We start from the raw sequence: 269,343 nt of genomic DNA, 5'->3' as shown, positions 1-269,343 counted from the left end.
CAGTACCTTTTTCAGATACATTATTTGAGGAGGTATCACAATATGGTTGTGATAGGACAAGAAGCAAAGAAAGAGATTACTTCAAAGTCTGGCCTGTAAACCATGCTCTCAAAACTCCAACCCCCACCAACACCCAGTAAGGAGCCTTCAGATGAAAATAACTGCTGAGAGGCCTCCTTCTGTAAGTCATCAAATTAAAGTCATTATCCTGGAATAGTAACAGTACAATGATTTGCACATCTATAAGGGGATTGGAGGAAAATGCTAAAGAGCTTTGCATGCATTAAACAGGTAAGCCTCACAACCCTATGAGGTATTATTCCCCTTTTACAGTAGTGCAAATTGAGATGCAGTAAGATTGAGTGAATTGGCCCTGGGGCCAAATCCAAAGATACTTAGTTTCTTAAAGATGCAGCTAGGTTCCTACTTAGCCATGCAATATGATTGGATACCTAACTTCTTGCTACAGATGAATATTCATGCAATGACCTTTGCTGAATCTTTAGACTATTATGTGAAATTTAGGGCCTTGAGTGAACCCATAGGATCTGAAAGAGCCTAAGAATTTTTAGTTCTAGTTTGCCCTGTCCAAAATAAGCATTGCCTGTTGTGGACATGTTGCATGTTTTGCTTCTCTTTCTGTGCTTTGCAATTTGCCCCACTCTTTATATTCAACCTGTGGAGTATCTGGCTTGTCGTGAGGCGGTGTCCGATTTTTCCTGTTTGGTTTCAGTTGCAAATAATAGAAATTAGTTCTAGATATGTACATTCTTAAAATGGGAAAGAATGGGCATTTTATTACGTTCTCCAATGAAGGAGTATGAGAGTTTTTTTCTCCTCTCTTACTTTATCCAACTGCACTTTGGGGGATAAGAGTTAAATCTGGGCTAGGCAGATATTTTCTTTTTCCTCCTGCCTTCTTCGTCCTATTCTCTTAAGGTGTTCCCCAAAGCTGTAACTTCTGCTGCTAAGTGTAAGTAGGTGTTTGCTTAGATGTGCCTTCTCTGACTCATTTCCAGCAATTCTGCAAAAGTTAGAGGTGATATTTCTGTAATAAAGTTTCCACATTACTGTTATAGTATTATAAATGTTGCTTTGGGCCTTATGTGATGGAAGACTGAGTCTTCAGCCTCACTAGACAAGTCTCTTTAGGAATAAATCTAACACTGTGTCATGAAAGGGAAGTGGTCCATATCCTGTCTGTGTTAGTTGTCTGCTTCCTTGTTGTCTGGGTTGGTGTTCATACGGGAGGTAGTCCTTCTGCACAGATACAAAGCCTTGAAGGTCGGGCAGCTATCAGCATGGCAGATTTCTGCTTTTAGAGATTTTGCTGTCATTTCTTTGTTCTGCAGGCTGGGGGGGAGGGGGGAGAAGGTGTATATGAAAAATGATATTCCCTGTTTTAAGAACAGGAATTCCCAGGCATCAGGGTTCTGGATTTTACAGACCAGAAGGGGGGTGAATGGTGAGGTGTGAAAGGAGGTATTGCTGCTATCAATCAATAATGTGTGTATCCTGAACAGCTTTAAAGCTGTTAAAATAGCTTTAATTTTTATGTTGACTCTTTAGGATGTAATTTCATGTTATATGGAGCCTTAGTCCATTAAGTCTGTCTAAGTCTGTATCCTGGCTGAAGGATTTTGACTTCTTTTAAGCTGTGACACTGACTGTGATGTATATGAGAAGACCTCTTTTACTTAAGGGTTTTCTTTACTAAGTATTCTTCCCAGAAAATACTTCCATGCAAATCAGCTTTTCTGAAAACGGTCTTTACCTGTATGTAGAAATACAGGTTAACAACATTATTTTCACAGTTGCATTGAGAAACATCAGCTCAATCTCGTAAGGTGTGTATTCAGAAAATCATGCTTTCAATGTTCTTAGTTAGTCTGTTATCATCTATATAGTACATGACATAATCTCTGAACTGGATGAGAAATCATGAATGCATAATACTCATTGAAAGTGAATATAATATTTTAAGCCCAGTATGCCCTTGCAGCAAAGGTCAATGGCCTTCTGGGCCACACAGTGACGCCAGCGGGGTGAGGGAGGGGAGCCTTGTCCTCTCTTTAGCACTGGGGAGGCTACAGCTGGAGTGCTGGGCCCAGGACTGGAACACGTGCAGTGAAGAGCCACAAAGATGATTAGGGACTTGGACCATCTGCCCTGCCTGCAGAGGCTGCGAGAGCTGGGCCTGCTCAGCCCGGAGAAGAGACGGCTCCAGGTGGATCTTACTCTGCACAAATAAATACCTGTATGAATACCTGATGGGGGAGGGTAAAGAAGGCAGAGCCAGGCTTCTTGGTGGTGCCCAGGGAAAGGCCAGGAAGCAACAGGCACAAACTGAAATAGAGGAAGTTCCATGTAAATGTAAGAAAAAACTTCTTTACTATGAGGTTGATTGAACACTGGAACAGGCCGCCCAGAGAGGTGCTGGCGTCTCCATCCTCGGAGATGCTCAAACGCCGGCTGGACACGGCCCTGAGCAACCTGCTCTGCGCGAGCCTGCTTTGACAGGGCCCTGGCCCAGAGCATCTCCTAAGACCTGTTCAGCCTGAGGAAGAAAAGGCTCCAGAGGATCTTATCAGTGTGTATAAATACTTGATGGGAGAGTAGAGAAGACAGAGCCAGACTGTTCTCAGTGGTAGCCAGTGGCAGGACAAGAGGCAACGGGCACAAACCAAAATAGAGGAAATTCCACTATAGCATAAGAAAAAAATTTGCTGTGAGGGTGGTCAGACACCGGAATAGGTTGCCCAGAGAGGTTGTAGACTCTCCATGCTTGAAGATATTCAAAACCCAGCTTGTCATGGCCCTGAGCAACCTGCTCTAAGTGACCCTGCTTTGAGCGGGAGGATTGGGCTAGACAATCCTCGGAGGTCCCTTCCAACCTCAGCCGTTGTGACGTTCTGATAACATTATGATAACAGAGCTGCGGCTGATAGAAATAAGTAATTTATGTAAGGCTAGTATGTAAGGTTAATTCATATAAGGCTAGCACAAAGTGTGATGCTTGGAGAAGGAATCCCGATGGAAACAAAGCTGGAATGCAGATGTAGTGAATGACTGCTCTGGAGAGGAGGAGGAGAACATTCATTAGCTGTTGGTTTGCGTTGCCATAGAAACATTGAGGAAAAAGGAGCTGCTCTTAATGTAGAAGAATATCAGAAAAATCAAAGGGGTCAACTTTTTGCTGCCTGACAAAACTGAGAACACGGGTAGCAGTGAATGCTAGCCTTTGCCCAGAAAGATCTGAAATATTAAAGGGATTTGCTGTCCTGTCCCTGGCATTTCTTTTTCTCTCCCTTTCCCCTGTTAATTGAACCAAGGTGTATTTCTTTTAAACTTCAGAAGCTGTGGTATATCAGCCACTATCTGAAAACTGAGGGGGTTTTTTTCAAACTGAAAATACTTTATCTGATAGACTTTGAATGCTCATCTGTTGGTTTTAAGACCTACCAGAGTTAATAACTGGAACTGTATCTACATCTGGGCAATAGTGCTGCTGTAAAACCAGTAATGTGTTCATACTGTCATTGCCCTTAACCCAAAGTCAGAGCAATCAAAAGCTTTTCTGATAGTGGGTCTTTTTTTTTTTAATAATAATAATTAGAAATTGAGAAGTGTGTGAATGTTACCAGCTCAAAAGTTGATACAATTATACCTTTTACAATTTCTTTCTGAAACACTAAATACTTAAGCTGATGAAGCCCTATGTCTATGCTCTCAAGAAGTCATAGTGAGTGATAGCCTGGAAGACTGAAGTCTTCTCTCCGCATAGTGATAGCTGTAATTTGCTGCCTGAACAAGAGATCTCACAGGGTGTTTCTTAGCTTTCTTTTCCAGGATTTTCACCTGGGATTGATAACTGAAGGCATCTGTTAGGAGCAAGAACTGTGCAGTCATGAAGTTACTCAGCAGCCTTCAGAGTTCACTGTCTTTGTTACAGCTGAAGTGGGCTAACTTTAAACCAGGTATCTCTGCTAAATTCTTGCAGTCCTGTGTTAATGATGGTTTGTTTTTGGAATACTTGTAATCCTATAATTGACCTCGATACCTGACATTAAATAAAAAAGTTGCTAAATTCCTTGTTCGTGAATCTGGTTATCTGGCAACCATCAGCCCCCAGGAAGTGAAGTCAGACTGCTTCACTTGAAAGCTCTGATTTACACACGAACAGTGCAAATGACTGTGCAGTCGGTGCGCGGTGCTGGTTTTGGAACGATACTAATCCGAAAGGTCAAGATGAGCTGAATTTCCGAGATCTGCGGGCCGGGCCCCGCTGGAGGCGCCGCCGCCGCGGCTGCTGCGTTTGCCGGCCGGGAAGGGAGGCGCGGTTCCTCCCTAATAGCTGCCATATGGAAACCTCGCGGAAGCCTCCCGGGGAAGGAAGGTCCCTCCCGGGCGCCGGGTGCGACCGGCGGGGGCTCCGGGGCGGCGCCCCGCGGGGGACCGCGCCGCCGGCGCCCCGTCCCGTCCCGCCGCGCGGCTCGCCGGGGGCTCGAGCCGGGCGGGCGCTGCGGCCGCCGCGGGGCCGGGCTGCCCCGCCGGCCGCGGCGCCCGTGGCCCTGCTCGGGGCTGCTCCCGGGAGCGGCTCCCTGCCGGGGCCCCGTCCGGCCCGGCCCGGCCCGGCTCGGCTCCGCGGGGCCCCGCGGTGCGCTCCGCCCGCGCGGGATGCGGGGCCCGGCGCGCGGCTGCTCGGGCTCGGGCGTCGGAGCAAACGGCGGAGTCGGCGTGTGCGAGGTGCCCGGGGTTACGGGCGTGGCAGAAAGCTGCTGCCCCCCGTAAAGCGCGGCCTCTGCTGTTGCCCGCTTCTCCTCAGAGAGGGACGCTGCAGTTTCGTTTTACACCCCGTGCAGAGGGGTGCGCCTACGACATACAACACGTTATTTCAATGTCAAACACTGAGAGGTGCCAAGTGCTGCCGGGTTTTAATAGTTGGAGCCGTCGTCCCTGTAGGCTCAACAGCGGATTGCATATAACTGGTAACGGTGGTGTGTTTGAACGAAGTGTCTGGGTGTAGGATTGTTGGAGAGCAACTGGCTCATCGGGATTCCTTGCCTAATCAGAGGTGTTACCTCCTCCTCTTCCCCCAGTGTCTCTTGACATCATTTCATCCATCAGAGTTTGAGAGAGGAAAAAAAAAAAATCAGAACCCACCCAGTCTGTGCAACCCGCACCAGCCCCTCAGCTTTGCTGGGACCGCAGGGAAGAGCTGGATCAGGGCAGAGACGAGGGCTGGGAGCCGGGCTGCGCTGCTGGTCCGCAGGGTTTGGCGCTGGGCAGAGCGAGCGGAGCGCGAAGCCTTGCCCTGGGCGGCGTTTCCCTCCGTCCGTGAGCACAGCAGCAGATCTGTGCCGTGGCAGCCGTGAAATGGGCATGGTGCGGGGCTCGACCCACTGAAGAAAGAAGCCGCCAAGGTGCGTTTGCCTCTGGCGGTAATTTTTGTTCCATGGGATTTCTTCTGCCCCCCGCGATCGAACCGATGTGGACTGAAGCGTTTCTAACATGAACTTTCTCTCTGGGATCTGGTGGTCTCTTCCTCTGGTCTTGTTCTGGGCAACCCCGCACGTCACCTCCTCATGGTGGTAAGTTTTGTAATTCCAAGAATTTTTGTTTGCTCTCGGGAAAGGTGGGGCCGAATTAATTGCAAATTCGGGAAGAAACCCCTTCTTGTCTCTGCCGGCCGGCCGATCGGAGCTCGCCGCTGCCAGCTGCTCCCTTCCAGAAACCCCAGCCCTAACGCAGCCGGGATTAGGCTGTCTCGGCATCTCCCTCCACACCCAGTTTCTCCTCCCCGTCTTCACCCTTCGCACGTAAAGACCAGTTTTGCTGTATAATTTCAGGGAAACAGTTAGCTGCGAGGACCGGGCGGGGATTTGAGCAGGCTGGAGCCAGCGGGCGAGGCTGTGCGGGCAGCGCCGGGCGCGCGGGTGCGGGGGCTCCGCGGTGCGCGGGGGCGCGCAGCTGGCCCGGGGCGCCCGACGCTGCCCGGTCTTGGCCCTCGGCGCCCTGCACGGCTGCCGCTGGCTCCGTGCTGACGGCACCCCGCAAACGTGCTCGCAATGGTCAGCGCACACCCGCCTGCGGGGTGTGAAGCGCATGAGCCCGCTGCGAAGGCACCGCTCGCGGAAGGCGCCGGGCTGCCCCTGCCTGCGGGCTGCCCTCTGCCTGCGGACTGCTCCCCCTGCCTGCAGGCTGCCCCTGCCTGCGGGTTGCCCCCTACCTGCGTGCTGCCCCCTGCCTGCCGGCTGCCCCCTACCTGCGGGCTGCCCCTGCCCGAGGACTGCCCCTGCCCGCGGGTTGCCCTCTGCCCGCGGACTGCCCCTGCCTGCGGGCTGCCCTCTGCCTGCGGACTGCTCCCCCTGCCTGCGGGCTGCCCCTGCCTGCGTGCTGCCCCCTGCCTGCCGGCTGCCCCCTACCTGCGGGCTGCCCCTGCCCGAGGACTGCCCCTGCCTGCGGGCTGCCCCTACCTGCGGGCTGCCCCCCTGCCTGCGGGCTGCCCCTGCCTGCGGGCTGCCCCCTGCCTGCGAACTGCCCCCTGTTCGCGGGTGCCCCTGCCCGCGGGTGGGGTTTCCCCCCTGCCCGCACGCTCCTGCCCGGAAGTTTCTCATCGCTGGACTAAAAACTGCGAGGGAAAAAGGGAACCCCCCTGCAGGGAGCACAGCCCCGACTTCAGAAGGTATTTGATCTTGTTGCAAGACGTCTAAGCGAGCTGCAAAACCCAGACCTGTTTAAGGGGTAGAATCGGAACAGAAATATCCTGCTCAAATTGGGGACTTAAAGCAAACCAAAACAGAAACATCCTAGTGTGGAAGAGGGGTTAAACTTCTGCTTATAAACACGGCGAACAGGGGATACATTTAGCCTTGACATTGGCTGACACGGGATCAAAGCCTGATTTATCAGACTGAACATTTTTCAATAAAATTACTACTTCTGTGTCCTTAGTCTATAAACATTATTTATTGCGATGGCTTTTTGTCATATTGTCTTTTAACTGACGCTTACATATGTTTTTTGGAAGTCACAGTTTTAACGATTTTATGATCGTATAAAATAATGAAAACACAAGAAAAGGACATTTTCGTCTGTTGACCGCTTCAAAAGACACCTATAGCGGTTTGGGTTTTATAAGAGGTACCTTTGTAAACATTTCAGGACTAATAGAGAACATCTGGATACAGATGATGATGTAATTTAATTTTTGTCAAGTTTTTTTTTTTTTTTTTTTTTTTAAGTACCACACGGAGCTACAATAACGGAGATTTGGGTTCTTCGAAATGCTTAATATTGTTAAAAAACACAACATCGGAGATGCTCAAGGGATTTCTACCAAAGGAGCAAACGCAGCAGTAGCTGTGGATCCGTCGGAGAGGCTTCTCCGCTCGCCGTCCAGGGTCACCCTGCGAGCCGGTGGCGGCCCTCCGCCGGCGCCCTTCCCCAGCGGCCCCCGGTGGGTGCCCCGACGGCGGGCCACCCTCCGGCGCTGCCCCTCGTCCCTTGCCTCCTGCAGGTACATGGGGGCCGTGGGCTCGTCGCGGGTGATGTGCGACAACGTGCCGGGGCTGGTGAGCCGGCAGCGGCAGCTGTGCCGGCGGCACCCCGAGGCGATGCTCTCCATCGGCCGCGGCGTGGCCGCCTGGACGGCCGAGTGCCAGCACCAGTTCCGCCAGCACCGCTGGAACTGCAACGCCCCGGAGCGGGGCCACCGCCTGCTGGGCCGCGTCCTGTTGCGCAGTGAGTCCCGCGCCGGCGGGGCGGCCCGGACGGGACGGACGGGATGGGGCGGGCGGGCCCGCGGCGGGGTCGGGCCGGCGGCTCCGCGCGGCTCCGCGGCCGCCGCTGGAAGCGGCACCGTGCGGCCGGTCCGCGCTGCGCTCCGCGCTGCGCTCGCTGCTCGGCCCGCAGGTGCGTGTGTGGCACGAGGCAGCGACTCCCCCTCCCTGCTCTGCGGCGCTTCTGAGCAACGTTTAACGTTGCTTTAGCTGCTAAGCTTCGGGAGAGGAGAGGAGGAAGAGAGGGGGAAACGCAAAACCGTGCTAGAGTCCCCAAGTCACCAGAACAGCACATAAATAGGAAGAAATGCTACTTTGCCTAGAAGACCTGCATCACAGCGCGAAGACGAGGGGCAAGGTTCAGGAAGGGTGCTTAGGCAGTTTAGCCCTGCAGTTCCAAACTTTTTAGTTTAACAGAAGCCCAAACTGCACCTAAAGGGCCGCAGAGGAGCCAGGCTCCAGAGTCCAGCATGTGAGAAGGGGCCTCACAGCGCAGCCCACCCCACAGGGACGCGGGGACTCTCCATGGGCTGAAAGGAGCCACTCATGTCTGAACAGGACTCAAGCGTGTTAGGGGGAGCAAAGACGACACCTCCTTCCCAGCCCCTTCCACAGTCTGGCTCGCGTCTGAGCACCTTCTCCCCAAAGGGCCGAGGTAGTGTGCAATTACTGCGGGGCTGTGGTGCTGCGGGATGTGAGGTCAGCGTCCCGGAGCCTCACACTGCCTGGAGAGCAGTGTCGTCCAGGCCTTCAGCGGCCTGTGGGAGGTGTGCCAGCGTGTCTGTCAGCTTAGACCCTGCGGGCAAGGAAAGCAGGGGCACAGCTGATGTGGGCAAATGGCTTTAGGCTTGTGAGACTCCAAACAGCTCAGGGCTGCAATGTACTTCCATGGGGGCAGGGAGAAACAGTTCATGCTTAAGTGGTTTTGGTTTTTTGTGGATGCTGAGGCCATCTAAATGTTGGACTTAGCCATCCAGTGAGTCTTTGGACTGCTTATGTGATCCTTTGGAATCAGAGAGAGGGCTCAGAGCTGGCCTCAGTGCTCTTATCCCAGTGTCGCTATGTGCTGAAATCCTTCTAACCTGCAACTCTTTCCAGCAAACACCACACACGGGCACACTGAGGCAATTACTGCCGGCGAGGTTGACCTAGTGCTGGCACTTGTGTCCCTGGGCTGTCCCCAGGCCATCTCAGAGGGCCTGAGTGGGGTCAGCCCGTGAGTGAGGGCACGGCAAGGAGAGCAGGGACATGCCCTGGGGCCACCCTGGCGATGGGAAGGAGGACAGGCTGCCCTGAGCACTGACCTGAACCCGGCATCACACCCACATAGCATCACGCGATTAGGAGTCGGTGCCCGCCTGTGCTTCTGGTAACAAGCTACTGCCCATAACTGGCTTGGTCCTCCCATTGCAGTTGTGCGTGAGTAACCAGCTGTGTCACTGCTCGTTTTCAGCTGAAGTTTTAGATGAGGTTTGTCTGGCATACAGGAAACCATGTCTGGCAGATCATGTCCTAAATCTGATGAGACTATTTCATGAAACAGTCAATATACAGTTTTTCCAAAATTGAAATTTTCACTGTTGGCTCATGGGGGAGAATCAAGACATAAGGTTGAGTTATACTTTAAGCCTGATTAGACAGTGATTGCAATGGGAAATGTAGCTTGATATTTCTCTAATTTAAAAGGAAATATTTTTGATTAGTTTAATAAGCTCAAATAAAACCTTTCCAAGGACATCAAGTGTTTCTTTTCAATAATAATTTCAGAAAAAGTTTTGATATTTCTGAATATATTTTCTCAGAAATTAAATCTTCAGAAGAGAATGTTCTGTAACAAGCCAAGTTATCTTGCACATGATTTTGAAGCTAATATAGGCAAAGTCATGATTTCCCCAGTACTTCCGTAAGTTTTAAGTCGTCATTTACCAAAGGTTTGCCCAGCACATAGAACTACAGGGCTCATTCCTATCTGAAGCATCTACATGCTACTGGAATGTAAATACTAAATAATAAGTTATATAATGTAATGTCGAATCTGTCTTACCTGTCCCTACAATAAAGTCACAGATAACATTGACTCTTTGTGGTCCTACTTTACTATGAAATTACTATATAAGGCTGACAAATCCTCAGAACGGGCCTCTTTGACTCCTAGTGCTTTAACTGCTGCACAAAAATGTACTTTTCCATGCTAAAAACTTTTAAAATATGACAATATCTTGTTACCATAAAGAGACCTGCGCCAATATGATATAGCTCTGTATTGTAAATTACTACATCTTAAAATAAACGTAAGCAATTATTGCATCGAAGTATCTACCTGGCAAGGAGTAGGCATAATTTAGTAGGCATAATATGCATAGTCTTTAGTATACTAAAATGTCTTTGATAGCAGTAGGCAAAAACTGTCTGAGTAGCTGTCATGCGCTGCAAGTCCAAATCCTGCCTACAGTATGACACAAGCAGTACAACTGATTTAGTTTAATTCGTTAATGGGAATTGAGGTGCCCAGGCTCGGTTCTAGAAAGAAAACTTTTTTCACTTATTTTCAGGAAATAGCACCAAAGATCTCTTGGTCTTTTAAACAAAAAAGACTATTCCAAGAGCCCCAGAAGAGAAAAAACTAGTTTCAAAAGCTATTGGCAGCATATCGCAATATACATATCGCTTCACTGTCCCTATTTAATAATTTCTTATATCTGTCTCTGAAATAGCACTTCATATATTTTTCTAAATTGACTAAACATGGTGGAAATGCCAGCTGTCCTATTAATGTAGCTATACAAAACAGCTGATCTGTGAGTGTATATTAATCAATATCAGAAACACACTTTTAATGTTTTCCAACTCCAGCACTATATTGATGAGCTTTTACGAGGGAGGGGTTCAAGTTTAAGCCATGACTAATTCTGACTCCAGGGAATGTGTATTTCGTGTGATTTCAGCCCAGTTTCAATCTTTTGCTCAGCAAAAAGTCCAGGGTAACTGGCTTTTAACTGTTAAAACTGTTTAGAGTTGGGGTAGCCACTCAGACTAACTAGCTCAATGGTTTTTAAAGCGCCCTCTTTGTTTCAGGTAGTCGGGAATCTGCCTTTGTACATGCCATCTCCTCTGCTGGGGTTGTTTTTGCTATCACGAGGGCATGTAGCCAAGGGGAACTGAAATCGTGCTCCTGCGACCCCAAGAAAAAGGGTTCTGCGAAGGACAGCAAAGGTCATTTTGACTGGGGTGGCTGCAGCGATAACGTTGACTACGGCGTCAGGTTCGCCAGAGCGTTTGTGGATGCCAAAGAAAGGAAGGGGAAAGATGCAAGAGCGCTGATGAACCTGCACAACAACCGAGCTGGAAGGAAGGTGGGTGTCTGTCCCTTCAGTGTCTTGCAATGCTCATGGTGAACTCCTGTAACTCTGGGGCACAGATTTCATTCTCACATAAACCTGTTGGCCCTCACTGGGCGATCTCAACAGTTAGCGCGAGTGTGGGACGAGTGGCAACCTGAGACACTCTTTCTATCTCCCTTAAAAGCTCAGCGTAGCCCAGGTTTCCAAATACACTAAATGCTACCACTTAACAGTGTTCCTGTCTGAGTCGGCTGGATGATTCAGTGCATAGGAAGTTAGGCACAAGTGCAAGCCTTCGCAGGACGGCTTCAGAGCGAGGTTTTAGTTTGGGCTTAGCCATTACACCAGGCCTTGTAGGTGGAGGAGTTTTACTTTTGGTTAATCAACAGTGGAAATTCCTAAGGGAGGCTGAAGGCTACACTGAAGAACAGGCTTCACTATTAAAGAGCAAATTCAAAGTGCTATTGGAAGAAAAAAAACAGTACTGTGTATTCCTATAGGTATATAATAAACCTAAACACAAAATGAGCAAAGGTAAAATACAATTACTTCACAGTTTAAGAAAATAAAAGTCATAATAAATGTCACTCGAAAAGGCTTTCGCCTTTGGGCACGATCTGGTCTAAACAAGAACCCTTCTCTGAACATTGTATTAAAATAATATGCTTTAATTTTAACAAGAAATCCTTACTTTTTTAATTGTAGGTAACAAAAAGAAGTAGTTGCCAAATGCCATATTGTCTATTGCTGGTGCCAGGACTGAGGAATATATACACAGAAATTTTGTGTTGGTATTTATAAATAATAAGAATAGCACCCATAACTGGAAGGTACCATTTCATTATTCAAAACATATAGTAAAATTCACTGCCTCCACAACAGCTGAAAGAATACAGAAAAATATTTTATAGTGCTAACTCAAGCATTCTTAAAATGAATCTTGGAGAATTTGTTTCCTATCTTCTGTTTCCTTTAATGTATATTCAGTAGGAAGCAAATTTTTCAAATTCTCATGTCCTTTTGTATTAAAAAGTTCCCTTAATAACCTGTAATATTACTTTGTATTAACTGCTTCTTATAAGAAAAATGATCCAACTTTAATTCTTCAGTGAATTGTAATGAAAGTAGATGATATTCCTGATGAATTTTTCTTCTTTAACATCTTTCCTCCACCTGCTTATTGTCAGCAGATATAATTAATATGTAATATAGGCAGATGAGGCTATTCAGGTGAGTGACACATAGTTAGTGAAAAAAAAGCTAATGCGGTTGTCTTTATGTTGCTGTCTAAAAGAGACTGCAGTATACAATGCAAGCAAAACCTACCGGGTGAAATGCTCCATGCTGTGAAGTACTTTCTGTAATAGCTAAGTATCTTAGTAAGTTTTTTTTTTAAAAATATGCCAAATAATAAGGCAGTATTAGTAAGTAGTTAGGTTTTTTAGAAAAAAGATAACAAAGAGACTTTGTAAGTGTTTCGGATAAAATGAGTCAATACATGCTGCTATGCTTTAGGACTGGTTTTGTGACAGGTGCTGCTGTTTCACACCCACAATGTAGCCGTGCAGGTTTGGCCCCTGCAGTCCCACGGGTGCCTCACCCCTCGCGTGCCTGGCACACACGTGGGTAGCACCAGCTCTGCCCCCAGCTTTTCCTCGCCCCAAAAGGGGAGGCTGGTGCCGATAGGCTCCTTCTAGACACAGGCTATTCAGATTTTAGTCGTTCAAAATGCACAGAATGAATATTTGCAGTAACCTCATATGCATCAAGCACACCAGTATGCTGTGTATCAGTGAAGGAACATCACTGGCTAAAAAAAAAGTCCTCTATCCTAATGCGCTGCTTCAGCTATTCAAGGCCTCAAGTCCAGCAAGTCACATACAGGCAGTTTAACTGATTTCTGCTCGGATAATTAAAACTAAGCATGTGCTTAAATTCCTTTCTGACCAGAACCCCAATTTTGCAATAGCGCTATTGGCAATGAAGTCGGGCTGTGGGAATGTCAATGACTTTTTTGAAGTAGTCAGACAAATTGTTTACAAGTTGGAAAGTAAATTAAAAGTACTTTGGCTATATAGCACATTCTTGCTTTATTACTAAGTGCTTGATTGGAAAATGCCACCCCACTGTGCATCAGTCTCACTTCTAATCATGAAACATTTCTCTCTGTTATCTCCCTCCCATGATCCTGTTCCTCTTGTACAAAGTCTAAATTGTTCATATTTCATGAACCCTTAAGGCATAATGTTTATAGATCAAATATCCATATCTTGAGAATTAGCAATGAATTATCGATTGTATATGAACCTGTCTGTTGTTCCCTAACATCATGCAGATAGCTTGAATGTCTGAGATGAGGCTGAAATGGCTTTAAGGCTATCCAGACATTAAATTAATGATGATGGTGATCTCTCCTGTGCAAGTTAATGAAGGTCTGATTCTAAAATGTTTGTTAAAATGTTTGTTTGTTAAAAAATTTATAAGTATTTTACAAATATCTTATTTTAAAGTTTCACATAGATCAAATGACTAGCTCTGATATGATGCTTTATACAGTCTCTGCAAAATTATTTTAATAGGTAATGCCTATTAATTTCTAGGCAATATTTAAAACACTGTCTACATCTGCATACACATTTAGACACCAAGCCTAAGAGCTGTCTGACAAGCTGGACATTTTTGTAACTTTTTCACAGTAAATTTAGACAAGATTGCATTAAAATTTTCTTAATCAATTTAGTCAGCACTGAAAGTCTCACAACATTTAAAGGTATTTTCTCTACAACAAAACTATTCAAGGCAATGAGCAACCTCATCAAAATGAGATAGAGACGTTCAGTATGGCAACGCTTCAACTTGAATGATGGTAAAACTGGTACCTTTGCCTAACAAGGGGCTGCATTATTCTGTCCATTATTCAGATTATTTCTTACTGTCCGTACATGGGCTGTGTCCTAGCATGTAGTGTCATATAGATCTTTAGCATCACTAAAAGCAGGGGAACAGGTAAGACCACCACCTAGAAGACCATTTGTATGGCTGAGGAAAGCAAGCAGAGTAGCCCAACCATGTGAGGCTGACTTGATGCTACCAGTGGGTGTCACTACAGACCATGATTTCAAGACCCACTGCAAGCCTGGCACGTGCAGGATCAATGGAAAAGGATTTTGGAGAAGCGTAAATTACAGTTTGTTTTACCTGTGTATATTTTACTGCGTTTCTAAACAGGCCGTGAAGCGGTTTTTGAAACAGGAGTGCAAATGTCACGGTGTGAGTGGATCATGCACTCTAAGGACCTGTTGGCTGGCCATGGCAGACTTTAGGAAAACAGGAGATTATCTGTGGAAGAAATACAATGGAGCGATTCAGGTGGTCATGAATCAAGATGGCACTGGTTTCACTGTGGCTAATAAGAGATTTAAGAAGCCAACTAAGAATGACCTGGTATACTTTGAAAGCTCTCCAGACTACTGTATCAGGGACAGGGATGTAGGTAAGCCTCTATCATTACACATGGTTTTATTTATTTCAGACATTCGTACTTTGAAGATCAAAAATAATCATTATGATTGAGTTTATATATATAAAACCCGTGCATATAACCAGAAGGAAACAGGAAGGAAAGTTTTTCTGGAAGGACAGCTCTGTACAAGAATAATAGCTCCTTGGTATCTCTAGATGTATGATAGCCAGTTGTTCTAATGTAATTTGGCAGGTTCTTCAAGAGATGATATGGACCCTTGTTGGGCCGTAGCACACAAGCACTGTCAGAGAGACTCTGCAAGGCTGAAGTTGCTTTTAGGACAGGTTTGGAATTGGTCCGGCCCATGGACGGCCACATACACACTTGTATCACGCAGCTCACTCCAAAACTGCCGGGTGTGAATACAGCAGACCCAAGTCCTGCAATGTTCCTATTATGTCGCCTCCACTTACATTTCTTCTCTTCCATACTATCACGATATTGCTGTTAAACTCCCGAGGCAAGAGCAGGCTGGTGTCCTTCATTTGCACATCCCCCAGCTCATTGGGGCCTGGGGTCCTCTTGCAGGGGACGCACCTCTTCCACAGGTGACACAAGAGGTTCGGCAGCTTGGTGCGAATCAGCCTCACACCAGCCAATGCAGCCGCCCACAGCACCGTGAAGCTGAATGTAATCACGCAGGTCTGCAGGGCACAGCATGCCCCACCAAATAACATATCTGTTCAGACAATGTTGGCTCAGTCCATGATAACTCTCACTTTTTCTGTAGAGTCTTGCCAGCCCCAGTGGGACGAGATAAAGTTTCAGAGCTGCTGTTAGCACTGACTTTTTTCTGCTTTCAGAGATTTTGGTAGAGACACACTTAACAATGTTACAGGGCTCAAGGCATTGCCAAGCAATACTAATCATGCTAACAACTCTTGACCAGTCTATAGTCTTTCCTGATGTGGCAATTAAAAACTAGCAACTAAAACCCCAGAAATTTGTAAAAGAGAGCCAGAGTGAGTAATGTATGAAAGATGTTGTGGAACTAATTAATAGGTTGTATAACACACCAGAGTGCAACTCAAATGACATATCCATAAGTATCTGGATAGCAATGCAGGTCAGCTCTTTTTGGCCCCACTACATATTTACAATCCAAGTTTACTTGGAATAAACATTGCAAAACAACTGTATTTAAATAAGAACAATATGTGAAATCATGGTCATGTATTATTGACTTCAGTGAACTCAGAATTTCATCCACTACACTTACATTGTATAGCCTTTCTGGTTAGTTAAGTAGTCAAGGTAATTTGTGGTAAATGTTACAGCTTTTGCAGGTGATGCTTATCACCTGTCCAAAAGCATACTGTTCCTTGAATAGTGACTAATAAAGTCTAATGTTTGAATCCAAGTGAGTAAATGGGCATACAGTGGTATTGTGCAGAGGCTGACTTTGCAGACTAGTATTTATTCAAAACTTTATTTCTTGAAGCTGCTTCCTTCATTGTAAAATCTGTGGTTTTTCCACCTAAAAGGGGAGCCAGTATGCAACCCACTTGTATGTCAAAAAGCCAGTTAATAATGTCTTTGTAGTGAACCCAATCTAATACCGCAGACTCGTTATCTTAGAGGAGACTAGGCATTTTTCACTGCAGTGTATTATCTTCACTTGCCTGACTCCATCAAGCCTGCCTGGAGAACGTGGAGCCTGACATATGCTTTCGTTCATCTCCAGATAACACTTCAGATGACAAGCTTCTTGCTGCTCTAGAATTCTGAGAATGTATTTGTTTTGAAGAGTAAATTTTTGGAAAGAAGTAGTAAATCTTTAATGGGATAAGGAATAATTCCATGCTTATTCTAATGAAGCAAAGAAAGAATCAGATAAACAAAAATTGATCTGACTTTGATGGAAATAATAGCAGCAGCTGAGCAGAATCTTTTCTTGATCCCTTTTATTTTTCCCTGCTGCCCACTCCAGAGCGTTAGCCCTGTGAAATGTAGAGAATACAAAAGCTGAGCTTGGAAATACATTGACAGCATCCCAGCACCAGCTAAATACAATACTGCAGTACTTCATTAAGTCCTTAAATATAGTCCTTTCATTCTCCAGGGAATTCAAATAATTTAGTCCTTCAGAAAAACACTACCTCTAGCAATTGATTAGTATTGGGACTGAACGAAAGATTCCCAGAGCAAATTTTATGAAGTGTTACAACTTGACCAGGAGGCAGCTTCACAGACTGTAAAATGATAAAGATCGCATCTTCTGTGGCTTGGACGTGTTAACACATGTCAATCAGTAAATGAAAGGTGCACAGGAATTTTATCGTCAGTGGCCTGTCCATAAAAGCAGGCATCTCCGCTTCCTCAGCGGCGCTGGCCGCCTCCGTGCTGGCTTTCCTCTCCTGCGGCGGGCGGGCGGGCGGCTGTTGGAGGTGCTGCCCCCGGTGCACCCGCGGGTGCCTGACAGCCTGCCTGCCCAGGAGAGGCAGCTGGCTACCGTGCGGAAACTGGAGTTTTATTACTTTTTTCGTAGAAGGAAAAGAGTAGTCATTGCTTTCAGGAGTAATAGAGTATGTCGAAAATGCTAATAGCAATGTGCTTAATAGCAGGTGAATGTAATAACTACCTCTTGTCCAGTATTAATGTTTCACGACTTTTTAAAAACGACCAAAGGAAGGTTTTCAGAAGTGTTCATCATTCACTTAATTCTGCTCGCACTGAAGCCAAAATAATTTTTACTCACAATTTTTTACTCATAATTCAACAGAAACAGAGTTAGGACACCTAAGAGTGCTTTTGAAAATCTTGTCAAGAACTTCCTACAAATTTTGACACATCGTATAGTCTTCCCTTATATTATCATAAATTGCCAGCTGCCAGAATGAGTAAAAGCATACCCAGAACTATGCACAGAGAGAGAGAGAGAGACCTTTGTAGGAATGATAATGCTGTAAAGGGAAAGAAAGTGAAGGTTACACAAATAACAGTCCAGGTATACCACATACTGTCTTATCCTGAAGGTATAACTTCACATGAGAAATGTTCTGAACAAAAATCTGCCTTGTCTGCTTATGAGCTTCTGTTAGAAACATTTTAATTTCTACAGTAAGTGCTATTTTACCATCCATGCGGGCTAGGCTGACTGAAAACTGTTGCAAGTTTATCACATTTTGAACATACCAGTGGAAAAGTGGATATTGCTTCAAGAATTAAATGTACTGGCATTTATGGTGATGTAGTGCACATATTACCAACTTACTGGCAGCTTCTTTATTCTAGACTGTCGCTTGTAGAGTCTATTTAAGCAGAGGAACATGTTCTTGCAAAACGGGGAGAAGAAGGGCCGCTTGGCAAAGGAGGGTGCAGAGGCGCTGGGCGCACAGTGGGAGCTTCTTGGTGAGGGCATGGGGCTATTTGCTACTGTTCTGGTAGCAACCGGGCTTCAGCTGCATGAAGCTGTTGGTGGATGAAGTGTTGCTAGGCCAGGGGTGGTTCACCAGGGTGTGTTTGTGTACCGATGACCTCAAGCTGCTGCAACAGTCCCCAAAGGTCCACTGGAAACCAGCGTCTCTCCAGCTATTCTCAGCTGTGTGCTGGTTTCTCAGCGCTGACTCCGGGTTTGGTGCTCCCCAGGCCGGCTTTGCTGCCTCTCCCTGCATGTGCGGTGGAGGCGCATGCCTGGAGCAGGACACTGTGGTGGCGGCACCCCACAGACAGACAGACAGACAGATGGACAGACAAGGTGCTCTAGCTGTATTTGAGGAATCGCCACATCCAGTGCCCCAGGTTCAAGGTGCTGCAGAGATACATAGTCGAGGGAACGCTGTGCTGCTGGTGCCACGGATGACTCCCTCGGGGACCATCCATGCCACTGTGCCCAGCGCCAGGGTGACTTGCCTTGGACCCTCCACAGGGTTATCCGCCTGCTGCTTTCTTTGCCTCCCTGCCCCACATAAGCAATTTACTCCATTTTTGAGATTCATATGGCCCAGTTTGGAGTGAAAGAAAAATGTGACATTAAAGTATAGCCTGTAACATATCGGTGTTGGGCAAGTTGTGTTAGTACTTTAAGTATGTAACCTGTGGAGGGAAACCAATTCTGATTTATGTCAAAAACTTTTCACTGAAGTTAGCCATGTACAATCAGTCCTTGTGTGATTACTTGGCCTATATCTCCCAATTTACACATTAAAAACATATTGGGTGAAATCCCAGCCCTGTAAAGCTGATGGTACAACTTCCAATGACTTCAATGAGGGCAGGAGTTGATCCCCGAAGAGCTGAGCAAATGCTAGCTATCCTTCAAACACATTTCTGAACAAGCTCTGGCAACGAAGCAGCATAATCATTCAAAGATCCTCTTGGATCTTAGAGATTATGACAGCTATTAGTGGCTGTGAAAATTTAAAAGTTAGACACATGTTTACCATAAACAGAGTCTGAACAAACTTTTTTTATCAGCATATTTCTGTCTCTTCATTGCTGGCCTGCAAACTCCCAGCTATTCCAGACAAGGCTGCCTTTTGCACGCACTGCCGTTTTTCCCCAAGTTCTGTTGTGTTCTGCATTATGTGTAGGTTCCATGTGGATATTTCTTGATCTAAAAAGCAGCTTCAGAGCTACTGCTCTTGTCAGACTGCATGTGTGGAAACTAATTTATTGTTGCTGGGGTTTTGTGTTTCAGGGTTTGTTTTCAAGTGAAGGCCAAGTAATGAGCTTTATTGCTTGAAGCCAGATTTTTAATCAATAGAAATAGAAGGGAAAATCTCATGTTATAAATAAAGAAGTAAATTCATTTTGGTGCTTTGGGAATGAGAAAAATAATTTTGAACTTTCAATATGTTTTGCTCAAGAAAATAACATGGGCATACAAGAAGAAAAGGTTTGATGTGCAGACCATAAAGTTGGCAGTATTAAAAGCTGTGGATATTTTGGCAGGTATAATGTTATGTATTGGCATGGCAATTCCAAAACTTGAACTAAAAACAAAGTGATGGCATGAAAAGTTTTGACAAGTAGCAACATATTCCTGCCTCTTAAGTGATTAGGAGGCTCATTACACATAGCAGAAAAAAAGCAGAAAATTCTGCCTTATTTTGTTTAGTCTCTTCCATTGTTGTCATCACCTTAGTATCTGAATGCCTTCCAAGGAGTGCAGCAATTGCGGTGTCCAGTATTTGTCAGTTGTTGTTCATTTTCTTTCACATGGAGGTGAAAGGGTGTGTATGTAATAGTTTGATTTATTTTAGTATGGCTTTGTTTTGAGGCGAGTCGAGTATGTGTGTTAAATATTGCCACAGAGTTTGTGATGTTTCTCAGTCCACAGATCTGGAAAACATAGGTAAACCTGCTCTAGGTCCTGGTCCTCCCTAGCCAGAAAGAAGCACTAGGTTACTGCCGTGAAGGTAGCTGTGCTATATGGTCACTGCTCAGACCCTTAAAGCGGTGCGTGCTCTTTGATGACAATGATGGTTGCAAAACCACAGAGTAGGTGCCTGTGCATCAAGGAGTGTCCAGGCTTAATCCCACTTGCACTGTGTTTCAGGAATCAGCAGTCTTGAAGCTCCCCACCTAGGCAGCAATGCAGGCGATGATTTTTGAGTGAGACTAGCTGAATTCTTCTAACTGGCCCAGAACTCAGGCAAAGCTGCAGAGATGTTGAAGATGCTGTTTGAACTTTTCAAAAACTTTGCTTTTGGTCAGAAACTAAGCTGTTATGTGATCCTATTTTCCCTTTAGCCACATTCTGTGAATAATTTACTGTCCTCACCTAGTGGTATAGTAAATGTTGCTCTTATATTGTGGGTAATATCATATGATACCAACTTCTGACTTTTTGTTAGGGGATGAAATCCTTTTCTTTTTGAAGTCAGTGGCAAAACTCCCAGTGAAATCAGTCATGCCAGTATTTCACCCATGCTATTCCATTCATGCTCTCTTTCGCTGCTGTGTAATTTCCCCAAACATCTGGAAATCAGAACTTGCAAGCTGGAAAATAACCTATGTCTAAGTTAGGGAAGGCTGTTATACCTGCCCAAGAAAGCTCCTGCACCTAATCACAGCAATTCGTAAGGAACAGGGCCTGACCTTAGGTAAGGATTGAAGGGAGGTTTTCCTTCCATATCAAGGAAGCAAACAACATAACCCTCTCTCTTCTCAAGTTCAAGAGGCAAACTGAGACGAACAGTTGCTTTGCTTGTTTGCCGCTGAAAGCGTGATACCTGGCTGACAGCTGTGTGACTGTGGCACGGTGAAAGCTATCAAGTATCCAGCTCATTTCTCACAAATCATATACAGAAAGCAAAACACCAAGCTATTTGAAACCTAATCCAGATCATGGTTGTTATAGATGATTGTCCTTGACATGCTGCATTACACAGCCTAGGCATATCCAGGACTGTGTTGCTGGGCCCCATCAGCATGATAAAACAGCACACAGGGGCAAGGAGAAGAGCAGATGGGGGGGCTGCGTGATAGGAACGAGGGGGAACCCATGCAGGGAGGTAAGCAGGGATTCACGACAAATGCCTAATGCAGAAGACCAATCATACCCATCACAAGCTTGGCCTTTGTAACTTTTTGTCTGAGCAGCGAGTGCAAGACAAGCAAAAGTGGTTATTCAACTTTGCCCCGTCTGGGATGTGGTAGATATTTCTGTGTGCTGACACAAGCACAGACACTTACTACTCAGATGCTTCAGTTGTTTGCACGGTGTTGCGTGTTGAGAAGAAGGTGGTAGCCTAGAAGTGGGTTTTATTTGTTTTCTGCTACCAGTTTCCTATGTGAGCCCAGGGGAGCTGCGTGACTCTGCGTCCTCCTGAGTCCTTGGTCCTCCCTCCTGCGAAGAGTGAGAGACCTCACAGAGGGGAAGGGAAGATCTTGAGCCAGCAGACGCCTGGTACAGGGTGTGTGAACACGAACTGGGACACTCTCTGAAGCCAGTGAATGACTGTTTAAGCAAAGTGGAGCTGAAAGAGAAGGCAGCACCCTGCACAGTGACAGCACGTGCTATGGCTCAGTCCTTGCAGGATGGCGGGAACAGGGCACATGTCCCTGCAGCTCGGTGTCTTCTTCCACAGGCGCCCGATCAGCCACAGCAGCAAGGGCTTGGAGCTGAAGCTTTCCAGGTGTTTAGCTGAACCAGCGGACTATAAACTTCTGGCCCAATGAATACTTAAATAAGCTGAAGTAGAGTCTATGGGAGAGATGACAGTGATGCCTCCTAGGGATGGAAACATTGCCCTGGGACATCACATGAAGTCTTGCTGACTTAGATGCAGCAAGAACAAAATTCCCCACACCTTGTTTAGGAGCCTAAATCACATATGATTCATGTGAAAAAGCACAGCCTGAGAAGACTTTACTCAAGGGCCTGAGACTAAGCGAGCTCTACACTGGGGACAGCAGTGGGAGAACAGCACCTGCCACTGCCTGAGTGTTTGGGCTCAAGCCAAAAAGGCATGAAATCTCGCTGTTGCAGGGGACAGAAGAACTACGTCAAATTCTCAAATACTTATGTGGTATGAAGTGGTCTGATACAACAGTGGCGGCATATAAAACCATAAGTACACTACAGAAAAGAAATTATCAATGAGAGCAGTTTAGATTTCTATTAATTACAGATTTGATTAATTACAGATATCCTGTTTTATGCAAATTTGAGTTAATGTTTGCAGGCATTGTATTCTTTAAGAAGGTAAATTTGTTTTCGTGTTTTATGTCCACCCATGAAATAACCATAACATCATGATAACATTAAATAATGGAACCTAGCACATATACTTTATAAAATATTCCAAATTAATTTATTGTCCACAGCCAATGTTTGGGGAACTCTATTTTGGCCAAAACCAGAAGAATATACCTATAAGTGGGACTAGGAAAAATGTTAAAAGAACATTCATCTCATGGATGAATCTGAAATTGTTTTATAATATCAATATGTAATGAAATAGGTTAAGGAACAAATATTCATGAAGTTTTCAAATGGATAATGTTCTGTCCATAGCTGTGGTATAGAGGCTAAAGTGTACCCTAAGCTAAGTATTAGATGAACTCGTGTGTGGTACAGTAGCCATTCAGGCATATATAATTTATTTAAAGCCAGTGTTTGTTGCAAGTACGACAGTAGTGGTAGACAGGATCATGCAACTGGGGGAACAGTCCTAATTTATGTGATGAAGTACTTTTCTCCATCAGATGGTGCCAATGGGGAGCCACATTTAAGAAAGTGAGATGCTTTGATTTGGATCAAAATAATCTCCTTTCCCAGTGAAAAATGGAAAAATAAAGAAAAGATATTAAAAATCATTTCTGCAGGAATCCTGCAAAAATAGCTTGTGTCCAGGAAAGCATCTCAAATGAAAACTCCACCCTGCCTGAAGGCAGCAGGTTGTGAGAAGGCTAGTTGTGACAGTAAAGCTGCACAAGCCCAGGAAGAGAGACAGTGTCTCATGCTGTTTATTTTTTCCCCCCACCCTCAGTCTGAAATCTCTATAGACTAAGTATAGTAGGCTTGAGAATCTTAGTCTAAGTTTCCTGGAGAGATTTATTAGGAATTTGTTAGTCTCATTTTGAATGCTCAGTCTGTTACATAGGGCAGGCGCTAACCTTGGTTGTCTCAGCGGGTACCAGAACAGCTCCAGTGCGGCTACTCTGGGTTTATGCTCCTCGGTTCGGGACCAGATTGCTGCTGCCTTCCCAGGCACCAGTTTGGCTTTCATGTTATGTTCAGTGAAGTGGGGCCATGTCGCTTTTTTTCTGTTGGTAGTTGGCAGGAGATAGGCAGAAGGAAGGGAAAGCTACACATTCAGTGCTCTGAAGTGACCCTTTTGTTTTAGTTTGTCCCATTCTTATACACCCTGGGAAACTTGCACCCTGGGGAACCTGCAGTCCTACTCATGTTGCAGATTCTACAGAGCAGTCTCTGCCTTCCTAAATACTTCAACCCACTGAACATGCCCTGGCCCACCAGAAACACAATAGATGCTACAACATCCTGCCAAGAAATGCTCCAGAAAGGTGACTGACTCGAGCCCCCACTCTCCAGCCATCTGAACCACTGTGCAGGGGGACATAAACCAGCGTGGCAATGCCGAGCGCTCGGGTGCTTCTGCGCCCAGCCCTTCAGAGCCAGTACCACTGGCGGCACAGTCCCACCACCACTGCTGGTGTGTCCCTCACGGCTGCAGCACGAGGGGCTTCCCCTTTCCTGGCCCAAACTCCTTTGTAAAGCCTCTACACCTCACAGTGGCAGCTGGGCTCGCCTCATGGGTGCCAGATTTTACCCATCCCTGAGGGTGAGCTCGGCTTGCAGGGCTACTGCGGGGAGGGTATTTGCTCACTGGTGAGAAAGATGGGGCTACAGAGAGCTGGAGCAAGGCCCCATGGTGCTAACAGAGTCAGGCAGAGCCTTGAAGCCTTGCACCAATTTACTCCTCTTCTCACCTGCAAAAGTGACTTCCAGAAGCCAGGCTGTCCAGAATGTGAGAGCAATTTTACATTCTTGTAGCCATTTCTCTTGTTTGATGATGAATTCCAGGTGATGTAATGCTGGCTCATCATGTACATTGCAAATTATGTTTCCTGTACTTATTTTTCACATGTTTTCTGCCTTTCCTTGAAATCCATCCACTACTTTTTCAACAGGCCTTTCCTGCATTTCTTTGTAGGCTCTCTAGGGACAGCCGGCCGGGTTTGTAACCAGACCTCCCGTGGCATGGACAGCTGCGAAGTGATGTGCTGCGGCAGGGGCTACGACACATCACGCATCAGCAGGATGACGAAATGCGAGTGCAAATTCCACTGGTGCTGTGCCGTGCGCTGTCAGGACTGCCTGGAGGTGGTGGATATACACACTTGCAAGGCACCCAAGAGTGCTGGGTGGATCTCCTGAACATGACGTTTGGGTGCTGGCACTCGAGGACGGCAACATTCGCCCTTGCTGATCCGTGCAGGGAATGCTGTCAAGGTGTTTGCTACTTTTATGCAAGTTTTGCCTTTGTCTTTCATTGCAAAGAAATTGCTCAATAATTCCTATAAACTCTACAGCTTTTCATTTGCATTTCTACATGACAAGGTGGTTGCATAAATGTCTGTGTGCAAACTGATGTAACTCTGGACAGACCTACTGCTGCCAGTACTCTTTAAGCTTTAACCTCTGGAAAACATTGCGGCAGGTCGTTGTGAGATCAGAGGCACAGCAAGATTTAAAGGTGGAGCATTTCACATGCAACCATTGATGCCTGCATAGGTTACAGTTCTCAAAGGCTTCCTTCGAAGGATCTCGTGCTGGTCACAGTCATGCCCTGGATGCTGAGATAGCTGGGCTCTAAGTCTGAACACTGGTTGGTAATTCCTCCATAAAAGACAATTTGATGCCGGGGGGCTAAAGGTTTTTCCAGCAGTGGCCTTGGCCACCCGCTGTGGTGAGGAGGCTGCACTGGGCCGGGCTGGCTGCCCCTTGCAGGCTGCCCCAGGCAGCTGCCACTGTTGTGGACATGCTTGCTACATCCTCTGCATGTGGTGAGCATGCTGCAGATTTGTGTTAGACAGAAATTGGCCCACAGGGGCCAGCAAAGGGAACAGCGAGAAATGTATTCAAACACAATATTTTCATTTACTGTTAAAGATTTGAAGCAAGTGTCTTGGTTATATTTCTATGAAAACTTGCCATAAAAGCTTTTAAAAGATCATTAAAATTAACCACTGATTTTTTTTGCGATCTGAAGAATTGAAAAAGGGAGATTTGTTTCACAGCCTGATGACTGCTGGATATGGGACACTGAGCTACCCGAATAGGATTTCATATTTTTCACCTACTGAATAAATGCAAAAACATTTTCAGGAAGCTGATCGAGAAAGAAATGCCTTGTCTCAATAATAATCTGCTTTCTTTCTAAAGAATCTATTGACTTTTCTGTTCTTTTAAATCTAATAAATCAAGTATATCCAAAATGATGCTTTCAGTTCAGATGGGGACTTCCAAATCTGATTTTCTCCAAATACATTCTGCAAAAATTTAAGGCTATGATTAGGAGTGTAATGGCCCTTGATGGAGGCAGTTACATGGTGTGCCAGGTTTCTGTTCTGGGCTTGGTCTTGGATCAGTGCAAAACAACAAAAAGTGCTGGAAATATGTGTAGGCCCACAAGGCCCAGAAATTGTAACCTCTTTGGTGAGAGATTGGGGAGCTCTGGCAGATGGGGAGCAGCCTTTTTTTCCCAGGAGCAGGGATCAGCAAATGAGGCAGGACCAAAAACAGGGTCTCTGCCAAAAAAAGTCACACATGGCAGCCCCTGAAAGGCTATGGAAAAGAACCCATGAGGCCACAAGGCAGGCAAGGCAATAAAAAATAACTTGGGAAAAGGAGGTTGAACAGGTGACAGAAAATGTTTTAGATACATGAAAAATTTCTATATGAAAATGGAAAAGACTGGAGGTACCTTAATGTGCAAAAACAGTGAGTGAAAAAGTAATATACAAGTAGCATACCATGAAAATAAAGTTAGTTAGGTGAGTGCTCCAGTATGCTTTTTTTAAAGAGTATTAAAAGCAAATGCTTGTTTACATTCAATTTTCTTAAAAATAAGTCATTTACATCTGAAATATTTTTAAAAATATTTGTAGCATTAAAATGGGCAAGTTATCTCCAGAAGGCACAGTTGACAGTGAAAGATTAGGATAATACAGAAAGGCATTTATTTAAATAATAAGATATTTTCAGTTACAGTATATAGCATTACTGTTATGATCATAGTTAGAAGTCTAAACTATCATGCTTCTGGGCATAAACCAACTGCTGGTGTGAAAAGCCCTGTCATCATGTTAGTCTGCAGTGTGTGCATTACACATGCACACAAATATATATGTATACACTTTAAGTTCAGTGGTTATACTATTGGCCTCATTACTGGAAATTCTGGCTCTAGGCTGGATAAGCAAAATTTCACACCTAATTGTATTTAAGGTGAGCCCGAAGGAGAAATTTTATTAAAATTTCATTGTGAAATTAAATCCACATGTAGTTCACTGTCTGAACTATATCACATTTTAAGACTTAAACTTAAAGAACTTACAAATCATATAATATTTTATTTTATTTTTTGTGCCAGGTGTTTTGAAAGATTGAGAGAGTCCTTTGAATAGTCTACAAATTCATCATGTAATAATGTTGAAATATTCCAAACTTTTGGAAAAAATGAAGCGTTATTCCTACAAGAGAACTTGTTCTAGAAAGTTAAATAATGTTAACAAAATCAGCATCAATCTGATGCTGCTCAGTCTTAAGTGCATTATTTGGTTAATACAACAGAAAACAAATATACCTGAATTCTACAGTCCCATCTGTAAAAGTTTTGGGGTCATTTGCATTAAATGTGGAACTTTTTTATTCTGGCAGAAAAAAACAGGAAGTCACCCACCTTTACCTTACATTAAACTGTAGGCCTACATGTGAGTCCTGTTACTTAAGTCTTCATTTTACCTATATAAGAAATGGTCTAGAAATAAGTAATTTTCTGATATAATGCTATTTTAAATCGTCATTTCTCTGAACTGAGGATTTTAACTTGGTCTCATCTTACAGGATGCCTTGTACTTCTAGGAACCAGCATAAAATTTTTTTGAAAGCTTGAAACCCTGAGAGGTGGCCAGTGGCATATGACAGGGCTTCTTACTCTGCAGTTATGTCTCATCCTGTGCAAATAATCTAAGCAGAAAATATATAGAGAAAAAGATCCCATTTTAGGTGTGTTTAGGTACAGTGCTGAGGACTGTTAGCTGTGGCGAGCCAGGAAGCAGAAGCCACAGAGGGTGAGCGAGAGGGTGAGTACACGCTTGGTGACTTGCTCCCTTGGCAGCAGGGGAAGACACAAATTTCTGCTTCTGTCACTCATGGAAAATTTTGAGTGATGACAAATGCGTGGGCATTTCAGAGGTCATCTCTGGGCCCCCGCCAGTGACGCATCCTTTCAGTTCAGGGTGCTGAATTGTTATCTGCTGCCTGCTGTTTTTCATGATTCTCACATTTCTGGATGCACGGTGACTTGGTCCCTGGAAAAGGTGCAGCCCACAGAGTCGCAGAAGGGCCGAGGTCGGAAGGGGCCTCGGGAGATGCTCTGGGCCAGGGCCCTGTCAAAGCAGGCTCGCACAGAGCAGGTTGCTCAGGGCCGTGTCCAGCCGGCGTTTGAGCATCTCCGAGGATGGAGACGCCAGCACCTCTCTGGGCGGCCTGTTCCAGTGTTCAATCAACCTCATAGTAAAGAAGTTTTTTCTTACATTTACATGGAACTTCCTCTATTTCAGTTTGTGCCTGTTGCTTCCTGGCCTTTCCCTGGGCACCACCAAGAAGCCTGGCTCTGCCTTCTTTACCCTCCCCCATCAGGTATTCATACAGGTATTTATTTGTGCAGAGTAAGATCCACCTGGAGCCGTCTCTTCTCCGGGCTGAGCAGGCCCAGCTCTCGCAGCCTCTGCAGGCAGGGCAGATGGTCCAGGTCCCTAATCATCTTCGTGGCTCATGCTGGGTCCATGTCCTGGGCCCAGCACTCCAGCTGTAGCCTCCCCAGAGCTGAGGAGAGGACAAGGCTCCCCTCCCTCACCCTGCTGGCACCGCTGTTCCTGGTGAAGCTCAGGAGGCTGTTGGCCACCCGTGCTGCAAGGGTGCATTGCTGCTCCTTGCTGCTTTGCAGCCAGTAGCCCCCCAGCCTGCCCCAGTGCACAGAGGTATTTGTCCCCAGGTGCAGCATGGGGCAGTGCCTGTTGTTGAACTTCACGAGATTCCCAATTGCCCACTTCTCTGGGTCATCAAGGTCCTTCTGACTGGCAGCACAGCCATGAGGGAGATCAACCACTCCTCCCAAGGCTGTGGTGTCTGCAACCTTGCTGAGGGTGCGCTCTGTCTCATTGTCCACGTCCTCAACAAAAAGGTGTGAACCTGTACTGGCCCCAGTATCGACCCCAGGGGCACACTGCTAGTGGTGGCCTGCTGCTGGGCTTTGTGCCGCTGATCACAACCCTCTGAGCCAAGCAGTTCAGCCCATTTTCAGGCTATCCACTTATCTCACCTGCACTTCATCAGTTTTATCTAGGAGGATGTAGGGGAGACAGTGCTGAAAGCCTTACTGAAGGCAAGATAAACACCATCCACTGCTCTTCCCTTGTCCACAGAATTAGGATTTTCTTAGTCTCATTTGTAAGATGGAAGAGTCATTTGTAGAAGGCTCTCAGGTTGGTCAAACTCCATTTTTCCTTCATAAATCCATGCTGACTTCTCCCAATTGCCTTATTGTGCTTAATGTGTTTGGAAATGGTTTCCAGGATAATTTGCTGCATCACCTTCCCAGCAACCAGAGATGACTGGCTTGTAGTTCCTCGGATCCTCCTCTTGCCCTTCCTGAAAATAGGAGGGACAGTTGCTCTCTTCCTGTCCTCAGGAACCCTTCAATTGTCATGACCTTTCAAAGATAATCAAGAATGACTTCGCAGTGACATTGTCCAACTCCCTCAGCACTTGCGGGTGCATCCCATCAGGACCCATGGACTTGTGTCTGTCCAGTTTGTTTAAATATTCCCTAACCTGATCCTTCTCCACCAAGGGTAAGTAAGTCTTCATTGCCCCAGACTTCTCTCCTGGTCTCAAGGGTCTGGGATTCCTGAAGGTCAGTCTTACCAGTAAAGACCAAGGAGAAGAAGGCATTGAGTACTTCAGTCTTTTCCATGTCCTCTGTCGCCAGATCTCCTGCTCCATTCAGCAGTGGGCCCACATTCTCCCTAGTCTTTGGTTTGCTGCTGATCTGTCTGTAGAAGGCCTTTATTTTGCCCTTCACATCCCTTGCCAGATCCAACTCAGTTTCCCAGGTTCCTTGGTGACCTGAGAGATTTATGTTCAGGTCTCCTAAAGCTGAGACACAGCCAGAACTTCTCCTGTCTTCTGCATCTCATGTGGTTCTGGGATCAGAAGTAGGGACAGGGAAGCTAGCTCTCTCACACAAAGACTGCCCAGCAGGTCGAATTTTTTAGTCAGCACAAGCACCATGTTAATAAGAGGTTGTAGGAAGAGCAATATAGGAAAAAAACCCAACCCCAAACTCACAAAACCCCTGTTGCACCAGAAGAAAACAAGGATATTTTACAGCACAATGGATGCATGACAGCTGAGCTGGCCAATTATTTAGATATGTTTTTTGCTGTATTTATATGAATAAAAAAAGAGCTCAAGGTAGGCTTCTTACAGCTATAAGCATTTCTGCTGCCTTTTCTATGAAGAAAGCACTCCCCAGAGCTTTTGCCATTTGTCAGTGGGAAGAGATGTTCCCAGATATAAATATTACTAAGAAAGGCATCTCCTTGATCTTTTGCTAATTAAAAAGGAAGAAGAAACATAGAAATCAAGCAAGGCAAATAATTAAATAATTCTATATTTGATGCTATGAAATAAATTTCTGCATATATTTATTCATGAAGAAGAAACAGCTGTCCCTAGTTAGACATTTTAATGTCAGAAATAATAGATGTTAGATGAGACAAAAAGTTGTAGGATTTTTTTGAAATATGCAGTCCGATTTTCTTGAGGGAATTCCCTTTCCTTTTGGTGCATGAAATCAGAATCTAACAGCTCTCCGAAATGCTTTCAGCCTGCCAAATATCTTGGGACTACTCCCTCCCCACCATTTTAACAACCTTCAGAATTAAAAGCGTGTTGAACTGTTTTAGGAAAAACCTCAAGAAAAGTACGATTTTCTTTACCTCGTGGAGAACAGGGAGCCTTTAAGAATGAATACTTGCATGTTAAGTCATTTCTATGTTACAGCTAAAGAAATTGTTGTGCTTCTTCCCCACCTCTCCCCCCAATTAGCCGAGCATCTAAATCCAATGATGTGTCTCATTCTCGCCCGTCCCTGCACAACCTTCTTTGATGGCTTTAATTAGGAGTAAAATACCTAAATCACCTCTGTTTCTGGTACTGTGCTGCTCAGCCGCTGCAATGCAAACAGGCAGGCTCTAGCCTGGCTCTCACAGACTCCAGGCTAGGAGCAATACTTCGTACCTAGCTTCTCGCAAAATGCAGCAAATGGTGGCAAGGAGGAAACGCACATTTTACTACGGATTAGCAATAGGGAAGGACATGTTGAGCCTTTGGGTTGGAAGGCAAAATGGGAAAAGGCTTTTGCCAGGAAAGAATTAACAGCTCTTAATCCAGCGTAGAAGAAAACATCTTTCTCCAGCCTCGCCATGGAGTCCCCGAGGACACAGGACACCTGCAACGGCCACGCTGAGCATGCTAACGCCTTCCTGCGGTTCACCCCATCTTCTTAGTAGGGGCTATAGCCTTCATGAAGGTGATGCCATTTCTGAGGGCAGAGGAGGTTTCATGGACACATCCCACAGCCTATAGGTTTCTCTCGCTGCTTCAAATGAACTTGTCTTGTTAGCTGAATGACAGCAGCAGTCCACGGGCTGTAGTCACAAACCATGGATTTTTTTGTGTAACAGCTTATTGTGCCTGATTAAATGGATAATGTAAGATCAGAATGTAAAATCTTCTTTTCCACTTTTAACTAACAGCGTTAGAGAAGCGAAAGTGTATGAATTAAAGGCAGATTTTCCTCCTTTGTTGCCCTAAGTCCCTCTCTGCAAAGCCTGTTTCCTCAACAGGAGGGAAACTGCAGATGCTCCGCGTGAAGCCGAGCAGCACCCAGGCTCAGGCCCCAGCTGGGGCTCCCTCGCATGTGGCGCCTGCTGCTTGCGGGCAGCCATGCCAAGCTGTGTCAAAGCAAACTGACAGCGAATAGAAGCCGCAGTCTCTTCCCAGTTGCTGTTAAAAACAGCCACCAAGGTCTGCAACCCCCTCTGCGCCGTGGCGGCCACACAGCATGTGAAGGGGTGTGTGCGTGTGTGGCTAAAGCTCCCCCTGGATGGTTACTTCCTGTAGGCTTCTTCTGCAATGTAGGAAAACTGATATTTTTCCTTGTTTCTACTGGGGTAAGGACTTTCCTGACATCTGCTCAAAAATCTATTTGGCATTAACACTTATTTAACCCAAATGATGAACAATCAATCAGAGTAAACAACTGCCTTCCTATAGGTGTAGCACTCACCTCTTGCAGGAAGGCTCTTGTCTTGGAGAAGCTGAAATTCCGATAAGGCATGAGACCCTGAAGGTGGCCAGCTCGGCCTACCTGGCACTCCTGGGTTTCTTTCTCTCCTTTCTTGTTTTGTGCAGTTTACAAAATAAAGAGATACTGAGCAACCAAACTATATTAGCTTGTCTTTAAAGAAAAAAAAGGAACTGGGAAAATTCTGAGTTAAGAAGTCCTGCCTCCATACATTTACAAACTAAAGACTCGGATGAGTTACTATCTGAACCAGATTTCCACAGTGCTCCTCTCTGCGTTTAGCTAGAGGCCTCCTATGATTATAATCATGGGCTGCCTTCTCCTTTTGATCTAAGCCATACTTCACAAGAAACATGCCAGAAGCATAAAAGCCTAAGGCAACAAACTCTGCCTAAAGAGAAAGAAAATTCTTTTGTCTGAGTTGCACAGTCTCACAGATGCCTAGAATTATAATTAAAACTACAAAGATTTTTCTAGATAAAATCCATAGCTCAAGAGTGCATGTAAGGGAGATGGATACTAGAAGTAATAGAAATAGAATTGCATATGTATTTTTGTGTTCCTATAGTTCACCGTAGTTCAAGGGAAGGATCTGATTCTTCCAAGGAGTTAAGCTTTTTTTTTTTTTTTTTTTTTTTAAGATTACAGATAATTTCCACACAGATAATAATTCATGTTATTTCATCTTCTAACGGCAGGCCAATATAGTACCCTGTTGTCCAACACAAACTTTTGTGTAGAGCTATATACTGATATGCAAATACATTTTCATATAAGGACTGTTAATCACAGCAGTTTGTTTCCTTGAACTTTTGGCTATATATACATTAAATGTGACAGTTTTTTGAGGTGGCTGGGAATAAGGAACACAAAAGAATGTATGATACCAAGAGGTGAAGGTGCCCAATCCTTCTGATCTTTGCAAACCTTAAGTAATTCTGACAGCACCCTTGTCAGGCAAACAAGTGAGTATAATTATTCCTACTTTTACAGCTTAGAGACATACAGGAACAGTGCTTTAAAGGTGTTCCCTGTAGCTATTATTTTAGCAATTCAGATGCAAAACTGGGAATATAAATATTGGTCCATTTCCCATTTCCACATGCTGTCCACTAGCATTTCTCTACCTGTAATCTTACGCCACATCCTGCAATAAATGTAAGCCATACTTATTTCAAAAATTGCTTTGCAGGAATAATGGCCAGAGATAATAAACCTGCCTGGAAATCCCAGCAGTGACCTCACTAGTCACCTCACTAGTTTTACTATCTAGCCATGGGGCTGTCTGCTTTCCTATGTTCTCCCTCAGGTCTCATCCTAACAACTGATTTCTCTTGGTGTGGGGCTGGCATTTTTCACCTAGCACAGCAGATGTTGCTTTAATGCAGTACCACTATTCATTTTGACAAACACCTTTCTCCTGTCCAGACTAACATATATGTGATCAAGAGGGCAAAAAATAAAGTGATGCAACTCATTTCTTGCTGTAAAGAAACAATCTTTTTACACCAGCTCTGTTAACTGGAGTTTTATCTTTGCTCACTCATATTCTCATTGATAAATAAACTTACCTCCTGGTAATCACAGCTTTTCAAGCTAGACAGCATTTTTAAAATAATGGAAACATCCTGTGACATGTTGCATATTTCAAAGTGCAGCTAGCAAAGTGGCATCTTCGTTCTGCTGTATCATCAACTCTACACTTACTTGTTTGGGAGAAGAGTTGAAAAAAAAATCCTTAGTGAATCTATAATGCTGTAGTTTCAATTCTTGACAGTTAAGAGCACTTGCTTCAACTTCCAGATCAAATTCTCGATCTTAGCGTTGGCTTCATACATTGGCAGAGATGTTTATGGGAAGTTAAGTCATACAGTTTCCATTTACAGTGGCAAGGTTAAAACTGAATGCATTGTCTAAACCTCTCAGAGCACAAGGATAAGATTTCCTGGTGTAAGCCTGCTGATGAAACACCATGCTCTCTATTAATTGTGAATGAACTAATAACAATTTAGTTAACAAGCTTTTGGTCTCAAACAACAAACATTTATAATGCTGATGTTTTATCTGTACAGGAAAAAATACCTACTTTTTCGTACTTGAAAGGTACTAATAATGCAGTAAAAACTGAGCAAGAAATACGTAAAAGCATGAATGCAATCACCACGCATTACAGATAAATTTGTCATCAATTCTCTGCCATTACTTATGCTGTGTTCTGTAAATGGCCAAAGCATAAAGCTTCTGGAGGTACTTGAAATAGTGGAGCGAATAAAATCTTTAAAGTAGGTGGACTAGTTGAAAATTCAAATGAGGATAAAACTGATGCAGGGGATGGGATCAGAAGCCCAGTGTACTATCCAAACTGTCTAGAGAGCCTAAAGCTGCTCTAAGCAAGAGCTTTAAGTGTCCAGAAACCTTGTTTAGACTGTGTGTAGTCGTGAGGGCTTCACTCTAATTGAACTCTTTAATGAAACACAGTGATACTGTTGCTTTAAGTTGTGAAGTTATTAGTGCTGCTTCATTAACTGAACGGAAAGCCAAGCCCTAGTTGTGAAGCAGATACACCACACAGATGTTTAAGAACACAAAATACAATTAGAGCTATGAAGAAGAAGCCAAAAGACAGCAATGCTGCAATACACAAAAGTTTATTTTTATGTTTTTTCTTTTCTGAAGGCAAAATATAATAGAACCTAACATCAATGTATTTTGTACAACAAAACAGTTTTTATATGAGAACAGACAATCCATGAAGAGTTTTTAAGTCTTAGAACTGCTTCCCTTTTTTTTAATCATGCTTTCTTGTGGTCAACAAAAAGTTGGCACAGAAGATGTCATGGCAGTCAGTCAGCGGGTGTGCTCCCTCAGATCCTCGTCAGCTGGTGCCACAAACTAGAAGGCAGGATACTTTCTACTTTTTCCATCACAAAATTTAAAGGAGCAAAGAGGGTGCTGAGAAACTGCAAAGAAATCAGATACACATTCAGATCAAAAGGCAGGAGACAATAAACCTCAAGAGAAAGCTGTCCAACAAGACAAGAAACTCTTGCTGCATTCCTCCGTAAAATCCTCCAGCATGATAAAAATTAACTAATTCATGCATAAAGCCTTTCTGCCAAATTCTGAGCCTTGCATATACACAGATTTCTGGATTTTGTAGTCACGCAAGCAAGAGACCCATTTTTACAAAGATAAATGTAATGGAAACTACACAAAAGCTTTCACATGACTCACATCCTAGATCCAGGTTCATCCCTGAAAGCTCAACCCAAAACCTGCTAAGTTAAAAGACAGCCTTTTTCGTAAGTGCAGTCAGACCATCTGTCAGAGACAAAATGTGTGTCTTCAGATTCAGATTTAAAATGGTTCTGTGTTATTTACAGACCTGCTATATCCACTGACAGATCTGCTATATCCACCGAAGCATCACTACCTGGAATTCATCTTAACCTCCTCCTGCCACTACAGAACAGAATCTGTCACTCTGAAAGAAGTTCCAATATATTAATGTTATGATAGACATGTATTACAGAACCAAGTGAACAGAGATCATTTTATCACAGGAAAAATAACATTGCCAGCTCAGTGCCTAAGCACTTGGTCTACAAAATATATTTAAACTCATGTACAAAGCCTGGCTCCACTGAAGTCCCAGGAGAACCTGCACTGACAGCAAGTGGTTCAGGATGCCACCTTCTGTACAAGCCTCCCTGAGTGACATCTGTCCTGGGGCTATCCACAGCATTCACGTTTGCCTTGTCATTGCTAACTCCTGCTCTGCTATGATACTCTCAGTCACAGGGCCCAAGCAGACAGTGTCGCCAGAGCCAACTGGAACCCCAATAACAACTAGGGCTCAGTTCCTCTTCCCAAAGTCATGGGGAATCCAATTTCTGTCCCCAAATGCTGTGGGACATGGAAGGCCCCTCTCAGCTGACTGCCTTCCAGCACATTTAGTGGAAGGCCTGGTACCAGCTGTGAAGCTGTTGAAACAGTGCACAGTGTGTGGCCCTTGGAAAGCTCTCGGTGCTCACATTCTCAAACATCCCTGGCAGCTGCTGCCTACCATGCTTGCTCAACATACAGTAGCACCCAGGAGGGCTTAATCTGCATGATTTGGCTTTTTTATGCTTTTTGCCTTTCCCTTTGACTTTGACAGTTTCTTACATAGAACAAAAGGAACAGCACCAGCAGTAGAGAAGAAAACGAGGTGGCAGAGCTGCTAATGGCAGAGCTGCAAAAAGTCTGCTATTATTTTGTATTTTAAAAGAAAGCTATCATCAGCTTGGTTATTTCAAAGCTGAAAGGAAGCATATTTCTGGGAGCACCTTCTGAATAATGCTGTTTGATTAAAACAGATACTGAAAATATATCTTTTTAAACTTTTCCACTGCATGGCTGGTATATGCATGGAGGAACTGACTGTTTATTGCTCAGTCCCTCTGATCTGATCCATATGTTCTTTACCTCAGGCTCTGTAGACATCCAAGCAGACGAAAGATCTCCCTGTGCAAACCTGCTTGTTGAACTAAGTCTCATCCATCATACAGAAAATATTGAAACAGACCGTGTCAGTGATCTCAGGCACAGAGAGATATCAAATAAACCAGAGAAAAATCTGTCTTAAGTTTCACTCATTTTAATAATTTTTGGTGTGATTTAACTAGGAACTACACTTTCAGACACATGTGACTGTTGACTTGATGAATTAAATACTTGACTCCTTTGTTAATGTCTCTCATTTTTGTTTAAGATATATTCTTACTACTACTATGTTATGAAAGAGCCTGCACTTTTAAATAAAATTTAGCAATCTACAGGATATTGTTATATTTCTGCATGACAAAATGAAAGAAATTCTAACATATTTACACTGTGCCGGCAATTTTATCTAAACCACTGCAATCAGAAATTTGTCCTGTTTGTGTTCGTACCCTGAGTGATCTCCAAAAGCCTTTCATTAGAAAGCCTAGCAAAAATTATAAGTGCAAGCTAGGAACATGCGCTCCCCTAACCAAGTGAAAACACTAAGATCTGTTGTCATTTTGATGTTAGTTATACTCAGACTGACAAATCAAATAGAAGAACTGGATTATTCCAATTTCTGTGTGGGAAAAGTCAACTTTACTTCCAGGTACAATGTTACATAATTGGCTAGATGCAGTCAAGAATATCTGCACTTCCCACTGAACTGGTGGACAGCGTTCAGAATAGGTTCTGGCTCTGAAAGTCCGCTGCTCTGATGAGGTTTGGCAAATTCCAGTGAATCTATGCTGAACCTCCCAGAAAAGTAAAGTAGCTTTAAAATAACTTTGATCTCAGCAGTGAGTGGTGTAACACAGGCAGCCCTGGGGGACTGTCACAGTGGCACAACCTGCCTTTGGCAACCTCACACATGGAGCAGTCCTCAGCATTCAAGGGCTTTTTCTGCCTTGAAGAGTCTTTTGCTGGGAGGATTCAGCATGTCTGTGGTTCTAGGCCACCCATCTAGCTGAAGCACGGGTCTCACCAGCATGGGCTCACCTTGTACTGCAATTCCATAAAGAAGGTGTAATGGGAGACCTGCAGGAATCACAGACTTCAAGGGCTGACATTTGTTAATTCCTCCTTTTGGAGACCTTGTGAGCAGACATGCTGCCAGTTTTCTCTGATGCTGCTAGTTCACTGCCTGTAGAAGGAGCTCTAAGAACAAAACCTCATTGTCCTGCCAGCTTCAAATATATTCTTTGTTCTGCAGCAAGGCAGGCACAGGGACAGGACTGAGAGTCAATTAATTATGCCAACATCAGGGAACTGCAGGTTGCACTAGAAGAGCCCCAAAACTAGGGTCATGCACTTCAAAGACTTAAGGAAAAAACAAACAGAAACCCCTCTACAAAGAATTTAAATAACATATCCCTTAGTCATACTGTCTACCAAATGCCTAAATATACACTTTAGAAAAAAGAGACAGTAATAACATTTCAGATAAGTTTTAACACTTTGCTATGACAGAAGTGGTATCTTTTGCTAAGGCTGATCTTATTTTCTGTCTTCTAGAGCTGATGAAACAAAATTGTTGACACAAGAACTATTGCTGTATCAGACTTTTAACTCTGACCAGGCTGGGTGTTAGAAGACTTGGTTTACTTCAAAGGGAGTCCCTCAGCAAAGTAAAGGAGTTTGAGAAAGTACTTACATTTTGGATTTTGCCAAAGCCTTTCAGCCTTGCCTCTTCCACTCCTCCCCCTCCCCCCCAATGAAAAGCACTAAAGAAACTGAAATTAAAGCTGGAAGGCTTTTTTAGAAACACAAGACCTGTCTCAGATACAAATATATTCAAGGAAAAAATATTACTACAGAGGATATTCAGCATTTCTTGGATGAGGAAACCATTTTTTGATCATCCTGGGACTTTTCTAGGAAGTGAATTTTTCATATCCTAGAACACTGGAGCAGTGATGTGCTTGGTTTTGCAAAGAAAAAATCAGGTTTTAGCACAAGTGATGGCCCTTCCCCCTCCATCCTCCACTATTTATTAATCTTTGCTGGATTAGAAAAGCAGAATTAGCAGAGACAATAAACGTTATGAGGGAAATATTGAGACTTTATCTTTCACAGCAGTTTGGGGAAAGAACACAGAGATGTGCCCTCATTAACAGTGCACTCTGTTTCTGCTCATACCAAGAGTTTCTATTGCACTGGAAAACATGGCATAGTCATTATAGCTCTACACTGAACAGAGGGGTTCTGCAAACCATTATTAGCTTATTTCATTGGATTACCTATGAAAAAAAAATTCCTTTCCCCCTCACCACATCTTTCTTGACAAAACCATGAGAGATCTAGCCCAACAAAAGAGCCATATAAACCAGAGAAGATAGACAGTAGTGTTTTACTGCTTAGCTCTGTTAATGGTTCTTCAATGTCCCCTTGCTCAGTTAGGTCTCTTGCTGTTTTATACTTCTGAATGTGCAAAAGTTTAATACTGAGCAATATTTAGCTCAGCTCTGCTATATTTGTGTCTTTATTTACCAAAGAAGAGCAGCAGAGAATACTCACAGCTTTTGCGAAGACCCCCATAAGCTCTGGGAACTGATGTGTCAGGAGGGCTAGCATGGCTGTGAAAGAACATAATCCAGCAGTGAAGAGGATGAAGAAGGGAAGCTCTTTCTTGGGGTAAACTGAAACTTCATGAAATGCTGTGGAAAAAGAGGGGGAGGGGAGTGCATTGTATGTGAAAAAGAACATTCCTACATGGCTGAAAATGTTTTTGAAGAAAGAAACAAAGAAACGAATAGAAGATCTGAATCACCTAAGGCTAGTGCTACTGTTGTGTCAGTTACCTCACTGCCAGGTTATTCTGATCCAAACATCACACTTCTGTCTTCCTCTGGTCCAACCTACACGCTACTTTTGCCTTCCTTGTGTCAGCACTAGTTATAATGCAGCTGTGCAACAACTAACCCCAGAAAACCAACCTATAAATAAAATGTCCAGTTTTTACACAGGTTAGTGACTAGCCACATGGCTGCATGTTTGCTAATGCTGACATACAGAGGTGGCAGAGACATGCGGCTGGGAGCAGCAGTGAGACCAGCCTTTCAGTGGAAGCACAGTTGCAGATCGGTTTAACCAGGTTGTAAAACTATACTGTCTGTAACAGTAAATTCTAGGAATAAATTCTGCAGAACTGAGAAAACTTATCCTAAAAGCATGACATATAAACTTGTGATTTAGATTCCAGAATTTCAGAATTTCCTGCATATTTATAACAATATAACAATCTTTTAATAATTAAAGTTTTAAAACCTGAAATTGAAATTAATAAAGAATTTTTAAAGTGTTTGTTAGTATAAACCAAAAGGGGTATGGAAAGATCCTTTACTCTGGTGCTTTGGAGGAAGCAGCACCGAGAAGGCTAAAAGGGTTAAAAGAGGATGATGAGGATTTCACTGGAAGAAAATATCCTTTACACTTTCATGGTGACTCAGATTCAAGGTGAAAATTTTTTTGGGTTGGTAAAAGTTCTGGGCAAAACTTATCTGTTTTATTCAGTCAGTCCATAGTTTGAAGCTACAGTCAAGATAATGCAGACTTTGAAACATTTTTCCGATTCAGGACCAATCTCGATGCTAAATTTAAGCTTCCCATATACTCAAATCCTGTGGCAATCTATATACACAAAACACTATTCTTCCATTTTGCTTGTTTTCTCTGCTTCAGTGAACAGGTCTCATCTGATCACACCCACAGGTAACACAAGCACAGAGTAATCCAGCAGGACACCTGGCATGACTGCATTCATCCTGAGAACAGTGGTTTCCAACATAAACAGCAAGAATTTATAAGGGTTTAAATCAAAATATTAAGAACAAAAAAGAAATATAGTTTTGGTTCTGAAAATTCGTTCAGTTTAAAGAATGTTAAAAAGAAAAACAAATAATTTGCAACTTCTGTTTGATTTAAATTCAGAGCTTGGGAAATACTAAGATTTCTGGCTTGCAGTTTGCACTTGCATTTGACAAACACTCAAACCTATTGTTCTGGTTTATTATCCAGTCATAGCAAAAGTTATGTGATTGATATTTTTAATTAGGGTAGCCTAGGAGATCTCAGCGTTCTGACATCATTCCAGCTGACTCTCCTTTAGAACACATGCTATTAAAGGGTGTGGACAGGTATGCAAAAACCCTTTATGCGACCTGTGTCTGTCACAGTATGTTAAACCCTTCCCTTCTCAAACCCAAGAGATTTTGCAGTGAAAGGCATTTCCCATAACAGCCAGAGCAAACCATGACTATCTGCATATGCTGTTAAAGAGTCCCTTGCTTCTAACATTTGACAAGAACAATTAGTTTTGCATCTAGAAAGCAGAAGGTTGAACTATTCTGCATGACTTTGTCATGCCTAAATCTCCTGACACTCCGTCCTCCCCAGCTCAGTATCCCTCTGAGTAAAGCAGACAGAGCACTCTAAGAGGTGTTGTTATAATTAGAGTGATTATAATGGGGTGGGGAGATACTGTCAGTTGCCAAGGATTTCTGTGTAATATCAGGGAGAATGTACTGTGAAAGAGAGCCTCACAATGAGTGGATTTTTGCTGTATTATTCTCACCTAATGTTTACCCACGTAGGCTTATTAAAATTAGCAACACATTTTTTAGCCCAGCCTCAAGAAGTTATGAATGAAAGACTATGAGGACTGCAAATACCAGCAAACACAGCATTCACAGCAGAAGCAGGCTGAGTTTTACTTTTTCCAGATTCCAGATAAAGATTTCTCTTTGTTGCCTTTTCAGAATGGAGGGGGTGAGAGGGGAACCCCCTTGATCGCCCCATGTTTGTCTTCTCTAACCTGACCCTGCAAACCCCTCCGCACGTGTGTGTGCTCCACACGTGCTCACAATAAGTCCCACTGACTTCAGTGAGAAACCCTGTGGGAAGGAAGTTTAAGTGTTTGCAAGACTGGCTTCTTCGGCTCTTCCTCTGTGTTCTTGTGCTTCGCTGCATGCACTGCAAGTAGTCTCATTAGCTTAGACTGTAAGACTTCCTGAGGGCTGGATCTGTCTCTATATCTGTATCTCGTGGAATGCTTGGGAACACTGTTGGCACTTTGCTAATACATACTACAAACATGTATGATAAGTGACTGAGGTAATTTCACATCAATCTCTTCATAATAGCACACACATCATTACATGAAGAAAAGCCTCCCTTGCTACTTAGGAATGCTTTTCAGAAAATGTCAGAATAACTTGGCACAAAAGCTGTGTTAATGACCCAGTGGTCTCATGCAGGTTTGATCTTGCCTTGAAATTTAAATAGCTAGTTTGTCTATGTAAGACTGACAAGGCTGGGCAACTGTGCTTTTGGTTTGATGGGATGTTATCCTAGATAAAGGATCAGACATAGTTTCCACTGTCTTGGCAGGAGAGAAGCAGCAAAATCTAACAGATTTATATTCCCTCAGTAATCTCTCTCCCTATCGTCACGCTGTTGACAGCAATAAAGATAGCTAATCGTTATGAACTATGGTTAGAACTGCCTTTTAAACAATCAAGTGAGCTCCAGAGACTCACTGTCAAGTGATTATTCTAATCCAGTGTACCCAATTTAACAGACATCAATGAAGAACAGCATTGCAAGCCTAAGGTAAACAATTCTTTTATGTCAACATTAAGAAAGAAGAGAAAAGAATGGAACGTACATGGTAGTAGCTCTCTATCTGCAGTTTCTGTACAAATAGGGTAAGGGTAGAAAAGGTGTCCTTTTTCCAGTGGATAGGGGATCATTCTGAAAGCTGAAAAGAAAAACAACACAGTACACAAATTACTGTGAGAGTGGCAGTTACTGGACATACTTAACTGTATTTACAATTTTGAAAAACAAATATAGGCAAAGCACTAATATCAGAATATTTAGTTGCAAACAGTTAGGGTATAAAATACTTAATTAAATGCCAAAATCCAAATCTACACTTAGCTTTTAATCTAGCAAGTACTTATGTTTACTTTTATTCTTGGGAGTAGGCTCACAAGTGTCAAGTGAGACCACTTTACATGCACATACATAGATGTTTGCACGGTCAGAGCTCAGTCTACTTACATTCCATAGTCAAGTTTACACATTTTGGCTTAGACTTTTAGGCTCCAGAATTTTTAATTTTCAGGGGAAAAAAAGCTGTATCTGATGTAACAGGTGTAGCCTACAAAAATGACCAGCCCAGCTTGTGAATTTGGGCCAATACTTGCAAACTCTGCATCAAGCATAATGGAAATTTTACATGGAAAAAAGCACTAAGCCCCAGTGAATTACCCATTACACTCCAGCACACCAGGTAACACTGTGTGAGTCAGCACAGAGAACCAGTTTTCCAACACAGTCATGTTTTCATTTTATATTTGGCAATCAAAGATTAATAATGAATTATTAAAACCAGGTTCCTGTAATGCATTCTTTGAAAATGTAGCAGATCAAGTCAGGTTTCTGATATAAATCTTCAGGTCATGGATTAAACAATACTTAATCTTATGCATTTTTTTCAAATATATGTAATATTTAAATTGAAAATAATAACAGAGAGGGAGGGAAATGGATTACTAAATCTGGACTCTGATGATATCATAGGTCATCTGAGTTATGCTTGTGTGGTTTATGGAAAGATCAGAATACCTGACTGAATTATAGCTTTGCAATCAATGCATCCTTTTCCGTTATCCTATATATTACTCTCACTGTTAAAATGTCATCAACATGTTATTCTCACTATTTCTATGAACATCAGTCACTGAAGCAATATTTTCCTTAACAGATGTCCTAGAAGCACTGTATATTTTAAATATTAGGTACAGACCACCCCCACATGACAATACTTATCTCTTTCTCACAAGGCAATTGAGGAATTGTTTTAAAACACACAATTCTAACTACTACAATATTCTCTGTTATACACACTGCATGTGAAATAATGTCAGCTGTACTTTTATCTTGTGCAATTATATGAGTATTTATTTTCAATTTCTATTTTTAAAGCAATAATAAGGAAGGCAGAAATCCTCAAAGTATAATGAAAATATGCCAGTGTAACTTCAGCTAACACATGGTATTTATTCTCATATTTGATTATTATTTAAAAATAAAAACATCATGTATTTATTTTAGTATCTGGAATGTAGCCAATCTACACTACAGGTGTATCATTCTAAGGTAAATTGTCTTTTCAAAGTGTATATAAATCACTATAACCTCTGCATAAGGGAAGGACCTGTTTTCTTGGAGTCTGTTGAGGTAAATGTTATCAATTTTTCTCAGGTAGCAGTAATTTCTTAAATTGAGATAGAAATAAAAAATATTCTGTGCCTCAGGTCTTCAGAAATGAAAGACTGATGGTTCTAAGTGTTTATGTGAAGTAAAACTACCAGCACTAGTTTCCCATAATGATTTTTATACAAGAAAGTGTAATATATTATTGAAACCATCCAAGATCCTCTCCAAAAGAACCTAGAAACCTCCTTATGCAATCCAGCCCCCAGGAAACATTCTAGTGTGATTTTCTTTAATGGCATAACAACATCAGAAAACAATGAACTGGAACCTAAACCACAATAGCACTACGTATGAGAAACGTATTTTGATGGATGTTATTTTCTCAAGGTTGTCTTAACATACAATTTTAAAGCATGTCTTTCCCTAGACAGCACAATATACTATGCTTTCTACTTGCAAGATGCTTTACAAATATTTGATTAATTATATTCTGCATATGTTTATGCTGGTAGCACTATCATGAGATAGCATGATGGTTCTGTCAGTTAGGCTAAATGTTATCCCTCTGCGTCTTTATTCACAGGTATGAGAATAAAGTAGCATGACCCACAATGAAGGTATCAGACAAGTGAGGCCACAGAGAGGTTAAAAAATGCCTTCCTACTGGGACCGGATCATTTGCTGAAGGGACCAAGGAATTCAAACATCTGTACTGCCACAATCTCTGAAGTGCACTTTCAGAAATCTTGCTCCTCCCCCTTTCTTCTGGAGATTAGAGTCAGTCTGCAGTGAACATCTCATACTGCTGTCATCATGAAGTTGAGGAGATAGAGTCTGTGTCTTCCATTGGTTTTCTGACATGCTGGGTGTTTCATTCTAGTGCTATTTTCTTACCTCAGAGTCAATTCAAAGGTTTTAGTCAAGTGCGCAGAAAAACTGATTTCACAAAACATGGGCAACTACTGTGAAGATGTCTCCATCCAAACTAGTTTTCTAAAGCAGGTCAGAGGAACCAGTACCTATTGCTCTCTACTGACTAAAAGGGAGTCTACTGAAATAAAACGCAAACTGCACACTAAGCAAAATGGCTACTGTTGTAAGGATCTGTTTATAGTCACTCTTGGAAAAAACAGGTTTCTCTACTAGAAGATGACAGGTCACAGTCACGCTTCTCCTGCTCACTTCCTGATCTGCAATCTCTCTCTGGAGCACAGATGATCAGCATGACATTTATTAGCAGCCTCGGAGATTGAGTGAAACCCAGATTTGCAGTGATCATCCAGGGTGACCCTAAATCTGTAGATCAGACACTGCTCAGGGAGTCAAGAAAACAAAATTCTTGTTCTGACACTAACCAGTGAAATTTCAGGGAAGTTGTTTTATCTCCATGAATCTCAATTACATATTCTCTGATACAGGTATAGGAGTATTTCTTAGGGCTATTAGGCCTAATAAAATGCATATACTTATTAAGAGATTGACAGTTATTACAGTAATGCTAAGGTCAGTACATGGCAGAAAAGCGTCAGAGCTTTCAGCCCCACGTTTGTTCCCTAAGGGGCAGTCATGCCATTGCCAGTGACACTATCTGCCAGCCCTCAAGGACCCTCCACTTCCTGCAGTTTAATAACGCTACCCGGGCTTTAAAACTTTTGCAGTATTAAACCCCTCCTCTTCACAGTGCCCCCAAAGGCCAAATACAAAGACAGTAATTTAAGCCTTGTATGATCTTCATGTGCAACAAACTGAGTGTTTGTAACAAAAGTGTGTGTGGAGGGATGTTCAGTGCTCATTATTTCAAAATCACTAACACAAGTTTTTCTTTCAGACTTGGCTTAATATTTAAACAGACAGTCAAACCTCTTCTGTCTCACACTGAATCACAGTGGTATAAATATTCTAAAAAAAATAGAAAGGGACAATAACGGTGCTGCTTTTACAAAAGAAGGTCAATAGATTGTGCTGAATTGAAACATAATCATCTTTGACACAAGACCAAATATGGAGAATTTACAGCAAAATAATTCATGTAGCAGTGTTATCAGCCATAGAAGAAAGGGCTCTGGTGATGTATATCAGTTCACGTCCATGTAGGTACTCCTGTGACTGACCCTTACAGTATTATCTGATCTTGTTTTACATAAAGCAATTCAGGTAGCAGAGTTCACCATTCAACCCTGTGCTGGTGAAAGGTACCGTAACAGTTTCATCTTCATGCAAACAATGGGAAACATATGATACAATTTTAGAAATTGAGGCAGTGATGAACAAGCACCTCAGACTCTTTCGGACTTGGTTATGCTTGAAACTACAAACTTTCTGTACAAAGCATCTGGAACAAACCTTATAGAGCAACATTTCACATTGTGTCACTTGGGCTCTTGAGTTGTACCATGAATAGAACTGTGCTTTGACTAATCGAAACGAGAGGGCAGGAAACAACCAACATTCCAGTTTGATGATGATCATTATTTTTATAACCTCACTTTTCTCAATTGTTGAATACAATTTGTGAAAAACACTCTAAGTGTTTCAGAGTTAAAAAATACCACAAGGACATTTCTGCATAAATTCTGTTAGAGGCTGCCTTAATAAGCAGTGACCTTATTCTCCTCAGAAGCATTCAAGATGTACCCCCAAGTGATTTACTTACTGAAATACAGTACTTAATTCTGCCCAATTCCCACAAGGTTAGAATTGAATAGTATACATATGTAGGCATTAACTTCCCACATACAAACTGCTAAAGGGAGACTTATGGGTATTTCAAGCACACTAACAGTATACTAAATGACAAGTACATAAATACCTAGAAAGAAAATGAGAGCAACTGACCACATACTGCTGGTAAAAACTGGATTTAGTTAAATTTAATTCCTCTGCCATGTTTCCACTGAGTTTAACTTACAGTTGGACAGAAATGTTAAGGAAACTTTTTGCAAGTAAAGGACATAAGAGCAATATTAGTAGTTTACTACATCCATAAAGAATATTACCCACACTAAGATATGGACTGAAAGTTATGATTACTGGGCTAAATCCTAGTGAAACTATTAAAACGCATAGGTGTCTTCATATGTGAGGAAAATCTGAACAAAATTCTTGAGGCTTGGTGCACTGTTCATCTCTCTCTGAGATTACTGTGCAAAACAAATTATGGATTTTTCTTTAGAGGTTATGTAACAATCGTAATTTACACCTTCACAGGTTTATATACAAATATGAACTAATAAAGTACATATTCAGATGGCTGTGAAGGTAACAAAGAGAGGAATCAGTTAATGTAGTTAGATGGGGATGCTGTACACTGACTTCAGGCACAGATGACTAGACTTCCTATTTGGTAGTGGGACTGCAGGGCAGCCAGCCTCCTATGCCAAAAGCTAGTCTCTGTAAACAGGCCCTTGAAGATTCCCCAGCCTGACAAAGCAAAAGATTTATTCAGGATTCCCTGCAAACTACTGCTCCATAATGGGATAATGAGGCCTTATGCTAAAGGACTTCTACAAGCATCTGGAAGAGAAGAAACACTACAGAAAGGCAAACCACTGAAAATAAGCCACTGGGAAGAAACTATGACAGAGAAAATAATAGACTGGGAGAAATTACAGGAAAAGAGCATGCAGGTAGGACAGAGCAAAACAATGCAGAAGACCAAATCCTCGATGGCAATGGCATGGGTTACTGAGCAGGGCATTCTATACACCTAGAAACAAAGCCATTGCTTCCTCAGGAAGCCTACCTTGCCAGTTAGGCAAGTTCAGGTCATTTAACACTGACTGAGACAGTAAGTCAAGTGACTTTCACAGCTAAGATATTAAGTGCCTTTCTGTAGGAAATATTGTGGTGACAAGCTTTATCTTTCCTAACAAAGCTAAATGAGAACAGCAAATATATGGAGGGAAAAAAAATGTGACAGAAAAAAGGGAACATATGAAGAGGGTGAAGGAAAGCAGAAGAAAGCAGAGCTGAAAAAGGGAACTGGGTAATGATTAGAGAAAGAAAAATCTGTGTAAAAAGCCCACAATGTATGGTTCTAAATGCTATTTTTTAATTCCCGGGAACCTGAAAAGAACAATTTTAGGAACAAAGTTAGGTCAGGTTGCTTAGGGCCATGTCCAGTTGAGCTCTGAGCACCTCCGGGGATGGAAGTTCCACAAAGTCACAGCAACCTGTTCCAGTGCCTCACCACTTTCGTTGTGAAAACTTTTTTTTTTTCTTATGTCTAGAGGGAATTTCTCTTTGGCAACTTGTCTGTTGCCTCTTCTCCTTCCACTGTGCTCTTCTGAGAAGAGTCTGACTGTCTTCCATATAATCTCCCCATCAGGTGGTTGAAGACAGCAACTGAATCCCCTCTCTCCCTCCCAAAAGTCTTCTCTTCTCCAGGTTGAATAAAGCCAGCTCCCTCAGCCTCTTCTCAAACACCACATATTCCAGTCCCTTAAGCATCCTAGCGGTTGTCTACTGGACTTACTCCAGTTTGTGAATAAAAATATCATAAAACAATGTTTTGTTTTATGGTTTTAACTACATGTTAATATTTATCTGCTTTTTAAGCACTTTTATAGTTTCCAATAATAAAGCATTCAAATAATGACAAACAAAACTCTGCAACTCTGCCATGAGGAAGGTAAATTATTATTCCCTCATTCATGAGTAAGAAAACAGAGCACAGAGAAGATGGGAAATGTTGTTCAGTGTTATGCTAGAAAACAAAACTCAGGACTTCATAACTTTTTTCCCATTAAATGAAGTCTGTATTTTCAGTTTACATTTCAAATATTTCAGTACTAGTGAGGGTATAACTGACCTCCAAAATTCCCACGTACTGTACTTCACCAAAACCTATTATTTTCTCATGACATTCAGTGGAAATATATGATTAGTTCATTTGTAAGAAAGAGAATTACTTACTGCCTTCCCATGTACAGTGTAAGAGATTCAATGCCCCCTCTACTCTTTTCCAGTGTTGAAGGTGAAAGAAAGCATATGCTATTGCTTCACTGTCCCCTCTCTTCAGAATATGTTCAGGGGGCAGAATCAAGCTTTTCATTTCTAGTAGATACTGCAATAAAAAAGCAGAAGACAATTATTTCAGAAGTAATAAAAAACACAAAAAGCTGCCTGCAATTCTATAATGCACGCTGAAAGGTCTATTTCCCTAAAGTACTTTCATTCATAAGCATTTCATCAAATGTGTAACATCACCAACTGCACTTGAAGATAATTACTGAATTATTCCCAAAGACTAAGATATGCTGACAGATGGTTAATGCTGTGCTCTTCAGCTGTACTATGGGGACCATGGAGAATTTCAAAATGAGATGTCTCTCTTATCAAAGGGAAAGAAAAAAAAGGCTCAAAGGAGAAAGGAGAATCTAATTACAAGAGCTTTTTAATTAAAACTGTTTATAATAAAATGAAGAAGACATTAAGCAGCTTGATGCATATAGTCTTTCTATGAGAAAATATGCACACAGGTTGCATTACTACATTACTATCAATTAGTTATCAGGTATGTAAGTATGCCAAGGCTGGCAGGCATCAGAGTAGCTACCAACAAGTTTTATTTTTTGTAAGTTTTGTTACTTTGTAATGAATGTTGTGTGTCCCATACAATACCTAATTTTCAGAAAAAAGTATCTGATGTTTAAATTAGCTATTCAAAATATTTATTGAAAATAGTATGAAAATGAAAAGCACTACTGACTAAACCCACAAGCAGTTCTCCCAGTACCAGTTCCCCCATAGCAGAAGGAGAGTGAAAAACTCCGAGGGTTCATGCAACAGCAAAAGATTCTGAACGTCATCCAAGAAAGGGATCTTTCTTTGCTTTTCACACCATGAGCTAGACTGCTACCAGTTCAGCAGAAGTTAGTTACCTTATCACTGGTGTTACTTCATTTCAGTTAATGGAGGGAAAAGATACAGATTTCACTTCTCAGCATGCTTTGCAGGGAAGAGAAGGACAGACAGAAATCACAGGCTGCTGAATCCATTCCTATTTGTTAGTTTTCCTCCACAAAGTATAACATTTCCCAGTTGTGCATTGACTTCCCTTCAATAGGATACGGAAAGAGTGCCCTCTTCCAGGATGCCCAAGAGCAAATGTTCTTCCCGTTAGACTACTTAATACAACAGGCAAGAGTTAGCAGGTGAGTCGAACAGCACACTGTCAGACCATGACGTAAGGACAATTTTGCCTGCAGTGTTTGGATGAATTATAAGGGAGTGATTCTACTGTCAGAAAGGAAGACAATTACATATAAGGGAGGGAGATGAGATGGCTGCTTTAGCCACCAGGACAAAAAGATAAGGCCGCAGAACTACTTGGATAAGAACCTACAATATTTAGTGACAGGCTGGCTGTTTGGGAGAATTAAAATGGAGTTAAAGACGATAAAAGGACTGCAGGTCTTAAAGAGAATGAGTTCTGTCATTGACAAAGTTAAAGAAGGTATGAAGGAAAGTTCAGGTCAATCACCAGCAAAAAGACAATAAACATGCAGCCCCTCCATTTTACACTGTGCCTACACACTGTGCTTACCCACTGTTCTCTGCTTTGGTTTTGAAGAACAAGGACTGCAGAATCTAAGGACTGACAAGAACTGAGTGCAGGCACTCACTAGAAGGCAACTACACATCAAAGGTGAAACAAAAGTGTGGGTGATGTCACCCTCTTCACAGCTCCTGTTAAATACAGAGTTTTGTGAATGAAAGTGCAGGGCATGCTTGCACATTGGCTCAGTGATGCAGAAGACAGGAGAAAGCCAAAGTGGGAACAAATACAAGTTAGTAAGGAAGAAGCTAGTGAAGAGAGGAGAAGAAATAAATGGGACTTCAGAATCAACCTTGGAGGAAAGGAAGAGGAAAGGACAGAAAGCAATGAGAATTAAGTAGGATGATACCATGAAGGGCATCCTAGAAGTTTTTGCTCCCCTTTTTTGCTCACCCTTTTGCCTGAAGAAGCCTGGAAGGAGCTAGTCAAACAGGCAAACAATTTGAAGAAACAAGTTCAAAGCAAAGAACTAGCAACACTGGGGAACAGACAAGTAATTCAAAGCAGAAGGAGAAATCATGCATCTCTCTGATGCAGGTAACAGTATTAAAGGAGGGAAAGCTGAATTAGTAGCGGGAGTACTCTGTGTGACACTTGGATTTTCTCTAGCAGGTTTTAGAAACATCAGAGAGAGCTGTAGAGCAAATGGATTAATGGAAGGAGCTGCAATTTATTTGGCAGGACAATCTGAGGGGGAATTAAGAATGGCAGAAAGGACGGAATCAAGAGCTGACAAGATGGAGGGAACTGCCAGTCTTAGAGAGAAATAAGGGAATATGGCTGCATGAGCTGCAGGTTGCTAATTTATTAATTTAGAACGTAACTCTTATCTCCATATTTTTTGTGGGAAGTGGGAAGATAAGTTCTCAATAATCCAAACAAAGGAGAAAAAAGCCAAAACCCCCAAATATTGGAAGGAAAAAAACAGGAAGGAATGTCCTACTTCCAGGAGCATTAGGATTAAAATGTGTTATATTGATTCTTATGTATTGCTAGTTACCTGCTTATGATTAAAAACAAATCAAGTGGAAATATCTGATGGAAGGATATATCTTGACACTTGCAAATAATTCTTAGTCCTCTCTCATTTCTGATGATATATACAACTATTTTTTCAGTCTGCATTTTTCTCAGTTTCAGGAAGAAGAAGATATTTGTGAAAGTTCCTCAAATCAAAAATGGTAAACACTCCTACCACAGCTGCTTTCCCAAATTAAGTCCTCTGATCTGGTTTAGTGATATTCAAGAAGGCCCACACAAAGTTGATGGATGGCTCAAGTCCCATTCAGGCCTCATAATAGTCTTTGTTTCATGCACAAAGGTCAGTTTCACCTTTTTGGGCATAAAGCTGTCAACTAATTTATTCTGGAGGTATTGCCAGTGTGAATGCTAACTGTACATAGCCCCGGAGAGCCCTTATCTGGAGCACTCTGTACAGTTCTCATCATGAGCACTCAGGGACAAAAAGATCACATTGTACAAGTACAGAAAACAGCTAATCAAAGAAATGGTGAGCCTGCTCTGTGAGAGGATGCTTGAAGGCCTCCATTTGTTTAACCTATCTAAATAGGAGTAATGTTTACCAAAAGGTACCTGGTGGTAGACAGAGCTTGATTATTATATTATGGAAGGAGAGATATGGCTGTCCATGAAAATTAGGATTGTCTTGATATCATAGAATATAATATCCACTCTTGTGTTGCTGTACTTTCAAGGAGAGTGCAATGGCCCTTAGAGCTTGCCCCCTCTTGGAGGTTTGGCTGCCAAGGCTCAGGGGCCAACCAGGGACAGTGCAGCTGAGGGAGGCTCCCTTGCTTTGGTGCTTTGGGGACAGGCTCACAGACAGGGCTAAGGGCCTCAGAGCCGGCCGGCCCCTGTCCATGGGAGCTGCTTTCAGCTGAGGCTCCACTGTGGGGGGCCTACCCCGAGCTCCAGCCCTGCTGCCTTGCAGCTGTGTCTGTGCCTAGCTGTGGGCCCCCGATCCAGGTCCCCACCCCAACCCATGGGCTGACTTCCCGATCTAGCCTCAGCCCCTACCCTGACCCACAACCTCACTTCCCGGTCTGGCCTTGGTCCTGTCCTGCTCGTCTCACTCAGCAGTAGTGGTGCAGGCCCTGGCTGGCAAGGCCCCTGCCCTGCCAGCCCGGGGAGCCCCCTCAGCTCCCAGATCCCTCCCTCCAGGGAGCCACTGGCCTGTGTGGCGTCCTCATAGAAAGCACCTCACGCTGGGGATTGCCAAAATGGGCTCTTATTAATATGAAGTTTACAGCTGGATAAAGAATGACCATTCTCTTTTACAGTAATTCTGAGATTTCAAACCTTGGATTCACTCCAAGTCAGGCCTCCAACCACAAGTGACAGATTTCTCTGTAACATGGAATGACTATTTTCTATCCAGCCCCAGGAGGGAGTGGGAACCCTGGAAGCTCCGTGAGCCCCAGGCAGTTCAGTAAGTGGGCTCTCTTGGAGCAACTGTTTCTGGTAGCCTCAATCCAAGCAGTCCAAGGACATCTGACATCTAAAAGCCTTGGAGCATATAGATCCAGGGACCACGGGCCAGGGTATTCAAGGTTTTATTCCCCTATCAGGTCATGAAGAAGGTAATTATGGAGATGAATGGATGGGATTCAGTAGCCAGGTAGGCTACTGACACGGGGATACTTGACAGGAAGGGCTGAATCACAGTGATTTGCTGCATTTCTGGCAGATTGTTACTGAAATCAATAGAGTTCCCCTGAAACATTTTGGATTGAATAAACAGACAAATTCCCATGTAATGAAATTAAATGAAGTAAATCTTTCGTCAAAAACTGTCCAACCAGCTGTAGTCCTCATGCTCTTAATGTAACATGTGAACCACATGTCTTGATGGACTTCTGCATGCAACAAAATATTTATCTCTAGCTCTTAGACAAAATCAGCCAAAGACATCTGCACATGGTTTCCAAGACACTGTTACTGCACTTAATCAAAAATACTACACTAGATAGGCACAGTCTTCTCTTTAGCCATCAACGACTTCAAGGTGGGAATTTGAGTATTTATGCCATAATAGTTCCAAAGGCCTCCATCCAGAGTAGGGCCTTGTTCTTATAGACAAATATAAATGTAAGACCCTACCACAGCGGTAAAACAAACGGGAAAAAAGGAGTGTAAGCAAAAAAAAAAAAAAGATGAGAGGAAGGACAGTGGACAATGAAGACAGTACTAATTCCATCTGCCTTTAGGAGAAAACAACCTACACATCTTGACAGATACTCTGTTAAACTGTAACTCCTTATAAACCTGCATTCTCTTGGATTCAACTTTGATCTTTCTGACTGAAGGAATAAAACTTCATTCCTTTTTTAAAGCTTTGAATACACAGGGAAGACTGCAGCCCTACGCCAGCCTGACAGGGCTCTGAGCCCAAGCATGGTTCCAGTGCAGAGGGAGGGTCTGGTTAACAGGCTAAATAAGAAACTTATCAAAGAGCCAGCATCATGGAGGCAAACAGAGATGGCATGCACAACACATCTCCACTCTCTCTGAAGTTATTTTAGAGGATAAATGAACTGCAGTTGTTGTACTTCAGTGACGAATGAGGAGGTTTAATTAGACTAGAGGTTTAACTAGACCAAGAAACAATACAGGGCTATCACAAGTGCGCAATATGACACTGTACTCTCTCAGGCAGAGCTCTCCAAAGACCCTACCTTAGAGAAAACCACTAAAGGTCTCTCTCTTATGCAATGCAAACTTGAGCTGCCTCATGCAGCTATACTTATTATTACAATACAGAGGTGCTGAAACTTGGAGAGATCATCATGACAACTCCTTGCTCCTGATTCTTTGCCTGGCTGATCCCAGCTCTTTCTCTGCACTCCTCCTCTTCAGATTCTTTTCATTAGCTCCCTCCTCATCAGGTCTGTCCTGCACCTTATTGCCTCTCTTCTCCCTCCAGGTCTCCAAGCCCAGCCAACACAACAACCCCCTTTCTTTCTCCGAGCTTCATATTTCTTTCTTCCCTTTCCAGTTGCCTTCTAGTTTCAGCCACTTCCTCTTTTTTTTCCCCTCTCCTGTTAGCTTTTTCTTCCTGAGCAAGCAGCTTTAAACTCTCTGACATCTAAGGGCAATTTAATTACCAAGCCAGGAACAGGGAGACCCTCTACCCAATGTCTTTCCAAGTTGCCCTGTCTGTGCTGAATATGCTATCTTTTTTTTTCCTGTTGTCTACTTGCCAACCAGTCCTGTCTTCGTGCGTAGGGCTGCTAGGGATAATAGAAAGCTGTAGCTCTCCTAATTATGCCCAATGCAAACTGCTCCAGGTAGTACACAGCTGCCTGCAGCTCTTCCTGTCCTCTCCTCCATCCAGTTATCTGGTTCTCAGGAACTGGTTTGTTAAATCACTGCCTCTATGTTCTCACCACTGAGTCTAACCAGTTTTCTTTCTTTTCCCAGGTTTCTTTATTCCTGTACACCAGGCGAGCTTAAGTCCACTCCGGATTTGATTCAGGTGCTTCCCTCCTCTATGCTACCTGGGTGCAGCAGGCAGCCATGAGAGCTCAGGACAGACACGTTGCTGGCTCCAGCATCTACAGCAACCAGGAATGCAATGATGGTGAGAATCTGACCTGGCCCAATAGTCCTGGCATCTATCATAACTGCGTTGACTCATGCACAGTCACATTAGCATAGGCAACAGAGCTGTAAGGAGTTATGCAGAACAATAATTTAGGGGCTCTGAAAAGCCCTCCCTGTGTATGCTAAGCGTGATAGGTTGACAGGCTGGCAGTTTGGATAGGCTGCAACAGGGCTTTCTTAGGAGAGCAAGGGAATATCTCAGACACACAGGACTTTTTCCCCACAAAATGTCTACTCATTGCTTTAAAGTAGAGGAGAACCAGTCATTCACAAAAGAGGGTAAACAAATCGTTTGCAACCTGGCAAAATAACGTGTTTTCTTCTCTAGCCGAGGCATTAGAAATGGCAATACCATCTGGGGACATAATTTTCATTTAAAAAGGAATCAGCTCAGAGAAAACAACCTAGAAAATTTCAGCCAGAATGACCTAGTCTTAACCAAGTTATGAGCAAATACTGAAGTTGTCCAATGATTTCTGTCTTCAAGAGATGGTTCTACCAGCCCTTGTCTATTGCATTCTTTTGGGTTTGGGTTCTTGTGGTTGTCTTTTTTGTTTTCTGGACTCTCTCATTCCTTACGCCAGACTTTCTCCTCTCAAAAATCTATCTTTTAGGAATTACAAAAAATTACAAAAAGGGGAACAGCATTTTTCATGTGTTTTCACAGAGTGTTTCTGAGCTGGTTACCTGACATTGTAATAAGAAAAACATGAACAAATGCATAAACAGATATTCCTCAGCTATAGCCATTCTGCACACCTATGGGAATATACTTTTTAATAAGCGTTTGGAGGATGACAATGGAAACTATTTGCATTGTTTTAATGCCAGTAGGTGCAAACAGAACCTATTGTGTTAGGTGCTATGCAAACGTTTCCTGGTACACATGAAGAGCAACATAGTGGAGTTTATATTTCTCTTACTTCCTTGAATTGATTGAATACACATGATTTATTTTATTTTGTTGACAGCACTCTGGACACTAATTCTCCTCTGCTGGGAGCACTTTTAACATTCCCTATGTAATGAGCTACTTCAGTGCCCTTTTATAAAATAAATCAACCTATTGAGAAAGGTTTCCTTCCTTTCCTCAAAAGTGCAATTTGCCTCTGAAATTACAGCTCAGACTGCAAATAAGCAAATAGTCACTCCTGCACCTGTGTCAGCACCCCTCCAGAACAGAATATGAGAATTTTATGCTATTTGAACAGGAACTCTCCTTCTCCCAGTGAGACGAACAGCACAAGCTTAAAACAGGTCCAAAATACTGGATGCTACATGCACAAAGAAGCCACTTCTAGGTCACTTTACAAGTTCTTGCTGGATTGATGGTAATTAAGAAGTTTCATCATTTTGCTGGAGAAACAAAAAACAAATCACTGTCTCAGTGAACAGTTAAAAGCTCTCTTAAATATGTCTGGAGTAGTTTCTCTGTAATATCATGGTGTGTGCATAATAGATTCATTTCCCATCTGGTATATAAATTGTTTGCATTATTTGTTTCTATTAGCAACTACAACTTACTAAAAACCATGCAAGCATTCAGACACAGTTCTACCCCCAAAAGAATTAAAAGAAAGAGGAGAGGAAAGAAATGAGAAGGTACGAAAGAGAAAACAGGTAAAACTTTACAAGTGTTTAACTTAATGGTTGTTTACATCCTTTTAAGAAACAGTTTACACACAAATCTGGGACTTAAGGAATATCGGTATTTAAGTTGTCTGATTCAGCAGACTTCAGCAGGTAGTCTCAACAGATCATCTCAAACCCTTGGCTTATGCAGCATACCCATACAGCTACGTGCGCAACACACTTCCGGGTTACTTTTAACAATTAGATATATGGACCTACATCTGTTTTCTCTCCCCTTTCACTTTACTGAACAGCTAATGTCTTACAAATGACACAAGAGGGGGCTTTTCAGGAGGTGTTTGAATGCAGGGAGGGAGCCTTGCAAATCAGTTCAGAAAGGGTGTTCCACAGTTGAGGAACATCCCAGAAACAACTGTAGTATTTTATCAGCATTAGCTTGGGATAGCTGCATTACATATAAGCTCCAAACACAACATCATAATATTGATAGAGTCTTGTGTTTTTTCTTTCATAAACCCCAAGAATTATATACTTTCCATGACCTAGGATGTACTACACTCTTTTCCATACACATCCCTCTAGAATGACACTGATATCCCAGCTGCTTCAGTGATACTTGTCATAAATTGGCAATAAAACCTTTTCCTTTTTAAACCCCTAAATTTCTGAGCAGCACATTGTCAGACAGTGTCAGCACGCTTCCTTGGGACCAACACTCTACAGTGCATGACACTACACTAAAACAAACGTATACTACTCCCTAGAATCTCATTTAAGACAGAGATGTTTGAATAAAATGCAGACACTTTATATGTTCACACCAAAAAGAAGCAAAGAGAAAAGTTGATGAGCAATTCATTGGCATTTCAACTGAACAGCTCAAGTTGACCATGAGCCAGCAAGGCGCTCTTGTGGCAAAGAAGGCTAATGGTATCCTGAACTTCATAAGGAAGAGCATTGCCAGTAGGCCGAGGGAGGTAATCCTCCCCCTCTACTCAACCCTGGTGAGGCCACACCTGGAGTGGCGGGTCCAGTTCTGGGCTCCACAGTATAAGAAAAATGCGTATGGAGCTACTGAGTGAGTCCAGTGAAGGGCTACTAAGATGAATAAGGGACTGGAGCATCTCTCTTATGAGGAAAGGCTGTGAGAGCTGGGACTGTTTAGCCTGGAGAAAAGACTGACAGGGGATCCTGTTAATGTGCATTAATTTCTGAAGGGAGGGTGTAAAGAAAATGGGGCGAGATTCTTTTCAGTGGTGCCCAGTGAAGGACAAGAGACACTGGGCACAAATTGAAACACAGGAAGTTTCTGTCTGAATCTAAGGAAAAACTTTTTTATTGTGAGGGTGACTGAGCACTGAAACAGGTTGCCCGGAGAGGTTGTGGAGTCTCCAACCTTGGAGATATTCAAAAGATGTTTGCACATGGTCCTGGGCAGCCTGCTCTAGGGGATCCTGCTTGAGCAGGGGAGTTGGACTAGATGTTCTCTAAAGGTCCCTTCCAACCTCAACCATTCTGTGGTTCAAGACAAGATAGAGGAAGTGAGAGTTAGAGAAAGAGAACGGCCCTGAGGGTTGAATGAAGATAATTAAGATCTCCAGGGCAGAACTGTGGATCAAACAAATGATACAATTTGTTGTGATTCTTCTCTTAGTGGAATTTACAGCTCTTTGCTTTGTCCTCTTTCCTGCTGTACTGCTGGCTTCATTTCCTATTGGTACCTTTTTTTCCTCCTAAAAAGAACTCTGAAAATACTCTGGCTATCCAAGTGCTTTCTTTTTACAAAGCCAATCTCTGCCAAAGTATAAAACCACAATTTGCTGTAGCTGGAATGTTCCAATAACATAAATAGGACAAAGTCTGTAGATACAGGTAGTATCTTATATTGGGTATTTTTCTGGTACAGCTGAAAAAATTGCACAGTTCTCAAGCACAGAGAGCACTTTTTACAGGTATAAGGTATCTTCAGAATGAGAAGTCGCGATCAGTTTGACAGTGGGTATTTTTCCACTGCAGTCAAGAAAGAGATTATAGTTCATGTACCTGAGCTAGCCTTACACTACACAGCTCAGCTTCCAGAAACAACACAGCCAGGTCAACACTGGTGAACAGCTCTAGTGTTTGCCCAGCTTCTTGGATAGATTCAGCAGACTGTGCTGACCTCTGTGCTGCCTTTGTTCATTTAAACCTAGTTCCGATATCTCCATGTGTCACATCTCAGCTTCAGTGTAATCCCAAAACAATAAGAATTTAATAACCTATGGCTGAGGCTTACTGGACTGATCTCTGGGAAGTAAATTGTTATTGAAATGTACCCAAAAGTAGAAGACCACCCTGTGGCAAGATAAACTGTCAAAAGAAGATTAACTGCTGGAAGGTTGAGTGCCTGAAGAAAGATTATTAGCCATATTACATCTCTGTAAAAGACATTTTTGTGTAGACACAAAAAAAAAACCCAAGGTGATGAGAAACCATCTAGTAACAATGAAACAGGGTGTATATCACAGAAAACAGCCAACATTTGAATATTTCTGTATTTTCATTGTCAATATTCAGAGGATTCCAATATTTTCTAGAGAAGAATTCTAATTTTGTCCATTTGATTACAAGTATGCAAATCAGATTTACAACTAATAACTGAGTAAAGAGTTCCATAGTCAGACTGTTTACTAGCCTTTTCTATTTTCCTTATCTTTTAGATCTAAAGATGGCCAGTTCCTTTGCACTCAAAACCAATTATAACGGATAATGAATGTATTTACTTATTAGAATGATTTTCAGTGCACCAGTAACTGTAGTTCCATCTTCTTTTGCCAACACCTTTACATAGATACTGAGTACATACATACTGAGAGGATTCCTGGAATCATGCATACACGCTGACTTCTATGCAGAAGGTAGGTGTTTTTGCAGGGTTTCTCACCTCTGCATAACAATGAGAATCTGGGATATTTAAAAATGTTTCTTCTTAAAGGATTCCAACATCTCTGAATTATGTTCAAAGCAATGTTTAAGAAGTATAGCTGACATCTGCAACATCATTATGGAGCATCGGACTGGAATCTGGCTATACAGCTCTTAGGGAAAATAACAGCATTGTAAGAATCCAGTGTTTGTTTTACACAAACCTGTATTAGACCACAACAGTAGTCCCTTGTTGCTAAGCCCAGCTCAGCAACATCTATGAAGGCGGTCAGACTGTGTTCCCTGCTTTCCCATTGTCTCACAATCTCATTAGCAAAGATTTGCTATTTCCAGTTAAATGTGTCTAAAATGCAGAACGTTACTGGATAGTAATAGCCTTTTCATGCAATGATTCTAAACTATAATGATTTGCACTGAAAATGGCAAAACCTCATTCTAAGACAAAACAGAAATATATCGAACTGTTTAAGTTTTCATCTTAATAATAAATATACAGTTTTCTCTTTAATATTATAGTTCCCTATTTTCAAGCCTTCTGCCAGGAACTTTGCAAATGCTTTAAATAATTTGTCAACTTTATAATTTATTTTTTGCTCAGTCTGAACAAGAAACTCACTACAGTGTTTAAATCCTAAGTAAGCTTTGAAGATCTATCAGTTTTGAGGCACTGTTAGATTTTTTGTGATGCTGCTTGATAAAACTTATCTCCATTTAAGAACAAATTGGATATGCCTTCAATCATAATTGAGCTGGAAATTGAGGTGTAATATCCATACTCTGCATAAAATTATAACTGCAAATACATAATACATACAAGAGGGATGTGGCACTACTGGAGCAAGTCCAGCGAAGGGCCACAAAGATGATTAGGGGACTGGAGCATCTCTCCTATGAGGAAAGGCTGAGAGAGCTGGGCCTGTTTAGCTTGGAGAAGAGAAGGCTGAGAGGAGATCTTATCAACGTGTACAAGTATCTGAAGGGAGGGTGTCGACAGGATGGAGCCAGACTCTTTTCAGTGGTGCCCAGTGACAGGACACGAGGCAATGGGCACAAACTGAAACACAGACACTTCCATCTTAACATGAGGAAAAACTTCTTCACTGTGAGGGTGACAGAGCACTGGAACAGGTTGCCCAGAGAGGTGGTGGAGTCTCCTTCTCTGGAGATATTCAAAACGCGCCTGGATGCAATCCTGTGCAATGTGCTCTAGGTGACCCTGCTTGAGCAGGGGGGTTGGACTAGATGATCTCCAGAGGTCCCTTCCAACCTCAGCGATTCTGTGATTCTGTGATTCTGTGAATTGCCACCTTAATATCCTTTGGCTAATAGAAGAAAGAACATGAGTGTGAACTTAGCCGTGCTGTACGTTCATCTACATTAGGCTACACTGTTTGAATGTTAAAATATGAAGTAACTCCCCCCACCCCTAGTCTGCTTCCTTTACCACCTCATTATACTGATAATTTATACATCTCACAAAGGTTTTCAATTGCAAAAGTACAGACTCTGAAAAACTGGGGGAATCAATTAATGATGTGAACTGGACTGAAAAGCTCAGGAACTTAAATGAGGCAGAGGACTGAAGTTTCTTTAAATCAAAAGTAGAAAAAATAACATGGAATTTGCATTCCACAGATGGGGCTACCTGTCAGAAAGGGAGATTCAGCCTTTTAATTAACAATCACCTAAACAGAAATTGGGGAGTGAGCAGAGGATCACAAGGGATGGATAAAAAGACTGATCTGCAAGCAAAGCAGTATCTTGGAGCTCTGAAAACACACAAATTACGGGCTAATTGCAGCTTAACCTATGTTAGATTTTTCAAAGGAAATGAAGGCTGATAAGTATAAACAGAAAACAGAACAAGGAAAAAGGTAGTAAATGAAGACTTAGACTCAGTTTCATAGTAATGTTGAACATGGGGACAATAGCAGGATGAGCATAGGAATGCATACAGAAGTGGAAAACACTGCAGCCAGTAATCTCTATCTCCGAAGAGTGAAAGAACTGGCCCTGAAAATAGCCAGGCTGGCACTAACGACTTAAAACAAAAATCCACATCCAGAATCAAGTGATCCTGCAATGAGAAAAGTAAATGCAATACTGCTTATTTAATAAGGAGGGAAACAATGTGTGTTAATATGGACTCATTAGTGTGCAAACTATTAGAAAAGCTATTGAAGGAAAGAATGATCAAAAGCATGCAGGTAAGTGAGGAAAATAGAATAGGCTCCCAAAGACAGCTCATGCCAGGCTAAACTGATATCTTTGCTTTGCAAGATAATCCCCCACCTTTTTTTTTTTTCTTTTCTTTTTTTCTTTTCAAAGACAGAAAGGATATAGTACTCTGTCTGGGCTTCAGTAAAACAATTGGAAAGTTTCAGAGGAGGACTGGAATGGAGAGGTAAACAGGCAACCAGCTAGAAGAGAGGTATCAATGATTGCGTTGGACAAGAACCCATGGGGATAGAGAAAGTAAAACAGTTCCTTGGGAGCAGTTCTGGAATCAAACTGTACTTAGTATCTTCTAAACAGCTTGGTGCAAGAGCAGAGATCAGCTAATAATACAAAGGCACTCATCTCACCTAAATCTTGTTGTCTAAAACTCAGGCATTTATTTGAAAATAGTTGCGCCTTTCATAGTCAATGCAGAGAGAGGCACCTTGAAGGGAAAGTCTGTATACAGGAAACGTCTAAGATAGTTCCTTCTTTCCACTGCTTGTAGAGGAAGTCTAGATGATTTTGTTAAACAAACAGCCCAACTTTCAGACAGCTAAACTATGCTATTTAGTGGCTGGCATAAGAGGTATATCTTACGGAGAAAATGCTTATTTCCTGACATACACGGGAAAGAACTTTCTGCCATACATATGTACACATGGATGAGATTTTTTTTTTTGGGGGGGGGGGGGGGGGAACCAGACTTGGTGATCAACTGTAACTGTTGTGCAGGGTCCCTGTCTTAACACACCTCAGTCTTCTGATTCCCAGTGGAGGCTGCTTGCTTTCAGAGGGCAATACTGGAACAAACAGTAGGTTTGGGGGCTGAGATGCAGAGGCAGATCTCTGAGGGTGAAAAAGCATCTGCCCTTAATTTGCCTTTCTCTACCATGAACCTACATACTGCAGTACTGAGTAACAGGTGAGAAAATAATAAAATACATCAGTTCTTAGTAGCCAGGAGGCAAGATTCTTATTGCTGTGATATGTATCTAGGGAGGGGATTAGAGAATTAGAACATAAATCTCTCTTCTTACTGAACTTTGTAGTTTCAGCGATTCTTCATCCATGAGCTTTAAGTTTTCAGAGCTTAATGACAGGGTGCTGCATAAGGAATTACTAATGCAATTTATATGAAGCATACCAGGAACTCTAAATCTAGGTTCCTTTGTATAGCATGCTGAAAATACATTCTTACGCACAATCTTCAAAACAAAGAAAATATGCTATTTTAAACTAGATCTTTTATGGCTATTGTGTAAAGAATAATCTGTCTCTATGCAGACTTCTGTCCTGTAACATAGCATCTGGTGGTGCCTACTGCCCCAATCCACTATGTAATTGTTGCTCACAACAGAAGACTCACTTCAGCTAAAATTTCAAATTTCAAGGTCCATAGTAGAAGACACTTAATGTGAAATCCCAAATGAAAAAAAAATTGTGCATGCTATCAGCTTCTTTCCCTCCCCATTGTTTGCTCCCATTTCCACAACATCAACTTGTTAATCTAACTCAAAAATCAGGTCTTCAGCAGTGTTAACTCTACAACAGCGTTTTCTCCATACTCACTTTTGGCACATGTGGATTAAATTCTACTGCTCTGTGAATAGCTTCTACTGCATTCATCTCTGCTGTACTCAGCCCTCGCCTTGAGGCAGCCTCTGGAGAAAATCTACAAAAGCAAAGACACAAACACATTAGGTCAGAAATGTTAGCAAGTAAAAGTCAGAAAAGGAATCTAGACCATGGGCCCATGTAACCAGACTGAGCCAATTTCCTATGCTCTCCAAACTTCCATAGTTAGTGGAAACTCTGAGTGACCTATTACGTCAAGGCCAATGAAAATCCCAGCAGAAGTGGAAAGCGTGTTTGCATCTAATCATAGCAGGAAGTCAGTTCAAATAGTCAGTACTTTCTCTGTCACTAATCTAAATTTGCTCTAGGTATCTTTCTAGGGGGCATATTCAAGACTGAAATTGCAGAAAAAAGAAAAGCAAAAAAACCCAATGCCAAATAATTGTCGAAAAGTTTCTATTAAAAACAGATTTGGGAAGGTTTTAGGGAGGTTCCCAACCCAATGCCCCTGGGTCAGGTTGGGATGGAAGCACGATGCAGCAGCAGTAGCGGGTGGTCTACTGGCCACAGCACCATTGAGGGTAGCATGCCCAAACTGTGGGCAAATCATCTGCCCCAGTGAATGAAAAACCAGACCATGCAATCTCTTTCTCACCTCACACCCCACGGCTAACTCCAGAGCTGTACTTGGCAGGCAGACACCACAGGGAAAGCTGTGACAACCTTAGCCCTGCCCTCCCAAGCTGGAGTCGCTGTGTAGGGAGGAAAGATGTTGCAGTAGGTACTGGCGATCTACAGGATAAAAAGAATGAAAGAAAATTACTTAGATCTTGATGTGTACATACACTTTAAAAGCAAAAACTGTCAGGATGTCAGTTCAGAAAACGGCTTTCCACTCTACTTGCTTTCCTACTTTAGGGAGGCATTTGACCCTCAGGTACACAGACACAACTCCTGCCTGGGATTTGTGTGAAGGCACCTGAGAGCAGAATCTGGATCTTTGGGCTCCATCTCACAAGAAGCTGAGCAACCTTTCAAAGTGGGCCAATGCTCTCAAGTCCACTTGCATCAAGTAGATGTGCTCAGCACCTTGGAAGGTTGAGACCCAAGAGAAAAACATAACAGGAATGAGCAGATACTTGTGTCTCTAAAAATATGAGCACCATCTACCTGTCAGAAGCCCTGACATAGTAATGCTAAATCCACCTGCTGCTATTTAAGTAGATGAACGGTCTTCTGACAGCACTTGTAGAATAACATTGCTACCACTGTATCGACATTTATGTATTACCTTTTGGGGGTCAGTTTTATACAAAGTGAAGATGTTCAGCCACACAGCACCTTTTAGTTGCATCTTCATTATACTACCTAGGAAGCTACTGCTTCCCAGATAGTATACATAAAACCAAAACATGAATTGAATTTATGCAATTTCTCTTCTTTTCTTCTTCTGTAATATTTGAAGTGCAATGTTTGGTCAATACAAATTCTTCTTATATATAAAGTCATTTTGTGAATTTACTGCAGGACAAAATTCTCCTGCTAACCCAGCAGATAGTTAGGGTGTGGGCTCAGCAGACCAGCTAAGAGAAATCTTCAGTTAAATCAGTATTTTTGCTGGACAGTGGTTCTTATGCACTTACTTGTCAGAGACAGCTCTGGCTTTGAGCAATGCAGCTGTGTAACATATTGTTGCTGATTTTGGTAAGCTTATATCTGTTGAAAAGAAAGAAAAAAGTAAACATCTGAACCCTTAAAGCCTGCAGAAAGAGAAATGTTTGACTGACACTTCAACACAGTACACGTTTATAAAAAAAAAATCATTAAAAAAACGGGATGCACAGAATTGTCAAGTGACTTGAGTATGTTCTGATCCTGGACTTGTAATCCCATGTCACACGGATTTTAGATTTATATCCAAGTAATATGATCACTGGAACTGCTATTTAAGCAGCAACTGAGTTAATTAGAGAACTAATTCAAAGACTGACATGACAGGGATATAATTAAAGAATTCATTAATTCATATATAAATGCATAGGTAACCTAGAAAACATGAATTTTTCCATAGTTCAGGAAATAAGAAATAGCTGAGGGCGATCTTATTCCCTTCACTTGTTTTCATTCAGAAGCAGTTTAATATAAATACATGGCAGTTATACATGTTAAGCCAGCTATTTAAGTAATAATGGATTTGACATGCAAGCAAACATTGCGTGTCAACAATAAATTGTTGACCAACCAATAAATTTATTGTAGTTAAAGATTAACAGTAAAATAATGTGTTTTGCTTCTTATGGGAATCTTGGACCAAAATATTCACCAGTCAGTCTCTGGCCATTTTATGTTGTTCCAGAGACACAAAGCAGCCATAAACCTGACTTAATCCATTAGTTCAACTTTATTTATATTTGCTTTCTACCAGCAGATTGGCACAAAGTGTCCAAAGGGTAGAAATAAATGCTGCTTAACAGACTTTGGCAACAGATTTATTTCCACTGTAACGTAGAAGAACTGATTTCCACATTAGTAATGTAACAGGCATATATTATATAGTGCCTGAGACATTCTGGCATTTAAAAGTTAAAGATAAGGTTTTCTTTTTTCACACGTAACTGTTAAGTGCTGGATTCTGCAAACACTTCTGCACACTGCCTGCTACCAATGAGCTAGTAGGTGATAGGAAGCATTATGCCCTGAGATAATGTTATGGCTTCCTATTGTATCTACATCACCTAAAATACAATTTGTATACTAAATTCAAGGCACTGGACTAGGCCCTCTGTAAGAGTGGAGGATGGCCAACTGGAATATTTTTCTAAGAAACTATTTATCCCTGTGTTTGTCATTAAAAGCAATTAGGAAGATGAACGGTGATGATTTATGGTATGGCTTGGTAATGTTAGGGGTTAAGAGAAGCTTGTGATTTACTGAACCCCTGTGCCTTGCAAGACAGGGCTCCTAAAAGGAGTTAAAGAGGACAAGTAAGTCATCTCACCGGTCACCGTTCTTCACTTATTAACAAGCAGTGTGCAACCAAGCAGATAGTTTTCTGTTAGACAGATAACATTGTCAAAATGACTTAAGCACTTTAAAAAAGCTACCTGTTAAATTCTCTATATTGTTTTTTTACGCACCTGTACTTCAAGTATGAGATGTAAAGATCTTGTTGGAGGCTTGCTATAGTATATTCCAACTATAATGTCACCGGACTATATAATTGAAGTGACTGAAGTAATTAACATCAACAGCATGCAGGGCAGTCTGGGTGATGGATATGTTAATTACTACACTAATAGAAGCTACAGAAACATACTTGAGAACACTTTAAATGTTTTCTCTTCCTGTCATTTACAAGCACCTCCAATAACCCTATTTATACCAGGTATTCCTTAATATTATAAGTTAAAATCTATTTCCACTAAATACAAGTGATCTTTCTCAGAACATACCAGTCTGTCTTTTAGTGCAAATTTTATTATCAAATCATAAATATTGTGAAAGATAGAGTATCTTTCTGAATGGAAAAGAAAAAAACAAAAAAAAATAACCAGCAGTGATTTACATGGTTTTCAATTATTCAATAGAATACCAATTTTTCCCCTTACTTGTAAAGCGTTTCTCTGGGTCACCAATCCAGCAATACCTCATGGAAAATATTTTCCCATCTATCAGTTCAAATCTAGCCCTGTATCAATGACTTCAGTTGGTTCAGGATCTGACCTTTACAAAATTTTTATGAATGACACAGAACAAGAGGTAGCTCTGTTACCTAAGAGTCCTTGGAAATATGTTTTCCCAGGCAAACTCCACATAGCAAAAGGAGTAAAGGAAGAATGTTTGCCCAGACTTCTTTGAATAATGTAGTGACAGTACCACCTCACTTTTCAATGTTTGAAGAAGCTGAAAACTAGGAAGAATTAAGAGGTCTAGCGGATGTATCTGATGTAGCAGAAGCAAATCAGTTATGACAATGAAAGCTGCCTGCTCATTTTCATCAAAGGAAGCAGTATGCCAGCAAAAGCCAGAATGCAAGCAAGAAAATGGCAATTCAGCCATTAATACATAATTCATGAGGCTGAAACCATGAGAGCACTCAATACAAAAATCCCCAAACAACATGCATGATGGCTAGTTTCCAGACCATTGATTCTTGAATGGTGTACGTTCAGTGGAAATTATATGGACCAAGCTGTGACGGACATTACAATTCTTGGCTAGAGCTGCACAGAACAGAAGAGACTAAGATATCATACAGAAGGAACTGAGCTTGACACTGGGTTAAACATGCTAACACAAAACACAGTATCACAAAACAAGAACTTCTGCAGGGTAGTAAGTGCTCCTGAGCTGCAAACAGCTGAGAAGAATCCAGGCGTATAGACTGCAGAATGATCCACTGTGAACTGCTGGCATCTGTGAAGAAGGGAAACGTAGCAGTGTGAGGCAAGGCCTCCCTTAGTCAGGCACAACACCTTAGTCATTCCTGCAGAAGGAACAGGATTTTTCAAGGGAATGCTGTGTTCAAATCTGATTGTCCATGGTCAAGAACAACAAAAGTAAACGAAAAGACTCTGGATCATTTTTGTAACAATCCAAATGCAATAAGGTCTGAGAGAAGACACAGCTGTTCCCTATGCCCTAGAACACCAGGAAAGGAGAAGGGCTGTTTATGTAAAGGACAATGTTGACAGAAGAGTAAAAAGTCCAGAATTAAATTTAGGTTGGAGACTAAAAGAAGTTTTCTAAGAAGTCAAGGTTTGAGGCAGATATCCAGGTAGAATAATGGGGCAAACAGAATAGCTAATTTTAGGACAGAGCTTGCTCAGCTCACAGAAAGGATAATATCATGTAGTGAATGTAACAGCAGGGAACCTGACTCACCCAGGAGGCCTCTTCCAGTACTATGCTTCTAATGAGCAAGCAGCAATTATTTGAGGATAATACCTAGAGTCCCTTGGCAATGGAAGAAATACATACAAATGCTCATGTTTATGTTGCTGTGGAGACAGCAATCTCCCTTAGTAGGTCCATGCCTGCTTCCCCCATGTTTTGTTTTTTGCTTGCCCTGAATTAGACCATAAGTATTTGGCTCTGTTATATCCTGGTCTGACTGCTGTGAAACTTTAAAATCTTTATATAATATAGGCTTCATTTCCTAAACTGAACCCTCATATTTTAGAGAGCAGCACAGAAGAATTATGTCTTGAATTTAGCATGGGAATCAAGTCTAAACTAGCCCTAGGAGATAACTGTTCTGTCAGGAACCAAAGTGAAGGTTTTCATAAATGAGTGTGTCCAGCTCTGTGAGCCATCTGGCAAAATATCTTCACATATACTGTTTCCCACCCTCCTGTGATTACTCGTGGAGCTCCTACAATGTGCTGAAATATGTGACTGCTATTCTGTTGTCAAAATCATCAGGACATTTTTGCCTAATAAGAACTGATATGTCAATCTGAAAAAGAATCTCCTCCTTCCTTACTGCTTATATCTTTAAACAGAATACAAAATAGTCCAGACTTAATTTATGAGCATTTTCTTTGGACTAGCCCCAGTCAGCTATAGGGAGGGCTGAGAAAGTGAATTCTTAGAGGTGGTTTGCTTTGGAAGAGACTGCTTGCGATAGTGAACTAATGGAAAGATGCTGTGGACAGAGACTTGCAACTATAGTATCATTACTTCTCTGATTTATGGTAGCATTCAGAATATGCCATATGTTGTCTGAATAGGTCATGGGATCTATTGTTCTCACGAAATAGCCACTAAAACAGGAAATGATGAATCTGGATATGAATTGGTGCAACTTCTCCTGTCCAAGTCATCAGGAGTCCCTAAATGTGAAAAGACAGGCATGTTGCAAATGCTTTAGTTATTAGTAAATAGGAAATCTAAATCACTAATCAGAAGTTATTCCCTATTTTGTCCCCAAAGTGTATGTTATTCCCAAGTCAACAGTATAGATTCCTATGGGCTTAACTCCAAGTAGGTGAGCAGTCTTATCAACATTAATAGAACTTAAATATTTGCTAAAAGAAGCTGTAGATCTGGGGTCAGAGTTTGCACACTATGATCCTTGCAGTCAAACTGCTGGTTCCTTCTCATATAGCTCTGGAAAAAGAGTACACTTAAATTGCTGGATTCACTCACATACTTCTAAATACAAAACGGAAAGTATGTCAACAAACTGGAAGAAATTAAGTGAACAGGTAAAAAATGATGATGTACAGGATAGTGTGGTTTGGAGGGGAACTACAGCTCTGACCTCCTCTCCCTCACAGTCTCTCCACAGACTCTGTGTCTAAGCGATAGACCAATACTTGCCCCTGTCAGCGCAGAACTCTCCAATTCTTTGCACCTGCAGACTAGATGGCCTGCTCTTGCACAGGCGGGAGGAAGAACTGCTTATGGGAAAGACTGAAAGAGTTCTAGTAAGTAAATATGTGCAGCCTGGATCAGGGGTGACATAAGAGAGATGTAGCTGTCTAGAAAGATACAAACATTAAGGAAGAAAATGAATTAAGTTGATCCAAATGGTTAAAAGCAAGAATAATAGGATAGAATTCAATAAAGGAAAATATAAACTGAGCATTGGGGAAAAACACATTGTCAAAAATATCTACTATCCTATGGTATTATCTCCCACGAGAACTAGAGAATGGTCATTGCTTGAGTCCTTTTTGTATGAAACATGGTAGAAAACATTCTGGAGGTAGTGAATCTACAAACACAATGATCTAACACTTCCTTTGCGTTTGCAGCATACAGCAGCCCTGATTTTCTGTATTTTGGACATTCTTCCTCACAGGTAGGAGACACCCCACTCAAACAGAAACACATAGCCACTACGTATGTTAAGGCCCGGATTCTGGTTGCCTGATAATATGGGAATATATTTCAACACAAAGGAAGTGTGTTTTATTTTGCCATGATCACGACTAGTACTTAAACTGTTCAGATATGGAAAGGTTTTGAGAATCACTGTTGGCTGTAAGCATTTCGTATGCAACTGTTGTTTCAGTGTCTGAGATTAATACCAGGCAGGTGTCAAGCCCTTTGATTTGACCATCCTAATTGTAGCTAGAGGGGAAGGAACCATTTCTCCTTATAGAAGGTTAGAAAGAACAAGATCAGTACAGTTAGTTTAGATTTTGTGTGTATTTGTACAAGCAGGAGAAACCAATAAAACCACAGACTCATATGGTAAAAAAGAGACCAGACAGTATGAACAGACAAAGAACTAATGCAAAGACACAGCTGAAGTGACAAATGATATTGACATGAAGGAAAGAAAATGGTTCTCAGAAGCAGAAGCTAAAGAAAATTCAATGGGGAAAAAGAAAAACTATTCTCCTGATATTGCTGTTCCCCACACTGAAAGTCTTATCTGATCTGCACTTCTAGCAGAAGGTAGAGTAGGCTTTAGTTTGACCTAAACTAAAAGGAAATTGTTGACTTTCTCTTAAAGCCTCTCTTTCAAACAAAAAGAAAGTATGAAACAAAAAGATGATAAAAGAGTGTGCATGAGGTAATGGTTGCTTCCATACTGCCACTTGCTACATCTTCAACTCAGAAGAAAAACCTTTCTTGCACCAGAAGAAGAACTAATTACCTCCACCCAATAGCAAGTCTTCTTAATATTACCAGAACTTACCACAGCAGGTGATGAAACTAATGGAATGGAGCTGTGATCTCATACATATTTAGAAAAACCCTGGAGACCATAGATAATATAATTGAAGACTCCCTGAAATTAGTTTATCAATTGATAACTCACTACAAAAGGAACGCTTTGAAGTTCAGTGTAGATAAAATTTACCCATTTCATAAGACTGTAAGGACAAGAAGAAACTGGATGGAGGGAGACTGGCGAGATGGGAGTGGTCCTGAAGAGCCTACATTTTAGAGAATTAATTTCTCTACATTAACTGTTTGGATTTCATTAACGTAAAGGTCCAAATTCCCTTTTTTCCATGACTTTTATGGAAGAATTTGCCAAACTAAGTTAATTCTGAAGTCCAAATGAGAATATGATCAATACTGATTCACCATGAATGTTCCAAGACAAAGATGACTCTGTTTCTAATCAGTGTTTTTTCAAAGGTCTGCATTTTGATTTGACACTAATTTGAAGGCGGATTCCTTGAAGTAAATAATTATCCAATAAAAAGAGTATAGCTTAGAGCAGAATGAGACCTTTATACTTACCCCCCCTGTATCTATTTATCCTTTGGGCTAAATTCTCTTCTCAAGTGAACTCTGAATTCAGGACTGTCTACATAATGACATGGTCTTTCACCTTTTTTGCAAGGGGGTAAGTGAAAGGGGAATATGTATAAAGTGTTCCTCCTACAGACCAGAAGGTTCATAGTCTCAGTGGAAAACACTGTCCTTTTAAAAAGAAAGCAAGGAGATGTTTAGGGAGGAACCACTGCATCACTATGATCAAATAAACAGGCATCTATCCCTGACAAATCTGACTTTTGACTGCCTGAAAGGTCTGAGTTTTCACACAGTGCCCAGACTACCAGCGAGTAACAATCAAAGCAATTGGCAGCCCAGTGAAGTCAAAAAATCATTTGCTGTAAGCACCACAAAAAGCAGATCTACTCCTCTGGAAAACAATCAGTTTAAAAAGCAAGGCAAGAGGAACAGAGAAGCTTTATTTACTATGAATACTAGAAGCTTATTCCATCAAGAACAGTCTCTTCAGCAGCTATAACTATTTCTGCTGTAACATGGATATGTGTTAAGTCAGAGCCAAAAATCCTTTTAGAATTCAATAGTTTTTAGGTCATCTGCACTCTATTGACAGGCACTGAACTCTGAAACCATAATGATGTAGCTCAGCAACAGTGCATGCTTTCCCACTAATGAGGCACTTTTTCCATGAATAATGAGTATGGACATCAGCTCTGTTGCCAGGTACATAATATAAACAAAATTTAACACATGGCTTTTGGTAAAGCAGTGCATCTGCTTGCAGAGGCTGAGGTTTTGCATGATGTGATCCAATTTCTTAGCCCAGGGTGGGGGCAGACTACTCAAGGAAATAATTTGTTCATACATTATCAAAATACAATAAATCAGGTTTGGTCTTAGTCAAAAAAAGGCAGTGGAGTGGGACCAACAGAAACTGCTGATAGGAAAGTATAAATGAGTCCATTGTTTTATATTGCAATAAATCTTACAACACATGAAGCTGATGAGTTCTAAAATGAGCTGAGACTCCCTGAGATGGGTCTTCTGAGACTCATGAAGTGTAAGAGTTATACTGGTTAAACCTGTGTTTGCTGAGTCCTTGTGCATACATATTGTATACACGCACCTTTGTTTATATATGGCAAAACATGAATTGAAACTGCATGAGATCAAACATAGAAGAGTTTTATTTTGAAAAGGCCTCATCTGTTATATTTACAACCTGAATTTTGACAATACCAGATGGTTTTGAGGAAACAAAATACACCTTCAAGTTTTGTCAACCTCCATGACACACAGTGCCACCATGGCATTGTTTAAAATTAGAGATCAGTACTTTAGTAAGCAAAAATAGAGCTGGGACAGGAGTTAAGTTGAGACTTGGGAGGGCTTGGTTTAATTCCCTGTTCTGCCACAGGTCTCACTGCTATCTCACAGGGCTATTATGAGATAAGTACATTTAAGACAGGGAGGGCCCTGTGGTGCCTGGGGAATAAAAGTGGGCATTTCTATTTTTTTTCTTCTTAATGTATCAAAATAAAGTCCATGGGGATCTACATCTCTGTCATAGGAATTATTGAGAAGGAGCTACAGGAAAGACTTCTGATTTTAACACTTCCACTGCATTTTTTTTCAACCAAACTAAGCACAACCAAGATCTCTCCCAGAGGCATTACTGCTACTGGACGGCAGTACTCAAAGGCCTGGGTGACCTTCTGATCTCTGCTTACAGTGATTCTACTTCAGAAAGCACTGAAAATATTTCAGGCTGGGCTAGCGTCTATTACTGATATTGATTGTAATCAGCTGCTTATTTATCTTTTCTTGAACAATCTTAGCTCTGCCATAGTTTACAGCAGGGGACTGAAATTTGGCCGGTTGATTCTGTTAATATCAGGTCAATGGCCGACTGCTATCCTTGTTAAAATTTATCTCAATTTGCCAAGTTATAAGATGTTAAAAGAAAGCAGTTGGCACGTACTTAGTGGAAGCTTCTGCCATTTTTTCAGTTATACTCTCCAAAGATTCTTTTCTCATCAAGCACACTTGTCTCCTTACTCCAACAGACAAATGCATCACCCCCTTGCCACTGGCTCCATGTGACAACGTGGGGCCAAGTATCCAGGCTGACAGCAAGAAGTCTCTGTCTCCATGGGCTCTTACTATTCTGCTTTTTGGCACCCAGGCAATGCAGCAGAGAATGTCAAATGAAGAGGAGACAGAAGCCACAGGCAAAAGGGTAGATAGAAAAGGAGTCTGGTAAGACTGGGTTTGGAAAATGGGTAAGGAGACATATCATGACTGTCACAGCTCTGAAAAGGAGACTAGGATAGGGAGTTAGGAGAGGTGGAAGAATGGAATTGGGAATGAGTGGTACTGGCTTAACTAGGAGTCTCTGGCAGGATCTGGAAGCATTAGAAAGTTGAAACTCGGCAAAAGAGCAGAAGTAGAGGACAATTCAGTAGACAAATGGGAAAGGAGATCAATTAAGGGCAGGCTGGAGGGGACGCTAAGTCTGTTCAAAGAATAGCAGAGAAAGGTGAAAAAAAGACATCCAAAGTACTGTGGACCTAGGCTCCAGTGCCCATTTCAGTAGCCATTTATATAGTAGTATCTCAGATGGTCTCCTTTTCCCTTTTCAAAAACTTTGGAAATTAGCCTTAAAAACCTTAAAAATCTCCATTCAAAGAACACCGGAAAGGCTGTAAGATCTAGCAAGTAAGAACATTTAAAAGGCCATTAAGACCGAGCTAGAAAGAAAGGTGAATATCAAAAATAAGGCTACCTGTTCCACTTAATTCAGACATTTAGTTCACGTGTATGATATTGTTACATGATTACTTAATATTCATTTCATTAACTCCCTTGCCAAACTTCAGCACACAGAATGAAACTTTTCTGAGAATGAATGAGGACTGTGTAGTAACACAACAGGAAACTGGTGGCTGTAGGGGTCCTGACTCATTTATTGCAGAACTTGGACTGTGAATAGTGAGCAAACCAGGGGATTGCAGGTAAAGAATGAAGAGGGGTATTGTTGATATGAATGCTGCTCAAGAGAAACTGCATTTTATTCCTGCTTCTGCCAAAAAGCTTCTACACAATGCAAGGAAAACCCATTTAACTTAAACCAAATAAGGTATGCCAGCTGGTGCTTCTTATTCTGTCCATTCTCTATTTGAGACCATGGTGTCTGAACTAAAATGCAAAGGCTACAACTGAAGTCAGCAGGAGCTGTGATTTGAACATAAAAAGTGATGTAACACTGCATAAACCAATATGAACTGAAAAATATTGGTGTCACAGATTGAGAACTGAAAATTAATGTGAAAAGTCCACCTAAACTTCTGAGCTTTTCAACTTTTCCCCATAAAATATGAATTCTACCACTCAAAAGGCTGTTGTGAAGATAAATGAATTATTGTTTGTAAAGCACTTGTATGCTACAAAGTCAACATTCATAGAGAAGTCCACAAGGGAACTGAAAATTCTTTCCTCAGAGAAAGGTTTGAATAGCATGCAATAAAATGTCTGCAGTACCTAAACAGTCATTCATTAAACACTAATAAAAAGCAAAGAGAGCACTGAAGAGCTGCTGTTAAGTGAGTTCCATTACCCTGTACAATGAATGAAACATGAGTTGGCAGAAAAAAACAATATGTAATCTTGGGATTATGGACTGTATAAAGGGATCTATGAAACTTGTGCAAATCACCTTAATGGTATTTCCTAAATTTTAAGTGTTTGACTTAAAAACATTGCTTCTGTGTGTAATATATAGATAAAATATAAATACAGATGGACTTACCATCATACTTTGCTAAAACTGCCTGGACATCTGCATATGCTTGCAATTCCAGCAGAGCTTCTAGCAGGTTTTCATGGATGTTGAACATGCTGAGCAAAGGAAACTCCTTCATCAACTAAAATCAATAACATATGAAAGGGTTAGACTATTAACATAGGAAGTAGATTCTTGTTCAAAATGTATTGAAACAACCAGCACCAAGTTAAAAATCCTCAGTGTCTCCTGTTGTTGGCTCTTTCACAGAGATCGTTAATATGCCTGAAAAATTTCTAGAACTCTCAATGGACTCTGGATCAGGCTTCTTGACAAGACATGCTTTGCATAAGATATAATTAGCCAAATCCAAGAACAGAGTTGTCTGAACACGCATCTTGCCTTCAGTCAACAGGCCTTCTTCTTCAAAGTGAAAAAGTGTTATCTTGTTGTACTAGAAAAGAATGTTCAATAGATTAGCTCTTGTGCATCACTAGTAAGCAATTCAGCACTTCTCTATTAGTAGAAAAAACAGAAAATACATTGAAGAAAAATCAGAATACAATCAAGTGAGAGAAGTTTACAAATATGCACCTACATTTAATAAGTATGTGTTATTAGGATTTGTAATCATGAATACTTTGAAACACAATTGTGATTGCTGCCAATGATGGCTGTAAGAAAAAAAAAAGGCAGCAACAAATGGAAAGGTGAAGATTATACAAATCTAACACAATATATGTATCTAAAGAATCCATGGTGCACGACAAGCTGAATGAAAATGTGTAGTTAAAGTAATCTAATCCTCTTAGATATAAGTGCCTTTATTGTATGAACTGACCCTTTGAGAGATACCAGGGATTTGTTCTTACACATCCTGACTTTAAATACCTGTATAGATCTAAATAATTGAAGCCGCCATTCTGCTGCATCTCCTTTATGAAGCAACAGTTATTAGAAGCAACCATGTTCTTTCACTGCACAATTGATTTAAAAATAATTTTTAATGTCAGAGTGATTCTCTGAAGAACTTAAGCGTTATGAGATACTTGCTTCAACTGTGTTCTCTTTATGGCTGTTCTAGTTTAACTGCCTACATGATGCACATTCAGCACAAGAAAGTCGCACATAGCATAACTGTAGGGTAGCTGATATTACTGTTGTGCTTCAAGAACTTGCTGGTGAACACTATCATTTAGAATCTCTCCTTAGGTTTATGGGAAGAGAAACAGTGTAACAAGCCAAGCAAATTAAGCAAGGTCAGCCTTGCTCAATTTGAAAACACCAAGCTAGATTTTAAAACTCTGTGCACTTAATAAGCCTATCTTTGTAGATATAGAGAAACTGATGAGAAGCAGCAAATATTAACCTCACAAACAGATAACAAACAAACTTAAACCAGGATGGAAACAAAAGCAGGAGAGATTCACTAAGAAGTTTAGAAAATGAGAAACAGGTAATGGACCAGAGCTTCTTCACTCTGTTAAGGAAGATGCTTTAACAGGAGAACAAAGTGTAGATGGAGAATTTCTTCCTGATGTTAACTGTCTGGCATTAGCTAACGTAAGAACTATTTTGTCCTTAAGGGCACATAAGTGATACGTCTGTCCAAATTTGGCTCTTTGGATAGCACTGACTTTCCTGCACTTCGAGGATTATTACAGTATCAAAAATGCAAGGAGTACATCTCTGTATATATTCCTTGTATATATCTCTGATATTTGTATATCTCCGATTATACAAATTTCTGGTGAGAATCATGATTGCCCAGACAGCAACTGAGAGAGCTCACTGAATTTGTGATGGCAGTGGGATGGAAATGGCTGGTTTCAATGGCAGGAGCTGAACCTGTGAAAAAGAAGAACACAAACAAAACTGCATAGTTTGCGAGCTTTTCTCCTTCTCCAGTTTTCAAAAAAAAGGGACCACAGACCCTGGTATACATCTGCGTAAATGGAAGATTTGACCATAATAATAAAAAAAAAAATTAAATTAAGTCATTGCTCATCAACAGAAATAACCACAGGTGAAAATTCACATCACTGGATTCATCAGCTAAGGATCCAGCACAGAGTCTACTTCTCTTTGATTTTGTCCTTACTCACTATTGCATATTTAACAGAGGAAGTTACTACTTGGCAGGAAAAAGCATGATAGAATCTGGCCCTAAGTAAATAGTGATTTAAAGTTCAGAATGAACATATTGCAAACAAACCCCTCCAAGGGATTAAGAAAGATTATCCCTGTTCATTGAGAATGAATAATGGCTGGCAGAATAACATTCCCTCCATCAGAGAAGAAAAGGGAAGAGCTGCAGCTAGTTATAGATGTCCTGTGGCCAGCAAATACTCTTGCTCTGGTTCACTTTACTTCTCACTGACATCACTCACGGATTTTTTTTTTCTATTTTAATTAGGTTCTGTCAGAGTGATAAACCTTGCCTCAGACAGCAGCAGATTAAAGGTCACTGTCTGGACTGCTAGGCCTCCAAAATGACAAGTGTTAACAAAGGTTTCATCTGGGAAAGGTCAGGTGCTAAGAAATCCAACCCAGTTATAATGAACTCAGTGGATGCTGTAGCTAGAAAAGTAAAACACCTCCAACTAGCCACTCAACTTACTCCGACACTGACTGTGCACAAACCAGAGTATGTTTGCCTTAAAAATAAAATAAAATAAAATAAAATAAAAAGAAAGGGAGAAAAGAAAGAAGAGGACATGAGCTCATTTCTCTGTCATCTCAGGATGTAGATTACATAGCTTTTACTGCAAATTATTTTCAGTCACAGTAAAAATTTGTTTTTTGAGAAACTTCCCAGAAAGTAAAACTACTTAAGCAGAAGAATATTATGACAGGTCATCTTTTAGGCCTCACAGTGAAAGCAAACACTGTGGAAGAAAAAAATGCCATAGAGGTTGCAACATAGGCCTGCTGGATGTTCAGTGCAGGCCAAATACTGCATCATTCTGAGGAGCAACGGAGAGCAGCCTGTGAGCCTGTTCCCCTCCCCTCCCTCGCAGCTGGGGAGAGAGGCTGGCTCGCGGTCCATACAGAGATATAAAGAAGGGCAAGCTCTCCTGGGCACTGGCCTAAGAATGTACCCACAGCTCCCCAGGCCCTTGCAGCACTGACCTCTACTCTGGACTCTAAATTAAAGAGACGTAGACCTTGCTCTGTGCCAGAAGTTCAGTTTATTGATTTTAATTCTCCTTCCACCTTTACTGTAACAAGACAAAGGCTTTCACTTTAGTGATAACCACCACACTTAAGAAAAAGACAAAGGCCTCGTTATCATCTTTCTTCACATCTTAAGATCTCAGGAAATAAGGTTCATATTTCAACACATAGTTTTCAAATTCAGCACTCAATGTTCTCACTGAAGCCACTACACCTTCTTAAATGACACTGGTCAGGATGTTGGGACTTATAATTTCATTGTAGAATTCCAGTTAGTTGGACTCTCAGCTTTTATAAAGAAGCTGTACTTCACTGAGCTAAGCCTATTGCCACACCGTATGAAAACAGGCACAACATGGCTACAAAGATATTACCTTACAATATAAAAATAAACCACATCTAATGATAAGGATGCACAAACAGATATTAAACATATCATAGTAAATATATGTTCACAAGACTTTTATTTTGAACTTGCATTGGTCAAAATATTTTCTAGTGATCAAATTCAGATCTGAGGCAATAAGCTCATATTCTGCTCTAATTGCTTTGCATGTTTTGGAGGAAATACATACCTGTGTAGAAAGTGGGACTGCTTTCTGTTAGAAGGTTCATTAGTTATACTGTAATTATACAGAAATAGTAGCTTTTGCAGATAACTAATACTTTTTCTTTTTTTTTAGCTTTTTAGATAATAATTAGTATTTTGGGAGTAAAAGTTGGCAGAAAAATTCTGGAAATACATTTAACATGATAAGATATCTTATCACTAGTCCTGGGAGGGTCATATTTCCAGACTCACCCCAATCCATATTGCAGGGCGTAGGTTCAATGATTTTGTGATGGATTTGCAAGAGTGATGATGACAAAAAATGCTGTATGGTACAAGAAAATCCCCATCTGATTTACTGGATAAGGAACAAGTTTTATCTCCCAAAGAACAGTTTAATGAAGAGGACTCCCTTCCCTGAGAACATTTCACTCATCAGCATTTCCTCATTTAGATATAATTTTTGAAACATTTTCAAGGAATGTAGCTTTAACTGTTGCATCTGGTTTTCTCCCTACAATAACATTAACCTCATGCATCAATTAGCAGTGACAAATTATTCGTGTAAAAACAGCTTTAAGTTACAGTTTACGCCTACAACTAGTCCATGGGACTCAAGGGAATAGAGAGGTCGATAAATGAATGATCCTGTATATAACCTGGTGTTGACACATTTATCCTCCATTTGCATTATGGCTGTATGCATGGTCATGCTTTTTTTACCAGCAGTGCATGCAACCCACTTGTTGCTTATATGAATATGTTCCCAACAAACAAAAACTGTTTGAATCAGTGTGTTCAGTTGAATACACTTATAAATATGAAAAGTGAATTCAGTTTAAAAGGGGAGAGAGAGAAAAAAAAGTTAACAAAAAATTCAGTACAAATAGCAAAACCCTTCTGACCTCAACTCCCAGTAGATCTGTTTTCACCACAGGCACCAGAAATGGTAAAATCTATCTCCTAAAGGACAAACGATTGAGACTGCCATCTTCCAGGCATGACTTTCAATCACTATTGAAGAACCAAGCAAACAGGAGGATAGCACTGTTATTTTCACAAATGTTTTGTGTAAGCTGCTTTCTGTTATATGACTTGTGATCTGTAAGAAGTTAAATGAACAAAATAGAAAAGGCAAAGCACCGAGTAGCTTCTGAGCAGAAAAAAAAAAAAATCCTCATTTCCTAGGGCCTCATTACCTACAGCTGAATTTTTCAGGTGTCTAAGTTGTGAGCTCTGACTGAAGCTTCCCCTGGGCTTGAGGCATTCACATGTCACTCTGTGTTGACTCTCTGATGTCTAGTAGGATGCACTTACGCTTAAATTTTTCCCCAGTTGGAGGACAAATACGATCTTTTTCCTTTATTCAGTTACTTTTCTCATAAAAGCTGTAGAAATGTAGTTTATCCTTAATGTTTCTACTCCTCTGTCAAATCTGTCTGAAATTGATGATGGATCAAATGTTCCTCATAAGCAGATAGACAGACAAACAAGCAAGACTTGATTGCCTAAGCCTTATTTTCCTAGAAAAACAGGCAAAAATTATCTAGTAAAGAGCATCCTAATAAACACTAAGACACAAGCTATACAGCTAGCTGTAAAGAAGTTATCTGACCACATGTAACAAAACTGATTCACCAAGTCTCAGGCAGAAAGATCAAAAACCACTGGCCAGTTCACCTGGCAAGGAGGGAACAGAAGAAAAGTTGTCAGTAGACTAAGGTTTGTTCACAGAGCCCTTCTGTGTGCTATGTCAGGCACTAAGACACGTAAAAATCAGGCTAACTCCTGGTCCTAAAAGTGCAACTCATTACAGTGTGGTCACACTGCGGACTGTGTGAATGAGATTGAGGTGATGTAAATAGACAAACTCATAACTCACACAGTTGGAAAGCACTATGAAATATCCTGGACCACCCTGAACTACACTTCTGCTTAACTACAGCAGAATTAGGAGTTTGTTGTTTAATGCATTTCTCCAAGTGCAGCATTCCTTTTGGCAAATAATCACTGTTTCAATCAGAAGCAGCTCCTTACTTATTCTTTTACAGCCCAGGGAGGGTAAGAGCTAATGGGGCCAAATCTGACAGATCCTGCTGGTCTGCAGCTTGGAAGTAATGAGCAGTAGGATCCATATGTTTTCATCCCCCTATGAAATCCAAGGATTAAGACATATCTTCTGATGGTTGAACTTAAGACACTCAGAAAAGGAACCCACATCCAGTAGACACTAACTGTGGGTTGGTATATGTTAAAAATGGAACATCAGCTGAATTTTATAATTTGACAAATGCAAGTTTAGCCCTAGTATTTCATATTGTTTTTGGATAATATGACTTCTGTTCAATATAGGATTAACAATTAGAAACAGACAGTAAAATGAAAAATACCTTCCTGAACTTGCAAACTCTAAGGAAATATGCTAGAACATGCAGCCTCTATGTTCTCTCTTAATTGGAGGATTAAAACCTTCAGAATATGACCGGAGTTCTTTAAGGAATATAATTATGAAAATGCTATTATTTGGACTTGTAAAAAAACATGTTTCATCAATAAAGAGAATTTTAAAAGGCAGATATGGCATGAAACCAGAGGAGGAGCATAAGTTGTTCCAGATGTACATTTACTATTAAATAATCACATCGCATAAAAGTGGTAAATGCAGTAACAGAAATAACTTATGATTTTTGTTACCTCAAAGATAAGTAGTTTTATAAAGCATGAAAACAAAGTCATTACCCTTAGCTCTCAAAAAAATCCTTTATTTGCATCATCCCTAAGTACTTTTTGCAGAAAGTTTACCATATGTTTAAAGCTGGATTTTTAAATGAAATTAAGGTGAGGAAATGATCTAGTAGCTCAAAAATGGACTAGGGGATTCCCAAAAGATGGAAGAGAATAATTAAAAGATACACAGAACACCTGAATATGGAGCAATGCAAGAGAACAGATGAAAAGGAGTCCAAGTTACGAGGACCTCTACAAGAGCAGGCATTAGAATCAGAGCTGAAAACCCTGGGACATATACATTACATGTGATGAAAAAGTAGATGCAGTTCTCTATGCTACATAGATTTTGATAAGAGACTATATACTTAGAAGGCTGCAGATATATTCCAGCAAATTGTCAGAAACAAACAAGCAAAAAGTGACACTGCATTGTAGCCTCAGAACAGAAAGTAAGTATATTCGCTTATAGGTTTACTGTTCAGCACCTGCAGATGCAGGCAGCTCTTTTATTGAATTGTGGTGTAAGATGTCACTAAGTATATTGGACAAGCCTTTTCAGAAAGCTACAATGATCTACTAGAAAAACGCGTATCTTCAACACATGCAAAGGCAGTCTCTTATTGTATTCTCCTGGCTACGATAATTTTGAACATAATTTATATGAGAAACATTATTATCGGGTTTAGGTGGCAGTCACCAAATTTCCATAGTTTTTTTTTTTAATTTTTTTTTTTTATGATTTAGAGTAGGATCACAGCAATGATGAAAAGAGAGGGGTCTGAGTCACATACAGGAAAGGGAAGGGATAAACTGCATTAGGGGAATTACAGAAGTCTCCATTTTGTTTAAGAGACCATTCAAACGCAGGATGTTCCAATCCCCTATTTATCCCTCTCATGCATATCTGTGACAAAACTAAGCATATTTAAATATAAAAATATACAGAAGTGTTTTCATTATTAAAATCAGCATTTATCATTTGATATTATTAAGGTATTTGTGTGCTAGAACAAGAACTTACTAGAGAGACCACTCCGAGGTGAAGATTGGCAAATGTCACAGATTACATGACCAGCACTCATCTGAAATTTATGAGGTAGCTCTTGGTCTCCTTCAACTCAGAAGCAAATTTTAATATATGGTACTTTTAATAAGTGCTACAGATTTTAATAAAGCTAGAATTCCACTGAAAATAAAAAAGCCTGCTTAGCCTAGCCTGAATAACATAGGCAAAAGAATCTGATTCAGTAATCCTTGCCTCAAGCACAGGGATATGTGGGAGAGATAGACGGTAGCTGTGGATGCAAGTAGCTGCAGAAGTTGCATTGTTAGGCTGCTATGAGTCATAACATCTTTATTAAGAATTAGGACTCTCTTTTTCTTTTACACAGCTTGATACTGTGAGGTGCAGAACATTGCCCCTGCCAGATATTTCCGTTACTTAAGAGGAATCAGCAATACACAGAAAAGAAAAATAGAATTCAAAGCCCAGTAAAAGAGTTGTCAAGAAATTACACTAGATTTGCATCATGGGCACACCAACAAAAATCACTAATGCTGCTTGTGACAAAAAGAAAAAAAAATGCAACCTATCCATATCATTAAAACTATTATGGGATGGCAGAGCACCCCTTTGAAGCCTTCAAGTGACATAACCTTTTAAACTACTGTAAGTGTCCAGGGCATCCCATGTGTTTAAAAAAAACTTATGCACACTGATAAGTATACTGGTCTCTACCTGCTTTACATACTGACAGTTGATTGGTGTCTGCGGACATGTATTAAAATATGCATTTTAGATACTGCAGGTGGGCACTCAGATGAACCCACATGCACATCCAACAGAAATATCCTAAACAAGATTCTCAGAACCAGGTCCTTTAGTGCAATCTGAAGAGTAATTTCTCAGCAGACATGACTGATCCCAGAAATAAAACATATATTTCTGATCCTTAATAAGTGTTGTGGTTTCTATTTCATCTCCAAAGCTGAGCAAAGGCCCAGAGAGCCTCTTTTTTCCCCAAACCTTATTCATTTCTAAACAAAGTTGCAAAACACAGGGCACATTGCAACTCCACTTTATCTCAGCAACATATACTTGTAAGGTGATAAAAACTCTGAGAACAAGTTTGTTTCATCTTCTCTCTGAAGGAAGAAGTGATTGAGACCTTTTGTTCACCTCATCCATTACCATGCCTTCTGCCTGCCACCCTTCTCTTTCATAAACATAGATCAGCCTTCAAAGAAAGCTTGTCCCACACTACATATGTTCTCCAGGACAATCACAGGAAGCTTGAATTAATTTAACAATTCACTTTCTTACATGGTACATTTTCACCTGGATACTCCAGTGACCCATTCAAGGGAAATGCTTTATCAGTCTGCTCCTGAGTTCAGTAGCACAGGTAATCACTGATCAAGTCACCCTCAAACTACAGAAGTGTCTTTGCACACCATCTCTACTTTCAGTCAATGGAAAACATAAAACACAGATGCTGCATATGTCTAGTATCATTGCAACAGGGAGAGAATCAGCAAAAAGCAGATGGACAGCACCTGGTACAAAAGGCTATCCTCTCTCATCAGCATGTATGGTTCTAGTCTGGCCTGAGAGATCAAAATTATGCACAATAAATATTCAGCATGAATCCTTACTGAAGATGCTGAAGATTCCTCATGGCCACCATTAAGGATTTTCATCTCTGTACATACCAAACTATCCAATACCATTCAGAATGCATTAGCTTAAATCTTGCTAATATAATCAGCTTAACAAATAAAATAACCAGTCTTGTAGACTGTTTTTCTCCTCAGGGCCAGTAAGAGAGATCTATACTCGCATACTATATCATGCTCTATACAAATAGGAATAAAACTAGAATAACTCTGTTGACTAAAGTGGAGTTACTCCAACAACACATTAATCAAAATGAGATCACAAGTTAACTCTCTCTCTCTATATATAGTGACAGCTGCTGGTTTCTACAGAAGAAACATAGTAAATAATTATCATCAGAAATATAAACAAAAGCAATGCCTATGTGTGCCTGAATTATATACTTTCATGAAAATTACAGGTTATTAATTCTGACTAATTCAACTCAACTAAATGAACAAAATGAAAGCAGCAACAAAGCCAGCAACACAATACTACTTTGAATCAGTCACCAAATCAACAGAAATTCTTACTCAATGTCAACAATAAAATACTAATAAATCACCGTTTTCAAATATCTTCAACAAAATATTAAGGAATGTGATTTTCCCATCAGCAGTGTCTATAACCAGAAACTCAGAATCTTATTTAAGACAATGTAATACATCAGTAATGTCCTCAAGATGGCCTTATATATGCAATGAGTTAAACAATCTCAACTATTTTATTTTCTCAAAATGGCAAAGACTCATTCCATCCCAATCATATTTCCCAGATGGTGTCATGAACCTCTTAACACTTCATTTCCATCATATTCCATGACTTGAGAAATCTGTTTTCAATCTTTCAAACACAAACAGGGCCTCCACCCTCTGTCCCCTGATGCTAGATTCAGCAGTTCCCAGCCAACATATTCTTCATATTCTTTTTAGGGTGAAAAAATTCACCTCCTCCCTCATCAATCACATAGAAACACCATCAAAGACACATTCATGTTCTTCAAACTTCTTCACGAATATATTATTTATGTCTTACACAAAGAATTGGTGGACCTGCATTCATCAGAAATAAATAGCTAGATCCTCTGCCCCTCCAAGTCAGTCTAAGAAAAGCATCTGCGAAGCTGACTTGGACGCTACTCTTGCTCCTAACATACTAGAGTTAAGACCAATAGATACTGCTGCTTTTATATTTTGTCTAGGGACCTGCTAATACTTAGCTCTGCTCGCTCACAATGAAGAGCTCTAGAGGCATTTAAATTCAGTTCTGAATATTTGGCTTAATGTCTGCATGTGGAAAAATACAGAATGTGATGATCTGAGTTAAAGCTCCAGAAGTTGATATTCTATCTTTATGTCTCTTTTGTCTTGCATCCAGACCTTTCTTTTTAGCGTAATGTTCCCATAGAGGAATGCATTTTCACTCCAAGTATCTAAGAAATGATGACTTTGGGTTTCCCTGTCATTGCTGCATTTTAAGATTCACCTCGTACTTAACTTCAACAACACATTCTCTCCCTAGTGCCAGAATAACCCATTCATTCCAATCAAAGTGTTCTGGGTCTCACTTTGCAAAAGAAACCAAGGACTGGATAGACCACCCACGTCCCCGAAACCAGTGCTCTGCAGACACCATTAATCAAACACATGGACATCAGCTGCAGAAGGTTTCACAGAATACCTATTCTACATAGCTCTATCTAAAATCACAAAATACATTCAGTAGCCCACAGTAAGCTCCAGAAGTTGCCATAATTACAACATGCCACATTTGAATGTGAAATTCAAAACTATATACTTTCTCATATATTAATATCAGAACTTAGAATTCTAATGCTTGTCCCCAAAATGATTTCAGTATTCAACTCAGAGTATCGGTGTAACAAAATCCATAAAGAATCAGCAGGGCTGACTGGGCTGAAAACAACTTTTTTGAAAGCAACATTCTCCCAGATGAAAGCCTTGACCACAAGCCTGCAAAACCAGGTCTTTCTTCCCTGTTTCTCTTTCTTGCATTCCTAGCTGTACAATGGCTGCGTTTTGACAAGATCATTTTTTACCCCTCTGTCTGGGAGCCTAGCAATTCTGGGGATTGAGAGTTGTGGGCCTGAACATCCTCTGCCTAGACAGGAGAAAAAGTTATTTCCCATCTGCCTTCTGGTAGGTTATGCAGGATGAAGACCAGCATCACTTCGAAGAACTCTGCTCAACTCTTTCAAAACAATGTGTGCCCCAGAGGATGCTGGGTTCCGGCTTCCAAGCTGACAGACATACTTCCCCTACAGTCCTTGATGCAAGTGCCTAAGCTGCAGAGAAAGATCCTTGACTTTTTACTTCAAATTTCTCACTGAACTGCAGCAGGAACTTCCCTTTTCAAAGTGCAGGTTTGGGGATCATTCATCTGAGCTGCCTAAAGCAGTTTACAGATGCTTCATTCTGGTTATGGATTCCATTTTGTGTGCCTAAAATTTAAGTCCTTCAGCTTAACCTGCCTATCTGTCTCTCATGTCTTTGCCTGTACCTCACTTTTGTGGAAGCTGGAAAAGAAAGTGTAAGAGAAGGGAGAACGTAGGAAGCTGACAAGGAGTTTCGCCATCTTCTGTCCAGAGCTCTAGGACTCAAATCATCACAGACTGGCTATCTCAGGTGAGGCAAGTCACCTCCTTAAGAACTGTGTGCCTAGTATGCAACCAGGCGATATCACTTAAAGAAATGCTAGGTGTTCATAACTATCTCCAAGTTAAGCACTTGTACCTACTTGGAACATACACAGTGCCGCATGTGGAGAGCTGATGCACCACCCCACACAAAACACCTACTGTTTGGCGTTTCAAATGTGTTGCCTAAATTTGTAGCTTACCAGCTTATGACTACCCTTGGTAGTCCCCAGCATACAAAACAGGGATAAAATCATCTCCCATTTCAGAGGTAAAGCAGTTCATTATAGATTAATTACTTGAGTTTGACTTATCAGTAATGAGTCCATGAATGAATGTATAACACTGTCCTCAAGTGCGAACAGCGTGAGGTAAACAATGCAGAGAGCCACACTGCAGGCTTTGCAAGTAGGAAACAATACTTGAGACTTGTTTGTTAGGTTAGTGTCATCTGCTACATGTCCTAGCGAAGGAGGCAGCCTCCAGAAAAATTATGTAACTTCACGATAAAATAATTAAAGACTGCTCTGTAATCCACACCTAACAGGATGGGGGATTCAGGTTGTAAGGGCAACCATCCATTTGGCTTCATACTGTTGTCTTAGCGACCTTAAAAATAATCTGTTAACTTAATCTTTATGCAAATTACACATACAAAAGGACTATCAGCAGTATACACTGTATATAGCAAGAGTAGGCGTTAACTTGTAAGCAAATACGTATCATTTCTATGCTACTATTATCCAGACATTGTATATGAAACAAAACCAAACTCACATCTCTCATCATTTTCACTGCTTCCCTGGTCCTTCCCAGCTTTCTTGCACACATTGCCAGCCTCCTCTTAATGTAAACTAACACATTGGTGTCCCTTCCTGTGTAAGGCAAAAAAGAAACAAAATTAAGATACAATAGATAGATAAAAGGTCCATGTCATACTATGACACAAAAGAAAACACAGCTTTCATGCCATTTTTTTGTTTTTCTTGATCATCAGTGTTTTCATAATTGTAATTAAGAAATTACAAATTCTAACGATTTAGATGTGGCATAATGCCACTGAAATCAGTGGAGTTACTCCAGGTATAGAGTGGTATAAAGAAGGACCCATGGTTTGGCCTTACACCTATGAAATATAGGAAGATCTGAAGGTACAGAGAATGCTATAGGACATAGAGTATCAAGTAATCCATCAGGCAAGGGGAACCCTTAAAAGGTAACACCCACACAAAACTGTAGGTCATCCACATAACATTACATTACTTACCAATTCACATACTCAGTAGAGACAAGAGCATCAGTAGAGACAAAAGGAATGTTATGTTCTGCCTTAACCTTTTTGTAAGTTAAGGTGTATACACTTGTTATTACCAGATGCAGCAAAACAAATCCTCAGCTTTACTCTGAGTAACAGTCTTTTCATTTATGATTAGAAGAAAAGTACTACACCCTGAACTTCCCTTTTGCAGAGCCATTACTTGTGACACGACTATCATCTTCAAATTCCTAACACAGTTAATTATGAATGGCAAATTAACAGGTTTCAGATATGACAGTCTTGTGAAGACTGTCCTAACAGCAAAGAGAACAGAAACTCAAGAGCTGCAGCAATGGTGCTCTTGGAGAATCCTTACTCTTTTTGCGATCCTTGATTTCTCATTCTCCCTATAATTATAATGCAAACTTTTAATGTGCTTCTGGACCAACAGGAAACATGCAGGCAGCTATTCATCTATAAAATTACCATATCAAGAAAACATAAGACACCTGCTATGAATTATCTTTGTGTATAATATGCAGTCAGTAAAGATTTTAGTCTGTGCCCCTAACATTTTCAAGTCTTTCATAATAAGCACAAGATGTGCACTGAAAATATTCCAAGTACCTACAAATTGTTTTAAAGATGTGATTGAAATTTTCAGATAGATTAAGCAGCAGGTTGAAAGGTCTGACTTTAGGAGAAAAACTAAATAAGGTAGAGAAAGAATTTCTTCAGCTGTATTTTATATTATGTAATTCCTTATCTCTGTACTGATTCTTACATATTTAATAAATGATTTATTAGCTACATCTGTTTTCAACACCTTTATGTAGTGTAACTAAGACATATACATTTCAGGCCAGGCTCCTTTTCAGTTAGTTCAAAAAGAACGGTCAAATGTTTTTGCTTGTTACGAAATAAAGATAACTTTTCAGGCCAAAATTTTCTGAAGTGATTAATGACTTTCTGTGACTAACACGAGACACCTTAAAAAGAAGGCTGCCTGCACTTCATATAAACTAGCATCTTTTGAAAGAGGTTAAGTCGGTTTAAGTTATTACCTACTCTTAAAATTCATGGCCTAACATAAAATACTGTATGAAAGAGATGGAACACAGGGATACACAGAAATATAGAACTATCTGCTGTTGTTCAAGAAATGATATAGTGGTTTTCACTTGCAAAAGAAGAAATGTTCACTTTTCATCCCAAAGTCATCCTGAAGGAATGGAACACCACCACATTTCAAAACCACGGAGTAATTGCAACTTGAGGAAAGGAACTGTGGTCTCTGAATAGACACATCTGTCTATGGTCCTTCTTCTCTAAAGAAATCTGAGCTCTCCACTTTATTAAACTATACAAAGTCCAGAGTGTAATAAAAAAAAATCCTACTTGGAGGCCCTATATCTAAGGCAGCATCTGAGGCTGGAACTTTTCTAACATTTGTGGGTGCATGCTGAAATTATAAAGGGGACACTGGAAGGCAGAGAGAAGTGGAACAATCTAGCCCCTCTACTGTAAAACAGTTAGAGCTGATTGTCACTTTTCAGCCCTTCCTGCTCTGTGGCAATGCACTTACTTAATCCTGTTATTAAACTGGTTGTTACCTCTCCTATAATGCTGAAGGACCAAGGGGTCAAATTTGATGATGACAGTGGCAACACACATCATCAAGCAGAGAGGTTACAAAAATACCATATTTACATTTGTCTGCACAAACTTAACCATGATCTCTTGGACATAAGCATCATGGTACAGTCTTTACTCTTTTGAATATTTTTCATAGAATCACTTTCATTTTCAGTGCTCAGGGTGGATTAAGTACAGAAATTAAGGTTTCACAGACAACCATAAGCCTGCTAGAGCCTGAGAATTGCTTCAAGGGCTCAGCTACTCTATGTTTTCATTTTCTCCAAAAATAACCATGTCATCATAAATGTATCATCCTAAATATTAGCTTATAACCAACAAATGTTTAAAATGCTACCCCAAGCTTTATAAAACCTCAGGTTTCCAGGTATAGACTTGCACATACTTTTGAAACCAGAGATCACAGACAATTTCACTACGTACAATTTTTATCAGCAATCTTCCCAATTATGTGAGATAGCCAGAGCCTGTGAATTCAGGTCCTGAGAAACCTGAATATGCCCAAATATGCCAGTGCTTGTACTTATGTAATTCACTGGTATTATTTTTGCCTGAGGTAGCCATGGTAGACTAGAAATAATCTAGATCTTTTTGCTTTAGTTATCTTTTTATTCACTTACTGTCAGTGAATCCTCATGTATTTTCTTAGGTTTAAGAAGCTTCTACTAAATATAGCCGTCACATCAGCTAAAACTGCTTATCCAAAACCTAAACAAAAAAATCTAGAGTTTCAATTAGAGCACTGTTTTATTCCAGTTGTTAATTTTTAATGTTTCTGTGACCTTTCTTCATGTATACACCCTAACTTTTCAAATATCACACTGGTGAATGGCTCCCATTACTCTGAAGTACATCATAGAATGATGTGGTGTACATATTTACCTTACAGATGATGAAAAAAGCTGGCAAAGCATCACTTCACTCCTGTTCTCATGGCTCTTTACTATCTTTTCAAAACATGGGCCTATGCTTTCAAAATGGCTAGAGGCACTTCAGTGTGACTTTCTAAAGCAGAGTCCAGTACTTTCTGAATATCAAATCTCTTTTGGCTCTACTACCTTTTCTTTTCTTTTCTGTTAAGTGAGTGTTACACATTTTTGCCATGAGAAAGAAAAGGTGTAATCTGAGCATTGCCAATACAGTAACAGAACCAGGCAAAAACACTGAAACACAATAGTTTGGCTCTAGGGCCACATCCTAGTCCCTTCTCCCCTTCTAGAAGCAGCTACTCCCTCCAAAGACACACTTACTGTGTTGGGCTTCATACTGGGCACCATGGTGCTGTAATTGCTGGCTACGCCTGTAACAGCCCTCTCCAGCTTTCAGAGCTTGCTTAAACAGTTTCTCTGCTTCTACAATTGTTGTTGCTTCCTCTTCAGCCAAGAGAATATAGGCAGTGGCACACCTGCAGGAGAATCAGAGGCAAAACCATGAGAACATTACTTCAAGCAAAAACTACCCAAAGACATGCAAACTGGCAAGAATGTACCAAATACAGAGGTAGTGGAGTTTTGTCCATATGGCTTTTGTATGTATGGCTTATCTTTGTAAAGCAACTACTCTGACAAGGACATAATGTGTTACTTATGTAGCAACTGCATTGCTTCAGCACTTGAATAAACCTACTAAAATCAGTGAATCTGCCCAGAAAGTAAACTACTATCTCACTGTGCATGATCTTATATTGCTAAAATGCATTTTAGAGACATAAACTAGTTTTATGCACTATTGATTTAATAGAAAACATCTCCACTACTGTAATGGCATGAAAGAAAACAAAAGAACTGTAACACTTATGATAAGCTTTGAACAGACTATGAATGTAATTGTATAGGCAAAGATCCCCTCCCCCCCCCCCCCAAAAAAAAAGCAGCTTTAGGAATACAAATAAAGGTAAAATGCAGGGTGGGAATCATCTCATCCAGCTTTTAGCTGTCTAAATTAGACCTTTTAACCATCTGTTTATTGTGGGATCTCAGAATTCTACGCATCTCACTGAGAAAACAAATGATGGACTCACAAACAACAAAAATCCCACAAAATTACATCTTATTCCTACACATTATCAACTCTATTCCTACACATTATCAGCTAAATACTTCAGAAAGTGTTTACAAGTCCCCTTCTTCTTGTCTCTATTCAGGACAACCGAGTTGCCAAAAGGCAACTCATCTTGTCTCCATGCCTTATATACATATATCATATGCTGATCAGAAGGCAACTCATTTAACACTTCACCATGCCAACACAGGGCCTGATCCAAAGCCCACTGACATCAATGGGAAGACTCTCACTGTCATCAGTGCCCTAAGGATCTTCTGGGTGGCTAGCACAACATGCAGCTCTGCTTTATTCTTCCCATTATAGATCTTCCTGTGACAGGCCTGCAATCATGATTAAAAATTATTGTAGTAAACCCCCTGCCTTAAGCTATCATCAAATGGATTTTTAAAAGACAGAAACTAAATGTTAATGTTGTTGTCACTCACTCGTTCAATTCCAAAGCTTCATGTGCTGCAGAAATTCGGGCTTGTGGGTTTCTCTCTCTCCAGGCTTTTTGCATTACTATTCAATAAACAAAGCAGAACAGGGGCATATTAGTCATTATAGCATTAACAAGGAGGATCTCCTGCACTATAATAACAAAAATTTATTGCTCTCAGTCCGACTCGCTACAGAGCATTTCAAAAAGCTCAGTGATCATTCAAAAGATACATAACCAACATGAGCTTCTGTCCCAAATACTTAGACTTATACTTTCATTTAATTAAATTTTTTTCCTCAGGTAAGTTTGTCTGAGAGTTAGATTATGCCAGCTGCACTGTTGCATACAGAGAAGAAAGAGAGGACAAGCAGCATTTCCCTCTTGGTGAGGTAGGCTCCACAGGCACAAAAGAATATGAAGAAAGTTGGAATCTTATTCCAATTCCTACCGTGCTGTTACTTCATGTGAGTGCTAAATGGAAACAGCATCCAAGCTAATCAGACTGCCTCAAAATTATCCCACTGATTTCATAAAGGAGGATTCATTCCTGCATCAGAAGCACAGAGTATATTCTCCTTTGTAATTATGCCCTCAGAATGGAGTGCCCAAATGTCAGGATCTCTATTTTCCTAAGAGACAAAGAAGATTTGTCTCTTCAGAGACAAATTCTGATGATCAAAATCATGGTTGTACATTTTATAGCACAACCAAAGTCATTTCTTTAACAATAAAAGCTTAATACAACTAAAGCTGCTTATATCATATTCAGTTCTAAATGTGTTGTTCCCATTTTTTGTAGAACTTCCAACTTCAGCAGGAACAAAACACAGGACTCAGTTTTACTGAGTCTCAGTGTAGACTAAATGGTACTTAGAGAACATAACTCTACATACTACACACTGCAGCAGGAGGCAAATTAAGCTGTACATGTCTGAAGCTACTGCAAGAAATAGAAGGAAAACGCAAGTCTTCACACTGTAAGTGGTACCTTGAATGACTTCAGCAAAGTAGAACAAAACACAGCGACACAAATTAGGTAATTTACAGATTGTACAACTTGTACAGATCTAGAATGTCGTTCATCCAACAGCAACAGCTTTCCAAGCACAGTCAAACTTTTACCTTTATTAATCTACCTGAGAGAACTGACGTCTGACTGTATTTTTATAGTGCCAGTTCAAAACCACCGTTAACCTATTAGCAAAACCGGTTGTTCAGATGGTCTCTTACTAGCGTCTGCAGGCCGCATATGATCTGTGTCACATGTAAAGAATGTCTGATGGTCCTGTGCTGAAAGATTCATATCATAGTAGGTCAAAGGTTCTCTCCCTGTTACCCATGTATACCTGCAAACATGCCAACAAAGAGACATTCTGGTTAAATGAGCTCATATTCAGCAGTATTTATAGGAAAGGAGAAAACTAAACATCAGAGATGGGCATAAACTACTAAGTTCACCCAGCTGATCTCTTTATCAATGTACGTTGCATTTCCCTGTACTGTGATGGAGCTATAGTAGTTGAACCTAAGCTAATGAGGATGTTGGAAAGCATACAGGAAATCAGTAACACACATATTCAAACATTAAGACTTCATGGAACCCAGATACAATTCATTAGGTTGCCTGCTATAACTGACTTGAACAGAACTACTACATTAATGTGCTAGATGCACTGAAAACACTTATGTTTTCCAGTTTTTCTAATAACACCAAAAACTGCAGAAATAATGAGCGCTTGAGAATGAATTCAAACTCCTTTTCTTTCAGAAACATCTCATATATGACAGAAAAACCTGGTACAAGTGCATGTGTCAACAATTTTGTTTTCTTTTTCAATCTCAGAGTTCAGTTTATGAACAAGTACAATTAAGATCCTTAACCTAGTACTACACCTGAAATTATAACACTGTAGCACTTACCGATTATACTCAGCTCCTCTGAATAGGTTTAAGGGATTTCGCCAGACTTTGCATTCTGTCATAAACAAAAACAGAAACACACAATAAAGAGTCTCTTCCAAATTACAATGTTACTTGAGGTTTGTCAGAAATATCAGTTATCTTCTAATGAGCCTTAGCAAATGACTTTTACTTTTTATATGTGCAAATGGAAAAATTAAGTGCAGAGAGATGCAGGTGGTAACCTGATTTGTCTTTCCACTTTCCTTTTCAAATAATAATTTCATTATAAATTAGTTTTAAGAAATGACAGAATTCCAAATAAATAACCTCTAACAAAGCTCCAAATGCCAGACTAAAAAGATAATAATGATTAGTGCCAGGACTCACATTTACCATAATGCAGAATTGAAGAGGGATCATATTGGGGTTATTGCACTGAAAAACTGAGCAATTAACTCGGTCCCTATGGACTTGTTATTTCTATAGGAAAACTTCACTGTCTAGTCAATACTGCAAGTCACTGAGAACCTTAGGTACAATTGCCAATTTTAATTCCTCTTTAGCTTTAGAAACAAAATTCCATGGCAACATCTGCTGACATTACTTGAGTTACAACCACTGCAGGATTGACAAGGGAGTCTAAGGTTGATTGCCAGAGAAAAGTTTATTGCAAAGGTTTGGGAACACTAAAAGCATTTCATACATTTCTTTTTCTCCTAAGAGAAGAGAAATGCAAATTCTTCACATCACAGGCAGGAAGAAATAAGAAAATCCACAACAACTTCATTTACAATAGTACTCAAAAAATCACAATATCAATTTTTACAGCTTTTCATAAGCAGAGGTCTTAATTCTGGCTTTTCTAACTTAGCTCTTACTTTAACGTCAGTATAATTCTTTTGCTTTCAACAAAGACACAATTTACTCCAGTCAAAGTGAGACCAGAATCAAACTAAGTACTTGCAACAAAGACTAAAAAGTCACTGTGGGACAGCATGCCATTTTACTACAAATCAATTACTGGATGACACCTCACTGAGTGCTCTGCAAAAGCCCATCAGTAGTGTTGGCTCTCCAGCATTTCACCAGCTGTTTTCCACCACCAAATGTCAACCAGTAAATTTTTCCCTAAGAAGTTATGTGACATCATTTCTAGAGACCTCACTGCAGCATGTTTCTTGCAAGATAATGAGTCAACAGGGTATCTACCCTACTTCATATAACATATGGGAAGTTAATGCCTGTTCCCTTTAGGCCTGGTCCATTAAAATGAGAGACAGACACAAAGAATGGCAAGTCAAGCCTTTCTCTTTTTTTCATGGATCTATCTCCCATTTCTGAGTATGAAGCTAAAGTGGCAAGAAGAGGAAGCATCGTACATAAATTATTTGCAATACATAACAACACCTGCAGCTGCACAAAAATCAAAGGGCATAGTAGGTAGCCCTTCAGAATGGTCCCTACATTAGATAACATATGCATGAGACAGGGACAAGAAAAAGGCAGGATGACTAGGAAGAGTAAAAGCATTGATTATACAGTCGCATCCTTTAACTAACCACTTCAGCAGCTAGCTAATATTGGAAAGCTCCATTAGCTTACCCAGAAGTGCTTGATCAACATTCAGCCATTCTGTTGCACAGCCAGAGGGTATGGCTGTTTGACAAGCTTTAATCTGGTAATTTATATAGAATATGATTTTCAAACCATAATAAATATTGAATAAATACCAGCCTTCTCAGTTTCAGAGGAACAATTCAGTGGCTTGGCTTACTGTATTTGCAATAAACAAGATGAGAGAACAAGAATTTGATCACAGTGATACCATTCTTTCTGTTCAATTTATTCAAATTTTAGTGGTTGTGCTTGATCCAAGCACAGTACTTAATCACCCTGGTGGGGTAAGGGGGAGCTGGGGAACAAAAAGGGGAGGAGTAGAAGCTGTTTTATTACTATCTACTGTCCTGGAGGCAGTTTGGCATCTGTCTGGCTAGTTAAACATGAGGTGCTCTTTTGTTGTTTTTGTCTTGTTATCTGCTGATACCAAGTCTGAATACAACAACCATTCTTCCAGTCTTTCTGAAGACAAAGGTAGCTACTGCAATAGTCTACAAAAGTCAAATATCAACATAGGAAAACAGGGTGAACCAAGTAAAAAAAAAAAGCCATCTTCACCTATTTGGATAGTGACAGAAATATCCCAGTGTTGATGTATGATAAACTGGAAAGGTTGCCTCTTCTGTTACATTGCAAAATAATCATATTATATAACTGATGTCCTTATTTTGTATAAGCAAGTAGGATTTTTTGAAGATTCATCTTTCAGCTGCTTATTCAATGCTCAAGTTTTGAATACTGGTATCTTTCTGAAGGTACGATTAACAGGCTACCTGTACAGACACACTTCACAAAGATTTTGCTAGAGAAATTTATAGAATCAAGTGCCTACAGATTGAAAGGCAAAAATGTCCTTAACTATTTCTTTGTATCAGAAAAAATCAAGATGCTTGAGTGAACCTCATTAGTCAAAATACTGTGCCTTCCACTTTAAGAAGAGGGGAGTTATTTCAGAGTTGCTGAAGTGTGACAGACCGCACTGATGAACACACACAGGTGTTCCCAAGCCATTCCATGCTTTCTGCTGGTCCACCCAAACATAATCTCCTGGACCATGCAATGCTGCTATTCATGGCCTTTCCTCTCCTCAGATGGGAATGGCAACTGCTGAATTTGCTGTGCTATGTGGAGGCTTCCTGAAGTACAAACACCCAGTACAGAACATTTTTTTGAAGCCACCTACATCATTTAACTTGTGAGTTTAAAACTAATTTTTCCTTGTTTATTTTCATAAGAATGGAAGAGCAGAAGTAAAATTTGCCAGGACAGAAATTACAGACATAGGTATTTCAGTTGTTAAACAATAATGCTTTCTCCTTGACTGAATTTGTTCTGTTTCACACACTTTTCCTCATTTGTTAATTCTGTTGAGTTTTAAATGCCTAGAGAGGACATAAATTTAATGAAATACTAATGTTACAACGAAAGCTAACCATTTAATGAAATACTAGGGGAACATCCCTAAAGAAAGCTAAACTAATTTCCAATACTAAGATTATGACCTGGACATAAATCAAAGGCTGAAACCATTAAACTCCATTTACAGATCAGGAAGATAGACTGAGTCCTGCCCTGAGTTCCTCAAACAGTGAATACCTACAGCTCAAGCCAGAAGTAACAGTAGTTCAACATCCTTATCAATCATGGCTTAAGTCTTCAATTCATTCCACCCAGGTAGCTCTGTATCACCCAAGCAAGGACATAAGTTCCCCTGGGATTCCTATTCACTCAACAAAGTTGCTGTTCAGTGCTCAAGAGGCTGATTCATCTTACGCAGGCTGACTTGTTTCTTGCTGCCTACCTCTCAGAGGAATCCCCTGGCAACCAGGCTCCCAACTACAGCACCTCAGCAAAATCTCCAAATTTGAAACATGAGCTAAGCAACTTCCAGAGACGGAACATCTGTGGCAGAGCTGTAACAGCACACAAGTTGTCTCAATGCAAAACTGACACTTCCCTCCCCCCATCACGTAAGAGCTGTTTTTTTCTGATTTACTATCATCTTTATCATCAGAGCAAATGAATGTGTATTCATTATAGTAATATATAAATGCATAATAAAAAAATCACAACTCATACATATATACTGCTCAGGTAAGGCTCTCAAAACACTTTCTCAATCTTATGTTTATTCAGAAAAATTATATGCACTATAAAAGAGGCCCCAGAGTGTCAGTCAACTTTCTAAAATGTGATTTATTCAGAAACAGACACCATCAACCTGATTTGCAGCACCCATACCTTGCACTGAAGTTCATAGGAGCTGTGAATGTCCAGAACTTCACAAAATCAAGCCTCAAATGCCTGAAATCTTTTTTTAAACCTGACTGCATTACAACTTGCCCAAAGTCACAAATCAAATCAGTAGCTGAGTCAGGAATGGAACAAGCCCTTAAGCTATTAAAAACCACTGTGCTTCCACTTACTAAAGTGAAATCCAAATGTTGTTTACATACTATTTCCATTACCCTAAGAATCAAGCAATGCAAAAGCAGATGGGCATTCTCGCCATCTTTTTCTGATTATTTTCTTGACAGTGCTTTAACTATGCTGCAAGGCTCTGTAAAAGAATGAAAATAAAAATACTGCCTGACTTTAGAAATGATATTAGAGAAAGCACATGCAATTTAGCTGAGGTTTCAGAACAAGGAGGGCAAATGTGCATTTGCCTTATGGTAACAGAGCCTGAGCAATAAGCATTGCATGAGTTTGGAAAGATTAATTGCCTGAGCAATTAATGAAGCAGTCCTGTCTTTTATTTGACAGCAAAACAAATGTAAAGAAGGCCTTGTATGGTCTTGTGGCTCAGGATGAAATGATATTTATACCATCTGCCTATGGCAGGGGTTGAACACTAATTTTGACAAGCCACAAAACTCCAGACAAGCCAAGCTAATCTGTAGCAGCCACCAATTCAACAGGCAGTGGGCAAAGACTGGCACTCAAAGCACTTGGCCACTGACTTTAACTGGGCCCAAATGTCCATAAATGTCTACCCAATGCATGAATATCTGCTATTTGCATGAAAGCCTTGGAAGGGAGAATATGGTACCTGTGGGTGGGGTAAACTTGTGGGTGTTTCCAGATTACAGGCAATCTCTTAACTTTCCACAATTCCTGTATGTGGCTGTTCAGGTTTAGCCACAATCTAGCTCTCAGGCATCATACTCTTAAACCTTGATTCTGTTAAAATGTAGGCATGCACCTAATTTTACAGTTCATGAACAGTCTTGCTGATTTCAATTTACTGCAAGTTCATGGCCTTAAGCAGTAACAGTCCAGGTTATTTTCCTCGTTAGGCAAATAATGACTTTCACTTTTCTCCATACTAAGTGACCCAAGACATCCTAACTTTAAAAAGCAAAACTTTAGCTTTATACAACAGAAATTGCACAGCTATGTTTTCCACACCACTTCCCATATATTTTTTCATCCGGTTTTTTAAAGAAATCTGTACATATTGCCAGTCTTCATTGTATTTTTCTTAGGGTGAGGCTTCTAGCTTTATTAGAAAAAAAAGCCATCATGTATGTGTTTGACCAACGACCATTTTAGCTTTGCAAGACAAGTTGTGGAGGTTAAGATGACATCTTCCCTTAAACAGCTAATAGGACTGAAAAGGAAGGGAAGCTCCCGTGCGGGCAAGTGGGCACCCTGAGGATGGGGCGGTTACAGTGTACCCGAAGATCAGGTGAATGTCCGGCTGTGCCCAGGACCAGCACCTGGGATATGTCCTCCTTCTCACAGAAACCCCCGAATTTCTCTCAGCCGGGGGGGGGGGGGGCGAACCCCGGCGGCGGCCCGCGGCGGCCCCTCACCTGAGACGCTCTGGCGGTTGGAGTCGGCGTCCCCGTTGGCGGCGTTGGCGGCGTTGGGCGCGCTGTTGTCCACCCCGCCCAGCAGAGGGCGCAAGTGGCTCACCGAGACCTGCTCGATGAAGGACGTGCCGTACTTGCGGAAGTACCACCACTCGAAGATCTGCAACACACACACAGCGCCGCGTCAGCGCCGCGCGCCCGGCCTGGCCCCGCGGCCGTTAACGGCTCGCTGCTCCTCAGCTTTCCCTTCCCCTTCTCCGTGTGTCTTACCCATCCCTCAGCGGTTCACTGGAACCCTAAAAAGGGAGGAAGCGTGAAAAAGCAAGCTCGGGCCTCCCCACGAATGAGCACCTCCCTTTCCTCACATCCTGAGGGGGGTCGCCGCGACGGAAAAGGCCCAGCGAGGCACCTGCCAGCTCCTTCCCTGCCGAGGAGCACCAAGCCTCGCTCACCCCAGCCGTCGGCCCTCACGGCAGGCAGACGGCTTACTCGTGCAATAGTGGAGTTTAAATTGGAGCAGAATTCTTGCTGAAGCCAGCCAGTCACTTCAGCTGAAAACACTGGTCTTTAAACTTTTTTTAAAAAGGTGGAAAATCTCAAACAAAAACTCTTTTTGTCAGCAAGCCCCCCCCCCCCCCCCGGAACATTATATCAGATAATTTCTCTTAAAAGCTTTTAAAATTGTTAGGAACGCTCCTTTGAATGACTTCTGGAAAAAGCCCAGGTCCACCCATCTACGTTAGGCACAAAGATGCTAAAGTTAAGAGCATGCTCTTGCCTCACCTTTCCCCAGCTCCCTCTACAGTCAATGGAAAAACATGAGGAAAAGCAGGTTTGCTTGCTTTCCCAGTAATGCTTCCAGAGGATTTTATCAGATTTAATTTATATAAAAAAAGTTAAAAATACAGAACAAAACCCAGGAAATGGAATCCTACTGATTTAGATTATTTTTCCACAACAGAACTGTGGGTTCTGCCCCCCCCAACTCAAGTTGATTCAAATTAATTTTATTTTCAGGTTTTTGGTTCAGCAAGTAAATCGGAAAAATGATTACTTACATAGTTCTACTTGAATAATCATTCTACAGCCTAAAAGATCCCCTTATAATTGTAATTATATACCATAAATACATATTTAAGTATTTTCCTAGAGAAATTCTGTTCTTGAGTAAGAATATGCATATTACAGGAAACTACATAAAACCTGAAAATGAAGAGTATTTCATACAAATAGGGAAAAGATTTTGAATGTAAAAATTATAAATGCACACATATTTGTAATATCCTAAAGGGTTTAGCAGTTGCTTGTGAATCATCAGCCAAACATCAATGTACCAATAGAAGCAAATATAAGTCAATTTTTTTTTGCAAAATATTGCAGTACTTTGTAGTATTGATTACACTAGAAATTCTGAATGAATGATCTTTGCTTTTTTTGTTTTCCTCAGTATTTCCATGTTTTATGTCAGTGCTGAAACCTTTTACAAAATCTCTACAAAAGAGGTTATTTATTCTTACTACAGCTGTCCAAGATCAGCAAGTGGATTTATTGAAACTCGAAAGAATTAAATTCACATGATCTACACAGTCTGAGAGCTGTAGATTAAGTTCTGCTTGGCTGGCACAGAACCAAGTTATGGAAGGCCTCTTAGGAGTACAAGTTCTGCACAGAAGTTCAGATTCAGCTCCACACTTTCCCTCCCACGGTCACCTGAATCACCAAAAACAGTCTCCATATTTTTCCTTTTTGAAGCTCTCTTGAGGTCTTTATATAATTGAACTGACTTCTATCTCCATGAGATTGTCTGTAGACAAGAGACGCTTTTTTTATTTTAAACCTTTCCATAAAGGGAAAAAATTGAAAATAAACCTTTTAGCATAGTAAGAAAATGTTCCTCTCCAAAGGATTCACTAATGCATTCAGCATTGGGGTATCCCTTAATTACAGCCATGTTATTAAAAAATCTAGAGAAAAAATTCATATGGAGGAAGTTGATGCACTGGAGTGGAGTGGGAATTGAACTGGTGGCCATTTGAAGACACACGTTTGCACATTTGCACGGCATGTACATGGCAGCCCTGGAGATCACTTTGTCCCCAAAACAATCTAATGACTATTTTACAAGACATCAACAAGGAAGAATAAAGCAGTCTACTGGGAGAAGACAGAAGGACTATGTGAACACATAAAGGTCACGAGAATTTGGGAAGATAAACAGATGGTCACAGAGAAGTCAGAACATAAATACATCCAGATCGTTGTGAAATCTACATTCCAGGCAAAGTACCGAAAACCCACACAGCATTTATATTTCCTACTTATGTAGGTACCACAATGCTTTTGTCACTGCATTTGTTACTTCTGCATGTACTTGCAGTAGCACCCAACTGGAAATCACAGAAGCCAGGGACAAAAGTATCACTATACATCTGCTCTGTACTGATATACTTCCCCAGGCATCCACTACTGCCTGCATTTCTCCAGATGTTGGAGATGATGGACAGGGAGCTGGTGTGTATGAATCTTTGGTTTTAGCTGTTCTCATGCACTTATGTACACAACACACTCTAAAGGGTTTAGAATTTAAATCTTAGGATCTAAGAGAGCATCATAACAGAAGCAGGCAACATATGGCCAACCATGAGAGAGAGGCTGTGCCATCAGATACAGCATGTGTTTTTTCTTTATCCTTGGCTTCAAACTTTGAAGCTTGAACAGACTAAGGAGAACTCAAGCCACAGTTGTGCCTATCCAAGGCCTCAGAGGGAGCTGTTGTTAGAAATCAAGGGTTATAGTTTTGTATTGGGACAAGGGACACTCACTAAGATAACCTAGTACAGTAATTCTGCAGATAAAAGGACCGGATTCTCAGGTACAACATAATAACACAGCACACAGTTGGCTTCTCTGAGAGGCTGACATGCAGAAAGTGATGGCCTAGCAGAAAACTAGCAATTGCGTGCAGTTTCTGCAGCAAGTTATTCCTGCTGTATCCTACTGCTGTGCCACACTGAAGTGCAGCTGCCAGACTAGTCTCTCAAAACTCTTGGCAGCTACTGACTGTATCTAACTGGCTTCACACTTTAAGAGGAAAAAAAAAAGATTTTTAAAAATGTTCTAATAAATTAATTCTCATTATTTCAATCATAATCAGCTTTTAGATAAAAAGTCTATAAAACCCAAAGGGAGAGAGTGAGTGCAAGAGCACGTTTGAGCCCATTTGCCCTGCACAAATGTATACAAATTAGAAAAAATGCCACACTAAATTTTAATGGAACTGAGGGTACAAGCAGAAAGAATGTATATATTGTCACTACTACAGTTCCGCTGAGTAATGGAAACTTGTTAAAATGTGTGACCTAGTTGTAACTGTGTCTCCATAGACTTCCAAATATATTAATTGTAAAAAAGGGATTAAAGCTCCTAAATCATTTTACACAATTTTGACAAATATTTGCTGTGTTGAGTGAATCCAGTGCCAGGAAACATCAAACAGATATCAATGCACACAAGCTCTTAGAAAATAAAGCGATAAATCACCATTATAATAAGTCTTTGCTTGGCATGATTTGTTCAGGGTGTCCAAGAAGATAATTTGTAATTTGGTATTGTAGTCAAGTTGTCTTCACAGAATTTTTGCATCTTTCTAAGATGGTGTCATTTCTATACAGGCATACCTCAGAGATATTGCGTGTTCGGTTCCAGATCACCACCATAAAGTGAATGTCGCAATAAAGCGAGTCACACTAATTTTTTGGTTTCCCAGTGCATATAAAAGTTATTTTTACACTATACTGTAGTCTATTAAGCGTGCAATAGCAGTATGTCTAAAAAAACAATGTACAAAATGTGACACAGAGACACAAAGTGAGCACATGCTGTTGGAAAAATGTCCCCGATAGACTTACTTGACGCAGGGTTGCCACAAACCTTCAATTTGTAAAAAAAGCAATATCTGCGAAGCGCAATAAAGTGAAGAGCAATAAAACGAGGTATGCCTGTAAATCAAATTTGATTTCTAACTGTACCAGCCAGTTTGAAAGCAATGTGAAGTCAACATGCTTTTGATAGTTCAGCAGAGGAGAGGTCATCTGGCAGAATAATTACTAACTATAAGGATTAATGACCTGTAGAAAGAGATCTGGATCAGAGATTAAGGAGAAAGGTCATTTCTGCACCACTTCTAAAAAGAAAGGCAACATCATTTCTCTCAGGGGGAGCTCATCATCACGTACGTTTCCCTTTTCAGAAGGGTGGCAAAGGCCTTTCCTAGGTTCTCTCTAGTTGATGCCTGTACTTTCAGATCAGAACAGGGCCAAGCACCTCCAGACACTCAAGGGATCTTTGAAACCTTTATTTTCACAAAGGCCAAGTCAAAACCCTGGTCTGAACATTTCCAGTTTTGTGTGTTTAGAAATCCAGATGTGGAATTTTTATTTTTTAATCTGGCATAGACAATGCTTAACAGTTTAATTTTGGAAAACCCTTAATGATGATTTCTAGAAATACATGACTATGAAAAAACAACTTGTAGGTGACAAATGTATTTGGGTTAAATAAGAGCTGATTAATCACTCATAACCTTCCTTAATGCACTGCAGGTATTTGCTTTAGAGTTTAGGGTTTTTTTGTTGTTATTGTTTTTGTTGCTTCTCTATACAGGTACTTCTTTTCCCCACTTCTCTTCCCCTGTGAAATGAAAACATTACAGTCCTTCTCTTTCTTATCTTTGCTCTCACATATGGACAATCCTGGATCATTTTATTTCTCTGTGTAACAACAAATCTATTCTGCATCATTTGGATTATCTGATCTTCCTGCCCGTTTCTTCAGAACAGATATTCCACCATAAATGCATCAATTCACAAGGGATGGTTTTGCTGCTTGTTCTCACTAGACCAAATAGTGATGTCTATCAGTGATTTGAGTTATGCTTTCCTGTTTATCATATCTGAGACAGACATCCTCTCTTGCAGGGAACACTCTCTGTAGTCCTCTCCTATTGCAATAGAAATAGTCTTCAATAGAAATAGTAAAGAATCTTGTTTACAGGCAACTTTCACAGCTCAGAGTTTTCATTCAACCTTGTAATTAGGCTTCCAGCCCTCAGAAGGGCAAGAGTTGGAATACTATTCCAATATGAGGGGTGGTAACAATCAATCTAATGGATTTAAAATGAAACTTATTCCTTTGAGGAACAAGAGAACAATAGCAGAACTGGATTCAGTGATTATGCCTATTAGGCATTAAATAAAACAGAACCACAGCACAGGTGTGACTGCTCAGTCATCCATGTTGTTTATTTGTCAGCATGCTGCCTAGCCTGTTTGGCCTGTGCCAATGACAATGACTGGACATGGTCTGTTTCCAGTAGGCAATACGGGAAAGATCATCCTATTTGGTGGGATAAGAGTGTTCATCCATATGGATGCGAGCTCTGCCATGCCACTTGCCCTCAGCACCAGAGAAAGCCACTGGTCTGTTTTGTTGAGCAGTAAGGGATAGCCACTGACTCAAAGAGATCCTCCAGTCCTGCCCAGCTTTATTCTAGGAAAGACTTGCCTCTGACCATGCTTTCAGTGCCTTTAATAACATCCTTCCAAATTGAAGGCTCTGCAGCCCCATTCCTTTTGGATGAAATACACCAATTTGGCACCCTCTTAGACTCTATTTTCTGGTTACGAAAGCCTCCACTTGTCCTATCTCAGGGAGTTAGAGTGAGAAGGTACAATGCCAAGCTTTAAAATTACCAGCTTATTCAAAATAACCATTCTACTTACACATCTAACTCTGGAAATATAGAAATGGGGAAAGAAAATCATATATTGCCTGGAATAAGTGCAGTATTTCTCTCAGCACTGGGTAGGCCTCAGTTTCCTATGCTACCTGTCTCTTGTCTGTGCACCAGGTTACAACCCGCCTTCCTGCAGACCCTTCCTCTCTCCTCTGCTCCCTGGCAAATGTTTCCAGCTTCTCGGGAACTCCCTGCATGGATTCTGCCCTCCCTGACCTGTCAGCCTCCACTGAGCAGAGCAGAAACTTTGAACAGTTAATACATATCACTTTCAAACTGCCAAAGATTGTCCCTGTAAAATTGTCAGACTTTCTCGAGAATGTGGAAACACCCAAAACTCAGTCACCTTTCTGCACCTCTGCAGCATGCTACACAAAGGTAATGAAACAGAAGAACAATTAATATCAACAGAAAATAATACAGGTCTCTTCCATGTTATTCAGATCCTCTCTAAGACTTCCTGTACTGGCACCATCAGTTACAAAATGCTGAGACTCTCACATATTATATACATACTGTAGTAGTAGCAGACAGCCCAGCTGCTCAAGACTAGCCAGTCTAATGCACCCAAGCTTTACCTCTTTGTTGACTGCCAGTCTTAAGTCTCCTCTCTGAAAGGCCTGGTATTTTTTTATTGCAGATTGTTTCTCATCATGCAGCAGAAAACTCTTTATATTTGTCCCAAGCTCTGAAGTAGAATAACAAGTCATTCTTGATGGATATTCAAGACTGGGGTTCACTTCTGCCTGTGATTTGTTAGAACTGAGAATCAGCCAGTTTGCAATGCAAATGCCACCTGTATTTGCTAACGAACATTCACTCTGGTGATAACTATTTTAGATATGCAGTCTTACAAAAATAGTTCCAGCTCACAGCATTTACTTGACCTCAGCTGTGTTTCATGACAAAGCTATGTTACCCTACCTGTGGAAAACCTCAGGCTTTCTCAGACAGCAAATGCAATACAGGTCCATTGTATTCTGTGAGTATGAACCTTGTCTTTTACTGAATTAAAAGTAACTGGTGGAACCAATTTCTACTACAATAGTTGTAATGCAGACTGGGACTTAATTTGGTTCAAGTTTTTAATGCTTGAAGTAGTGCAGGGAGGAATTAAATTTGTCCTGAGTTTTTCATTTTAAGCTATGTGCTGTAGTCAAGTAATTATGAAGGAGAATGGCTGAGACAAAAAAGACTTTTCTGTACTGTCTTGAGCTATTGAGAAAACAAAAGAGGTCTGAAATCCTTGCTTCATTAAAGTGACATTTCCTACAGTGAGGCCAGAATGTTACCTAAAGAATGAAAGCAAAATAAGAGAGAAAATAAGATGGCAGAGTAGTGTTTTGCAAAGTAGTCATGTAGCATGCGATTCCCCTGAAGCTGAACTTTGCAGAGTCATTGTTTCATGACCTAAACATGAAATAGGAAAAGCATTCACTTTCCCATCAGTCACCACACTTCTGAAATGATGGAATTTTCCATCATTTCATAACCTGCACTACTGTGATTTCTCCTGATTAGGAATTGCAGCCAACTGATAATGGAAAGAGATCTGCCAGACCATATGGTGGAAAATTCCAAGCAATATTAGTACATCTAGTCTGACAAATACCCCAGTGATGTAGATTTGAGAGGAGAATGTTTATTTTATAAAACAGTTTCATTTAAGACTGTTAGCAGAACTAAGAAACCTTTAGAACTACAGATGCTGTGTAATGTGTCAGGTAAGTGGGTGGTGGTGTAGACAACTCACCATGTTACAGGGCCATTGGTAAACAGCAAGATTATTTAGAAATAATAAATCTGAAGAACAATTGGGCTAGTGACTGGCTGGCACTACCTCCCTATAACTTACCCAGCTATCTTTCCTGATGCACAGTCTGTTCAAGTTGTGGACTTCTCCTTCCATGTCCATCTCTGCTGAGTTCCTTTTCCACCACCCATTTTACAGACCACATGTTGCTCTCAGCACAGACATTGGTCCCTGCAGTCTAGGGTTCCTGGCCTGTTTATCTTTTGAACATTTAGGATGGTGGCATATGAGCAGCAGACAACAACTGATAGCAGTTGTGAAGGTACACAAAAAAGCTTTTAATCTTCTTTCAAATCTTCCCAATTATACTGACTACACCTCCTACTCCTCTGTTAGCTCTGTTCCTTTAACTTGTTCATAATGGACTTCCTCATGTAGCATTCAGTGAATATCTTCAATTAAGGCTTACTCAGTCTAATCTCTTCTTGGAAAGCTTCTACAGGTGGATTTATCACTAAGAGCATGTCATTCCCAGGTATTTTGTTGTGTTGTGCCTTGTTCCAGTGTCTTAGTGAGTCATGGATTGATTGGTTCTTCTATCCCCATGGGCTGCTGCCTTTCTTCCAACATTACCTGACTAATAATCTTGAATCCTTCTGTTTTTTCTGTATCTGCCCTTTCTCTCCTTCTTCATATCATGGTCTTAAATACTCCTTCCCACCTCCTTCTTGTACTTTCCATCAAAATACAACATTTAGAATTTTTTTCTCACAAGTCTCCTACTGAGCTCATTCCTCAGAAATTGCCTTGTAGACTACAGTACAAAATGTAACTACATTTGCAGTCATGCTACACATAGTTACAGAGAATTTAGTCTCTCTTTAGATTTCTTGTTCCTGTTTGATTCTGTAGATTGTTTCCATAGGTCACAGACCTGTCTTTCTCTTGCCGCTTCCTCCAGCTGTCTTCACTCTCCAACAACAAATAGGTAACTGTGGCTGTGGAACCCATATATTTCTTTCATTCCTTCTCATCATGTTGGTGGGGGCCTGGCCTTTGAATATTTCTTACTGAGTGAGATTACTGAATTTAATGAAGCATTTTCCTCCCATGCATTTGAGTTGCACTGAACTGAATCCAAGTCCCACAGGTTTGGCTCCTGAACCTCAGTGTTCACAGTTTAAAAGAATGGCTGATTTCTCTGGAGCTCTGTCCTGTGCTTTGGGGCTCAATCCATACAAGTCTGATGAATGCCCAAGGTGCAAACATTAAGTAATTGCCTTCTGCTGCAAGTAAACCCCAGAGCAAGGCAGAGCAGCAGTGCACCTGATGCTTTATACCTGACATCCTCTAAGTAGTAAGAGTCTTGCAAGCATTCAGGAGTCAAGGATGGTATTTCTCTGTCTACATCTGTAGTAGGCCGTGTGGAAGAGAGAGGCCCTGACTCCCCACGCAAAACTGACAGGGCCTAGTTAGGAACCTAGTTGCTTTAGGGTTTCTCTGCGGTCAGCAGATCTGAGGTGAAGTGAACCAGCCCCTAGAGGTGTCTCTTTCTTTCCACTTACCGCTGTGGTAACTACACTCCCAAAATTGATCTCCCAATTATGTGCCTAGTTTGGTGCGGTGAGGAAAGGGTCTGCAGCTTTTATCCAGCAAACTTTAGAAGCATACAGCTTCTTTTTAAACAAAAGGACCTAACACTGATTGAACAAACTAGAATAAAATGAAGACAACCTTTATTTGTATATGTAGAAAACAAACTCTCAGCATCCAGGATACAGAACGGCCCAGTATAACCCTAATACCATCACTACATCTTGAAGATTGTTAGATTTTTTACTTAAGTTTGTTTCTGTGAAGACATTGAATAAAATCCAGAACAAATGCTCTGCTTTGGACTTCTGCACTGTGATGCTATTATGATTCACTTCATTGCATCAGTTTGCACAATGAAGCCCTCAGGGATTATATAAGGGAGGAAGTTTGGGGTTTTTTTTCCCCCCTATGAGGTTTAGAAATATTCTGTAGGCCTACAAACAAATGGATAGACATATACTGAGAAAGATTTTAAAACAGAACACCTGAAATAATTATCCGTTGGAAACCTGGCACTAAAACTGCCTTCATTGCTAATATTCCACTTGCCATTTCTCTAATGAGTCCTGCTGTAATATTCTCAAAAGAGCATGCTAAACTGAGATAGTTAGTCTCTTGCTCTCACTCTCTCTCTCTCACTCTTCTTTTTCCTGGTCTTTTTATTTTTGTATTACTTGTTGATTGAAACACTTAACATGCAAATACTTGTTCTGAATTATTATTGGGCTGCTTGTTGGTGGGTGGCTTGTTGTTCAAGATTATTTTCTTCAAAGATGCACAGCATGGAAACTTTCTTTTTTTAAAAGAGAAAAGTAGTACAAATTTTATGTGCTGCAGAAATAAAAGTTTAGAAAAAAAACAAAGGCATCATTAATCTGGACAAAGCCTAAAATCACATTCTGGGTAACAGAAGCAACATGTAAAGTAATATTAATATAGCTAGTACTTACCAAAATAAGTCCCGAGATTAAAGAGGAAGTGCCTGTCAGGGCAACATAGAACTTGGGGGTTAATGTGTTCAAAAACATACTCACTGAAAAAGAGAGAGAGGAAACCATGAGTACGAGATCAGGACATGTTCTCCCCATGTGTCCCCTCCTCCTCCCTACTGTTTTCCAAATTTAAATAAGTTATTAGCTTAATTCTGATAAAAAAAATCAGTTTAAAGAACATCCTGTTTCATCTGCCTAACATGTGAGAAGTAGAACATTAGACTGCCACATGCTGGATTTTGTTTTCACAAGAGTCAGTCACCAGATGTTGCAAGACACTTGCACACATGCTTGGGTCTTTCCCATTCCAGGCAGCACTCTACTGACACCGATTTCAGAATTCACCATGACTGCATTATCTGACTTTGCTACTGCACTGCTGTTAGAAATCTTAGGAGTCCGTCTCAATGCCCTGCATTCAAGATTGCCTGGCATTCTGCATGATCTTGATCAAATCATCTGGACCAATTTTTTAAAAGCCTTTTGCTTCTCTTTACCTTGGTTCCTCACTTACAAAGTAGGAGATAATAGCATTTCCCTAACTCATTACCTCACATTAAAAATGGTGAAGCCCTCAGATAGTGTGGCAATAATCACTATATGTAACAGTCTAAAACAAATTAGGAAAAAAACTAACAGGTTTTCCGATACATTAGGAAAGAAAGCCCTAATAACTAGTCTAAATAAAACCTTGGCTTGCTCCAAATTATCTGGAATCCAGGCCAGAAGCAAATCCAGACAAGCCGCAAGGAATGGCAATTCTAGTCTAGTCACCTTATGTTTGTTTTGGAAGCAGCTGGGACAATCACCATGCGTTCTCGCCTAGGCCCCTGTAGAAAATTCCTATAGACTTTAGAGAATAAAGTAATTTTTTGATAGTTTTTGAATGACTCTGCGGAAGCTACTAGAGGGAATTAGAGCTCTTTCACTAAACCCTTAATGTTTAAACAAAACCTTCAACTAGCCATCACCTCTGTCTTCTACAAATGAAATCATTCTCTATTAAACTACATGGAGGTTTAGAGTATCATCTGTAAAAAATCTACTGGTTTCATTCTTATCCAATGCCAAAGAGTTTCTCATACATACATACATACATACATACATATCTAGATATATATGTGTGAATATATATGTATGTGTATATATATGTGTATGTATATACAAACACACACACGTATATACATATATGTGTATATATGCGTATACAAGCAAAATGTTCCAGTCATCTGCATCCATGACTGATGAAGGCCCTGACAATAGTTAGCAGGTAAATTTAAAGACTTGTAGCAAACTATCAAATAGTTAGTTAAAAAGCCTGATGAAAGACCTGGATATATAGTTGGGGGGCCCTCAGCTCATTCTGTTATCTTTAGAAATGACACATTAAATAATATGGTACCAAAAAATGAGGAGAAGACAAAGCAGGATACAAATGATCAAACATATGTTTAATTTTCCATGACCAATAAAACAGAAAATTATCTTCCAGAAACACATCACTAAAAGAGACTGAAGCCTTGCAATTCAGCTGATCTGTTTCGGTTTTGGCTGCATCTTTAATTTTTTTTCTTGAAAAAGCCATAAATTGCTAAAGTGGAAGTGTGATTTTCTACTCCATCAGAGTAGCATTAAGCCTCAAGCTGATACAGTGAAGAACTCTTCTGGTGTTTTTTAATTCCATCTTACATTTTCTTTCACAAATGAGTTGTGTGCCAAATTCTCAGCTAGCGTAAATCAGCATAATATTCCTAATTTTACTGTGTGCAGTGGAGCTATGGCTTTACACCAGCTCTGGCTCAACAGTTGGGATTTTCCCAAACCTTACTTATTTTCTTCCTGTTCCCATTCTTTCTTTCCTTTTTTCTTTCTTTTTTTTTTTTAATATCTAATACAAACTGACTTTGAAATAGTAGTCCCTGCTTACTGCAGCCCCAGTATCTGCTAAGAAGGAAGAGGAACAGAGAGACTGAAATAGCTTTGGCTTCTACAAACCACCCATGAGTCCTTTAGAAGAAACATTCCTTGTTCTGGAATGCAAATGTAAACCAGAGGCATAATCAAACTGTGTCACTGGGGATATTTCAGACTGCCAGGGAAATTGCTTCCTCTGCTTAGGTCAGGATATTCCTGAGAGAGAATACACTATGACGGGATATAGGTGTTCATGTCCCCCATGTAGCGCAGTGCTGCTACAGTGCCAACAATAACACGAAGAGCCAAGCAGCAGGAGACTTCACAGAGGTGCTTGCTCTTCTGTTCTCTGCCATAGCTTCACAGCTCATGGAATGCTGGAATTTCTCCTATTAAACTAGAAACATTACCCTGGAGGAAATTTGATTTCCAAGTATATGAAGTACAGAAAACTACAAATTTACCAAAGCTGTGAAGCCATCTAAGCCTCTAAGTTTTAGAAGATTCTAAATGAGGGTATCCATATGAATATAGATACAGTCTATTTGCTTTAAATTCCTATTTCACTAAGAAATGCTGCAAAGATGACAAAATATCTTAAGCAGTGATCAGATATTCACTTATCTGACTACCATTAATACACTTCACTTAAGGAAATGCATTCACATTTGGAAGAATCATATCAAGTCCTTTCCACGAATTAGAATCCATCATCAATAGAGTAGAATGAATGAGTCCAAAGAGGTGCTTTTGTCATGAGAAATGCTATTAGCTTTTGTCTGTCACCACATCTATTACAAACAATTTATACTGATTTATAGACATATAATCACATCTAAACGGAGATAGGATTTGATTTATCTTTTTTTTTGCAACAGTGTTACTGCTTTCTTCTTCACCTACTTGTATGTGGTTGCTCATTCATGCTCTTTACTACAAGCTGCTACAGTTGTTCGCTTATAACTTAGTCACAGGGACTGGCAAGGAGAAAAGATACAACACTAGACGCTTTTGGATTGTATGGGCCAGACTCCCAGCTAACTGGAATAGCTCCATTGATTTGCTACATTTGCACTCAATTACAAGAGCTACTTATCTGGCCTGTATCTCTCAAATATTTTTGCTGCTACTCTTCCTTTTGATTAAATATGAGAATCTTCTATTCCATTATGAAAACTATCAACTTCTGCCAGCTACTAAGTACCTTCCTCCTCCCTTTGTCTCCATAAATATTATTAACAAAAGCAAACACTTTCCAATAAGAAACATATTTCCAAAACAGTAGAACTATGCACTGGAGGATCTGTGGTCAGACTGTTTTTACTCTGAAGTCAATGGGAAGTCTGTCACTGTTGTGGTGGAAACTACATCAAGGCCTAGTTCTCATAACATTAATCCCCAAAATAAAAATCAATCCAATTTTGGGTTATATTTGTATATCAAAAAAGGAGCTTCTATTTATAGACAGCATTCTGACACTGGATAAATCACTATTTGTGATAGCTGTCCAATATCTGTACTTCTAAGGATAATCTCCTCTCCCTGCTTCCTATAATGGACTTAGGTTTCCTTCAGGATGTTGCAGTAAATTAGAACCATTAAAAATGTTAATGGTCCGTCTGCCTAGATTTGCCTAGCAGTATTTTTCCTCTGTGATATATTTCCATTTGATAAAATAGCAGGATTGAGGAGCAGGAAGATATTGCTGAGAAATGAAAAAGTTGAAGATACTGGCAGAAGATAACTTCAGAAGAAAGAAGCCAAGAAGCATCCCCAGTGAGAGGTGGCACTGCTATGCCCTTTCTTCTGAGTTCGTAACATACCAACATACGTCTAATTATTTCTGTCCACCAAGGGAAGGTGGTGCAGTTACTCAACCTGGAGTGTCTGCTCTTGTCTGTGACTTAGTAGCACTTAAAAAGGGCATTCAATGAATATCCAAAGAGAGAAAGAAACTTGCCAATTTAATGCCAATCGCCTGATGCTCCTGCAGTGCCAACTCATGTGAAATTACTGTTAAATTCCAATTATTTTCACAGGCTTTTGATGATGAGTGATTTATTTTCAGTGTGTTTATTGAGACAATGGAATACAGTACAGCCTGTTTTTGTAAAGAAAACCAGCATGACCTATGAATGCTGTCTAAACAAGCCAAGCATGTCTACTTAGGAGAGACTCCTGGCCGTAAAGATAACAAGTCCCTTTCTTCCCTTCTTTTTATTGCGTACATTTTAATTATACTTGAGTCATCCAGAATAAGGTACTATTTACATTTCCAATGCTGCCTATGTTACATTCATAAATCATTCCATTCTATTGTATAATATCTAGGGAATGATTATTATTTATTTTTTAACTGTGCATGCTCACAGAGATAAATTTATATCCGATTCAATTTGTGGCAGATGGCTAAAAAAAAGCACACAACCCATATCCAATATTTCCTGTTGAGGCTCATCTGAAGAGGTGATTGAAATTTTCTTAAAAGTTGATGCCATTTTATTCCTGTTATATATTTTATTCATTGCCCATACTTATTCCCATGTTCAGAATGAATCATAAACAAGAAAAAAAATCCAGGTATTTTTCAAGTGACAAAATCCTCATATCACCAAAAATGTGGTAATACAGCACTATAGTGCATTACAAATTTCTTCAAGGACTTGAAGTATTCTAACTTCAAGCACGTGAGGAGGCACAGGAGGAGGAGGGAAATACTGGGATTATATTGGTTGAAGAATCATCATGCTACTGTATCAAATAATTTACATTAGAAGATCTTTAGGGGTGGGAGCACTACTAACTACCTACTATCCCCACTTGAGGATCTACTAGAACAGCAGCACCATTATCTACTTCTGAACGTGAGACTATGTTGCTTGCTCAATAATTTGCTAATAAAAATGTAATAGCAGTTTTAAACAAATCATACAAGCAGATCAAGCAAAGAAAGAACTGCACCATTTTATGCTACCTCTAAGGGGAAAAATAATTCCCCAGAAAAAATGTTATCTAAAAAAATGTTAGCTAAACTTAAATGCATGCCAATACCTTACAGTAAATAATAAGATGCACTGCAGACCCAGATTTAAAGATCAAATGTTAAAAATCCCAATATGCTGAAATACACATTAAGGCACAGCTCTTTTTGTACCTCTTTACTTTTAAGTGAGACAGGTTTGATGGTACAGTAGTAATTTTCATGAGAACAAACAGTCAGAAAAGACAAGGTAATGGTCACACAGCCCTTCTTTGTGCATTACTGGTCTTTAAGTCATCATGGCTATAACACCTGTGTCACTAAGAAATTTCAGGGCATTTTCTGTCTCCACCCTCCATAACGATATTTGCTTTGTATGTAGAACAAGGAGGAAACTCTTAAGACACCAATGCCAAGAACCCAAATCCTTTATATAGGTGACATGCTAGGATACCTACCGCTGACACAGCAATGCTTACATAGCAATTCAGCTGCTCTTCACTGCAACGGTCTGTGAAAGCTGATGTTCAAACATGCTGTGGAGGATGAAGGGGTGACTGGCTTATTTCACAGTGGCCTCAGCATGGATTAATGTAACTCCCCTAAATCAAATTTATCAAAATCACATTGAACTTTTCTACCAAAGCATCAGCAAAGCTGGTGAATTAAAGTTCAACAAACTTCTGGTAATAAATGTATAAAATTCCTCTCTCTCAGTATGGAGAGCAGCATACTCTTTATTTTAATAGACCCATTAATATATAATATACCCATATATCATAAGCAGGATAACAACTTACGTTTGGGAAAACGTGCTCAGGTCATGCTGGACTATACGCTATACTATACTATACATACTATACTATGATGGCCTCCAGCTCAAAATAAATACAAAAAACTCCCACCAGATTTAAAGTTAGCATGGGCTACTGTCTCAGAAAAAAAACTTTACCATATACCAGGGTTTTCCCTGGGAAGCTACTGAGATTTTTTTTTTTTACTTCTTCAGACTTTTTGAAGAAATTACCAATGAAGAAGTAAACATTCAAAAGTTTAAGAATGCTGCAGAGTGAGTTTCATTTTTAATTGGGTTGTTGCAAATTCTAAGAACTTCCTTCTATAAGGCCTTTTGTGTAAATCTGTTTTCAAAACTTGAAAGCATTTGTCACTCAGAAACAAACATGTGGTCACTCCAGGCAGAAACAAGCAGCGTCTCTGTGCTGTGCACAAGGAAATCCAGATGCCCACTTTGTTCAACTACCAATTCTCGTCCTAAGGCAAGAGGCTGAATGAGTGTCACATTCAGACATTTAGAGCCTAATCCACTGACCAGTGAAGTCAATCTATTGCTCTCAGTGAACACTGGATCAGGGCCCAGGCGAGCAAAAATAGTGATGCACCAAAAGCTACCTATTACTTCAGATACATAGTGGACTCTGGTTAACTACAGAGAACCGCACATTCACAACATTCTGCCCATACAGATACTAGTTAATTAGTGGAATAAAATCTCCTGGACTGAAGCACCATCACACTCTGTCTTCCAAGTTTCCACATCTTAAACGTATGTTTTCCTTTTCAAGGGAATATTTTCACCATAAGAAAAAAGGACGGTGATTATGGGTGGTCGATTCTAGATTTCCTCACTGATAAGGGGAAAGGGTCATCACAGAACTGAGAACAGAAGGGTTAAGGTGGAGAAAGGGAAAGGTGAAGTAAACCAACAGGAAGCAAAAAGAAAAAAAAAGAGGGTGAAGCTAGGAAAAGGTTAGAGAAAAATCTGGACATGTTTTGGAAGGAGAACCTTGAGATATAGGTGAAGCACAGAAACAAGATCTAGAAGACAGAAAAAACACTTAGACACTACTGTGGCTGGCACTGTATAAAATCAAAGGAACAGAACAAGAAAAGAAAACCAGACTGGAGAGAGATAAGATAGGCATAATACAGAGATAAGTTAAAACAAAATGAAAAATGGAATGGCAATAAAAAATAATGTGTAGAAAGAAAAATAAAATATATAGAGAGATGGAAATAGCAAAAGGAAAAAAAGGAGTACAAGAAATGACACAGGCAAGATGAATGTAAATAAAGAGTATTTTTACATTAGCAAAAGATGGTTTGTGATTCGAGGGTATCTTTCACTGAGAAAAATAATACTGTCAACACTAATAGCTTTGGTCTTTTGGGGAAGTGATACTGTCAATAAGTTATACCTTGGTGTCAAATACACCCCAAAGCCTTGTCTCAAACTAAGATGCTAGTAAAAGGTTCCCATCCCTGACTATTTTTTCCCCAGAATTTCCTACTCCCGTGGAAGGAATGGCAACCACCGAACCACCACAGTATTGAGGCAACCCCAGACCTTTATAATAGGCTGTAAACTACAGAGTTTCAGCAGCCGCTAATGGCAGCTGCTACACTTTTCCCCAGGAACAGACAGGTTGCACTTATGGGAAGAGTAACCACTATTGCTATCCCAAGAAAAGCATTCTCTCCTGTGAATTTAACTACTAAAACCAACTTAGGATAGCTAGACTCAAGCACAGTGTTTTGCTCTTCCATTTGTCTGAGATCATGAACTCCCCACCTTGTAGATTTGGGGCATATAAAAGTATGGAGGAAAAAAGAACAGCTTTCCTCCAAGAAAGCAGCTATTATAATGCAAATTTGCTGCCACATAGTCACCCCTGCCAAAGGACAGGGATATTTCCTCTTGCTTTCACAATGCAGTGGTGACATGAGTTAATTACACAGCTCTTGTTAATTGCAGGGCATGCTGACTGAACACCAGGATTTGCTAATATATTGGCAGCAAAAACCCCGTTAAAAACAAAAAAACCCCCCACCAAACCAAAAAAAACCCCACACAACAGACAACTGCATTTCCATTTAAAGAAAAAAAAAAAAAAGTATGCACCCAAAATTGTTGTTTTTGCAGATGAGAAAACTAATTCAACAGAAACCATTTCCTGGGATCTTAGCCTGCATCCTAAAATTGGGTTTAGTTCCTGCTTTGTCCCTGACATGGGCAAATTACTTTCTGAGCACATCTATCTTCTTCAGCCCTGCAATTCTAATTTATTTAGACCAGTTCTCCGTGGAAGGGACTGAACTGTTGTGCTTTTCTTTATGACCATCACAGTGTCCTAATGCTAACAGCAAAATATGGGTATTAATAATGTTGGAGTGGGAGGGAAGAGCTGGGCAGAATGAGACATGAGGGATGAACAATGACGTACCGAGTTCTCTTAAATTATTTCTCCTTAAATATATATAATATCAGCATTTTTAGAGATATGCAGTATGTGTAAAAGCTGGTTGTTCTCTGGTTCTTGGTCAGATTTTCTTGCAACACTCTTTCAACCTCAGTTCTTCTAGAATTAGTTTGCTTGCAAATTCATTTAAAACACTTTCAATATACACTTCTCCCCTGCAGATTTTAGCCTTTCAAGAAACATACAAGTACTTGTCTTAATTTTACTTAAGTGCTGTATTGCATGAGGAAATGCTCTCACATGTTGTTGATGGGGGATTTCCTTCACTGCGCAGTCACAGAATCACACAGAATCACAGAATGGTTGAGGTTGGAAGGGACCTCTGGAGATCATCTAGTCCAACCCCCCTGCTCAAGCAGGCTCACCTAGAGCACATTGTACAGGATCACGTCCAGGTGGGTTTTGAATATCTCCAGAGAAGGAGACTCCACAACCTCTCTGGGCAACCTGTTCCAGTGCTCTGTCACCCTCACAGTGAAGAAGTTTTTTCTCATGTTCAGATGGAAGTGTCTGTGTTTCAGTTTGTGCCCGTTGCCTCACGTCCTGTCACTGGGGACCACTGAAAAGAGCCTGGCTCCATCCTCTTGACACTCTCCCTTCAGATATTTGTGGCAATGCCACAAGATGTCTTCATATGCAGAACCAGTCTAGATATCACAAAAGGCACCTTCACAGTCAGCTTGTGGTGCCCTTCACTAATCATGCACATATCAGCGTGTACATTTATCAGCAATTTCCCCAGTGCAGAAGGAGGGGAAATTCTGATATGAAGCTACACTCAGATGAGGATGCATCCCCTGATGGCCTCTCATGTTATATCAGAGTATCACTGTATATAAATATCTTTTACATTATTTTAGACACGCATCCAGCACCTCGCTCTTTTAAGAAAAAGTGACAGTATGAGCTCTTCAGAGTAAAGTGGTTGCACAGTTTATCAGTTAGATGAATTTAAGACTTGTTAAGACACACAGCAATCTCAGCTGGGCTCTAGTGAAAGGCAATAGCAAAATATTTTATTGGAATAATGCACCTAAGCACTGCAACAAAAGTAACTACCTTATTTTCCATAGAAGCACTCTGTACCTCAAAATGTTCAAACAAATCCACAGTGTAATTTTAAAATTATCGTTAACATCAACTAACCACTGATGTAACTGAATTGATATGGCTTTATACAGTTTGGACGTGCATTGGTGGTCAATTCTACCATACCTGTTACCTTAACTGTCCTTTATTCAGAGGCATTACACAGGTTTATGTGGTTTAGCCTTTCAAAGCTGTATTAGAACAAAAGCCAATTACTAAACCTCATTATCTGGAGTCATTTAAGACAATTAATGGCTTTTGTTCCAAGTACCAGATCAGCACGGTTCTCCCAACTTAAGAGCCTAAGTTTTGCCCTCTTCTTTCATATAACACAGGGAGGCACTGACTCTTTTTGATTTTGGTTCATTAGCTGTCTAAAGAGTACCGTTAAATAAAAGTTTGCCACAGTGATTAATTTCAATGCCTTAGATAACAAAGGCTAATCTAGTCTAGAGAGACAAATCATGCACACAGTTTTCACAACCAACTACTGGCATTCTACAAAAGACAAAATGCCAGGGGTTCCTAGTCTCCAGCAGCCTTTATATGAGTAGCTATTCCCATGCTAGGACAAAAAGAAGCACATGAACAAAAAACCTCTGTGCTGCCCTGCAGCCTTATTTTGTGCCTCCTTTTGTTCCAGGAAGAATTTGATATAAGCACTAAACCTACAGACATGAGCAGTGGTACATCTTCCAGCCTTGTGCATGTGTTACATTCATATGCACACAAAAACAAGGGTCACCATGTTTTCTACATCAAAAACATTGTCTCAGCAAGGAAAAAAATTCAGAAAGTATGGCTAAAATTTGTGATTTGACTAAAATTTTGACCATGATTTTTCAGATACGATTTTTTTTTGATTATGAAAAAATACGCTGTTCCAGGCATTTCTGTTCTGACGTTGGCAGCCTCTCTATATATATCACATCTATTCTAAGAGTCTTTAAGATGCTACTCTCTTTGCATACAAACAATAGCAAGGTGCTTCTTGGAGTAGAGGTGACTGAGAAACATCTTCATAATTAGAGCCCGCAACTTCATGAAAACTCCCTGAAAACTTACAATAGCTGATGTCATTATCCTGTCATTGAAAACTCATTTATGCTTGCTACTTATAAAATCAATAGGGTGTTCATGACATTTTTCTCTAAGTTACCTATGATAAATTTCTCTATGTGGCAGAAATTTTTTCAATAATTGATGGTCCTGGTAATGTGACACAAAAAGAAGGGAAAAATGCATTTTCCATCAAGCGAGTCATTATTCTTATGCATCTAATAATCAACTTTCCCCTTCAAAGAATTCTTGAAGTTGAGTAACTCATACAACTGTACCAAATGGAAAAGAAGACAAGTAACGCAAAAAACTTTCACCTCTTCATCTCCAGTTTGGGGATTTTCAAGGAAAGATTTATGCTAGGTTGGACAAGTGCAGTATAATTTCCATTGTTCCAAGAGTCTCTTGGGACACTCAAATCTTACTAAAAATGAAAAGGCTCTGCAGTAACTCTGTATACGTCATTGAAATCTGCATTCAGGTCCTGACTGATAAGGAGACAAACTTTGGTGGAGAATTTTGCATAATAAAGATTTTCAATAGAGTGAGCTACAGAGAAAGAATTTCCAACTAAACACATTGCAGACGGCCTAGTGAAGGCTCAGTGACAATGCTGCTCACACACACCTTACCAAAGCAGGGTGTAAATTGGACTTTAAAAACACAATTCATCTTTTGGCCAGGGTGATGCTTACTGTCATTACAGACAGTCTCTCTCCAATGCTATTTCCTCCAAAGGTCTTGTGTGTCTGCTAGACAAAGCTGGATTGTCCCTTTATAAAGTTTTAAAGCTTGTTTTGTTTCATGAGAAGTCAAAAGATATACCACTTCAACTATCTTGTTAACATTAACAATAAAGATGTTGTTTTGTTTAGCCTTTGGTGAAATCCCAGGAGAAATAGCAGCTAAATGCACCTACTATTTTGCTTACTGAATATTTGATGTTTTTAATTCCAAAAATGAACAAAGGTTTTAGCCTGGCTAAAAACAATTACAGAACAGCATTCTGTACAATACTGACTGTCTTGGTTAATTTTCCTTTCTTATATATATAAGGATTGAATCTCTTCACAGACAGATATCTTTATGAACATAAGAGGGAACACAAAAAGAGCTAAACAAGAGTCACAGGCAGAACCTTTTTAGGCCTGCTTTAGCACCATGCAGAGTTGTCACTTGACCTGCATCTGAAGTCAGGCTTCTCAGAAACATTGCACAAATACGCTAATCCCAGCACTCTGCATTATCCACCAGCTACTCTGTCAGATTTCTTCTCATTTTTAGCCAAACAGTTTGGAGACAGAAGTGAAAAATGCAAGACTATATTAGCTGAACAAGGCACTCTCAATAAACAGGAAGCTTGCATGAGGAATAAAAACAGTGCAGGACTTAACAACAATCTATGCTTTCAACCCTACTGTTGTCCCAATCAGGTATTGTATTTGCTTCAACTTGAAAATTCAAAGTTTATTGGAAACTTTCACTCCCACATTTTGAACCAGCCTGGAACCTGTGAAAGCAAATAAGCATTTACCTGTCTAAAATCTCCAGGTGAAAACCAAGCAGCTGAAGAGACTGGCCCAAGAGCTACCTCCACATTTTTATAAAGAACTCTGAGAAAATATTCTGCATGTTATGCTGTATTGAGCTACAGATAACTGATAGTAGCTGGACTGCAGATACCACAATGCAAAAAGCAAATTAAGAAAAAAAAAATCTCTCTTTGTGATTAGCTGGCTATGTCCTGATTTTTTACACCAGTTTTTGCAGACTACGCTGTCTGTGGCAGTTTGCATGCATGGTCAGCAACGTCTGCTTTTCACTTCCACAGAGGTGTGCACATCAGAGTCTCAAAACATATGCAGAAAGATGCAGAAAGTACGGGCTGCGTGTGACAGCTGAAGGTCCTGGCTTGTTAGCACTCCCCTCGACCCTGACTTGAACTAGGGGAATCCCAAGATCCTCAAAAATCGGACTAAGAAAGCTCAAATTGAATGCTTGCAAATAGAAAATGCTTTTGAAAGTTTGGTCAGCCAAGCAGTGAGTCACAGAGAGGAGACTCAAGTCCAGAGCTCTGCTTTCCATTCTCCAGGGGTTGGTAAGACCTGAGCACATTAACTTCAAGTGAACTTGGTAACCCTTGCTAGTACTCATTCCTGAACATGACTGAACACTACATAACCACCGTGCCCAAGTACCAGAGAAGGCCATGCTGCAAAAACAAAGTCAGAAACACTTTGTTTATGTTGCATCCACTTATTCCTCTTCTATTCCCATCAGTATGTCTGAAACTAGTAACTACTGCTACATTCTCAGATTCTAGTTAGTTATGGCAAGTATTGAGATTTCTTCTGCTGCCTTTTAACTTGACCTACTCAGATCACCCTGGAAAAGTTGTCTTTGAAGCTAATACTAGCCATATTTTCTCCTAATGCTGTCGTAAAACTTTCTAGAATATTTTTTGGGGGAGGGGAGAAGACCCCCAGCCAAAAGATTCTTTTGACAAGTGGAAGACCTCACATCCACTCCCATGTGTTCCCCGCATGTGTGGTTAGGAACTGGCTCCATGTCTGGCCCTTGAGGAAGAGCAATAGGAAAGCAATCTCCAAGTGTGTGGCACTGGGAAAGGATTCCCCTCTGAACACATGCATCTGAATGAGCAATTACTTTAGCAGAAAAATCCAGAAGAAAACTTTGAGAATGGCAGAACTCCAAAATCAATACAGAAATACATTCAAAGAAGGGTCTCATATAGAAAGCTCAAAGAGGGAACACAAAATTATTGTGGGAGACTACTTAACTTAATGCTTTTCAAAATGCCAGTTGGCTCAGAAACAGAATTTGGAACTTGCTAAGTGCTTTGAATTGTGTCATTTAAATGACCAACAAAACCCTTATTGCTCATTATTCAAAGCACGAAAATACCACCAAGAGCTGGGTTGCTGACTTGCTAGCTAGAGCCCATTAGAGAGAGATGCACTTAGAGATGTATCTACTGGAGCAACACAGAATTGGGAATAAAGTTTATGTTCTGCTTCCATCTTCATGACCGACTTGCCTGTGAGCCTTTGGATGAAATGTTTTGGGGCTGTTTCCCTGCCTGTGCTTTGTGAAGAGATCTAGGTAATATTCTGTGCGCAGAAACAACAATTATCTTTGCACTCATTTATAGCCCCCCTCTTGACTTCTTCACTTCCATGTAGTAGCTGCAAAAAAAACTCTGGCAAAGTGAATTGCTCTGGCCTTGTCTGAAGACCTGTTTCTGGTGTTACCTTTGTCCAAACCAAGAAGGCATTACAACAGAAAACAGTGGATTACAGCCAAAGAACGGGATTTTATTCAGCACTTTACAACTTTACACTTTACTTTTACTTGGTCCACCTTATCCCAGTACAGCACTCTGTGGCAGTCTATGGAGCACACTTGCCAGCTGTCCTTAGGTAAAGGGGATGGAAGATGAAGAAGCACGTGAGAGAGTACGTAAAGGTGATTAAAAGAAAAACCGAACACAGTTTTGCATGCTTTAAATAACTCCCAAGAGCAGAAAGCTACATGTAGCATACTGTGTTGGGTTTGGGTCTCCCTGTATTTGGCTACCATTTCTCTTTTTTCTGTTACTTTCTTTTAAAGGAAAATATCTCTCAAAAGGAGGCTCCAGGAAGACTAGCACTTCTAAGGAATCGTTCTCTTGAAGAGTTCTCTGCCATGTCATGCAGTTACTTTTTCTCTGCAGGGTGAAGAGCTGCCACTGAGCAGAAAGGTTCAAGCTTTGGACATCATCATTCAGGCAAAGGTACAAGTAAGGAAAACCATCTGAGCTTGTTAAGGCATTGCTGCCTGAAGGAAAACTTCAGCTACGGGAGTCCAAGGGAAACAGTGTGATGTCAAAATATTTCCCATGGCTCACCAAGAAAGCCAAGCACAAAGTTAATACTGGCAGCAGAAGCCAAAGGCAGGAGATGCCAATAGGTCTGCAAACTTGAAAAGATATCAAAAGATCTTAACATTTTGTAGCCATATTAAAAATGTATTTGGCTGACATGCAGTGGGGAAAGATTTGTTTATTTCTGCAGGAATGCATCAATAAAGAAATATTACATTAACCCTTTCCCAAAAGTGTAACACTAAAAAGTGCTTAACTGTTTTTGAAAACACAGCAATTTTTCCTCTATTAATAAGGCTCTGACCCTGAAGACAATTAATTTCTAAATTAAAGAAATCAATTTGGTCTTCTTTTATTTGGGAGTTACCAGCATGGCTTTGAGGGAAAATGCACCTCTTGAATTAGAAATCTTATGAGAGGTTTTGAGGACTTCTCCAAAGTGGTGGTTTCCTTCTGCTGAGGAATCAGACCCGTAAGAAACTGCGTCAGGTTTGCTGCTCATGAAGTGCACTAGTAATTTGGATTATTATCCAAATGCTGCAGAATCATTATCTTTTCCCTAAAGCTGCTTTTTTACGTAAGAGTTTTCCCTAGTTAATTTAATATTGTCAAATAGGTAAATCCTTCAGAGATTAGCCTCGAGCTAGAAATCTGCTAGGCAGAAGACTTACAATGTTTTTTCTAAGACTAAGTATGTTGTTCTTACCAGTTTTCAAAAACAATGAAGTATGTTTAATATTATGTTTTACTGAGAGAAATTGATCCTATGAGTCAAAGCAGAAAAGGAAGGCAACTGGGCCTTGTTTAGAAAAACAAAGTTATCTTCACCCCGTCTTCCAGTTCCACCGCTATCAACGCTGTTAAGCTGTGAGAAAATGCTGAATGCATCAACATACGTCAGGAGAACTGAAGTGCCCCAGAATGAAAATGCAGCAGCCATTTTTCACATACTGAAGTTTTGGGAAATGCAAGCAGATAATACAGAGAAAACCGTGCTGGATGAGCATCACTGAGGCAAAATTACAAGTAAACACGTAGCACAGAAATTCAAATGAATAATTAAAGCACCCTTCTGAGTTACAGCACGCTGACTCAATGTGTGAAAACAAGCCCCTGAAGAGTGGCTGAGGAGAGGCCTCTCCACTAAAGTGGCCCAGGAAGTTCTCAGGGGCTCTAGAACTTTGTTGACATACAAAACACATCGATACCAAACACTGCATCTTTCCTTTGGCTGGGGCTTCTAGGGAAAATACTATTTTATCCTGCAGTTTCATACTTATTTTATGTGGAACCAAACAATTTCTTCCAAATAAGATTGAATAAACGGAAAAAAGAAAAAGTCAAGAAATAAAATGAAATAAACCTGTGGTTCTTTATTAACAGCCATTAACCTCATAATTTCCTTGCTGTGTAGACCACTGCTTTTTCCGTCTTTTGCTCTGAGCTGACTCAGGCATTTTTCACCATTTGTATACTCCTTTTCTTTACCATGTTTATCACTAGGAACACTTCACAGAGCTGACAGGGAAAGTACAGAGACTTTGCCAGCATATGGGCTAATTAAATCTTTTGCTTGAGGCCAGCATTAGTGGAAACTCAAGTGCTCTATACACACCAGATTAGCTTAGGTGGCCACGTGTCTACTAAGGACTGAATTATTTTTTCCTCCATCTCTTTAGGGCATACCTGAAGTGAGTAAGTTTAGCAAGTGAGTTTCATTTCCCTAGCACAGAAGTTTCCTACTCACAAGGCCATTTTTACTTTCCTTCATGCTCCAGTAGTTTTAAAGCTTCTTCTTGCCTTCATTTCTGTGATGTACATCCACTTGCCTGCCTTCATTACAGCTCCTTCCTCTCCTTCGAGTTCTAAATTATTCATTCTGGCTGTCATCTGGTTCAATTTAGATTCAATCTGCAATATCACTTGGAAAAAAAAAAACAACCCCAAACCAGTAGAGTAGATATATCCCCTTGCCTATCTACATGCACTGGGGATGGCCTCAGAAAGCAGAGGGAACCAGAATGCAAAACTTCTGTTTACTTTTTATTTTGCTCTCTTCTGCCAGGAATAGATAACAGCACCCAAGTCTTAAGACTTCAATATCAGATGCCACTTTTCCTTATACAGTCTAGTCATATGGTAAACAATGATGGACCAAATGTATCACTAATGCTGATGGGTAAAAACTCCTGTCAAAGTGCCTGTTGACACATAACAATTTATTGTTTCTCAATAAATTATTTTTCAAAGCTTTTCCTAACCTCACGTTTCTGTATAGCTCAGCTGAAAAAGGCAGAAAACAAATCCCAAGAAAATGGTTAAAGAATGAGCAGATTTGAATGAGAAGGATGGGTGACCAGGAAATACAGTGGTTTATTTTATTTAAAGGAAGAATGGAAAAGTCCATTTAACCCTGAAGGAAAATCATCTTTTTAAAGAAAAGGAAATGCTGCTCTGTAACTGCTCCATTGCAAGAATAAAATGCGCAGTGGTGGAGCCTGGTGGGGTGACCAGGCAGGGATGTGTGAAGGGCGGCAGAGACACAAGGACCACGCCTGACGGCCACTGCAGCTGGTGCTGTCACTTAGGGTGAGCGCTGCCTCTCTGTGACAAACCCCAGTTTCCACACGGAGCCTGAGGGGCTGAAATCAGTAGCTGAAAACAAAGCTGCTGCTCACTATGGGCCCAGTCCCGGTGACAGAGAGCAGCCTCTTCTCCGCACACGAGGCCCATCCACCCGCCGAGGCAGCAGCTGGGACAGGCCTGGGTGGGTGGAGAAGTCGTGCTGAGCGCCCACCACCCCGACCACTGGCCCCAGCGCTGCCTCCCTCCGCCCCTGGGTGGTCGTGCCCTGCCCCCAAAGTACACCACCTCCGAAATCTCAGTGGTGTCCAAGGACGGGCTGTTTATTTACCTTCACTGACTGTCCTGTACATTTTAGAAAGTGCAGGCTTTCTTTCTGACTGCTCTTAAATTATTCAAATGCATGTTAAATTCCTAGGGGTGCTAACATTTCTACACCATAGCAGCAGATTCAGCTTCTCGGATGCGCTGCGAAGGAACCTGACAGCTGCAGAGCTCGCTCTCGCATTAGAAAGCAGAACCGAGAAAAAGGTTAAAAACAATTCAGTTGTCAAGGGTTCAAAGTCTAACTCTGCTTCCTTATCTCAGGCAGCCTCGCATCTGGCCAGCACGCAGCACCTTCCAGGCAGCGGGGCAGCTCGGGGCTGACAGTGCTGCTCGCCATAGCTGCGGCTAGCAGAAATCGCTCCTCCGACAGCAGGCAACCATGCAGCGAGTGTGTGTTGTATAAATCGCACGTGCTGCGCTTTATGTAACTTAATTTCTGACTCATGACACAAGGAGTACAACACAGTAGGATTTATACTAATCCACTTTCTAATGCCAAAAGAGTACTTATTAGAATATATATTAGGAAAAAAAAATCACTTCTTGTATCTTCTCCTCCAGCTCCCCTTCCCCCACTTCTTATTTTCATGTGATCCTTGGCCAAAGACTCTAGACAGAGTTTCCCAATTGACCTATGTTTAAGATGGGCTCAGGAGAGGATTTCCAGCCCAGGGATTTAGCTTTCCATCTTCAGTTAATGCTAACGGCAGCTAACCAGCTAAATCTTTGTGCATAGCACCAAAATTTCCCCCCACAGTCTTATTTAAGCTGGGGGTTTTCATTAGATTTTGGTTGCTTTGACTCAGCTCAGGAACTCTTCCAAAGCTGTTTGCTCCATTAGCTAAACGTACAGGACAGTCCTATGAACAGTAATGCAAGTTATTCTGTGCAGTTGCTCAGTTGTTTTTAGGATCAAGACCTTATTGGGGGTGGGTGGGCATTTTTTCCCCCTTTTTCTGAACAATTAAAAAGGGATGATTTACTGTACTGTTTCAAGGTAAAGGTAAATTGTCAGCCTAAAATCATTCTCCAGTGGCAATTTTTTTTTTTCTCCTGATGAACAGAAAGAGATTGTGTTAATTTAGGAAGACTGATATTAAATGAAGAAGACAACCTATCTTTCTGATCCTATTTTTTTCCCAATCTGTTTTCCTGGAAACATTTTTGGATCAATGTTTTGCTGTATATTTTCAGTCTGATATTTTCTCTGTTTTGGCCTTTCACACAGTAATACAGGAAACAATCTTCTAATAAATTAAAACTTCTATTATCCATTTTTATACTGAAATTGTTTTCAATTTATAATGTTCAACATTGTAAAAACCTATAGCAAATGATGATAATCATTTTGATTATGACTTTTTCAAATGATGTTAATAAATAGCATCTTTTGCATTTGTATCTTCTGTCTCAATGCTCAAAGCACTTAGCAAACAGAAATTAAGCCTTTTCCTAATTCTGCAAAGAATCCTGTTTAATATTATGCTCATTTTCAAACTGACATGATCATAGCTAGCGAGACAAACTGAGGAGCGCACCCTGAAATTCTGATTCTCCTTTCTTTGCATTCAATAATTCAGATGTCTTATTTTTAGATTTCCTGTCTGGTCTGAAGCCTAAAAAGTGGGATTCAATGCAGCTGCTAGAATATAGCTTAATAATGGTGCTTTTTAGTACAAAATTACTAGAAGAATAACTTCTGGATATATCATAAAATGGACTTTATTAATGAAGTCATATGTGCAGAAAAATCTCCCTTGCAAGGAAATCTGGGACTCCTGGGAACTGCCAGAGCACTCCAGTTGTTTTCTTTTTTTCTTTTTATGTCACTTCACAATACAACATGAAATATTGATAAAAAACAGAATGCAGGATATGTTGTCTGTATCTGCAGTACATGGGTATGTGCATGTTTATCTTGACACAGGAGTAAAAGCAGGTACAGAAAGAAATAAAGAGAACTTAGCAGCTCTTGCCAACCAAAATCTCACAATGTTTACCTAATTACTCATTTTGGTCATGCTAAGTCTGTTTATAACCCTTTGCACTCTACCATCATACTTCCATATCTGGTTTGTTATTTTGTTAAAATAAAAAGGAAAATTCCAGAAAAATCTAAACAGATCTCAGTATGTGAATGGACTGAAAGTGAATTGGTAATGAATTAGTGCTGTGACAGCAATCACTTCCAAATGACTTTTTCCAGTTAAATTCAGGTCTCTCGCTGTATTTTCCACCATCCTTCCACGAGATTACTAATCCTTCCAAACCGCACCTCATTTCTGTCTTTGGGCCATCACAACTACAAGACCTCCGCTTCCACAACATGGAATATACCAAAATTTGCTGTTCAAAAGAAAGCCTGTACAACTCAAAGGAAAAAGGAGCCTGAATAAGCAACAAAACTTCTGTTTCAGAAGGGCCTGCATGCCTGAAAGCTTACCTGCTTTCACTAACTGTAACAATTTGTCTGATGAGATTATCCATCCTAATAAACTTTGCTTAGCACTTCATTATCCTTTCCACTGTAGATCTCAAACTGCTTTGCTAAACAGAGTCTGCATCAAAATTCACATTTTAGAAGGGGAAACAGATATAGAAAAGGGCTTGCAACACTGAATCAATGCTTGATCTCATAAAAGACTCACAGGGGAAATGTATACCCACTTTGAAGACGGGGCAGTTTTGCTGCCGACTTTAACAGGACCAGGATTTCACCCTAGCAGTCTGTTGCTTCTCCCATTTCCCTGATATGATTAACATCTGCATGAAAATTCTCATCCAGGTAAAGCCATTTTCCTAATCTCATCTCCAGAATGCTGTTGTCATTATAGCAGTAAGTTATGCATGGGGATAATTAGGTGGTTCCCGCAGAACACATAGTTCTTGGTTGATACCTTTTCCCCTGCACATCAGTTATAATTAACAGTTTAACATATACATCAAACACAGAAGAAAGCATCATGTGAGCCCGCTGCCAGACAATAATGATCTTAGAGCACCCAGAAAGAAAGTCCTGATAGATAAGAACATCTGTTTCAGAACTGATTTCTTTATTTTATACATCAGCTCATTTCACTCCATTTGGTTTTAATGCACTCTGCTTCAAAAGAATATTTTACTAATTAAATAGTCACTAAAAGAATAATAATATTCCAGATTGACTAATACTCTGTGAATTGCTGCCTTTTCTGGATATCTGTTTGTCACCCTGCAGATACTGGGAACAAGCCAGTCACTGCAAAGACTTTTCCAAGGAACTTTATTAAGATGCAAAAGCTCCTTGCTTAAAGTCCTCTCATGCCCCAAAGGGAAGAATATCCTTCTATTACTTGTGGGGCACCTTTTTATTATGCAATTGATGTGCATTGTATAATAAAAATCTCTCTCTAAAAAAAAAAAAGAAATTGATGTGTGAGTGTGTGTACATGCCTCAGTTAAGGGAGTGACAAAGCAAAAATGGGACAGACTCAGTTTTCTTGTTTGTTAGGGTGTGTTTGGGAGGTTTTTTGATTTATTTACAGCTTTGATGGTCATCTTCATTTTGCTCTCCTTTTTCATCATCTACTTTCTTGACATTGTCCTACCTAGTGGGGACAAGGTTCTTCTTGATGTTGACTGTCAACAGTAATACTTTAGTAAAAGGAGTGCTTAGCTCCCCTCCTTACCCGCAAGGGATGAAAACTTCAGCTTCTTCAACTTTGACATTTGCTACAAGCTGAGGGCAGCTGGTTAGAAATGAGCCCAGGTACCCTGTACCTGGGTATTCACATACTTTCTCTTTAATAAATAAGGAAAGCACCATGCATTTATTAGTGTGCTTATATACTAATAAGCGGCTGTAAGTGGTTCAAAATCTAACAGAAAGTTCCCTGCATCACTAAATATCCTGAAGCTTTATACCTGATACTAGCTAAAGCCTTGTTGATTCACTTTCCTCCAAGAGTAATATAGAATTTGAAGCCCAAGGGTGTGTGTTAAGATTGCCTCAAGCCTTTCTAGCTCTGCTAAAAAGCCAGGAATTTTCCCCTTCTCTGACACCATTTCGATAGCTGTATGGGTCCAAATCCAGCAACCTTTCTGGATGTCTCTGGGATCACAATGCAGCCCAGAATCGCTGCAGCACTGTGATGAAGCCTCCATGGAAATGGCCCTCTCCACCCTCGATGAGGGCTTCAGAAAGACTCATTGGGAGACAGTCTAACAGTGTCTTCCACAGGCCTATAAGAGCAGAATTCCAAATAAGGTTACAATCAGGTTTTTAAGGTCACTTAAAACAATACCTCAGGTAAAAGATCTATGTAGTGCATGCTGGAAAAAAATATATGAAGGTGCTACCTTTTCGAAAAGATTAAAAAGCCAATCTATTTTACAGAGACCTGCAACCGCAGCATTCAAAGCACATCTGATAGATGCATCTCTCAGTATTCTCCTCCAGTCATGCCCTCACTGCAAGCTAGAATCTTCCCGCCAATCTCTTTGTGGGTTGTTAGCACTAAAAATAACTTGAAGACATCTATTTGATTTCCTCAGACTGCTTTTCACCTTTAGAACTTAATCTTTTGTCTCCTTATATCTTTCTAAAGAACAATATGGGTGACTAGAGAGTGAGCACCATCACAAATTCTTCAGAACAGAAGCCTGAGATGTAAAACAATGTTTCTTTAGGCTGATCAGAACTTTTTTTTTTTTTTTTGGTAAAGCCTATTTTCCTTTACAGAAATTTACTCCTATTAAGAAGGGCCTGTTTTTCATGTTCCTTTAGCATGTTTTGTAGATGGCCTCAGAGATGCAGATAAATAATCTGGAGACTTTCTTGGCGCTAACTGAACATACTCAAAGGTAATACATCTTTTAGTTAAAAATAATGGCTCTGTCTATATACTAATGGGAAGTATATTAATTTGAATGAACTACAAGTATGAGCAGTGACAACCACCAAGAATATGAAGTCTTAGATTAAGACCAACTGTTGGAATTTGAGTCATCTGACTTACCACTCAATATACTGATACACAGGGCAATGTGAATTTATGCAAATTAAATGAAAACAACTAGGTCACTAAGTTATCAGCACATTTTGATGAGAAAATGTTTCTTAGGATAGTAAGATGCAAACATGGATCAAGATTTTTTGAAAAATACCTTATAATTTTGTAGGTTTAAATTGAGGCACTTTAAAAGTTTCTAATTTTGAGGAACAGAGCCCACCTTCTGAACAGTAAGACCCTTTAGAGTGCCTTCAATAAAGCACCCAATAAGACTGGATTAAAAAAAAAAAATCACCATGAGTTGGTTTAGCAGAAATACAGTGTTTCATTCATGGTAGAACATTTACAGGTAGAAAAGGAGAAGCCAAAAACCAACTAGCAATTATCACACAACCTCTCTAACAAAAAAATCCTTCAGCATAAACTCAACATGGATCTGAACAAACATAACACTCTAAAAGATTCAGGGATGTCTAAACCATACAACAAGGTGTGTTACAAAGTGCCCTAAATGACTGCTTAGTGTTTCAGAAACCCTATGTGGTGTTGCAATATGATGCCATGCAAAGATACTAACTTTGGTCCAAGAAAACAGCAGCAAAACCCCATTAAACAGCCTATTAGATTAATTAGCTCGCGTACAGTGCCACACTGAAGAACAATATGCTTTGGTATTACTCAACTGGCTCACTTGAAGCTCTCTCCACTGCACAGCATAGACATACCCTTTGTATGAAAACCTTAGCTCCATTAAGTCAGTGACCAAACACTTGCTGACTTGGTTTGCCACTCAACCTTTATATTAAATTTCTATCTTCTGCTTTTTTGGAGCTAAATATATTGCTGTATGCAGAAGGCCTCAGGCAGCAGTTGACTCTAATAAGGCCATTTCCAAATCATAAAAGGCCTCAGATAAAATGTCACATTCTTATTTATTTGAAATGTTGAAAAATTTCAGTCTTCTCAGGCATAATTAAAATTTAAGTTCTGTATATGCCTTTTCCCTCTGGAAAAATAATGATCTATCTTTTCAAATGAAAGCATGTTTCTGTGATTGGCATCTGACAGATTTCATTAGAGTTAGATTTCTTTGAAAGTGATCTCTATAATTCTGTTTAATGTAGAACTCCCTCTGTGCATTTTATTTGTGTGTACAGTGAGTATGCATATCTTGCCCATCTTTTACTTTTCTGATAGTAAAGCTGTTTCTAGCATGAAACAGCAATACATTGAAGTAAGCAGAAATGTCATTTAAGTGTATGAATTATATGGACTGTGTATTTTATGGAATTAGTGTCTAACAGCTTGTTTCACTAGAGCTCTCTTAATACCTGAAAGACTGGTTTGCTGTTCCAAAAGAAAACTACTGACCAATACCTTCACGATTCTTCTACTTTCTGTGTAAAATTGCGATCATGGCAGCCTACTCACACACATCACTGGACAAGGACATCTATTTAGATTGCTGGGATTTTCTTGTGTATGCACCAATATGCTAAGTATCAAAGTAGGAGAGTAGTTTTTTCCCCACTACTATGAAAGAGATTCAAGTGACCCATTCAGATTTGCATACCACAGTTCTAATAATTCTGATATTTGAATGCTCTTTCATTCGGTACTTCCTGTGGTTATTGTAATTATATTTCAGGACCCACTGGCTGGGAAACTCAAATGACATGATATGAAAAGAATAAAGTTACTGCCAAAGTTTTAATCTCTAAATGTCACAGACAAGAATTTACTATGAATTTGCACCAAATTTTGAGGTTTTTTTATACTACATTTAGCAACATTCAGTAATCATCCTTTCTATTACATTCCTCCTTCTTATAGCTATTGTATTATAGTTATTATTATGCTCTGGTCATTTATTATATTGAACATTAAGAAAAGGGCATATATCAAGACCAAGCATGCCGGATTCTTAAGTGATTCCTACAGATGTAAATCCAGAACTTCAAAGGACTTTTCTTCAAATGGCCCTGAGGTAAACCATGCTCAGAATCTGGAATCTTTTATTCATATTTTATCAGTGTTATTCAGACATATTATTAGCAGAAATAATTAATACTTACTAATAATAACCATTATTATTTTGATCACAGGAAGTAAAATTATCTACTTGGGACCAAAATACGCTTGCATCTTTCAGTAAGTTATCAGGGTTTTCCATGTGTGCGACACTACTTTTATCACAGGATAGCCACATATGTATAATCTGATAGTTTACATGGAAATTCATGTTTTTTTTCACAGGAGCTCGTTCTGGTTTTGCACACCAGGGGAGAAGGCACAGTTATGCTTTTTAGTGCATATAGGGTTGAAAGAGAAGGATTTGTTTTGAATCAAGGGAAAATATGCAATGAAGGAATCTAGAAGTGCCAGTATATTAATACATGACTGAATACCTATGCAGAAGACACAAGCAGTTGGTGAGCTCGGTGTCTCCCTTTCTCCCAGTGTTGAATGTAGTCACAGATATGGCAGCAACAGACGTTGCCACAGATATTACCAATAAGCTTTGGGGGAGAAATGGAAGTGGTAGGAATCCAGTCTCCTATAGAAAAAGGCAACAGGAAGAACATCTGAAAATGTAGTCTCTTTCTTTTCACAAAAGATAGACTAGTCAACAGTTGCGCAGATCTTCCACTGCACTTAAGCAGACAGTTGCAAATGCTGTAACGGTGCAAGGATCACAGAATATCCCACAAAGCCATAGAAGGAAGGAAACCAGTAGCATTGCTTAATAGTCTGCTTATTTTACAGTCAAGTGGATTGCCAAGCAACTAAGCTGTAACAAGTCTCATATTTAGGAGAAGAAATGTTTGTCTTCTGTCTGTTGCTGCTTGCAAATGGCAAATGTAGAGTATTTCTAAGCCAGATTATTCAAGTACAGCATGTTCCGCATGCCCTGAGCCCGTGTTGCTGAGCGGCCAGTGTTAATGACTGGAACAGTTGACACACGCGCCTTGCCAGAGTCCAAGTTTATCATCATCACTGTGACTTTCACTCTCTACTGCTCAAAACAAAAAACAAAAATAAAAGCCCTGCAGTTACTCCCACACTGCTTAACACGACCAGATCCCTTTAGGATTACATAAACTGCATTGCCCTTATGACAAAGAGGGCTTAATTCAGTTGCCTCACCACATGCATCTAATGCCATTCAAGACGGCACAAGGTATGTGATACACTGACACAGGACAGACAAAATATGCCTCTGGAGGCCAGGTGAAAAATCTTAGGGCCAGGTGAAATGGCTCCAGATGTCTAATTTAAGCAACTGTCCTGAGCCCCAAAGGACCCTTTTATGTCTTGCATCCTTCATTGGCATTTCCTACCAATAAAAATGTGTTAGTATTGCTATTAAAATACACCTATATAAAAGTACAAATGTATACAGTGTGTACATTTGGGAGCCCATCTTAAATCACTTTTGAAGACTAAAAATGTAATGTTTCTTTCTTCTGAATACAAGCAGACCTTGAAGAGTCTCATCCAAGAAAACTGTCTTGTAAAAGCAGTTCTAAAACCTGAAGAAAAATGTGACTGGGCAAACATCAGGAGGCCTGAAACACTTCAGTACTTCATACCGTCAGGTCCTTATGCCAAGGCATTCTGCTGCCGGAAAATGACAATGCAGCAACAAAACAAGCCTGAGTCCTACAAGTAAGTGAGGCCAAAATGACCCCAGCCTCGGCCCAGGGACACCTGTGTCATTATTTTGAGGATAAATCTAGTTGGTCAGTCTCAGCACTAATAATCCACAGGAGAAGATCTGATTATCTGAATGCTTGATAGACATTTGTTATCTCATTAGTGGCTTTTCAGGAAGCAACTGACTAATTTTATTCAGAAGATGTGCCTTTTTCTTTAGCTCAGCTATCTGATAAGGAAGAGAGAAGCTAGAGAAGCTATGCTGTCTTCTTTTCCAGGATTCTGCCTAAGATTTAAGGTGTTACTGTCAAGGAATGAACAAAATTGTTAAAATTTAAGGATTTAAAACAATAAGCAAATGTTAAAACTGATTTTTTTTGTAATTCATTATTTCCCTACAAATAATAGGATCATATTATTGACAAAAATGCTGTTTTCCTTCAATCTGAAATGATACTAATAATCAAAGTAGAAATAAAAAATGAAAGCATCCACTGGCTGTTCAATGCTAAAATTTGATTGGAATAAGACTAAAATGTCTTTGCTTGGGAAACTGCTGCATTTAAAGCCACTGTTTTCACTTCCAATTTTACTAAATTTCATATCCGCGACTCAGTTCCTCTCTTTCTCTCCCAGCATTAAAAAATTATTTAAAAAAAAACCCTGACAACAGAAATTCCCAAACCCAACAACTAACAGCTAGCCTTCTTACTGAAACACTCTGTGTGTTACATAGAGGATGTAATGTAATAGATAAGGTATTGCTTGTTTATTACATAAACATACATGTGTCCTTATTCTTTTACTTGAAAACTGCCATAAACACAACTAGAGAACACAAAAATAGGTATATAAATAACTACAACATAAAATTCTGTCATTGCTTTGACCAAGTGCTTCTCTGCAAGCAAAGCAGCTATCCTCCCCTTAGAGTGCCAGCATTGCTACAGCTCACAACAGGCAGCTGCTAAACATCTTTTAAATCTTGCTCTAAGCAGATGGAATTAGTGACTGTAATTGGAAGAAACATTACGCTTTGTACATAGATATTTCGGTGCAAGTGCTTCCAGCAGTGAAACTGTAACAGAAAAGGCAGATTCTCTCCCTTACCTGTTAAAGGCGACCTTTGCCAGTCCACCCTGTGTACAGAAAGTCCCATTGAGAAGAAAACTAACTATCTACCAAAACAGAGGTAGGATTTGCTGAAAAATCTCCTCTCAAAACTAGATGTTTAACAAAGTAATCCACCAAATAATTCCACAGCAAATCTCATGTGCCTGCTTGTAACAATACAAACCACCAAGCAATACTACCAAGGGTTGGCCTGAAGACCAGCAAGATGCATGTGCCACAAAACAAGTAATTTTCGTGTCATAAATGCATCAATCATCACGCTAAGCCTAATCAACACAACTGGGTAGAGTAATGGGAGTCAGTCACTAGCAACAAATAAAAAAAGGGATAGGTTCAAGATAAAATTATGCAAGACCACTGAAGTCTTTCAGGCCAAATAACTGAAGGCCAAGTCACAGATAGCAATCATTATTTTCTGTGTATGTCTGTATTTGCTTCTGAATATAAGAGGATTTTTAGAATAAAAGCACAACTATCCAGCTGCAATTTCTCAGTGGGGCCATACCTGGTGATGCTGAATGGGTGAATAGGCCTATGCTCAGAAATCTGAATTCTGAGCAAAAATGCTCACAGAGCAGCTGGTAGCTGCAGGACATCTAATCAATAAGTAAAGACTTTTAGTTATTTTCTCTTAACTACAAGATGCCAGAAGATCTAAAGCAAGCAATTGACTGACAGGGATCTTACAGCAGATGCAACTGAAAGGAGAGGAGGCATCACTAAGAGAGACATAAATGCATTTGCTGTATTCACTTGTTCATTAGATAAAAAGAAGGGGGGGGGGAAAGATGCAAATTAAATGGAAATGCCTCATTTTCACAGGAGCTGAAAATAACGCAGCAGCACATGGGAAGGCACAGCTGGTACTCAGGCTTATTGCTACCATCAAGGCTGAATGGCTATCAGGATTAAGAAGGAGCCAGGCTAAAACAAAACAGCACCAGGCAGTTTCTCCCCTCCTTCCCCGCTCCAGTTCTGCAGTTCTGCTCTTCCCTGCTAAATACACGGTTAACTCACATCCCACTATTAATTCAGTTTAAAACAGCAGATTGCACTGATCTGTACAAGACTACCGACTGGGCTTGTGCCCATTCTTTTACAGCACAGATTGCTTCCAGTATTGAAGATAGAACCATCTGGGAGGAAAAGCACATGCTAGGCTACTTAATTGGTGCTTTCAGTAAAACAGAGTACAGTCAGGATTGACAGACCTACAGAAAATAATGAAGCAGTGATCATAAAGTAAGGGAAGGAAAAAGGAGCATGCCCCCAGTCCGAACTCTGAAAAGACTGGGAAATAAAATAGCATTTGTGACAAACCCCTCAGCACTGCATAAGCTTTGTTGTTGTCTCTTCTCCTGGTAGCTTTTTTAGAGACATCTAGAGCCCCATTTTCCCAATCCAAGCAGGAGCAGGGGACGGGCTCCATGGAGATGATAACCTCCTGTTCACACAGCAATTGAGGTCTGTGAGATAACATTTACTATGGCAAGTTATCTACTATACGTCTCATCTAGATGTCAGAGTTAAAGGGAGACTGGTGTCTTGATTTTAATTTCCAAAATGGCCTCATTTAATAAAATCACTTCAACAGCACTTCCAGATTTTCTTTTTTAATTTTATGCTTTAAGAATGTCTCTTGGTTTCTTCATGGGAATTGCAGCAGTTCTTCATTAAATGAAGTGTGAGCAAGGATTTATGAATTCCACCATCAAATCTGTTTGCATCTGCCTCCCCTAGCACTTCTCTCATCCTCCCCTCTGCTATACAAACGTATTCCTGCTGCTTTACAGCCTATTCAGCAGATCAGATTTTAGCCCTCACACATTCTAAATCCCCCACAATTTGAGAATTGACTATTCCAGGATCTTTCATGTTGCGGACTTCCTTCTCTCTTCTAGCTCTTCATGCTTCCCAGATTTTCCTGTTGCTGAAGAATGAAGCTGATTTGGCCTCCTCCTTCAGACTTACAACTGTTCTTATGCTTATTTCAGCGTCCACAGTTCAGCTGTCTAGCCAATATTTGATTTTAGGACAGCTTACAAATATTTCTGTGCTCCATTCCCTTTTTGTCAGAATCTCTAAAGTTTTTAAACCAGTTCAAGTTCAGTAATTGGGTCCAGAATAAAACCTGAGTTGCAGACTTGGTGTAAAGACTAGCTTCATGTTTTCTGCTCTTATACCACTTTGGACAAAGGTTTAAGTACTGCATTAATTCAGGTAATGACTTCATACATATACAAAGGCCCTTCTCACTTAGTGCTCTCAGAATTGTCAGTGCTGTGCTAGTGTTGATCAACAGAAATGCATCTGGGACTTCACACAAACAAGCATCTTAGGGAAGCATGACCCTATCTACTGGTGGGGCAATTAACACTACCTAGTATCCATTTTTATGGCACGTTCCAAATGTACAAGGTTAGCTTTGCAGAAACATCACCAAAGGGCCGATTTCTGGGCAATAAGATCAAAGAAACCAAAGCTATTCATTTGTTGTGCTTAGAAACTGTAGTTCATCTTTGGCAGATAAGAACTTCAAACGCTCTATCAAAGGTGCATATTAAGAAACCCAAGAGCATAGCAAACAAGCTAATATTTCATTTTGAGTTTCTGAAAGAAGTGTTATGAAGACCTTAAAAACTAAAGCAGTAAACCATATCATCACTTTTATACAAATGTTATTTCAAAGTACTTTGACCTGTCTGCACCCACATTTCTATAAAATATAGTTCATGGACATTCTTATTTCAGCTAAGACAGCTTATTTCCATTAATCTTAAATCTACACCTTGTTAACTCAAACTAATCTTAACTGAGAATCTGTGTAGATTTTTTTGTAGCAGCTTAATTAACCTTGTTAAAAAAAAAATCACACTTTTAGTTAAACCTAAGTAAGGACACAAACTTTGTAAGAGATCAGGTACTATTTTTTGAGAACAGTAATCACAGAAAAGGCTGATGTTATCAATCAGCCAAAGCTCTTAAGAGCCCAACGCAAAGGTTTTCCACATACATTTAGGACAAGACTTTCATTGCTCTATACCGTATTGGCATGATTTTCCAAAAGAAAAAGCGACTAGCCACAAACTGACAATACTGAAACTTGACTGTAGTGACTCGTACCATAAGGCACCTGCTGTTGCTGGCTTATTTTTGGACATTAGCATCCTACAGTAACTTGTGTGAAATTTTGCACAGAGACAACCAGATAAAATTTCAGTTCATGAAGTACATGTTTTGACTTGGCTCATGTATGAGGCCCTGGAAAAAAAAAAAGTTTATAAAGAAAAAAGGAAATTAACTCTATGTTTGCTCATAGCTAGTGCTCCACTTTTCTTATAATGAATGAACACAAATTAAATGCTGAAAAAAAGTTAATGGTGATCATGTGTCCCCCCACCTTTTTTTTTTAAAGTGATCTAAAATATTTCTTGTCATATCCTAAATATCTCGTTCACCCATTATTTTTTAATTTAGTGTTTTGGATTGTCGATCACAATTTTATTTTTATTATTTGATTGTTTTGTTTATTTAGATTTCATTTTGAATATATTCACTAATAACTTCTGCAACTGGCCATCTTCATTTTCTTCCGCAAAATTAATTAATCAGACCAATTCTGTGAGTTTGGATGATATAACACAGAAGCATGGCCCAACAACTGTGATTCAAGTTCAGGATTTAAAAGTTATGCATCTTTCCCTTTGAAAGTTACTTCTAGGTGGAACTTCTGAAATAAAGACAGGACTAACCAGGCAATTAAAAAAAAAAAAAAAAAGCAAACAATAACCTCCAGCAGCTAATTTTCAGAGATGAAGTTGCAGTTTATGAAAGACAACTTGGCAGCATAATCCTCTCTTATTGGCACATAAGGTAGTATATGAGTCAGTTGTAATGCAGACTTGCCCATGCCACTCACAATGCTCCTCCACCCTCTTCTGTTAGTATTTCTAAGATGCTTCTGGACCAGAGAGGCTAGTTCAATTTCCAGATGCATGTAAACTTTTGGGCTTCCCACACGTGAGAACAAGAGTCACCACCTGCCACGGTACTGGATTTCCGTTTCTTGGAGGGAAGCAGTTATAAAGACCACTGTTTCACATCAGCCATAGAATACTACATCGGGAGACAGTTTCAGGCTCTTCTTTTACTAGGAGAAAGAAGCCGTGTTAACTTTGGTTAACTTTGGTTTACTAGTCTGTTTTACAATCCTGGTAACTGAGAGTTCAAAAGAAGCCTTTTTTTTTTTTTTAAACACACACACACACAGAGCTTTATATTTATATTGTATTTATATATTATATTTTTATCATATATTGTTAATTATATATTTATGTATTTATATTTTGTATGTTTTTATATATTTTTATACACAGACACATGCACATATATATGTACATGTATGTGTGTGCATATACACACACATACACATATATACACAAATACACACACAAACACGCAGAGGGAGTTTTTGAACTGCTTTGTCCATAGTTGGACTGTTCAATGAAATAAAAACACCTCATTCTTCCTAGTATAAATCAAAACACATTTGGAATACCTGCAAATCAGTGAACTAAAGGAGAATAACTAAAAATGCAGGTACCACACATTTACTGTTAGAATGTAGAAACCAGCTGCTGCTAGCAGTGACTGTCTCTAAAATGAAGGTGACTGCTCTGACATTCCAGATTATAGAGTCAGAGACTGCTTTGTTCCCTCGGGGGAGCATATATGTTTAATGGGATGCCATTAAGGATGGCAAGTCCAAACATTAGCCTTTTTTTCTTCCTGTCTTTTTGCATAGTTCTGTGTGAGTATTTATATACACTTTATTTTATGGAAGAATTAATTAAATGTCACTACAGACACACAAACAAGACATAACCTAACTAAATAAATGCCAGACACTTAGTTCACTAAACTCCCACACTACAGGGCACTGATTTTAAATCTACAGCTTCAATCATCTCTGAAATGCAGCCAAGGCCCACAGAGAATGCAAGTCATTCACATACATGTAATGCCCCCAAATTATAAACTAACGTCTGTTTCCATCAAGATGGGTCACTGCAGGCTGTGACTAACAATGTCCATAGCAAGAACACAAGCTATGGCATGTGGGTGTATCTTGGCACAACAAGAACCCCAAATATTAAAGTATTTATACCTATGAAGACAGATGCCCATTCTTTCTGGTACCCCTCTCTGCCATGACAGATCACAACTACTTTATCCTGGGTAGGTAATTTAATTTCTTGGTCATTGTAGCTCTCATATTCTTATGGGCTGGGGCAACACTCAGTAGTCCCACTATAGAATGGCACCTGTAACTCTTTCTTATTTTACACACCAAAAAATCTTTAGTCCTGGTGTCCTCCCCTTGTGCTATCAAAACGTTCCAGCTGAAGTCTCAGAAGGAAATCATTAATGAGTCAGAAATCTTCTTACAAGAATATGTTCCTATTTGTACTGTCACAGAACCCACTCTTCTATTCTTTCAAAAAAGGACACTGTGTCCTTCCATGTAATCTGAATACATTAGGCCTATCACACTTGGGTGCTTTCTTGGGGGAACTCCCACTCTTGAATGAGATGTTTACAGCTCAGATCTTGCTGATTTTTCTCTGGCTGCTCATTTCCACTGTTCAGAACGTTTTTCCATCCATCTGCACAGGCAGCATGATTATCACCCTCTTTGCTCGGTACATAATAACAGCTTATCTAGAGTTATCACTGCAGACCACGCAAACATCAGAGAACACTGAGAACTACCACGCTGATATACGTTGCTGCGTTACAAGAACACTTTCCCCGGCATAGTTAACCCTCCAACAGACCTTTGCCTCCACTCATTGCTTATAAAATTATAACGGCTTTTTAGTTTAACTGTTTGGTTTCATTTCCTTGTGGATGACAGAGCTCAGTATGGGATCTTCACACATAACTCAACGCATTTCTTTAACAGCTAATTTACATTTCTGATACAGTATATTCAGTTTGATAATATAAATCAAAGCTTGAGAACATTTTATCAACAGCTGAATGATCTGAGTGCTTGGTTATTACATCTGTGCAAATACCATGGCACAGTTTATTACCACTGAGACAGTCTTAGATACCTTACTAATGCCAGTAATAAATGTAGCTGACAGGAAGAAAGGTTAGTTTCCACATTCAGCTTTTTTCATGAATGTTAAATCCTTCTTTTTAGCATGTTCCAGCATGTTAATTACAACAACCTATTTTTTTTTCATTTGTGCCCAGCAGTATTTGCCTTGTGCTAAGTTAGTTCAGAGTCAGCGTGAGTCATGTTAAGTACTGGTAAGCCAGTGATTTATGCAGTTCAGGTTCTGCTTAGGATGCTATCTTCTTACAGCAGTTTTTCCACTCTTGTAGCAGACAGAGATCTTACAGATGGAGTAAGCTGCCATTTCCTGTGCTCCATGGAGCTGTGATATACGCCTTTCCCCTCATAATTTTTCTGCTGCTGTCCTCATCAGACCAGCCTTCATTACTTTAAAAAAATGCAGAGAACATACAAAGTGAAAAATATCTGATCCTCTTTTACTACTGCCATCCAGGAACTTTTAAAATCTGTGACTGAGCACATTTTCCTTTTGCAGCACTTGCATAAGCACAACTCATCAAAAGCAAGACCATATCCTCTTAAAACTCCTTGATGCACCACAAGATGAGTACCCCCCATTGAGATGAGTACAACAGGAAATCCAAATTCACAACAGCTTTCCAAGAACCATTCCTAGTGGCAACATGGAAATCTGCATTTGCTGGAGTGATGACATATATGAAATCATATTGTCATTATAGATGCAAAAATCATTGAGCTAATGAGTGGCAGGTTAAACATGAGATAGGCTAGCAAAAGGAGATGGACAATATTTCCATGTGCATCTTTGAAACCTCCTCATGGCTTCTTAGGCTACAGACCTTCTGAGCACAAAACACATTCTTCCAGAGCTCATTCCCACCACTCTCATTCTTCTTCCCTGTTTGGTCAATCTCTTAAAAAAGTTATAAAAGGCCTACACAAATATGAGAAATCCCAACTGTAACAGCAGTAGTTTCTTTGAAAAACTCACCAACTTTGTCCCATTTTCATACTTTGAGGATCACCTCAATATCTTTCATTTCATTGCACTGGGGAAAGATTGTCCCAAGCACTGGATTTCTCAGTGGAGGTCAGACTTACCACAGTTTAATTTTACAACACTGCCTTACAATCTCACAAGTGTTTCGCTTCCATTTCCCATGTACTGAATAAAACACTTGCTATGCCTCAAGGTGCCATTTCAAAATGAAATCCAAAGAGAGCCTTAGGAAATCCTAAAACATCTTTCCATATAATGCTGGAAAGCAACTGGCACATTTCTTGGTCCAGTCAGATTATGGCTTCACTCACATTCCCAGCTTTTGAGCATATTAATTTGATCTTCTAGCATAAGCTTCACCTTGATGAAACACATCAAAGCAGCCATTTTCCCACTGAGCTACACTGGATTCCAGGTAGCAAGTGTTGTCTATAGTTTCACAGCTTAATTCTCTATTACAGAGTCTTAGTGTCCTATGGGCATTTCTGCTAGTGAATAGTCTCTTGCTACAGATATTGACCTCCATATGAAAGGTTCTGAACAGTGATGTTGTATCAGTAGTTTCAGTAAACAGGAAAAATATCTGTTCATCCTGAAACTTGGAATATTATCTCCCTGAGTCCCAAACGCTCTTTTTATATTCTTTTATAGACCTTTCCCTGCTTCAGTGTCAAATAAGGGAGACCAAGCAGGGTATTCAAGCTAAGAGGAAAACGGAGAGCTTAGACTGTTCGGAGACCATGTTATTAGCTGTGCATAGCCAGTAATCACACCAAAATTACATCAAACTCTCGTGCTTCTACACCTGTCTCAAATACTATGATGCTGTCCCCCTACTACTGTACTTCCTATCTGGGTCATATCGCCCACTGGGACTCTAACAGCCTTTCACCCATCCTCGGGTGTAAAGATTTATCCCTATTCCTAGTTTTATAAATTAATTTGGTCAAAGTTCAACACTTATTTTGACCTTGCACTATTTTGTAAACATGCAGATGGATTGAGGTGATATCTTTCTTTGAATCTAACACTGAGGTTGGTCCTGCTTTGAGCAGGGGGCAGATCCCGTCAGCCTAAATTATTCTAAGGTTTTAGCTTAGAAAGATTTCTACCTTTCAGATCTTTACCTAAGATCTGAAAGATTTTTCATCACCTTTAACCAATCACAGGCCTCTCCATTAATTAGGGCCAATGCTTTTAGCTACGGTAAGCACTAACTGCAATTAGACAGTCTGAATAAAGAGTACCCTATTCACTGCCTGCAACTTGAAATTTCTTCCCAATTGCAGAAATTCATGTGTGAACACAACCTCACAGGAGATTAAAATTTTATTCCATCAGTAACTTTACTATCCTTGTAACCTCTAAACCACTGGGATAGAAAAGGTGATCTAGGGCTACAAGGTCCAGATTGCCAAATGCATGAGTCAAATTTAGCCTGCAAGATGTCTCCATTCGTCCTAGCAGTTTTTTCCTGGTGAGAAAGAAAGGGCAATGCACACTTCCTAAACTTTCCAAGCTTGTAAACTGCCCAGCATAGTGAATTTAAACTGCAGTTGGTGCTTCTGTCTGAGAACAGAGAGATAAGCTTCAAGCATACTTTTCCTGAGTGCAGGTATGGCCAAGCACTTGGAGACACCACCACAGCACAGCTGATGGTTGGGGGGTGATGGGAAGAGAGGTGACCAGGAAGATCTCACACTGTTCCCCGCTGCTGTGGAGTTTGAACCATAAAGAATTGAAAGGGTGTCACACCTGAACTCTAGAAAGACTCTCTCTGGCTCAGCTACGGCTTTCTTGGGCTAAACTATCTATCCTGTGCTTCATTTTAGCCATGGATAACATTATTACCTTCACAACACTGATATGAAAACAATTTTTATTGTACCGCTACAGAGGATGATGTTTTAGGAAACTTTTGGACAAAGGACCATTGGCATTTGGAGGTTGTGGGCATTAGCAGCGATGTCACCTCACCAAACTGAGGCCTGAGAGTCAGCCATGCTACCCCCATGACTCACAGACCCCCAGTTTTTCACACAAGCAGCATCCCTGCTCTTCGCTAGCAAAAGAAACTGGAGGAGCACTGCTGCCTGAGGATGGAGCAAAGGGCGGGTAAATACAGTCCATGTCAAGTTTATCCTTCTTCACATCTCCAGGAACAAAGAGGCCATGAATTTAGAAGCCCAGTTCTGAGGAGCACAGAGGGGAGCACTGACAAGAGACGTGGAACTAAAGACAGAGAAAACCAGGGTACAAGAACCATGGTATTCAGGTAGTAACCTAGTAACTCTAGTATCATCTGTCTTCAATTACATTTAGAATCACACCACTATTGTGGCAATGGTAAGTTCTTCACTGCTAGCCCCAAAGCTGTGTGATAGGAATGACATTCCCTACCTCAAAGGAGTGCTGAGAGATTAAACATTCAGTAATTTGCAGCACCAAGGTATTAGTCTTAAGTGAGACAGGTAAGTGTCTACATAGATAGAATAAGGACAGCGGCATGGCTGACTTCTGAAAGGCATCACTCCTGTACTCCAGTTTCAGAGTGGCTGAGACTTCCACACCTGACTACACTCAGCCCAACAAAGGCAAGCATCAGATAGAGTAATACAGCCAAAGGAGCATACATAAACTGCAGAACCCTCTCATCTCATGCGTCTATTTAAAAACATGCATTTATTTATAAAATAATATCAGGGTACCCCTTGCCATTCAGTAAATCCTCGAAATCTACTGTAAAGTAGAGGGTGAGACTACATTTTCCCTCTGAAAAACTCTGAAGTTTTATTGTTGAATTTGTCAAGTTTATTACAGCTCCTGCAATCTCAATCCCTTTCATAATCCAAGTTTATTCTGGCATTTGAAGCTGCTGTAGCTAAGCCAGTCTCTTTGACCCGGTTCTGCAATTTGTTCAACAGTCCTGACTGTATAGGGCAGAGCAGGAATCTCAGCAGCTGACTGTGTTGGTTTAAAGTTACAGCTTCTGATAGATTCCTGTAACCTCTCTTCCATGTACAGTGGCCTGAGAAATCAGTGTAACATCATTGTGAAATTGTGGCTGTCATCTGATGCCAGGTACCCGTACTTACTATTATTACTGGTCTTGGTAATTCAGGATTGCAGTGGGCCATTTATGCTTAAGAATGCAACGTTTTGGTCATCTGCGAGTTCAATGGAGCCTGCTTTCCCCATGGCTGATGTCCCACCACAGCTCATGCCACTCTGCCCTGGTTCTGCCTGTACCCTGGCTTTGTGGTCCCAGCCGCCTTGTACCAGCACTGCTGCTCATCCTATCCCCTGACAAATCAGCCTAGGGAGCAAACACTGCCCAAACTAACCAGTTGAAGAAGTAACCAGACTTTGGCTGGCTCTGCCATAGGTTGGGATGAGTACCCATGCTGGGGCAAGGGAGGAGGCTGGAACGGAGGTTCTGGCAGGCAGCGGTCCCGGTGCTGACCATTTGCTCAGCTACAAAACTGTGTCCTGGCTGAGCTGCTCCCAAAGCGTGAGGCTTCAGCTCCGCTCTAGCACTTGTCCGGAAGCTTCAAGGAGATTGTCTCTTTTAAGGTGGCAGAAATTGCTCTTAGTATCCAATACTAAGGTCTCTCGTTCCTCCATTGTTGACTTCTGCTATTTTACACAGAATTTTATAAGACTATTTTCCCAGTGCTATAAAATATTTTGGTTGCAACCATTTCCTTTTATTGCATTCCAACTGAAAAGGAATTTGAAAAATGGATAGGAACAAAAGCACTTTCTGAAAAGACAGATCAGAAAACAGTACAGTGAGCCTGGGACAAGTACAGAAGCTTTTCCTGACACCCTTCAGTGGGCAGGGTTTTACTTTCTCCACAGGATTCAACCCAGCTTCCCTCTGCCCCTCTCCCCCTGGAGACCAGCCTTCTCAGAATTACCCTGATTAAGGAAGAAGTTCCATTTGTCCTTATTTCTCATGCCCTTTGGCCAGCTTTAGTGTCCCTTCCTCTGCTTTCCAGCATGGAGCTGTTGTTCTGCCAGACAGGGCACCACAGTGAGCATTTCCCTAAATAGACCAGACTGAAACAACACCTCCCATATAACCCCCAGCTTCTAAAAAGGCCCAGTTTAGCACTGCTGCTCCATTATAATACCACAACATGAACAAACACAGCAGCACTGGAAACATCACCTCAGTCTTTCACCATGTGTGTGGGGGTTCTCATAACAGAGCTGGGGCACAGCTGTACATGTGCCCATGTAATTTCCTCCCTAGAGTTTCCCACCAAGTTATTCTGTCTGGAGAATCTGAGGCACACCTTATGCAAATCCTAAGACATGCATGAATCAAGCTTTCTACATGCCTCTTTGCTAGTTTTATGGCCTCCAAACCGCACTCTACCCCACTCCTTTTCATTATGAAGAGATTCAGTGGAGCCACATTGCCCCAACCTCCCTGACTCCTTTACAACAACTCCCAGAATTAGTATACCCCACCAAATGTATGGACTGTTCTCACATTCGGTTAAATTGGTGCATGTGTGTTATCTCTAATGTAGGCCTACAACTGTTGCTACTACTAGTCACACAATGGATGGTTGCTGGTTATTTCCCCTCAGGACTGGGGCTGTTTTTTTCTCCTTGAACTGAGAATCATTTTGTCTGAGAGCCTAGCTCTTCCCTTGTTAGGAGAACTATCACTTTGTTCATACTTTCCAGGCTTGGTGTGGTGCTACAACAGTGTCACATCATTTCATGTTGAAAAAGACTTATTCTCAACACAATTTTTTAATCAATCAAATTCCACCTTCTACAGAACCTGAAACAGCTATAGCAAGCAGATAAATCTGTCAAATCAGCTAGAGAGGTGAAATGGGATGGCAAGTTTGACATCCCTGCTGTGTGTGTATGTGTGTATATATATACACACACATACATATATACATATATGTATATATATATACACACACATATACATAGCACCATGACACCACATTTAGTGACATGCCTACACGTGGATCAGCACAAAAGCATTGAAGAACAGCAGCCCCCAGTGTAGGTGTTTCCCATAGGTATTATGAAGAGGACATATGACCAATGGAAAATACTGAGAATGACTGTACAGAAGTCATAGCATGGCAGTTTAACATTTGTGTGGACACTTAATAGAATTTTTATTTTGCATATTCCTTCCTAGCTAATAATGTACTGCTTTAGCATCTCTTTGTACATTATGTACTGTCTTCCCTTCCCTTTACAAACCAGTTTTGCCTTATGTTTGTCTTTCCCTACCTCCGGGAAGTGATAAGCACATGCCTGCGTTTCTCCAATTGCCCTCATACTGTCTTTCATTGCACTTCTGACTGCTGTTAAAAAATAAATAAATTGCTGAATGAGAGTTGATTTGACATTTAAGATATTAAGTGTTTACAAAATAAAATGTTCTAAAAGAAGATATGCTTCACATTTACCTGAAATAACTATTTTTCTTCATTTTGTTGGAGAGAAGCATAAGAAAACATAAAAGCTATAATTCCTAAATACTAAGTGTAAACAGCTAGATTAAAAAAATTAGTGTGCCCATTTCATGCTTTTTGGACAGCTGCAGAAATGGCTTCTGTAGCGTTTTCAAGGATTAGATGATGTTGATTTTCATTAATTTATTTTAACATTATGAAAGCCTATCTAGTTGACCCAAAATGTTCTAGCAAGACAGAAACATTAACAATTAGATAGTGACACTGTTGTCATTTGCTGACTGGAATATGAAGAAGGAAAAGATGGGGCAGGAGGAAACAAAAAAGCCCTTATCTTGATTAAATAAGGCTTTAAAAGAAAAATTATAGGTTTCTCAAATAGCAGTATTCTGCATTACAGTATGACCAAACTGGTTACATAAGGGCTACCCTGCCCCGTCAGCCATGTAAGATACATTAAGACTAATATGAATAATATGAGTCAGGATCACGGAGTAGGTGCCAAGAGATCCCATCCAGGCCAGACATGAACTGCAGTTTCTCAGGGGGCCTCTTTGGCAAGAGGCCCTTGTCCCATGTCCTGACAGAAAGCAGTGGCAGAAGCCGCGGGGCCCAGCATTACACAAAGGCGAGGACATGGCATGGGAGGGAGACGGATGGCGGCCCCATGCTGCTGCCTTCAGCAGCCCAGTTCAGAGGAGCACAGGGAGGCACAGGGCATAACCTGTGCTGGATCTGTAGCAACGATTCATTCTGCATTTAATCCATTTTTAAAGAGAAATAACACCTCTAGACCTTTCTGTTAAACTAGCAGTGGTTGTTATAAAAGCTCCAATCTCCATATTCTAAATTCAGTTATGTGGGAACCATGGAAACAAAAGCAACCACAGCTGTTGTTGGTACAAACCAGTTAGCACACTGGTGATTTTATCTAAAAGCCCTATTTGACAAGCAAGCCCCTTATTGATACACTTCATAAAACAAGAGAGGACCATGAAAATGAACCACACTGAATACTTCTGACTTTGCAAGTATGCAGTAAGTACTTTCTGCAAGAGGATACTAGGTACACAACTAATTTTATCTTGAAGCCTGTTAATATGCATTTTGCACAGACATACACCCATATATGCACAAGCTGTGCCTTATAAATCTGGACGTGGTGTAAACAGATGCAACTACAATATTCATCATTCTTAATCATACTCCATTGACCAAGATCTTCAAACATGTTTAAAACAATGTATGAAAAATGATTCTTAAAACAAAACAAATCTAAAAGCAAATTTTGTTTTTATTCCGTCTGACCTTGACCAGGCATTGTGTCAGAGGAAGTGGGGAGCTGCCACAGTGAAGCAACAGGACCAATTAACTCTTTGGGAGCATGATGTTTTTGACAGCTAGGACTACTCTGACCACTTCTCATTTACAGCCAAGCCACAAAAAGGTTTCCAAACTAACTACATGAAGACACTACACCACACTGCATGTTAGAATGCTCTTAAAAAGCCACTGATTCATATTCAACTGAGAAATGTTTTCAACACACAGTATTGTTTGTACATAAAATACAGGGTGAAACAAATGTTTTATATTTTTCAGTCACTGGATAACACTGGTCTCTATACAGCTGCACTGTCACCAGCGGCATCATTTCCACACCAAGCCCCTGTCTTCATCCTCGACCAGATTTGCCAGGTAGCTAATTGTTCTTCCCATTGAAGCAAAACCAGCTTGTTTGCAATGACATATATCTACATAGCTTCTATGCAGCAGACTTGGTTAGGAAAGGTTAGAAAGAAATTATTTTGAATTTTTCACCCCATATTTAGATTTCCAAATAACCAATTTAATTTTCGATTCTCCAATCACAAGAGGGATCTCAATAGAGCCTCCTTTTTCAAAGAAACAAAAATGAAGAAAACGAGATCGTCTTTTCCTTCAGATTAAATCATTCTTCTTCAGCTCTTACCCATCTAACGCTGCAGCACTCTCCCCATCCCTCAGACATACCCCTTATCATCTGAGTAGCGCATTCATTACAGTGTTTGCAGCTACAGATCATTGACAGATGCGATCTTATCAATTAACATATTCAAGCGAAACTGCCTCTTTCTCTGCATCTTTCAGTGGCCTGAATTCAGCAATGCTGACAGCCCTAAGCTGACTTGCTGCCGGCCTCAAGGATGCACCCACAGAGGACGTAGATGCATCCTCTTCAGCACCTTTAGCCCCTTTGTAAACAGGCTAGAGCCGCTGCTTTTAACTAACAACCTACCGCAAAGGGAATGCAAGTACTGTGGATACAACAATAAGATAACAAGCCCTATACTAAACAGAAAAAGGATGGAAGTGGGATGCATTTACTTACATGAAGATTCAGTGCCAAACATGGCTGGCCCCAGATGCTGCTATTTTAAAAAGGAAAGAAGAAAAAAGAGTGGAAGACAGAGGGAGTGTATGAGAGTAGGGATGAGGCTGCTACACAGCAGGGGTCATGAAGCCAGACAATGCAGTCCAAGCTCTCCAAGCTGCCAGACTCTCCTCTCCTCTCTTCTCTTTTCCCCTCCTCTGCTTCACACTGCAGACAGCTTTTCCTTGCCACCAAAGCAAAGGTCCTTCTTCACGAAGCAAAAGGCAGGAGCTTCTGGTTTAAATCCAAGACATAAGGGAAGGCCAGCGTCCCTTCCGTGTTACAGTGAGGCATAAATAGGTAGCGGACACCAGATACTGCAATCCACAGCCCCTGCTCTCAGTAAGACAATAGCATAGCTTATGCATACACTGGATGACGTCAGGACACTGCAAAGACTGACTGCTGTTAACCAGAGGCTCAGAGGGGGTTTGAATAGAGCAGAGCAATTCAAATGGGAATTCCTTTGTCACAAAATGCAGAAGACAAAGAACCAGACATACATTTCCCTCCGTGATGATAAAATCCTCATCCATGCTTTAACACTCGCACTAGAATTTCTGTGTTGAATTCACACTTCTTTTCTCAGCTGCACAAGATGCAAAGTGTTTCTTTGCAAACACATCATGCAGAATAAATTTCTGGGACAAATGTCCCAGTAGATGCTATGTATGGCATTTTCAATAAAGAATAACCATGAATTTCTATCACTAACTCTCGTTATTTTATCCTTCAAAGACAAATTAAAATCCTGGGCCACTGTACACATTTTCACATCAAAGTGCTACCCAAGTGTTTTTTACTTACACCTATTGTCAGAATACACTGTAGCAATGATCTAACCACATTAAAGAAGTCACATATGCAAATTAAATGAAACACCCCAAACTATGCTGATCTCCATAATATAAAGGCATCCTAGCAACCAAAAAAATATTTTCCTTTATTTTTCTTTATTCTTGTAAACCATCTAAATTTAGTGTTTCTTAGCCCCTGCAAGTGTATTTTTGAGTTTATTGAGTGCATTTTTTCCTGAGACTTAGTAATTAAAAAATGTTAAAGTGTAGAGACAAAGACCTAAGCAGACTCGTTCCAATCCTACTGCAGACAAAAGGAATTTTGGGGGGGGGGGGGGAGTCAAGCTCATGTCTTGTGCTAGCAAGAGCAGTGAAGCAGTAAGTTGATGGTTCAGAAGCTAGCAGACATTAACAGTCATCTTTAAGAATGGCTATCTGGAGGAGTAAAAAATTGGAACGTTTTTAGTAAGTCTCACTGAGCAAGCATATGCAGCTACAAAGGTGGCAAATACTGAAAAGTGCTGCCAGTGGACAAGAAGAAGGGAAATGCACAGGTCCATTAAATAAGGCACTTTACAAAAAACAAAAACAAAAAAACAAAAAAAGCTAAAAACTCATTTCTGATCTTTTGCAGATTAACCATTACCAAACACTCCTACTGCTCTGTTTGCTAAAGATTTTTCTACTGTTTGTGAAATATGCAATGTCACTGTGATCAGCTGGCTGGAAAAAAGAGCAACATTTTGCACTTGCAGAACCTTCCACGGGAGGGTCCCAACATGCCAAATCACTACGGAACCAAATAGCCAGCAGCCTGGGACACCGGTGGCCTGCAAGCAAATGGGAAAGCCAAGTATGACTCACAGACGCAATCCTCCTCTGCCTTGTTAGCTCCCCCGTTCTTGGGGAGGGGGAACGTAGCCCCAGGCTCACACAATGATTGTGCCCAGCAGTGTCGGTATGGACCCTCTACACCCCTGGGCCACAGCTATAGCAAGGAAGGAGGTGCCCCCCCCCCTTCTCCCACCAAAAAAAAAAAGTCAAGAGGCTCTACAGAGCCTGATCTCCTTGTCCTCCCTGTCCTGGTGCAGAGGATTGAGGGGGCATCTACAATGCACACTGGGCTCCTCCAACAGTAACCGCTGTTGGGGCAAAACATTGTCCATCACTGCTTTCCACTCCCCAGTCAAACTGACTCTGTATTCTGCACATAGCAGGAGAATAATTAGCACCACCAGCTGTCAGGAACATTTAAATGTATTTCATCTCTGGAACAAGGCCATGGGAGAGCCCATACCCTGGCATGAGACATCTCATAACATGCTCTGTAATAGGCAGCTTTTATTCTCTCCATTGGCAGACAGGACACTGGCGCACTGTGACTCAAATCAACCCTTAGGTGATGACTAACCTGTTCAATGATAATAAATATTTCCAGTCACGTGGCTGGGTGCTCAGAACCATGTCCAAATTCTTTTTGACCATGCTATAATGGAAGTGGCCCAAAACCTCGGACAAGGACCGTCTTTCAAGGACAGAAGTTTTGCTATTTAGAGGGCTGAACTAGTTATTCTGACAATTTAGAACTATAAACACCGCTTTCAGTTGCTAACAGCTCCCAGCACCTTTAAGCACAAATTGCTGGAACAAAACTCCTAGTGTTAATGTGCAATGGTTTAAGAATAATTTTTGCACTAATGAGCAAATCTGAACTTTCCACAGCACTGTTTCTAAGGAAAGTGCAAAACCAGAGAGCCTTCCAATGACATCCTTTAAGGTGTCACAAAGTCCAGGCCCTCTGCCAAGTTCTCAGTATACTGACGCACATATTTTGTTGAAAAGCCCAAATAGCCCATGCAGTATCTGGGTTTCATAATCTGGTATCTGATATTTCATAATACTCTATTTCATAATTTCATGATAATCTATTTCATTAACATTATTTTTGCTCATTCAGTGTTTTGCACTGTAGAGAAATTGACTCTTGAAAGACTATTGAAAGACTTCCTCTGAAATCCTTTAAGAAGTCTACCCGCAACACTTAGTAAAACAACTTCCAGAAAGGACTAAAACCTGTTTCCTATTTACTGTTTTTGTAGGACCATAATCTTATAGTTAGATTTAGCTGGCCAGTAGAATTAAGAATCTATGTTTTCTAGTTTGAGTTTTGCCATTGGTTTATTCTACAAAGACAGGTAATCTCTTCATACGACAAAGTTTATCTTACACAGCTGTTCAGACAATGTAAATTAGCGCAGAGAAAATGTCAGACAGTATCTTCCATAAATTTTAGCATTGTTATGATTTGCTCACAAAACGCGCAAGACTTTGTTCAAGTAATAGATTCACTTACAATATTAACTTCAATACATTTCTCCACAAGCAAGCATGAAATATTTAAAGCAACAAAAATATATGGTATTCAAAGCTCTGTTATACATTCACATTGCAGGAGAAAAGGATGTGCTCCTCAATCATTGCTACTCTTCAAGCAGCTATTTCCTCAATTTCCCCCTCAAGTGGAGATCTAATCAAAGTTTATAGATACCTGATGGTAAGGTGTAAAGAGGACAGAGCCAGACTCTTCTCAGTGGTGCCCACGGACAGGATGAGAGTCAATGGGCACAAATTTAAACACAGGAAAGTCCATCTGAACCTAAGAAAACACTTTTTCACTGTGAGGGTGACCGAGCACTGGAACAGGTTGCCCAGACTCCATGCTTGGAAATATTCAAAAGCCATCTGGACAGTGTCCTGAGCAACTGGCTCTAGCACAGCAGGGGGGCTGGACCAGATGATCTTCAGAGGTGCCTTCCAACACCAACTATTCTGTGACTCTAATTTATCACCAAAAAAAAAAAAAAAGTGTATGTTTTACTTTGCCTGGATATGTGTGTCTAAATCATAGTACAATTTTTAATATAGAAATTGAATAATGAAATATTAAAATTTTGTACAGATATGAATTTCTGTTATAGAATAATTTCTCTCAAGGAAAACTGTGCAAGCAGGAAATTGTGACCTACTAACAGAGGCAGACTTGTATACATTCTTTATGCTGATCCATTAAAACAAAAATCTTTATTCTCTCTTGCCACTACAGAAATATTTCATTTTGAGCTTAATGCTCCTTTTCCACAGTAGAAACTGTGGGAAAGAAAAATGAATCCATTAAATCTGTGAGGTTCTCCAGTTATATTGGAATGACATGCTCATCTTGAGAGGGGAAGTCTAACCAACCTCCCACCATGTTAAGAAAACTGACCCCATACAGTCAAGTCTCCAGAGGGAAAGGAGAGGATGATCTTGATCATCTTCAAAGATGGGGAAGGATTTTTATTTATTTATTTAAATTTTGCTTTACTCTCCAAGTCGCCTGTTCTGTAAGGGCAATAAAGTTTTTTTAAGGCATTTTTGGTGCTACTGGTAATCTCTAAGTGACTGTGCAGTAAACCATATGATTTGGAAACTACCAAAAGGAATTTATTTTGCCTCCAGTAGTGCTATTTCCCACTTAAAAGTGTGGAAAGCTTCCAGACTTCCAATCATGCATGATGTGGAGATCTCCAGCTTCTATAGCTTTGTTGTCTCTGGCAACAGCTGCCACAAATTATTGATCTGTAGGACAGCAACCAAATAAAATACTGCAGGGCCTTTTTTCAGGCACTAGAGAACAGTGAAGGGAAATAGCACTTATTACTAAGCTAGAGCTCCTTGATTTTACACTTTTTCTGGCTCAGTTCTCCTCAACTTCACTGACTTTTAATTAACTTTAACAAATGCTACTGATGAAAAAAGTTGAAATGATGAACATATCAGGGAGAAACTATAGTAAGAGCAAAACTTTAGATTCTCATCTTGCGGGATCATGTGTTTACATTCAGAACAACCCCCCACAACAACCAAGCCACAAAGCCTACACTGATGCTACAAAGTCAAGTCCCCTGAGACACTGACATGAACAGTTATACATCTGCGTGTTAGTTTTCCACCAGGGTTCTCATCTCCCTCACTGAACGGAGCCAGGATCTCTGAAGTGGCACCTCTCTGTGTCACGGACTGAAAGCCATCACCCAGAGAGGAGCTAACACAGATGCAAGGTGGAAAGGAAGCCCCAAGGATGGCTTCCCAGGCAGTACTGCCATGGAGGGGCCTGTTCCAAAAAGGTCCCATAGGGTCCATTGACTTGGATGATACAGAAATAAAAGTGAAGGAGAGCAATGTTTCATTGTAAGGAAATGTCTGAAATGCCAAGCATGGGAACTTCCCTGTTGTCCAGGTCAGCCAGCTCGGAGCTGAGAAACCAGGACCCGTGAGACTGCCAGGAGCTCGGCTGGTCAGCTGTGAAGAAGAGTACCCAGGGAGTGAGGTAGCTGGGGGCTGGGAACATGCCCCACGGGAGCTGGTGGCCTGCCACGGAGCCAAGCAGCCCAGAAATACAGGCAGGGGACTGGGCTGGCAGGACAGCGGAAAATAACCCTGAGTAATTGAGCTCTCTTGAAGTCCTTTGAATTTTGTGTTCTCCTTGTAAACAACTCTTATCACCTTCTGTTAGAGGTTTTCCACAAGCATTCCCTTTCTTCAACCATCCGTTTCCTTATTTCATTTGCACAGAAAGGAGTCAGCTGGCAGAAAAAAAGTCGAAGTCTTTACTCTGTTCAACATATAAAGAGGATTTTTTTAGACCAGACTGATTTATTGACCACAGGACTGTTTTTTCTATTATTATTTGTTCTTGAACTGAATTTTGATATATTGCTGTATAGTTTATATTGCATTTCTGTAATTCACTCAGAATTTGGATTCTGTTTTATGCAACAAATTCTTCTGCGTCATCTTTTACCTAATGAATGCCTAGAAAAACTACATATTTTGAGCAAGCCTACACATGCACACACAAATGATAAGAGGGACTGAAAAACAAGTACTTAATTCTGCCATCCAAAAAATCTTTTTACATCTGCGTTGGTCATTATCTGAAAGTTAAACTTCAAAAGACAGATTTCTCTCTTTAAGAGATACAATGAACCACAATAGCTAATTATTAAGTTATTGCAATGATGTCTTTCAACTTCAATTAAAAAAAAAAAAAAGAAAAGGTCTTAGCTTCTACATTGCTCTACACACGACATTGCAAGCCATTCATCAGGGGCACAGAGCAGCTCTGCGGAGATGTTCAGCTATTAACAGGGGAAGCTCTTCGTGTTCTGCACCTCCCAGGACACCTTTCAGCAACATACCTAAGGGAGATGAAGCTCCAGCAGTTACAAAATGGTGAAGAGTTTTACACATAGAAAGTTATATGGAAAGAATATTACTTCAGTTTGCACCTGCTTAGTTTAATGATCTTGAAGAATCCCCCAGCCTTGGGCTCGTCCTGTCACCGGACAGCATGAGCGCAGAGCCTAGTGCTAGAGACATCGGCAGGCAACAGAGCCTTTAATACGTAAGCAACACTGTAGCTACTTCTGCACTAGCCCCTAGGCACTACTTGAATACACAGGGTGAAGTAACAGAAAGCAACATGACAGAAATATATTTCCATTCCTTACAACAGATGATATAGAGCAAGTCTACCACTTTCAACAACCACTCCCCTTCCAATATTCAGTGTCAGCTGAGCAGATATAGTAAGACTGGTAAATAATGCAGTATTATTTTATAAATGGCACAGTATAATCCTGTATAGTCCTTTGGTGTATTACTGTCAAAAGATTATGATGATAAATCACCTCTTTTCTGTTTTGCTTGGGGGTTTGGATGGTTTTGTTTTAAACATAGAATTGTTTATCAACAAGTATGTAGACAGTTACCGACATAGCAGAACAATGTAATCACTGGGTTCAAATCACATTTCAAATCCAGATTAAATATTTTATCTTTTCAGTAACATCAAGCCCTAACTCTCAATGGAGTATGTGAAGACTTCACTAAATTCTGGAATAGTTTTTGCCCCAAAGACAATACATGCAATTGTGTGATGAAATGGGGCCACTACTGTATCTGAAAAATGTACCAGCAGAACACGCTACTTTTTGATATGATCCAGTGAGAACTAAAAACAAAGGAACTAAACAGTAAGTACTGTGGTTAAATTAAATCCATTTAAATAATTAACTGTTTAAATGCATTTAAAAAAGAATAAAACAGCAAAAGAAGAGTGCTTATTTTGTACACTGAGGGAAATACCTGAACTTTCTGATGTGTGGGCTTTTTCTTTTTTGGTATCCTAAAATCAGGATCTGTGCTGAGGGACTGCACTTACGAAGATACATACGAAGGTCTCAAATGTATGAACAAACAGAGGTGGTAACAAATTAAAAAGCTATTAAAAACAAACTTATCATTTTTTTCTAAGAGACTACAGATTAGGATTAAGGACTACTTGAATAAACTGCATGCAAACTGCTGTCAGAGAGAACATGCCTGCCCCAGAAAAAAAACAAATACGTAATTTATATGCATAAAAAAAAAGTGGAGAGAAGATTTAAAACAGCAGTAAACACTGCCAACATAGCATTATTATCCATATTAACATTGATCTAATGTCAAAATTTTATGGTTAACAGTAAGCTGATGAGAGAGGAAGATCAAATTATATCTCAGTCTGAGTAAACATAATAAGAATGTTAAATCTAACATTATAAATAGCAATGATTTCATTGTACACGTGGGAAAAATTAAGAAGGACTTCTAAACCTATGAGGGAATGCCTACAAAACAATGTAAGGTGTCTGAGGTATTTAGCTGGGCTTCCCAAAGGAAATAAGATTCACATGAACACGTTGTGTGTGTGTGCATGCGAGTCCCCGCTTAATAACTTTGCAACCAGTTAGCCATTTCAACTCAGCTTAGCAGAAGGATAGAAGAAACAAAGTTATCCTGTGTGCTTTGTGAAAGCAAGTAATTAGATAGAGAAGAGGTAAATTATAAAGGCTTCTGCTGAATAAGAGAGTGCCGTGTTGAACACATTCCTTAATAGACATAAAAATTCCTATTATAACCACAGGAAAAACTTCAATCAAATTTTTATTTTTATTTTCCTAGGTGGATACCTGTGCATATAAAACTGGCTGAGTTGACATCGCAGCCTTAATATAATCCAGTTGCAGAGTCAGTCAGGAAACCAACTCCACTGGAAACTAAGCCTCACTAGTTCCACAGGACAAAAATCTATTTATTTCAGGATTTTAGTTTTCCCAAAACACAGAATTTCAGTAGTGTCCCAGCCTTTGTTTCCATATGTTCCAATCAGCTTCCATTCAGTGCCAGTCTATGTGACTGCAGACGAAAATTTTTCTATCAGGACAAAAACAAACAAACAAAAAAACCCCAACTTAACCACAAAAATTAGTAAATGTTTGGATTAGTTTGATTAACATAGCTTTCCTTGAGAAAGAGGAGCTTCTTAGATTCAACACTATAATCCATGCAAGACACACACCTCGACCAAAACCAATGGCTGGACTGATCAATGTTAGAAGTCCCTTTTGCGTGCAGGCACAGAAGTCCATCAATATGACTAAGACTGTAGGCTCAGGAGAGAAAACCTGGACAAAGCAGTGTCATTTGCTGCATATTCAACCGTAGAACCTCTCCTGAAAACTAAGTGTTCTCCAACTAAAGAAGATTTATCTAGGAAAGGCCCAACTTGAGGAACAAACGTAAGGTGAAAAGTAAGCTTCCATCAAAGCACTTAAGGAAGTTAAAAGCATAGTCTCACTTGCTTTTAGAACTAGGCTTTTAAATTTCATAGACACCTTGGTAATGTTCTCCTAAACAAACTACAGGAGAAATCTAGAGGTATTTAGTCACGCTAACAGCAGGCTGCCTTATACAATCGGAGGAAAATAGTATTGGAAAAATAAATCTGCCCTCCTCATGGCAGATTCAATGGCACCAACGTCCTTCCTGCCAAATGCCAGCCACAAAGGAAAATTGCAGAAACTCCCAAGTCCAACTTTATGTGGGAACTCAACTTCAGAAGTACTGCAGACCTTTACGAGGAGGCTCACGGCACTTAATAGTTCACAGTTCTTGCAGGAAATCCCAGTGGCCAAAATAGGAAGAAATCTTAGCAACTGCTGATTATGCATTCTGCCCAGTGATGATCACTATATTAATACCATGGTAGAACCAAGATTCTAAATGGACATGATAATGAGCATCAACTAAATGATCAGGTATTGACACTATTTAAGTTTCTAAGAAACTATGATACTAGTGGGTTTCCCTACAAGCAGACCACACTGCCCAGGCCCAGTGTGCTTATCTCCGCTTCCAAGCCTCTCCTGTGGCAAGGGTGGTGGTATCTGCAGAGCCTCTGCACTCCTGCAGTGCTGAGGAGAGGATGAAGAGGTGGAGGCAGAGGTTTCAGGTTTCCAATTCCACAGCACTTATCCCACGAAAGTGCTACCCAGCACGATTAGAAAGCACTGATTTTCTGAATCAGTTGTTGTTGTCAACAGCTTCAGCAGCCACTAACCCTAGCTGTGCCTATTTCTCTTCAGTGACTATACAAAGAGTCAGGCTTGAGCAGCTCGGATGCAGATGTCTACATATGGGTAGATGAACCCCCTGGGTGCCTATGGGTTTTCGGGGAGCGCAGGAAAAAGAGTAGGCTATGCTGGGATAAGGGGTCCCATATTTCAGCAAAGGAAACAGATCCCCATACTCCAAAACCTCCTTTAACTGTGACTTCTGTCACAGGCTCAAGTTCCCTTGACTGAACAGGTCCCAGACTTCAGCAAGATCAAGTCACCTGGCAAGCAGGTGCTGAGCTGAGAGAGACACTCTTATCCCCACGTACAGCTGCATAAATCTCCATTACAACATTGATTTAACAGTATCACGATACTTAGAAGCACTGGTTCTATTGGTCTGGTCACTATTTTCTGGTTTCAGGATCATAAAAGATTGAAGGGCTCATGTTCAGTATCAGACAGCATAGAGAGTTTATCAACTTCTGTATAAAAACAGGAAAGTTATGCTCAGACCAGAGATTGCAGATATACAAAACAGATAAAAATCAGCAAGAGTTGCTTCACCAAAGAGAAAGTCTCCCTTGTCATCTGGAGACATTCCTCCTTCTAACAAATTTAAGCATGGAGACAAATTCTTTTCATCAAGTCAGAGAGAGTTTGTGGCCCTTTTGACATACCCAATCTGTTTGTTTACAGCTACCCAAACTGTTGTCTAATCAGAGAGAAGACCTTCAGTTTGCAGTAGAGCACGTGTATATGGACCGTCCTCGCAGTCAACCTATAGGGCAATCAGAAGACCTCTGTATCTCTCTTGTTGATTCTTCACGATATGTATCAGTCTTCAGATCACTACAGACTCTGCTTAGCGTTATTTGTTGTCAGTCAGTTCTATTTATCCACTTTAGCCTCTGGCCCTGTTTACACTACAGCAGAGTAGTGTTTGACACCACTTCTCCTTAGTGGAACACGGTTTGGTTGCTGGCCAGAACAAAACCTCAAGTCTAAGGAACGACCCACCCTCCTGCGTTTAGTTGATAAGGTTGGCTCTGCACCGCCTATGGCCACTCCACAGACATTCTCTATAAGATAATTCTCCTTACGTTCTCTGATTTTGAATTCAAGTAAAACAGCTTGAAAAGTGTACAGTATCTTGTTACAAAGAGTTGTAACTTTTTCTGAAAAGTTCTACAGAGGATTGGAAGAAAATATATTTTGAATTAATTTACACAAACTACTGTACCTTTCTTCAGCTCACACCAAACACTACTGGAAACAGCACATCGGATGAATGTGGTCCACTATGGCATCTCCCTGACCTGTACCATCCCACCTGTCTATAAATCAGTAAGAATAGACTTTAAGACTTCATTAACTTTCTTTCTGTTAATTGGGTGAATGAATTTGGCACAAAAATAACTTTCTGAACACATTAGAAGTAGGGAAAAATCAAAGGAATAAGTATTTTCATAACCAAAGGATATGTGATATCAAGTGTCTAACTATGAACATAAAGTCCCTAGCACACAGTGTTAGGTCCCAGTGAAAAGACTTCAGTGGAAAGTCCAACTGTGTCCTAATCATGTGCTCAGAGTGCCCCTTATTCCAAATATCTTTCTCACATCTGTGCAGAGGGAGTCAAGATTCTTCTGGAACCTTGTTTTCATTGCATGCAATAATTGCTCCTTACTGAAGCAATTATTTTTATAGAATATATTCCACAAAAAATAATTCACTTGGTTCAAACTTTAGCTCTGCATTGCAGATGCACATAAAAGAAAAACAAAAATGAATTTATATTTCATCAGCAACTAACCCTTCACCGGTTTTCACTATCATTTACTGACTTGAGTTAATATCAGTTTAAATGCAATTAAGATAACAGTTGCTTAGAGAAATACCAATATATTTATTTTGCTCTAAAATAGCATAAGAGATAAAAAACAAGCAAGATGAAAAGCAACACTTGTTGAAATGTGCCCTACGTGTCCTTTGATAATTCCATGTGCTGACGCACACAGTGCTGTTCTAGAGAGACACGTGCTGCACACTCACTGTGGAAGCAAAAAGGAACTGAAATTTTACTTGCAATAGCCATGGTAATAGCTCAGCTCTGCAGCGAAGCATAGAATATTTACCTGCAATAAGCTACAGACCCAGGAGAAGTCTCTATGGCAGGAGCTCCCTGAAGGGGTAATTTCCTGGTTAAAAGCTGGAGATGAAGCATTTATTGTCTTTAAAATCTGTTTTTATAATGATGCTTGTTTTCCATTGTTATTAACATTGCTTGCTTAAAACAGAGTGATTCACTATTTTATGACTGATAAGGGCTACTATGTCTCCAACAATAAAAACAGCAAAAACAAACCAAATAAAATCCACCAGATGACAATAGTGTGGAGTGCCCCCCTTGCAAAAAGTCATAGCAAAGTGGTAAACCATCCTCTAGGGATGGATGAAATGGAGCAAGACAATTGCGTACATAAATCTTTCCACTCAAGCCAGAATCTGAATTAGAGCAAACAGGCATGGCACGGTGGTTACTTACTCCTCCTGGTCCAGAGCTCACCTACCCAGGCACAGCCAGGCTCAGATCCTAACCCCCAAGACCTGCCCCACACCTGCCCAGTGCTTCCCAACCCAGAGCCCCACCACACGTGTCTATCTCTCCATAATGTCCATCCCTCCCCTTCGAGGGTCGCCAGCCCTCCCCAGTGTACAGCCAAGTACCTCGTCTTCTCCAGCCCACAACAAAACCTTTCTCGCTCCTCTCCTCCTTCTCGCTCTGTATCCTCTGCTTTAAGCCTTCTCCTAAATAGTCACACATCTGAGTATCCAATCCATCCCAAAGTCTTCAACCTCTTCTGGCCCAGATTTCCCCCTTCCTTTCAATCCCCTGATCAAAAGACTCTTTCATCTCAGCCAGATGTCCCCTGCATGCAAATAAGGGGACAACAACATGCAAAATTAATTTAAATAATATTGCTTAAGATAAAGTGTTGTCCCTAGTGTAACAGACATCCATATCACTTTTTTCTTCTTTCTTTCTAAAATCATACTATTATGTTTTTTGCCTTTGCAATACTTTTGGAATTAACTTCAAATTGAAATTCAGCCTTAAGAGCTGAAAATTTTTCAGGCTTCTGAATCTGCACAAGTCTATTCATGCAAGAAAAATATTCTGTCCATCACTGCATTTGAGGTAAGAAGAGATACAATAAAGTTAACAAGCTTTAAGAAACAAGAAACATGGATCTGAAAGCACATCATGCCTTCTCCTAATGCAAAGCTATTGAAGCATATACATAGATATCTACGAGGAATATTTTATCCTGAAAGCTTCAGTAAACCCTAAGTTTTGCAAAATTAAGACTCTTCATTAATGATTATATTGAGCTAGGTTTAAGAGTGTATAATAAATAGGTTTTAGTACATTAAAAATTACTAGTTACAAGCCCCTAAAAGCATGTTTTTGCCATCCCTCCTCCACCATCATTAAAAACAAACAAACAAAAAAAAAACACCTTAAAAAGAACTGTTTTGCAGACCTAGTAGTACAAAAGTAACTCTTTAAATTACAGATTAAGGAAAAAAAGAATCATGCTATGATGGCATGACTGAACAATTCCATGTCATCAAGCCTAATGAAACAAATCTTTTCATGTAATTCTGAAACTTCTAGAGATAAAGAAAGATCATTAGAATCTTTTATTTCATATCCTCCTATATCAAGGACTTTTCTATAATGTATTTTAGAGTATTACACAGTACAAGAGCTAGACAGTAGTTCAGAAACAAATGTTTTATATTTTCAAAGAGTTATAATGCTTTTTATTATTGTTTTGAAAATAATCAGAAAATGGATTTGCTTATTTGCCATTGTTGAAAAACAATTGAAAGATATTCTGAATTTCCTTGATTTGAGGCATCAGTGATCTCAGAGAAAAATATGCTCTTGTCAAGCAAGTCTTTGTTTGGTTTTGTTTTGTTTGAAAGAGGAATTAATACACTGTTGGGAACAAACAAAACTCTTCATCCTCTTATGATACATAATTTTTGCACAGGGTTAATACTGAAACCCATTGTTTAATTTTCTTTCACAATCAAATAAATCCATTTGCCTGCTAGTAATACTGTGGTGCAATTTCACTGCTTCTGCAGCAGCCAGCTATGGTTTTCTGTCTTGCCTATTTCCTAGCTACCAGAAGTTCCAAAAATCATTCCTTTAAAAGCTCTGCTAGGAATATTTTATGATTCTCTCTCCATATTTTTTTATCCCAGGGACTATCATTTATGATTCTCTTTGCATACTGTTTTATCCCTGGGACTACTATTTCACGTCCAGCAGCCACGCTAACTAAACCAGTGAGAGCCCTTGTTCCTTAAACCCAGCTTTTTGAGCTCATCCTTTTAAGCGGTGTGCAGCGAGCCTGTCCTGGGAACTGCATGCAGGGAGACTGAAAGCCCACAGGGGTAAAGCTGTTTAAGGGAGCACAGTTATCAAAGACGTGCCCGAGGAATCACAGCTTAAAAGTCCACTGTGAACAACAGACCAAGGCTCATGGCAGTTTCTGCCATCTTTGCTGATCTCTGAGATCCTGGGAATTCCTTGACTCCAGGAAGTGTAAAACCTCTTTTTAGAAGGCATATCTTGAATTTTTGCTGGAATCTTGTCACAGCGGCAAATGTGGTCATGATCTAGCCGACTAAAAAGAGATTCATAGCCTTTTAGCACCTTTGTAACCCTACACACCAGACCAACAGATCCAGTATATTGTTCCCCAACCAGTCAGAACTTAGTCTTTACATAAAATAGCCATCAGATACCAAGAGACTGCATGTATAAGCCATTCTTTTAAGAAGCCTACAGTTCTTCTGGGAAATATAAAACATCTTTTTTCATTTAATTGGCAGTTGAAGTCATTTCTGAAAAAAGTTTGAAAAGAAATTCTCGCGTTTTAAAGATGTTGCCTAAATGTAAACAGAGTACTTGGTATCAAATGACAAGACTTGATCTCAAGGCACAAAGTAGTTTAGGAAAGTGAAATACAGTCCAGGAAAAGTGGGTTTAGTGCAGTTTCTCAGAATTCCCAGGGCAGAGCGAGAAGTCACAAGGTATCTTTCACTCTAAATTTCCCCCCCCTTTTTTTTTTGCATAGAGTCTGCTGTCTTTAAGCACTGGTGTCAGTGTAGGATCTGAGAAAGGCTTTTACCCTTTCGAAGTCTCATCTAGTTTCTCCTACACTCAAAGTGAAAACATTTCTCTTTTCAGTTCCACCCCAAAACTGCCCAAATCCTTTTTCCATAGCCTGCAGAGCTGCTTAGAAAATGTCAACAGCAGAGCACAGTGAGCCTCCAAGTGCCTCCTGCACTACAGACTGCCAGCCCTGGGCAACAGTTTCCCAAGAGCTCTAATATAGTTTCTATCCAAAAAACTTCAGACCCTGCCAGCAGTTGGCTTATTAAATTTCAAATCTGTGCTCTCTACACAGTACTCAAATGCGCTTCTGCAGTAACACCTATTAGTTCTCCTGTGTGGCAAGCACTTGTCCTTTAGGCAGACATGATTAAACTCCTTCAGAACTTTTCCTCCTTGCACTCCTGTTCCTCACAGATCACTAGTGCAGACACAGAGCCTTTCTCCGACTGATACAACAAAGTGAAAGACAAAGCACCAGTGATCACTCGTGGAACGGGGGATAAGCGCTCACCCTGCCAGGGCCCCCATTCTCTCCATCAACCACCCTACCCCAAAAATCACTCACACCCTGAGCCTGCTCACATACCTTGGAGCCCACCTCCAGTGCCTTCATCTCAGAGCCTGCACTCACTCTGCGACTTCACTATTCCATTTTTTTCAGTTCAGCCATTACTGCTGCTCCCCTCCCTGTGCTCAAATCCCACAACACAACCCAAATCCACCGGTGATGGGAACTTGCTGCCACTGTGTGTGCCTACTGGTTGCCACATCTAGACAAGTCCACCCTTTCACTTAGTTCTACCTGCAACATGGTTCCCTGATTTTGCTTTGGCAGGGAGCTAAAAGATATATTCACAAATTGCTCTTATTAAAAATCACTGTCACAGCACTTAGAGGACAGAAAAAGACAGGTCTGAGAAATAACAGACTTATGAAAGCACTATGAAAAATACTTTCTAGTGTCACTACCACAATATAATACAGAACCCTTTCTAGCATACAGTGAAAGACCCAAATTAAATATTGTTGGATTGCTGGGTGGCAGTGATCTGCATGACAGACCAGGGTTATTTCACAAGTAAGCCAAGGCTTTAACTACTATATAGGTATGCTTGTATATGCAATGCAGTTTCTTCTAAAGCCTTTATGAGACTGTGAAATGGAGAACTATGCCTCAAAGACCAGGCTCTGCTGAAAAGCCAGAGAACTGGTAATCAAAACAGAGGTTACCATAAAGTTATAGAAAAGTTACAGACATAATCAGGAAAGATTGAAGTGTGTGAACAAGAAAAGAAAGAATGAAAGGAAGTGAGAGAAAGTTTATAGAACAAAATGCTAGGGAATTTAATTTGGAATGGGGTGGTATCTATCTGTGCAATAATGGCTTTATAAGCCACATCCTGAAACTGAAGAGAATATCAACAATAAACCTCCTCTGAACCAGCACAGGTTTCACAGGAATGTTCCCACAGTAAGGATCACATTCATTGCTCTGTGCCAGGAACAATATTGCATTGTAACGTCTCCAGGATTCTAGCAGACATAAGAAAAAGCATTTAACCTTAGCAATAGGCAAACTCCAAGAAGTGGCTAAAGCAGCAAACAGGAGAGCAAAATGTTTTTTGTTCAGCATTTGGTATACTGAAGCTCAAAACCCCAAACTATTTATTGAATTCCTTACTAAGTAACATTAGAGAAGAAAAATCAAGCAATGTTCTTTTGGCTGGACCACTGTATGACAATTTTTGATGTGCTGATTATATAGCCAAACATACCGAAATAAGCTCAAGAGACAAATGGATGCAAAAAGCCTAGATTTTAACAAAACTTGAAAGGCTGATGCTCCAATAACCAAGTTTGGCCCCACCTGTATATCCAAAGAAAAGTTGAAAAAGGCCAGAAAGCAGCAAAAGTGCTTCACAGCCAGAACTAACATTATTTAACATCATTGATTAAGGCACAGACTGAGGAGTCAGCACAAAGCTAATGCTTAATTGTAGTGATAAATCACATTAAAAACATCAGTCCCTGCTCTTGAAGGGAAGGAAAATTCAACACCATGCCACTCCAAAAAGTAACAAATTTTGCTTTGTTTCTGGACAATTCTGGAACAGGCAATGCAAAAGGAACAAAGACATTAGACATGGCATTACCTTGAATCTAGTACATACGCTGACATCTGTTATCTAGAAGGAAGACAGAGCCTGCAAAAGTGGTATTTTTGCCTCCCACATGGGGAGGTGTGGGCCGCTGGTGACTGCGGAGAGCTGTCAGGAGAGCCTTGACTTTCCCAGGGGTCACTCACCCTTCGACCCCTTCACCAGCGCCATGTGATGCCCCAGGCATTAGATACAGGCAAGTATTTGAGCCTTATGGATACATGTGACAAAGAAGAACTTCAAGTGCTTTCTCTGCCTGGGCAGTCTTACAGATTTGAGGACAGGAAGTGAATATGGTGATGGCTATGCAGAGAACACTGCTGGCTCTGCATTTTTTTTTAAATTAATAGTTCCAATGATTTTTCACTTTTTTTGTTTGTTTTATGGCTTTGTTTGGGTTTTTTTGCAAGCTTCTTTAACATGTAGCAGAGCTCAGGCCATCTTGTTTCTAAGAGCAAGATTCTTCTAATCTTTAATGGGCACTTATTTTTCTTTCCTACATAATTTTTAAGTAACCTCTTTTAGCATTCTTAGGAGAACAAGATTTCACAGCCAATCTGTTTTTCACTTGCTTAGAGAACACTCTACGCTTTCTCACAATCATTACAGCAGGAAAACTGTAGCCTACACAGAAAGGAAAGAATAAATTATGCCATGACAGGTTTATAAGACTAATTCTAACAAATATCTCTCAGTAGCCTCCTATTCACTGTTTCTCTAGAACAGCTACTAGGAGTTTTTCTGCTGGAAGTATTTTCAAAAATATCAAAGTATTTCACGTAAGCACATGAATTTCGATGATATTTTGCCAGTGAAGTCCAGACAGAATACCAGATCAAGAGGAAAAAGGGAGACCCTTCAAAGCTCACTGGTCAGAGCAGTGGCCTAGGATAAGACAGACCAGAGATCTGACCCTAATTCATAAATTCAATTTACTTTTCTTACTTCAGATCACTCCAAATCTGACTTCTGTCAAAGTTGCTTCCTCCACAAGGCCCTGCTCTGACCAGTGCAATTCACCTGATATAAATCTGTTATGGGTCAGTCAAAACAGGGCTTTGAAGCTGCGTCTCCTGTGTCCCAAGGCCAGGGCCATAACACAGTCACCAATATACACATCACAGTACAGCACAGCTAACCTAGCACAACTTCTGAAAGATGTCTATTTTTTCATGCATCATTTCACAGTGTTCAGGTGTGCACAAAGTCTAAAACATCTAAGCTAATTTTGCTTCAGCAAGATCTTTATATGTATCTCAGTCTCACCCTATCTACTGTTGTTGGATTATTGTTAAAAATAAAAAATACCCATGTTCTAGAGAGAAAGAAATTATAGCCCTGAAAAGGGTGATATCCAATGCTATCAATCAGGTAGCTATACCATGTGCTCTGGATATAATATATCTATTTTTCTTTCATTCATCCCTTTGTGATACATGTAATATGTTTATTGCCCTGTTCTTACTGTTGCAAAAAAAAAAAACAAAAAAAACCCACAACAAACATTTCATGCCTTACCTACATGAACTTATTTAAATATTGTTTTAGTTGTGTCACTGAAACTCTCAGAAGACCAAGTGTCCTTTGGAAAAGTTAATTATGGAACTTTTGTATTCCAGTGTCATTAACTTTCCTAAATAGTCAGGTCACTTTTGAAAATAGGATTTAGGTGCATAATGACTTGGAAGGGAATTCAGAACTCCCAAGTTTTGAGACAGTCTGATAGCTCACCTGTATCACTGATCCACACCCCTATAACTTGTTCCAGAAGTCTCTTATCCCTGATATTTATTTACTTGAATTTACTGTGAATTCTACTATGAAGAGCTAAGATTAAAACAAGAGGCCAGAAGGACAGGGTCCAAAAAACTAGAAGCATTTAGATTCTTACTACTATAGAAAGCAACATTCACAGAGGAATTTCCTACTATATTACACTTGACATGGGACATAGCAAATTACGGCTTTCTACCCTTAGACTAACCCCATTCTCTGTATCATGACCTCAGTACACAAAATATACCCAAAAGAACAACACTGAAGTCTGATAAAAGAAAAGTAGAATTATTCTGGTGATAGTGTTCTTGCCATCTTCATCTATCAACTCCCCTGAGTCCACTGAGAAAGTCTCCTAAGATTTCCCCTATGTAAGATGTGCCCAGCCAGCAAGACTTCTCCCTGAGCTTTCCATGAAATGCCTTTTATCCAATATCTCTGTGCTTTTCCTTTTCAACTCAAGCACAGAATATTTGACCCCACTCCTACTTTTTGTTATGAAATAGGAACATGCCAACATTTTTTCCTCAGTAGAAAATTTATTTTTAAATTGATGGCTAAGAATGCAGCATAAAGTATCTTAAAAAATGTTCTTAGTCATCATTTCCATAATATTTCAACTCTTTCGCAGGAAATATGATTCAGAAGAGAACAGCAACAGAATAAAAAACAAAGGCTTTCTATTAGTACGTGATCACAGCTCTTCATTTCAAATCTGATTGATAATAAAAAATTGCTGTGCCTGGATAAATAGTGACACTTTGGAATAATACTAATAAACAACTGGAGATCTTTCTCAAAGGTACACCATATTTCGGTCACATATAGTTCATTGGTCAGCTACTGAAACAAAGGCTTACACTATGTTGTCCGTGTTGGGAGCATGACAGACCCCTCTAGGTTTTCAAAGAAGTGAACCTTAAAAGGAGACAATCTATGTCTAAATCTGGATCACCTCCCTCACTAACAAATTCTCATTCATCCCAGCTGGCCTGTTCTCATAAGGAAGGTTTTCTATCCCAAATGAGGAGAGATCTGCTATATTCACCATTAATTCTTAAAAGCACATCATACTTGCGCAGAAAGTATGGTTAAGTACTCTTATACCAGACTAGCCCGTACTAGGAACAGAGTAGTCTGTTCCTCCTCCAATGGCACTGACAAATAAAGGTAGGTGTGTTTTTGTTTCAGCAATGAGGAAGGGTAGTTGTAATAGTGTTCAATGTCTGAAGCATAAGGATCAAATTTTTAAGTTTTGTAAATCAAGCTTTTATAAAACCTAAGGCCATACTAGTTAGTCCATGCATCCAGGCAGTCAGTTTCAGTCAAAACTAAGAATTATTCCTTGCTTCCCTTCTTACTGCATTACACTTTGTTACAAAAGTGTTCCTGCCAGACAATGTAAAAGCAGATCAATCTCTCTAGTGCACTTTAAGATCTTGTGGGTTTTAAGGTACTATATTGACTAAATATATTTTACCACATACAATTAGGAAAAAAAAGGAAATATGACTGCAGGTAAACATTCATTAAATTGCTATATTTCTTCTTTCCTTTTATTGGATTACCATGGCTGTGTTTACTGTCTTAATTTTTTGTTAATTTTTAATCCTTTGTACTATTTTTCATATGAAATTATTTTAGAAAACACAAACAACTTATGTTCAAACTGTGTATTCATGATGAAACATAAAAAGACATTCATATTCATGTTGCCATTAACTTTTACCTATTGAAGCCAATGAGATATCAGCTACTGACTTCACTGAGAGCAGGTTAGACCATTCAGAAAAAAATCTAACAGGATAATATCACAAAGAACAGTCAAATGAATTATCACACTGGAATTAAATAAACTAAATGTAAAAAAGCAAGTGGTAACCAAAATCTAACATGTAAGTGTTGTCTCTCAACTCCATTATAAGGTTACAGACAGTTATAAAGACACCATTTTCTAAAGTTGGCTTAGCAAGGGCAACATGCACAGAATCACATCGTGTCTGATGTTCAAAAGCTATAAGAATAATCCCGTAACATTTGCTTCCCAGCCTACATTGCTGTTCACTGAATAGAAAGAATGGGATTTTTCTTAGAGTAAACATTGCACCTGACAAAAAGTATTTGCTGAAGCAGTATCCATGCTTTTGTCTAGACCTTACACATCCACAAACTGGAAGATTTTTCTCTCCTCTGAGTAGGAGAGAAAACTTATCTCCTCGGCAATTTCATCCACAATGATTTCTACCTTACATTACAGTAATAACAGGATATTAAATAAGAAAAGCAACAGTGTCTCCACAGTTATTTGCGCAGTTAGACTCCCATATAAATCCTATTTTTAATCACTAATAAATAGGCTCTTCTATAACCAGAAGACTGAGAAGTCATGGTCTTGTTGCGTGGACACCATTGTTTCCTAAAGGAAAAAGATTCTTGCAACCTGGCCCAATCTTGTTTTGGACAAACACCAGTCTGCAAAGAATAGAGCAAAATGCTGAATTCCACCCAGTTCTAAACTCAGGGGGATTGGGGCTATTCCTTGCTACAGATTTTGGAGATGCAGTCCCCCGTGCAAACTCTCTCCTAATATTTATGGCAGAGTCCCCAGAGCTCAAGACACAGACTGCTGGAGCTCCCAGGTATTTAAGGCCTATTTCTCCCAGAGTTTATTTGGATATGAAAGTTTGTGTCTTTCAGGAACAACCTGTCTGTAAAACACAGAAACTGGCTAAACAAAGCAAGGTTTCTAGTCACAAACATCTTACCTTAAAAAGCACTGAAGTAACATGAAAAGCCAACACACCCTACCAGTCTGACCTTATCCCATCTTAAAGCCCTGCGTTTAGTCAAAAAAACCTATCCCAACCCTCTCCTTGCCTCTTCTGCTGTCTCTTTGCATGTTAAGTCAAAAGGCCTTTATTCCTATAGGATATCCTTTCTGAAAAGCTTTCTCTCTTGCTGTCCATGTATTTCACAGAGTAGAAATCAGTCGCAGCTCACCAGCACAGTCAAGTTCTGTATAACTGCATAGGGAGACTTTCAAAAGTGAATGGCCTTGCTGGCAGAAAACAATGGCTGCAGTAGTATGGAAAAGTTGTTGAGCACAGATCATACCTAGCTGTGCCAGAAAAATCTTCTCTCGCCGTGACTGTCCATGAAGTATCACATCTGCGCTGAAAAATAAATACTGTAATCCAGAATAAAAGCTACAACTATAAATGGCTTTCATACAACAAATGGAATTCATAACCTTATACAAGGGTATTTCTCAAGTGGCTGCAAATGCATCTAAAAGCTCCTGAGCTTCTCACTCACTAGACAATAAAGAAAAAAGTAACATATTGATTCCTTAAGTTTGTGTTTCTCATTGACAATGCAGATGAAAAACCAATAACAAGCCACTGGTAGAAATAAGGCAAAGAGATGGTTAAAAATCTGTTAATTTGAAATAGAGCCCTATAAGGGGAAGCTAGGCAAGGACAACTGCAGGAGGCCTTGACTTCTCCTGGGAAAAGCTCTAGCTAGGAGGAGCTGCTGCTAACAAGCTCTCTTGGTTGCCCCTGACCAGAGGGAGTTGGGGCCTTTGATCCCAGTGGCCCTTGATTGGGCGGTCAAGCACCCTCTTAGCCAGTGCTAGGGAGAGGCCTATATAAGAGCCAGGCCTAGAGCGCAGCTCCTAGAGCACAGCGAACAGAGGCAGCAGTTTGTGCAGCAGGGCGCGCGAAGGTACCTTCGTTTCTGATCCCTGTGGTGTACGCTTCCTCAAGTATGGTCGTGACACGCCGCACAGCGCGTTCCCCAGCGGCTGTTGGAGTTGCTATGTCAGAGGCTTGGACCCAGACCGACCCTCTGACAGCAGATGCAGCTCTACATGTCTCAGGCTGCAGGGAGTGCTTGGGGCCTCTCCGGGAGGCCTGGGCTGGCAGCCAGCTCTCCTGCAGGAGGTGTGCTGCTGTTGACGAGTTGTGTCGTCAGGTAAGGGAGTTACGGGAGGAGGTCAGTAGGCTGCGCAGCATCCGAGAAGATGAGCAAGAGATAGACAGGGTATTCTCGGAGACTGTGCAGCTCCAGGAGTCCCAACCCCCCACAGCAGTGGAGTTGCCGGAGGGCTCTGTGCCGTGTGAAACGGTATATCATAACACCGTAGAAGAAGGCTGGAAACTGGTCACTGCTCGTGGGAGGAGAAAGGCTCCTACTCCTCCTGGAGACTTGCAGCTGAAGAACAGGTTTAGTGCCCTCCAGGATGAGGAGGAGCTGGGCATGGCTGCAAGGGAAGTACCTGGGACAACAGACCCTGTGCCTTGCCAGAACGCCCGGAAGAAGCGGCGGGTGATTGTTGTGGGGGACTCCCTGCTGCAGGGGACGGAGGCATCTATCTGCTGACCTGACCTCATGTCTAGAGAGGTTTGTGGCCTGCCAGGGGCTCGTGTGAGAAACGTCATGGAAAGACTGCCAAGGCTTGTCCACTCATCAGACTATTACCCTCTGCTGCTCTTCCACGTGGGCGCTAATGACACCAAGGGCAAACTGGAGACCATCAAGCAGGACTTCAGAGCTCTGGGGATGGTGGTCAAGGGTCTGGGAGCCCGGGTCATCTTCTCCTCAATCCTGCCAGTGAGGGGGATGGAGGACAGGAGGAGGAGACGGACTTTCCAGGTTAATGACTGGCTGCGCCGCTGGTGTTGGCAACAGGGTTTTGGTTTCTACGACCATGGGACCCTGTTTGAAGATTGACAACTGCTGGGGAAAGATGGGATCCACCTCACTAAGCAAGGCACACATGTCTTTGCCAACAGGTTGGCCAACCTGGTAAGGAGGGCTTTAAACTAGGAAAGACGGGGGAAAGGGAGAGTTATAGTGCCAGGGTAGCTGGCAAAAGACAGCTCAAGTCAGGACGCCTCCAGCAGGTGAACGCAGCCAGGGAAGTGCGCATGGGATGTGGCTATGGAGGATCCTCTTGCATCCCTCCTGGGAAACCTGCATGCTCGATCACCTCCCTGAAATGCCTGTACACCAATGCACGCAGCTTGGGGAATAAACAGGAAGAACTAGAGATCTGTGTGCGGTTGCAGGGCCATGATCTCATTGCCATTACAGAGACATGGTGGGATAGCTCGCATGACTGGAGTGCTGTCATGGATGGCTACGTGCTTTTTAGGAAAGACAGGCCAGGTAAGCGAGGTGGTGGAGTTGCTCTTTATGTGAGAGAGCACCTGGAATGTATTGAGCTCTGCCTAGGGGTGGATGAAGAGCGAGTCGAGAGCTTATGGGTAAGGATCAAAGGGCAGGCTAGCATGGGTGACACTGTTGTGGGTGTTTACTACAGGCCACCTGATCAGGAAGAGGAAGTCGATGAGGCCTTCTACAGACAGCTGGAAGTAGCCTCACGATCCCAGGCCCTGGTTCTCGTGGGGGACTTCAACCACCCCGATATCTGCTGGAAAGACAACACAGCTAGGCACAAACAGTCCTGGAGGTTCCTGCAGAGCATTGGTGACAACTTCTTGACACAGGTGGTGGAGGAGCCAACAAGGAGAGGTGTGCTGCTGGACCTCGTACTAACAAACAAAGAAGGACTGGTGGAAGATGTGAAGGCTGGGGGCAGCCTTGGCTGCAGTGACCATGAGATGGTGGAGTTCAGGATCCTGCGAGGAGGAGGCAGGGCACTAAGTGGGATTGCAACCCTGGACTTCAGGAGAGCAAACTTTGGCCTCTTCAGGGACATACTTGGAGGAATCGCATGGGTTAGGGCCCTAGAAGGAAGGGGTGTTCAAGAGAGCTGGTTAATATTCAAACATCGCTTCCTCCAGGCTCAAGAGCGATGCGTCCCTATGAGTAGGAAGTTCTCCAAAGGAGGCAGGAGACCTGCATGGATGAGCAAGGAGCTCCTGGCAAAACTCAAGCAGAAGAAGCAAGTATACAGAAAGTGGAAAGGGGGACAGGCCACTTGGGAGGAATATAGGAACGTTGTCAGACTATGCAGGGATGCGACGAGGAAGGCTAAGGCCCGTTTGGAATTAAATCTGGCAAGAGATGTCAAGGACAACAAGAAGGGCTTCTTCAAATACATCAGTAGCAAGAGGAAGACTAGGGAAAATGGGGGCCCTTTGCTGAATGGGGTGGCTGCCCTGGTGACGAAGGATGCAGAGAAGGCAGAGTTACTGAATGCCTTCTTTGCCTCAGTCTTTACTGCTCAGGCCAGCCCTCAGGAACCCCAGACCCTGGAGGCAAGAGAGAAAGTCTGGAGAAAGGAAGACTTTCCCTTGGTGGAGGAGGATCGGGTTAGAGATCATTTAAGCAAACTTGACACCCACAAATCCATGGGCCCCGATGGGATGCACCCACGAGTGCTGAGGGAGCTGATGGATGTCATTGCTAGGCCACTCTCCATCATCTTTGAAAGGTCAGGGAGAACAGGAGAGGTGCCTGAAGACTGGAAGAAAGCCAGCGTCACCCCAGTCTTCAAAAAGGGCAAGAAGGAGGACCAGGGAACTACAGGCCAGCCAGCCTCACCTCCATCCCTGGAAAGGTGATGGGGCAGCTCATTGTGGAGGCCATCTCCAAGCACGTGGAGGAAAAGAAGGTGCTCAGGAGTAGTCAGCATGGCTTCACCAAGGGGAAATCATGCTTAACCAATCTGATAGCCTTCTAGGATGGAATGACTGGCTGGGTAGATGAGGGGAGAGCAGTGGATGTTGTCTACCTTGACTTCAGCAAGGCTTTTGACACTGTCTCCCAGAACAACCTCATAGACAAGCTCATGAGTGGACAGTGAGGTGGACTGAGAACTGGCTGAATGGCAGAGCTCAGAGAGTTGTGATCAGCGGCGCAGAGTCTTGTTGGAGGCCTGTAGCTAGCGGTGTCCCCCAGGGGTCAGTACTGGGTCCAGTCTTGTTCAAATTCTTCATCAATGACCTGGATGAAGGGACAGAGTGCACCCTCAGCAAGTCGGCCGACGATACAAAACTGGGAGGAGCGGCTGATACACCAGAGGGCTGTGCTGCCATTCAGAGGGACCTGGACAGGCTGGAGAGCTGGGCAGAGAGGAACCTCATGAAGTTCAACAAAGGCAAGTGCAGGGTCCTGCACCTAGGGAGGAATAACCCCCTGCACCAGTACAGGTTGGGGGTTGACCTGCTGGAGAGCAGCTCTGCGGAGAAGGACCTGGGAGTGCTGGTGGACACCAAGTTAAGCATGAGGCAGCAATGTGCCCTTGTGGCCAAGAAGGCCAATGGTATCCTGGGGTGCATCAGGAAGAGTGTTGCCAGCAGGTTGAGGGAGGTGATCCTCCCCCTCTACTCAGCCCTGGTGAGGCCACATCTGGAGTGCTGCGTCCAGTTCTGGGCTCCCCAGTACAAGAGGGATGTGGCACTACTGGAGCAAGTCCAGCGAAGGGCTACAAAGATGATTAGGGGACTGGAGCATCTCTCTTATGAGGAAAGACTGAGAGAGCTGGGCCTGTTTAGCCTGGAGAAGAGAAGGCTGAGAGGAGATCTTATTAACGTGTACAAGTATCTGAAGGGAGGGTTTCAAGAGGATGGAGCCAGACTCTTTTCAGTGGTGCCCAGTGACAGGACACGAGGCAACGGGCACAAACTGAAACACAGACACTTCCATCTGAACATGAGGAAAAACTTTTTCACTGTGAGGGTGACAGAGCACTGGATCAGGTTGCCCAGAGAGGTTGTGGAGTCTCCTTCTCTGGAGATATTCAAAACCCGCCTGGATGCAATCCTGTGCAATGTGTTCTAGGTGAGCCTGCTTGAGCAGGGGGGTTGGACTAGATGATCTCCAGAGGTCCCTTCCAACCTCAGCTATTCTGTGATTCTGTTCTTGGTAATCACTGGATGCCTGTCTCCAACTTAAAAGCATCATTTCCCAGTCTACAACACAATGAACTCTCACATCTGATAACTGAAAGTGAATTTGCATGACAACTAAACCCCATCCTTCCTATTTATTTTCAATCAAAGAACCAGGAAAGCAGACAGCCTAGTTCCAAACACGAGTAGAGGAGATTAAAATAAATGCTATCAAAGATGCAATACATTTTATACTATTTGAGATGACTACTTGATGATTTCAGAGAATGCAAGTATGAAAAGGAAGCTGTATATTCTCACACCTCCCACAGAGCTAGATGTTAAAGCTTTGCTTCTAAATTAGTTTTTGCCATTGTAAAAAGAAAGTGGTATGTGGATTTTAAATCTTTTCCTTATTGTTGTCCGTGATCTTCCACATGCTGCACAATTTGAGAAGGAGCCTTGGTGACATAGCTGAAGCAACAGAAAAGTAAATTCAAATGCAATCAGAGGAGGAACATGGGGGAAAGTTATTACCAATTTAAGAACTCAAGAGCAATGAGAATTTGAAATATATTCACCTTACCATCATCCATTATCTACAAATAAAAAAAAAAAAAGGAGAAAACTGACCCTCAAACAATATTGGGTAACACTTGGGAATAAAACAGGCATTATTTGGCTTTCCCTTTAGATATGAAGCATTGTTTTTCATGTGAAATGTATACTAAGACCAACAGGTATTTTATTTTCACTTATATGTTCTCAGTTTCAAATATTCCAAATATAATAGGTCAAATTCAGCTATTTAAAGTAATTCCATAGGAGGTTAAAGTAAACTTCATTTTAACTCTTCTCACCATGTCATTGTTGTTCAGCATTAGAGGACATGGTAGGCTAAGGAAGGGCTGAAGGCTTATCTACTAAAGCAGCTACTCTTCAATAGCCGCTGCCTTGCCAGTTAACATGTTATTTTATGCCATGCTAAATTCAAGAGAGAACAACACCTAAAGATGTATTATGAAAAGAGATGTAACAGACCACTCTCAGGAACAGAACAATTAGGCCTAAACCCTTTACATTTAATTTGAACTGCTGATAGCCATACAAATTCATTTTCTTGTATTCTCTTTTTGATATCTCTCTAAAATCTTAGAGAAGTTGCCTTTGCATACACTAACAAATGCTTTTGTCACATTTATGAATGACTGTCATAAAAAAAACACACTACAGCTGAGACTGTTCTTACTAAAATATTTTATAAATAATTTTATTTTACACATTTAAATTGATTCAAGACTACCTACTATGCCTGACTATAAGGCTCCTTAGCCAAGTATTTCTCAGATAGTCCTTCACTTACAATAAGCCACACACATAAATCAATTTAATAACCATGAAGTGGGTAGAGACCTGGCATTACAAAACACGAAGACCAGCTTGTCACTTTGCAACCTATTCTAGCATTTACCATACAACTGTATAAAGAGTAATCATCAGAGCCCCAATTTTGTTAAACTCCCCAAATAAGCTCATGCATAATAAACAATGAAAAGGGCATGCTGTATCACAGAGACATCTGATGTTTAAGAGTCTGTTTTGACTGCCTGAGCAGCAGCAAATAAATTTTTAAATGATGCTATCATACTTACACATAATATCAGAGAATCCAGAGAAAGCACACGAAGCAGCTAGAGAAGAAATTGAATGAACAGACCTAAAACTCAGTTGATTTATAGAAGTACAATCTACTAGGAGATGAACTGTCAGGACCATAAGCCGATTTCACTGTTTGTATGGAATACGCCAGACTTACTCAGGCACACTTGTGCTTAAAACAGCTACCCAAGAAAGGGTCCTAAAATCACCATCCACAGAAAGACTGGGCATGCAGAGATTGTCGGCATTAAGCGTGCCTTTACAGAGTGCCTTCTGCTTTGGATTAGGCTGTGCTGCAGAAAGACGTTTTTAGGCTTGGACAGAGGATTACTTGCCTCCCAGCTGTCTAGCCTATTCCTGCTACACAGATGGTAATAGGTGTTTGCAAGACAGCTCCTGAACCACTGCAGTTACAGCCCAACATTTTGGAATAAACTGGCACGTGTTTTCCTATGCCCCAAAAAAGCCAGGCTGTGAGCTTAAGTCTGTAAAAGTGCTTCATGACCTTAACCACTGAAGCAGTGGGTTGAGCAAAGGCAGGCAGGCAGCAGTTACCTCCTTGGCTGTTTCAGCATAAATTGTCCTCACTTACTTTTTTAAGTCCTCAGTATGGCAGGAGCATTGGCATGCAGATGTAGCACCCATCACCACAACTGTTTTAAGTTCACAGTCTAGTTCATTTTGCAATAGCCCACCCCAGGCAGACAAATATAGGAAACCTCTTTAGTCAGCAATCTCATACCTCTACTCCTGCATTTTCCATTTGTTGTCCTACTGAAGATAAACTGGCTTTGCTACAGTCACTACTGTTTCTGCAATTTACAGTAGCCAAGGATTTGTCTTTCATGAACCTCACCTTTCAAAATAAAGCCGGTAAGAGATTGGAAGATACTTTTAGACGTCTTACAAGGTCAGATGAACCAGCTGAAATGTAAAGCAATCTAGAGGACCAATTTACAAGCAGACTTCTGAAGGTTGGGGGCGGAGGGGGGTCTCACCTTTGCCTGAACAACTGCATCACCAGTTGTAAGATGACCTTACAACTGTATTACCAATTATGTGACTGCCTATGTTCAACTAGCGACTCATCCTCTGCAGATGATTTGATGCAATATAATGACAGTTAAGAATCTCTACTCACAGGAACTCATCATATTCACAAGTTTGCTGCATGGCCGCATGCACGCGTGTGCGTGTCAGTGTGCTTGCGTGCGCAAAAGGAAACTGATGACAACTCTTCGTTATGTTTCTGACATACAGACAAGTTTTTTAGACTACATTTCCTCCAGGTCACTGACCTTCTCTCCTTGTCAATGATACCAAGCGTTCCTCATGTATCTTTAAAAGAACGCCCTCTAGTGCGAAAAATGCATATGAACTTTTCTATTTCTGTGCACATTATTGCACATTACAAGCCCAATCTGTTTAAGGTAGCATAGGCAAGACAATCTGCAGGGCGCAGATGAAGTGCTAAGGACTGGATGGGAACTAGCAAAGACAAGGAAAAAAATCCTGTGAAAACCAATAGTTTTTAAAGAAAATCTAATCTTTGTTCATATCTGTATAGCAACCACTAGGAAATGGAAATGACTAGTGCACTTGGTTCTAGTTAGTTTTATGCATGATAAACACCTGCTGAATCAAAGCTACAATTTGATCCACTACATAAGCAAATTCAGTGAATCCTTTCTAACAAACTTATCTTAATTACAACATATCAAACAGTAATATTAACAATCTTTGTAAATAAAAATACAGTCTATTTTGTCCACTATAAATTTGTAATAGAATTCAAAATTCTGACCCCTCTCATCTACTATCATAGTGTTGTAATCCCATTACTAGAGGGACGGAAGTTTTCAAAGTAATGTTGAGGACCTATATCAGCCAATATTGCTCTTGTTGAACTACAACATTCACAGAAAGCAAACATGGCACAAGCAAATATATTTGAAGTGGCTTATATTTTTGGACAGCTATTATTTTATGGTGTTATCACATCCCTCATCAATATTAACTTTTATTCTGAATGGACACCATAACTTCCCGCAAAACCACTAGATAACACACACAGTACAGAATGACAGTAGCATATGAGCAAAAGAGAATACAGTGCCATTATATATGCACGTATTATATCTTATACCAGATATTTAATGATTTTCTTACAGTTAACAAAGCAGATAGTAATTATAAAAAGCACAGTAATAAACTAAAAGTATATAAATAAGTACATGTTAATAAGTAAATTAATGGTTCTTGTTAACATATGACTAAGCATCTAGGTGATTAAGTAACACAGGCGCTTCTGAAAACATTACCCTAGAGAAATAATTCTTGCCTGTATGTTTAAATTAAATACACCAAATAAAATACTATAAACCAGAAGAAAGAAAATACTTTCAGTACCAATTTCCTTTCCCCTTAAAAAAAAAAAAAAAATCAAAAGATACAAATCCAAGGGGGGAGGGGAAGAGGAAGAGAACAAAGCCTTTAGTGATTCAAAAGTTAAAGGGCAGACTCAGATAAATCTGATGAGAGCAAAGCTGCTTCCCTATACAAATAAAAACACATTCAGAGAACAGCAGAGTCCATTCTGCACAAGAAATTTAAGGAGAAAGACTTCACTATCTACTCTGGCAATTTAATGGATTTCTGATCTATTACCTTACGGGAGAAAAGTTTTGAAGGGCTCAGCCAACAATTTTAGTTGCTGCACTGTGAAATGTCTCTATCGCGAGGCCCTGCAAGGGAGATGTCAGCTCCTCTGAACAACACAATCTCCTTTGGTCCTACAACAGACATTTGTGAGAAAATGCTTCATAAAATTTCATTGCTGCTGGCATTTTTTCCCCTGAAATACTTATCTGTCACATTAGATTAGAAAAGGAAAAGCCACCCAAAATAAAACAAGAGAGATTCTGGCAGCCCTTTCTTTATTCATTTACTGTTTATTTTAATATTATTGATTTCTGTGCCTATGCAGAAGGATCACATGCTTGGGCATTAGAAAGAACTATTACAATCTATTTTCTAAGTATTGCCTAGGAAAGGGTGCTAAATGCCCAGGTAAGCTCTCTGCTAGTTCTCCCACCCTCCCCCCCCTTTTTTTTAATTGAAAAGCCTATCATGTTCACCCTGGGATAAATCAAAGAACTCATGCCTCTGTAGCTCCAGTGGTCCACTACAATGATGCAAAGGGGCCACAGCCCTGACTGAAAGAGCTGAGATTCCCCTGTCTTGGATGATCCCTAGGGTGGGAGCTGGTGGGAGCTGCTCTGGTGAGTATGCAAGCTGGGTCAGTATTTAAAGCAGTTGAGCTCATTTATAATGAACTGGCAGCTGATCGAATTTGCACCAACAAACAAACTGGCTCCAGACAGCCTCACTATAAAGTGAAGGGAGTACAGAGGTGCACAAATCCTGCCAGTTGATTTCCACATTACAGTAAGAGGAACTCCACCATATCCAAAGAACAGATTTGTAATTAAGATATTACAGAATATATCTATTTTCAGCCTAGCTCACCTAAGGAAAGTAGTGAATGATACTGATTAGCCCTGCAGATTGCTTACTCTGCATCACAACTGACAGACCATTTGTGAAGATGTGTATTTATAGATCTAGACCCTCAAATACAAGAGGGACAGCACCATATAATAATTCAGAAACCTAATAAAACCAATTGTTTAACAAGGATGCTGTTCCACAATCAATCACTGCCAGCTTGTCTGCAGTAAACTTGGAAATTTTAGATCTACCTGAGCTTTAAAAGACAGCAGAATAGTACCTGAAGCACTCAATCTTCAGCTCGGTAATTTACTAATTACTGTGTTTGGTTTATATTGTGTAAAGGTTGCTCATATTGTTAGAAAGAAAATTCTCCGCAGTAAGCTCACAGTAACTGCTAAAACTGAAAATTTATCTTGCAAGTGTGAGAACTTAAAAAGATGTGTGGGAAGACAACTGATTAAAACTTTTCAGACATAAAAGAATCTGAGACACCTTGAGGTTTAGGTGTAGACAAGTCAGCTTTTTTAAACATGCTATATTCACTAAACATCTTTACTGAATGCTGTCTAATCTGCACTGCTATCAGGTCTCAGTTTCTTGACAACCCCGATGTTCCAAACACAGTAAGACAGCAAATACGCACAGACCTCTTTTAGATTCTGGGAGGTGCTTGGGAGTCATTCATGCTAAATGCTCTGCCCTATCAGGGCCGGATGCCAAAAAAACTCCAGGGGCAGTGCAATGGTTTCATGAGAGTTCCTGGGAGCTTTGCAGACTGCCTCCCAGAGGCCAGCACTTCCTCAGGTATTGTTCGCAGAACAACTGCACACAGTCAGAGTTCCATTTCTGCCTCATAGATATTTATCATATAGCACTTTTAAATAAAGCAGTATCAGCCCTGCACAAATAACACCCACAAGTCCTAGGATGTTCAAAGATTCCCCTTTGTTTTGGTGGACAAAAACCACAGGAATATAATTTTATTTGCTAAAAGTCAGACTGAGTTACACCTTAATAATTGTATAAAGACATGCACTATGAATCAAAATAAATCCAAACAGCAAGATTTCTTCAGCAAAATAAATAATAAGAGAGCAAGGTAAAAATAGGATATACTGGTACTCAAAGCAAAACAAATATTTACCTCTATTTTGAGTAGGAACAACATTGTTGAATGTGGAGGAAAAAATAATAAAAATAAATGTAAGCAAATAAAAATTGTGGCAGCAGAAACAGAGATAATTCAAAGAGCATAACACTTTGAAGACATTGTCAGCGGGAGATGAAAGGAATACACAAAAATTAACTTACTGAGAGAAGTGACATTTGAAAATTCAAGTCCAGTATCAAGACAGTTTTAATAAACTGATAGGAACTCCCCCAAATTATGCCAGAATAGCAATACAGCATATTTCTATATTTAAGAAAGATGCAGGCCTAAGCTACTACAATACTGCTAGTCTGATGTCAGTAGTATGTGAAGCTTTGGTATTTTAAAGAAAACAATAGATTAGGCAACAGATGAAAAATTGGATAAAAAGCAAAATGAATAAATAATGCCAGGCCAACCAGATGTGTTCCTTTACTAGAAATAGCTAGTTTTCTAGCCAAGGAAAATGACTAGCTCTAAACTATCTGGATTTCAGTAAAGTATTTGACATAGTGACATGTTGGAAGTTAGTGAAAAGAGGAAATGTGCAGAAAAGAGAGGAGCAACTGGCAAAGGCACAGAAATCTGCAGCTTGTCTGGAACCACTGGAATATAAGGAGAATCCAATGAAGTTATCAACTGAACCTTATTTATTATTTTCATTACCAAAACCAGAAGTGTGTAGATGAAAATTGGTATGAACCACCAACACAGAATATGGAAGCTGCAGCAACAGAACGGGATCAAAGTTAATGATGCAAAGTGCCAGAGACTAACAAGAATCTCTGCTTACCGCAGGTCAGGTGAAAATGACAGAAAGATCCAGATGTACTATATGACCACAGTATGACTGCGATCCACCAATCAGATATGGAAAAAAGCAATTTTAACCCTAAGATTACATGGCAAAATGTTTCCAGTGGAAGGTGAGGAACATTAATTATATTATATAAGGCAGTTAATGAAGACTCATCTTGGCATACTATGTACAACTCTGGCTACCCTATTACAAAATGAATGGAAAACTGAAACAGGTAGAGGTACTGCTAGTATGATCAAGGAAATGCAGCCTTTTTATGAGAGCAGACTAAAACCGTGCAATTTGTTTAACCTCACCAAGTGAAGACTAGGAGGGAAAAATCCCTGTAAATAGACTGGGATCCAATGATCATAGAGGCAGTGGAATTTTTAAAGCTAAGGGAGAAAGTATCACAAGCACAAATGCATACAAGTCAGCCATAAGTAAATCTGGGCTGAAATTAGGACAAGGTTTCTAACCATTGGAGCTATGAAGTTCTGGAAAAATCTTTCAGTACAGCAGTTTGATAGGTTTATGAAAAGATATACATAATATGACTGAGGACTGGATTCAATGACCCAGAAAGCCTTGTCCAGTTATTTATTTCTGGGCAATACAGTTCCTACATAATCATCGCATGAGGTAGGGGAATTATTCTAGGAAGTCAAGGGTGAAAATCCTGGCTGCAATGGAGTTGCTGACAAAACACCCCTGACTGTAATACAGGCCAAATTCTCTCATCAGATCCAGGCAAATCCTGCAATCTAGACATCTTCAAAAAATCACACTACCAATGAGAACTCCTCCTGGGCTGTGTCTCCCCAATCCAAGACTGCACAGCTTTTGGGACTGTTGTTAACTTGTGATCAGCACTTTAAAACAGTAATTTCTTGAGAGGGATTTCTGGAGAGCAATTCAAGTTAAGAATATGTTGGACAATATTTGCTGCTACAGAGACTCCCTTGTGCTTATATCACTTCTCCTTCATCTTATTCCAGAGAGTTGTATAAACAGACATAGGAATTAGAAGGCATTTCTATACTGGACAATGCAGTATGGTACAGAAGCCTGCTCTTAGTGGGCAGATCAATCCATACAGCGAAATGCTGTGGAGGAGGTACTGCAAGCTCCTAAAAGCAGGAAATCTGCATCAGTGCAGTACTGCACAAGATTTAATAAGCTCCCTCTCTCAGCAGGGCTAATTAGTTCAGCTGCAGCATCACGCTGCAGAGCAAATAGTGCTTCTAGTTATGAAGCTACGGCAGCCACACTAAGGGAGTCTCTGCCCCACTCCCCCTTGCATGGTATATTATAGGCCAGATATACTTCCTTCTCCTGTGCTCTCTCAACAGGGTCTGGTTTAACCTTTTTGAAAACTGAGGAAATGACTAGTCTTGTACTCTAAGCCGAAATTTGTGTAAAACACACCATCTGGGTACGCTGCTATCAAATTCACTTCAAACTTAAAAATAGCAAGAGAAATCTCGCATGGAAGATTAAGTGCATTAGTAGATCATATAACCTTGCACCAGACCAGGCTGCGCTGTAAACCATTTTCAGTCCTCAGCATGAAGCATACCAGCAGAGCCATCAAAACATTTATTTATGTGGAGATGAACATCTACAGTACTCTCAGGTTACAAGCACATTTCATTGAGAAATGAACGACAGCCTTACAAAATAAAACAACAACAATGAAAACATTTCTTGTGCTTTAAATTTGATCTCCAAGTGTCTTGCTGTGGAGCATAAAAACTAACATATCAGCCTAACAGGTTTGACATTTAATAAGTCAAGTTTATTTCTAGAAAGTAAGCTGGAAATTAAACCCTCATGGTTACAGTTGGCACACTTTGCCAAAAGGAATCTTATGATGACTGCATTTCATTTTTTCCCCTATAACTTTTATCCTTGTAATTGGTATATTTAAATGCATTTAATCACTTAAGCATTGGATCCATCACAGTGATAAATCTCCAGTTTAGACTGCACAATAATAAATCTTTGTCTTCTTTTAGCAGCTGGCCAGTTTTGATTTGGACTTTGAATTTAGGTCCTTTCCTCAGGCTTAACAGTAACAACTTGTTTGTTCTATCTTTTGAAAGCATGACATTAACTCTTCTCTTTAAATGCATTATCCTTGTTTAAGCTTAGTGTTCTCAGTGCTAAAATTGGTTGCCCTTCTATAGTACTGTATTAAGAAACACAAAAAGTCCAATTAGTCTCTGCTGGTGGTTTACAAAGCAACTTCAGCTCATTAGTATTTACACAGCATCATTGGTCCACATGACACTTTACAGACACGAGGACAAGCAGGAGTTTATAATACAATCTTTCAATAGACACTTCCAATGCCACAAAGAGCTAATTTAAAAACAGGTGAAAGCAGCCTTCAGATACACCCTTTAACAATTAACAGAGGAATAATATTCCCAGAAGTACCCCATAGTTTGGCCAGAGAACCCAAGCTATGTTTTATCTTAAATTCTTTGATAAATACCCTAAATAAGTTGCTGAAGTAACTCCTTTAGAAAGGTAACAGATGTTAGATGGGGCAAATTACAAAAGGGAAAACAGTCTTTAGACTGAAGAGATTTGAGACTCTATTCTCAGTTTTGCTACAGACCTCCTGTAGTAGCTCAGTAAATTATTTAGGCCTGATCCTTAAGAATTCATGCACATTATTAATTTTTCAGTAAATCTCTGGGTTTATGCTTGGAAAACAAATGATGTCGTTAATGATTTGCAGGACTGGGGTATCACTTCCCTATGCCTTACTTTCTTCTGTACAGTTTAATATAACTTCCAATTGTATTAGACAGTCAATAGACGTTTGGAGTATGGCTTTATTTTGTTAAATATAAAATATCTTCCTAAATAACTAACCTTGTCACCAAAAGGCAGAATCTCAACTTGTTGTGACTGCTGTACAGATGACTATACTATACTATATCATTTTCTGACTGTGATGTTCATTTTTGTAGAATTAAGACTAGAAGAAACTGTTAGATCATCCAATGTACGTTGCCACCTAGCTGTGTTATGGCTTTACCACTCTCCAACAAGACAAACAAATCTGTCTGTTTTACAAGGCACAGCTTAAACACAGAGCTTGTCAGCTGACTGAGGTACATACAGAAACTCTGGACTCCTTATGCACAACAGCCCAGCACACGCATAAAAGTGCTGACACATCCTGGACTTATTAGAGCCACTGTGCTTCCACAACATACCTGCATGTGGTCATTAATCATTTCCAGATGTTGCCAGTTTTTTTATCTCAACATGATAGCATTCTTACTACTCTGATCTCCTGCCTTTTGCAGGCCCCTCAATTTTGCCCCCAATGACTCCTCTATTAAGCTTGGCAATGCTCTGACACTGACAGTCTTAATACCAAGACATCAAAAGTGGCAAAGCCATCACTTGCCATAGCAGTTAGGTGCAAATACACACACCCTTCCAGAATCTCTGTTAAAAACATACTTCACATTTGAATTTATCTGGGTGCAGCATGCAGACACCCATTTTTGTAGTATTCTTCTCCTCTACAGCAAAGACCACTTTAATATCTATTATTTCTTCCCACAAAGAAGTTTATACAGTGTGTAATCAACCACTTCTCAGTTCTGTTTTTGTTTTTATTAAAGTTAAGTGTAGTAAACTCTAAATGGCTCACAGTAAAGCATCTTCTTCAGACCTCAGATCACTGTGGCCCTGATTCTGCCAATTGTAATACATGTGTTTTACCTCTAAACATTTAGGAAGTTCATTATACCTTAGTCAACTAGATTATAGCTCTCACTCCTCCTTAGGTATAGTCAAGATACCCCTATGGCTTCTCCGTGATTAGATAAATAGTTTGAGCTTCCTTACATTAGCAAGGTAAGGTGGTTTTTTTCTAGATTCTTGAGTAGTTCTTTTAGCTCTTCTCAGAGCCTGCTCTAGTTTACAGAATCCATTTTAAAGCATAGACATACCATTTCAAAAAAACTTGTTTGCCTGTGCAGAGGCAATATCATCTTCCTAATTTCTGGTAGGTATTGCTCTAAAGACAGGTATCATCCTTTTGTCGTTCATTTAATGTAGACTAGAATTATGTATGTCTTTTCAGACCTTGAGGCACTGAACGCTTAGCACTTCTCGAGTCTTTCACAAATGCAAATTTACCATGTAGATTTCTGCATTTACTCCTTGCTTTGCTTATGAAATTACTACACAAAAGTACACTTTTATTTTACAATTTTCAGGTAATTTAGAATCATCTCATTTTCACAACTGCTCAGATAATTAGGATCTAAGATCTATGTGAACAATGAGACTTATGTTCTTATCTTAGGTTAAATTTATACAGACACTGAAAGGATGCTTTGAAAAATCCACTGGGTACACATATGCAGTGTTAGGTGCTCTTCTGAAAATTTTAAGCAATACATAGAGGATATTAGTCTTCAGTTAGAAGCTTATAGTACAATTCAGTCATCCAGAGTTCAAGTACATTCACTCAAGATTTTATCAAATATTATGTTGGAGGCTCTGGTTTACATATTTCCTCTGAAATACTGGCTGCAAATATTCTAGAGCTCTTGCAGTATAAAAGTCAATTTCTTAAGAGAAATATTCTCTGAAAACCTTGCATTTAGTTTGAACTTCGCTCTTTCCTTCATTTGACACTGACTGAAAAATTAAGCTCAATTAAATACAAATTAAACTCTTGAAGAAATGGACGAGTTTCTAGAAAACAAGTGTTTTACTGTATCATGTTATGCTGCATCCACCAGGAATTAATTTAAACAGGTTTTGTTGGGGCTTTCCCCCATTCTGCTTCGAGAATTTCAAGTTTAGTCTATAAAGGAGTTTGTCCTAAATAACACACTACTTTTATGCATATTATATTATTTTCCATAAAAATTAAAGGGAGAATTTGCAAGTGTATCATCCTGAAAATACACATACTTAAAATGGTTAAAAGATGGTATACAATAGCCTCTTGAATATTAGCTTATATACAGATAACTTATTTTTTTCAAAACAAAAAAGCGAACAACAGAAACCTCTAATATGCAAGCTCTGTCTGGAGGCTCAGCAACATCTACTAATGCTTCACAGTGCCGTAACTGATACAACTGAAGTTGGAGGTTAACAATAAACAAAACAATGTTTTTATTTCAATTCCATTAGAACTGGAGGAAAAAGGAAGAAAAAAAAAGACCAGTATTTAGGAAGGAGGAAAGACTTCATTTACATTCTGAAAAACATAAAAGTTAAACACAAGTAATTTGGGGACAATGGGGCAAATAACACTAAAGAATAATACCTGAACTGAGGACGTAAGCAGTAACAAACTAGGGCTATACAAAAACTGAAATGGTTTATTGTGTGAAATCCACATGCAAAGCTAATGCTGACCTTGCCAAAAGTAGTCATATATTTAAGTTTTTATTTTCAACACTCCAATTCATACAAGAGTTCAACACTGCACTTTCAAGGAGTTAATAGGAGATTTTCCATCTACTTTGGTGCAATCAGAATTTTGCTTCAGGTTTCCTGTTGTCACAGCAACACATACATTTCTGTAATTGACACAGTAAACACACACAGTGAAACACATCAAAAAAGGAAAGCTGACTTCAAAAGAAAGCCAAGCAACTACCAGCAAGTCCATGAACGTAAAAATAACTGTCCTTCAGTTCTTTCCAAGAGACAGAAAAAAGTTGTTTGCTAACTTTTAATCTGTTTGGAACTCCTTGGCCTTTGTCAGGTTAATGTTTTCCAATCCTAATGATTAACCTCCCCGGCTTAAATTTATGAACAGGAACAATACCTTCTGAGCATACAGTCAAGATGCTATCACAGCAAATACACTTTGACATGCATGGTGACTATGGTGACAGAGCACACTAGGCACCCCCACACACACTCCCGACAGTCCCGACAGCAAGGAGCTCGGCAACAGCCCAGAATACCAGTGCCTGTAGCACTGCTCACTGACTAAGGGAGAATAAACTCTTAAAGGTCAAATCCTAGCCTCACAGGCATTAACAGAAAACCTGCTGCTAACCTTAATAAGGACAGTTTATCACTGCAGATCTGCACGTATGCAGCTCCCAAGGTCCAAATACATCGTCAGCAGGGACCAGTAGTTAGTTTTAATAATAGGTGAATGTTTTCTACTACCACTAGAATTTGAGACCATTAGAACTATAAGTAATCTAACTTATTTATCACATTATAATCTATTGAAGAGCAGCACGTTGCACCAGTACTGAGTATAGATCTGCAAGAATCAGGAAGATTAGAAACAGAAGATCAGAAGGATTAGATGAGCTTTCATTGACAAGTAACCACAACCCTAAGAATGCATATCCAAAACCTGAGAGGACTGTTCCATCTGTTCACGCTCATCTCCAACAGTGCTTCTGTTTATAGAATCAAACAGAACTTTCTTGCATGTTTAAATACTGAATGGTTTGCAAAAAGTGAGGGTTCAATGAGCTAGATTTACTGGAATGGCCTAAACCTGTGCAATGCACTTGAATGTATCAGTGAATGTATTTTAGGTAGACTAGATTACCATAGTATCTGATTGCCTAAAAAGCTCTCAGTTATGCATCTTCAAAAGACTCTTCATGGAAGAGAAAGTGTTGTTATCCTAATTTTACAACTGAACAGAGAAAGTCTTAGAATATGTCTGCTCCCTCCTCCTGCTCATCCATGCACGAAACTCATTTGTAATTCAGTAATCTGTTGTTGGCTAGTGTTACAAATGTTGTTGCACACCAGCCTCTTCCTTCTCCAAATGGCTGGCACCATGCACTGTGCATGGTGTTTTAAACTCTGGGCTCTAACAGAATCCTATTACATGTTTACAGATCCCATGTAATTAAAATCCTGGTAATTATTTCAGTAGGACTGATGGAATTAAGAAAAAAAAAAATCAAAAAAAATCAAAACATTGAGTACCCCAGAACACAATTCTTTTCCATTATGATCTGGCTCAGAAAAAACAGTTCTTAACTGAGGGTACATGGTCTTTCTTCACAAATTGCTGTTTCCAGCCTGCTGTTCTCCCATACTTACTGACCTTGGGGGTCTGACATGACAACATTACTTTCTTTCACAATACAGATTACTAACTCTTCTCTAGATATTTAACTAGTAAGAGTACAGGGTCCTGCTCCAGTTCAGTTGAAGCAAGATGTCCTGTACAAAGCTAGCAATACTATACAGACACCTACAAAGTTAGACTGGCTCAAACCTAAATAATTATTCACATTTTTATGAAATCAGATTTCCAGACTTCTCTGCATTCAGCAACACAAGTTTCTGAGGAGTCTTCTTGTCTGCCTTGTCACAAGCCAATTGCATTTAATACTCTGGTTATTAAATCTTTCTATTGCACTTCAAAAGGATAAATAAAATAATCTGAAACTGCTTAACTTTTGGGACTTTCTCCATCTTAGAAAACGAATAAAAAGCTGAACTGTTATGTCAGGAAAAACAACCACAGAGCTGCACATTTTTGTAAGAGGTGTGTCTTGGTTTAGATTAATGTGGCATTTGGAAACTGTGCAAGTGCCAACATGGAAGGAAAATATAGCATGTTACATAAAATCATCAGGTTTATTTTAATTATTTTGGAATAAGATGATAACACATGCTTCTTTAATTATTTATTCTGTGTTTTATACTTCAGCTTGACATGTTAAGTCTCCTCTGCTGCTTCCTGGTTAATAGTATGGCACAGCTGTAATAGTTCAAGCTCTCCTATTCATCAAGCATTTAATGGTTTGATTTATATGTCAAGCTTCAGTGAAATGCAAAAAAACATGAAATACCAAAATTAGATTTAACATGAATATTTTTATGAGACAGACTAAATTTCCCTTTGATTAAACCACAGTAATTCATTCCACTGAGGATACTGGAATTACACTTGCCCAAAACTGAGAGGAGTTTCAAGACTATAAAACTGATTAAGCACAAAGGATGACCGACTTGCACACTAGCTTGGCCAGAGCTACAAAATGCTCAGGGCATGCACATCTGTACAACATCAAAAGAGGGGAAAAAAGCCTCACACTTCATCTTAATAAAATTTAAAGCTCAAAGTGACCATTGGACTATTTGGTGAAACCTTCCATAATTACTCTGACTTCCTACATTGTACAGGCTATTGCACAAGTTCTTGTTGAAAACAGATTTAATTCTGTATAAAAACTTGTAACTCTTATTTAGCCATCCAGTTTTGATTTGAAGACATCCAGAAATGGAAAACCCACTGCCTGCTTTAATAGCTGATCTACAGTTCGTTAAAAATAGACGCCTTATTATGATTGAGTTTGTCCTCTGCTTCTAGTCATAAATTCTTATTATTCTTTTCATGATTAAAAGGCCATTTATTTCTCTCCCTTAACAGTACTTCTTCACTGTAATCTAGTCATCTCTCAAACTATGTTTCAATAAACTAACTAGAATTCTAAGTCTCTTACTCCAATGCATTTCCCCAGCCCTTGAACCATTTTTCACTATTTTCTCCTGTTTTTCAACTTGCTTTTAAAAATACTGACTTCAAGCATGGAAAAACAAAATGCTCACCAGCACAAACAGCAATAAGAAATAAAATCATCTATGTTTGGTACTCTCCTGTATATGTCACACTAGTCCTCCATATCAGAGTAGCACATTGTGAACTCAGGTTAAACTGTTTCATCTAAATGTCTAAAACAGACTTTATGAGCTGCAAATCATACCTGCAGAATGATGAACTGCATTTCTCTTATTAGTTATATAATTCTGCATTCGACAGTACTGAAAACCATTTTGTTTGACTGGTCTCAACTACACAATAGATTCAGATTGTTCTGAGAAACTGCCCAGTCACTGTTATTTATAACCCTATTATTTTTTACGTCACCCAGAAGTCTTAAGAGCAGTGATCATACTCTTATTTTCACATCACTGAGGTAAATTTGATTAGTACCACATCTGGTGCCAGTTGCTGTGGTACTTTGTTAGAAACTTTCATTCACTGTTTCCTTTTGTGATAAAAAAAAAAAAAAAAAAAGAATCAAATACTTCTTAATCTATTCAGAAAAGCTAGAAAACCCAAACAAATCCCCGCCCTGAGAGAGTGAGAGAGGGAGGGAGAGAGAAAGAACATGTCACTGCCAGTGCTGATTTTTTTAATAAACACAATCTAAGAACAGATGATGCATAAAGGCCATATTGTGGCTATTCTTCTTACGTGGTAACTAATTGTCATCGCACACTTTGGGACTTACTTGTAATTTCCTAGGGCTTTTTAACTCCCTCTGTCCTTCAGAATACAGAGTTGTGAAAGTTTCTCCTATTTGCAGATTTCATACCGGCATTTTAATTGTGTTTTGGGTCATTTCAATGAAAAACAAATGACTCAGCTGAAGACTGCTGTAATAACATATTTCAACAGAAAAAGTGCATCAGGAATTAGTTCTTTCAAAGTCAGGAAAAAGAAGAGTGGTTTGATTAGGTCTCAGATAGATGCATGTGATTTTTTTTTCAATAGTGAAAATGGTAATAAAAAGCATTCTGACGTTTTTGCTGGACAACCGTGGCCTGTAAAATTTACCTTGTACATATGTATTATATAAAGTGTTAAAAATCAAGCAACAAAAATTACCTTCTGTTAGAATCAGTATGCAGTAATGTCAAAGAAACTGTATACTTATTCAAAGACATATTAGAAAAATTTTATCAAAACTGTATTTAAATTTTGGGAGTTTTGTTGTGTTCACTGTCCAGATTTAAATTGAAAACTGCAGTAGGTTGAATCTTTTCTTTTTGCTTTCTTTTTCCTTTTTTTTTTTTTTTGATTGGTGAAGAGCATTCAGATAACGTTCTGTTTCCCAGCAGCAAGTATGTTGCATGGATTACATCTCATCTGCCCCCAAAACAAATAGCTTTCTCCAAAAAAATTGAATGATCACAGTAGATAGGAGGGAAAAATAAACAATTTCAAGATAAAGATATAATTGCCCAATTCAGGCTGGCTAACACTACCTGCATTACTGCTGATTCAGTATACTGGTGGCATGTTACCTTAGTGAGTCTTAATAGACTGAGCAAAGTCCATTGCTACAGTGATAATCTTCCAGCAAACTCACACGTTTTTTGCTGTTTATTTTAATTCAGAAGAATAAGGTAGTATCTAATCTATATCAGAAACATAATAGAAGTTTTGACCCTGCTAAAAAAGGGGAAAAAAATTAAATACAACATAAACTGTACAGGAAAATAGATTAATTCCATTCCACATATTCCCCTAATCCAAGGATATTTCCTGCAGTAGCCAGTTTTTTTTTTATCCTTCAAGAAAATCAGGAGTTTCCACAAATACAATTTTCCTGCTGAATCCTTTATACATGCTAATGCCTCCTGCTCCTAAGAGAGCTCCCAGAAAGGATTAATTGTCCTGCAACTGAGGATGGGTTAGTATTTACATACTTACTTGGTCTACATCAGAGAGATAAACCTGTTATGAAAATGAATTGAGACCAGGCACCTATGAGATGTAACTTACTTCTGGTTGTTAGTGCTGAGTTAGGCCTGTGAATTAAACAAGCTATACATTTTTGCCCAAACACCTGAAATTCTGCATTATTCTTAAAAGTACAGAAACGCAGGAATTTATGGAGAACAGCAGTTATGTTATTTATCATTTACATAGTAATTTCAGCATAAATAGCTTAAGCCAATACTTAAAAATCAGACATACAATTCTGTCCTCAAAGAGCTTACTAATCAAAATAAATATGTTTACTCCTTCAATAAAAGGCACAGTAAAAGTCCTATGTGAAATAACACTCTAGAAAGCAGCAAGCTTCAGTTAGGGTATGATCACAGTTTGTCCTATACTCATGAAGTGATTTTTTTTACTTTCTTACCTACACTCACAGCATAAAAAAGGAGGAGAAAGAGAAGCTTCTATAGTGCCATTATAGCCCTTACATACAGGCAGACTGGAAGTAGGTATGCAGGCACAAAGAAACAAGCAGAGCTTTTTGCAGCATCCCTCAGGTACCTCAGCAAGCAAAGCAGAGAAGTAAACAGCAGTAAAACATTAGCAGGTGATTTCCCTGTACATCACAGAGGGAACTCGTGATGATGCCTGGATTTCTATAGTCTATTTCTGTGGCAGCACAGCTACTTTAATGTTCCTAGATCTAAGAGGAAACTCTCAACTAAGCACTTAATAGATACCTCCATATACCTTCAAGCTCTTCCTGGAGCAGCTGGGCCAAGTGAGATAACCAAAAGTCACAACCCAGCATGACCCTCCCCATTCCCTTACAAAAAAACATCAGCACAAGGCATGCAAATACGTTATTACTCAATATGTTCTCATTACTTCACAGACCTAATTCTAGGACTGTAAGCTCCTGAAGGCAGAAATCTTTCTTTCATATATATCTGGAAATGCCCAGCACATTGCTGGTACTCCACATTAGTATGATTTGATATGTCTATATACTTATCTATAGACACACACACACACAAAGAGGCCATTAATAACTTCATATACTTACTGATATAAATTAAAATCAAAGACCAAAAGTAAACTCCAAAGTTGTTCACTGCCCAGTACCCTCCCTCAAAATATTTATATTTAATCAACACTCCTGCTCCTCAGAAACATGATTTTACTAGCCAGCCCTCGCACTGCTCTTGTCACCCCCCCCTCGCCCAGGCTGGTTAGGGAAGCAGGAACAGTCAGAGGGGAAACCCTTCACGGTGACTGCTCATAATTCCCACGCCTGCCCCAAGGGACAGCAGCACTTCCACTGACTGGAAACACAGCACTGGAGCATGGGAAAAGTGTCTGTACCCCCAGCAACAAGGTCCACAGCCACCTTGGGCTCCTTGAGCAGCACTCGGTAACACCACTCACAAATCCACAGCCTCACGGAGCATGTGCCATGTGCCACTACCGGCGAGATACTTCTTTTAACAACTCACTGCCCCACTGTGTGCCAGTTTCTACTTCTCAAACAACTTAGGCTTACCCTCACAGCTATCTAATCTGATAGTGGAAAAACCCCACGGCCTCAGAAACTAAGGGCCGTGCACTGAAGAAACAGATGCGAACTGTTAGTTGAACAAAGATGGGGAATAGAAAGCTGCTGTATGACCGAACGTGCAGCTGGTGGCCTAAGATCCCAGAACATGAATGATGAATGCAATTAAAGCAAGCAGCAAATATAAACCTTTCTTCAGCTGGCTGCATCACTTGAGTTTTACCTAGACTGATGTAAACCAGTCAATATTTATCTATTAACAAGTCTCACTTGGAAACTAGGCCAGCCATTCTATAACAGAAGCTACACATTAGTCATAATATTACTTTGTTAGCTCAGTTTTCCATTATGATTTTACTACAGTGTGCCTTGGAAGCACAAGACTGTGATATACCTGTCAGGGACCTGTGGATACAATTATTGCTAAGGCCAGACCCTCTTCTTGATCTAGCTACAGCTAGGTCACCCCCTCCCCCCTTTTTTAAACACACCTTAAGGTCTTGTTGTATTAAACTATTAACTCCAAATCACAGAGGATTTGGGGGACAAAGCACTGGTTAGCAGGGAAGCAGCAAATGCTCGAAGGATCCTGAACAGTGACTTACAAATAACCCTGGACTTCGCAACCGTGCCAACCACAAAGCCACCCTTGATCCAGCCTCTGCCAGGCAAATCAGCCAGGTAGGAGTATTCTGGAGAGGGAAAACCCACCCTCCAATTGACACCTTCCAACTTTTGCTGTTGTAACAGGACTTCAGACTGTGACATTCAAGTACCTGAGCGCCTGGGCTCGGGCTTTAAGCCGGCGTTTGGGACGGCCCGGAGCACCTCGGCTCCCCAAACAGGGCTCCCTCGCCCCTGGCCGCCAAGAGGCATCTCAGGTCCGCCTCAAGGCCATCCCGGAGGCAGCATCCCCCGGGCGGCGGAGCGGGGCGGAGCGCCTCGCCTCGCCTCGCCTCGCCTCGCCTCGCGTCCCGTCCCGTCCCGTCCCCGGCGGTGGGGGGACGGTTGGGCGCGCGGCGGGCTGCCCCGCCCCCTCCCGCGCGCCCCGGGGTGCCCGGCCGCCGCCGCCGCCGCCGCCGCCGGGCCTCGCCCGGCAGCAGGGGCCGCACGCGGCAGGGCAGCAGCGCCTGCCGCCCGCGGGGGCCGCGCCGGGCCGGGCGGGGAGGGGAGGGGATTTCCCGGCTCCGCGGGGCAGCGCGGGGTGGGGGGGCGCCTGCCGCCCTCAGCGGCGGGCAGCTGCGGGGGGAGCGGCGGGGCTGCCGCCGAGCCCGCAAGGGCAAGAGCTGCCCTTGGCTTCGCGTCCAAGCGCGGGCTGCCTCGCTGCGCCCCAGGCGCGGCCGGAGCCGGGAGCCGGCGGCCGGCTGGGGAGGGCGCCGGGGCAGTCGCGGCTGCCCCGCTGGCTGCGGCGCCTGAGCGCCCGGCGGTGGGGCTCGGCCGCCGGGGACTCTGCCCGGCGGGGTCCCGCTCTGCCCCCGCGGGGGTTGCGCCGACCTGGGGGGGGAGGGGGCGGAGGGCGGCGTGCGGAGAAAGTGCCACGGCGGCTCGGAGGGGAGATCGCCCCTACCTGTGGTTAAATTGTCATTGATCTTCAGGGGCACCCGCAGGATGTAGACCAAGAAGAGCATGATGAAGAACCACAGGGTCCAGAGGTAGGTCCATGACCAGACGATGCAGGACTTGAGCTGCTCCAGAAAGCCTGTCCCAGCTTCAGCCATGTTTTTGAAAAAAACCTGCTCTCTGCTGCCACAGCCTCTCAGCGTGTATTTGTGGGATGATTCACGCCTCCAGAGCGGGCTCTCCCCCTCCCCGCGCGGGCACGCACCCCGCCGCCGCCCCCCGCCAGGGCTCCAGTCGGCGGCGGCCCGGAGCCGTCGCGAAGGGGCGGTTAAAGGGCCGGGGCGGCGCAGGGCGGGCGCGGGCCGCCCCTGCCCGGAGCTCAGCCGCTAAAATGGACTCCGGAGCTCTCGCAGAGGCTGGGGCAGCAAATTTGGCTCAGTGGCTCGGCTTTTGTGCGAAGCCTTGAGCGTCTGAACGCAGCCCCCTCTGCCAACAGCTCGGCGCTGCTTCCCGGCTCAAAAGGTGCCAGAGGGCTGAGGAAGGGAGAGACTGAAGCCCCCAGCAAAGAAGATCCTCACCTAAAGGTCCCCAGACCCGGGCAAACTTGTGCTACTGTGGCAGCTCGAAGCCCGCCCTTGCGTAGCCGTGACCCAGGGCTCCCCTTTTTGGGGGGTAAAGACAGCACCGAGGCTCCTTGAAGCGCGCGAGACCCCGCTGGCGCTGGAGCAGTTGGACTCCGCGCGCGGGGACCGCGGCAGCGCGGCCGCGGGGGCGACGGCGGTCCCGGCGCTGCAGCCTCCTGCCCTGCCTCTGCTGCAGCCTCCTGCCCTGCCTCTGCAGTGCGCGGTGCACAAAAAGGCTGTGCAAACCACGACTGTTCCTTGACTTTACATTTTTGAACAAGAACTTCAGCTGATATTTTCATATTACAGCAGAACTTCAAGACCAAAAAGGACTCCCGTGGGATTTTTTTTTTTTTTTTGCAGTGTATTTGCCTAACCATCTTGTGGTGTCTTACTTTGATGATATTAGAGGCATAAAACTACAATTTTCCTTGCTTTTTATCTTACGGATATTTGAGTGTACTATGTCCAGTGGAGTCCTGAACTGTGAAACTCTGCACTTCAAGATATTATGGCAAGAGAAATAAATGTCTTATTCAAAAAAGTTTAGATAAAGCATAATCTTGTTTCTAAAATAAAGCATGTTTCTACAATGTTAGGAGTGCAATAATGCTTTCCAGTGTCTTAAGAAATAGCTAGTACCAATAAGCAATACCAGTAGAACAAAAAATCTCATGGAATTTTTCAAACTGATAATTGCCACTCTATCCTGGGATTTTTCTAATCTGCAAAGGAAAAAGTCATCATAGATAAGACATAGTAAATACAACCTTTCCAGAATGTTTACAGTATCTAAAGACAAGACGTTACAGCAAAATAAATCTGTAGTTGAGCTGATTACAAATTTATGCCTTCTTACATAGTAGCAAAGACGTAGAGATTCACAAATTTATTCTTTCAAACCATGCAGTGGTGCTTATGGATAGACTTGGAATGCTAGCTTTATGTCTCATACATTTGAAGACAGCAGTACTATCTTCTGATTAAGGAAAGGAACAATATCAGAATATTGGTGCAAGACTGACAGAGAGAAAGTACTCCCTATCATAAATCACAAAACTTTTAACTGGAATATACAGGTGGCATTTTCAAATTAACTGTTACACATACATTTATAGTCAAATTACATACCAAGGAAAACCACATTTCAAATATTTAAGTTTCCCTTTCCAGTTAAAAAGTAAAAAAATAATTAAAACAAGTCACATCTGAAAAAAGTCTACATTATTCCATAATGCAGTTACTTCTAAATTAAAACATTCATATCACATTCATTTAAAAATTGATTAAAAAAAAGAAACAAATTTTTCAGTTCCATAGTTTCCCCTACACATTTTAGTTTTGAGAATATTATTGCCTATATTACAAAACTAAATAGGATGATCTTTTTTTTGGACATCAAAGACATGGTGTTATTAGAAAAAAAAATGTTAAAATTTTATTAAAAGCCTTTTCCTTCTATTAAACTGTCTTATTCAAAGACTGCAGCTGACTGTTGGTTTCTTCAGCTGTATTTTCTTTATATCTCTGTAAGACTTGAAGATCAAAATACTGTGAACTGTGCCCACTTAAAGCATGTACTTATTAATTTCATGCCTTTCTTCTTTTAAGCACCACTGTTTTTTTTCCCCTGGGAACTGTTGTAGTTATTAATATTTTGCAGTCATTTTATGCTTTTCACCCATGGAGCTCCAGTATTTTTACAGTGAGCATATAGTGTTTAAACAAACAAAAGAGCCCAGAGCCAAAGCCAGGTAGAATGCCTCACAGTGGCAAAGCTGCCAGCAAAATCTAGCACTTCAGACTTCCAGTAGGACACTCCAACAGATTCCTCATTGTGTACTAAAACAAAACAACAACAAAAAATGTGTGTCCAAAAAACATGCATGAGGTGAACGGGAATTACCCATTAGGATATTTTGAATCATGACTAGCTTTGTGCAGTCATATGACAAATTACATTTCCATTGTCCGCATTAAAGAAGTGCCTAAGCTCACATTCAAGACAAGTTCACGATTCACATTCTGCTTAAAACAAATCACCTCTCTTTCAATTTCGTTGGAAAAGGGGGCCAAGTATTAATACAGTCATCAAACACATATCTTACATGTCAAAAAAGAAGCAAACTCTTCAGCAGCATTATAAAGAAACCCGATTTTATTAAGTGTCACCTAGCTCAAGGCACTAACTACCTCGCTCAGTCAGGACATAACAATACAACTGAAGTAATCATTACACAAAAATTGTTTGAAAAAGTCTTTTATCTTTCTGCTAAGTTTTTCCACTAAATTCTCACTAAGGTGTTTTCTCACGCAGCTCCCCAAATATCCCAATTGCTACCTCAAAGTAGCCTATAAATGCAAACACTACTAATTTATTTGCCATAATCAAGTTCAGAGTTCTTAGTTTCTCATATGACTGTTGATGACTTTGCTAAATTAAATCGGGAAGTAGAAGCAATGACAGTTGCTAAATATTAGGTACAGTGAAGTTGTCAGCTTTACTCTTGAACTTGAGTCCTGGCAATTAAGAAATAATAGATGCTACTGCTATAAAACGAAAGTGTAGTTTCAAAATTCTATCTATCTGCTCTTATGGTTCAGGATCTAAGATAGTGGGTTTTTTAGTTCTTTAAAAGAATACAGTTCACCTTAAAATATCTTCTGCCTGAACAATTCAGAGATCAATAACTTTTCCTAGGCCTTTAATATACTATCCCCTTAGAGCCCTAGCTATAAGATTGCATAAGCACTCTTGGCAATGGAGAGACTACCGGGTATATTTGTTGAGAATGTTTGCAAAGTGCATAAGCAATATACGCATTGGCTTCAAACATCCACGAATGCTGGGAAGTGTCTGCATGGTTCAGAAGGGGCAGACCTTAAACTGATTTCTGGTTAGCAATTAAATCCTGACAAGCAGTTTCACGCCTGAGACCTTTAAACCTAGATACATATTAAACAATATTATACATATATGTAGATACATACACACATGCATATCTAGCATACATATTAAACATATGTATATAGTTTACATATTAAACATCTGCAGATATATATTCAACAATATCAGGGATGAACTGGAGATGGCAGTCTAAACTGAAATCAATAATGGTTATAAAATGCATGCTAATTTGACTGAAAGCACTTGAGGAAAGTTCATGGGATACCATACCCAGCACTTTTGAGACATCCGAAAGTCTGAATAAAAGAAAATATATCTCAGATTAAACACACATGAAAATCTGTTCTCAACCAAAGCACATAGTTCACAAAAATCGAATTAGATCCGACTCAGTTAAAACTAAGATGTCAATGTAAATACAGTGCAAAGAAAGGAATTATCAAATAGTTAAGTGCAACTCAGAACAATGTTTCAATATTTTCAGGCAGTGTTAAAAATAAACCTTAATCAGAAAAAAACAAACACCCCCCCAACCCCCCCCCCACCAGTTTTCCTTTCCTTCTTTTAGGCCTAGCAAATTACTTTTTTTCCCTAAAATCAGATGGGAATTCCACCTTGAATATGAGCATAATTAGAAGTCAGTGCAGAGCATAATTCTCCCTCCCCAAAATATGCACATTTGCTAATGCATGTTGAAATGTTTTTGAAAAACATCACTGAAATATCCACCAGTAGCACTTACATATTTTTTTATATAATAGGTTGACAGACATATTCATTGAAGTATTTTATGAAGATTCTTTATAAAAATCAGGTGGTGTACAAAGCCACATCAGTATCTGTACAAGGTTGTACGTGCTTAGGATTCATAAAGAAATAATAAAAGCTGCAAGGTTGGCTGCTGGTCAAAAAAGAGCTCTTGGCAAGTCAGGATTTGGCATCTGCCTGCACACATGTTCTGTACGTCACAGGAGGCAAATGAGGTTGTGGGAGAAAAAGGGAGGCAGAGACAGATGGCTAAAAGACTGGAGGGGAGCCGGCACTGCTTTCTCCCTCCCCCATTCAGGTTGAGGAAAAGGACAATAGATCTGCTTCCCACATCCCTGCCTTGGACTGAAGCCAAATAGTAAATCTGCTTTTCTTTTCTGAGAAAAATTTGGAGGTACAGGAGGTGGAAAAGACATTGACTTTTCTGGTCTTTCAATATCTTGCCTTTTTTTCCTGAAGAAATAAGATCTTGAGAGTGGTTTTGAGTTTGCTGAGCATTGTTACTATATTTAATAAGCAAACCTTTTTAATAGAGAAAAAATTCTCAACTCCTCTGAAATTCATAATTAGTGTATACAGAACATAGTTTACTTTCCCCTCTCATTTGTCAACACTGTCTTCACCAACTATATATGGGTAGAAACACAGGAATTCACTGACATTTATGTTTTACTTAGTCTCCAGAAATTCAGACTAAGGAAATAGAAAAGTCGCAGGGCTGGGTCATGTACAGATAATTATTGCTGCTTGAAGCTGGCAAGTATTATGAAGGATAAGAATAGCTTTGACTCTAGGCAGACAAAAACATAGCAAGAAGCGCATCTTCTGTAATCTTAGCAGGTAACATTCAAATGGCACACTCAATTTCATTATATTACAACTACATTTGGCTCCTGAGCCAAATATCTTATTAAACCTTTGCAAAATTAAATAGCAGAATATCCTCTGGCCTTGTCTGATGCAACTCCTTCCTACATGGCCTGCTTGTCTCAGCTCTTCACATCCACGCAATATGTCTTTGCTGAGAAAAATCTCTCCCTGCAGGCCATGGTATTCCAGTCTTCTTTCCCTTTCCACAGATAAAAAGTCTCCATTAGCTTTTGTCTTTAAATTTGAGCTTCAGAACATTGTCTTACTTACAGGTCAGCTTCACCTTACCCTGCCTTATTCCCTCCCTTGCTCTCCAGGCTCTTTTGTCCGGACTGTCATATTGCTGCTGCTTCACGTCTCCTTTCCATGCAGCCACCATTCTTTGTGTTCCAAAATCTTTTTCAAGCTCCTTTTCATTCAATCCATCCTGCCTCCTCTTTTAATAATGAGGAAACCACCATCCCAGATTACATTTACCTAACTATATTTAGGTTATAATACTGTGGAAAAAAGAGGAACATGTTTTGTGATGTGTAATGAGTAAATTTACCCAATAATCTCTGCCTAAATAGAAAGCTCTAAAAAATAGGAGATCTAAAAAATAGTCTATTACAGAGAGTTTGGGAAAACTACTACTAGCCATTTCTTGAGTAAAAGTGGTGTGGCTGTGAAAGTGATATTTCAAGGAGTAAAACCGGAGTACTTAAGCTAATCCACTTTCTAAATGCTAATGAAGCAGGAGAATAACCACAAGGGCAACGTGTCCCACTTCTGCGGTGGCTGCGGAGATGTAGTCCTGTCTATAAAGTGTTCTTTGGTCTGTTAGAAAGAACCGATAGATCCTGCAAACTGCCTACGCCCCTGCATGGGCAAGAGATGGATCTAGGAAGAAGAGAGTTAAAGCTTACCGCTGTTACAAGCATCTTGGTTACCCAAGATTCTACAGCAAAGCTCAGGATTAATTGCTGGTGCCAACCTCATGCTTTGCATTAAAGTTGGACGCTCACATTTGTTACCTGAAGCATGTTTTTCAAGAAGAGAAATTTCTCTCATTAATTTAACCATATGCCTTCCTTTTGCTCTTAAAATTAATCTGAATAATTCATATCTCTTTTCTCCTACATTATTATAATAGGTTCCAGGCTCTTTAGCCAAACTCATACCTACATAGCTGAATTCTCCTCCATAGATACACTTTTAAGTAACATTTTTGTATTTCATCTCCTTTCTGTTTCTGAAGAATCCAAAACAGTACCCAGCAATGCAAGACTCTCACCTGCTTTGTACAGAAAAAGATTCTCTTCTTCCTCCTAACTGCTAGTGTTGGTACAGCCCAAAGTAAAGTGGCTTTCTCTATCACAAACTATTGCTAGCTTATATCCCACTTACTGTCTCTTATCACGCAGCTCTGAATTTACTGCACAGGCAAGCATGATTTGCACAGCCTTAGCTGACATTGTTATATACATGGCAGTAAGGGGGATGTTTTCAGTCCCAGGAAATGTAGGAGATTTCTCACACCTCCCCACTAACTTGCCCAGAACAAGGTGGGTTTTTTTGTACTGAACAATACCAGATGATATTTGCAGTCTCACTATTCAATAAGTATCCCCAGTTCCAATTTACTACCTATTATTTAAAACCTACTATATATACAGCATTAATAATTTCCTGATGGGTTCTTCCATGATGCTTATCGCTACACTAAGTACTTCACAGATCTCAATAGACTTTTTTCAAAACCTCCTTTGCAAACAGTAAGCTGTGATGTAAAAACAATAACACTAAATATAGCCACTAATAAGGGATCTTTTACATTGCTTAACACTTACTACATGATATTTACTAAATTGCAGTCTAACCTCCGTTTGGAATAGCAAGCATTTCTGCAAATCACACTCTGGGTTTCTCACAACATATCCCTCCCCCCCAAAATGAGGGACATTAGCAGACCCATAAAAAGGAAGATTGAAAGAAACATTAAATGGAGACAAAATACTAAATCCCAACAGCTGCTGCTGTATGGGAAAAGGGTGGTCCCCCCACAGCTATAGGGTGAGCAGAAGGCTGCAGCATTCTTCTGGTGGAAGAGGCACCAAGGTCAGGGCAGCAGGCCCAGGTGCTGTGCCAAAATGCTTTGCAATGGCTCTCAACACACAGATGAAGCATTTGGACACCTTCAGTAGTGCTTATACCGGGGTTTTATATGAATACAGAACTATGAGAGTAGAGCCTAGGTATTGTTGGCTGCTTCCTCTCTCTCCGACTCATTCTCCTTCCTCAGCTTATACAACTTTTAGTAAGGACAGTTCACACTTCCTTCCCACAGCCACTGGCAAGATGTCTGACAGAAGTGACTGGCCCAACACCAGGTGTGCTCTGCATGCAGGTGAGAGACAAGTTAGTTGTCTGAGTGGCTTTTAATTCCTTCCCTTCTCAATGTGCTCTGCCCTTTCTGTGCATTTTCCTTAAAAAATAAATTCTCTATTTTTCTTTGTGCTTCTGCTATTCAGACATTTTTAGAAAGGAAGAGAAGACAACCTTGCTTGCTTGCATGTTCTTGCTTAGCTGCCCCCACCTCTTTTAGGATGGATTTTTGTATATTCTCCCTTGGTGCTGCTCTCCTTCCCACTCCCCCCAAATTGCTGTTAGGCCTTTTTCCTCCTGAGCTATAGACTGTTTCCAAAGTCTTCATCTTATCTATTTTGCACTCTTATCTTCTGTGTTGAGGAGATTTTAAGTCATCAACTAGTGAATCCCTTTCCGACAAGCTAGTCCAGGTCTACCCTGGCTAGTTGGTCTTAACAGCATTTTTTTTTTCCCCTGCTAGTCCAATAGGGATTCTTCTGTCCCATCTCAATTCCAAAGAAATACACATATTTTACATGTATGATGATTCCCCATTTACATTTAACTCCAGCATTGGCTTACTTTACTTCCTGTTCACTCACAGTCAATGCAGCTGGAGAAGCTAATTCACCTTCATCCTGCTGACTGAATTGGTTGCTCTGAGTGGCAGCAGGGAGAAAGAAGATGAAAAAACTAGTGGGAGAGCAGTTAGCTTCCCCTGTACGCTGCTATCCTTTCCCCCCAGCATTTCCCAGCCTTAGCTGTAAGCACAGATAATCATATAGAAGGTCTTTTTTTTCCAACAATTTAATCAATAGAGTATAAACGAATCACCTGAAGAATCCAGTTACCTGGCAAACTCTGTCCTGGCCTTGCAGCAAAGCTCTTGCACAGGAGCAGCACTTCAATTCTTTGTGAACATCTGCCATTTACTTTTCTTAGCTGAGTATCTCACATGTCTAGTCTTCTGCAGTTGAGCTTGCTCCTGACATCTGTGACAGTTAAAGGGCTGTTTTCATACTCAGCACAAGCCTACAGGAACTTTAAAAAGGCTCTTGAATGACACAGGCTCCACTGATACCCTGCTAGAAGTTCTGGCTAGCTTGGCTGGAGCAAAGATACTACCTTTCCCTCCACGCAGAACTGATAGGCCATATGGTAAATGCATGCATGGATGTTATGCCAGCTACAATCTAGTCTTCACCAGTACATGGTAGGAGTGGTGAGATGAGCTTCAGTGCTTCTGAGAACAGAAGTTATCCTCATTGGTCCCTACAATAGGGTGCTTTGTCAACACACTAGTGGTGAGTGACAATTAGTGGTATGACTGATCACTTACTGCTTTTCTTTTCCTACACGTAGAAGAAAGGCAGGAAAAAGCATATTATGTACTTCCCATCAGTGAACGTGAGAGCTGCAAGACACAAGAGGCATTTCCCCTCTTCAGTTTTGATGGACATCAGTGCCTACAGAGTACTGCTAGATAAGCTGCCTGCCATCAGCAAGAATATTCCAGGTAACAAGGACCTAGCTGATCACCCTGGGTAAACTCACAGCAGCCATCAACTCTTCATACCACAACACCCTTATTTCTGAACTCATTGGCTGGTCCACATCAGTAGGATACAGAATGGTCTCATTTTCATATACTCCCAGTGCCTGCTTTGTCACTACACAAGGGTAACATAAGGCACACATATCCAGTATTTTTTTTTTTAGCATGTGTTATAATGTTAAAATTATAACAAAAGTCTTCTCATTGCTGCTAAAGATAACACTAGAAGATACTACAGCATTCAAGGCCAGTTTCTAGCACAAGGAACTCAAACTACTATGTTAGTATCACAGTAGCTTGCAACATCATCTGGACGAACTAGCAAGAGCAAAGACTAAAACAAACAACCCCCCTTCCCATCCTAAAAGCAGGATGTTGGGAAATGACTGAAGTGTTGGATTTCACTTTGAAACAAGAGTTGATGGAATCAGTCTTTAGCCTAAAAGCTACAGAGTCTGAAGGCAGTCTTCAAATACATAAAAATTGTTGCAAAGAAAATGGGAACAACTTATTTTGTATGCTCATAGTTAAAGGAAAAAGGCCTTAATATGCAGCAAGGAAGATTTAACTTTTCCTCATATCTAGCTAATAATAAAGATACTGAAGTCCTAAAGGAGCTTGCTTGGACAGGAGAAAAAAATCTCAGTCACTGGCTGGCTTTTTGCAGGACAGATACTTGTCTGCTCTATCAAGACCGGTTGAGATGCAGCTAATCCTGTCACACTATGGAAGAAAAAACTAAAAAAAAAAAAAAAAGCTTTTGCTTTCCATTCAAGGATTTTGAGATTATTAATCAGACTATTCAGTGTTCTTCCAATCAAATATCTGAATTTGGGAGTCTTTATTCCCAGCTGCTTTTTGGCCAACTATACTTCAGCTACCTCAAGCTCATATTTTGCAATTCTTTCACCGTATTGTAAAAGTTTCCCAATGTTATGTCATCTGAAAGTTGATTTAACAATGCAGCATCTTGTAAGAGGAAAGAAGGAAGCAGAATTTTCTCCTCGCTAGTTAGTTTAAAACTGGTAATGGCTCTTGGAAGCTCAGATTTCTACTTCAGTTTCTTATGCCAATATTAATCTGAAGTGTCACAGCAAAACTAAAAAATGTTTTAAAAAGTCTGCTTATCTTTTGAATACTTATTTTGTAGTTAGCTTACTTCTTTTCCAAGCCTTATTCCCCAGTTCCCAAGTTATATGAAAATGAATGCACATAGACCAACAGACAGAAAAAGCAGGTGCCAGGGCAATGCACAAGTACACATAGGTACTTGGGGCAGTATCTTCAGAAATTTTGATTGGGTTAAGACAGACTGTGCAAAAATGGGAAGAACACCTTGAGCAATACTTGCCCTTGCCATTTGCAAGGCACAGGTCCAAGAACAGGAGGCGTACCCAGGAAGGTTGCTGTACAGACAGACAGCAGAGGGCTTAGCTCCCAGCTGCTGCGAGCCAGAGACATCCCATTTCAAGTGCTCTGCCAGGCTCCATCAGAAGAGCTGCACTTTTCAAACATAACCTTGTTTTTAAGTGAATTGATCCATTTCCTCAGGGCTGCAGTGTCAGACTCACTTTCCAGGCTGCAACAGGAGACTTTGTTAAGTGGAAACACTTGGCACCTTTCCTTCTTTAGGAAAACAGTAATAGATCACGTTCTTGTACCTTTTACTATCTGGCTACTCATTTTGTATTATCTTATAACTAGATACATTGCTGTACCTGGGAAAAGGCAGATTTGGGACATCATACTAAGGACTGTATTTGGGCCCCTAGCTGCATGACTGGCCCTTCTGGCACCTCAATAGCACAGGAAGTATTTGAATAGATCTAGAATTAGGCACCTTCTTTTAGGCAGCTGGCTTCTGCAATACAACACACAGTGCTGCGGCAATACATGCCACAGTACAGTACCTCAGAAAGAGCACATGGAGCAGGGAGTCTGCTCAAGGAGGTAACCCCCCCCCCCCTAAAATTCATTACATCCTAAGAAGATGAAATTTAGATACTTTTCCTCCACTTGAAAGCTCGTAGCTGTGATTTTTTTGTTAGGTGCATAAACACTTTATTTGTAAAGGAAGAGATAGACTAGTCTCCTTTTAGCCAATTATATAAGAGCATTTATTCCTGAGAGACAGAGTGCCTCTACCTAATGGGACTTTAACTCTCTTCAGGAAAGCAGCCTCAGTTTCAGATGTACCACGTGAGGTAACTTTTGCCTTAGCAGGCTGTCGCCTACTAAACTGTAACTGACAATCCCTTTGAGGAAACTTTCACTTGCAAAGAGAGGTTGTGAACACGTTCCTCTGACCCCTCCCTTCCCCCCAGAACACTGCTTCTCTTGCTGTTCATATTGCTGTGCCAAAGCCATAGCTCAGCCTTTACATTATCATACTTAAATATTTTTGAAGAGTAACTCAAACTTTGAGTTACATACTGAGAAACTACTTATTAAAGAGTATTCTAAGTTCTTTCACCGATTACTGCAGTAACTGTACTCTGCATACACTTGGCATTAAAAAAATATTAAGCACATTTCAATACAAAACTTAAATAAGTATTTACTAAAAGTCACAATTATGTCCTCCCACCCCAAGCACCAAACAAACTTAAGTACTACTTCTGCAAGAACATTTTACAACCCCATAAGCTGGAAGTTGTCTAAAGTGTTTCTTTGTTAAGTTATTCCAAACTAGAGCTATTCGGGCAAGAGTCCTGCATGCTCCTCTGTACCTAAGAGGAATAAAAACCCTTAACTGATCTGCACCTGCACATTTCTTGTTGATTTGGAAGGAAAGATGGAAAACAAAATCTTGTTTACAGAATATATCCTTTAAGGCAAATACTATTGCTTTTATCCTCTTGTACATGCAACAAAATGTGCTGAGCAATTCCAATTACAAGAAAGACAATGACAGTAGCTGAGGAAAATATTACTAATAGGAAAATCTACCTATTTTTTTTTTTTTAAACAGGAGGAAAAAAGCAGATGGCTCTCACTGTTCCCTTCCCTTAGCCATGGGAATAAATTGCGACATGTGTGCACGTTTTAATTGGAAGCGAATTTCTTCTTTCCACAGAAAAGTTCAGATGGATTATAGAGTTGACACTGTCACACAAAAATTGACACTTCATGTTTATGAACAAAGTCTAAGTTTAATCTAAACCTATTTTACAGTTGCACCAGAAGAAGAACAATTTCAGTCTTTTCAGTAAATGAATGTGGCAGAAGCTATGTCTGTATCAGCAAGTAATTCAATACAACAGGAGTGAATCCATAGAACAAAGCAGTTGATGTTCAACCTCTACACCTACACTATATGCAGTCCTGAAATTTGTTGAAGGCTAGATTTAGTCCAGTCTTCCAGCCATCCTCAACACATATGTGATTTTCAAGCTGTCTGAAGGCCTAATCATTGCTATGGACCCATGTTGCCATTAAGAGTTGGAGCACATCTGGTGCACACCTAGAGCAGTTTCCAGTTTCCAGTTCTCCAAAAGGAAATGAACTCAAGTGCACCAAAAACTGCTCAGTGAGCCAAACCAATATATGGTAAGTGGGGATGAGAGAAGGATTTACTCCAAAACTGAACAAACTACAACACTGGTATAGATCTAACTGGAGTCCTCCCCTAAAGAGAAGACATCTATCATGATGTTTAATCTGATACAACGGATTCAGCCCTGGGCTGAATAACCACTTCGTAATTACTAATGAACTGTGTTTCAATGTTCCTGACTGCATCAGCAGGAAGCATTGCTTACAGTGTGTAGAGTGCAAGAAGCAGTCAGGTAAACAAAATTACAATATTAGAACTTATTCTACCTCCAGTATGAATTTTAAGAATGACATACAAAAAGGAGCTGCTCAGGAGAACTTGAGAGCAGAAGCATAACTCCTGTTCCTGATGTTCAGAGATTATTTACTTGCATATTAAAAATTACCTAGTAAAAAAGGGGCACTGAGATGCAAAAGATGCAATACATTTCATACACGCAAGCATTTTACAAGTCCATATTACAAGTCATAATGTCTAATACATCAACATTCCACAATACAAAGTTTGTCTTTATATTTTAAAATAGAATATAATAAATATTAATTCACATTAAGACACTTGCCACAGCAAAATTTCTCAGAGAAAGTGCTTTACCTACACAAAATACCCTAAAGCCTACTAAACAAGCTCTGAAGTTCTCCACCTTAGAGGGGGTAGGGGTAGAAATAAAAGTAGTACAAGTGACATCCAGAAAATTTGAGAAATTGAGAACTCCAAGTTTACCATGTGCCTCAACTGATAAACTCAGGTCAACTTCATCTGGAAAGTCATTACCCCCAAGTTTGATATAATATGCTGTTTAGAAGAAGTAACAGAATACTTGATTTACTTGTAAGTTGCATTATTGAAGCTGTAACTTAATAAATCTGATGTTCAAGGTGTAGAATTGGCTCACAGACTAAATTAACACAACAGGAAAAACCATTAGCAATACAAATTATTTATGTCACCCTACCGACAGAATTGAGCCTGCAGGATGCTATTCTTTGAAGATAAGGAGTTAGACTATCCAGGGACTGAATGAACAGAGAGGGAAACACAACAATAGAGCTCTTCATGGTAAAAAATACCTCTTTATTAGGAATATATTTAAAATTAGCTTTTTGTTTCAGGTAAGAAAAATAGCATTCTGACTTTTAGCCAGTGCTGATTCCGGTCATAGGCAATATTCTAACAACTAGAATAGTTATTTGCACCATTGTTGCCCATCAACAATTCTCATAACTGTCTAATTCGCCATCTCCTATTCTTGTTCTTGTTCTTAAATATGTTGAAGAAAACACTTACAAAGTTGGTATTTAGATTTTAATGAAGATAGACAGACTGACTAGACAGTGACTCAGGATCTGTTATTAGCTTATATACAGCTTTTAGAAGCTTTCTTTTAAATGACAAAAATAACATGGTACAATAGCTGATATAGGAAGACAATTAAGAGGGCAACTCTCCAGGAAGAATGTGGCAGAACAAAGCCCACTCTTCTACTATACAGTTTAGTACTGTAAGTAGCAGCAATTTAAAGAACTTCAGTTAATTCTATACTCCTTTATACAAAGCACTGAAGAACAGAATATAGGGGTATTGCTATTAAAATTTAAACAGTATACTACTTTCTGTGTACATTTTTTACTCAGTCAAGTCTAGATTCTTTCTCTTGCTGTGCTGTAATTACAATTAAAGGTGATTAATTGGCTCATGCTGTAAACAAAGATATGCAAACCCTGTGTGTGAGCTTCACTATTTTAGCAGTCTGCATAAATACCTACCTTCTCAATACAAAAAAGCTCTTTAATTTACCATCATGAGCATATCATTAGGTAGCATCTTTTAAAGTATGTTTTCATTCAATTAAAAATGATATCTATGAAGGATTTTATCTGTGCTCTTAAAAACCCGAAGTCCATTTTCAATACCAGATATATCAGACAGGGAAAGTATTCTCCAGACAAATTTGTTATTTTTGATCTTGTAGTTTCTTCCATTTCCTGTAGCCAATATGAAGCTATAAGCTACAAATTTTAAGTAGACTTCCATATGTAGATGTTTCTTAAATGTAGATGGAAATAGTGGATGATGATACTACAATCTCCAAATACACTGAGAATACGCAATTATAGCCAACAGGCCAAAAGTTTGTGGCTGCTTTAAGCAGCATTTCAAAAATATATATAAACACCACAAAATAGGCTTTATCAGGAAGCAATTTGATACTCAAATAAATAGAAAATTTGCATTTTAATGTCACATTGAATTTTAGTACATTTCAGTCCTAGAAAAAAAATAAATTGACAGACAAGGTAAGAGTACAAGATTATATATATTACAATATGCCTTGTTATAATACATTTGTGGCTTTATGATAAAAAAACTCAAGGGCAGATGGAGTCTGAACTCATTTAAGTAATTGTCAGGAAAAAAGCATTAAATGCATTTCTGAAATAAGTACTTTTATTTAATTTCAAAATCTTAAAACAGCATTAGACCTTGGCCTTTAAAAAAAAAAGTTTAGTTAACACGGAGCTAGCTAAATAAGTATTCTGAAAGGTTTAAACAATATAGAAAATGCTTTCCCCAATTTTACATACAATGAAAGGATAGATGATTTCAACAGCACCTATGGCTAACTCCAAGTTGAGCTTGACCTAGCAATGCACACTAATGATCTCTTGAAGGAATCCAGCAAATTTTGGAAGTTGTCCATTTCACATGAAAGCAAGAGAAAGGGTTATTGTATGCAAAAATATTTTTCAAACTGTTCTTAATTTGCAATTGAAAACTAAAGGCATGGTCTCTTCATTATAAAAAAATAAAGATACAACAGAAACTCTAAAGGAAGGTATTCAGCTATACTGAAGTTGCAACCCTCTGAAGAGAAAGAAAAAGGAAAAAAAGGTCATTAGCTAAGCTTTGTGCTCTAACCAAACTACTTACAGTGATTTTCAATGGCAAAAGCCCATGCTGACTGGGTGATTCGACAGTTCCAAATACTTTTTGTAATAATTTTTATTTGTATACAAGGACACTAAAATGATCCAGTCATGCAACGTTCATTTTAAGCATTCTGCATCTCTTTTCCAATCTTATAGCTAAGGATCTTGTTCCAGTCAATCTTGGTGCGGGTAACCGGCAATTGTCGACGTAAGGCCTTGAAAGTAGTGTCCGACATAGTCTGATAATTCTCACTGATAGCAGTCTGTTAAACACAAGTAAAATCACACAAAACAAAAAAAGACACATGAAGAGCAGAACTAGCATGTCATATAAAAAGTTAAGTGATTTTGAGTGGTTTGATACCTCTTAAACAGGTTTATTAAAAATATGCTAAATTAACATCATCATTTATGAAGATAAGCTATTAGATCTAGGTTGAAACTGTGTGAAGAAAGTTACAGTAAGACAGATGCAATAAATCTGGCTCTAAACGAGGTGTTTCAGCAAATGATGGTGTTAATCAGCAACATGGATACGTGCTGGTCAGCAGAGTTAGCTCATACATTAATTCCAGACACAAAAGTCTTCCACTGTTTTTTTTCTGTGGGGATGATAGTCAGTCCAAAACATAGCATAAACATAAATATAATGCATATGATGTTTACTTAGTAAATTTTTGTTAAAGAACGTTTTTTTTAAACTGACAGAACAAAGTATTCCCTGTCTGAAACTTACCATATGTTAATGGCCTAGGCGAGCATAAAGCTAAAGCCGCTTCTACAGAGCATATCTAGAACAGTTATACTTTTCTAATTTTCAAATGAATAATTGAAATGGATAATGCTTACAGTCATATTTAACAAAACTGTTTTACAGTATCCTCTGAACAGAATTTATGTAAAAATTCCACTTAAGGAATGCAATAAAACTTAGAGATCAGAAACACTGATCACACTAAGCACTGCAGAGATGCACTTTCTGCTCTCAAAAAATGTAAGTAGGTGTGTGCAATCACCAGAAGGTTTGGAGAAGGAGGATACAGTTAACAGCAACATGTAATCTATCTACATTTGTAAAGAACTACATTATCTTAATATAAATTTCAGAAACATAAGCTGAAGCTGCTAGTTTGAGTGAAAAGTTCTGTGTTTTTTTTTTTCCCCCCAACAAAAAGCCAGATTTCCTACTTCAATAAATCAAGCTAACTAATTACAGAATACTAGCTTTGGTTAAGTATATAGTATTCTTTTACATATGAGTAAGGGTAAAATACTTGTTTCCAACCTACCTGATACTCATTTTCTGCAGCCTCTACAATTTTTATAAATTCCTTTGCTGTCTGGGCTTCATTCTAGAAAAAGAAAGCATTTGAATTAGGCCTGATGTACAGCATGATTATATAAAGACCAACTGACTTATGTTTTCTTCCCCTATAACTACAAAAGATGTCAGTTAGACTACATGAGAACAAATGGCCATTTAAGGGCTAAAACGAGTTGAAGCAAACATACTTCCAAAATACACATGCCACATACTTCGGTGTTACACCTGAATTACACGTCAGTGTTGCGCTGGTTCAGAGTACAAACTAAAATTACGGAGGAAGCAAATCTACAAAGCAGTATTGGTTTATTTACATGAAGCAAGCTAATAGATTTATTCATGGTGGCAAATGATTTTGTATATGTATATATCTATCTCAAAACAGTCTAATGGCAAAAAGCATAAAGATTACCATGGAACTCTTTAATTAGCTTCATTAAAAATACTCTGGTTGGTTTGGTTAAAAGACATATGAACAGAACAGTGTTTGGCAATATCACACCACACATGCAAATCTCTAAAAACATGCAAAGTACAGATGCTAACATTATCAATGTCGAATCTTCACTACAAATTCAGGAAAACTTCAAGCACATCAGTTAACCAAAGAGTATGCAGCATACAAACAAAAAGACACAAAAAAAAATTTGCTCAGCTGAAAAGGTTTTGCATCAGGCAACTCAGTTGAGGCAGCAAACCTCAACTTTATATACCTGGTCTTCTAAAAATATCTACAAGTATGTCTTGCAAAAACAAGGGTGTAATACACCCCAGGTTCAAAATTGGATCATGATTGATAAACAAGGTCTTGGCTTGAGGCCTCATCCTTAAGTTTGCAAGTGCGTGGGGTTTTTTGTTGTTGTTGGTTTTTTTTAAACCCCAAAGACCCACTCAGTCAATCTGCAGACAAGTTAGCTTGAAAGGGGTGTCAAGAAAAAAAGTGAGGTGTCATTTATTTCAAAACTTTCATGTGTTTGTCTCCAATGTGTTGGAGACATTTGTAAAAGCGTGCTTCTCCAGAATCTGCTGCAAGTTTGGACTGTTCTGGTCCCACATGGTCCCTTGTGACTACAAGATTATTTTTTTGAGCTTAATCACCACAAATGATGAAATGCTAGTGCAAATGCAGGAAAGGAGACTGGATTAAATGACTGGGGGAAGACTATGGAAGACTTTAACTTAAATTCATTTAAAGTTTGTTAAACTGCACCTAGCAGCTGTGAGAGTGCTCCCGGACAGCAGGAGAAGGTGCAGACCAAGTGGAAGTAGGTTTCAGAATGAAAGGGTTTGACCTTTCAGAAAACTGAGGCAATGATTTCAGATGCTCTGCTAATGAAAGCAGGAACTCCAGGGTAAGAGTTCCCATTTGGTTTAAGAGAGAAATCATGGATAAGAAAATAATCTTCACCACAAGTACTCATAGCTATATCAACAAGAGAACCCTTCAGTTGTTTTTGTCAGTTATGTGCCCACTGCTGACAGAAAACTGCCACACACAAAAAAGATGAGTTTGGGGGGCTCCTTTTAATCTACCATTCCTTCTGTGTGATATAAGAGCCTGTACTGCCTTTGCCTTCTATGAAGCTTAAGTCCAAGGCTAAAAATTGGTAACCAGTAACCTACTTGCTTTTGTTCCATCAGGAGATAGATAGAAACTTAAGTAAAAGATGTTTTTCTACTCATTGTTCTTCTGCCACCTGACTAAATTGCAGAACAGGATTAAGTTACTTCCAATACAAAATGAAGCAAAAGCTACTTAAAGGAGAACTTCTTCCCACTTAATTTCCCCTGAAGCAACTATTAGTTGAATGAAAGACTAAACAGATCCCTCTGCTTAGGGGTCAGAAGTAATTTTATGTCTACAGCTCCAGAAGTGTTATCACTCGGCACCACATTCCCCCATTCCTTATGCTGCTACTGCAGCTGAAAAACCAACAAGCCTTGCTTTATATTAATGAACAATGTTCTTTATTGATGAACTGGGCTTTTGAGCAAAATTGGTCATTACTAGTCATGATCATGAAAATACTTCTACAATTTGCTTTTTAAATTTCCCTCTGACAGTTTAGCCTCACTGGCTTAAATTTTATTAAAGTAATATTTCAAATAGGAAATATTACTGTTTATAAATACAATCTCCAGTAAGCAAAAGGAATATTACTTCAAAAGTAATAATTAGCTGGTCATGTTGCAACATTATCTACTCTTAAAGGATGCATCTGTTACTATTTCCAAACAAATTTTGTTTCTACTATCTACTCCTCATACCTATAATATCCCTTTTGGAAAGAAACTGGAAAAAAAAAATTAAGCCTTAAATCCAAAGTGTGTTATGCTTCTCAAGCTGAAGCATCTCTGAAAGGGCTCTTTGTATTGATAAAGGCAAGAGGCTGACAGCACCAGCTACAGATAGAGAGGAAAGGAAGGGAGAATACTCGCTATTGATTCTCAACTGGCAGCATTTGTTTACTATTTTTAGCATACTGGCCTTCTCCCAGAGGAGTGGTAAGGCTATCTCCTAGAAACTGTACTACTTAAATGGGTTATTATAACTCAAATTATCTTCATATTCAAAATTTAATTCTATAAGTCACTTTGTGGACTAAAGTATAATACAACAGAAGTGCAGAAAGCAAGCTAATTAAAACTTTACAATGAAAGTTAATTTAGCTTATACAAGCCACATGCAAGCCTACATTAAATTTTCAAGTGCTTTAGACATCTGACTTTTCCCTCCAGTAACTACAAGCTAGGTAAGAACAGTAAATACTATTTATAAAATATATATAAATTAAAACATTCATTTCCATTCATGAAGAGCAAACTTGCCCCAAAATTTAAGTTTTAAGCTTTGCTTCTCTTTCAAAATTAAAAAGTCATTTCAATATACACATTATGGTCTCTAAAGTTCACTTACAGACACTGTTAGAGAATCCTGTATGTCTTTATGGCTCACTAGCTGAACATTACCATCTTCATAATAGTGAACCTATACAAAATTAGACAAACAGAAAACACATTTAGAGAATTGAAAAATAGTATTTAAATGTAATATTTAAATATTTTTGAAGGGGGATAGTGAAGAAGCTACTGTGGATACATTTCCATACTGATGTGCCTTAAGTAGTATCTCAAACAAAGAAGTTCAGTTTGTGATTAACATATAGTAGTAGATGTGCTACTTCTTATGCGGCATAACTAAAAATTCTTGAGATAGAAAAGATAAATTTAACAAGAGAATAGCTTTGAAAAGGCCTCTGGATGCTGTGAAGTTTGTTTTCTGCCTCACCCAAACTGTCTGCTAGGGAAAGTACAACATTAGGCTTCCATTTCCAGATCTGCCTGTTTTCATATTTCCTTCTATTAGAAATGGCACATATCAAAAGCCAGTATTTGTGCAGAAGAGCTCCTTTGTCTAGATAAAATTTGCCAAGGTTAGATATAAAAGCAGAACAAAATTCAGAAACTCTTGAAATGTTATGCATACTGCACAGCTTCCTCACATATTTTGCAGGAGGAGGAGACTGGTAAAACTCCACCCAAGCTAGTTTTAGTACTTTTAAAGTCAGTTGGGAAGGAATGAATGATTTGAAAACATTGACAGTTTCTAATGTAAGTATTGGAGTAATGACGTCCCCCTTCCCCGAAAGCATATAACAAGAGTTATACATAAGCATTCACAATAACTGATACAGAAGAGTCACACAACTTATTGACATTTAAGCGATGTCTTTAAATGAGGGTTTAATATGTTCAAGATAAAAGAATGTTTTACACTTTTGATAAAGTCAAACACTGGTGTGTTGACTTTGTCAAAAGAGTACACACCAGTCTACATGTCTTACCCTACTGAGCAAAATAACATTTTAATTTGGTCAATAGTATGCAATACTATAATTTCATACACATTGTTATTAGGAAAAATGCAAGAAACCCTCAGTTTTATGCACAACACAATAGAGAAAACACGGCACACTGAATAAGACAGCTGTAGCTAACAGAAAGAAAAACTTTCTATATCTGGCTTCATAGTTTTGCTACTGCTAAATACTTGTTTTTCAAAAGGCATCATTCTAACCATAAAACTGGCTTCTTTTTAAGTCATCAAACACTACTGGGTGAAACTTCTGCCAGCCCTTTTTAAACCAATTCCTCGGAGGTAAGAAGTGCTTACTCAGTACAAAATTTTGAGACCTCCCAAGGAAACAGTAGGACTCAATGAAGTGTAATATCCCTCAAAATCCATCAGAATCCACTGCAGAGAGTCCAAACCTGCCTTGTGCTCTAAAGCCAATATCAGCACAAATATCTCATCTGTATCACTGAGTCACATTGTTAGTGAACATACTCAGACCTTAAAGTTTAACAGGGATGAAAAGTCAAATCTAATTCCAGGATGCGTTATTCCTTATAAGAAAATATGATGAGTAACTGTTCTGTACACGTTCCTCACACTGACATCCTTCTGTAATGCTAGGTCTAGCTTCAGAAGACTACAAAAAGGATGATGTTTATGAACAGAACCTCTTGAGAAAGGCTAACTAAGGCGGGATGAAAATAAAATTATCCAACAGATGAAATTTCTAGCCAGTACACCTATTTGTTTTCCATGCACAGTTTGAGCATGTCAAGCATCACGGGGATTTAACTCTTAGTAGAAGACTCTACTGTTGCACAGTTTTTCTTTATGTATAATGCAAGACAAATTAAACTCTGGAAGAGATCAAGCCAGTTGAGAATCTCCTATACTACAGTTTATGAACAGATTATGAAAAAAACCAAGAGATTGTGGAAACGTCCTCAGGAGTACTGAAGAGAGCAGGTGATACTGGAATTTTCCTCAATAAAATATTCAGAAAAGGTCTTATTAGAAACAGGGCAATGGCTTTACTGTTATCAAAAAGAATCTCCATGTAGCAGCCCTTAAAAAGCATCATTTTTGGAAAAGTCGATTCTGCCTTCTCTTGGAACTACAGAGAAGGCAAGTTAATGATATGAAAGTACTCTGAAATTTTGCTAACATGGTGGTGAGTTCTTATTCCAGATGATTTTGCTCTTTAAAAAAATTAAATCATATCATTTTTGAGGGGAGGCAGGGGGAGGAGAAGAGAGAAACATTTCTATATACATTGCAGAAGCAGCACACAATTTCTAAAAGTATCAAGCTGAGTTCAGTATTTCTTGGCCACACAAGGACTTCAGATACCAGATAAAACCAAAGTCAAACTTTTCATCACTCCCCCAAACACAGACTTTTTAATGAATGCAGATGATGTCCTACTTAACTTTGTGAGATAGTAATAAGGGACAAAAATTAGGTGGTGCCCAAACTGAGATGCAGATTAAAATCTGACCAAATCCCATATTCAGTCTACTTTCTAGGCTACTGGGCTAAGGTCTCCCGGAATGAGGTAGACATCTGCTGCCTTGTTCTGAAAATTTCCTAATTAAAAGTGCATGCTGTGGAGAAAGTGCCTATATCACTGCAAGCTGGATTTAGATGACAGTTTACTTAGATTCTCTGAGAGTCTGTTGAGAAGCCTGAAAGTTGCTCAGTATGCTACTAAAACCATCTTGATCTGACAACATAATAGGGGCTGTTCATATTTTGAATATCATTCCAGTGGCTACATAATTTGCCCCAGAATGGGAAATCAGATTCAGGCCCCCAGCTTGTGTTGATCTGAACACTGTTACCACATCCCAGAAGAACATACTAAGTCTCAGGCTATGGCTTGAAGAACAGTCCACCATATCTTCCTTTTGAAATTGAGTCACTGAGCAGTAAGTAAAACACCTGGGGCCACAAAAAGAGCAGGAAAAAGGACTTGACTCTGTGCCTGGTAGGTAACACACTCTTCTGAAAGAATACAATGCTGAAAGCCAGACTGATCCCAAGACTGTTTTAATAAACTCATGCAAAGACGTGTACACATTCCAGGGAACTGATCCATGAAGTCTAGTCCTGCAGGTTTTCCTTGGTCTCAAGATTTTTGCATTCCTGCTTGGACAGTATCTCCTTTCTGAATGCCCTAAAGCTGATAGGAAGGGCAAGTTCTGAATGAAAGAGATTTGGGTTCAAAAATTTCTGACGATGGAATAACTGAAACCAAAGGTTCCCACCTTTCTAAACAGTGGGATGGATAGCATGCAAAAGACTGTCACTATCACTTAAAAAGAAAAAAGCAATAGCCCTACCTCAGACAACCCCTACCTTCAAGAGAAGTTCGTGCAACTGGGAATCCCACCTCCTATTGGCTCACTGTACAGGAAACTGAAAGAGGGCCTAGCCAAGCCAATCCATTACGTTAAACACTTATTTTGAAAGGATTAGGTCCGTACATAATTAAGTGGCTAAACACACTGAATGGGCATCTCTACTTTGTTTTTTTGGGACCTCAAATTCTCTTAAAATATTTAAACACACTGGCCTGAGACTCCCTTGATAATACCTGGAGACCTTACTGATCAGGATAAAGTTTGGGATAAGTATACCTGAATTTTCAAAATGCCAGCCACTTGAGTGGTTGAAGGGGTGATTGTAAACTTCCATTCTGACCTCCAGCGGCCGTTCCTTTAAAAAGAAAATCAGATGAAAACAAAGCAGAGAAAAACATTTTGAATAAAGTATTCAATTTTGAGGATTTGTTTTCACCCTATCGGTTCAGAGAAAAACCCATACAACTGAAATAGACAAAGGAAAACAGAGAATGAAATATCCAATACAGCCACACATGCACAGAATCTTTCAAACCATAATAAACATTCAGCCCCACAGCCAGTTGAGAAGAGAACAGTTTTCTGGAATATTTATCCTTCCTTTTGGATGAGGACCAAGGAAATTTATAAATAAGGACCTTTTAACAATAGAACTTAACTTCTAAAAATATCCAAGGACTCCAATGTTCTTTTCCTTCTTTAATTAGGCATATATAGTCAATATTTTGTTTCTAGGACCTGGATGTCTTGCTGAGTCAGTCAAAGTTGCACTTAAATAAAAAACATCAGGCTGCAAAAACTTATGAAAAAAGCATTAAAATAGCAAGACTTTCTGCAGTACAGAACTGTTAATAGGGCTTTCAGCTCTTCAGGCATTTCTGTTCCAGAATGGCAACTGCTTCCTTCCAATAGAAACAAATTCAATATTCTTGCCAAATTGCTTAAAGGGACTTTCAAACATCTGGAACGCAGTATGGGGAGACTGTAGTTTCACCCGATTTCTTTCTTGCAAACTAGACATTTTTGATTTAGTTAGGTTAGTGGGTTAGGTGGTTAAATTAGAGCTATATTAAGAAGGCACTGTGGCTGTGTCTCAATTTCTTCTTTATTTGCATTTAAAGGAAAGAAAGTTTTGACATACTATAAGGTCCAGATCTACTGGAATGCTAGGAGTAGATTTAAGTGCAACCAACATGGGGAGAGACAGGGACTAACATTATCAGATACTAATGGATCTGCTTTGACATTTTATATAAATATATATACACATACACATATACACACACAAATATATACGTGCTCAAGTTCACTAGGATCCTCCTATATGAAATGCTCCAAGTTAAACAGAATACATCATTACTTTATTTACCACTGCTGAGTTTTTCTTGGGCATGTAATGATTTTTCATCATCCAACAAACCTGCTCTCATGGTAGCTTGCCAGCCTTCCGAGTGCCCAGAAAGCTAGGACAACTTGAGAACACGGGCTGTGAATTGGGCTGGCACAGCGCTGAATAATTAAGGAGCCTGGTCAATTTTGAATCCATTTCCTCCAGCCCCAAATCCGATATGCATTTATAAATGCATATCTTGCTAAGAATGAGAATTAGAGTTCTGACTAGCACCTTGTAAAACTCTGAGAAACATGGTCAATATTTACTCATAGATGACTGACCATAACTTTTTTTAAAGAGTACTCTCAAGAACTTCAGATTTTCATCTATTAAAGTTTGTTGCATATCTCTTCCTCCTCTTTAATATAAGAACTAAAATACATTCATGAACTGTGCAAATTCAATTAGAAGCATATGGAATAGTTTACAGGCTAAGCATTTCACTGATACAGACGTGGTGGAACAAGTATCTATAGGTAATATTGACCTTCCGCATCAGAAACCAAAGAGTTTTTTGCACTTCCATTTGTAACACATGGGATTACTAAAGATAGTATCAAGTTGATGCAGCATACCAAATAAAACAAAAATAAAACCTAAAATATTTCTTTAGATAACTTCATGTATTAGCTCTCTTCAAGAGAGACATCCTCAAACGTGACAGTGTTGGAATTGGGTTATCTTAACTCTGGCCAGTTTCCCAAAAGGAACTATCCAAAGTTCACTCTAGATCATGGAAAACATCTTTCAACCAAGTGTAGAAGATCAAGTTTGTAAAAGTTCGGTTCATTAGAGTGGCTTATTTCTACCTAGCACAAAATTTTAATTTACTGTAGGACTTTGAATAAATTATAATCTTTAGGCCATTTTCTTTCTCTAAAACATGCAAACTAGAACAAGTTGTTTTCACTGTCCTTCACAGTGGAACTTTGCCAAGCATAAACCACTGCATTAGGGAACACAGGAACACGTACTGGTGCCAGTGTGATAAACTGGAAGAACCATATAGGGAATTCTCTTCATAGTGCCTGCAATTTCATTTGGAAGTACCTTAGGCCCTGGTCCCACTTAGACATAAGCTTTAAAATATATGTTCTAGCCATTGGGCTTTGGAAGTCATAATTAGGATGTTTCTCTCTTCTGACTGGACACCTTTATAAGATGCTTCACAGACGGATTAAAAAAACAACCAACCCCCCCCCACAAAACCAATTCACTTCTCTTTTTACCCCCACCAAGTGTTTCTTACTGGACAGAAACAGATTTTTAATTGACCATTTTGAACTTTCTTCGGTATTTTGCTTAAGTGATTGATATACTCCTTTCCTTTAGGTTGAAGCTAATGAATCTTCTCTTTTTGAAAGCTCCTGTGGATGTTATATTTTCAGCAAGAAAAAAGGATTTGAAAGTTAACAATAGTTATTCCCTGCGACTTGTTCTCTCAGACACTTCATGGTATACAAGTATTTCAGGAAAACAGTTGACTTCCCCCCCCCCCAAAAAAAAAAAAAAAGAGAGAGAGAGGAGGGGGAGAAGGGGAAACAAAACTAGCTACTAGCTAGCAAGAGCTCTCCTCATGAGCATTTAGAAGATGTGTTTACTCCGCTTTTTCCTTCCTCTTTTCCAGTTCCTCACTTTCCCGTTCCACTCCTTTCACATTGAAGCACTTATATGAAAACACTTTAACTTACTCAAATTATAGCAGTAGAGAAGTGAGCAAAGAAATCACTTTTGCACCCTAAAAAGAGCCAAGGCCAAAGGGATTAAAAGGCAACTAGAAAAAACAAACAAACAAACTATGAATATTGAGAATACCAAGATGAAATTCTGTAGCAGACTTCATATCTGCACTGGTTATCCGAATTAATCCAGAATATTCTCAAAACTACACAAGAGAATGTTTCCTTGACCAGCTCAAAAAATAAGCATGGCAACCACCTCCAAATTTCTTCTCATCTATGCTGATTCACTGCTCTGGCCACAAAGACGCAGTCATTTCTACAGATACAGACATCTGCACATACAACATCACAAAACAGTACAGCTAAAGATTACAAAATATACATTTTTTTTTTCTTGTCATGGTACATAAAACCAGCATAAAGCTTCAAGAATAATACTGACTGGCTGGAGCAATATTCAATGAAGAGCTGCAAGAAAGATTCATTGAAAAATATAGTTGGAAAATTTTGTGGAAGTGTCCCTAAGGTCTACAGAACAGAATTTGTGCAATCTGTTGTTTTGCTTCCTGCAAAGGAAGAGCTTCTACATGTTTTTGGAGGAAAATATTGAAAGTCACATGCAAGATGTGCACTTTCTCCTCTGAACCAAGAATTATGAGTGTAATGGCAATAATATAGTTACTCAGTTTGCTGTACTTGCATCAGCATAGAAACTTACCAAAAATTTTTTGCTTGGAACTGATGGCTCTCTATGCATGCAATAATGGTCTGCTGTCCATCAATTGTTTTACCATATACCTTAGTTAAAAATGAAAAAAGAGAGCAGATTATAAGTTTCAGTATGTCTTGCTCAAACTGCTTAGAGATATCTAGTCCTATTATAGTTCCAATATGTAATAAAAAACAAAATTTAATTTTATAACCATTATGATTCTTACATAACAATCAATATACTAAACAGAAAAGTGTACATTACAAAGCAGAAAAATTCAAGATTTGAAAGTCTGAAACACCACAGTCTTGGTCAAATTATATTAATAATCTGGGTTTTTTGGTACTGTGAACTCACATTTTTCTGCAACTAGGAAATTTAAGCATATAGCAATGACTACTATGACAATATTTATTACCAGATGGGTTTCAAATACTAGCTATTCTGCATCTAACTGGTGATATATACCTTTATAGGCTAGTGGAAAGATGATAAAAAGGTGGTTTTGGTCCTTTGTTCTGCTTTACCCTCCAAAACCAAGTAACACTAAAAATGAACTCAACTGACTGTGCAAACTGTTTTCCTTTACAGAAGCTCTGGCACACATCTGACTGCACAGGACTCCAATTCAGCTTGTTAACTCAGAAGATAAACATTCACTTCTTTATTAGCTTAGTTTTCTGTCAGGTTAATGCAAAGAACAGGACAGCTATCATTAGATCAGTTTGCTGAACTTTAAGTAGTCATAGGGCTCCTAAAAGCACATGAAGTGCTATTTTGGTCCACAGTCAGAGGTTTTATTTTAAGCTTCCATCAGAACCCACTGATCCTGGTGGTGAGAATAAGATGCTTTTCTCTCTACTACATTTTCTATATATTGAACAGTTTGCTTTACTGACAGTTTTGTCGGTAAAGCAAACCGAGACAGGCATTTGTATCTTCAGAATTTCTAAAGTAACCAGACATAGGGCCAGAGTTGATGGGATCAATCTTCAGTAGTCTACAGAAGGTCTTAATGCTTAGGTCTTCACTGTGACTGGACTAAAACATAATAACCTGTAGAAACCACCTACTGGTAATAGCTAAAATATTAAACTTCTAAAGCTTTCTCTCATTTCCCTGTATGAGCTCTTGACTTGACTAATTCATTAGAGCTGAAATTGTCTCTATCTTCCTGATTTAGTACAAGTTATAATTATGTTTTAAATTTATATCTGTAAAAACTACATCCATAGGAAATTCTTGTTGCAAAATTGCTTACATTTTATGACTCAATGATACAGCACCACATGGGAGAATGTAAAATCAAGTGGAATTATTATTTTAATCTGCTTGGTATTAGGAATTAAGTTGTAGATGTTCATGACAGTCAAAGTAAGATCAGACAAATTAGATTTTAAAATGGCAGGTTCCTCAAGTCAAGAACTAGTCTTCACCAGTGATATTTAAAATACCCTCAGCAGTAATACTGGCATTGCTCCTGAAAACAAATCTGATGAATAAGACTAAAAAGTACATCAACAAGATAAGGAACTTTGCTATTATAAGACAACAGAGATTTGAAAATACTACAGTCTTGCAGTATGCTTGGAAAGAACATAACTGTTCTGGTAGTCACAGAAGAGCAAATTTTAACTTCCCCTGAAAGAACAGAAAAGCACAATAAAGGGTGATAATACTAGTGAGAGTCATATTTGGGAATATTTTTCTCTTTTAGTCTATTCTATGCTAATAATACAGTGGTTGTATATTTTAGTACTTACTGTGTAGACACCATTTGGATAGTGTTCTTTAACATATGCTTTCATTGCTGTCTCAACTGAATTTCTCCAGGACTCTATGGCATTTTCAACTTCATGCGGCCTAGGATCAGTAGCCTCCTTTCTTAAGTGATCAAATTTAAAGGAAATCTTGTTCTTGGGATCCAAAAATTTTCCATTTCCCAAATCACCATGTTCTGTTATCAAAACCTGTATTACAAAATTTTAGTTAACAATACTTAGCATTGAATAATGAAGAAAAATTACCCTGCCAAATATAATTATATTGTACATTTGACTGAAGTTACTCATATCCAATCAAAGACTCACATTTTAAACAAAGTCTGCACATAGAAACAGAGGAGGAGGCTGACATGTCACAGAAAAATCCTGAATCCTACACTCTTGCTGTGAAAAACATTTTATATATAAAATCATGTCTTTCAGTACTAAAGATAGAGCAAATGGCATCTATAGTTCTGTATCAAGTCCAACCAATTTCAGGACAACACTGTAGAATGAAATTTAAAGCTACTTAGGTGCTCTAAATGATTAATTTATGAAATGGGTACTATTGGAGGGCCATAATCTCTACACTTTACAGGGAAGACGTGCACCCTCTTATTTTCTTGCCAAGATATATGTCCAAATATCAGAACATCTTTAGTAACTTAAGGAACATTACAAGTATTTCATTGTATTCATACCTGTTCATCGTAACCGTCAACTTTTACTGGAGTAAACTGGTCCAGGTTGTACTGTGCAAATGCACTGTAAGAGGAAAAAAAAACAACCAAAAACATGCATGAAGCACCATCTTTTTCCTTAACTGCTGTGAAACCTAGGCAGTGATGTGTCAAAAAATGTTTCATTATCCAGCAAGCCCCCTAATCTTGGAACCACCTTGGTTCATTCAGTGCTCATATTATAGATTCCAACCATTACACCAAGATTCATGTTCAAAAGTAACCTGATATAAATAGACACCCAAGATTTATAGTAACCCACAGAAAGTGGGGGAACAGATAAAATCTGAATTCCACAGGGTTCCAACTTATGAAGCTAGACATCTTCATTCTTACAGATAAAATTCATTTTGGTACAAAATACAGTAGGCTTAATATTTTGATGTAAAAAGTAGGGTCTAAGGAAGCAGCATCTTTATAGATGCCAATGTCCAGGGCCTATAACACCTACCAAGAAACAGAAAACCAAATCCAAAATGGCGGAGAACAGTTCCAAAATCCAGGTCTCCCATTTCCAAGACAGTTGCCCTAATCACTAGGTTACTATAATTATATTTCCTCTTTGCCAAGAATTTAATCTCGATTAAAAGACTGACAATGCACGTAATAGGATTTTACTTGCCAATCACACATCTTTTTAAGCAAATCACTTACTGGCAGTGAAAGTCTTAGTGAAAAACATTCTTCTTTTATGCAACTGAGTACTTACTGGGCTGCTCCTTCCCTGAGAAGATTGTCATTATTAAGCAGCAACCGAACATCTGGAAGGAGGTATTTACAACATAAAAGTAGGGTTAGCTCAGAAAAATAATTCAGTCACATTAACAACCAACCTACCCCCTCCCTTCCCCCAACCAGCCCACACCTGTACAGGTTTACTAGGTGGGAAACCTATAGCTTCATACTGCATAATTATGACTTAATGAGAAGAGTACAGAAATGGATCCCTTAAAACGCAATCTGGTAAGCAGATATAAGCCAAACCCTACCGGTTTTGTCACAGCTCTAGGAATCCATCAAACTAGTTTTTAGAGAAGTTTTAAATGGAAACAGCACAAGATTCAAATAAGATCACTTTTAAGATGTAAACTACTCAAAAAGCACATGATATTGAGTGTAATGGTTGCTATATTTTGACAACTGTAATGTTGCAGTATGTGCTGTACTTAATTTTCTTATCTTACTATTTTTGTTCTTGTTTCCTTATGACACTTACCAGTCAGAGAACAATAAAAGAAACATGCAAATATAAAGTCAAGACTATCTTCAAAATGACTTCATATTTACTAGGCAGTAAATTATTATTTTTACATACTTATTATTTACTAGGCACTATTTTAATAACAACCACCTTACAATTTAATGCAACTACATGTAAGAAATAAAAGCAGCAGGAGGGAAAAAAAAATCCTATTCACCTATAAATCTGAATTTAAAATGCTCAACTTTCAAAGACCAGAGTTAAAGGACTGATAAGTCTGGCTGTGACATTTGTAACTCTTCTGAAGATTTCCAAATCATAGAAGTTAAATATATTTATCAATATATCTGGGATATATTTGAAGTATTTTTCTACATTCAAAAAGCTCACAAATTTAAAGAGAAAATTTAAAGTACCTCTAAACATATTAGAGTTTTAAAAATTTTCAAGCTCTCTCCAGTCTCCCGCTCACAACAGTGAGTACACTAAACTTATTTCCTCATGAGATCAGTAGAATCAGAGCTATTTGTAGTCTAGAGCTACAGAACATATGCCCTCTTACCCTGTGTATCTTGGTGTAAGAAAACATGACAAACTTTAAAGAAAAAGAAGCTCTTAAATAAAGTTCTGAAAGAAGTACTGAGAGAAGTTAATTTCAAGTTTCATTACAGCTTATCTATATATTAGTACAATGTAGTATGGCCAAAATCTTGCCCAGAATATCAGAATCTAATGGTTAAAAATGTTTGGAGAGAATTAATATTCAAATAAAATGTTCATTGCCACTTTAAGCAGTAGTCCTATGTATATTCAAGATTAAATATTTGTAATGATATTCCCTTTAAAAAAATAAATTTTATTTTCGGTTAATTTAATTTTACTTGAAAAATATAATTCTGCCTATCAAAGGTTGGAAAAAGAGAGTACATGCATCTCCTAAATCAAAACCCTAATAACTTAATTCATGACCGATTAAAAACAGAAAAGAGCTCATCCTCACATTACTAAGAAAAGCAGTATTTTCCCACTTTTGCAGTCACAAGACAGCTCAGAATTTAAATGCAAAGATCATAATGCCAAGCTACAAAACCAGAATTGCATAGCTCTTAAAGCAAATGAGTTGCTAAAAATAAGCTGCATGAAATGCAGGAAAGTAAGAAAGTGATATTTTCAGCGCAATTTTGGGTATATCTTAAATGCATGGACAGAGCAGACAGATACTCACCGTTGAATACCTCATTGAATTCCCCAGGAGGAGCATGAATTATGAATTTTGCTGCTATACGCACCTTAAATATAAAAATAATTATGTAGTTGTATATACTTGCATTTATTCCTATTCAAACCAATCATGCTTTATATAGCTTTAATGTCCAGATAAAGCATCGTACAAATCCCATTTTTTCATATATTTGTTCACATTGTTTAACTATACTGTCTTTGTTAGAAACACAGAACATGAAGTTCTACCTCTTCAAACAAGATAGAGGACATTGTACACGACGGAAGTGGAAAGAGGAACTGAGTCACTCTTATATTTTGTATTACTGGCAAAGAGAAAAGATTAATGTGACAAATAGGACCAATAATATGTTCACAATATATTTCAACTTTCAGCCCATGGATGCCTGGGAATCCACAAACTGATTCTAAGAGAGCCCAAAACCATGACCAAGAAATGTTCAAACTTCAAAGCTTCTCTTGGATTTTACAACACATCCTATGGCTCTAAACTTTCTAAAGGTCTACAGCTGCACAGTAATCCATAGATTAAAGAAGGTTAAAAATACTTGTGGAGACATTAAAGCATGTAATTTCAACAGCATCTACTAAGGCCTCCTAGTAGCACAGTATGAGCAGATAAAGGTCTGAAAACCCGAGAGTTAACTTCTTTAATGCAAGTCCTCAAGCAACTGCCTTCAGCCATAACTTCATGAACATATGACACAGCATAAGCCAGCACTGCCATTAAAAGTAGCTGCACTTGCCCTGGCTTTCTCCCTCCTTGTGCTTGCCCAAACACACAGCTAGACAGTGAGCCAAATTAGAAAGGTTATTTTCCTCTTATCAGATCAGTTCTCCAGGCTGGTTCACTGCACAGCCACGTAGGCCTGCAAAAGAAACTCAAAGCCACTTTTTTGATGCAAAGCAGCCTTAAAACATTTCAACTATTACCTTACTTGTGGAATGTCACTCAGCAGACTTGATTTCATACATTCTTCTTTTCCTCTTAAGAGTATAAGAACTCCAAGTATAAAAAAGACATTGTTTTCCTAACTTCAACTCAAACTGACAAGAAGTTTACTACTCTTCACACTTTACAGCTATCTAAATTGAAGAGAAATTCAAGGCTCTCTAGCATCCTTGATATTATGTAACTATTCAAATGAAGGGAAATACAGTTCTGGTACTATCGCATTTCTAACACATTCAGTTATGTTTCAGTTATGACAATAAAGAGCTGGGAGATGCAATTTATGCGTTGGAAGGCCCAAGTTTCAGGCAACTGTCTCCAGGAAAGAAGGCTCAAGCTTAGACTGTCTCAAGAGAGAGCTTAGCTGCCCTATTAGCAGAATTCAAACCTCAATGAGATCCCAGGTGACTAGTCAAGCAGCTTCCTGCTCACTAGAAGTCAGCATAAAGCCACTCAGAGCTACCTAATGGAAACAGAAGGGCTGTCAAGTTCTAACTTTCTTTCTAGATTAAGTGCTACATTTTGGACTGCAGACAGACTATCTGCTACTCAAATACCTAAACCAGAACTCCTCTTCACATGTAAACACAAAATTGCATTATACAGAGATAAATGCCATAAGGCTTACTCTTTTCTCAAAATGGAGACAGAGAAGGTAAAAGTATCTTTTTTTATGGCAACTTATTGGAGCACTTGCCCACACAAGCAGGAGGCATGATCTGGACTGCCTCCTTGATCCAAAGAAATTTAAACCCATCTGTGTTAGCCAGGGAATTATCCCAACCACCAGTCTACGCACTTTTCCCAAGTGGAGACATACTCCATGTCTCTCCTGCTGAAGTTGGGGCACTCTGTACAGAAAGCAGCTCAATGTTCAGCAATCCAAAGGACAAAGTATAGCTAACCTACTATTAGGGCACTCATGTAGGAGAAGCCTCATTTTAACAAATAACCAGTTAAAGGAGTCTGGGATCAGACTGGAATCCAGGCCTTCACACTCATGAGCAGACACTTAGGAGGGCTTTCAGAATGACCACTGGACTGCTTCAGCGTTGTCTTCAAAATTAAGATGAGGGAACAAAGTTTCTAGGTTCTGACTCAACTTCAGAATGCAGACTACACTGCTTAACCCTGCTAAGGCTGCGTTAGCTTTGGGTGTGCAGAAAAGCAGGACCTATAGAGACATTCTGAGTTTTGAAATAAAAGGTCCATCAGTTTTGGGCTAGGCAGCAGCTAAGTAGAGGCCTTCTGAAATTAAGCAGAATTTGGATACTAAATTGCACTTTAAATGACAGTGTATTTTAAACCACTAAGATTTATAAGGTGAGACATGAAGCCTGTGCTATAACCTGAACAGTACTTCATTTTCAACCGTTCTGGTAATGCAAAACTGGTTTTCTTCTTTTCCAGGTATCACTAAGAACTATTTTCATTCTTACTGGTCAGATTAGCTATAGTATGAGCAATATCTGTTCAGAAGAATTCAACAGCAATAGATGTTTCCTCAGAACAGACTGACCGAAATATTGCTTTTAATGAATGTTTTACTGGTAAATTAGATTCCCCAATAAGAATTTTTTCAGAATAATAATTCATCTTCAATACCAATTTTAAAAGGATTGATATGCACAATCACACAAATCTGCAATGAATATCTCAGATAAGTGTAAAGTATATTCACACTGGCAAAAGCAAGTAAACTAACATGCCTTCAGAAATTTAGAGACTGTCAGCTAAGATGCTTTTTGCATTTTGCTAGCCTGCCTTTGTGAAGCCTGTTTAAAATTAACCCATTTTTCTTCAGCAGTTAAATCAAATTATCCGAAAAAATGTATTTCCCAAAACGATACATACAAGAAGCCCATATATAAAAATTAAATCCAGGATCCTCACTGAAGAAATACGAACTGAAAACCACTTATGGCTTCTCTTTTGCCACTGAATTTTTGCAAAAGTATCTCAGAATGAGCAGTGTAAAAAATGCTCTAAAGGAGGTTCCTCTGTTTTCCAAAACTAGACTAATGCGGAAGTATAAAAACATATGCCTTCATGAGCCTCAACGAGCTGAAGATCTCCCCCTGTTGGTAGCAACAAGCCATTGGCTCAGCTGTCTTTATTTTTGCTGAAAAACGTTTAAGGAAAGCACTTCAATCAGATGCATTATAATTGAAACCAACACTGGTTATTTAATATTTTGAGTGAGACTTAAAAATTGATTAGAACAATTGATTTGAACAAGTCAAAGAGAAACAAGATAGCACTTTAAAAGTCTAAAAGACAAAACCTTTTCATTCAAGAGAACCGCACGTTCTCTACATAGTACAAAAATTTGGTGTGCATCAGTTAAAAAAAAAAAAAAAAAAAAAAGGTTACACCTGAGTATTCCTTTCAAAAACAACTCAAACACCAGGACTGAGAACATACCATGAGTTTCTGAACTTACTACCCTACTTTTTTCCCCAAAATAAACTTTAGATGGTGTTTTAAGTTTAATTGCTGTAGTTTCCGAAATTAGATTCACAGCCACTGTTTTCAGTTAAAAGTCTGCATAGTTGCTCGCCAGAAATTGACAGAACATTTGATGATGAAAGGTTCACAAAAAACAGGTCTGCAAACAGCTCTTACCACAAACCTACTTATGGAATTGCGCATTTACCATATTTAATTCACCGAATGACGAAAACCCAATCTACTACATTTTTCATGAAACTTTATGCAACTTCTTACAACTTTGAACATCAATCTGCACAAGTCATGCACAGGCTGAAAGGAAGTGACTCTAAAAAGACTTCTGAAAACATTCGGAAGGGAAGCATTCACTACAGCAGGCACTCTCTCTACCCAGTTTTCACATATAGATCTGTTGCAGTCATCACTGCATGCTTAAATTCAAGTCAGATATCAGTAGCTAAGAGCTAGTCAGATTCACCTTCTCAGTTTAAGTGAAACCAAATGCTATCTTCACATCAATTACAAGCATTTTGATTTTATAAAGTAAAAGCTTTTGGTTAACTTATACAAATTGAGAAGCTTAAAAGAGATGGAGAAAAGGACAAGTTTATTGTATATGCTCAGGGTGGATATTATGCAGATTTTGTTCTGCTGGAGATTAAAATAATTGGTCTATCAAAAAATAACTACAGTCAGTTACTACAGTATTTGCAGACACCAGATTACACAAGCACAGAGGTAGCAATTTACAGGATGGTGTAAGTTACCATAAATATGCCTTGTTTCCATACTTTTGCCTTATTTTGCAATCTAATCTTCTCTCAAGGCATGTCATCAGACACATAGATAGATCCTACTCGTCTATCATTTCCAGATTGAGACATTATGAAGTTTGTTTTATTTTAAAGACATTAAGCACAGTGACTTGAAGTACCCCAAAACCACTCTTCCTGTTTCTGGCAAATCGGAAACTGACATTGGTTGAAAAAGCCTGACCTTCTGCAGTGTACATGCCTATATATGGTAATGAAAAAGGGCTCACAAAAAACGCAGGAGCTCTGACAACGTCACGCTACAGCAGCGCTTCAACTTTAAGATATGCTCCTTCCTGATAATCAACTAAGGTACACCCAACAATAAAAGAGGCACCAAAACTTAAGTTTAGCTTAAAACACACTTTACTGCACCATGGCTGTGTCTGTCAGGCACCCTGACAGCACCTCAATAGCCACACTGTGCAGGAAAAATGTGCTGGTAAGAAGCATGGTGCTGTGAAATCACATACTTTGCCCTTACTCCTTCCTACTCATCACTTACTTTATGTTCAGCTGTGAACTCACTGCAGCAGGGAGACCCACCCTTCCTGTACACTCATACCAGATTAAAGTTTATTGCTCTAGAGCAATAAAAATGAAATAGTGAAGTACACATAAAAAGCCCTAGTTACCTAAAAACTGCACAAAGTCTGAAAAAATACAATAGAAGACCTCCACAATACATTTCCACTCTAGAAGGCCTAAAAAAACTTTGTTGCTAATCACAAGGAAAGAAAGAGCTTCTTTCAGCAGTTATTTTTATCAGTGAATTTAGCAAGCATTGTAGAAGGAGCAAAGCATCATGTATCATGTCTTTTATATCCTGGATTCCTATGAGAGCCCTTGCTTCCTTAGGAAATAAAAGAAATCTCACACTCGCAGGTCAACAACCTATACATGTGCTAAACGCGATACCTTGTCTACTTTTTGCCACAAGGGAGCTCTTTGGTTCTGCTCTGGGAACAGTAAAGAGCGATTCCCGGTTGTCATGCCATCTGCCACCATTCTCCTTGCTGGTTCTAGGAAGCTTTCCTGCTGATGGCTAGGCAAATGGCTTAGCTGTGACCCACTCAATTCCATTTACAGGCAGCTTCAGCGTCATCTCAAAACTAGCCCATAGTCACAGAAATATTAACATAGTTAAGCTGATTCAAATGAGATGAAAAAGTCTCAATTCTCTCAAGACCCTATCATTCACATGCTGTCAATATTCACATCATTGACAACAACATGTAACTCATTGAGAGATCCTGCTAGTAATATCTAGAGTAATATTAGACAAAAGACCTCTCTAGTTTTACTGAGTTTTGAATTTGACTCAAACTACCATGTTTTGAGTTCAGCCGAGTCATTATTTTTCATTACACAGCTTTACCGAGCAATAGAACAGCTCTGACATCTGCTGCCAGTCAAAACTCATTTTGTACTCACATATGTAGTCCGCCAAGGAACACAGTCTAAGGTTCAATCAGCCACTTCAGAAATCATTTGTAAGATACAGTGCCTGATGATCTGTCAATATTGCAAACATGAAAGTACTGAGTTTGCAAACACTTCAATGTTTATAAAATGTTACAAAAGTGTAACTGGCTTCCTTCAGAGACCTAGATACTTGGTATTATTGGCTCCAATTGCTCATTAAATTCCTAGGTTAGATACTTCCCAGGATGCTCCACCAGCAATTACAATACATCTTTTAAAAATAAGAGAGCTGGGGGTGTTTCACAAATGGCATTAACTGATCTAGGACTACATTGCCACTGACACCAAAAGTAATAATCTCCCCGACTCCTCCCAAATAAGCCCTGCAATCTATTTTTATAAACTCCTTTGCATCATCAGCGCTTTTATAGTTCTGGAGTATCCAGATAAGCAAACCGATCTAACTAAAAACAGCTGTACAAGGTGGCAGAAACATAGCAACCAACTCACTTCACTAATCAACAGGACTTGAGATAATTTTTGCTTCTTTCTGTTCATCTTACTAAACTGGTAGCAATGCCTCAAAGGGCGAGACAAGCACTGAGAACAGGTCTGGGAAAGGGATTATCCCGCGTTAACAGTGAACTGTCTTCTCAGCATCTCATGAAACTTCACCCATGCTCATGGGTATAGCTAAGAAGCATCCCGATATATGCAGCATCTCACACAAACATGGAGCAAAAACAGTGAATCTGGCAGAGAGGTAAGAAATATGAAAAGCAGTGTTGCAATTGCTTTGCCGCCAAGCTCAGCAGAAAAATGCAGCATACCAATTCAATTCACTTCTGCCTCTGGGATAGCTGAGGAAGAAAACTCAGCAAAAACGTGGTTCTGTGGCATACAAAAGGAGTGGCATATTCCACGCCTATTGGCTTTGGCTGAACTGAACATACATTGCCTTCATATTAATGTTTGAAGATGCATTAAATATGTGTAGAATGTATATTCTCTCAACCAACTTAACAAGCTTGAAATTCTATAAAAATGTAAGGATAAAGAGAAAAGGAAGAGAGACTGCTAATGATCCAAATAACTCCAGAGGATGAAAACCCCATAATATATGGGATTGAAAAAAAATCCCCCCCCCAAAACCAACCAACCAAACCCAACTATTTTAATAAATAGACAAGGATTTAATAGTATGCAACAGTACCAGCACTTAGTAGTAGTATTACAAAAAATAAATATTACACAATGTGAGATTTTCTAGCTGTATTCTGTCTGAATTGACTAGGATAATGAGACTTGTTTTCAAAAAATGATTTTGAAAGGTGTTGATTGTTTTGACTGTTGGATCTCTCAACAGCAGTGTAATAGTACAAAAGTCCATACCTTAGTATTGCTTTATATACCAGATCATTAAGATGGAGGAATGCAGGATGAAAAAAAAAACAGGATTTTTGAAAGTTATTGTATTGAGGAGTATGAAGGCAAAAATGTTACTTGGATGACATACATGACTAATTAGAAAAAAAAAATTATGGAAGATTAATCTCACACGTCATTTTGCATAGATAAAGTTGGTGTCAACAAACGTATCAGATCTGACACCTTTTTACGCCCACTGAATATTTTAATTCAGGAACATTATAGAAGAACTGGATCAGTCTCAACTCAGTTAAACAAATATGTTTTGCTTGCAAACCTTAAAAGATCAAGATCTGAAGCTGAAATTTCAGGTTGATATCACCATCAATTACTAAAAGCTTTGAATGGGAAAACTTTACTGGTAATTATAATACAGAAAGTGTAATATATTGCAGTATATTAATTTTCCACAGTCATATTACTCTGGAAGCCTATAAATGTCTTGTCAATAGTTGGCTGGAAAATGAGTAAGCCAAGAAAACCACATACATATGAAAGCTATTCCAAAACTCTTGGTGGCACTACATATCCCAAATTTGCAGTACAGAACACTCTTCTTTAGTGTTTTTACTTCAGGTTTTTGTCATTAATGTAGCCCTTTTCCCAGACATATATGTGAAAGTAACTGGAAAAATATCAGAGCTGTTTCAGAGATTAAGAACTCCTTATGTTCATAATTCAGAAAAAAAACCCCAAACAAACAAAAAAACCTTTCTTGTCCATCTACTGTGCTTTCAGTTAACTTCCAAAGGACTTCCTAGATTTAAAGAATAAAAGAAAAATCGAAAAAGAGAAAAGGGGAGATGTCCAATAAATTAGTATTAAGTCCCAGTCTCAGGAGAATATACTCATATTTTTAAATAGCTGACATCTCAAAATGTTTTCAAGAGTCATTCTTCAGTACTTCCTATTCCATTACAGGGTCAAACCCCAAAATACCTAACCAACCCAAGAATTAAAATATTGGTTTGGGAAGTAAGCTAGAGACTACCATTCCCCTTTGCTAAATAGAACTCCCCGATGATTTGAAGAAGGCCTAATGCATTCATTGGTCTGAAATAAACTTATTAAATCTTATCAATCATCAAACCATTATAAAGGTAAGCAATTGTATACTTCACTCACAGGTCAGACAGACATCAGATAGTAAGCACAGAAGTAGCAACCTTCCAAGAATCATTCACTGAAAACTGAAAAAGCAGTCAAATTTTACATGTAGTACAAACCAAAAGTACTAACTTTTGTTTGGGCAGTAAAAGGCATAAGGTATGACTAACTGAGAATTCACAAAGAAAAAAAACCTGATAGAGTGTTATCTTGCATATACAGAATCAAGATATTCTGTCAGCTCAACACACACTCCTCAGGTGTAGCAACTAGATCTCTCTCTCCCAAAAGTCTTTGCACACGACATCTATCATAACCTAACAACAGCTTGTTTCATGTTTGGAAGGCATTTTTTCCATGACAAAGGCTAAATTTTTAAATGATCCTTTGTACTATTCCAAGTTCGTTATTTATGATTAGTTATTCCAAGCACATCAAGCCTGGATTCAAAAGCAGTGGGGAGAGAAAAGGAACAAAGATCAGATCTTGCTCTACGAAAAATTCCTTTATTAAAAAGTCATACAACAGGGTGCCACCTTAACTGAATCTCCCCCCCAACCCCATATTTCTAATGTCTTAAAATTCTCAAAGTTACTTATTACCTACCAAACTCTCTCAAAGTTACCTATTAGTTTGAAAGCTTTAATATCTTTTAACAAATTAAGAGCAAAATATTTCAAATGCTTTCTATTTCAGAAGCTTGTTAATCAAGGGTAAAAAAAAAAAACTCATATGATGAAAAACTGCTTTCATTTCTGCTTAATCAGTTCACATTTTTTATACCTAATTTTCAGAAACTGGAATTTTCAGGATGTAATACTGGAACTCAGTATTACATCAAGCCATCAGAGGAAAAATACATTGCTGCGCTAAATAATGCAGCAAGATTTCTTATCCTATTCTTCTTTGGCTGCCAATATTAAAATCAACCGAAGACAGTATTTCACAGCAGAATTACAGGCTAATGAATCTTTTGGTCGGCAATGGAACCTTATCTCCTATATCACAAATCATTGTTTCTGCTTCTATTGCTCTATTTGCCAATAATCTGTTCTATTCTCCATTTTGGGTTCATTTTTTAAAAAATCTTAATTAAACTATGAGGTTTCCTGAGTAGCAACCTTTCACAAGAGTTCTGCAAGCACGAGGGCAATAAGAACTGGGCTTTTGATAGTGCTTAGGCAACAGTGTTTTATACACACTTTATGACATAGTTACAAATTATAATCCACAAATAAATATCTACTTTCTTCAGACTACTAGTTACAAAAGAAGTATCAACTGCAGTTTATAGAAATCACTTGCTGTCTTAAACCTGGAATACAAGGTTTCATTTGTACTCATCTTCAAGCTTCAGATAATTTTTTTAAACTGGTCAAAAACCAATGTGCACAGTGATAGAACAAGAAGAAACGGACACAAGTTGTAACAAGAGAAGTTCCAATTAAATATTAGGAAAAATTTTTGATCATGAGGTTAATCAAACACTGGAATAGGTTACTCAGAGAGGTTGTGGAATCCCGATCCTTGAAGATATTCAAAACTCAAAGGGCGAGTCCCTAAGCAACCTGATCTATGTTGGCCTGCTTTGATCAGGCAGCAGTTGGATCACCTCCAGAGGTCTCTTCCAGCCTATATGATTCTACAAATACATGAAGCTATTTACAGTTACACATACAGTATATGACCAATTTTTCAGCCAATGCTGAGCACTATTTTGTCATTTTCCAGCAGACAAAATGATTAAAATTTCTGTTCTGTCCTCCTGTCTCAAGTGTATTTGTGCATGTCTAAGTAATTCATCTCCAACCCAAGTCAAAATGCTATCATTCCTTAGCTAGGTACATAAAAATCTTGATCTTGGGAAGACTGCTATACTAAGACTATACTAAGACTGAATTCCATATCAGTCTGAAAAGCACTCCCAACTTCCTCATTCTTATCAATGAATTGACTCAAAACATTACCCAAATTCTAAGTCCAGCTATTAAGCCTAACCTCCCATTTGTAAAAACAACTCCCTTCACTCAACTTCTGTTATGTTTTACTCATGGAAAAACATTAACTTAACAATAAGACAGCTATGAAAATGTGGTAATTAAACAGAAGATATGCTCAAACATTAACTAAGTTCTTTCACATTTAAGTATTAAAGAATTTTCAACCTGTTATCTGAACCTGCTACAGTATTTCCAGTTCCATTCTGAATGTAAATATAACAAGACCCAGACGGTTCACAAGGCCCCCTGCTAGACACATTAGCAAAGTTACACCTTTAGATATAAAGCAAAGTATACACTGATGAACTATATTAAAAAAAAGTACATTATGAACACTTGCAAAACTTTACCTTAAGTAACAAATTACACTGCAATTATACCCAGAGGAGGTTTTTCAAATCCTTCAAATCAATTCCAGGATATTTTGCTCCTGATCATCTATACTCTCCATATCTCATCCAGGGTAATTCCAGAAATTAGAATTCCAGATCTTTTCAAAAATTAATGGTTCGGAACATATGGATAGGGTAGAACATATTTATTAAATCTTTCATTAAGCAAATGACAAATTTTGTCAAAACAAGCCTGCTAATGCCTCTAAAGCAGTTTCAGGAGAAAGGTTTATGTTAGCATTAAGGAAACAACTGAACCAGAACCTCCCTCACTGGAAACATGGTTTGCATCTGCAAAATGGGTTCTGCTGCCAGTATATTAACGTTTGAAAAGGTAAAGTGACACACACAAAAGAACGCATTTTAGTGGCATAGACTGTTTCATCTCAAAGGACTGAGAGAAGATGTGAGATTTCCCTGAACAATCTGACAAAACTACACTGCAAAGTTTCGCCGGTGTAAGACACCCATCTTTATTACTTAAACCAGGTGTCCAAACCTAAAAATCTAAGTCACAAAGTTACCCAGTACTACAAGAAATACTTGGAAACAATGCTGGTTCATTTTTGCAAATGGGACCCTACTTCCTCATCAGAAGAGTTTTGGTATGATTACAGCAAGCTGACCTGTTGTTAAACTCTGCCTGAGTCAATATTCCTCCCTAAAACAATTGGAACTACTGAGACATAACCTTACTGAGGGAGCTGTGGTTCCTTTTTTAAATCATGTTCCCATATTTATATGTTGAGCATTTTAAAGAATGTGAAAACTATTTTGCATGGGGGGGGGGGGGAGGAGGAGAGGATGTGTTACCCTTTCCTACCAGTATTCTCCCCTTTTCTCTCCTAAAGGGAAGGTATCCTGATTTTCTCTTGATATCACCACAGATATGTAACTCCCATCAACACTGCTCTCTACAAAGCAGTTTTAAAAAAAAGAATAAAAAAAACAGTAAAATAAACACATCCTGGCAAGTCACCAAAACGGACTTAGATCACTAGTTTTAATTATGATTTAAATAATTTTAGTCTTGTTTTGCATTTGTGCTACTATTTGTCAGTGAACATTTACATGTTAATAAATGTAACTTTTAGACTAAAAGCAGTAGCTTCCACTCATCGTTGCTTATGTTCATGAGGATAAACTGTAGCTTTTATATATGCACTAATACAACCATAAAAACATTTTTAGTTTGATATAGCCATAGGTAGAAAAACAATCTGCACAGACATTGGAATACAATTAAACTGCAAAAATTGTTACTAAGTTTTAACATAACCATTTTAAGTATGCTGGATAAATGCACAGTTTTTGCATTCAAGACTTGTTAAGAGAGGATGCATTACCCATAGGAAGGGAACAAAAGTGATGATTTCCCATTGCTATACCCCTTAAGAGGTCAGGCCTTCAAGACTTCCACCTCTCACATCTCTTTTTTATTTATAAACTGAAAAACCAAACATAAGTGTATGGTTTACCAACTATCTAAAAGCTTCTGAACTTTCAGTGACCTAAGTGAATAAAACAACTACAAAACATTGTGTCTCACAGACACTGTTTTTAGCACTGGAAAATCTCTAGTTCTGAATGGTAAGCCAGTAACTTTCACTGGCAATGGCCCAACTTCAGATCTTCTGCTGTACACAAATCTTACATGTTTTATTTACTAGAAATATTTCTTCAGAACATTAATTTTAGTTGGGTTTATGTAAAAAATAAGCTTTTTCAATTTTATCCTCACCACCTAGAAAGATGACCAAAATTTCAAATTCTTATGCTAAGCTTGAACCTAAAGAACAAAATGGGGTTCAAAAGAAGTTACGCAAGTCTCACACATTAAAATTATTTTTGTTTTGGACACTGGCTCTTCTCCTTCCTTGCTTTTAGAGCTTCTTTACCTGAACCATAGTACTCTTTTGCCAATTTCTTTCACTATTCCAATTCATGTCCTATTTTTTTGTATTCTCAATTATGCCAACACCTGTAGGTTTTAAACCTGAATTATGTTAGAACTGATACTAAATACTGTCATCCTGAACTAACTATTAGATAGCAACGAGGAGGTATAGCCCCTGCAAGATGGAATTACTGCTGTTATAGCACTTAAAACTATTGACTATACATGAAGCAAAACATGAATCTGGGACCTTTCAGAACTTCTGCTGTCACTAGATCACTTGATGTCTTATTTATGAGTCTGGTACAGTAAAAGTTCTGGTGTTTTTATTCACCTTCTTCCCTTCCCAAATTTCAGCAGTTTTGACCTGCGTTAAGTTTCTATCAAAACTACCTATACTACCAAAATCAGCTAAGTCAGACTTGATATTAGTCTGTTTCATATCGTGGGGAAACAAGTGTAGAGAGGAACAGAGCGATTTGCTCCTCCTGAAGAACAAGCATTTGCCTCTCTACCTCTACTCCTAAATTTACATTATAGTCCCAACTGGATGGGTGAGAAGGGTATGCTTTTCAAAAACTATCCAGTAGATTTTTTTTAGCTCAGTAAAAGTGAATGACTGAACACGTATGGAGCTAGACAAGTCTTAATTTCAAAAACATTTGTTGTATCATTCATAACAAGTGTCAATTAAGACATGAGAAATCAGGCAAACTGAAGAAAACTGGTTCAAGATCTCCAAGACATGCAGTAAGAATATGTACTTCTAAATTTCTTTCCTTATGCAGTGCTTGTTTAATAGCCCAGTAGAGGGCAAACCTGTCCACTTAAGTCTTTCTGAACATTGGGTGGGAGCTGCAGTACACAGTGAACACTTGTTTTAGAATGGATAGATATATTAAATCTGATACACTTTCTAAAATGTTCAGATTAACTCAAGTTAAGGCAAGTACCTCTTCTACGGAAATTGAAAATCTTTAGGTATCACAAGATCTGCATGGACATTTGCCTATTTTTGCAAGAGTTTGCAGCATTACCCATCTTTGTTTTATTAGTCAATAAAACAGATTGCCAGGCTTGGAAAATTCCAATCATGTAGGACAATCAATTTTATATGCAACTGAAGTAGACAAAGGAATTAATAGCATCATTACTGAAAAAAACGGAAAGAAAAAAGAAGAAAAGGCAGTAAAGTTGCATTTAACAGGATCGGGGGAAAAAAAGAGAGAACCCCCCCCCCCGAGGCCTCTGAGTTGCTAAAACTTTAAAATGGATAAGAAAGCACTGCACCTCTACCTTCTTTTAAGATGAGGCAGCAAAATAACATTAAGCTAAGGCTGGACCAAGGGGTAGGAAAGATCCCACTTAGAGAATACACAGGAAACAAAAGATCTCCTTTGCCAATCTCCAAGCACTCTACAAGGAGGCCAGTTTAAATTTACAGCGGAAAAGTGCAGATTCCATTTGCTTATGCTGAGGCAGAAAGAGACTCCAGAATGTTTGCACTCATTTTGCAAGTAAAAAGAAACTGGAATTAATGGATAGAAGAAAATCCAGTATTTAACTGTATCAGTCACAGAAGCACAGGTAGTGCTTCTCAACTTATACAGAGGCAAAATAAAACTGTCACTGTATCTTATAGTACCACAAATAACTTTTAGTCAAAGTTTTTTCAAGCATACCCTCTATCCACAAAGCAGTGGATTAGGGTTACTTTGTAGAAGTTCTTACAGGACAAAATAATGGACTACTACATATATTTCTTGGTTACCTAACTTCTCGTACCAATGCAGAAGTGGTATTTGAATGTGAATTAGGTAGAGCAGGACACAGAGTTTTAAAGACTCTTGCTGGGAAGAGGTAGTGAGATCATGGAGCTATGTGTCTCTTAGCACATCAGTGCATCTCTTGTTCTGAAACTTGGCCCTGTTAACCTCAAACACGCAGAACACCTGCCTTGTTGTCACCACCAATTAGACATTTCAAACATCCTTCTTCTAACTTCAGAGAAGTTTAAAACATCATTTCGTTAATGTCTCCCGCATTTAAATCATCTCAGCAGCTTCTACAGCCATATAAACCTATGCTTTTATCAGAAATGAATGACACTGTGCATTACATAAAGACATGGGCAGTGCACCATCATCTACACAAACTACCACACCCAAGTTCTGAAGCAGGCAGCTGCCATGAGCCTGAATCCAACACAAGATAAGGAGCACTGATAATTGGGGTCTTACAAGACACCCCACTCGGAGAGATTTTCAGGAAAATCTGTCTTAAACTTAGAGAAGTTTCCAACAGCCATAAGCAGAGATGGCACACAGCTCGTTAATACAAACCGCCTGCTCCCTGACCTCAGACTTCCCCAATTGCTGTCTCTCTTAAGAGGAAGTAAAAAAGCCTTGCCCATCCCCACCCCCTTCCCCATCTCCCAAATCTCCTGTATCCCAACTACTCCCGGAGACCGCGGGAGGTGGGCGAGGGCGCGACGACGCCGCGGGTCTGCTCTGGAGCCAGGCCCGGGGCGCAAGCCCGCCGCTCCGAGCAGCCAGCTGGCACCGGCGCGGGGCCGCGGGAAGGGAAGCGGAGGTGGGGGAAGGGGAGGGGAGGGGACGGTCCCTGCGTGGCTGTTCCCCCTCTCGCTGCGGTCCCCGCGCACCCTCCGCCCGTCACCCGGCGGCCGTGCCCGCCGCGCGGCAGGGAGCGGCAGGCCCGGCGGCCCCGCTCCCCTCCCGGCCGGCCGCCGCCGGTCACCGGATCCCGCTCCCGCCCCCGCCGGGACCGGCTCCTGCCCGCCGGGGTCGCACCGTACAAGGAGCGGCGGGGATGCCCGGCGCGGCGCCGCGGCCCGGCCCAGCCCTGCACCCGCCGACCCTCCTCCCGCCCCCTGACTGACAGGCCCGGGCGCAGGGAGAAGCCAAAAATACAAAACGCCGCGGCTGCCGGAGACCCCAAACGACGAGGCCCGAGCTCGCCCCGCGGCCTCGAGGCTCGGAGAGCGAGAACACAAAAGGGCGGCTCGGCCCGGCTGCGGCGCAGCATCCCGCCGCCCGCCCCTACCTTCTCCTCATCGGACAGCTGCTCCTCCAGGTCCGCCATCTTCCCGTCTGGCTCTGAACAGCGCCGCTCCGGCCGCCCCCGCCCCCGTCTCCTCCCTCCCAGGCAGGAAGGGCGGAGCCCCGCTCCCCCCGCTCCGGCTCGCTGGGGAGGCGCAGCGACTGCGCATGCGCCTGGCCGGGGCCACGGCCGGGGGCGGGGCGGCCGCTGCGGGCCTCGCACAGATGAGCGTTGGCCTGCGCTGTGGCCGTGGGGCGGGAGGCGCCGCGGAGGGGCCGGCGTCGGCGCTGCGCGGGGTCCCGGTGCTGGGCTGCCGGCGGGAGGCGGGGCTGAGGGCGGCGCAGGCGTCTGCAGTCGGCGCTGGCCGCCGGGGCAGACGCGGGCCGCGGCCCTGGCTGCTGCTGCAGCTGCCGCCGCCCGCGCCCGGGGGCGCCGGGCTCGCTCCTGAGCTGCTGGCCCCGCCTGGGCGGCAGTTGCGCGGTGTAAAATGGTGGCGGGCGCCGGGTGGGTTGGCCGCGGCCTCCGCGGGGCGGCCCGGAGCGTGGGCCGCGCGGGGCGGCGAGCGCCGCCCTGCCGTGCTGCGCCCCTGTGCGCGCCTCGTCTGCCGCGCAGAGTGAGTCATCCAAATAAGTCCATTGGAAATCCGTGTGGGTGGGCAGAGCTAAAAATTACCAGGTTTCAGACATCCGCTCAGCAACATGCCTAGCACAGGTTAGTGTATCCTATTGCTGGGAGAGCAAAGCTGAGAGTTTGGGTGGGGGCAAGTTTCAAACAACAGAATATTTTGGAATTTCATAAAGTTTGCTGGAAGGAACTTCAGAAAGTTCAGTTCAATGTCCACAACAAAGCAAGATAAAATAGATGATTGTGTAAAATGGTTGGTACTCTTGCACTGGACAAAGAAAATGAATGTAGTTAACCAGAGGAAACAACATTAAATAGATGGGGAATTTTTTACCACTGAAATAAGAAACTTGAAAAATATCTTCTGGCTTTGGGGAACTGCAGGTGCCCAGAGGAATATTTGAAGACGATGGCTTTTAAGAACTGACTGAAAGAAGAGGTAGTAGAATGAAGTTTAGAGAAAAGCAGTAATAGAGGAAAGAGAACATTTGTGTAACTCAGACCATGGATTTTGGACCAATGAAATTCTGTAACCTGTTCCAGCAGTGTGACCAGTAGCAGATGTGCAGGGAATGGTGAAAGAGCAAGGCAAATACATACAGTATTGCTCCTTCTGGGGAATGTTTCTCAGCTTCCAGTATTGCTCAGAAGATAGTCCTCCTCAGTGACCCCCTTCTAACCAGCACTGTCGAACTATTCTTCAAGGGTCCAGCAGACAGCAGGAAGTTTTATTTTCTTCCAGGAGCAAACACAAGGTCAGGCTGGAAAAACAGATAAGCAGGAGAAGCTGTTTTAATAATGATCCATTCTGGCAACAGTGAGGTAGCAACAGACTCCATTGTATAGAAGCTGAAAAATTTTAGAGGCCTAAAAAGGAAACCGAAGAAGGAGAACAGGCAGATAACCTTTTCAAGAACTCCTTCCTGTTCCTTGATCAAAAGTAGAAAGTACATGAAAAGTATTCATCTTAGTCAAATAGGATGTTTGGGTTTTGTGAAGCAGTGGGATAAACTTGGAATAGAACTGGGTGCCTATAGTCTTCATGTTATTAGTAGGGGTACCAATTTCCTGGATGATAAACTAGCAAGGGCAGCTGAGAGAATAAAATGAAAAAGGGAGACTAATGCCAGAGATATCCTTATACTACATTCTAATATATGACAACTCCAAAGCATTATGAAATGAACCCAAACATTATGTTATTTGTAAAAGATACATCTTTCAGTTTACTGTGCATTAATGATAGGAATGTAAAATGCAGAAGACAATTTGGAACTTGAGAAAGGTTTTAATATGATGAGTGTAACAAAGTTAGTTGGTAGAGTCTTGTGCCTGGGATGTTGAAATTGATAGTTCAGACCTTGTTGCTAAGGGCAGAAGGGGTAAAAGGACTAGTGTATTATACTGGAGTGGCCTTTAGTGATCAGAGACATTTCAGAAGAATAGGATCTTAATTATTTAGAAATTAAAGTTCTAATTCATTAAATGAAAGATGGTCTGCTGTAGACCACCCAACCTTGCTAGAGAATGAGGTGAACTTCTTAAATGTCTGTTTCTAATATGTAAGGACAACTTTGTTATTGTTACTTCAGACTGAAGTAAATATGGTGGAAGGATTGTATGTCCAGTGATAACTCTTTGTTAATATTTATAAAATATTAGTTTCTTAATATCAATGATCATTGACTTGAAAATTCAGAGATGCCAAGATGCATCTAAGTAGATCATGATTAGTGGTATGAATGTAGCCAACTTCTAGCCGACCGATCTTGTTGTGCTGTAAAGTTCATCCACATCATGTGTTTTTCTTGCATGAATATCCATTAACAATGCTTGATGTAGTCACATACAGCCGACCGATCTTGTTGTGCTGTAAAGTTCATCCACATCATGTGTTTTTCTTGCATGAGTATCCATAGACAATGGTTGATGTAGTCACATGCAGTATAGCAAAACATTCCCCAAATCTGTAGAATTTTTCGAGGCTATCACTCTAGGTGCTTTAAAATGATCATTTCGTGGAAGCAAAAGTAAGTGATACTGAACAAGAAGTCATTGCAGTCAAATGGATATGCGGAAATTATGATGACACCATAAATCAATAAACAAAAGATGTAAAGGTAAAAGTAAAAAACAGTGAATATACAAATTGTCCAATGTGGCTTATTCAGAAAAGTTGAAAAGATATATAAAATATCTGTAGCTACTGAGGATAAAGACAACGGACATCTTAGGAACATGTTAGGAACAAAATAAAGGGCAAGCAAACCTTATATTTGATAATGCCATTGTTAGATGCAAGATACTGAAGAGTAGTGCAGAAAAGGCATGGTCTATGGGTAGTTTGGTTTTGGAACATCTCATATAATGTTATACTCGGTAAAAGTTAATGGTCTGTAGCAGGAGGAAATGTTGAGCAACATCTGTTGAAATGAACAGTTTCAAACAACAGGAATTGATAACTTCCACCCAGGAGTCTTAGAGCAAATAGCTGAGGAGCTCTGTGAAATCCTCATGTTAATTTTTAACAGACCTAGGGATTTGCCAGTTGCTGGGATATACCAAGGAAATTGCTATGTTTAAAATGTATAAAGAGGATCATTCAAGAAGGTAGATCTTGTCATACAAACATGAATAGTTTTCTGGTAGGATGAAATATCTGGCTATTGGATTTACAGTGTTTGCATAGAGTCTTTTCTTGAAATTTGCTGCAATCACTGTGATGATGTGTGAATGACTCAGAGAAGAATTGTGTAGTCATGATAGACATTAAAGGGAATCTTCAGTGTGGCACTCTGGAGGGTGCTTTAATGTGACTTTAGGACTTAGTGGGAAATGAGTAATTTAACAAGATTAAATGCTGCTTTCACTTTGTGACTGAGTGTTGTTGTGGAGTGCTGGTGTGTTTTTTCAGAAAGAATGTGGAAATTTTAGAGTGAATTTAAAGGAAGGCCAAAAATGATCCTGAGGATGCACAACAAATTTCGGGATGTGAGGCTTAAGGAGGTCAAATTAAGGAGATTATTGAAGAAGAGATTAAGAGGTGATTTAGGAAATGATTTCTTTTCAGTGACTGCAGGATAAAGTAGTGATGCCTGAGTTAGCTTGGAGTATATCTGCATCTTATACAAAGTCATACCTCTTACTGTTTTGAATTGAAAATGGCTAACTTCCAGCCAGTGGATCTTCTTTTTGCTATGAAGTTTGCCCACATCAGCTATTTTTTTCATGTGCCAGTGTCTATACACAATGATCAAAGGTTCATTTGCACTACAATCACATACAGTACAGCAAAATATCCCCACTTTTGTTAACTAGCTATCTCATGTCTTAGTAGATGTCTAGTCCCACTACATGAAGCTCACTGTGGGCTACCAAATCTATCCGATGAGCAGTGTGTGTTTAACTGACACAAAGAGAGAAAAACAAACTGATTTTAAAGAGACTTCTATTTGAGTTCTAATTAATCTAAGCAAACATGATAGATCTACCAGTCTTGTACCCCGGTATTTTGCAGTACCGCTTCTGCCATTTCTATGTATATTGACTTTGTAGGGCCAGACCCTGGCCCTTGATTAGACTGGGAGGAAGAGCACAGCAAGTCTTCCTGTGAGGCCTCCCTGCAGAGCTGTGAAAATGGTTTCAGAGAAATGCAGTTTCTGTGCTAAAGATATCCTGAAGACTGGCAAGGGGTCAGCTGGACAGCACACTTCCTCTGTCCTTTTGCACTGACCCCAAAAGTTGAGATAAACAATGCAGAAAAATGAAATTACATTTTCATTCTTCTGATTCAAGACAAGTAATTAACATCTGATACCTGCTGCATCTGTTCAGAGGACAAATTGAGGAAGTCAAGTATCTTTGGTGTGGGCTTGTTTCATCCGGAGGATGTACTAAGTTCTGTTTCCTGGGACAAAGGTGGAATCAAGACCCACTCTGAGCCTCTCGGAGAGCACTCCAGGCAGTGATCTGGGAGTACCCAGAATGAACTGTAAGGCTGTGTCCATGCTCCTTGCTCCTTACTGTGGGAAGTGTCTCCCTAGATCCTGGCACCTTGTGATGTAAATTTTGATTTGTGCAGGTCAGTGGGAGGCATGCTCCAATTGCTAGGATTCCCAACTATGTCTCAGATACTTGAGCCCTGGGGATCGCCTGCCAATTTTGATCCGTTATCTTGGGAAAATAAAGTACCTGGTGTTTGCAAACCTTGCTGTTCAGAAGCTTAACAGTGAAAGCAAATGAGATTGTTCTAGAAAAGCAAAATGTTAAATCCTTTCAATAGTGTTGGAAACAAAACTATAACAAGAAGAAAACTATAATATACTGCAGCTTTAGAGCAAACCTGAGACTGAACTTCCTCCTTAGATGTCACTTAGGATTTTTTTACGTCTCAGCAGACAGTCTCAACAGAATGACTGAGTAGCTATTCACCTTCTGTGGGAGGCCCATTTCTGTTGATATCTTACAACTTACTGTCCTATTGTGTTCTTTGCTCAGCAAGTTCGTGGTCTTCCTACTGACTATGACGTTTTTAAGATTGTCACAACATAAAACGTGTATGTTTTACAACAATAATATTTTTACAACAGCTTCACTAATTTTGAATCATATTCTGTGTTTTTCACAGAGGCTGTGCCTGTCATAACTATTTAGATGATTACCTTGGTATTCAGAGTGGATTTTTTTGGTCAATTCTAGGGGCTAATGTTGTCACATTTACCCTAGAAGCTCTTTTTCTATTTCTCTTAGGGTTGCATTCAGATCTTGCTCAGACTTGCTCTGGAGCTTCCTACTCTGTTTCTATTCTTGGGAGTTTTCTCAGCTCCTTTCTCCACCCCACCCCCTCCAAGAATAGTCAGCTATGTCTCTTGCCTTATGTAATTCAAATTCACTGTCTTGCATTTGCCTTTCTTTTGGCATGTAGCCATGTTTTAGGAATTGGAGGCCCTTGTTTCTTAGATTTATCTTAAATAAATCTAGTAGTTTATTTCACTGGTTGCAACAAGATTTGGTTCTCCCATAAGCCAAGGGTAATGGAAGCAGATGTACTCATTCAAGAACCAAGAATAAGTTTGTTTATTTGTGAGACAGAATTGCTAGTCTGGGATGGGAATGCACCAAAGGGTGTGAAAGGGAGCAAATGTTGAGCATTTTGGAGGAAAGCAACCAAAGGAAGCACATACACCTAAGTCTTGTTGGCTACTTCAGCAGAGAAAAAGAGGTTGCAGGCTTTTGAAGGCAGGCTCAGCAGGCAGTCATGGCAGCAGCATCTGGAGAGAGCTGAAGGCAACAAGAAGATGATAAGAATGAAATGCTGCATGCTAGATTATCTACTTTTGGTTCTAGTTAGTCCCAAACTATTTTTTGAAAGGAGTGATGCCTGTATGATCCAAATAATGTACAGATTTTTAGAGGTGCCAAAAAAGTTCATTTTCTACTGATTCTGAAGCTTGTAGTCCTTGCACATGGGGTATGTGTTGGTAAGTTTCTCCTAATTTGTTTATCTTTGTTATCTTAGTATATTAACTATTTAAAGGCTACAATGTTAGCTTTTAAAGTGAAGCACTGTCTCTACCTGCCAATTTATTTTCTTCACCTGCCCTTTGACTTTTTGAATTGTCTGATAAGGTTGTGAGACTTGAAAAAACACTTAATCCAAAATTCTCTGATGAAAGAATCTTGATTTCCTTCTGAAATGTAGAAATGTAGTACTGTCAAATCTTATTTATCAAGCAAAGACATTAGTGGCTGCTAATAAAACATCTCTCATTACAGAATAACTTCTCTCTATGCTAGTTTGTTTAATTAGGATGCAATATAAGGAACTACAGTGTAGTAAAAGCGTATTCTAAAAGTATCTTAAAGTTAGCAGTGTTTGATGGATGGCCAGTACTGATAAATTTTAGGGGTATAAATTACATCATGAAAGTTTTCAGGAAAAATAGTAGGACAATTAGAAAGTTTTCTTCTAGCAAAGTTTACAGTGTCTGTGGAAAAGCTTGCTAGCTTAAAGATTTGTCTGTGCTAGTGGCAAATTTGTTTTAATAAATAATATCACAGCCATGTGCTATGACAATGCTTTGGAAAGCAGAGCATTAGCATGTCTATTTTACAGCCTGTTTTCCAAAGGTTCACAGATTATCTATATGTACAGCCATACAGACTATATGTACAGCCATAGGGTTTCAAGAAGAACATTGATAAATTGCAAAGGCTGAAAGAATAATCAAGAACTGGAAAATGTTAGCAACCCAATCTGGTTAGTTTAGCAGCAAAAAGCTTAAGGGTTTATGAGTACTTATTGGGAAATCAGAACGTTCTTAATAGACTGTTTTGATATTAACAGTCTAGAGTATAACAAGATCCGTGATTGGAAGTTGAAACGGGACAAATTCAGTCTACAAATAAGCTTACATTTTAATTATCAGTTAATTAATTACTGCAACATTTTACCAAGTCAGCACTAGCACTAGTAATTTTAGAATAAAGATCGATTGTTTTTCGAAAAGATGTTTTCTGTAGGTCAGTGAGGAATTAAGAGCAGTCTTATGGCCTGTATTGCAGAAAAAGGTATTCCTAAAGCAATTCCTTCTGGCATTTTATGGCATGATTCTTCAGTTAATTGTTTTTCAGCTTTTTCTGTTCAGCAACTGATGGAGAGAAACTCAAGTGAGAATGGAAGTGGATCCATGAGGGAGCCAAAGAAGAGAGAGTACAGCTAGAGTGAAAGGAGATCTTGATTCAGCAAAGATGGCATGAAAAGGGGGATCTGACTGTTAAATGGAAGTGAAGAAAAAGCATCAGGGAAGTTATTAAAGTTGGAATGGGTATTAATGAAGCAGGGAAGATAAGGGTCAGTTCGCAGGTCTGTGATTTAACAAAGTATTTAAGATGGGATTATTTGAGGGTATTTTAGATGCTTAACTTTTAGACATCTGGGCCTGAGCTGGTCGTCCTCAGCTCCCATTATATCAACAAGGAGAAATAAGCACTCCAAGGATGAGATTTATCTGACCTAGTTTAGATGTCTGTCTTAGGGTGAGATTATTGGCTCGCTGCAATGAGGTGGCTAGTTCAGATCTAGCTGTCTAAATATTTGGTGTCTGTGTTATGACAGCAAATCCCTTTCAGTGTTAAAAGGTCAAAGAAGGGCAGAAGGTGATGGACCAAGGAGAGGGGATCGGGGGCTAAAGGAAATGCACAAAGGACAGCTGCAGTTACCAGGCTGGTGGAAGAGAGAAGCGACTTCAGTTCTAATTCAGCATTGCTCTGTGCTCAGCAGGGAACTCACGCTCAGGGACATAAGTCACATACTTATCCCTGAAGGCCTTTGTACCAAGAGGGCTGTATTTCTCTACTGTTTCTACTGCGGCTCCTACTCTGACATCAGGAATGCCGTATAAGTAGTCATCGATAATACAGAGGTACCGCAGGATTATCATTAGCAGAGACTGGAGGTTGTGAGGTGGGATGATCAAAGTATAATGGTTCTGCACCCCATAATGGCTGAAGAGGGCATTAAGGTAACTGTGTGACTTAAGACAGCTTTGAGATATCTCTAACCTAAATTGATCTAGCTCTCCTTTGGTGTAGGACATTCATTTGCCTTTCTCCTGTGCCAGGACAGGTTGGGAAGAGAAGGGAAGACCAAGAGAAAGCAGAAGTGGTGCTAGGTGATAGGAAGTAAAACTGAGAAAAGCAAAGGAACTGGAGCACCACTCTCCCCGGCCATTAATTTGTTAGAAGAATAATAGAACAGCCAGCTGATTTCAAAAAGCTCCATGAGAAAACACAAAAATTCCTTTCCATCCCTCTCGCTGAGCCTGGTTCCTGTTTATATTTTTAGTTATTCCTTTTTGAAAAGAAAAGTGTAGTTTTCTAGCTGGATTTATTTACTTTCATTTTAAAGGGGACATTGGCAGTTTTATTTTTCAACAGGAAATGGCAAATGTGCTGATTTGTATAATGAAGTTGAGATTCACTGGAAGAGTCCAAATTCCTTATTCTTTTCCTCTCTATAGATCTGAATTTCTTACGAAGATAAAATCTCAGTAAATGTAAACCATACAAGCAGATGTGACAGAAGGGCTGGGAATTTCTGAGTCTGTAGACGCACATGCCTCAGAAGCGGTGTTACTTAATACTGCATAACAATGGTATGGTTCTGAACTTCTGATCTTTAAAAGTGCTGCATGTTACAAGAAACAGGAGAAAAAGGAGCAAAGGAGTTAAGATTTTGAAATAAAGGAATGTAAATTTATTTGTGGTATTTTGGCCTCTGAATGATGTTCAACAGTAGTACTTGAGTATACTTGCTTCTGACCTCAGTAGAAGTGCTGAATGCTAAATACATCTGAAAATCAGGACAATGTCCAAATGTTAATGCAGGAACATGACTTTAGACTTCTTTTGAAACTCTCTGTTTGCAATTTCAGAAGTGACCTGTGATTCTGACTCACTCAGTTTGAGATGCTATTATGCTTCTGATAAGTAGCAGTATTCAGCCATTTGTGACAAAGGGTCTCTTTGAGGCAGGACACCCGAAGTTGTAGAGACAAAGTCATTATTTATTTGAAAATAAATAAGCCCTTTCATTGCAGACTTTAACTTCTTAGGTGAACAAGAACTCTTCTGACTCAGTCAATAACAATGCTAATATTTTGAAACTAATGGTCATGTTCTCTTAATGTCTTCTAGACACTGCTTTACATATTTAGTGTATGTGCAAATAGGATGAGGCCTGCACTTACACTCGATGAACGGGACTAACACTGTCATCAATCCAACTGATCAATGTCTGGGTGAATTGATAGCAGAAAATGTGGGGAACATGCACTCAAATTCAGAGTAGCTTCACCAGATGGGTGTCTGCTGCTTGGCTGACTATTCAACAGCTCACCTGCTCTTGTGTGTTACTGACTGACTGGACTTGCACAGAAAGTAAGTTGGAAAGGGAAGTATATGAAACTTCTGGAGATTTCTGCTTACTATAATATTTTCATGTATTAGAAGAAAAGTAAAAAGGTTTTGATTGATAAGATAGAATGGGATTGTATGCTGCTCTTTATTATGGTATTTCATTTTCACAGGTTAACTCTGCTGTTTTCACATTTTAGAAAGAAGATCTATTTTATTTAAAAAATTATGCAGTTTTTCTGATAATGAAAATAGGTCTCACCTGAACTGGGATTACAGTAGGTTCCAGTGAGGATCCCAAAGTAGGCACAGAGATCCTAATGTAGAAGGTCAATCTGAGGAGGAAATACAGCAACTCAAATCAGCCCAGCTTCATTTTCTTTGTTTCAGGATGAGCTTTCCAATAAACAGGATTTAATTTTTTTCAAAGACCATAAGATTGAGTCTTGTATGAAAACACATTTTGAAAAATAGAAAAAGATTTTTTTCTCTCTCTCTTAGATTTTGTATAGTTGTTACCTCTGTGGTATCTACACACTTTCTTTCATAATTCATTTATTACAGAAAGGCAGACCATCAAATGAAGATGTGTATTTCATCTCATCTAGTTAGCAAAGAGTATTTAATAAAAGAGTTCTATAGAAAGAAATATTTAGTAGATGTGCCTACCATGAGAGTATCAGTAGCAGTATCTCATTGGTTACCCCAGTCAGCTAAAAAAATCCTCAAAGACTCCTTGAAAGGAGTTGCTGTGTTGTGTATTGATAAAATCATATTATTCTATTAAAAAGTCTTTTTCTCCGCAGTGTTTTATGGAAGACGGACACAGACAATGGTGTAAGTGGCTTACAATAGCCTCTACACCACAGAACTCACCTGTGGCCTTAGGGCACAAGATCTCCTTAACTGGGAGGTCTGTCCTTTCTTATCTCTACACAGGGAAGCAGCGAAAACAGCTAGTGTGTAAAATAAACTGAGGAATTTACCTTACTGTTCTCCTTTACTCAATATGTGACTATAGTAATTGCATTGTTCTCAATTTTCTGTCTCTCTGGAAATTAGTAGAAGGTCTTTCTCTCTCTACAAGAGAGCAGGGTTTTCACCGCTTGGACTTTGGAGTTGATGATGCCCATAGGCCATTTCAGGTAAGACTGAATGATCAGAAATCAAGGGAGGAGGCTACAGGCAAATGAGCAGCATGTGTGCAGCGGGGAATGCCAAGTTTTATATGTCTGTTCATGGTCTCAAGCTAACATTCATCTTATTTGCTTCTTTTCTTATTTTGAAGCGTTAGTTTTTCACTGAATTTAGCTATAAATGGTACAGAGGTCTACTGCAAAGAGCAAAACTAATATCACAAGCATTACAAAACTGACTGCAGGAATTATCCGTAGTTGTATTTCATGCTTGTTTTGTACTCCACTGTGATCTGCTTCATAGGCTTCATAATGAGAATCCTTTATTCAGTGGTTTACAAGAGATAAAAATTCCTGAAGGTACTTCCACTATTGATTATCATTCTGGGAATGGGATTTTTGGTAGGGTAGTAATTCTGTCTATTCCTGAGGAGTTTATAATAAGAGAACAATTATGTTTTTCTTTTTTTATTGCAGTAAATTGGGGTGTAGGGATAGGTAGTCGAATTCTCCCCAACTCTTAACTGGAATGAAACAGGATTGGCAGAGGTCTAATGCAAACGCAGGGGAAATTCATCCAGTCATAAAGCTCCCAAGAAATAATTTTTTGGTTAAGCAGGACAACTCAGAACAAAAGTAACATAAAGATTAAGTGTCAGATTATACTGCTTTCATTTCTCCCTACTCAGAAAATACATACGAGAGTAAACATTATGCTTACTCTCACAAAAAATACTACAGTTTTCCTCTTTTTAGCCTCTTATTTTCACATAAAATAAGCATTTTATGTGAATTAATTGGGACTGAAATATATTAGGACTGGTATTTTGGTAGTAATTTTTAACTCACTAAATTTCAGTATCTAAATGAACTATTTTGAACCAAAGAAAATGCTTTTAATTCTGGAAAGGGAATACAGTTGTATTCCACATGACCTTTAACTATTTTTCTAATTTTTAGAGAATAGCATTTGCTATTCATCTGTGCCTGTTTTAACTCCTCTTGTTGCTGATATAATGATATCCCTGACCGATACAGATCATTAGTCTGACAGAAAGCCTCATATAATTTATTTCCAGATGGTAAGTTCAGGCTTTTGCAATCTGTGGAAAGTTAGTGCAAATGCAGTGCTCTACTTCCTTCCTCACCAGAAGATTTTGAACTTCTGTTTTTATTCTCATGTCAGACCAGGACATACAGCACAAAGAGGGGTCTTTTCCCTCTTGTGATCACCAAGATGAGATGACACAAGATACAAACAGAAGTGGGGTATCCAAAGATGTAAGGTAATAACATTTAGCATGACTGAGAGGGGTCTCTGTTCTGACTACTCTTTGTCAAATTTTTGTGGCCCTCACATAAAAGTAATTTTTAGGGAGGCAGGAAAAGAAGGGCAGCAAGGAGCCTTTACAGATGCTTAAAGTGCAATGCAGGAGAAAGCAAAGAGTTTTCTTGAAAATTTAATGGTGGCTGGTTGGTGGCAGGGTTCAAGATTGATAACACAGGAAAAACTGTGGAAGGAATGATGATAGACAGGAGGTGGTGAGACAGATATGAGAACCACTGTTTCATGTGCTGCTTGCTGATATGCTGACATGAAAAGCTGTTTCTAAACTTAATTGCACTTACTTACAGACATGCTATAACTGAATCCAGCTTCCTCATGTGACCTGCCTCATAGTGCAGCGTTGGATATTGTTTTTTGGCTGTTCCCTCGTGTAGCTGGTGAGGGCTGGACCTATATTTTTTCATTCATGGTAGTTTTTTACCTTTCATTGCTACTTACTTGTGTCTAGGTTTGGCCTTATATTCTTAGTTGCAATCTTTTCTTTGCTCTGAGTCACATTAGATTACTGCTGCCACCATTGTTCCTGCTTTGTTTGCTGGGACTTTTCCTGCTACTCAGGGAAAAAAAAGAACTGGGAAAGGAATGGGAAAGTGGGAGGGTAGGGAGGAGAAGGAAACAGATCTCATGTCATTTTCTTTCATTATAACATGTTGCCCTTTACAGTTTCTGTACAATACAGATTGTCTCTGTTCGTGGGCTATATTCCAGGCAAGGTTTTCTTCATATGGGCTATTAATAAGCTCTGTCTTTTGACATTAAAAACTGTTCCAGCCTTAACTTGGCAAAGTTGGTATTTTATAGTTGTGTGTGATGGAGGAGCCCATGGTGTCACCTGCTTTTGCCCTCTGTGTGAGGTGGAAGGGAACAGACTAAAATGGGCAGGTCTAAGTCAGCTCTGCATTTTTTTTTTCTGTTTATGGGAATTTATGTTAGCCAAGAAAAAAAAAACAAAAAAAAAAAACAGAAACAAAGGAGTAACCAAAACAAGTAGTGAAACTGTTTTAGTGGGTGTGGGGGTGTGGATGGAATAGTTTGACTAATGCCACAGAAGGAACTGATGAGCAGTAGAGAGGAATTTCAGTCCTGACTGAACTACAAAATCTGAAGGATATGTGCTTGACTTTTGTGCATAGTGTATACATCTATGTGCCAAATGACATCTGAGATGTGCCTGACATTATTTCCTATGGATTAAAGATTACTGATACCAGGCTACGGGTACAAAAAAAACACAGTGAAATATGACTCCTCTGAGTAGAAAGGAAACTGAGGCAATTGGCATCAAGATGCTAATCTTTCTTTTCCTGTTGCAGGATATACAGCTTTTATTTTAGGCTCCCTTTGGTAGAATAAGGCAATCTGAGGTAAGAGGTGACAGACAATGAATGTATTTAAGCTAGTGCAGAGGGCCAAGTATGATGCCAGATGCTCTGTGAGAACTTTAGAGTTTTGGGAAAAGGAAGCCATGGTAGTGTTCAATGTTCCTGAAAGGCAACATTTGTTAATAATAGAGGACACTGAATTGCCCAGAGAGACAGTGCATCTTAAATGAAGCATGAAATTGGGTGTCAACAAAATCAGAGAGCAAATCTGTGAAATTTTTGCTTCTGTAAGGACTCTTCACATGGGTTGGACACTGACTGTTCTAGATTAAAGATTTAGAATCAAGTCCTACAGGTTTTTCCAGTGACATATTGACAAAAAAAAGTTAATGACTTATTTTGTTCTGATAAGAGTTGGATCTGTATATATCCATTCGCAGGAGATATATTTAGCAGGTTCTAAACAGATAATAAACTACAGAAAATAAAATGGTCCTTTTCTTTTCTTGCTTTCTACTTTTGCTCATTGATATATATATAATATGTGTGTGTGTGTATATATATGTATACTTAATAAAAAACCACAAGGGATATGCAGAGATTCTAATCTATTGTACAGTATATTATTATAAAATGCCATCTAAAGACAACAAAGAGATGTTTCAATGTAATTTTTTTGAAAATAAACAATCTAGAAGCCTGAGGATTATTGTCAGGGTAAAACCTTTAATACAGTTAATTCACAGCAACAGTACTAATCAAACAGATTTATCTTTATAGCTTTATTAATTATACAAATGTAAATACAAAGTTAGACTTTGTTAGTCTAGAAGTCATGTATTCTCTGATGGTACCTCTTGGGACTTCAGGCATCTTGAGTGTGATTGTCACTTATCAGCCACTTTTAGTTAGCATCAGGAAATAGCTGAAATATAGTTCGCGTGATTCTGTATGATGCTCTTTATTAGCGCGTTGATGCACTAGATGGCACTGTTGGTTTTAGTTTTACTGCTGTCTTCCTCTCTTCTCGGGAGCTTGTCTTAATTAGCTTCCCTTTGAAAACAAACATACTGTTTCAACAGAGGGTCAGTGTACATTGTTCTGGGCTTTTGCTTTTATGTTTATAGTCATGTAATCAATATGTTGGAAGGGTAATTAATTTTTAACTTCAAGCCAATTGTAGATCAAATGCCAGTGGAGTCACTGGGTGGAGACAGTTTAATTTCTTTTGAAGCAGTGATCCTGATTAGCTGTAAAGGGTTTGTAGTTAGTTGCTAGAGTTTCAGAAGACCTTCTGCTTTGAAATATTGGTGTTAACTTTAAAGTAACATTATTACTGTGATACAAATTAATGAGTTGTGTTGTAATTCTGATAAAGTTCTTCTCATGCACTTGCTGCATTTTGTCCTGTCAATTGCTATTTCAGAGCAGCTTTATTTGCTTTGGCTATTTAGTTCCTATCAAAGGAATGGTACTAAGTCAACTTTAAATTGATCAACTCACTTTCTGCTTTTCATCCCTTTACTCTCATTTTCTGTCTTCCAGGACTCCAGAGGGCCCATGACTAAGGATGAGCTTGTGAGCTTCCATACAGCAGGAGATGCAATGCCAAAACAAGGCAGGGTGATTCCCTCTCTGAGCCGGTGTGGGACACACTGCCAGCCTGGTGTCCTCTTCTCCTTTCCCTTTCTCCTCCTGTTTGGGCAGCTCTGGCTGTCTCTCAAGTTCCTTATGTTGTGGTATTTGCTAGCCCTGTGCTTCCAGTGCTTCCAGCCTGCCTCCTTGTTCTCTCAGCTTACCTTTCTTGATCATATTTTCATTCTTTCTCTTGCTTTCATCTTCTTCCTTGACTCTGTTCTTCAACATTCAAACAATTTCTCAGCACTCATCTCTCCATCCCTCTCATTAATTTAATATCTTCTTCCTACTCCTTTTTTATAATCAATAAAGGGGCCATTTTCATCAATAGACTATTGATCACTTCTCCAGTTGCCTGGATTCTTTTTGATCTAGTGTCTGTGCTTTCTATTACATTAAAATTTCACTAGGAGCTCTGGCTATCCATTTTTGGGCAAGTCTCAGAGCCTCTTTGCTCCCTTCATCTTCCTTGATTTTGTGGTTGACTTTTGATACTTTGATCTTTTAATTGAATTTCATTCCAAGTAAAACCCTATGCACTAATTCAATCTGAAATTAAACTTTTTGTTTAGTCTAACATTAAAAAAGGTCAATTTCAAAACAAAAATATTTCATTTTCTCTGAAATAACCCACCCTCTCATATTTTTTGGCTTAAACTATTAATTGAATGCAGTCTGGACTGAACAACAATTTCTGTCCTTTTGAGTCATACTTTTGAGCTAATCTTATCAGTTAATGGGACTACGTTACTAAGCTGTGCTACAATTGTCTAATTTCTGCTGGAACAAACAGCAGCCCTCGGTAAGGATGGGGATGATCATCAGCTATTGAGACTTGTCAGATTTTTAACCTTATCAGGAAGACAAAACATCTTAAAGAGGGTAATGGTTGGCAGAGCTTAGGATCCACACCATTACATTTTCTGTCACAAATGAATATTGTGGCTAATAAAGACAAGACTGCAGTTATTGCAGCAGACTGTTTTGTAGACTGTAATCTACAGTTGTTTGTAAGATATTAGATTAAGATCATGAATTTTATCCTAGTTTTGAGCCAAACTAGAGATGGATATTTGCAGCATACAGAGAGATTTGAAACCCAATTATTATAACCACAAGAACTGAAAAGAAAAATCCATGCTGTCTTTCTGTCTGTCTGTTCCTCAGGATGTATTTTTCCATTGATCTTAGTGCTTCGGAGTAGCACTTGCAGAGAGCAATTGCTCAAATCGACTGCTTTGGGAGGTGGTGGGGTGGGAGAGTAATATATACAAATGTATTTACAGTAGAGGGAGCTGATGTTCAATGAGTGTGTGGCTGAGTTTTTACTGCAGTGCCAGTCTTTGAGGAGTGTGATTCATTAACAGTATGATCTGTCATGGAGGGAGACTGACTTCTGCTTCCTTTGTGCCCTGACCACAGCTATAACTGTGCGGTGCAAGTGGCCTCAGAGAGCACTTGTCTGAAAGAGGAACCTTTGGGGGCTCATGCACATTTTTTTCATGTGTCAGGTTTGACATGAGGGAGAGACTGGCAATACTGTCAATAAAATGTTGCAAACTTTAAGCCTCAGCACACATCCTTCCTTACCTACCAAAGTACGATGTTTCCATCTTTTAAAATGCCATAACTTCGTATTACTTACACTCTAAACAGTATCTCCTTCGTATTCTTAGCTCTCCTGTGCTTTGGCCTGGTGCTGCCTGATCCATCTTATGAAAAAGTGTTTAATCTCAAGAAATTCTTTGATTTACAGCACTCTTTTTGAAGCTAGAGAGTCTAAGTTCTCTGGCATTGGCTGACTGAATTATGCAAGCTATTCAAAGTCAATGAAAATGGAGACAAAGTAAGTGTGAAACAGCAGAATACATATGCATTCAAAAACATAGAGAGTTATTGTTCTTTTAAGTGAAAATAATTGGGCAGTGAAGAGTGCTGGATGAAAGATTGGGGCTGCAACTATTTGAATTTCTGTTCTTGGCCTTGCCAGAGCTCTCTCTGGGTGAAAGCTGTGCCCTCAGTGAGGCAGCTTTCCTGACCATAATAGTTCAACCAAGGTAATCACAGTAGTATTAGTTGGGGAAAGGGACATTATCCCAGGACAAAAGTAGGATATATACTCAAAGAAAGGGGAGGTGGCACCCATCTAATTTGTATAATCAGAAAGATCCTCAGGCAAGTTACTAATTTGCCTTGTTAGTGCCTAGAGCCATAGTTCTCAATCTTCATCTGTGTGTGAACAATACCTCTAAGCAATTAAAGTGCTCTAGTACCTTATTTTTCCAGGCAATTTGGATTATATCAGTGATGTCTTACTTTAGAAATGAACAACAGAACTGCTGACCTAATCGCACTATAAAGTAGTATGAAAATTTGAGAGTACTGAGTTCAGCCTTGGCCCCACACTTAAGAAATGTGGACAAACTAGGAAGAACCAGCAAGAAAAAAGTTGAATTGTTTAAAAATACAGTATATAAGTGACGACTGAAGAAAACTTTTCAGCTTAGAAATGAGGGAACTAAGGTGGGAACATCTTTGGTTAAAACTTTTCCATAAAGAATGTGACAGTTATTTGTTCTCTGCCCCCTGGCGCAGGGCAAAAAAGAAGGGCAGGTTTATGGTGCAGCAAGGAAAATTTAGATAAGAAATCAAGGAGAATTTTTGCATTATACAGATAGTGAAGCTTTCTAATCCTGGGAGCTTGTACAGTTCTCTTAAGAAAAAATGTTAGTCAAACATTTGCCAGCATAGGTGAGGTGTATTCACCCTATCTTAGTGAAGTGGGATGGACCAGATGATCTCCTGAGATTTCTTCCAGGCCTACATTTCTGTGCAAATGCTTTGAAATTTCCTGATGAAAAGTACCAAACTTGGTAGCACTATTTATTACACTTTTTCTTCTCAGTGTAATTACAAAGAAAAACTCATTATCTCTGAAATCTGGTTCTTTCTGCTCATTTTCTGATGGGCTGTCCTCAGCACTCCTTGGTGTTAGGTGCTCATTATCATAGCAGGGTAGACTTGTCACTAGCTGTTTAAACAAAGGATGCTTGATTAGAAGCATCAAGAAAAGAAAGGAGGTGTTTTTTTATGGTGACACTTCTATTAGGGAATTCTCCCAACATTACAGTATTTCCAGCTCACAGGTAATTTTGGTAATAATTTCCTTAACCAGTTCTTCCCAGGGTGATTGATTTTTTTTGAGTTGCCTGCTGTTATCCCTGTATCTAGATAATACTTTTGTGTTGGACAGTGTACTGATGTTATGTCAGCTGATCACAGAGATAGGATGGATTTGCCTCTCTTTAAACAGCCTTTTATCAGTTTTCCTTTGTCTTGGAATGTAAATTTTTGTTGACGAAAGATCATCTGTCATGTTCTCTAGCATTGCTTTGCTCAGTGAGATTTATTATATATTCAGTTTTGTATCTCCAAAGCACCACTCCACAACATAGGCATCTAATGTAAGTTGTGGACACTTTTCACATATGTGAAAAATACAACACTGGCATTGCAACACACAGGTAAGCCAAAGCAGCAGTGCTTTGGCATTTAATTACCCTGCATCTGACTGACGCAGCTTACCTCTGAGCTATGCTTTACCACTAAACAGAAGTTCCCTTGCAACTGCATGAGTCTATCACTTTACGCTTAGATACACGGGATTTGCAATACATCTGGGAACTGAAAAGACATTGAGAAGCGTTTCAGACCTTAAAGGAATTGCACATTCCAAAGAGGTGGCTTCTTTCCAGAGACAGCTCTTCCAGCTACAGAAATGCTGCTCATAAAATTTGACCTAGCTGTTAGGGGTAGTATATAACTAAATATAGAGGGGGAGAAAGGGGGATGGAGTGATATTAAACCTGCAGCAAATAGCACTGGGTACCTTAAGCAGTCAAATCCTTGGATCTCATCACTCTTTGTAATTTCCTGATTGTGACTGAACGTATGAACAATGAACAAAGTTCCTGTATTCTCATTCAGGTGGTAAAGGAAGGTGTTTTTTTTTTCTTTTTCACTGAAATGAGAACTCAATAGTCTGAATTTAGGCTGAAAAATACAGATTTGTCATGCTGCTCGTATATGTTGTACTTTATGAATTAGTCTGTTTTATAATATCTGCTTGGCAGACAAGCGCATAAATACAGTATGACAAATATAATCTAAACCAAGCATTTCATTAAGGAAGGATATTTGTTAGTGGCTTTCAGTATAGGCCATTAACCTTCATGGCCACCAATTTCCCTGCAATGAAGTTACTATTTTAACACCATTTAAGGTTTTATGCAGTAAAATATAGGACTACATAATTTTTTATACAGTGGTGGTAAGTACTGTAGGGAAGGGGCTGAATGGGGAAAGGGGTGAGTTGGTATACTTTGTTCAGCACAAAGATAAAGATTTGTGTATATTGACCATCACCATCCATACATTATTTTCCTATTGAGGATTGCCCACAAAAAATAATGTTGTCCCCCCAAAATAACATTTGCACATAGAACCTCCATATTGTGGTGCCTTCTGGTAGTGTGAAGATACTGGAAACATGAAAAAGGAGGAGGTATTTGGTAATTTGGTTCCAGTAGTCAGAAGAACACTCAAGTATTGCAGAAACCTCTATAGTTTCTGCCAAATAATCCAAGACCAATTTGTCTGGACCCTTCCCCAACCAGTTCAGTTTTGAGAAGGAACAAAACCTATCTCAGGATGCCCAGACCTGATGACAGAAGAGAATTTCCTTCATTTATCCAAATAGGCTGGCAGATATATTGTGAAGGAATGTCATCCTCTCATACATACAACAAAGACATAAACGTATTTTAAAATAATTTTCTTTGTATTTTTGTGAAGATCTTAAAAAAACCTCTGATGCTATAAATTAATATCAAGATACCTAGCAAACACATTTTATCATTTTATATGTTGCAAATGTACAAAGGCTTTTCCAGGATATTTCCAAGTAAATTTAATATTCACAAAAAGAAGTAGAAATAGTCTTGGAATGGATGCCCTTTATTTACCTGCATTTTGTACAGCAGCCCAGGTTTACACTTGTCAGCAAGGTAAGTTTGTCACTTCAGTGACATGATTCAACTCTCATGGGGACTGTGTGGGTCTGAAAAACTCCTACCCTCTTCCCATCTGATTCAGAGCTGCTCTTCAAAATTTCTGGCAAGAGCTGCAACAGTTTGGTGGTTTTTGAGGTGTATGGGGACACAAGCATTGCTGGAGCATTTTTACAATTATTGAGCCATTGATCTTAGAGGGAAATACTTGGAATCCTATTATGACTCCTGTGGCCAGATAGCAGGTCTATCACATAGGCATGGCTAGTAATTTAATAGCCATGCTGATTTCAAAAGATATGTTTACAATAATTGAAAATGAATGAAAAGGCTATTCAGATAATTATGTTTCTCTACAAAATGCAAAAGGTATGTGGTTATAGTGTGTTTAACTTGTGAAGCTGGTTGTTCTTCCTGTAGCAATAACCTTCTATGCTTAGGAAAACCATTAGCATACAATTGGAGTTGTGACTCATTCCTTGTTATGACCCATTTGCTGACTAGGGCATACATGTTTACATAATATTGTATGTTCCCTATGAGTTCCATACTATATCTGTATTTATAAGCTCCAATAGGCTGCAACTCTACTGTCTTTCTTAAATTGTCTTTATTTTTTACTGAGCTGCACAAAAGATAGAGAATATATCACTGTTGTCTGAAGTCCTTTTTTTCCTAGCCAATTGAGGTTCAAACTGTATTTTTAGGTTTTTTTGTTTTGTTCTGTTTTGTTTTTTCAGTTTTGTCAAACTTGCAAGCATGCCAGCAGCCACAGCGTGCTGCAAACACATGATGGCAGAGGTGTCCATGTTTGGTCATGCACCCTAAAGTTCTTGGCAATGACACTTCTCATATCCAGAGGAGGATATTCAGATGTCGTTTATACCAGAGAGGGGTTCAACAAGTGCTTGGTAATTAGAAGTCTGGCAAGTATTAGCACATAATATTTGCAGAAGCCCACAGAGGCCTGAGCAAGGATGACTCTTCTCTCAGATTGTCATCATGAATGCAAGAAGACATTCTGCAGATACTAATGAACCTCCCAACAGCACCAGGCTGTGGCAAAATACTTACTGCTGTGAGAGAAAAGCACAAGAGAAACAGAATGAACCAACCACCCTTTGTTGGCATTCTAGTTTGCATTGCACAAGCAAAATCATAGCAAATCCAACCTACAGTTTCTGGCTACATTCACTTAAATCCTTGGATAAAGGATAAATCCTTTGCTGAGCTCTGTAATCCTGGGTGCAGGCTCTGCAAATCTGTTACCCCTAAAGCTCTCTGTGCTGACTTCAGACCTGGGGAGGAAGCAATGAAGGCACAGAAGGAGGAAGAAGTCTGAATGTGTCTCTCCCCCTCCTTCTAACCCCAAATAAACTACCAACTGAAAAATAAAAACCCAGCCTGGTCTTCATTTCAGAGTCTCACTTTTAAGCCTGATTCAGCTGAACTGCACCTGATTGCCTTTCTGCTGGGAGGCTCTCCCTGGCTGACCTTGGCAGGGATTTCCATCATTCAGCACTCAGCTGAAGGCATCTCCTGTGGCAGATTGTGTCATGAGGAGGCTGCACGCTCTGGAAAGGAAAGCACCTAAGTTAATGGTGGTATCAGCCAAAGAAGTGTTGTTCCTTAAAAACATGAGATAAAAATCTTTTCTCTCTGTCCCTCAGGAGGTCATGGAGTGTCAACAAGTGCTTGACCTTAATCAGAAAAACAGTCTTTCAGCAGTCTCATTGTAAGTGATTACACCTTTAACATTAGCAGGTGGATGGGGATTTCAAAAGGCAAATTCACACAGTTACAATTCCAGAGCGAGATACTGATCTCATTTGTTCTGGTGTCAGCTGAATCAATCAAGTTACTCTGAATTCTCCCTGCTGTTTATGAGGTCAGAATTTCTTGTAAATCTTTGTACTAGCAGACCTGGCAAAATACTAAAATTTCCTGTGTCTTTCTTCGATGCTCGGAATACTTAGTTCATGACCTATTTGTTAAAAATAATGGAATTGAAATTTCTCAGGAATAGATGTTTGATTTAGTGAGCAAAGAACCCATTAGGATGCAATTTATTTGCTGTTACCTTTTTCTGAGCTTTAGTGTTATGGCTAAATTCCAGACATGAAATTTCTGAAGGGAGAGTTTAATTCATAAGTTAAAAATTATTCTGATGCCATTTTACGGTTCCTTGCCCATACTGCTTCTGGAACTGTAACAAAAATTATAGCATACCTTTTCTCTTCATGTAGTTACATAAGGCATTTAAGTTCATTTTTCATGATTAAACCTAACACTAGTGACAGAAAATTAGTAATATGCAAAACCTTCGCAACCCAATGGTACAGCATCCCATTTTTCTTGTTTTTAGAGACCTTTTGATATTATTGTTGGATGTATTAAAAATATTCTGTAACATAGGCAAGTTATTTAAAATGCATGAGTTAATATTGCACTTAAGAAGTTTGGGTGAAATCAATGGCAAAATTTCTGTTAACTTCAGTGGGGTGAGGAATTCCCTAGTCTTTTTTTTTTTTTTTTTTAATTTAGTTTTGCACAGGGTATGTTTTATGCTACTTTTTGAACACATCTACTGCTAATATTAATGCCAGTTAAAGTCAGCTGAAGATCTGATGCAGAGTCTACCTGATCTAAAGAAAGTTACTGGGATTTATAACTGAGCACGTGAAGCTTGTGATTCTGTTGAGCTTTTAAAAAATACAATACATAGCAGCCCTTAAAAATCATGAGAAGCAATCAGAGGAATGCGTTACAAATCTGGTATTTAAATTCAGCCCATCGTTTTGCTGTGTATTATGCCATTTTAGACTGAAGACCCTGGTATTAATATCTGACTGCAGTAAAAGCTTGGAGGTTTTTATCCGACTTTTCAGAGAAATTCTGAAAATGTATTGGAAAATAAATGGATGGAAATAATTAGAATTAAAAATGTCAGACCTTTTAGCTGGTTTGGGCTTGTGACACAACAGAAGAATATTTTTTCCTTAGCTGCTGTTTTCAATACCTTTTTTCCCCAGATTACATTTTGAGTTGAAACTGGGTGTATCAGTTTTCTGTCAAGAAGTAAATTAATCTGGAGAAAATGTGTTTTGATGTTGGTTTCCTTGATATTTTGAAATTACAAGAGCATATAAAAGGTGTTTTTAATCAGTTGAGACTTTGTGCAGATTTGTTGTGATTCCTACATTTAATTCACTCATAAATATTTGAATGTTAAATGCTCTTCTGAGGAGGAGCTAGTTTTTCATGTTGTCTGGGTGAGTCACACAGAGCACGGGAGCGTTGCAGTGTGTGTGGGGTACACACTGCAAGCAGCACTGAACACGTGGAGTGGAGACACCCGATCTAACTGGTAGGAAATGCAGAGGAGAAGAGAGGAGCTGACTCTTGCTCCCCAGAGATAGCCGAGACTCCGGGAACAGGACTGCCTCCTCCTTCAGGAGTCACAGATACAGAGCGCTTCCTGGAAATGAAATACGGGATGGATGGCCACGAAGGACGTA

At 39.9% G+C, this 269,343-nt stretch overlaps 3 protein-coding genes and 1 long non-coding RNA gene across 9 annotated transcripts; 2 read left to right on the top strand and 2 right to left on the bottom strand.

The window, feature by feature from the left end:
* The first annotated feature begins 5,511 nt into the window (after window positions 1-5,511).
* Window positions 5,512-24,495, top strand: WNT2 (Wnt family member 2). Its single transcript, XM_067289960.1, has 5 exons — window positions 5,512-5,591; window positions 7,520-7,743; window positions 10,857-11,134; window positions 14,351-14,615; window positions 24,272-24,495. The coding sequence occupies exons 1-5, from the start codon at window positions 5,512-5,514 to the stop codon at window positions 24,493-24,495; spliced, it is 1,071 nt and encodes a 356-aa protein (XP_067146061.1).
* A 9,859-nt stretch (window positions 24,496-34,354) lies between these two features.
* On the bottom strand, window positions 34,355-198,736 carry ST7 (suppression of tumorigenicity 7). Of its 6 annotated transcripts, none has more exons than XM_013947840.2 (15): window positions 198,418-198,736; window positions 109,542-109,624; window positions 99,449-99,608; window positions 94,032-94,086; window positions 93,342-93,457; window positions 92,116-92,191; window positions 90,877-91,031; window positions 87,490-87,587; window positions 74,971-75,085; window positions 64,604-64,676; window positions 62,955-63,057; window positions 48,380-48,530; window positions 41,907-41,999; window positions 38,759-38,898; window positions 34,355-34,677 (listed from the first exon to the last, which is right to left on the bottom strand). In XM_013947840.2, the coding sequence occupies exons 1-15, from the start codon at window positions 198,566-198,568 to the stop codon at window positions 34,582-34,584; spliced, it is 1,665 nt and encodes a 554-aa protein (XP_013803294.1). In that variant the 5' UTR covers window positions 198,569-198,736; the 3' UTR covers window positions 34,355-34,581. The 6 variants fall into 6 exon arrangements, with proteins under 6 accessions (XP_013803294.1, XP_067171177.1, XP_013803292.1 ...); XM_067315076.1 differs by lacking the exon at window positions 198,418-198,736 and adding an exon at window positions 151,418-151,492; XM_013947838.2 differs by lacking the exons at window positions 109,542-109,624; window positions 198,418-198,736 and adding an exon at window positions 105,821-105,877.
* An 11,879-nt stretch (window positions 198,737-210,615) lies between these two features.
* Window positions 210,616-245,874, bottom strand: CAPZA2 (capping actin protein of muscle Z-line subunit alpha 2). Its single transcript, XM_067315066.1, has 10 exons — window positions 245,776-245,874; window positions 230,232-230,295; window positions 228,515-228,566; window positions 227,767-227,830; window positions 227,063-227,269; window positions 225,306-225,385; window positions 221,789-221,867; window positions 218,211-218,282; window positions 215,259-215,321; window positions 210,616-214,232 (listed from the first exon to the last, which is right to left on the bottom strand). The coding sequence occupies exons 1-10, from the start codon at window positions 245,812-245,814 to the stop codon at window positions 214,092-214,094; spliced, it is 861 nt and encodes a 286-aa protein (XP_067171167.1). The 5' UTR covers window positions 245,815-245,874; the 3' UTR covers window positions 210,616-214,091.
* Window positions 245,875-258,180: 12,306 nt separating this feature from the next.
* LOC106488576 (uncharacterized) lies at window positions 258,181-260,716 on the top strand. The gene is made up of 3 exons (XR_001293231.1): window positions 258,181-258,205; window positions 259,110-259,160; window positions 260,664-260,716. It is a non-coding gene; the product is annotated as an uncharacterized lncRNA (long non-coding RNA).
* The last annotated feature ends 8,627 nt before the right edge of the window (window positions 260,717-269,343 follow it).

Source organism: Apteryx mantelli, chromosome 1 (assembly GCF_036417845.1).
Source record: "Apteryx mantelli isolate bAptMan1 chromosome 1, bAptMan1.hap1, whole genome shotgun sequence".
Taxonomy (NCBI): domain Eukaryota; kingdom Metazoa; phylum Chordata; class Aves; order Apterygiformes; family Apterygidae; genus Apteryx; species Apteryx mantelli.
This window is presented reverse-complemented; position numbering and strand designations above follow the sequence as displayed.

Coding starts and splice junctions, on each gene's coding strand:
- WNT2 (XM_067289960.1), top strand. CDS start 5,512: ATGAACTTTCTCTCTGGGATCTGGTGGTCTCTTCCTCTGGTCTTGTTC. Junction 5,592..7,519: donor CACGTCACCTCCTCATGGTG/GTAAGTTTTGTA, acceptor TGCCTCCTGCAG/GTACATGGGGGCCGTGGGCT. Junction 11,135..14,350: donor ACAACCGAGCTGGAAGGAAG/GTGGGTGTCTGT, acceptor GTTTCTAAACAG/GCCGTGAAGCGGTTTTTGAA.
- ST7 (XM_013947840.2), bottom strand. CDS start 198,568: ATGGCTGAAGCTGGGACAGGCTTTCTGGAGCAGCTCAAGTCCTGCATC. Junction 48,531..62,954: donor TTAATCCACATGTGCCAAAA/GTGAGTATGGAG, acceptor TTTTTATTGCAG/TATCTACTAGAAATGAAAAG. Junction 38,899..41,906: donor AGATAGAGAGCTACTACCAT/GTACGTTCCATT, acceptor CTTTTTCCACAG/CATTTCATGAAGTTTCAGTT.
- CAPZA2 (XM_067315066.1), bottom strand. CDS start 245,814: ATGGCGGACCTGGAGGAGCAGCTGTCCGATGAGGAGAAG. Junction 228,567..230,231: donor ATTCAATGAGGTATTCAACG/GTGAGTATCTGT, acceptor ACCTCCTTCCAG/ATGTTCGGTTGCTGCTTAAT. Junction 227,831..228,514: donor CTCAGGGAAGGAGCAGCCCA/GTAAGTACTCAG, acceptor TTCCTCTTACAG/TGCATTTGCACAGTACAACC.